Raw genomic sequence first — 282,878 nt, 5'->3', positions numbered from 1 at the left:
ACAAGGCGATGCCTGGCACAGCGGGGCTGTAAGATGTGGCCAAGCTGCAGGGAGGGGGCAGGAGGCTGGATGCTCCTCGAAGCTGCCCTAAGCTCTCAGGGGCCTTCGGGGAAACGGAGGACACTTGTGCAATTACCAAGCACTTGCTTCTTTCCAGCTCTGCATTCTCCTTCCTCTTCCTCATTCTCCAGGCTTTCCCTCAAACCCAAAACAGGCTAGTAACACCAGAAAGGTTTCCAGTTCTAGTTACAATACATGCCCCAGCTCCCCTCCCTCAGCCAGGAAAACAAAACCCCAGCCCCTCTGGGGGCCTGAAGAAAAACTGTGTGAGGTTAACCCTGTCCTGCCTATTCTCTTCCACAGTGGAAACCAACTCTTTGTGTGAAGGGGATCATCTACAGGGGGTGGTTTAGTGGACAGATCCACAAACTCTCATATGTCATGGTTAGAGACCCATACCAGAATCAGTCCAGAGGTCCAGAGACCTTCCGTATTTTCAGGAAATGTGGTTGGGATCTAAACCTGGTGCCTGTGATAATTTGTGCTCTGCTTTTTTCCGTGTACTTTTTTTCTCAATTGCCCTTTCTCTGTTTTTCTTTTCTATATGTTGCTTTTCTATCTGTTCTTTTCTATCTGTTGTTTCTATCTGTTGCTCTGAGCTAATCTTGTAAGACCAAAAAGGAGAAATCTGCCCTGGTGAAGGAAAAAAAAAAATACCCAAACCCAAAGCAGGCTAAAATGTGTGACTCTCCTCAGGAAACTCTTACAGTGAAGATTGGCACACTCTTTTCACATCCACATTGTGAAACTAAATCCATGCTTTCTCCTAGTCTTTGTTCAACCCCAAAAAGGAAGAGGAAATCAGTACTGGGGAATCCACACTTCCATTTAGTGGTGGTGTAAAGGAAGGTCCTGTAAAGCAGCACTTAGTTTGAAGAAACTAGATGGAAGTAATGCAGCAAGTTTTCTTGGGGGAGGTGCTAAGAGTCTCTCCTTCCCCTAATCTGAGCACCCCTGTGGCTCTTGTTTTGTGCTGTACAGGAGGAGGAGGGAGAGGCTGCTCTAAGGGAGGACATGGTGAGAATGATAATGAGCCTGCTCAGTCAGACTTGAATTTGAGATGATTGCAATGATGACATCAGAAGCAGAAGGTATTTCCTTTCAAGTAAACCATGATGCATTCTGAACACACTTCGGGATTTCTGCTGACATTACTTCTGCAAATTGAGTGGGAACAAAAGTGAGGGTAGGCTCTGTTAATTGCTTGAATTACGGTTACAGTAACCTAAAAGGCTTCAGAAGCTTTCTGAACCCCCAACAAGACTAGTTATCAATATGTATGAAAAAAAGAACAATTCATGCACACATATTATTTATACACACATATGTAAAATATACATATATGTGTGTAAATAATTTTTCCTTAGCATGCAAAAGTTTCCAGCTTACTGGCATCTTCCTTGTATATTACCAGGGAAAACCTAACATGAAGACATATATTTCTCAACCATGTCACTCTAACCCAAGCACTACCCTGTCCCTCCACCACAACTATCAGCAGTTAACTGATGAGGTGTGTGTTCTGCCACAGACACCTGTCCACTGAGAACTCACCTAAGATAACCAAATTGAAACAGTCCACTGATAAGCTGACAGCATTAAATTCCTGCTAAGACATGCAAGAAGTCTATTGTCTGGAGGTGAATTCTTCAAGTTTATTACCAGAAAGGCATCCTGATTGTTACTGACTAAAGAAGAATTGTCATGAAAATTACATGATGGAGACATCTCACAATTGTTTGACTTACTGTAAAACTAAATAGATAATAATGACACAATACCATATTCATGTTTCTTGTATCCCCTTAAGGTTCCATATTCCCAAAAAATGTCTGTAAGCTCTACATACATGCTCTAGCTGCATGACTGAGAAACTTCGTGACAAATCAGTTGTGGTCTATCAGGTAATAAATAAATAAATGCATGACATCATGTAATTGTTTTGCAATTTAATTTTTTTTTGACCATGTTACGATCATGGAAAACTTGCTCAATTATTTCAATGCCTCAAACCTTCAATTTTATTGAGTGGGCCAATTTATTCCCAAAGTAACTCATTTAAAATCAATGGGGTTACTCCAGAGATAAATTTGGCATCTTTCACTGACAGCACAGCTGCTGCATAGAAACGTAACTATTATCTTATGCAAATAAAAGGCCTTTCACCCCTCAGTGATGTCATATTCTTATGACAGGGAGAACTGGTGCCTTGAAGCTATAGTGTTTCAAGCTGTTACTCTGTCAACTTTTATAAGCTAAGTGGATTCAGTAGTATTTAATTTTTAAATGAAAGATCACCAAGAAAAAGAAACCTATTTTAGTACCTGGATAGGAATTTTCAGGATTTCACTGGTTTTCCTAAATTCTTACGTCTCATTCAAGGTTTATTGTTCAGACTTAAAGTCCTCAGAGCTGAAGTTAGTTGAAAATCAGTGTCTTACCAGACAGGGCCTGTGACAGTCACAGCACAAAAGATAAATGGCCTTCTATTGCAAGGCATCGCATTGAAAAAAGAATAAAATGTTAAGTGCCATTTTACTGTTCATTAGTAATATGGTATGAGTGATTTAGAAGTGAAATTGATGTAATTCAAAGAAAGCCATAGAAAAACAGATGAATAAATACCTCTTATACCTACTTAAATCTAGTGAGCGGGAATGGAAAAATAACTTGATCCTTGATAGCAGATAGAAATCATCTGTAACTTGTTCATTCCATTTCTTAGATGCTCTGAAGAAATGAGACAGGGCTAGATGGAAGTCTAGACAGTCTTTGTGTCATCACTTAACAGTGTACTCATTTGTGTATATAACTATTCAGTTTGTGGATATCTATATAGTTGTTTGAAATCTGGTCTTTCTAATTGTGAAGTTTATTCTTCATTCAGTTTATTGCCACAGGAGTGCTGTTACTTACACTGAGACCAAGAGAGCGACTCAAGTGAATTGCATCCTATTCTTTATGTTCTATTGACCCATACTCTTCAGTAGTATTAATTTGCACATGATTCAATGCAGAATCCTTTTATAATTTCTTTATTTTCCAGGAAGCTTTCTGTCAAGGAGAACATTTAAAGCCTCTTCTTCAGGATAACCTGAAAACTTCTTGTTCAAATAGTTTTCAGAAGGTTTAGTGTCATTAGGAATCAGAGAGTTAACTAAGAATCAGAACTATGCAAGGAAAGGCAATCCGTTATTTTTATTGTCTTTTATAGCATAGAGTTTCTTATCACTTTTTAAGTTACATCATGAAGTGCCATCTTTTCCTTATTTCATGGATTCATCCTCAGAACAGAAAATTTACTGATTGGCAGAAATGGTTTCAGTGAAAACAGTGAATCTGCCTGAGGAAACTACACCTCAGCAATAAACTATGCTGGGACGGTACCACATCCTGTCTGCAGTTCCTTTGGCCAGTGACACTAAACAGAATACATTATGATCCTGCTTCTCACATCCTAACACATCAATCACCTAACTGCCAGAAGAGGATGGGGGTACCTGGTTCACAGTTTGTAATCATCTTCATCATTCTTGGCTCTTTTCTGGTACCCATTCCTCATTAGCCAGACTCCTGCTTTCAGACACATTTTACATCAGTCACTTTGTATGGCCAGCAGGGACTACAGAGTAGTAGTTCCCTCACATGCACATTTTTAGTGTATTAGTATATTGTTGATTTTTTTTTTTTTTTTTTTGCCTTGTAAGAAAATATTAACTAAAGCTGCAGAGTACTGAGTCTGTCTGAACCCACTTACATCTGTTTCACATTAGTTTAATTTGACTTCAGTTCAATTACTCCTGCATCATACTCATGAGAGGATTACAATCTGGCTTTCAGTTTTTCCATTATGTCCCTGAAGAATGCTCATAAGATCAAAGGCTGATATCTGACAAAAATAGCAAGCCTGATTAATAAAAACAAGCCACCAAGTTCATTTTAAGCAGCACAATTCTCTTCCCTCACGTCATTTTTCAAAGATTTCTTACTTGATATATACATTAAACTCTATCTTAGCCATTTGATAACTTTCCTCATATTAAACAGGAAATTTGGGAGTTAGCTTTCAAAGATACCTCCGTTTCTTTGCCATTAACACCAGTAGCAGAGCCACGAAAGGAAAGGAGGAGGCAGGTGGCAGGAGCCAGCCTGGCCAGCCTTCAGGACCCTGGACAGGGACACCCTCTGCCACCCCGGCCGCGTGTTCCCCGCAGAGTGGTAACACTGGGAGCGCCCGGGGCTGCCTGGGGAGGGCAAACAGGGCAGGGAGCCCCGCCGGGCATGAGCGCCCATGGCCCGGGTGAGAGTCCCGCCTGGCAAGGCGAGGCAGTGCCGCTGCAGTGGCATTGTCACTCTGCAGCAGCAGACACAGATGAAGAGTAGCACACAAAATATCCAGAAAGGGAAAATGAGAGGCAGCAGATGAAGGACGATCAATATCCAGAGCATAGAGACAGAAGTATGGGCAACCATGTTAGTGGTGAGGTCAGAAGGGAACAGGAAAACTCCAACACTTGAAATACAAATGAAAGATCGAATACATGGCTTTGACATGAGAAGGGTAACAATAAACAGGTGGGACTCCCTAGCTTGAATGAGGGATAAATGAGTGGAAGAAATATATTAAACCACACCTTCACATGCAAGGTGCAAAATTGCACTGCTTGAGTAGAAAGAAAAGGAAAATAGAGCCAAAACACCCACAGTTTTATGTATATGCTTGTTGCACTAATGTTCCTTTGTTTGAAGCCTTCAGATATTAAAAAAAAAAAAAAAAAAGCTACAAAGCTTTGCACTTAGAAGACACAGAGATCTTGGGCAAGAGTTCAGATTGGTTTCTGTGTTGCCTAGCCTGCATATTTGCTTGTTACTCAGCAGGACCAGTAGAACAACTGCAGCTACATGGAAGAATGATTATCCTGCACTCTGACCTTACCTCCCACAGACCTGACAGTGGCCTCATCAGCCAATGGGTTGGGATCAGGGGCCATCCACACCAAAGACATTCATACTGGTCTCAGAAGCATTGTCTTACCACCCATTTTAACTGAAAACATCCACATTTCTTAGAATCAAGTATTCCTCTAACAGCAGCTGTTCCTTTCAGTGTTTTGCAATGCAATATATCGTATCAGCAGCCTATTAAATGTGGGGATTAATGCAGCTATAGAACAGCTGAAGTAGGGAGGAACAGTCTGCACAAACACCACTCACTATGACCAGTCCTCCTATAGCTTCCAGTGTGCCTATTTCTTTTCTACTTCCAGCAGCAGGGGAAGAAAGAAGCTATACAGAGCATTTGAAGGGCTGACTACAACTCTTGCATTAATCATCATCACTTTTACAGTACTCAGAAGAGCTTTACTACTTTCTAAATTCAGTAACATATTTCTCACATGGCTCGAGTAGTAAGAAGCAGTTTCCAAAACGTGAAAGCAATGGAATTGAGATTGGAGCTGTAGAATAAGGAATGAGATGAGGCTTTCTTTGTTTCACTCCAACACTGTCCCACATTTTTCCTCAACCTTGTAGTCCAGGACATGCATTTTTTCACCCAGATGTAGAACCTTGCAATCACTAGTTTAGCCATTGTTCAGAAGGTTAACACTGGGATTTGCCTGTGTCCCCTTATCTGCACACCATTGCCACCTTCAGTGCAGGAGCTCCCAGGGGAAAAGTACTTTGAAACAGAATGATATTTCAAGCAAAGTCAAATCAATAAATTATTATTCTGTTGTAGGAAGAGTGAGGGCTGTGTTCTGAGTATAAGTTAGAAATCATCAATATTAATAGTAGGAACAGTGTGTCAGGCAGTATAACAATCATGAAAACAGCTCATGACTGTCTTAATATATTCACAAGGAAAAAGCTATTTCTGCATTTCTGAACATACATAGCCTAACAGTAGGTGCATCCCAATTTGAGTTTCTGCACAAATTGTGCATCCACGTGCAGCTAGAGTCACAAAAAAATCCCAAAATAACCAACCAACCAGAAAACCCCCAATACAAATCCAAGAGGGGAATCTAGTGGATTTGGCAAAAAGAAAGCACTGAAAAGATTAGATTCATAATACATAATGTCACCTTCTGAACAACTACTATTCTCCATTTCATTAACTGTTTCATAGTATTTTTGAGAGATGTAGTGGAATTACAACAGTTTAGATGCAACATGGCAAGAGAATGCAGTGTTATTCACACATGGCATATTCTCAGCAAAGTGAGAACCTCACTGTGAATCAACCCATAGGCAGTGACTTCTCACAGTTAGCAGATCCGCTACAGCCTACAGACCAAGAGGTGACATGCATTTCATTCAGCTACTCATCTAAAGAAACATGTCACTGTATATAATTATAATAATGTTCTGGACCATTTGTATTCTAGTAATATAAAAGCAAAGAAGAGTTTATGTGATTTGGGAAAATTATAATAATGTTCTGGACCATTTGTATTCTAGTAATATAAAAGCAAAGAGTTTATGTGATTTGGGATCTATAATGTATCTTTGAAGATAACATATCTTCATGCTGAAGAATGGAAAAATGTAATGTATATTAATTTTCTAAGCTAACATTTGCAGGTGGTCTGCAGGTAGCCTCCTTTATACTCTTACATTTTGAATGAACATTTCTTTCAAGCCTTTTATGGAGAAGCACCCTTACAGCTCTAAACCAGCTGCAGTTACTTCTGTATGTAATGCATAGAAAAGCCTTGAGATCTTCTATTTAAAAGGAACAATATAAGCCACTATGTATTTTTACATCTTTACATTGTATTTGTCTGTAAAGATACCACTTAGTAATTCTAATCTGTCTTTTTACTATATAAGCTAATGTGATGTAGGCAATATCTAGATCCCAGAGACTCAACATTATTGAACAGTCAAATCAAAATTGCTTGTATTACAAAAGGCATGTACAGCTCTGATGAGCATGTCTGAAAGCACTCTGGATATTTTTTTTCCCCTTCTTTTTCGTTATCTCAAAGAAATAGTTTCACAAGTTCCCAAAGGTATTTAGGCAAGCAACTATGAGTCAATGACAGTTAGGTAGGCATCTAAAAATCTTGCAGATCTCTTAAGCACACATCAGCTAATGCATCAGTACTGTAACCTTTTTAATGGAATTAAAGAAGGAAAGAATTTAGCACAGCACTCTATTGGCCAGCATTTTGAGTAAAGAAAGGTGATGGAATGAAGGCTCTGTCACCATCATAATTGTCTATATACACAAGGTGGTGACAATGGTGGACTCCATTGTCAATGAGTTCAGAAGTACCGCACAGGTGTACATTTATGGCACAAGTTTTCTGAATGCTGAGTTGGAACTCAGAGCAGCTGTGGCTGTAAAACTGTTTGCATAAATTGGACTCAACTAACATTAGATGCTGCTAAATGTATAAAGAGGCATAGAATTTTGCTATTACAGAACCTTGCTAGATAGATCAATAATTTGCCATTGCCATGCCCGTAGGTGCTATTTCAAGTAGAAAAATAATGCAACTAACTTTATTTTCTTTAGTATCTTCCAGCTCAGTATCTGAAAACAGTCCACTAACTAGAGTAAATCATGAAAACCCTTTAGAATAAATATTATTGTATCCATTTACAGATTATTTAATTGTTATATGGAATGGCCTAGCACCTCATCTAATTTAATGAGAATTTTCAATACAGTGAAAAGTGAAAATGAGGTTTTACAAAACGCAACAACTTAATCAGAAAAAAGGGGTAATCTTATGACCTAAAAACCCAGACTGGTACACTGAAAAACACTATTGTTAAAGAAATAGTCTAAGAACAGACATACACCTAACTAATTATCATTTTGCCTGATAATATTACACCTATTATTCCAGCAATTTATTCAATACTAAATCTTTGCATAAAACCACTCTCTCCCTCAATTACCACAAACCTCTATAAATTATACATGCTGGAAATTTCATATCACTTTATGGCATTATAGCATCATCTTTTAATTATAATAAATATCTCATTCTTGATTTCTAACAACCCAAAAAGAATAAATCACAAAGGCTCTTTAATTTTTCATTTTGTGTAAGAACAGAAATTTATACCAATCAATTTAACCTCATGCCTCAACATCCTTTTTCTGACTCCCATAATGCTCTTTGTCTTTTTCGTCTTCATTCCACTGTCTTGAGAAAGAGTGGTCAAAACTGAATTAAACACATGTGTATTCATTAAATACCCATTTCAACTTTATCTAATTAGAAAGCAAACTTTTTTTGCACTATGCTCAGTGCTTTTAAGCATAATATTGCTTCTCTCATAACTGAGTAAAGACATTCACTCAAGATAAACATACAGAAATGCTGGAAACTTAATGTTTGCCCATTTCTTGTAGGAAATTGTCAGAAATACTGAAAGTAGTAATCACTTAAGTTGTGACAATCTTTAAAACAAATGAGGTGATATTTAGTATTTGTCTTTTAAACATATTTTTTCCATCTTCAGAGTTGTGGCATATTCATGGCACATAGAACCTCGTTCTGCTTCACTGACTTGGGATGGATATTTAAACAAGTGGGTTTTTATTTTGGTTATGCAATGAACACAAACCAACAGATTTTGAGACACAGGGACTAGGACTTTTTGTATGAATATTCTCTAAGATTGTAGCTCTTTGTCATGAAGTTTTCCAAAATGAGTAATATTTCAGTTTTGGCTTTAGGGATGATGTAATTAAAACAAACACATAGTGGTAGGAGGAAATCCAGCTGTTGCAACCATTGGATACAGAACAGTCTGCCAGCTGATACCATCTTTAGATCTGGAGAGGCTGCCATGGGAACTGACAACCGTAAACCAATATAGCTATACATTTTATTATATGACAAATGAGTTTTCAAATCAGTAACACTGCAGCAGTCATAACACAGAAAACAGGAGTTAGTTACCAGTAATGTACTCCTCAAAATCTTGTGGAATTCAACAGAAATGGCCAGTCAAATTTTCAAAGGAAAATTCCCAGCATTTCCCACTCCACCCCACCAAAAAAACCCAATCTTACTTTATTTTAGCTTTAGTTTCATTTTAAATCAAACATTTTTAATAGGTTCTAAAGTCTTACAAGGAGCCTTGCATTCAATGCCATTTTATTTTGATCATGAGTGCTTTGTTTTATATGTTATCTTCCTTCTCAGACATTTTATTCCACTGCAAAAATTGCTAATGTCACTAAGAAGAAGAATAACTAGGGCTACTTAAAACTTGCATTAAGCTTTAACCAGTCAAGCAACTTGTGTCTTAAATTTCTATCTCTTTAATCCCTTTTCTTATGAGATGTGATTAGAACACATTGTTTAGAATTAAATCACTACACCTGCAGTAAAGTGAACACAAATTCTTTTCCCATAACTTTCACTGAGGTAGAAAGTACCTCCTAATATTTTCTAATCCATGGTATTAATGTGTAATGCACTGGATACTTACTGAAGAGTTTGTTGCCTTATGGTTGTCAGTCTTAGCCCTTCACAGATGAAGAACTATGTCCTTATCTATCAGAGATAGCAAGATTATTAAGTTTCATAACACAATGAAGATTCTCCAGAAATTCTCCCATAGTTCTGAACAAACTGAAAAGAGAAAAATTGAGAGAGAAACATGGCTTGCCCAAGCAAAGCAACCAAGCTCAAGGGCTGCTTTGCTTCAAATTCATAGTTGGTAGTAAAAAAGGGTTGCTTCAAATAGCTGCAAAACTCTGAACACAGTATAGTTTAGAAAGGAGGGAAATTATCCAGCAAGAGGAGAGGATAGGTAGGAAGAGGCCTGCTGGTTTGACCTCAGTACTCTTCAAGGATATGCTTTAAAGAAAGCAAAAACAAAGGACTTGCAGAAGTAATCAGTAAATGCAATAAAACCCAACAGGTTTGTTTAATCAAATAGAACCTGAGGGTGTTTTAGATGCACTTAGATAAAAGGGGGACAAAACATGTTTTCTTGATAGGTAAACTACAAGGATTGAAGTTATTAGTGATGATCCAGGAAAACCAATCCTGAAAAACTTTTGATACTATCATCGTAGATTCTGTAAAATAGCTAGTTGTGCAAATTATGGGATGTGGGAATGACAGAAACTGAAAGGTATTGCCAATATATATTATAATTTGAGGAGTATTTACTAATACTGCAGATTTGGTGGTACAAATTAGAAAACAATTGGTATTAGCAGCACTAAGTGCAGAGGCATACCTTGGATGAGAAAGAAGAACCGTCATTATGAAAAGCAGATGACACAGGGAGAATCAGACATATTAAATGAGCATGAAAAGTCTTAGAAAATAAAATTTATATCAACCAGGTTGAAATTTCTAGCACAGATCTTACTATAACATATGAAGGAAAACATGAACTGGGGGAATGGGAAAGCTAACTTCTGAAAAGTGAACAGAAGAGCATGAGACATTCCACCTGAGACTAATACACAATATTAACTGTGTACACACTGCTCATGAATATGAAGGTTTTGTATTCCTCTATGGAACTGAATTTTTGAACAAACTTTTAAAGAGGGCTGCAAGAAGAAATACATGCAACTTTTAAGACAGAGATAAAACAGCTTATGGAAGAGATTTACATGATGATGTTGTCTTTTATTAAATAAACAATCATAACACATAAGACTTTCCATCCTAATTTTGTTTTTCTTTCTTTCTATATTGTATAACTGATTTGCTTGTTCAGACTAAATTCAACTTCTCCTAGACTTTTATGGAAATGCTAGACTGCACTACAGATATTCATGTTTAATATTAAAAATCACAGGCCCTACTGGCTTCCGTGACATTATCTTAGGCATAAATATTATTCTGTGTATAGGTCTCATCCATATAATGTAATCTGCAATTCTGATATTTATTATTCAAAGGATAGATGTCATTTCTGTTCCTATTGATCATAAGCACAGTGCAAAAAGGCATGTATCAAAAATACAGACAAATGCACTAAATCCAAATTTTTACTACCAACTATGAATTAAGGTGATTCAGACTGCAACCTACCAAGACATCCAAATTGCTGTACACAAGGTCACACATGTCACTGACAAAGCTATGAATACGCCCTGAGCATCCTGGCCCTTGGGTCTGTGAAACATCCATCAAACTGAAGCTCCTTTCTTTTCTGATACATTTAACATGTTAATGGACAGAGTGGGGGAAAAAAGGGTGTATATCAAATTTTAAACCAGTAAATTTCAGGTTCTGTCCAAATCAGAACACTGGATAGTCCCGAAAATTTATGATGTCAGTAAAAACATAAAAGTTTAGTGTGTAGAAGATGTTTTCCTTGGAACATGACTTTTAGATGAAAGGAAGTCCTAAAGAATATAACAGAAAGTACTTATAGTAGTTCTTCCAAAGATTTTTTTTCTAAGTATTAATAAAATTATTCCACAGAAAAATAGTTAAACTCCATACACTCCATTTTGATTCTGACCATTTTGTTGGCTATTGCTTTCTTTCACGCATAATTAGAAGTGGTTAATGTGACCAAATTTGCTATTACTTACGAAACTTTGCATGCCGCCCATTTTCTCATTCTGTTTCCTTCATTTTCCAGTTTGTATAAACACATGGGCTTTTATGAAGTTAATGTATAAATATTACAGTATTTTTTAAGGATAATCCTCCACGCTCTTCTGAGTGGGAATTTAAGCCCATTTCTAGTAAAACTGTTTTTCACATTCATGTAGATATTGAAAATGCATCAAAGGGCTTTGGAAAATCATAGTATATTTGTGCCTCCTTTTGTGGAAAATTCTAAAGATACCCTTGAGAATTTCTCTTCTTGACCTTGACAAAGATGGAAGAACTCTCTTTAGCACAGAGGATCCCATTTATTGAAGAATGTGCATGGAAAATACATTGCCAGGTAAGCCTGAGCATGCTGTAGTAGCTGTGTAGAAAGTGAAGGGGCCGCACAAAATGTCACAATGACATTCTTCTGTCTGCCTGACATGGGCTAAGTAGACATAGATGATCCATCCAGGCTAAGCAGGAATAGGTCCATTGAATTTACTGGAGTTGTATCATTTATATATGTCTAATCTGGGTCATAAGTTTCTGATCTTCACTGAAATATTAAAAAAAAATCATTCTGTTTCTCATTAATTAGTATGAGTAAGCATTTCTATGAATCACAGTAGGTAAATCAATTAGAAAAAAAAATAATTTCTTATGCTCTAGACAACAGAATTATGATATTTACATGGGCTTTTCTTCCCTTAAAAATTCCAATATATTTAATTAGTTATTCCAGTCTACATTATTTAATACCTAAATTAATTAAAGTAATGAGAAATGAACAGCCCTCAGCAGTCAGCCCTACTAAAGAACAGTTTTTCACCTAGAAGCCTTCCATCTGCAAACTTGCATGGGAATAGCAGATAAACAGAAAATGACACAATACAAGGAGAAATACAAGCAGATCCCAAGTCACTCCAGCTACTAGATATTACATTACTGCTCAGAATAACATCTCATACAATTTATACAGGTTTCTTCCTTGACACATCTAAAAACAGACTTGTATGACACTATAGGTGTATTATAAACTCTGTATAGGTCTAAAGAGAAAGAATGGTTGTATAGCGTACAACTGCACAGCAGCAGTTGTACACTATCCTGAAGGGGTTTTTGTAGCAGTTATTCTATATATGCTGCAGGGAAGACTTTTCATTCTAAGCTGATAAATTTTATGGAAGTTTAATACTGTGTTCATATAAACTTTATATCATTATATATTCCTATAGTTGCTCTCTTATTTTAGGCTAGCTCCCTTATTGCATTCTAAATCACAAGGTATTAAAAGCCATAGTTTTTAAGATATGGATCATCTCCTCCGAAGTTTTTTTGCGTCATCTTTCCCAGTGGAGCCCTAGCTTTACAACAATCCACAACTACTGCTGCCATACAGACAACAACAGAACAACTAAATGCATTGCCATGAAGGAAGCGAAGGAGTCTGCAGCCCTGCCAAAACACATAACTCTCCATCATTTAGAAAGCTGCAATGATATTTCAAGACTGTACATGATTTTAAATAACATGAAGAACCGTATGACCAAAGAACACGCAGCAAACACAAGGCAGAAAAGAATCTACCATTCCTCCTGGAAAAGTAATCCTTTAAAGGAATCCAAAACAAGCAAACAACATATTTCAGTAGCTATTAAATCTATTTTTTCCCCTCACACCAGCTGTCTGAAAGCTACTTCAGTTGTCTCAACACAAGAATTTTCTAAGTAGGTAGCAAAAGAAAACTGCTCAGCCAATCTGTTTAAATGCATTTAGAAGATACCATTGTGCTCTAATCTTTCAGGTAAATGTTTTTATTTCCACGTAGTTGTAGGGGAACAGACTTCAAGGTTGATGATTTGAATGTGCCAGGTGGGAATTGCTGCAATTCAGTGCCAGTCCTCTGAGAGCTGCAACAAGGGATTTGGAACACTGACACACAGAGCCACAGGCAGGTGACAATCTGCACTGAGATGGGGCACTTATGCCAAATAAATACTCAAGTAAACTCAGGAGACTTATTTCCATGATCACATGTTGTGATGAATTCAGGACTGTTCTAGAATACTCTGTGAATAGAGTATGCAGATCTGGTTGTTGGGCTGTTTCCTGCCTGTATGCTCATTTGACTGCTGTAAGGAAAAGAAAGCATAATAGAAAATCAATGGCTTGAAAGAGGAGGACTCTCCAAAGAACTGCAGATTAATTTTCCAAGGTACACACAAAATATTTTTCCAAGAAATCCAAATCCTACAAAAGCAAAGTTCTGACATTATGAACAGATCTCTGTCCCAAGCAAGCAAGTAACCGTTTGAGACCCTGCCAGACACACCACCTTTTTCAGAGGAATGGAAACTTGTCTGGGCCACGCATGCAAAAGAAAGTGGACATCTTACTGGGTACTTCCCTTTTTTTGGACATAGTTCTCTCTGTGTTGGTTTGTTGCTGGATATATGAATTGTACATTTTTACAGAAGTTAGGTGTCTACGCTGGATGATACAGAGGGCAGAAGTAGCAGAAAAGAAGGCAGTTGTTCCCTAAGTCCATGCCAGGGTGGGGACAGATGCCCACCTACACTTGCAAATGTGACTCTCATGCACCTGGTCCTTTCCTTCCCTCCCAGTGAAGGCACATTTTAAAACTATGCTCTGTTGTAATGCATCCTAAGGAAAAGGGGAAAATGCCTGCTGCTGTCAGACAACAACAGTGATTGCCATGTTTCCTGTTTTCAGACTGGGAAAGGACAAATCTTACAGGTTTTGACATGTTACTCTTCAACAATGGTAAGATCTCTGCAGTGATCTTATTGTAGTGTAACAGTGCAACTTATTTCTGTACTTTTTTGAGCAGATCAAAATCCAGAACTGATTCCATTTTTGTTAAGGCTTTTATTGTTGTTGTTGCTTAATGCATGTTATGGGACTTAATGTGCACACCATTATAAAACTGTTACTTTTTAATTACACTCAAAATATATATACTCTCACAGAACAAAGGAGGCCAAAAGTCACCTCAGACCCATAAGTGAGACCAATCAGAAATACATAAAGCTTTCGTGTGTGTTGCCACTGGTGGTCAAAAATTTCAGAGACAGGATATCTCTATGATGCTGTGACTGCTGACTGAAACAGAACAAACAGAAATCTCCACATTCCCTCAGCGTTGCCTAGAAACCAGGGGAATTTTTCTAAAAATGCCTACTTACATTTATGTGTTTTAATTATCTATGTGGTGGGAAAAAGCATAGGAACAATAAGGAAGAGACTATGAGAAATCTGTCATATGGGTTTGTACAGAACAGCCTAACACTGTATATTGAGTACTACAAACTGAGTATTTGGGAAACTGATATTTCAGAAAAAGAAAGAAACAAAAAAAGTCTTTCAAAAGTATAGAAAAAACTATAGGCAGGCTTGTTTTTTGGGTTTTGTTTTGTTTTTGAAAAACAGAGACAAGTGTTTTCTGTGACATGATCTCTGTAGTAGAAAGTATTACAGCCAACCACATAGAGGTGAGAATCTTGTACACTTATTTTTTTCTCTCCAGGATCTTCAGGTATCTGAAATGGAAATTGTTTAAAGACTATCTCTACCTTTAAAATCTACAGATTTAACAATCTGAATTGTGAAATGAAATGTATACTAATACTAATGTGTATAATGTATTTATACTAATGAAAGTATAAACCAGAGGCCCTGAAACACAAGAAGAATGCTAAATAATTTCCTGAAGCCCTTTCCCCAAATCTCTAATTTCACTATCTGCTTCAGAAAACAAAAGACAAAAATAAACAAAATCAAACAAAACAAAAAATTAAACAACAAAAAAATGAACAAAAACAAATAAACAAAACCCCCCAAAACTCTTAGATTGTGTTTTTTTGGTTTTGTAGATTTTTCCTGGTAGATATTTTCCAAGACATTGACTCAAATCCAAGAGACATAAAGGAAAATGCTATAAAATTATTTTGATTTGACAAGAAGGTAAGGTGTTTGTGACCTTATGGTTGACAGTAGTTGAAATGCTATGGCAACTGATGCTTTTATATAAAAAGCAGTCAGAAAGACAGAGGGCCACCAGAAGACGGAGGACCGATGAGTTTCCAAGGTATACATTCACTTCCCTGACCTCTCCCCTGACAAATTTGACACCAACTACATTTAAGGATGATTTTAGAGAAAACAGCCAAAATGATAACTACAACATGGATAACAGAAACTAAGGCTAGTAAGAAGTACTTCATAATTGGTATATATATAATTAAAAGGGACATCACAACATTCAGTAGTCAGAAGAGTGAAGAGTTCTACTACGGAAGATTTTTTTGAAGTATTTGGTAGAGTCTACACAAAGTACTGGGGCAGATAAACTACTGATTTCATCCAACATGTGTTGTGCAAACAAGTTGGAGCATTGACTGAGGCAGAAATGAGGAAGAAAAGTTGTTTTCAAGTAACATTCCTTTGATTTTATTATGATTTTGAGCTACATTCAAATGAATTTTTCTAGCATGTAAGAAAGTGTAGCAAATCATATAAAACACTGTATTTAGCCTATAATTAATACTCATTTCTAGATACTGAAGGGGAATGTCCCTCCATCTGGGACAACGTGATTTTGTGATGCGTTAGGCTGTGGAAGGGACTGCAGTACCCTTGGCCAGTCAGTGAAAAAAATCTTCACACAAAAAGTACAAAAGCCCTGAGAGATTTCACATTAGGGAAATACAGTTTGTCAGACAAACTGTAAATACCACCCTATTGCTTCTTCACAAAGTTCAAATCCAGCACATCGGCCTGCACACATTAATCAGTGATGCGATCAAGGGCTGCTTTTCAAAAGGTTCTTTTGTGGTTCATTTTTAAAATGCAGTTGGTTTTCAAAGACATTGAGCTTAATTTCTTCAGTGTAACGCACTGGCAACGCTCTAAGCTCTCGTTTTGTCACTCGTTCCCTCAAACATCAGCAAACTGCCGTAAATTTCTCCCGGGCGTTCATTATTCTTCAACTTCCCGTCAAGTTACAAGAGAAAGGCTTGGGTAATGAGGGCCGTTCGCGGACGGGCACAGAACCTCCCCCGCGGGCAGGGGTTTCGGGCCCGAGGCCCAGCGGCCCTGCCCTCCCCAGCCCGGCCCGGCCGCCCCGCCCGCGGCTCGGGACGAACCGCCGCAGCGCCGAGCCCGGCCGGCGCCGCCCCTTCGGGCCCGGCCGGGAGCATGGGGCTGAGGATGCAGCGCGGCGGCAGGCGGAGCCAAGGTGCGGGGGGTCGGTGGCGGCTGCGGGAGGAGCGGGGAGCGCTGGCCGCGGCAGGGCGGCGGCTGCAGCCCGGGGGACGCGTTGCCTTGCGGCCTCCCCCGTCCCTGCCGGCCGTGGTGGTGCGGGGCGCGGCACGTCTCGCCCGGGGCTGGGGGCAGGCGGCGCCTCCGCCTTCCCCGCTGGCGTGTGTGGGCGGGCACGGAGCCTGCGGGGCAGGGGGCCGCCCGAGCCGCCGTGGCTCCGGCAGCCCCCGGGGCTCGGGGGGGGTCGAGGCTCGCTCCTGTCCACGCGGCCGCCCCGAGCCGGAGCCGTGCCGGCCCGGCCGTGCCGCGAGCGGAGCCGGCGGGGCGGTGGAACGGCGGTGGAGGAGCCGAGGGCCGCGGCTCGGGAGGGGGGCACGCACAGCCCGTGACGGGCTGTAATCCACCTGGAGACGGGGCCTGGAATTGTGCATCCTGCAGCCGTCACCGCCCGGTGCCTCCTTATTGTACCGGCACCGAGCGCTTCAGGCTGCCGGGATCGGCCGCGTTTGCGATTTCTGTGCCCGCTTCTTTTCTTAGTCAGCTTTCGTCTTCCCCAAAGCTGCTGTTCGTGGGTTGTAATGGATTGTACCCTGTGTGTACAACATCCCACGGCGTTTAGCTGGAGATCAAAGTGTTTTGGTGTGGTGGGATTTTAATGCAAGTGTGGTTGAAAAATAAAAGACTCCGAAGTTTTAAGGGTCTTACAAAGTGATTCCTTAGCCACATTTAACTATCCGTGGGCTGCTCTGGTGCCCTGTTCCTATGAATAGTCCTAGGGGCACTTGTCATTCATGATAAAAAAAGGTGTAAACATGCGAAAATGCTTGCATGAGCCAACTGTGGCTCTTGGAAAATACCTAAAATATTTTCAGTTATAAACTTGATTACATGCATAATATAAAACAGTGGTAGGAGTTATTCAGTGCTGCATTGTAATGTCAAGATCATGCATCGCTGCATAAAATCAGAGCCATTTGAGATAACATTAGGCTTTTTGTGTTGCATCTCAGTGTCAGTTCCAGTCTTTGGAGACAGTGACAGATGCCACTTCAGAAGATGTCTGATATCAAATTACAGTTTGAACATAAATTCTAATACTGTATGGGAATATGAAATTCAGAGCAAAAACTAGTATCTTGTGCACCCAATTTTTTGCTCTCTTATGTAATTTGACGGAAGTTTTATGACAAATACATCCTTTTCCTGACTATTCTTATGTTTGTCAAAATACTTTTATGGACAATCAGAAAGCATGCTGGTTGTTGACCATAAAAAGGGAATAAATAGGATTCAGGATCTAAATTTAATTCAGCTTGCAGCAAGCTTTACTTGAATGACTTCTCTTCAGCAAAAAAAGTTCAAAAGTAAGGAAGAATTACGGTGTGTTTGTTAAATTGGGAAGCCATTGAATTGTCTGCATAGGAGGTTACAGTGGAGGCAGAAATGTGTGGCTGAACAGTCCAGTGTGAGGTTCTCAGGATCCTTACAGACAGCCAGGATTAGCACAGGCAGAGAGACTGATACACTGAGCTGAGCTGGAAGTCTGTGTGCCTGAGCAAACTTGGCAGAACAGCCACTGGGTTGCTTGCAGTTCATGAAAGGGGAGAACACATCATATTTATGGTTTCTCAAAAGAGTTGTATGTAAAGTGTTAATACAGAGAAAGTTGGATGCACTATTCCTTGTCCTGGTTGTATGTCATTCAAAGTTTGTTGTTCAATCTTAGCCTCATCATTTTAAGGAAAGAACCAAAATTTGGCACTTGTTTGTATCAGGCCTTGTTTTACCTAGTGAGAATACTGAGAAAATATGTATAGGAGTATATAGGATTTTCATGTAGGTCTTGTCAAAGTTCAAGTAAGGCTGAGATTTTTTTACCCTCCTAGAAATACAAAGAATTAATCTGCTATGTTTTTCCCTAATTCCAGGTATAAACCTTGAAGTTATTTACTGTTGTATTTTCAGGAGCCAGTTAATATACTCGCAGATTTATAGTATGACCTCAAATAATCTGAATACTGTAATTTTAAACCAGCTTTGTTGCTTAAATCCAGTCCTCTGCATTGGGCTGCTTAATTCCCATTGCTGTTCAGGTATGTGTTCAGAAACAGCAATACCTAACAGCATTGTGCACTTACTGTTAATCAATGACACACATTTGGGCCACTTTTATCTTAAAGCATAAAATAGGGATGAGTGGGAAACTCATCATTACTGCTGCATGGAGGCTGCTGTTAGGTTTAGACAATTTACACAGGCTTCCAGGATTTTAAAACAAAATTTAAATGCTTCACATGTTTATAGACAACATCATCTTATTTAGATTTTTTCTCCATTGTAGGAAGTCCTTGCATTAAACTGACTAGAGCTGAAAGGGTGTTAACACAGACTTGTGAACTACTTTTTTAAAAAATTATTCCTTCATTTATCACTTGACCAAACAGCTTATTAAATTTACTAAATTACTTCTTTGGTAGCACCAGTTTTTAGAAGCTGAAATTTTCTTTGACCAACAAGAAAGATGGAAAATTGTCTAGTTATGTCTTAAAAGAAGGAAGGACATGTACAAGTTTTATATGGATTATAATAATTTTAACTGAAATTGGGAAGTGTTAGTCAGTGTTCCTAACTTTTTATCAAATTTACTTTAATTTATCAAATTAAGACCTTCACTCAGTAAATTGTAAATTGTGACTGGGAGAAGAGTCTGATATCCACCTCATCACAGGCTCCTTCCAGGCAGTTGTAGCAAACTGACATAAATTCATTTTCTTTTGCCTGCGGTTCATATGACAACATGTGCTACTGTTTGCTTCTGCTTTTGGAGTATGAAGAGAGCAGTAGTTTGCATCCAGAACTTCCTTTGCTGAAGCCTGTAGCTAGAAAAAGTTTTACAAATATTTTTCCAGACTTGTGTAATCAGATATGACTCAAGGCTACTGTATTATTTCATTAGATTGCTTAAATTTTTCAGAGGAGGGCTTGACTCTTGAACTGAAATACAATTTTGATTGCATGGTTTTAATTAATACAGAATACTGTAAGATTATTAATTCTAAAGGTCTGAGAGACCTAACTGTTAGGCATTGAGAGTATGTGTAAAGAGCTTTTGTGTAATCCAGCATACTAAGTGTATAAATAGCACCCATCTAATTAATGGCTTAGGAGGTTATGTATAGTGCTTGTCAGGGAGTGTATCATTTTTGTCATATTTTGCCTGTGACACAAATGATCCCATGCAAAATCCAGATGGAACATTTGGAACTTTATTTTAAAATTGGAGTAGTGTGAATTCCTGGGTCTCTCTATTCATTGATTTTTGCTTTTTAGATAATAATGACTATTCTTTCTGCTGGTGAATTCTGCTATTTATTAACAAATTTTAAATGTGATTATTTTAAAGAGGGCTTCACATGTGAGACCTTATACTCCCAGGATTGAATAGAGTTTTGTTATCAGTGAAACCAGAAAGGGGTCCAAGGTTCTGTTGGACCAAGGGGTCCAGGCTTCTGTTTCACTTGCATGAACAGGAAAGAAAATACAGGCGTCATTGTGTTATGCTTGTTTTGCCTCTCTGTAACTTTCAAATAAACTGGAGTACTATCTGCATTCAGTAAGTGGCTAAATCTGAAGCCATGTTTGAAGGCCTCTCATGATTGCATAGGTGCTGCAGAAAAGTAGCGGACACTTGCCATGTTTTCACCTGTGTTCTTCACCTAGAGAAGGAGTCTGTGGGTGGGTCACTGCTCTCTGCTGGCCTTTTTGTCTATCCAGTTCTGCATCTGTTGCCAGCTTCACCCATCTGTGAGTAAGAACTAGGAGCATTAATAATACCCAGTGGCTGGGTAGGAGAAAATCCAACAAATAAATACACATTTTGTAGAGGAACTCATTCTGTTCTGTGTTCATTCCCAGATATGTAAGTAGAGGGTAAGAACTAGGCAGCCAGGGATAAGCAACGAGAGAAGCTTAAACTAGATGACCAATTGTAGTTCCTATAGCTCCTCATCAGCCACCGCTGAGCAAGTAGGGAGTGTTTGAGGGGAGGAATGGCCACAGGTAAGGAAGAGGCAGCAAATTTGGGATATTGGAAGGAGTTTAGGGGAATGGTACAAAGATGTAAGCTACATGAATAGGAGAGCTGGCCTCATTGGTAGTACTGCTAATAGAATATGAGCGTTTTTTAAGTATATCATGCTAATACAAAGGGCAAACAGTTAAAAATATAAAAAAATAGTTTCTTATTTAAATAAAGTTTAAATCCAAGGTGGATTTTTGTAACTAGGTTAATCTTTTAATGTACTCTGAGCTATCATCTTTCCTCTGTGTATTTCTGTGTTGTATTCATATATATAAAAATTTCTGTAGCATAAAGAATTAATGGGTACTCTGACTCTGGTTTGAAAATTCTCCTAGTACCAAAAGGCAAGGAACATGTATTTCAGGTCATAATTCAGTTCCTTCAAGTATGACCTTGTCAGACATATTAGATAAGATGTTTAGAGAAGTTTCCATCACTGCTTGAAGTAATTTTGGATTTTACAGATTTGTTCTTCCTCAGCACATGTACAGCATTAATGCTGTTGTGTACTGTTAGTTGTATAGAGTTAAAGGAGTTAATTCATAGCAGAAGCTCGTTGAAGAGGTCATGAAACTGGCTGGTAGAATAAGGGTGGTAGTGGTAGACTGAAATTTACATTTGCAGGTTTGTGCTGAAATTTACAATATGCAGGTTTCTGCTGTAAATTTCAGACATAAATCACTGCAGTGGCCAGAGTCTTTGCAAAGCATTTGTCAGCTTGGGTCCATATCAGGCTCAGAGGGATCAAATGCCCAAATCTCATGCAAGTGATGCAATTCTAGTCTGTTAGAGGCAGAGGTGTTTTTGCATTGCCAGCTGAGAGGAAGCCACTCTAGAGCTAGGAATGTGAGAGTCCTGGAGCCACCAAAACCAAACTGCTGCACAAAAGGGTCAATATTGGCAGTGATAAGCATATTCTTCTGGAACAGCTGTGGAGACCTGAAGTCTAAATCCACCTGGGGCTGAGGGTTGTTTGAATCCAGGCTAAGGTCTGGGAGCTGCTTTTTGGAAATTATAGTGTTCACAGGTCTCTACACAGTTAAGGTTTTATGTGTTGTAGTGCTAGATTTAGATGTCTATATCCAATATCCCACCTAGGGTCTCTGTATTTTTATGGATTATCTTTTAAGTAGCAAGTCTTGATGGGTAAAGATAGCGTGATTGATTTATTTATTTAATTTTCATTTACTATGACTGAACTACATGCTTAAAAATAGTAAGTCTAATACTTGTGTTTAAAATCTTTTCTGGGAGAACATGGTAATGAAAGACTGGGCTTCTTTCCAGTGCATATTCACGTTCCAAATCTGAAATGGCTTTGTAGAAAAATAATTTCTGTAAATTCTGCATATCCGCTAACAATCAGGAAACAAAGTAAACCACCGATTTATATAACTTATAATACTGTAAAATCAGAAATTAGGATAGGATGCATTTTAAATAAAATAAAAATATAATTTAAACAAAATATTTTTCAATTCTTTTTGGAATAATATAGTTATGACTTATGTTAGATACCAGCTGGAAAAAATTTTAGAGAAAGATTTTTTGGTTTTATCTCCATTATTGCTTAGTGTCATAGAAGGAATAAAAGATCAAATAAATTTTTAGAAGTATTTAATTTGTTTCCTGTCTGTACTTTAGGACAACACTCAGTATGAAAATCCTGATTTTGTATTCAGTGTGGACTGTCCACTTATATCTATAAGGAAATTTACTTTTAGATCAGATAGTTACATGTGTCATATATCAAAGATATTTTCATAGTTATTCTCCCATTGTTTGGTTCATATTTGCTTAGCTGTAAATTACTGAAAATCCCACCTTCTCCTTTAAAATTCTCTTCACATATCTGAGCCTTCAGTTTGTTTCTGCTGTTGTGCAAATAACTGAAAACACAGCTGGAATCCAAATAAATACCCGTTCAAGTCAAAAGACAACCTGAAATGATAGTTGTGAAACTTTTGACCATTAGCACTTCCTACCTTCAGTAAGGTTGAAAGAGCCTGCACATACCAAATTCTCCAGTTTCTTCTCTGACATTAGCAACAGGCTTCTTCATGATAAGAGTGTTTTCTGTGCTGTCTATATATCCTTAGTCAAAATAGAGGGCACAGAAATATTTTTTTATTTCTCCTGACTGACACTTTTTGACAGCTTTTTTTGCCTGTGAATACTGATGTCTGTGAAATACTGATTTTTTTCCTCCCTGCTCCTTCCCCGGGTACAAATTAATTGTAAAGCACTAAACCAGCAGACAGTTTTTCCGTGGAATTTCCACTGTGCCATCTGCTGGTGATGCAAAGCAAGTGAACATTGTAAAGTCCAGTCTTCCTGCGGTGCTGAACAGTTGTGTCTGCAGCTGAAGACAGTAAAGGCAGCAGGTTTCCGAGTGTCCCTGATGGTGTTTAACGCGGGACAAAGTCATTTAGCTTACTTGAAGAGAATCGGTTGTAGAGAGAGCAATGTCTGCTTTTTTAACGTGATCATACTTGCCCTTCTAGGGTTCTGTCACATAGGTGAGTTAGAGGTGGTACTGTAAGCATTTACCTAACAATACCACAGATGCTTCCCTCTGCAATTATAGCCTAGCTCTGAAGCACAGAAAACAGTAGAATATTTAGGTTATTTGAGCAATTGTGAATGAAACACTTCCGATTCTCAGTTGTCTGCTGTAATCTGGATTGCAGGTGTATATGCATGCAGGTTTTTATCATTAGAGAAAATTCTATCAACTGAAATTTATAATCTAACATTCAAGTCCTCCCAAAGGCTTGCATTGTTCCAACACCTGCATGTTGTACATTCTGCGAGTCATGGGTTTCAGGGTGGATCCAGCTAGACTGTGAATACCACTTGTATGTAGTAGTGTGTGGTAGAGAAATAAAATATTTTAACAGGAAAGAAATGCTTTATTGGAAAAGGTTTGCAGTCATTTTGAAAACATTCTGAATCTAATAAATCCAATAAACTCTTGCTGTGCATTTGGAATTTTAATATTTGAAAAATAATTTATTGTATGTCCCTATGTATGTTTAACTTATAAGCAGAGATAAGGAAGAGTTGTACCATGAGGGGAATGAGCCATTCCAAGCAGGAGTGTTGTCCTTTGGCTTTGAAGATAACAGTATAAAGTTAAAGCACTTGCAGAATAGTGTTGAAAAAAAGTCTCCAATAGCATTTTCTTCTTTTTTATTCTTTGTCCTTTTTCAACTGCTTGTCTGGCAACTTCACAGCAAAAGGAGTGAGAGTGCTGTTATTGCAAACACCACAGCTAATACTGTTATTTCACAGAAGCCTGTACTGTACAAAGGCTGGCCTTTCAAAGTATGAAAATAATTCAAGCTTGCCCTGGTATTTTCTGTGCTTTGTAAAAAAGGTTGAATCTGTTGGTCCAGATTTAGTGTTATTTCACAACAGGGGAAAATTACTTTAATTTTCTTTTTTGTTTTTTCTTTAGATATTTTTATGGCCTCCTATACTAGTCTTAGTCATTCAAAATTTAGTATAGTATGTTTTTTTTTATAAGGCCTTGGGTAAATAATGTTAAAACATCATTAAATGAATGGTTTGTTTTGCTGCAATCTCTACTAATTAATATTTAAGACACCGTGTTAACCGTCTTGTGCAATGCTGTTGAACTTAAAAACGGAGTTATCTACTATAGTAGTTATATATGTAATTGCAATAGTACTTCAACAGTCATTATATAACAGTGAGAAATAAAACAGAAGCCCTGGACAGCCAGGTGCTGGGTAAGCTTTGAGAGGTGGGATTAGGAGCTGTTACCATGTGTGGCATGGCTGTTACCATGGCTCCCTGCACCCCTGGTCAGTTTGTAATGGTGTCTGCCTTTAGCACCCTAGCTGAGGTCACTGGGAGGAGATTCCCACTCATACTGGGTAGGTCCAGTGTGTTTCTTCATGGGCTGAAAGGGGGAAAGCCAGAGGTCAGCAGGAGCAGTAGAGCAGTGGAGTTACCGACTTCACCTGCATGGTGATTGCACACTCTTGAACTGACAGCTGAGAAGTACAGTGGGGATGGGAAGACCACGTGGACCTTGATAGTTAATGCTATTAAATTTGTAGAATCTGTCTGTACAGTTTTAGAATTAATGTTAAGTAAGTGTGGTTGGTATACTTACCTTGTTAAAAAAATCCTGTTAGTTTTGGTTTACATTTTATATACTTTGGATGCCTTAAAGCAGTGCTCTGTATACACGAGTATTTGTAGTCCTAGTGTTTCTCCTGTCCAAATTTGTTTTAAAAGTGTTGCAGATTCTTAATTAGCTCTTGTGCCAATTTTTAAATCTTAGGTTGCATGACAGCCAGTGGTTTTCAAAGAGGAGATACAGATCTTTTCATCCACATTCTCTCATTTTTCAGAACAACTGGTTGTTTAAGTTTTGTTGGCATCTCCACTTGTCTATGGAGTTCCCAGTCTATCAAAGTGCCATGAACTTTGAAACAAATTGGAGGTTAACATAGAAACAGAATCATGACTGTATCTCTGTACAGTTTAATGACCAGTGTTAAGTTCAGACTAAAGTGTTCTGATGGTCTGTTCTGCTGTTTAGCTCCCTGAACCACTCAGAGCACTATCATTGTATCTTGGTGTTTATATTAAATTATTTAACTACACTTGTAGTTCAATGATTTTAAAATGATTGAAGAAGATTCTGAAGAAGATCCATTAGAACCATCCTTGCATTCTTTGGAGAAAGGCTTTATCTTGTCTATAAAAATATATGTGGGGATTTTTCTCTAACTTTGGTTTTTGTTTCACATTTAGCTAAAATGAATGAATGCTCAGCTGTTGTCATTCCCAGATGTGGTCCAACAAGTCCATTTAAAGGACACTTAAGTAATAAAAGTAATGGTAAGTTACATGTACTTTCATCAGAAGGTCAGCTTGGTTCCTTTTATGTGAATTCATTGATTTGGTGCTTAAAATATTTTTCTTAAAACTTCTGCATCGAGCTTATGTGGAGAAGTTTAACAGTACTTATATTTAGTATGCATTACTGAAAATACTTTCAAGGAGTTAGTTTTGCCTTGACTGTACTGCTGGCTACAAATTGGTAGCAAGATGAACAAATATGTAAACATGTCCCATCTCTATTAGCTCTAATTAACATCTCTCTCTCTCTATATATATATATATGTTTACCCCTGAGGTTAAACATGTGCATTTGAAGCTAGTAGTTTACGTAGGCTAGTGTGTGATTCTGTGCCATACTGACACCTCAGATACCTTTTTTTTCAAATGAACATAGAGTGAAGAACAGGAAGTTTCCATGTTAACATTTTCATAGTACAGTTTCAGCTATTTTTGCAGCTATTTATTGAATTAATGGCTCATTTGGGATAGAAAAAGGAGACAGGATAATTTCATGTGATAGTGACTGGTAAAAAAAATACTGCCTTTGAGCAAAGAAGTTAAACGGTGTCTTAAAGTTTGTGACATTGAATTGCAGTTAATAACTGTTTAAAATTGTAGTATTCTTTTGCTCGCCTTTCTAATGTTCAAATGTATTTTAATCTTGCAGTTTTCTGCCTTGGCTCCGCTCGAAATCTAGCTAGCCAATACCTGATCAGAGATCACATGGTGGTTCATTATAACAGAATTCTTTCAGCCAAAGGTAAAAGTGTGCATGTATGAATGAACTGTCTCCCCCTAAATTTAGCTCAGTCTCTCAGAATAGGCTCATACCAAGAAGGAATGAACTGAATGGTAGGAAGTTTACTATTCTTCCTTTTTCTTACCCAAACACATGTCAGCAAGAAGATGTGGCAGCTACTTAATAATACTTTTATTATTGAGATGGGACATTTTGTATGAAAGCATTTTCCTTAAATGTTATCAAAGATCCTACCTTAATTTTAGAGCACTTTGTGCTGTATTGGCTTCATTCTGCTTTTGATGAAATAATGAATTATGAAGTAATAGGCTGAACTGAAAGTCACAGTGATAGTCATAACAGCAAACATACAGAAATTATTTTAGGAATGAAGGCAGAACATTTCTACTTAAACTTAGATCACCATGTGTTTTATTATTTTTATTTCAAAAACATAATAAGCGTTTGTTCATCTTGTAATTAATAGTAATAGCAAATTCTAAGGACTGTGAAAATTGCCATGTGTATTTGCAAATGAGAAAATCATGTTACTGACAGAGTCCCTACTCACAAATACAATACTCACAATGTTATGTTTTGTGACATACTCAGTATCCTCAGGTATGCAGGTAAATGCTATCAGAACAAAATGTACAGAAACCTTTTGAAAGGAGTCTTCATTAAGTGATGATTCTTCCTTTAAATATGTGTTTTAGCCAGAGAGCTTTATCTCAAATCCTGTGACCATATTAATGACAACCTAATACTTTAGGTACACAGTAACTAGCATATTTTAAAATAAAGAATTATATTAGTCTTTGTTCTGTGTTGGTTTATTACTACATTTTTCTAGCTATCACATATACTAAGTAAATATTGAATCACTCACGTTTGGTGTTTTTCTTATTTTCAGCAGCTGTAGACTGTTCATTGCCCAAAAGTAGGTTGGCCAGCATCAAACGTAAGTATTTGTTATAGGTTGATTCTGCAAATGCTTCTGTAAAACTTAACTTAGTAAAAGAGCCAGCAAAGAGTAACAATAGCATATAACCCTTAACTGAGCATTCATGTGTCTGCTTCTTTATTCAGCTTTCACATCCTTCTTCGGCTACTTGTAGATACATTGAATCTGCATCAAATGGAATGCTGGAGAGATGGATCTGGGCTGTCAGGAATTAGTTGTGCTTATCAGGACAGTTCATTTGTCAATGGCAGAAGTGTCTCAACTGCAAGAGATAGGATAATCTTAAGTATATGGTACAAATGCATAGACAAAATCCTGGACCTTTCTTGCATTTGTACCATATACTTAAGATTATCCTTTCTCAACAAAAGCCTTTGAGGATTTCTCTCACTGCTCAATGTGTGCGTGTAGGTGATATCTTTTTTCTGACCTGCATTACTTTATATGCTGTTTCATCTGACTGAGATTCCTTTACAAACAGATAAGAAACTCTGTCATTTAGGCTGAAAGTTTTGCAGTTATCAAACAGGTAATTAGATGGGAAACACCTACTTTCAAATTCATCATTTTTGGTCTCACTGACTTCTCGGTATTTAAAGTTAAGACTACCCAGGCATATCTTGTTCAATTTCTGCACTATCCTTATAAATTCAAGGTTTTTATAATGAAATTTAAAATTATTTCAATTTTATTTTGTACCTAGAATTAGAGTGACTGCATTTTTTCCCTGCTGTTCTATGCATTGTTGATCAAGAAATACAGATTTCTGTACTGTAATGACCTTGCAACCAAGTGTGACATGTTCAGGTGTTGCACTCAGTGCAAGGTACCATTTGTAGAGTCTCTGGTAAACCACTGGAGAATCATTTTTCTTCCTCTGTTATTTTGTGAAACAGATTACATGGAGATGACAGCCAATAGCTCAGACACGAAGAATATTGCAAATATGCTGAGCAAGAAAAGTAATGGAAAAGGGGTTTTAGAATACTTTCAAAATAATTTCTTCTTTCTTGCTCAAGATGAGACACGTGATTTATCCAGGCACAATTTTAGCTTCAATATAGTTGAATATCAGCAGTATCTCCAGTGTCACTGAGGATGAGGGGTTTGCACCTTTATTCTCACAGTAGTTCACTCTGAGTAGTTCTCTCAGTAGCATGTCATTGTTTCAAGTGAAGCATGTAATGACTTTTTTCTCTTTGTGTTCTTTGTGTAGTTATTGCATTCCAAATAAAGTTTCTGTTCCCCCTCTATTTCAAGAGTTGGGCAAGGGGGTAAATTTAGTTTAAAATTATAAGATTTATTAATAGCATAGAGTTACAAAACAGAATTCCTGCAAATAGTGTTAAAAAATACCTCCTGAAAATGTGCTTCATGTACTGCTAGAATAGCAGGTGAGTATTTCCCTTTGGGGTTGTTGCCATGAATCAGTCATTAGTGTTTAAGAATTAAACATGATACTGTAGTTGGCATTCTCCCTGGCCAACTGAATGTGTTCTGTCCTTAAAGTGGATTTAGTTTCCACTGTTCTTTTCCTGGTATCTAAGCAGGCAAGGTGCCATGCCCCTGGGCTAGCAGTGAGCATGTTCCTGTGTATTAGATCAGGCTTACTGACTTAAAATAGTTGTTAGAATGTGAAACTTCTTGAAATGTGAAACTTCTATGTTCAGAATTAGTCCAAGCATGTTGATTGATACCAGTGGCCATTAGAAGCCTGTGGTTGTGAAACTTGTGCCAGAAAACTTGACAAAGGCTATGCCAAGTAAGACAGCTGCTGCTACACATGCCTGGTTTCTAACAGTACTAACTTTTCAACCCATATGTTTAGAGGTTTTTCCACAAGGCATATTGATAGTACAGCTTGAATTCAGTGATTAGTGTGCTTAGGAATGCAGGTCTCTTTGATACCAGGGCAGGGGGAGAAGAAGAAGGAAAACAAATATTCTGAGAAGTTATCCACCATAGATCTATTCTAACCTGGTGGAACTTGGATTCCTGGAGGGAGAGCAGTGAGAGACAGGGAGAGGCAGCAATTCAGACTGATAGTAATGTTGGTTTTCTACCCTTTAAATGGGTTAAGTTCTAGCAAAAATATCAAGAAATACATATTGTTATGTAATACAGTATTTAAGTCTTAATTTTCCCATGAACACATATATCTGGAAAAAGCAGAGATCTATGAAAAACTGCTTTACATGTTGTTTCTGCCATTTTACAGAAAGCTTTCACAAAATCACTCAATCTTTTTTTTCTGTTAAATCTTCTCCTTACGTATGTATTTCTGAAAATGAAAATTATAAGCAACTAAAAAAGCTCTTTAAATTCAAACACTCAGGTAATTCTAATGCCTGTATTATGTCTTTGAAAGGTGTTCTAATATATTTATCAAGTATGAAATTTGGTGGGCAGGAAAACTTACAGAAAAAAATCTTTATGAATCTGTACTTTTAACTGTAGTGATTTTTTTTCCCCAGAATTTATTTATTGTAAAGTTTCTTCTATAATAAAAGATGTTGGGGCTTTTATGAGGTGATTAATTTTAGATATGTACATGCATTTTTCACAACTTGTTGTTGTGAAAGGACTTTAGGTCCTGTAGACTGACATCATGAGTGAAGCAAACCAAAAGTTCCATCCAGTTGTTCTAATATAGAACTTAACAGCCATATTGAATGTGGTAAATAAAGCACATAAACAAGAAAAGCCTGCAGTCTTGACTTGTAAAGGTCAAGAAACAGAGAAAACATAACTTCCTTTTGTAGATGTTTCAGTACTTATTCATCATTATTACTGAAAATGTGTCCCTGATCTTTAATCTAATTTACCCAGCTTTACCATCTGTCTGCTGGTGGCGAGGACTGTTGTTTTATACAATTGTCCATCATTACTCAGGATTACAAAATAGCCATAGCATGCCAGAGAACAAGAATAAGATTATACATTCCACTTATTTTCAGTGTTATCTCAGTACAGTGTGTCTAAATTGTCCTTGGGGGCTTCCCCAGTGGTACCTTGAAAACAAAATCACTGTCAAGGGCCACTAGAAGCTCGGTGGACCTCTCTCTAGGGTGCACAAATGGAGATTTACCTGGGCAGGCTTAGATGTTTCCTTCAGGGCTGGTGCAGCATCCCACAGGTAGTGTGCAGTCACTGTTGGCAGGCTGCTGTGTTCTTCTTAAGGCTGACAGAAGTATGTAGGAGATGTCTGCTGGATCAGGAGCCCATAGGAGCATCAGAGGTGGATGGATTTGGGATAATCCAGTGCTTCTAGCCTCTTCTGAAATGCCCTTGAAGGATTCATGTCTCACTGTTAGGCTTTATTTCCAAGTCTTACCAATGACCAGATTTCACCATTAGTAGCTTTGCCAAGTAGTATCAGATTTCTGAAGTACATCCCTCTTATAGCTGCTACTTTGTATTTGATACAAACACAGCTTTGCTATCAAGCCCTTAATAAATACTTTGTCGCCCTTTTTTATGGTGATTTCTCCCTTGTTTGATGAAAGAGTGCTACTGATAGTGAATGTAAAAGACTGCAAAATCATCTCTTAGAGTTATGAAAATTAAAATTTCTATGTTAAGGAATTTAGATTTAGACTTATAAGGAACCTGAACTTCATAACTGAATTTTGCCATTAGCTTTAATTTTATGAGATCTCACCCCAGGTGCTTAAATCATGGTGTAGTGGAAATTCATGTAGAGCTAGGAAACTGGTAGTAAAAATACTTAGAGAAGGAAGAGCTTGCTTACAGAAGTAATATCACCAACTGGTACACTGGCCAGTTTAGTTGTGGTCACTAGGCACTTCAAGCTCAGCCAAGATGATGTTTGTATGATTTATCTAAAAAATAATTCAAAAGGGAAACAATAACTCTAAGTGTGTTATTGCAAAATAGCTTATATAAAAACACAGTAGAGAAATTCTGAGTGTTGGATAATTCCTTTGTGATACATTGTTCTATAAGCTGAACTCAATTTAAATCTAACTTTGTATTTCATTGTTGCCATCAATTATTTACATGAAAAATGAAATAACTTGATATTTAACTGCAAGCTGTTTTGTGATGTGATGTGATAAATTTAGCAATTGGAAATTCAGAGCAAAGGACAACCGCTGGCATTCCAGCTCTGTCCTTCTAAGTGCAGAGCTTTCAAACTGACTAGGACTGTGATATATATGATTAGTTTGTTTCTTCCAGATTTATGACATTTGTTTTATAATTTTAAGCATGTCTTGAAATGCTGCTGCAGTCTAGACTTACAGCAAAAATAATTAAGCCTATAGAGGGAGTATTCTAAAAGGGAGATAAAGTGATGTGATCTCTGCTTTGAAGTGTGGTGTACTCTGGGAAGAGTAGGCTAAAATGACAGATTGATCAGTGTCTTAGAGGTATCTCTTTATGAGGAGTGCTACAGTTTAATATCTGAAATTCAGTCTTATGCTTCCTTTCACTGACAACAAAATTAAGGGAATGGATTCATGGAGTGGATGCAATAAGGTATGGAATCTAGGTTCATAGACTGAATTTGTCTGATCTAGAGAATCACTAAATCCTTTATATTCTAATACTTTTACTATACTATGAATCTGTGGGGTTTTGAGCACCTTAATTAATGCAATGCAATTAATCTCTAAAGCTCTAATAAGACTTTTAAAGGGACTCATCATCTGGATTTATAAACTGTATTATTTTATTGCTACACATTTTTTTCCCCTTTTAAAAAGATGAAAAGTAGCCCAGTGTTTTTCTTTTTTTAAAAATGTATTTGTCACAAGATATTTACTGTTATGTACTTTTCCCATATTTAACTCTGCATATGTGACATGTTCCTGGAGCCAATGCTCAAATAAAAGCTATTTGCAGTGAAACTGTTTTAAGTATCTGTTAACAAATGCAGTCTATGTTTACTTCCCACTAGTCTATGACAGTATGCCCAGGGCACTTCTTTCAAATTTAGTTTAAGGACCTCACTGAAGGCTAAAGAAGCTTTATATCTGTAATGGATTTGAAGCAGAAGATACCTTAAACAGTGAGCAATGTTTTCAATTAAAATCTAAATCTCTCTTCTGAAATTGGATGTCTCTTGAATGCTGGTCTCTTTCTTTCTGTGCTTAATATATTCGCACTGCAATACAAGTAGCTGTGTATGACAACCTTAAGTATCTTCAGTAGTGAAATTACTGCCTCAGAGTTCCAGGCAAGTTTTCTATCTGGCTGTAGTCAAAGCATCAGACTGGATTCTCCAGTCCTTGCATGGGTAGAGGACGTGAACTAAGGAGAGGTAGGGCAGCGTGCCTGTTTCTGCATTTGTGTGCGTTACTTGCTGACTGCCTCAGAGCTATCCTAACTTACCTCCAGCTGTTTACATCTACATTAACTCTTTTTAGAAGGATTTCTCTATCTCTTACTTTGCTGGTTTCAAAATTCCTAGCTTTTACCACAGATCTAGCCTGAAAATTCCCGATTTGGCAATACAATTTTTATATTACTGGAGTTTTCTGACATTCTGTTTTGCATGTCTGTGCTGCCTTTTGGTGCACATGAGTGATTTTATGGCTTTTGGAGCACACTTAATGGATTAGCTGAGCTCACTGTATGACTGGTGTGAGACAAGGACTCCACATTTCCCATGTAGGTGGTGATAGTCCCAGTGGGTCATTCTGGTATCCTAAGATAGCCTTAGCTGGAATCCTTACTGTTCTTTATTTTTGGGCATAAGCTATGCTTTGGGTGAAAAGTCCCAGCACCAGTCCTGGAGGAGGTTTTTTTAACAGCTTTGAATGCCAGTTGTAAAGGCATGCATGTATGTCAAATGTCAGAGTTTCTCCTTTATAAAGAGCAGAATAAGGACAACATGGGAATTCTTTGCAGTAATATTCACGCTGCTTTGCACTTTGCCCAGACACTCCTGTTGAGCCATGGTGTGCAGGTGGAACATGCAGTAAAATGTTAAAGCTTGTATTGTCTTAGGCAAACCCACTTCTCACCTAAGCACCTGAGTGTAAGGAACTTGCTGATTCAGACATCTACTCGTCCTTACCCATACATCTATCTGTATGTATTGCATTTTTGCTTTGTAGGTCTCTCATTCACCCATTGTTTCTCTAGATATTTGTTCAATCAGCCATTAGCATTTTTCCTGAGCAGTAGGCAAGATGTGAGTTTTTAGAGCCTTCATGGATGTGCACGCACAGACATGCTGTATTGGCCCAGAATAAGTAATTATTTATCTCAAACATATGAAATGCCTAACCTGTAACTAATTTTTGAGTGCTTCTCTGTAACTTTTAAGACAAACACAATTAGAAATAATAATAATTTAGAACAGACACAATAACTCAGTATGGAAAGAAAAGCATTCTGTTTTAATTATTTAATGATGCAGTATATTTTATCATTCTGTTAAAATGTAAATTTTTAATTCAGAGTTGTATAATGTAGCAGTTGTTAACTTCAGCTAATTTTTTTCTCAGTAATTTAAGCAGTCTCATATTGGAAGTACTCTAATAGCATATGATGGATAAATCAGCAGCTTAAAATAAATTACTCTGTATTTTACATATCAATTGTAAGAAATAAAAGAAAGAGAAAGAGGGATTTTCCTGAGCAATAAGAGCAAATATTTCACATCTGAAAGATTAAATTCCATCTTAAAAGGGGACTAAAATGTTTAAATCCAATGAATGCACTTACTTAAGTATTTCCTGGAGATTAATATGTATGTAGGGTACACAGGTGAATGCATTTTAAAGGTTGATTAAACATCCTCAGGTTGCTATAGGTCTCAGCTGTGTAGAAGAATATACCACACCAATCCCTGAAGTTTTTTACATCTCCGTGCATTAAATATAGTAGTGCATGTGCAGATTGGGGTCTCCCAGAGTATGATATAAATATATTATGAAACCAGAGAAGAAGTCCTCAAAGGCCTTTGTGTGTCTCTATCAAGTAAATGATTCACATACTTGGATTTGCTCTTGGAGGTTTTCTCTAACCTAAATGATTCTGTATTTCATCTGTGAAACCTGGCTGCTTACAATTTGCATAAAACTTTGCACTGTATTTTGTAAGATTAAGTGACTAATGGCAAACTTGTACACAGAAAATTTACCTGTCTTTTGGGCTACTTCATCTGATGGCATAGATACCTGATTCAACTTTTTGCACTGCAGGTGAGGTCTTGGACTGCAGACCAGTGTGGACTGATAAAAATGCCCCGGTCTGATCTGACAGTAGCCTTCTCAGAGCTAGCCTTCAATTTTTTTGTGTTCTTGACAAAAATTTGCTTGTTCTGACATGGATTTCTGTATTTAGGAAATTCCATGTTGTAAGTGTGGATTTTTTACATGTCAGATTTGCTAACTATAAACACAGGGGTTTTTGTGAAATACTGGTTGAGAGTACAGTCAAAGGAGTTCTAGCTGTAAAGAACAGATAGAAAGTTTGTAACTTTTTGAGCAAAATGTTCTGTTAGCAATACTGATCTTGGAAGTCCTATATGCTGGTGTTTGTTGTGAGGTAAGAAAATTTCAGGCAAGTTAAGGCACAGCTTCAGCTACAAGTATACTCTATTAATTATTTTTTTTTCTAAGAGTAGACATAAATTTTATAACTGCTGTAGGTTGGAAGTGGAATGTATCTCTATAGTCTGACTTTGCTGAGCAATTGCAAACCACTACAATGTAGTGGTTTCCAAATCACTGAGGGAAACAAAGAATATTTCAGTTTGGATCAGACCAACTTTGTCTCTTCCCTAAGTTGCTGACCAGCAGAGAAGAGAGAAACTGAAAAAGAAGATAGCCAGATGTGGACAGAAGATAAGTGTGTGTGAAACTGTCTCTCCATCCTGTCCAAGAGACAGTGGAAGGCTGCCGCCATCCTCTTTTGGAAAGGTATGTACTTTAATCCTGTTTAGTAGATACTGTCATACACTCCCCTCCCATAGTAACAGCTGATCACTGCAGTGCAGCAGTGAGGGCTGGCATCTTTCAAGCAGTAGAAAGCTGACAAGGATCTTCCTGGCATATGCCCAGCACTGAATGTATATCTTGACCTTCTGACACTGATGTCAGGTACCTGGATGAAGAGTGCTTGCAGTAAATACAAGCTCTAATTACCCTTAAATTCTCTTGCTTTCACCTCAGCTGAAATTCCTGTCCTCTGTCACTCCAGAGCTTTGTACCATTTCCTAAGGAAGAGCTCTGTTACCTCCACCCTTCCAAGCAGAAGAATCAGGAATCTTCCATTTTTTCATAATGAATAGTCCTAGTTGGTAATACATTTTTATCTAACAGTATACTAAATCATTCAGTTGCATTTCTTGAAAGCAGAAATAATGCTTAGACTAAAATATACCTTTCTGTAGATATATATTCTGCTTATATGCATAGGCTCACTTAATTTGGCTGGCATTTCATCAGGATATGAGGTGTGTATTTCTAACTAATAAATAAATACATAAATAGCCAAACAAATTACATTCTTGTTCATCATTGTAAATGAATAATTGCAGCTTAAAACAGAGTAATGATTTAACTCTGTGATTCTAACAGCATAAGCTTCACACATTGTTTAAATATCTATAAAGCTAGAGGACATTTCCAAGTAGTACAGCAAACACCGTCAGTTTCTTTCTGTGTGACTGATTTTTGTAGCAGGCAGCCTGAGTGTGACCTTATTGTGTGCAGAGAAATAATGCTTTGAAATTCAATACATGGCTCCTAGTTATGGATGAAAGCATAGGCATGAATAGAAAAGGGAGGAAATGTGATATTTAAAATCTAAATTTTGTTTTTTATTAATACCATTTTTGTCCTTCCATGTTATTTTTTTTCAAACTTGGGGCAGGCACAGTTCCTTAAATTGTTTCATTGCAAAACCAAGTAACATGTGTCTCTAATTACTACATGAATTCCAAGCTTTAAAATGAAAGGATGCACTACAACAAAGTGCAGCTTTTTTCCTTTGTTTTTCAAAATAAGATTTTCTGAAATTCTGCCTGAATTGAGCTGGCCATGAGTAAAAGTTCTGATTTGAGCAAGACTTGGTATTTTATCTCGTGTTCAAGTAATCCTATTAACAGGCATTTCTGGCTGCTAATGAATTTTTTAAAATAAATTAATCCACGCCAAAAATCAGTTGAAGGAAGGCTGCTTCATAGGAGGTTAAATTTTCTCTATTAACCATTTGAAGTGTGCTATTGCCTTAACCTTTCAAGATCCCTTTCAGTCTGTTTTTTGAGATTTTTTTTTTCTGAAGAATGAAGGTTGTGGCCATCTGTTTGTGCATATGAAATATAAATTGGGAAACACCATTAACTGGTTCTAGTCTCTTGTTAATTTTATATGCAACACACATGTGGCTGTGTGAAATGCCTACTGAAATGCTTTATATTTAAAGATTTATTACACTCTTATGATAGCAGCAGTCTGAACATGTATTGTGCTTAAGTTAGTTCTGTCATAATGGAAGATGTCAGTGACTAAACAAAGCAGAAGAACCTTCTGAGCATCAAAGAAAGTTGTTTTCATTAGGAATATTCAGATTTCCTTTCAGGCTTCATAGCAACAATCACCTCTTATGCTGGTTGTTTGAATTAATGCACAGTCAGTAATACCCTTCTTAATAACATCAGAGTATTTGATAAAAGCAGGAACTGCTACAGTAAAGAATTGACTCCCACACACACATGCACAAAATGAAAGAGTGTACCAGGACCATAATTTTGAAAAATAGTGATACCGGGATACAAACTGAATATATTTATAGAAGGCCAAATTTGTTCACGTACTTGTATGAATTTTCTCTAAAGGCAGCTTGTCACTTCCTATAGGAAAGTTTTGCTCTGTCCAGACAGCAGAGAGCAGGTGCTCAGCTGACTTAGAGCAATATTTAAATGGCTTTCTCAAGTTTAAAGAATCATACACTCATTTATTGCAGATTTTTAGCTTCTGTATCCTGACAGTGCAGTTCCTAAAGCATCTCTTTGATCTCATTTTATAATGGTAGATGAACTATTCTATTGGAAGAAATTTCATACAAGACCAACTTAATTTCAAGATTAAACTAATCTTACTATAATTTCAGTGACCCCAGTGAGAGCTGCCTTGGACCTTTTATGTGAAGAAGTATTTAGCAATGTTTCTTTTCAAAGTTTGGTTTTTTTAAGGCAGCTGATACTTTAGTGTCTTTTGAGCTGGAAAACTAAACTTCTTGTAGAAATTAAAAGTAACTTATAGTCTGTGTTACTACTTTTGCCCTTCAGATGACAGCAGAATGCTTTGATCTCTTTTTACTGAATTTTCTCTTCCACAGAGTCCATGAAAATTCAGAGGTCCTCTCTCTACATGCTTGCTGCAAAGTACTGTTCAGTTTACCCCAGTTTTGTGACTAATAAAATTGAAGCATAAATACATTATAAAACTTTTTTAAGGAGCTGCTGAAATGTATCATTGAATATACTTGTATCTTTCAAAACAGATTATACTTGGTTGAATTAACAGAATAGAAACATATATTGATAAGCAAGATATAAGTCAAGATGTTTTACTCCAAATTACATTAATTATAGTTCTTGATAGTTCTAATAGCTAAAGCTCAGATACTATAATGGATTTTTTTTATTTTATTTGAAGAATATAACCAAATATATTCTAATAAGTGTGCTATTTGTAGGCACGTTTTTGTCTTTTTTTGTTTCCTACTTAAACATCTGATGTTTTTTATAGGAAACAGAACAGAAAGTGAGCATACTTGCTTACAATTTATTTGCAACACAGGACAATTTTCTGAAAGTTCAAAAGAGACAAATTGCAGACAAACAGCGTTCTCTGACACTCCTTAAAATCTTTTAAAATCTTTTGAAGTGACATGATTCCTTGTTAATGATACTGTTTCTTTGTCTACTTGGAGTGCACTTCTCCCTGTTTGAGTAGTAAAGTTTTGCCTCAGGATAGGAGCTTTGAAAGACATTATTTTCTCAGTATTTGAATGAGTACATCTCACAGCTGACACAGATGCAGCTTTGGGTTGCAATTTTCTCTATTCACTAGTGAGGTGCTTGGTCTGTTCTACTTAGGAAATATTTGAGAAGGAGAAGATGATAAATGCCCTAAGCTTCCTCATATATAAGGAGTGCTTACATTTAGGATATTGCCATGTCAACCTTGTGTTTTTGTCTTGTTTTCTATCAACTCATCTGCTTCTGAGGAACAGAGCATGTAATTTTCATGAGGTATAGATAAATAATCTGCTAATACAACTTTATCTCTTTCCTTAATTATTTTGCTTAATGCAGGGAACCAGTCCTCCTATGCTTACAAATGCTTCTACAATACAATTTATATTGCAGCTCAATGAACTGCTTTAGTCACTGAGAGTAAAGCATTCACAAGAATTAAGCTGTTTGTAATATACACTGAAGGGTATGGAATTAGCTTTTATCTATATAGGTGGATGCTGAAGCTTTCCAGTCTTGTCTGTTTTCTATAGTGCTGAGCTACCACTGCAACTACTTTATATGCAAACAATCACACTGTAAGCCTCATTATTCTGCTTGCTAACACAGGCATTTGTTTGGCATTGTAACTGCATGTTATCAGTTCAGCATTTAATTATGCTGTAGTAGTAAAATAACAGTTGACTCACATGAGACACCATCAAGAATAGCTTATTTTGCCTCAGCTAAGTAAAAGAAAACTTCTTTGCATTAGGTACCAGCAACTCTGGATATTTTGGGGTACTGGAATAGTTTAGATAGATCTTACTGATGTGAGAGAAAATTGTTATGAAGGAAATTTGTGGTATGATGGCAGTGTGATCTGTGACTTAATTTTCACAATGAAATACCTGCATTTTTTAATATTCCTGTAAATAGCATTTACTGCATGCTATAAAATGTATATTCATCATAATTGAGCTTTAATTTAAAATATTGTGTTTGAAAGGAAAAAGAATGAAATAGTGTAGATTCTAAGCAATAACAGTAGCAGTGTTATGAGAAACTGGAGCATTTATACAGTAAAAGTCTATTGCTAATAATTTTTAAAAACACCTTTTTTAGGGTTGAATGTTAGAATAGAAAATCTGTGTATATTTACAAGCTGTACTACCAGTTATATAGGTTGATATAATACACTATATCTTATTGGTTTGCTAGTAATATATTACTATCTTAAACTATCTTTTTGTAGGTTAGAATGTCATGAATTTTCAATAAATGTATAAAGATTTCCAGTTTTGGTCACTGGGGTTTTTTCCCTCCATGCCCACCTCAGTAGGAGACTTCAGAAGTCTCAGGACAAATATTGGTTATCTTGCAGAATCCCCACAGACACTTTATTTTACAGTGGTTTTGTGACTTTTGTTGGCATTCAGTCCATTGTCACTTCCTGGTGGGGAAAAATCACTCATCCAACCTTCAATCCACATCTTAATCAGCTGATTATTTTCAAACAGTTAAGTGTTCTTGAGGATTTTCTCAAGGTTTCTGTTGTGCTCAGGCAATGAAGCCCCATTGGAAATGCAATGGATCTCTGTTTCAGTCTTACTCTCTCAAAGTAGTTTCCACATAGCTTAATTATGAGATCAGGATAGGCTGCTTGGTGAATCTTGGAATGTTCTCAACTGGCATTATGGTTGTATGTCATTAATAAATGAATGTCACAGTATAAGTCATACCATACTGCATCCACTCTTTCTCAGGCTTCCCACAGGGTACGTATTCCTTCAGTAACTTCAGTAATGTAATGCTTCTGCTTAATAGTTTTTACTTGTTTGATAGAAGTATAATACAGATGAATGAAACACATATGGAAATCATCTCCCTTTTCTTCCTTTTGTCAGTGCAGAGCTTGTGCTCTGTACTGGTGTCTCCTTGTCTTCCTGTTCCTTTTCAGGTGGTGGAGGTACATGGACAAGTTAATTTCTATGTTAGCCTATCTGAACTAAACTTCAAGTTTGTTAAAAAACCTCAAATGGGCCTAGAAATTTAATTTTCTTCTTAGGAAACACCTCTACTTCTCTTAAAAATCCTACAACACTTTGTTTGCTGATGATGTGGACCTAACCTATATGAACTGCCCTAGTGTTAGGAAAGTATGATAGTAATTTTAGAAAGTTGGCTGTTGATTTTGGATTGGGTTTGGAAACAGCTGTTGTTTTGCCTTGCTGATTGCAAGGTACAGCAGTGAGATTTTTCCAGAATAACACCATCCTCAGCTTGGTTCCCTCACTGTTGCACTGTAAGCCCTGTTTCTGGGAGTTGTGGTGCTGGATAGTTACACACAGTGGGAGCCATCTCTTCTGCATCACACAGTTGTTCAATTTCATAAATAGTTACATGTGTGGATGCAATAAATTGGTTTATACAAAATTTTGTTTGCTGATAGGTTTCTGATTTAATCTTCCAGTTCTGCAGTATGCCTGCCCATGGAGATTGTAAAATGTCGTACATAATTTTCACTGATAGACAGAATATCCTGACTCTATCCTACGTAGGAAAAGAACATACAACAGCTGTTTTCATAAGGTGTTTCAGACACATTGTAAAGCAAAATTACGAGTGTGCATACCCTGTCCAGGTATTTTTGGTTTGATAGTGCAAATTTTTCAAAACTCTATGACTTAAATAAAATTTCTATTTAATTTTTCTTTCTAATTTAATAAAACAAACAAAAAAAACTACCAAACCAACCAAAAACTCCATCTTAAAGTAACACTTGAATTTAGTTGTGTTTCTGTCTTATTTGTCTTTGCCACAATGTCATAATACAATTCTGGAATAATCTTGAATTTTTAAGCTTGGTATAATTATAGATATGTCTGCCTTAGCTTGCCCAGGAGGTATGAACAGAGCATATCCAGATAAAATAATCTGCCTCAGTGGAATGATTTCTTGACTTCTAAAAATTTATTGATTAAACTCTTGCTTTGATGTAACCATCAATATTCTGTAACAGAGCACCAATGTTTTGCTACTGAAGTAAACCATTTCCTTATTACTCTCTTATTTCCAGTGACTAGGTTTTAAAATCTGTTAGCACTGAGGCTGCTGTGAAACCAGTTTGATTTTACAAAAATTGAAAGTTTTTACTTAGCAAATACCTCCAAGTTGGTAACTTCCAGTTACCAACTGGGTAGCTCCCAGTAATTGCTGGGAGTACCATCATAAGCAAAGCAGGTAACTCGCAAAGCAATCAAATATTGTTTTATTTTTTCCTAGAGTCTCTTGGAAGCAGAAGATGGTGTCTCACCCTCTGCTGGGGAGGCACAGTACCTATCAAGTGCACCATCTCCTTATGGCAAGGATTGCTTGGTTCACTCCAGTCCAGTGAAATGCACCAGGAAATGTTCTCGGCATGCAGCCGGGGCATCCTACTCCAGTGTCTGTGTGTCAAGGGCACCAGGCAAACGCTCTGCACTTCCACGCAGTCACTCCATCGAGAGCTTTGTGAGCATTGACTATTCCCAGAGGTGCCAAGGAAACCACCCCAGAGCCACTGGTGGGGATCTTCTGGAGAAGCACTCTGAGTGCTTCACTAAGAGCCGCAAACCTTTCACTCCACGCACCTTAATATCAAATGCTAAACCTTTCCTGTCAGAGTACAGGTTTTACACTCCTGCTCGAAGGAGGAAGAAAAATCACCGCAAGCGGTGTGTGGAAGCTCAAACACAGACTGATATGACCAGGTACAGAGATTGAAGCTTTATTTTGAAACTCTGGAATATAGATGTTATCATAACAGTATCTTCATAAAAGCAAGATGTTTTGCTCTCATTACATTTGTATAAAACCTGAATAATTGTACTGATGCCTTACTAGAATTTACAACTAGAATAATTATTCTAGATACACCTTACCAAAAGCTAGAAAATAATGTGATTTTCCTATTGCTCCTGTAGTCTCTTACTTTCCAGTCTGTTAACTAATACATCGTGCAAACAACTTCTTTAACTCTTGAATGCAGCTCTTCATTGGTTTTTCTATCACTTGAATTCAAATATCTTTGGATATACCCCATATAAAATATTGTTAACAAAATTAATATCCTTCTCTTGCACTGAACTTCTTAGCAAGTTGGACAGTTCTGATTTGGTTTTGTTTCCACTGATACTACCTTGTAAAGAGAAATCTTTTCCCTTTTGTGTCCTCCATGCCTGCATCTCCAACTCCAGTTTTGTCATAGAATAAATTAGGGATTTTCTAAGGCTGGAATTATGATAGTTTTGGCTCTGTATTGCAACTGTTGATTTTCTGGCTGTGAGTGGTTTATTTTCCTCGTGCACTTTTAATTTTAGGATCATCTCCATTCTTAATTCTGAACAATTATATTGAATAATTCAGTTATCCCCTGCTAATATGCAACTAAATAGTTAATTTGGATCACCTGTCTGGCAGAAGTTTTCTGAACTGTTCAGTACTGCATTCTGTTGAGGCTGATAAGACCTATCTACAGTGGCACTGTTATTCTCATCCTGCATTTTTTGAAAGTCTACTTGGGAATCTAACACCTCTCTAAATTTTTTAGCTTTCCATCTGCAGACCAAGTGCATGTGAGAAAAGTCACAAGTGAAAAGCAGAAGATACAATCAAAGGTAATAATGCATTTGCCAGTAATTTGGGTACTCTTCCCACCACCATCACTGTGGGGTAATACACTTCATCACTGCCAACAGCAGTGAGCAGCTGATTTAGGTGTTCTTTCTATTGCCATAACATGAGTTAGTTACATAGATGAGGGAGAATTTCAGAACGCTGGGTGGAAACTATTAAAAAAAAACCTTGAGGCACATGAAGACATCTCTTTAATTTATTTTTTTTAATTATTCTATAAGTGCACTATCAAATATCTGCTAAGGCCACAGATAATTGGTACATGACTTTCCAGCAGAAGATGTCCCATTTGTCTTTTTACCCAGAGTTTCTCAGAAAAGATATGAAATTTCTAGGGCTGCTTAATCACAGAGAGTTATTAGATTCATTTTAATGGTGAAATTTGCTGTGTATTTGCACTGATAATAAATATTTTTGTTTCTGTGTTGCAGGCTGAAGATAAAAGATATGCTTTGGATGAGCCTGAGAGAGAAGTGGATGGGTTTCAACACTCCAGCCTAAGGTGCCTGATTTACAGCAGGAGGGAATATTGGAAATGTTTCTTTCTATACAGCTGGTCCTTAGGCCATAAGTCTTCACTAGCATTTCTCTTTATGTCTTCTTCTCACAGAACTTTTATTGGGTTTTTTAATATCAATGGCCTTTCCCAACTTCAGAATTCATTCTTTTCTTGTGATAAGTTCCACTGGGAAGCCAATTAAGAAAGAGCGCTCTGAAATACATGAGTATTTTTGTCAGAATTGACAAATTGAGGAAGCATTAATAGAGATGTTAGTTCTGTACATCTGAGCTCACAGACTATATAGTATTATAACTAAACACTGCATTGCAGGAGCATTTCCCACATCTTTTTCTGAAAAGTTAATACTGGGATAGCTGCAATAAGAGAGCAGTGTTGAAAATCAGGCCAGAGCCCAAGGGCTCCAAGCTGATTCTCCTCATTGCTGACCTAAGTGTCACGCATGACTCACTGATTTGCTCTCTGGCCTTTTCATACAAAGGCAGTTTTACCTGAGGAAAAAAATGTACTCTGAGTTTAAAAAGCATTCTTATGGCTAACAGAGACTGAATAGCATTTGAAGTAGCACCAAGGTCTTCTGAGCACTGCATCAGGTGAGGTGGTGTAATACTGTTGAGCCTCAGTCTTTCAGGTTTCAGTGCCAGCAGGGGATTTTGCTACTGGAGCGGGGTTTAGGGGTGTTATGCTGGGCTTTTTTGTGAAAGGAAATCATATAATGGCACTCCATGGCTCCAGAAGAAAATTACATGCAAGATAGTATAAAAGGGGTTTAGAATGTTGTTCTTTTTCTTTCCCTCTGATTTTCTGATTAGAGAGACATCATGGTGTCCTCAGAAGTCCTCACCAAAGAGAACTGTCGATGCTGAGTAAGTATGTTTTTGAACCATTTTTCTTCTCATTTATAACATCAAACTAGAAGATTTTCCTCCAAACTGATGAACTTGAAAAATAAAATACTTTAAAAATTTTATGTGAATCAAATAACAAAGAAAATTCATTTTAGCTTCAGAAGATTGTATAGTGCCTATAGTTTGTTTTTAGGTCTGTAATCTCTGAAGCAAATATTAGCAAATGAAGCACCAAATTGAAGGGCATTCTTACCACATTTCTGCACTGAAATGTGATGAAAATTAGAGGAGTTTTGTGTTATATTCAGAAACACTACTAAAGCTTCATCAAATGGCCTTGGAAAAGTTATTTAATTATTTGTGATTTAGGACAGGCTTGTGTATGCCTAACTTAAGGCTTATAATAGAGGTCTCAAATACCAGCTGTAGGTAACTTTCTTGACTATAGAGGGAACCAAAATTATAATATTTAGGCACAATAACAAATTTTATGTAATGAAAATTGTGCAAGATGTATTCCATTTTTACTTTCTGTTTATTAAGACTGGGGAATGACTCAATAGAGTTTGATTGAATGCTTTGGGAGACTTAGAAAGATGCTATGAAAGAGAAACAGCACTGAAATATTTTCTTTTGGGGTTTTCTTTCCTGTTGTCTTTCAAGCAGAACTCCAGACATTTTGAGAGTGTCCAATTTAGAGTAAATGGCATCAACTCTTTTAGAGGTACTAAAATAGAAATAATAGGTGAAAGTCACATCTCACACTAACAAGATTTGATCCATCAAGGAGATATCTTGAAATGAGTGGATGCTGCCAAATAAGCAATTAAATCCTTTTCAGCTTCCATTTAGGACCAGCAATTTTCAGCTGCAGTCAGATTCTCTAGAAGCTCCTTTAGAAGCCTATACCCAGAGCATCAAACTGCAATTGTTCACTTTTTTCCCAGTTAGCTCCCCTTTCTTGAGTGCAGTGCATGTTCTGAACGCTTGTCAAGATTCACTGATTCCCTCGCTTGGAATCTCTGTGCTAATTTATACCGCAGCAGAAAGTCAGCATAAAGACAAAGCACCATGACCACCTTTCTAACAAACTCATATTTTTCAGTTTTTCATTATCCAGATTGAAGAAAAGGCTTAGCTTGTTGTGATAGCCTTACGTTTTATGAAACATAACTGATGATACAAGAACTATAAAATCTTCTTAATGGCCTTTCCAGTGAAGTTGATTAAACCTACTAAAATGTGTCATATGTGTTTCTGTGGTAAATCATTTAACATTGGGGTTTCTATCCTCCCTGCAGAGAAGAGGAGCTTTTGTATTTAACTTTCATTGAAGATGTAACAAATGAAATTCTTAGACTTGGCTTATTTTCCAACAGGTAAGTTACAGTTGCTTTCAATTTTGTAATGCTATGTCAGAAACCCATAGACTCCATAAGTAAGGGAAGTAGTGATTAGTAATAATTTCTTTATACACACAGCCTTTGCTTTTGTTTTGTTTCCTCTTCTTTTTTGCTTTATGTAAGAAAGGGGAACTAGGAAATACCTTTGGGTCATCAACTTTGATCTGCTGCTATGTACCATGAGATAAAAGCTTCTGTTAAAAACTGACCTGGAACTCTAGGTGGAAAAATTCTAAGAACTCATTTTAGTCTGCAACATCTGTTTTGCTAAATAAACTGAGTAACTAATCTTTTACACAATCCTTTGTTCCCCTTCTGTCTTTCCTGCTTCAGTATGAATTCAGTCTTCACCATGGGTTGCAAGGGTTACATTCTCTTGCAGATAAAAGTTCACCTGCTGCTAAATCAGAATCTTTTTTTCAATATGATACTGGTTCTTTCTAATAAAGGACTCTCAATTTATGAAAAAAATTGCAGTATTTCTGTACATATACAGAATATATATACAGAATGTTAAACCATTTTTGAAATTCTGCATTCAAGGCAGTCTAATTTCATAACATTCTGATCTTGCTTTGGGTTGATAATGTTCCCAGCTGTTTTTGCTATTCTATGTGCTCTTATTTTTTTCTTCTTATGTCAAGGCTGTCAGTAAGAATACTAAATACACCAAGTAAAAAAATTAAATCTTCAAGAAATTTTGAGAGCAGTCTACCTCTGACTCTTTTACAGTAATTTTTTCTTCTACTAGAACCCTTCTTATCGTTTGGGTTTTTTAATAATTTCTCATATAAGCTAGATTAAATTCACTTGACTTTCTAGAATTCTATTCCAGTGACTGTACTTTATTTGTCACAGAACAATTTCTTTACAGAATTTTTTTCTCATTTAGCCTAATAAATGGAAGAGAGCTCTCAGGACTGAGGACTTTGCTCTGGATTTTTTTTACTGCAGCTGGATTTTATTCCTTCTCTTTACTTGTTCTTGTGTATAGCAGCCACTATGGTGCATCCAAGAGATTTTGGATACTTCAGCATGCCAGTAGAATCACCACTGGATTGCAGCACATAGGCACACCAGGTCAAACACACACATAGTTGTACTACAACTGCCATGTGCTGCCCAAGTCTGCCTGTTGAGCGTGTGTCCAGTGGGTTGCTGACTACAGGTAGCCCTCTTTGTGACAGAGCGGAATTGAAACAGTCTTAGATGTGCCATTCAGCTAAGAAATGGAAATAAAACATACAGTCATTAGGTTATTTACATCTGGTAAAAGTTGTTTTTCCTCCTGTGAAATAATTTGATTTTTTATTTCTAGGGTTCTGGATCAACTGTTTGAGTGCTATATAGAAGAAAATAAGAACCGCCTTGATGAGGTATGTGCTGCCCTTACAGTAGTCTCTGCATGTGAGGTCACGTTTCCAAAGAGCAGGGCAAATGCACAGGCATATTGGAGGGTAAAGGTCATCAGAATTCTCAGAATATTCAGTGGGGAGCCTCTCTCTCTCCATAAATGAGATCTGCTCACTCATGGATCACGGCAGATCAGGAGTCACAGGTAGAGTGACAAAGAATGGACAACAGTCCATTCAGTTTGGTGACACTCAGTGTTTCATTTAGTCACTTGATTGCAAGCAGCCTCCCTTTCCTTCTGTCAGAGTTAAGCCCTGTCTGAGCAGAGCTCAGGTGCCATGGGGGCTGGAGAAGTGTCATCCTTTTCTTCCTTTACCCCTTAGGGCAAAATGCGCCAGATGTTGGATGTGCTGAAATCAGACCTTGGCTGCAGCCAGGACAGCAACATAGAGCTCATCCGTGCGGCTCAGGAAGCCTCAGGCCCACGGGATCTGCAGGAGTGTGATACAACAGGAGAGCTCAAGTTTGCCAGTAAAGGTCACAAGCTGAGGAAAGCTACAAAAAATGAAGAATTCCTTGAGACCATAGACTTGTCATTAAAGAAACCAAACAAATGTGAATCAATGCCCCGGAGCAAAAGGTCGAGGGAGACAAGGGGCAAGAAGGACTTCTCAGAAGATACCACAGAAATTATGGGTGCTGGGACAGACTCTGACTTCTGTGGTGTGGAATTTGAAGAACACCCAGACACTTCATCCACCTGTGAGGCAGCTTTTTTTGCTTGTGACAGTGATTTGGAAGTCAATAAGGAACTTGATGAGCTTGAGGAAAACTTTCAAGAGGCCCTTCACATTTCACGTAACTATTCATAACTGTAACCAAAACTTACCTGTTAAACAGGGATAGAGTTCCTTCTGTGGTTAACTGCCATTTGCCAACCAGTAGTGAATTGTTAGGTTTATTTTCAGTTATTTCTGTTTAAATACTGCTAAGGTCTCTGTAGCAGGATACTATTAATTGGATAATAATCTTTGTGTAAATTAGATCTTAAAGGATAAAGGGTCAGTTATCAGAAGAATTTTGTGTATTTTGCCCATACTGTATAACTCGAAACAAACTTAAGAATATTAAAACTAGATTTATATTTTTAGAGCTGTAATAATAAGTTAATGAAATATTTATTGATTTAAATAATTGATAGCGCAGTTGTGGTCCTGCTATAAAGATCTGAGATGTTGTAGTCTGCAAGAATTCAACAACTTAAACTTAACATCAAACTATGTCCTCCTCCAGAATGGACAAACAGTTCTATAGTGTACTATGTTACCCCTAGCAGAAGCTCACAAATGAAAAATTAAACTATTTCACAAGAAGAAAATCCAAATTTTAACAGATCTATGTAGATTTAATGATTGCAGTTTTTTACTTAGAGTTCTTAACTTAATGAGACTGCTAAGTTCAATTTCTTGCACTGATGACAGCTATGGCATAGCATTCTGCATCAAGCTTTGGTTTTGGAAAACGATTGAATTGCTTACTGTTTGATGACTAGTACATCAAACAGTGTAGAAGAAGACACATGAGGCACCTTGTACAGCAAATGGAAAAGAGGTGGTGTATTTTCTGGTTTAACTTTAAATTGAAGTTAGTACATGCATTGCACAAAATCAACCCAAGATGATTTGAGTTATTGTTTAATCAGAGTACAGCTATTGCCTGACATTGCTGTTGCAGCAGAATGAGCTCAACAGGTTCTGAGGAAGTGCTGGTAAGATACATTGTCTTGCTGTAGGTGAGGAACTAGGAGAAGTCTTAGGAACCTGGCTAAAGCCTGTGCTCTGATATCTCCTAGGGTTAGTTTCTAACCTTCTTCCTCCAAGGAGAAGTCCAAGTTGTACCAGTTCTTACGTAACAACTGCCACCACCTGCCTCCCCTGTGCCTCATGAGCATCAACCAAAGTCTGTGACTCCATCAGCCAGATGGCCCATTGCAGCTTAAAGGAGCTCCAATAGACACAGACCATTGCTTCACTTATGAAGCATAAACTTTTAGACAGAAAGGAAATGTCAAAAAACAGCTAGAGGAAGCCAGTCAGAGAAAAACATGTCTGGCACAATCATAGCACTGCAGTGCAGAACACAATTCCCACTTTCCTGGGTACCTTGTCCACAATAATAAATTGCACTTGTTGACAATGACAGGAAACAAAGTTTATTTTAGCCAGGTACATGTGGCTGGGCAGATGGGCACCAGCCTTTCATCTGCCATACTCACCTGGCTGCCTTGTAAGTGTGGCCTGCAGCTTGAGTGCTCTGGCTCACTGAAAAGCAGGTGAGATATTGTAGAGGACTTCTACATCCCCCCATCAGAGCCTGTCTTGTTGAAAAGATGTGACCACCTGGCTGAGTCAGTACAGTGCAGGGAGGGTTTGTGCACAGTCACAAGTGATCACAGACTTTCTCCCATCCTCAAGGAAACTTCTGTATTCCTTACCCCAGAGAGCTGAACAGAAAGGATGCCCTAGGAAACTTGGTTTTATTTTACAAAGAATTGTAACACACAGGGACTGGTTTGAAAACTAAAGAGCATGGTTTGATGCGTACAAGTATAAAGCCTCTGCTCCTCAGACAGGACTTCACCACTCTTGCGGCCCTCCGCTCCAAGTTCTCCATTCTGGCCAATAATCAGAATTTAGGGGTTTTTTTTCCCTGCCTATCTCTACATTTGTGACTTATACATTGTAAAAAATGTCACTCAGCAAATTTTGTCTTCTTGTCAACATGAGTCTGATTAAAGATTAATACGAATTTCACCTTCAAATTCTGTAAATGCAAAAGTCCTGTAAGAAAACACCACAGCAGTGAAGCCCACAGAAAGGCACAAGTAATGACATACTCATTTCCTGTAATACAAGTAACACAAAAATAAATAAAAACAGTTTCTTGACCATATTTCCTGTCGATGAACTGTCTCAACATCAATGACTTTTTTTCTGGGTAGATGCAACTTAAAAGAGGAAATAAATTGATTAAAATAGACCTTTCACAAAGAAAGCACCTGTCTGCCTAAACTGTAAGCATGAATGTTTAATGGATCCACAGTGAAATGTCTGTTTAAGAACCAGAGAATTACACACCCCAGTATCCAGAAACTGGAGCAGTCAGTCCAGTCCAAAGAACTGGTTTCTGTCATTGTAGAGGCACTCCTATCACATAGTAGGGAAAAAATCATTCTAGCTAAATGTTACCTATATAAAATCAATTTATCTGCAGATCCAAGAGCAAATTCAGGCTGCCTTGGATTTAAGACTTTCTCTCCTCTATTCATTCACATTTACTTTTAAGGTAGTGCTTAAAACACAAGTTGTTTAAAGACCTTGTTATGCAAGCCTGACCCACATCACTGATAAGATTAATCAATACTGTAAGGTTTGGGTATTTTTTCTGAGGGTTTTAGTTGGTTGGGTTTAAATTTTTTTCTTTCGTCACATTTTACTTCGTGTTATATTCGTGTCTTAGCACAAGCAGTAGCAGAACAAGGCAGTCACAGACCATTACATATCTGAATCCTCCAGACGTAACAAACTTAGGAGCAGTCAGGAGCAGTGATCTGCAATGTAAAGATTTTTTTCTGCCCAGATTCATGCGGGCCATGAGTACATAGATCATAACATCAATTTTTTTTTCAAATAGACAAAAGCCTGCTAGTGTTACTTTGCTCTAACAAAATGGCCTCTTATCTTTAAAGCTACAGTTTTGTCATCACTGCTCCTTTTTTCAAAGGTAGGATTCTGGTTGTTTACAAAGCAAAGTAGGGCTTTTGGTCATTTGAAGTAAAGATTAACGGGATCAAAGAAAAAAGGTGCTTACATGTCTTACAGCTGACCAGAAAACAACCAGCTTCAAGCTGTCCTTTTATCCTTGATCCCCAGTGTCTAAAGCTCCTACAGAGTTTTCATTTAGGCTTAGCTGCAGAATGACTTCACAATTTTGCTCACAATTTTGTTTATCTGCATTTCTGTACACTTTATCATTTATAGCTATGCAAGAGTAGTTGTAAGAATGATGCAGCTCAACTGACAGCATTTCATTATTCAAGTACAAATGGCTCCATCAGACAATGGGGGAAAAAGGGCTACTTGTTTCCTCAGCAATGTTTTGTGCAACGTTTATGAGTAAGAGAACTAGAACATCAGCATAAATAAAAATTATGCCCAGGAGTTTCATTTGTAGCCCCTAAGGCAGGCTGTTCCATTGTGGTGATAGCACAGTTTCTAACCAATAAGATGTTCTAATAATGTCCTTTAGTGCACAACTACTGTTCCTGTGTTTGAGGACCTGGGAGAGGCAGCAGCCCCAGGCCACGGCCTGGAATAAGTAGAAATAGCAACAGAGATGAATGTTAAAGAGAATACAGGAAGAAAGGCAAAAGGGAAATTGTTACTGATTCCATCTTTTAAAGTGAGACCTATTATTGGCTAGAGCACAGGTGCAGTGTGGACATTTAGCTGCCACTTGTTAACTTTGGCCTTCAAATGTATTTTACCTTTCTATGTATACCTAATGCATGATACCACCTTTGTATCATAGCACTTGTATTTGTGACCTAAAAATTTATGCAAAGGTGAAAAAAATACAGAATTGGAGCTCAAGGTCTACTTCAGAAAGCTATGGGAAATTCCAGTATCCCACTTTAATTTTTGACCACCAAGGCAGGAGCATACATTGCTAAGCAAGTGCAGGAGACTGCAGCTGTGTGATGTCTCCCAAGCCATCATTTTTTCTCTGGCACTTCCCAGGCACTTACCCTGCTGTTCTCAGGGGTACACCTGGTGTGTACAGAGATTACAAAGAACAGAACAGCAACAGCAGTTTTAACAAAAATAATTTCTCACTCTCCAAAACAACCAAACCAGATACAGGCAGTCCAATCTTCCTGTTTTCTTTAGTGAAATCTGCTTCATTCAGAAACAACCACCTTCACTGGAATACAACCAGTTTGTATTCCAGTAGTAAAGCAAGTGATGTGCAAACAGGTGAGCAGTAAATTAATCTGCCCCAGCCATTGCCCCAGCACGGGTCACAGCCAGTCAAGGGATCCAGTTTCAAAATCTGTAGCAGGTTGTGGGCCAGCGGAAGTTGAGCATGTCACAGGGATAAAGCATCATCAGGGAAGGGAAAAAGAAGAAACAGCAGTTGCCACTGGCTCAACAAATCATCTGAGCTGTAGAACACCCCACCCAAAGCTTATCTCCATTTCAGCCACCTTAAAGAAAACCTAGGATGACTCCAGGGTGTCAGGCAGTTGAGGAGTAGCAACAAGAATTGTAAATTCAAGTGAATGGTACCAAAATTAAGAATGAAGTACTGTGCATGGGACTTTCTGTTCTCTGTAGAAAGTCTCCAGAATAGCTGGGTTCCTAATGGTACCTTTTAACTCACCTACTAAGCTAATTCTAGCTGACAGCAAAGGCCAGGAGGTGTGCCCAACAGCCAGGCGACAATACACAAAACTTGACTTGCATTTGTCTTTGAAGCCGTGACACTGGCCTGCAAAAGTCATAGGCTCTTAACCCAACACCACATTGCCAGATAACCCCACAGGCACCAACACAGGCTGCTGCTGTGCCCTTGCTGCTCTTGTAGATCACAGGCTCTAGCACACACAGGTTCCCCTGCAATCCTGCCAGCTCTACCACTTTGGGGGAATGAAATTGGACCTTGAGAAGGGCAAGGAAAGGCTACATAAATGGAGTAGGGAGGCCTCTGAAACCTGAGAGAAAGGCTCCAACAGAGGCTCAGGCTGACAGGCAGCAGAGCTGTGCTGTCCCATTCTCGTAGAGGACGGGCAGCGTGATCTGTAGCACGAGGTGCAGAGCTCTCTGCAGTTATCTCAAGAATTCAGCAAGCCTGTAGGACTCCCCTTACAGTATCTGTGTGAGGGCTGCAGCATACCTCACATCTCATAGCAGCCACAGACTGGTTCCAGATGAGTAACACAACTATGAGGTGACCCCAGCTCTTCCCAGTATCCATTTCTCTCACTCAGAAGCATGCTCACATGCCAAAGAAGTGAAGCAACATGTTAAAGGCCATCAGCTCTCCTGTCAGCCTGAGAATTCCTTGCAGGACCTCAGAGGTGTAGCCTCTCCAATCAGAAATTCAGCTCAGAGGCATTGGCACCCTGCTTTTTCCCAGTGTTTCACACAAGTGAAACCAGAGATCACACAGATAGCACAGGTTTGGAAGCTGGCTATGAGGCTTCCCAAAAGCTGGGCACAACCATCTAAGATAACAGTGTATTGTAATAGAAAGATAGAAGAGCTCCTGAAGCTTTTATCTTGTTTTTTCCTTCCCCAGACAAGCTTGCATAATGGCTACCCCCATCCCACCCTGACAGCCTTTAGCCTTATACAGAGAGTTTCAGCCTAAGCCTCAGTCTATAAAGACCCTTGCTATGGTTTTCCATAGGGTGTGTTTTCTCCATGGCTCCTCCTCACTATTTGAACATCTTAGAGTCTCTGTTCAATTCACTTTACATTGCTATCTGATCCCCAAAGGATTCTTGGGCACATCTCCCCAGCCAGCTCCTTGTTCCTCCCTTTTCCTGAGGAAGCAGCTGGCAGGTGAGAGCACAGCCCTGCCATAAAACACCCGTGGTGCAGTCTCAGGCACACTCCAGTAACAGCACTGAGGGGAAGGGGAATGGTGAGTGGTAGGCTGGGCCAGCCCATGGCCAAAGTTACCTTCCCAAATATCAGGAAATTCACTCTGTAGTATTTGTGAAGTATTTCCACACTGTCCATTACTCTCAGTTCTGCTTGTCATTATTTAAACACCAGTACTGTGCGGAGGCATAAGGGTGACCTTTTGTCCTGGAAACAGGATCAAATGGAGCATTGCACTTCCAGCTTGATGGCATATATGCACTGAAAATGCTGAACTCACCATGGCAGCCCTCCTAACACCATGGCACTAAGGACAAATTTGCTCTGACTGCAGGGAGTGCATACACTCAGCAATGCTCCTTATTTTGGGTAGATTGAGGTTTTTGCAGTGCATGAAAGCTACTGCATCTGATACCTGTCATTTGGATTCCTGTTGTTCTTCTGGGTGTGCTAGAAACTTCTCTCATCAGCTCCCATAAGTTTCTCATGTACCAAGTCCTGGAGCTCTTGCCCAGGAAAGCTTCTGATGTGCCAAATCCAAGCATCAAGTCATGTCCCTGTCAACCAGCTGTGGCTACCAGAAGTCTCTAATGAGGATTTTACAGTGGCTGGGAAATAACTGCAGTTTAAAACCATTTGGATTTAGAGGAAATTTAGGTTTCTGAAGATACCTTCAGAAAGGTCTAAAGGTCAGAAAGGCCAGAGGTCTAAAACCAGTATAAATAATAAGTGTGATAAAAATTTCCTGAATGCTTCATCATGAGCTTCAGGTCCCAGGAAGTCTCATTTTCCTCTTCTGATTTTGAATCCATGTCTAATAAAAGTGCTTTGCTTCCAATGAGCATCACACAGGACATTCCCCAGAACTTGGGAACTGCTCTGACAAGTACCGATGTATCTGTGGTTTGTAACTGTCTTACCTGAAGCTGATTCATGCCCTCAAACTGAGTGCACCTAGAAGACAAAATTTAGTTAAAAGGCTGATTGTCCACCTAGCTCCATCTGAAACAATGCTCTAGACAAAGCAAAGACAAGGGAAATGCACTTGTCCAGTGTGAAGCTATACTGTCCAGTGTGCAATTCTTGTATTCCCCTCACAAAGCCTCATGCTGTACCAGTGCGTAGAGCAAACTGCTGCATCATCTCCCTTTTTAACTCAATTAGTTCTAGAATGAAAATAACTTCAGTGCTTGTTGTTGGCAGCAGCTCCAATCATAGTAAGTAATCAACGGTTTCTTCTCTCACATGCTTTTGGAAAGGGTGCTCCAACTTCCAAAAGTTTTTAATCCCTCTCACACTTAAATGTTACTTAAATGAAACTGGAAGCTCAGTACCAAAAACAGCTTTAGAAAATGCAAAACATTGTGAAAAATTATGACAGGGCAGCAGGCACAAGATTTTCCTGCCACAAAGATGATATCTATTATTAGATATCTATTAGTACAGCACAAATTTTATACCCAGTACTTGTAGAACATTAGAAGAGGGATCACACCTTTGTGAACTGAAGGCAAAGTCCCAGCCTAGGACTACACATGAACACACATCCAAGTCCTCAGATTTTTCCTTTAATAATGGAACAATATAAACTTATAATTGCTTCAAATATTTATTTCCATGGCAAAAATAGACTATAATATATTCATTTCACATATATTACATTCAGTAATACAAGCTTTTCTGTCTATGAAACACAATTTATACATTGTTTTACAAATCAATTTCAGTTTTACAAGAATTAAAGCTGGTTTGATTATACATTTTTACAGTATTGGTGTCAAGACAGCAAAAAATAGACATGTTAGCCACTAGCTTAGTACTAGAAAATAATACTTCATGTTTGCTACTTTTAAACAAAGTCCCATTTAAATTCTTGCATACTGGCTCAAGTGAAAACTGAAGAAAATGGAGCCAGATCCTGTGTTCCTCTGACGCTAAGGACTCGGTCCTACAGAACTGCTGACAGGATTTCAAACCCATTTGCTTTTAATGAAAGAAGAGATTTCAGCAGTGTGCAGGAGTGTACATACTTGCTGATTTGCCAGGTAAAGCCTCTTAAATTTCCATCCAAGTGCCCCCAGAAAAGCCACAAAGAGCACAGATAAGTTGAGTATTTCAAAGCAACTTAAGCAAGTGTCTTTGTAAAGAGCATACACACCTTGTCTGTCAGAATTATCCAGCATTAGCAAGGTGACAGACTAGAGGATTTTGCAGGGGTTTTCTCCATCAAATTCCCTACCATTCTAAAAATTAATGGCATTTGCAATATCTTTAAAGTATATTAAAAGAAAGCCTCCTAATTTTACCTAAATATTTCCAAATGGAAAAACGGCATTTAATTCCCTTTATAAAAGTTAGGCACCTTCTGAAACTGCTCATAAAATTAATAATTTGGTAGTTTTGATTGCTGCCTATCTGAACCAAAAGAACATTACAGTATCTGCGGATTTGCTCTTTGACTTGCCACAGGCTGGATCTGTTGTAAACTCTTGTTCATTAGATTCTTTACCTTTGATTTCTATGTTCATTCCCTAAGTAAAGCTGAAGAATAGACTTCAACAAAACACACACCCTGGAGGTTATTCTTCACCACTGAACACAGCATGATATGGAAAACAGCAAAGAACAGAACCAAAGGCTATTTATTTAGCAACAGTTTTTTTGAAATGTTGATTGAAGTTAACAAATCCTTTTTTTTCAGCCCAGTTAGACCTTAAAGTAACATGTGATGCCAACTGAGTGCACCAAGTTAGCTGGTCCCAAGCAAGATCATGTTAAGATTTTTTTTCTTTAACTTCTCTTTTTACAGACATGTTTGCAACAGTAGTTAAAAGTTTAAGATTCTTTTTCCCTTACCTTAGCACAGTGTTATGCTGTTTTAATGTCACACTGTATTGCAAATACTGCACTGCAACAGAACTTCCAAGTACATGGTAAATTCCACATTTCAAGAGTCTCATTGTTAGCCCAGCCTTAACTTGGTGCAACTCACACCAACTGTAAACACCTGGCTTCATTCAAAACATAGAATTTTTAATCATCTCACCTGCATCCATTAGAAATTATCACTGCAAAATTGCAAGTATGCCTATTTCCCCTGCATTTTGTATCTGTAAAACCAGAGACTGTAGTTTGAAAAATCTGACCTTTAATAAGTAAACAGAAATTGAGCTGACAGATTGCATTCAATACATTTGGAAAGGAAGATATGTAAAAATAACAGAGCCTCTGAAAAAGTATTTGGAGTTTAAAAAATCACATTTTAAAAAGCCAGTAAAAATAACACCTATGACTACATTCACTTACCCTACCATGCCATGAAAAACATACCATATGACTCAAACCCTGCTAGCAGCTCTACTTTGGATACAAAACATTCCAAATCCTCCTCCAAATGCCTTCTGCCACTCCTCAAATCCTCACTCTCTATGTCCAAAATTTTGTACTTGCACAAGAGAATTTTTGAACTCTCATCTACTTTTCCTCTGAATGCTGTACTTTCCTGTATGCACATTCCTGCTGCATTCTTTTGGTTAATTCTTGTAATCTGTATTTAAATTTAAAGCAGACGTGGGTACTCATGCTTCAAGGGCTCAAGCTTTCATTGGCAGTAAGCCCATGTTAATTCCTACAGTATCAAGAAGAACTGCAGGAATTTTGCATCTTGCAGGGCTGGACTCTGGCTTTCCACCACTTTGCACTATCAGAAAAAAAAACAACCCTAAACACTAAAGCACTGATTCTAAGCAACTGAAGCACTGATTCTTTTAAACTGATAATTTGATCTATTGAAATAGAGTGATGGGTTCACTGTTTTTAAATCCCAGGATTTAGTAATGCTATTGATATTAAAACTGAGGTTTCATTACACAGCTGTGATAGACAACCCTGCAGTTTCCAAGTTTGGTCCAGAAGCCATTGAAATCTATGAGCCACTCAACTTTAACAGCTGCTCCAACACAAAATATGCAGCAGCAGCTGAAGAAACAGCCTCCGTCTTACTTATTAAAGGAGACATTCTGGAGAAAATTGCTCCAAATGTTGCCCACTTGAAAAAGAGATACACAGGATTACAAGAGAAGCCAAATGTAAAATGACAACAATCTTTTCCACTTCAGTAAAATTTTATTTTACTTTTATTTGTTATTACTGTATTTTACTTTTTTTTTCTAAATGTTGGTGATAACTTAGAGCAGCTTTTCATCCATAGAAATACAGGAACACTGCCTTAGCCACCTGCTTTGAATTAAATGTATTTCTACATATAAACTGTAGCATTCTGCACCTTGTGTGAAAGGTATGCCAATGAGTGAAATACTAAGGCATAAAACTTTTCCTGCTCTTCCTGGGGAACAGCAGAAAAGGAGAGCACTGCTGTGCAAGCTGCAGAGGCTGTGCAAAATTCCCCTGGAGGAGCCTGCAGCCTAAAGCCAACCCAGCTAAGTCAGTGACATCTTTGTAATGGACAGGGCTCTCATTTAGCTTCTTAGAGAAGAGGTTTTAGCCCAAGACTAGAAAGATTCACTGGACAAAAAAATCTCTCATCAGAGCAACCAAGAAAGAAACCAAATATGCAGATGTCCATACTACAGTTTGTATGTTCTTCTCCTGTCTCTTCATATAATTTGATCCTAGAAAGCATCTTCTACCTAGTCAACAAAAGACCATCAAATCTGTCTCTTGACAGTATATAGCACCTTTATTTGTCCCTGAGATCTGACATCCCTAGAGATCAGCATCATCTTTGCCATTTGCTGCAAGAATTCTTCATACAACTTTTCTTACTAAACAAACTCTGTTCAAATCTTGCATAATCATCTTATTTCATCCCCGTAAAAACATATTTGGCAAAATTGGACAGGCTTTTAGAGAAATTTTAAGTTTTTTGACAAATAAATCTACCTCTGACTCACACTGTGACTGGATTTGGACAGTGGATATTGTTGTAACATCCAAAACTTCATGAAGCATGAGCACAACTACATGTAAAAATGCATCCCTTTTCAAGGCTCAGAACAAAGTGCTAAAAACTGAATTGTCTTTTATAAGTTAACTGAAAATCTAAACAATGGTTTAAAAAATAATTTTCAAAGAAGGTTGTTAAGTTTAATTTCATTTGGTATCTAGAAGAGAAACTGCTCATTTTCAATGCCCAGAGCCATATGCTCACAAACAAAAGCAATCCTTCGGTGTTCAGTAGAAAAACTCACATAGAGTCAAGCCCAACTCAAGGAAAAGTCTATTACTACAAAAACAGACTGCTGATGGACAGAACTGGAAGCTGGAGGAGAGGAGGTAGCAGCAATACACTGAAAAAACCAAGACTGTGACTACCAGATTTGAGCACAACCACCTCTAAAAGTAAGCACAACTTCTTTTAGCTAAACAGAAAAATAAGCCAAAAGACACACATTTCCTCACCCACCTCAGATAATCCCATAAATACTGGATTAAATTGCTTGTTATTACTGTTCCTTTTAATGCCTCACAGCTGATGTTCTGTCTCAGAAACTACTGCTTGAGGTTCTGGTTGTCCATCGTGTCATTAAAACTGCATCTATCAGGTGACGAAGATCATAGTGCAAAGTTAAGAAATGGAAAAGGTAGAAGCTACATTTTAGAGCCTGCCCTCCCATTCAATAACATTCCTGCAGACAGAAGTGAACTGTGGCAAAAATTAACAATGTTTTGAAAACTGAGCATGAGAAAAATAGCTAAGTATGTTTGCTTCTTTCAATACTTCTGTCAACACAGATATGTCTGATTGGTATGTTTGCAAGGTTTATGTATAAAGAATCAGTCTTCAGCAACAGGTTTCCTCTGGACTTTCAGTTTTATGTTTGGCAATTAACAATTCCTAGGCATTTTATATAAGACAACATTTCTTTTCCCTAGTCTGAAATATTCAATCTAACTTACACTCAGAGTACAACAAAGCAGACTGCTTCCAAGCAGACCTGAAAGCAGCAGATCAATATTGTGTACCTAAAAGAAACATCTTTTGTATAAAATTACATATTATCTCAATGTCATTTGGACCATATGTTAAACTTCATGGAAGCAGCTTATTCAGCTTATCCTTCAACAAAGGAAATGGAAACAACCTATTTATAATCCTTAATTCGTGTCTGGGACACAACTATTGCTTTGAAGGGGGTTTAATAGTTTTGAAACCCTTGTTAGAGCTCAGACAAATAACAATTTCAGCACTAATAAACCTGACTTTTAGTTTCATTTCATTTCACCAAACAGGTATCAAGGAAAATGTAGACTTAACCATGCCTGCAGACTGGTCTACTGTATATGGGGTTTTTTTAATTAAACCAGATATTGAAAGAGTATAGCTCAATTTGGAATAGGGATTTTCAACTCAGCATCTCAAAACACTTGGAAAGGCAGCTAAAACCACACTGTCCCTACTGAAAACCACAAAGGATTTTTTAGTGATATCATCATTTGACCAGCAGTCTGCACCTGCCTACTTCAGGTCCATGCCACAGCCACTGACTCAGCCACTTACACAGCTCCCAAATTACCCCCATCTCCAGTGCCTCCCCTAAGAGCTCTTCTTCTGCAATTTCTCAAATGTTGTTCATTGCAATGCTGCACAGCATTACCAAAATTTGCTCTAGCATTAACAAAATAATGTGGAGGATTCTACAGAAACTTCCAGTGCTTTACTGGCTTTCTTGTCTGGCTACATTAACATTTTTTTAAGGTCATCTTTGCACTGTGTAAACCAGCAATCATAGCTGCCACATCTCCTCCATTACACTTCATACAATCATTTCCACTTCACCACTCTGCACCTTCCTACTCCCATTTTGGTTCTCTCACTTCAACAACTTAAAAAGCTTTTCTTAAAATAACAGGTTAGTAATGGTATATTACCAAATGAAACAATGCATGATTATAGTCTCTATATTTAGCTACATAAATAACAGAGCAAAAAAGTGCTTAAAACATTTGCATCCACTTTGATTTCAGCCAGTAAAATCAATCTGTCCTCTAAATATATGAATAATACTGAATATGTACTTTCTCTCATCCATTTGTTTCCAATAACTTCATAGATACTTAAAATATTTTTCCCTGCCCACTGCAGGTAAACATGCCTCCTCTCAAATGAAAGTTATCAACAGTCACCATTATCATCCACTTGTCTGTTCTATTGCATGGCACTACAATTAACTACCAACAGCTTCCCTTGGACTTTCTGCATGATTTTTGAAAAGTTGGTTCAAATATTGTCAGTCTTCTCCTCTGAAAATATTTATGTTATGTTTAAAAAAGTTTTCTGTTGTGGTGGTTCGTTTTCTTTTCAATTTAACAATCCCAAATACAAAAATAACTGTTCTTAAAGCAACAGCTTAAAATCTCTAAGAGCTGCTAGTTTTGCTAAGTAAGCTAGAGGAAACCAAATGTTCATTTTAAAAAATATAGACGTATTGTTCTAAATATAAAATTGAAAGCAGAACCAAACAGCATAAGACCTTGACATTACCAAGAGACAGGTTTCTGACCCCATGTGCACCTACAGATTTTAGCTTTTGCACAGTCAACAATTATGTTTCAAAACATAATATCAGTAAAATTGTACTATATACCTCCGTTCCATAAGATACTTATTTTGCTCAGAGTAACACCACTCCAAAGAATGTGTGCAAGTACTACAGACCAGACCAAGTAAAATCATTCCTTAATGAGACTGTGGCTGGGAAGGACTCAGTCCAGCACAGATCCTGCTGGGCAGAGCCTGTTACACTGACTCACATTTAACAGTCACAAGGCAGCCCTAAAAGGTAACTGTGATTCATCAGATGAGGAAAACACCAGTGAGACCAGGTCTGGACAACTCCCATTTTCTTTCTGTAAACTCTTGCAGAGTCTCTTAGGAAGTGGCAGGGGTTAGATAAGTCTAGAACTTTTGAGAAACTGAATGAGAACTCCATAGACAAAAGTGTACTGTGAAAGAGTCTGCACCATCATCATTCTCTGCTGCCTCAGCATATCCAGCACTCGTGGGATGTCCAGCATCTGGAGGAAGGGAACAAAACATTACAAGTGACTGGTGAGCAAGGAAACTGGCTTGCATCTTCCCAGCAGGAGGTTCAGAGCAGTATCTCAGTGATCCAAGGACTGAGTCAGCTGTTCGGATTTCAGCTCTGAAAATTCATTGCCCATGCCTGCAGTACGTACTACACTACTGATCATCTGCGAAATATGTGAGTCAGCTGTTCGGATTTCAGCTCTGAAAATTCATTGCCCATGCGTATCATGCCCAGTACGTACTACGCTACTGATCATCTGGGAAATATACATAATGGTAAAGTTACCCATCTCATGGGGTATTCACAAATCTAATGGCTGAAAAAGTCTGTTACAGTGCTAGGAGAGGGATGCACAATGAAACAATAAGTTTGTGGAGTTTCAGTTGACATCTTATATTACTAATGACCATTTTATAACCATCCACTTCTGGCTAGAAGTTGATAGGACTGATTTTATTCTATTAAACCAACACTTTGTCCTCTACTGAGACTGATACTGCAAATACACTGCACTTAGGAACAAAATAATAACAAGTACAGAGACTGGCTACAAAGCATGTTCTTGAATATTACCAATTCTAATAGACAAGGAGCAGTAAAGTCAGGATGAAATCCTGAAATATGCTCAGTGGCCTAGAGCATACCTTGCTCCACTCAATGACTCAACATCTTAGGGAGTAAAGAATCCAAAGGAGCATTCCAGTGCCTGGTGTGCATGTGGGCAGCTCTGGAAGATTATTAATTCTGTTGAATTCCCAAGAGCCATTTCAAGCACAGTTGTAAGGCCTCTCCCAGCAGCTGCTCAGGTGAACAGCCATAACACATTCTAGGCAGGTTACCGACTCTTCTAGCACCCAACATAATTTAAAGCAGAAGAAAGAAGCAGAGCTCACCTCATTGTGTTCCAAGCAGGCAATCATGATCTCTGCCAGTATGACCACTCCTGTGCGTCCCACTCCCGCACTGCAGTGCACCAGGAGTGGGGGGTTGGAGCTCTTGGGCTCTGCTGTGCTGTTCGTGTGGCGCCGCACCGACTGGATCTCCTCCAGGTACGCTACCACGTTCAACAGGACAAGAGTCATTCATGTGGGACATGAAGCCACATAAACTATGCTACTATGCTATATCACCACCAGAAAGCAGTAACTTAACAATGGATATACCACAGGAAAACGATACATTGTATAAATCACAAGTCATACCCCAACTATAGCAATACAAATCAACAAGGATCATCTAAATTTTGTAAGGATTTCCTTGCCTTGTTCCCCTGTTTCTACTAAAGACAGCTTGAGGCCATCTTGCTATTGCTGCAACAAACTCAAATGTGTAGTATGGGGTGCAATTATGTCTTATTCTACAGGACTTATGGTAAATTATTTGCTTTAGACAGAAAGTCACTTTAATAAACTGGCAGGTATATTCCTGCAAAAAATATAATTCAGTATGTCTTGCTGGTGTGAAGAAACCTTTTACAATAGAATGTTTAGCATACTTGTCCAAAGTTACTTCATTTACAGAAGGTATTTAAAAAAACCACCACAAACCACACCCCAAAACAAAGCTATTGAATACAACTTACATAAAAATCCCTTTAAATCTTCTGGACAGCCATGCTCTGGCCAGTCAGTATACTGCAAATGCCAAACCGTTCTCTCCTGTCCTGTGAGAAGATGTTTAATCTTCAAACCTGTAGTTGCATAGCAGCCTGAGTCGGTACGGAACCGCGTGGTAATCTTAAATCTTCCATATGTCACAGTGTTGTGTCTTGAACCAAGACGTGGCCAGTATCTGAAGCTTTTTTCTCTCCCACTTTCCTTAAAAGCAGAACACTTGCTTAACAAGAAACCTAAGAACATTCATACAACTACTGTTCCTGTAGTAACAACTGTATCTCTGCTTAGCAGTACTAGTGTGTTATGGCCTCTTACTGGGAAAGCCAACTTTCCAGCAGAAAGAGTTTGCAAATTCATTTTTCTGCCAAAGGGATCAAGACAAAGGGGTCACTAGAAACTTATCTTCAATCAGTCTAGTTGCTGGAAGAAACATCCCCCTTCTCTAACAGATTATAAAAAAATACATTGTGGAATTTCTGGGAGAAACCTGACTCAATTGATACTCACTTCCTCTGCTGTCACCATAGCTATGATTGCAATCCCTTGTTCCCAGATCATCTGCCAGAAATCCTGACATGTATTTTGCAAAGGGCCCTGTGTGGCAATGTAATCCCACTCTATGCCACCGACAGAGATCTGTAAAAAGAAAGACATTAGATTAGTAATCATTGAAAACCCTCTCCCCAGTTCTGTCAGCCATTTGAAGATGCACAAAATGAAAAAGGACTGCAACACCACAGAAGTAGGAGCCCGTTGTGAGTTATAGCTGTACCAGTTTTTAGCTGCACCTTGTCACATTAGATGCAGAAGAGACAAAATTGCATAGGTTCATAGCTAAATAAATGTATTTTATATCACAAGCATAATGTAAAACTGAGAAAACAAAACTGTATTTCTCTTTTGTGAATTTAAGTTATTTTAGCAAATTTTGGTTTAGAGATGCTTTCATTCTCTGATGCTGTAAATATTATTTCAGTACTAGTTGTTATTTCTTGAAAAAATAATATCTTGCTTGAGAAGGGTCAACATTCGTGAATGAAGCTGAGAAAGTATGATGCCACGTCAGTATACAAACAGATTTATTAAAAAAAGACAGCAATACAAGTGCTGCTTTACCAATCTCAACTCTTTTCCGAAAAAGCATCAAGCCAACTGTAGTTCCACTTAGAGCAGATAAATGCACTGAAAACTGAACTGCCTTCTAGGTTCTTGAAGACACCCTTCAAATTCTTTTAAACAGAGCTTAAAGAGTTAAGGATGGGGAAAGAGGGCAGCTGAAGGTTTTGAAAAAGCCAGTTTCCCCCTGGCTCTGGCAGTTCCTCTAACCATCCAAAAATGCTTAAGCTAGGAGCTAGCTTACTGCCCATTGTGGATACAGTCTGAGAGTACAGAAAAGGAAGAAACAATGATTGTCACTGCAGCTCAAAAGTATCATAGTCATTGCAGAGTTTTTCTGTTTGCTTTAAACCTATTTGCCTCCTTAGCTCTGGGCAGAATGAACATGCCTTCTGTTAGCAGCAATCCCCAGAGAGGGAACACAGAAAAGTGACAGTAGATCAAATCAACACAGAAGCAAAATGCAGAAGATCCCTCCAGTAATTAACCCTCCATTATTCTAGGTGATGAGGAAAACAGGTTCCTGCTTTCCCCAAAGAAACCTCCAGAGAAGAAAAGAAAAAGAGGGAGCTGGAGGGATCGTCACTGATCTCACCAAACCAAAAACTGATAGCCAAATGCATTTTCAGTTAACACATGAACCGGGACATTTTTCTCCAAGAGCATTTCTCTCACCTTGATATGAGATGCATTGATGTAACCTGTGTTATTTTCTTTGGTTGGGACCAGCTCCACTCTGGTATCATCATAAGGAAGGACGTCCTGGAAGCGGTTCCTCTCAGCGTTTTCCGGCAGCCGGGCTATGGAGCACTCACCATCCACCAGCCTTTTCTTCTGGATGCGCTCGTACTCCGTGAACACCATGCCCTGCTCCAGCCGCTGCTCCAGGCTTCTACACTGCAGCACAGAGCACACACAGCCATGCAGTCACATTCTGAGGGGAGTCTGTTTAAACAGAGAACTCATGGAGGATAAAATGCATGTATTTTCTCCTCCATACTTCTTCAATGCTCTTCCAGCTATTAATGTTTCCACAAGCATACCAGAATAAATTAGAGGAAACCCTAACCAGCAGGAATTTTGTTCAAGTGAAAACTAAGCAGCCTGTTATACTTCACTAGGTCACAAAGATTTATGTGGATACTGCTGGTAAAGGAAAAATTACTTCATAGTTTCTGTAAAGACAGCCCATCTGGGGAGAAAAAATTGGCCAACCAGACAGCTATGCCACACTGCATACTGCTTCAAATACCTTTGATCCACCTGCTCAATATAGCAGCCAGATGACATCATTTGTAAGGTCTCCTTTAACCTTATAATAAACCCCAAAATAATAATAAAAAACCTCACAAACTTAGTTGTTTGGATGGAGGAAAGCTAAATTTTGCTTACAGCAGGAAAGCTGCCTTAGAAACTTGCTGCAGTTAAAGTATAAACCCAGAATTTTTTCTAATAGTATAATTCAATCTTTTTTATTTAATAAACTACTCCCTCCTCCCCTTTATTCTTTTGAAACCAAGTTGTTTCTAAATCATAAGACATTTCTGGAATTTCTGCATCGCTTTGCCAACAATAAGGAAGAATAATATGTAAGATTTCAGCCAGAAAATTTCATCTATGTCACATGTCCCCAGATTCTTACAGCAACTGCTCTGTGGTATCAGGTCATAGAAGTGTCTTATATCAAGTAAGTATGCCAAATGTTGCAGAGGAAGGTGTAAACTTCCTTCATATGCAATTTGCACAACAATACATCAACTGCACAAACTCTTTTATTATCTTTAGGCTAAACTCATATATTTAAACTGACAATAGCATGAAGCTGAGCAATGAAACAGGCACTGAATCAACATTAAACTTATCTTCTAAAATACCTGCACTCTGGGCTTCCTTTTATGTCACATGTCTACTTTGCATTGCCTCTTCTCAGCTGTTTTAGGAACTACTCCTGTTTCATGGTATTTATTCTACCTCTGACTGAAGAGAAAGTGTAGTGACATGACTTTGTCATAACTTGACTTCATGGTTTCTTCTTTGCCACAATGCTCTGGGCAGAGCTAGCTGAATACAAACTGACTCCAGTAAAGGTCAACCCAGAAAGAGATGATGGCTCTAGGTAAGAGGAAATAACCAGCACAGGTACTAAACCTGTATCTCGGTAACACAGTATTAATTTTTGTCCCTTAGCATCTTAAGCAATGTATATGTAGTTCAACACATTTTATTACTGAGTGATTTGCCATTAATTTTCTTGGTCTGTTCATTTAAACTGCAGCTGGTGAGAGCAGGACTATTCCTTCAGGTTCTAATCCCTAGATTAGATCCCTAGTCACTAGAAACAAAACTGAGCTAGAGGAGACCTGCAGCTGAGGGTGCCCAACCATGCTCAGAATCAGATTCTATAGAGACCACCGGTTGCAGAATGGGCAATAATCACTGTGGAATTTGGTATATCTAGTTGCTCCCTGGTCAGATGTGTGATGGCAGCACTGTTCTTCATAGCCTGTCACAGGCTGAATATTGACTGCATTTCACTTTCCTGCACTTCTTTAATGATACATGAGACAGGCTGAAGCTGATATACTGATGTTTTTTATCCTGACACAAGCTGATGGAGTCTAATATTTCTCAAAGAATGTTCCTCAGATTCTAGAACCTGATGCACTCTCATTGATCTGACATCCTTTACTGAGTTTAAAATTTCAGCAGATCAAAGTTCCATCTATATTTTATGGGCTCTACCTGAACAAAACTGATAAATACAATCTGCATAAGTTGTATTCTGGGGATGCAATTTAACTGCAAAACTTACTCTAAACACCATATGAATTACTAGTGATTGCAAATAAAATCAATCTACACTCAGAATTTTAAATTTCACACCTTTTCACTCTGGAAACCCCAAAATTAAGAGAGAAAGCAGGATGAGTTGCACAAAAATATATCAGTAGGTACTAGTTAATTCGCTTCCTGTATGTTCAAAGGGTGAACTATAGTTGAATCTTAAAGAAAAATCTGAATTACACCCAGTACTTCTAGCAATGACTTGTCAACCTGGAATCTTTTTATTTTGTTTCTAGTCTCAGCATTTGAATTGCCTTAATACAGTCAATAAAATGTACCACTCAAAATAATGTAATTTTGAAAAACTGCTAGTATAAATGAAGCATTAAAAAACTTCAACATACTCGTTCGTCATTTGTTGCTCTCGTTGACTCTTCCTTCCCCTCATCTGGCAGAGGCATTCTAGTCAATGCCAGTCCATTTAGAGCAGCCAGCTTCAGAGGCCCCATTTTTTTTGCATCATTTTTATTCTTTTTCATACCCTGCAAAAGAAAAGCTAAAACTCGTAAATATTCTTTAATAGCTGATGAAATTATAAAGCAGAAACCAGATGAGTTCAACTATGTAAAAGATACTTGTCTGGCCCTTTCTGTGAACAGCTCTGACCTTTTTCTTTGATAAGCACTGCAGTGAGAGATTAGGGTGGTGGGACTACATTCCTCCAAGGACACAACACAGGTCTGTCTTCATTCCAGACAGGTTAATGAAACTGCATGAGAATGACAAATATTGTTCTCTACAAAGCTCACCACTGAGGGTGTGAGGTGGCAACTTCAGATACTTAACATTCTTGAACAGACCTGGGATCACTTCCCAAACCCAAAAATATGTAAAAATTATTCATTACTAGACTATTCAGTTTGCAGGCACTTTCTTCCCTACAATCAGGCAATGACCATACAGCTCTAAGATATTTGGATATAGTTCAATGTTTTACTAAGTTTGCAACAAACTTGACATACAAAATATGAACACAAAACTGCAGACAGATTTGAGTCCTGGACTGGGCCACAAATCTGAATTATGGATGAAAATTATTTGATGAAAAATATCAAAGAATCAATTCAAATCATTCTTTTAAAAAGGGTAAGAGGAAACTTCATCATTCCTGCCATTGCTAAGTTTAATTGTTAAGAAAAATACACTGAAAATATGAGCACATATGCTGCTTGAATGATAATGCTTTCAAAAGTGGTAAGAAATAGGAAGACAAAGCTAACAGGATGAAACTGCATTTAAAAGTGAAGTGAACACAAACACAACAATAAAAGTTAATTGAAAAGCAAAATATGCAAGCATTGCTTGGGGCCAGCTTTGTAACTAGGATATTCATCTCCATTATGAATACAAAAAAGTAATGTTCTGTATTATGCAACAACACTTAAATATTTCTGAACCACAAACTATGTTACAAACACTTCCAATGAAAAAGTTCTAATATTACTTTCATTGGAAGGTTGACAGGAACATGAATAACTATGTAACTGTCAGAAGGAAAAGCATGGTATGATTTTGGTAGACACATTACTGTCTGAAAATGTATCTTTTGGAGAACAAACAGTAACTATTTCAATACATAGTTTTTGCACAGGTTAGTTTTTGCAGTATCTGCTGTTACCACAGCAGTACAAATTATATAGCAGTTCCTCTACAGTTTAATTTGTGCAGAAAGATATTTAACACTAACTCAGGTATCAATCAATTTTAAAAGGCAAAATAATAATATAAAATTGTTTTCCTCTATTAGCACCTGAAATCTGCCACAAACTACATAAAACTGAACAAAATTTTAAAGCAAAGTGGGCACTAAGGAAATAAGCCAGTGAAATTGTGCATTCCACACACATAAAACTGAACAAAATTTTAAAGCAAAGTGGGCACTAAGGAGAGCCAGTGAAATTGTGCATTCCACAAAGACCTTTACGTTTCTATGAGGTGGGAATTACAGGAAAGGTGATGCTTGCAGTTTTTCACTATTTAGGGTGTCCTAAGACTGGAGTAGGAGAAAGAGATATGGCAAGAAAGAAATACCTTTGATGGGACAAAAACAGCTTGAAGAGAAGGCAAAAGGGAGAGGATATGAAAAAGGGAAGGCATGAAATAAAGAAGAAAATGCAAGGAAAGAACTTATTCCTTAGGGTGTCAGGTTCCCTCTTAGGTCAGAAGAAGCAGGTAAACAATTTTTTTTAAAAGTAAATGTTTCAGCTACATATCATTTTTCAGTGAGATAAAGATAAGAAAGTTGAATGGAAAGAATTGCTTCTGCTCCAGATAAGAAGTAGGACACAACAGGGATCTAGAACTGATATTAAATTAGCTCCTTCTAAAGTTCCTAGCCAGGTTAGGTTTTCAGATGGATGGAGACTGCACAGCTGGGTTTGTGTGGATGGACTAAACAAACAGAACTCAGACATGGCAGAGAAGGGGATAAAAGACAGCTTAGCAAAGTTAACCAGGGAAACATAGAAATATAAAGGTCAAGCTTAAGGCAGCTTTAACTCAAATGTTTTAAAAGCATCTCAGACTGACTAAAAGAACCCCAAACCTCAAACAAAAACAACAATCAACTGCTACAGACAACCCAAAACAAGACAAATAGTATCCACTTACACCTAGAGGGGGAAGGCCTTCCACAATATTCTTCTTCCCAGACAAAAGATCAGACACAGGTCTCTTCTTTACTGAATCTTTCCTTACTCTGTATCTCCCTGATGTTGTAAGATCAGATTCTGACATAGATGGAGTAAGCAGTCCTTCCCCTCTTCTCTGTACCTGGCTTTCTACTAGTAAATGAACAGGGCTCATATCTTTCATTCTCTTTTCTGCCTCTGTGATATGCAATTTAGGCTCAAGGATGTGCAAAGGGCCAGCAGATGAAGCAACAGAGCTGTAAGGGTAGTTTAGTACTGAATCATGAGAATAACCTCCCATAACAGATGAAAGCTGGGTTTGATCTTCAGGGAGAGGAGAAAGACTTGTACTGGCCTTATTCTCTTCTTCAAATTCTTCTTCTTCCTCACTACTGTGAATCAGCATAGTGGCATCTGAAAGGGTTTTCTTATGATCGCAGTTCACGCATTCTTCTTGCTCACCTTCTTTTTGCTTCGTTCTCTCCATCAGAATGTTGGGCTGTGACCCTTCTGAGATAACTCTTGGAAGAGCCACATCTGCTGCAGAAGCTGACATGGTCCTCTCTTTAATTCTTATTCCTTCAAAGCTGGGAGCCAAGCCTGCTATTTCAATACTGTTCCTTTTCTGCAGCTGAGCATGGCGTGCCGATGTCAGGGGTTCACTGACCTCCTGAAGAGAATGAGCCACAGGCAGGCTGTCCTCCTGAAACGTCTGGACAGAGTGGTGCACTCGCCTTGTGATGAGATCTGGGTTGCTGCTGCTGATGTAGATGTGCCGTGAGAGGTCTGGAGTACTGTTTGCAGGTCTTGGGTAGGGGTATGGGGGTGGCGGTCGATAGACTTGAGTCTTCATTATATTGGGTGCTGGGTAATCCTGAGACTGGAGCTGCACATTTGTCAACTCAGGCACACTGACTGCCCCAACAACTGGGCGCTTTTCAGCAGGATAGGGGTAGGGGGATTGGCTATGGAAGCTGTAGTTCAGGTTAAATGGATAATGGTTAGACTGTGGGGCAGCAAAGTGGGCATGCTCTCGAATTTCAGGCTGACTGTAAACTAAGGCATCAGGTCTGCTGTAAGCATATGAGTTGCTGATGTTAAGATTTCTCATTGAATGACTCTGCCTATCTGTGTGCACCATCCCCCTGTTGAGCTGCCTCATCACAGTCTCATAGTCTGGCGTGGGACGATAAGAAGGTGGTATTAGTGCACTGTGTCTGTGTGATGGGACATAATCAGTTCTGAGCACATCACTTCCAGTAATGCTTGGGTTAGAGGACATGGGGGATGGCTGCAAGTAATGCTGAGGATTGTTCAAGGAGTTTGTGCTGTGTGCACTATAGACACTGCCATTGCGGATCCGACCACTGTAGTCATGAGGGGCTCTATCCAAGCTAGTCTGAGAGTGACAGTAGTATCCATTCTGATTGCCCACAAAGAGGTTATCTGAAAACAAAGTTTAAGAACAATCTTTATGTCCAGGACATCAAACAAAGCTATCCTCTATTAAGATGTAGCTAAAGCAATGTCTGAGATTTTTAAAACCTCAGTTATTCTTAGCTATGTATTGAAATGGGAAGGAAAAAACCCCAACCCAAAATCCCAGCTTTTCTGCTGTTGTTGATACCCAATGTATATACACCAGAATAATGTGTTGTATTTATTTCAATCATGTAAATCCCTATGCGAAAACACTGTTTATGAGTTACTTTCTTCTCCTTAGGATAGGCTTCCTAAGGTTCAGCCCAAAATAAACAAAGTTCATATCAATGAACTTAAGACACACCACTGAAAAAATTAATGTCTACACTAGGATTTGCACTAATATAATCAGTTCGAAGAGCAAAGAAAGAAAGAAAAAAAAAAACACAACAAAAAAACAAATCAAAACAAAAATACCACCAAACATCTAAAACCAGCCCCATAACAAGCAAACAAAACCCCTCGCTCTTCTCTCTTCTACTCTTTCAGGATGTATGTAGGTATAGCACCACAAGACCTCAAAAAAAACCCAAATCAACTTTCCTCCAGGAATTCTGAAGTCAGTTTAAACTATCCCCATATATTGTTCACACATAAAAATATATACCTACACTGTAAAGAAAATGTTCCAACTGTTTATAAATCTAAGACATATTTAATCATTTTAATTACCACTTCATTGGATGTACAATATACCAGTCTCCAGATTCAGTCATTGCTGTAGATGCCTTCGTGATTTAACTGTTTGGGTTCACCCAAATAATTGCCACACTTATGTTAATGAATTTGCTGACAATCAAAAATTGTTTTATGAAAAAATGTTCAAAACTAGGACATTTGTAGTAGCAAGCACCCAGCCATAATTACATCACTAAACTGCAAAGAATTCAGTTACATTCTGAATGTTGCTGAATTCCTGTATTTCATTCAGACCTGTGTAACTCTGTTTTGATAGAATATGTGCTTATTCCCTTCCCAGTGAGCTGGCCTTTTAGAGTACTATTTATCCAGCAGATTTGTAGGTCTGGAACGTTCCTATCAACCTTGAGGAGACTTTGCAAAAGATTGGATTCAACCCTTCAGGGCAGCAAATTTGTTAATTAAAGACACAACATTTAACAACCAAAATAATGAGTAAGCAGCCATGACTCAGCTGTAAAGTGCTAAGATAATTAGTTGAGAATATTAGTTAGAGTTTGCTTGGTATTTTTTCTTTCTTTGTTTCAATCAACTATATACCAAGTCCATAGCCTGCAAACTTCTTTAGCCTTTGAATTCTCAACACCTTGTAGTCTAGCAAACTTAGACCAATTTTTCTTGGGGCAATCTCTTTGCAACTATTAAGACCAATATTGACATGGATCTCACAATACCATAACATACCAGTTTGATACATGGACCAAAAAAAGCAATGGTAAGCTTAAACTCACACAAGACACCTCAGTCTACAATTGCTGAACATGCTATCCTAACTAGAATTGCTCATCTCCCATAGGAGAGGATATGGAGGAGGAACAGTGGAGGAAACTGGGGCTGTTTAGCCTGGGGAAAAAGAGGGTCAGGGAGACCTTACTGCTCTCTACAACTATCTGAAAGAAGGTTGCACTGAGGTGTGTTTGTGGCCTCCCAGGTAACAAGCAGCAGGACAAGAGGGAATGGCCTCAGGGAAGTTCCATCAGGGGAGGTTTAGATTGGATATCAGGAAATTTCTTGGAAAGAGTGGTGAAGCATTGGAACAGGCTTGTCCAGGGAAGAGGTGGAGTCACAACCCCTGGAGGTAATTAACAGACCTGTAGATGTGGCACCTGGGGACATGGTTTAGTGATGGATTTGAGAGTGCTGTGTTGATGGTGGCACTTGATGATCCTAAAGCTTTTTTCCAACCTAAATAAGTGATTCCACGACTGTATTTCACATTAGCCTACGTGTCTAGAGTAGCAGCAAGCACTTCAATGACTGCTCTAGTACAAACCTACCCCATGTTCACCTATTAATTTATTCAGCTATAGCTAAAGTGGCTACACATATAAATTAAGTTTCTACCTTCTAAAATTGTGCAGTGGATTTAATGAACATACCTTGGGAAGTTGCATATGGTTCACTATAATGACCATTGTAATGCAGCTGAGGTGGTGGAGGCATCATATATGGCTGAGGCTTGGGCTAAGAAAGTAAATATCTTACTGTTACTTAAAAACTGATTACTCATTTTAAAAACAATTATTGAAGTTTTTTAATATATAATGTAATATATATACAATATTATATATATTATATGTAATACTATACACATAGTAATAATGCACATTATATATTATAATTTGCATAATACTACAAATAAACACATACAAAGCCTTAGCCTTAAACCATTTCTCTAAATCTTTAATGTAAGTTTCTCCTTTGAGGTCATACAAAAAATAATTAAAAAAACAGGAACAAAACCTTGAAACAGGAAAAAAACCTTACACTCCACTAACCCAAGACTGTCTCTTGCCATCTGACATCTAGGAAAGCCTCCTAGAGACAGTGTGCAAACTGAAACCAGAAGTGTTTAAAATATTTTTCATTGCATTGTTTTAAAATTCACTATTTAGATATTACATAGCAGCTCTTCCTACAAGTCAGAAACAGTTCCTCACATCCTAGACTCATCTTTTCCACCGCTCATTTCATTTCACTGAAGGGAAGTAATATTCAATTCAAAGTCAACTGAAGTCCATAAAAATGCAAACATAAAGCTATTTGCTTTCCTTACCATGGACATCCTGGATGAAGATCGTCTTCTAACAGGATTCACTGTAACTGGCTGAGTTTGTCTACAGAAGGAATTTAATGGTAAGAAGTTATTCTTAACAATACCTATTTCAAAAATAAGAAAGCACTCCCAAGTTCAATTAAAGATCACTGCATATGCAGGAGGCAGGCCTGGTTTAGTCTTCCACAAGAGTCTCAAAAGGGAAGAGCCACCACCACAAAGCAAAATCAAAAACCCAAGATCAAAATATCTCAGTTAATCTTCTGTTCCACAAGTCAGACATAAAACTGTTTGGAGACTATGACATTACAGATGTTACAGGATCTGTAAAGCATTACTATAATGCATTAGCATTTGTATGTTCTAACATTAATGGTAATGAATTTTCATAATTTGTTGGATTGGCTGCAGGACATAAACTTCAGAAGTCTTAAGCTCCTTTTGCCCCCACCCTACACTGCACCTGTGCTCTGCATCTCATAGCAAGACAGGTCAGAAGACAGCATGATACAAATACAGGAATAGGGTTTTTTTTGTGAGAAAGATGTTTTTAAGCTCACCCTTTGGGCAGTGAAGGACGAGAAAGGATTGGAAAGCGTGGAAGGGAAAGAATGAGGGAAGATTTCTGAGAGCCCTCCTCAGGTGGAGAGTCCAAGGAGTCTCTAAAGACAAGGTATGTACAGATTTAGGAAAAAAACCCCTTGAAGTTGATACAGGCATGCATAAGACAGTTTTCAGCTACAGGAGCAGATGACAAGAAATCTTAAGAGAATAAATAACCAGAAAAGGTTTTTTTGAGGACTTAACCTGACATAAAACCACATTGTGGTTACAATAAGTAATCCTAGAGATAGACATTTAATATAGAACTACAGATCTGACATTATTTAGACAGAAATGCACAAGTCCCACGAACACACTACTTCTACCAAGGCTTCTTATCACTCTCAAAAGACAGACAAGTTTACAAGCTTTGAGGTATGAGGTTTACTCTATTTCAAGTTTATCTTACTTCTCAAATAAATTAGCATTAAACACAATAATGAGTCATCTGTGGCACAAAATACTTGATTATCATTTCACTGGCCTCAGCAGTTATCAAACATCTATCTTCCCACGTATGAAGAGCAGTGAAACATGGGGGAACCATGGTTTCCCAATGATAGACTATTCACTGTGTCTAATTCTCTACTCTTTGACTGAAGAAACTTAACTGAAGGAGAACTGTTCCAGTAAAGTAGCTCAAATTCCAGCCATTGATTTACAAGTTGGAGGCCAGTCCATTTAAATTTAATTTGATGAATTGTATTAAATTTACTTTGCACTGGTGCTACTTGAGCTACACAGATTCCATGGATATCTAAAGAACCACATACCTCTTAGCTGTCAATCCAGCACATTTCAGGAGTGCTTCACATACACTGCCCGCCCTTTTAAAGCCTCTAGTGTCCTTTCAGAGCAGTTCACCCAAACACAGGCCAAAACCCTGCTGCTTCCAGTAACTCACAAGCTATAGCAATATTAGACCCAAAGCAACTGAAGTCTCTCACAGCACTGTGATCCAGAAGCAAAGGCCAAACATTATTACTTATGGTAAGATTTCAGCACTTAATATTGTCTCCTGTTATAAAGCAGGATATATTTCAAAAACTGGTGGTAAGTATTTTCTCAAAAAATATTAACAAAATGAACCCAAGTCATCTAAAAAGGACAGTAAGGACTTTACAGAGGGAATGCAAGATTTCACTTCCCAATGGAAGCTGCAAGGGCACCAAGAGTTCTGCTAATATATTCTACTTACAGGCTGCATTTATTTAGTCTGTAAAATTTGTGTCTAGCCACACACATCCTCCACACATATTTTGCTGTTTCCATATCTTCCTGCCAAAAAAACAAAACCCAATATTTGCATTAAGTCAAACATTCATACCCTTCACTTGCCACTGATTTTTTGAAGATTAAATTACTATTGACCAATTTAATTTTAATGTAACTTCATTAATGTCACAAAGTTTTCCCTAAAACTCTACTTTGCAGACCCAAATATACACTGTAGTCCAACAACTTTCTTAGACTTATGAAAAAAGTATTATCTACTTATTTGAAAGTAAAAGCATTTTGCTCCAGACACTTATCAGCTGTAATGCACAATTACAGTTAAGATTGCCATAGGATTGTAAACAGCTGCCTTTTGACAAAAGCAACTGGTAGATGCTGAATAAAATTCATTCTGCAAGGAATGCCATGGCCCACTCCAGCAAAGCTCTAAGGCTATATTTTTCTTTAATTGCCACTGATTCAAGTAAAAAAAAATGTTAGAAATTTTACTGGAATGGATGAAAATTTTTATGACCACATAACCAGACACTTCAATGTACTCAACATAAAAGGTCCGATTTTTAATGCCTTCCCATAGAAAGCTGGCCAAAGACAGTGTTATTACATTTGACTCACTCACAGAGTTCAAAGCTCTAAATATATAGATAGTAGGCTTTGAGATAAATTATCAGTCTTAATTTGTTTTTATTTACTGATGACTTAGTGAAAAAAATGAAAACATACTCACAGTTTGGAACTGAATTGTCTCTTCTTTGTTTGCCAATTCTAAAGCGAAAAAGGATTTATTGTGGGACATGTTGGCAATATCATGCCACCTGCAGACAAAAGGGACAGGATATGACTGGACAAGCTCTGATTTTTCAAACCTCAAAAAATGCAATTGCAAACCAGAACCACCATCAAGAATGTGGATAAAGAACATTCTCATGAGGGGAAAAGGAGGGGCAGAGACTGATCTCTTCCATCCTCTACCCAGTGACTGGACTGAGGGAATGCCCTGAAGCTGAGTCACAGGAGGTTTAGGTTGGTTATCAGGAGAAAGTGCTTCATCCAGAGGGTGTCTGGGCACAGAACAGACTCCCCAGGGCAGTGGTCACAGCACCAAGCCTCAGAGTTCAAGAAGCATTTGGACAATGCTCTGGGACACAGGGTGAGAGTCCTGGGGTGTCCTGTGCAGGACCATGAGTTGGACTCCAAGGTCCTGATGGGTCCCTCTCAAGACAGTATATGCTGTAGGTCTATGGTTCTGTTAAATACCATTTTATGATTCTGTGAAAAAGTTCATTAATCTATCTGAATAAGTTGTAGACCATCACTTCCATACCATTAATTGCTGCTGAAAGGAAAACAGGTATGTGACTAACTCTCGGGAAGATGTACAATATGTACAGTAAGATTATTACTTGTCTTCCATTTGAAATTCTTCCCATTTGAAATTATTGAAAAAAAATAAAATTTAGACATCAGTAAATCGCAATGTCCCATCTGCTTGAAAGTTGTCTTCCATTTGAAATTCTTCCCATTTGAAATTATTGAAAAAAATAAAATTTAGACAAATTTAGTCATCAGTAAATTGCAATGTCCCATCTGCTTGAAACAAACCATATATTCCAGAAAAAAAATTAAACCTCCACTAAAAAAAGCCTTTAAGGCATTATTATACATATTTTCTAGAACCCTTACACATTGACAGATGAAAAAAATTTAGATTGCATAAAATATATTTATTCATCTTCTTTTTAAATGCAAATTTAGCTTTAACCATTAGTATTATGTTAGTGTAAATAAAGCCTGTATCATAGATTTATTAAAAGAATATTCTGCAGTACACAAACACAAGGAAAAAGCATATAGGGCTGTCTCAAAGGTGTTTCTATGACTCCCATTTTCATTACACAGAGGTGTCTGTTAGCTTTTTCCATAGCTATTGCCTCATGTGTATGATGTAGAGAAACATTAATGTCTCCATTCTGATGTAGAAAAAAATCCCTCAAATTTAAGGCCTTGGTTCATAAGCCTTTGTGGGCACAACTATGAAATTGCCTGAAGCAATCTCAAGCATAATCCAGTCTTTGTAAATCATACTAATGGGTCATTTGTCTATGCTTTATTGCCACCCAAATAACATGATATTGCTCTCCATGATGGAATTGCCCACAGTCATACACAAACAAGCAAAAGAGCAGAAAACTGGATTCTGAAATTGGAATATAAATACTTTCTGATGCTTCATAATGTGCAACTTTTTTCCTATGTTTACAGACACTGCATGCACAATTCCTTCAGAATGTATGTGAAATGCATGTACAAAGCTTTATTCCTCTCCCTGTGCATTTGGTAAGTACAGCTGCTGTTCAATGCTGTAGGAAAGCAGAGCAGGGCAGTTTGATGACACCAGACAATCAAAAAGAGCTCAGCATCAGCTCTCCTATCACAGCTGAGACAGAAATTTTTCTGAAGAGCATTTAGCAGTTGTGAATTTCTAAGTCCTGTTAAACAAAACTACTGACAGAAAGAAGCAAAGTTGCTTACTTTCTTTAATCCCAGAAAATCACCAGTAGTGAAGTTGCAGTAACTGTTGGACCATAGGATTTCAAGATTTCTGTCCATATTCACTCAAAAATTCAATTCTAGGAGATTAAAGTTCACTAAGGATAAACCCTTTCTTGCTTTAATAAAAACTAAATTGCCAAGACTAATTTTATAAAAAATTTCAAAAAAATTTTTTTTTTAAATTTATTCTGAATTCTGCCCAAAGATGTCCAAGCAACATATCTTAAAGTCAGTGAGAAGCCATTTCACATGCAGCCTGAATTTTAAGTGTTTAGGTAAGCCAGAGCTCTGTCTACAATTTATAAGAACATTCAATAATAAACTAAAACAATGTATGAATCCAAAATAACAAAACGTTATCGTGTAATTCTCCACATATAATATATTAAAGGAACTTCTGAACAATTTCACAAATGAATATTTCTATATGAATTGATGTGACAATCTCAGGATTTAAGATGCCCTATGTGCAGAGAAGTGCTCCTTTTTGATTCAATAAATATTTTTTGCAATGCAACTGTATATTAAATATTCGTGTCTTAGAATTAATCTGTCTTAAAGAGATTAATTTTGCAGTTAGTGCATTGAGAAATTCTCATTGGCTTCAGTATTCACTGTAGCATGATGACTACAAGACTATATTCAGGTTTATTAAATGCATAAATACACATCATATCTAAGAGTCGCTGATGCTTGTGAGAAACACACTCAAAATGTGAAGTTCACCAAGATATTTTATGAAAGAACAATACTAACCTAAATACAACAGGAGGACGTCCATTTTTGTGTTTCACAAAGATACCATCAAGACATGCTCCAATGAATATGTCACTTCCTTGGCTGTCCTGTAAAAAGTTGCAAAAAATTATGCAAGTAGAAAAAAAAGTCTTCAAAAGCAAAGTTACCTAAGAAACAATTGCTTTTATCAATTCTGGAGCAGAAAATTATGGGTGGTTTGGGGATTGGGTTTTATTTACTTTTGGCAGGAAGTAGCCACCCTAAACAGGGAGAAAAGGGGAATTAGACAAAGATCAAAACCTCATTTACCTTTGCAGGATAGGTCTCTTCACCATAGCCCTCCATTCTTTCCACTTCTTGCATATATAACATTTCTGCATCAGGAGGAGTAAGGCCTCTACAAATAAAACAACAATCAGCTAATACTGCCAATAAGAAAAAATCATCTTTGTTTTACTCTGAAGAACACTGTCAAAGCTTGAAAAGCATCCCCAGGACACCCAGGCAACCATCAAATGGTGCTGTTTCTATCTGTATTAATGGCTAATACATTTGGCTCAGCCTTTACATTTTGATTCCAATAACTTCTTTCTCTCTGGCATCTTTAGGGGTAAATGGCAAAAAGACTACTAGTTAATATTGCCATCTCCACTAATGGCAGACAATTATCATATTCTTGATCAAATCCAGCACTCTCTCCACATTTCCTCACTTTACCAGAGGCACACATGTTCAAGACATGAATGTCTTCTATATTGCTATAGGGCAAATAGGAAGTCTGGCATTTTACATTTCAGAAAAGACAGTTCCATCTTCTAAATGCTGACTATTTTACTGTAATACTTTGAAAACATGAGGACAAGATCTGTAGGTAAAGGTAGAATTCTTTATAATCAGACCAACTGACAAAGACAGTTTTCTCACAGACTTACAGTAGTATCACAGGGCTTAAAAGTTTATGTTTACCTACCCACCAACACACCTCAGTTACCTCATACCTCAGTTACCTCATTTTCTACCTGAAAAAACCTGTCATGCTTATTGCTATGTCTCTCAATACTTTTTCAATCATAAATCTCCCAATTTCTTCACTTTTTCCTAACGTCATGAAGATTAAATTTTCTTTGCTGAACCTGAACCATACAATCTTGTTACAAGTGCATTTCAAACATAGCTGCAGCTGCAACTTTCAAACTGTTGTTTTAAAACAATACAGGGGAAAATATTCAGTATTACTTACATAGACACAAACATTTTTTACTAATGAACTGATACAGAGAACTTAAGTTTCCGTTGTCCTGGACTACTGCACCTTAGCCCCCTTCTACCTAAGATCATAAGCATTCTGGCACCATTACTGTCTCTGCATTTCTTCTGCCGTTAATCCTGAATCCTCTAATTAATTTGACTTAATACTCTGTTCTCTTTTTCATTTTCATTCAGCAAAAACTCTTGTAACTTTAATACAGATGTATGAGAGAAAAGACTAATTTAAATGGGGAAGTGAAATTAGTCCAACTGCATTTCAAGGTTCACAACTTTCTGAGTTACAGAAGCTACTGAAGCCCAAAATTAAGCATTGAAGAGCTTTAGACATGTTACCTGTATTTCTGATGTAGCAAGGCAACTTTCTGTGTTGCTTCTTCCAATATTTTTTCTTCTTGTAGCCAACCCTTAAGGTAAAATAGCATTTGTGGAATGAAATACAAAAAAAAAAATCTACAAAATCAAGTGGTAACTGGTTGCAAATCAACCCTTGACTCCAACCTTGGAGCTTAGATGCTTTAATATGCACAAATAAACCCCAAAAGCATAAACACTGTTTTGAAGTCATTTTATTCACTCTCCCATTTGTACCTCAACCTTCTTTTCAGTGTAATATACAACAAAATTGAAAAGATCTTACTACCTCTTTGTTTCTGTGTAACATAAGGTGTCATATCTCACTCCAATCTCAAAGAAAGCCTTTACTAAGCTGGACAGCCTAGGAGCAGTAAGATAAATGGAGGCTTCCTAAAAATTATCTACATTTACCAATTTTAAGAAGGATATAAATTTGTCAATTTAATAATTTAAATGTACCAATTTAAAGAAAGTACTTACCACTGGAAACAAAGCAAATCTTTGTAGAAACTCCTGAGATTCATACTGATCATAGTCTCCAAAATCCGCTAAAAAATAAAAAAAAAATCTTGGATTCAAACACTTTTAAGAAAATTATTCAAAACCCAACTAATTGCAGCAGCATTTCCAAGTATCAAACCCCCATCCTACTGAGCTACAATCATAAAGCAAAACAACAGAACAAACCAACCAATAATATTTATAAAGAGAAAAGGTAGAAAAAAATCCCATCTTTTTACTTTGTTCAGAATGATTGGTAACAGACAGCTAGAGAGCAGTAAGATAAATGGAGGCTTCCTAAAAATTATCTACATTTACCAATTTTAAGAAGGATTTAAATTTGTCAATTTAATAATTTAAATGTACCAATTTAAAGAAAGTACTTACCACTGGAAACAAAGCAAATCTTTGTAGAAACTCCTGAGATTCATACTGATCATAGTCTCCAAAATCCGCTAAAAAATAAAAAAAAAATCTTGGATTCAAACACTTTTAACAAAATTATTCAAAACCTAACTAATTGCAGCAGGATCTGCAAGTATCAAACCCCCATCCTACTGAACTACAATCATAAAGTAAAATAACAGAACAAACCAACTAGTAATGTTTATAAAGAGAAAAGGTAGAAAAAATCCCATCTTTTTACTTTGTTCGGAATGATTGGTAACGCTCCTTGTGGACTGAGAAGAAGAAATGAGAAAACACTTTGTATGGAAGTTATTTCTATGAAAGGGGAGCACCTCTGACACACTACAGCAATACAGCTCTTGAGATAAAGCAGTGTTTAGAATTAACCTATTCTACAGATTTTAAATACAGATCATTCTTGAAACCAGTTGACTTGAAACAGGAAGCACTGCTTCTGCTCATTCACTAGCTAAAATTACTAACCTACCTGGTATTAGCTACTTCAGTCATTGGAGCACATCAATTTAGAACCCGTGGGTTTTTTTGAGGGTTTGGTTTTGTTTTTTTTCACTGTGTTCTCAACATATACAGTTAATCTCTTATACAGGAATAAAAAAGGAAGATGAAAGCTAAAAGAATGAGTATTTTCCATCTGGAAAGAGGGTTATATGGAAAGATTTCTATAAACAACTCACTGAGCAGAGAGATGTTTACATTGTCCAAATACATACAAATAACACAGCAAGATTTTTCAGTTGAAGGCCATTAAAACCTGGCTTGGATTAAACAGATTCAGTGTTATATAAACAAGGCATTAATACAATTTATCCTTCTCCACTGGTAACCACATTTCCAAGAAAACAGAATCATCATCTTTATCGTGACACAAGCAATGTATATAACTAACTAAATACAAAAAAAATCTTTGATTGTATATACTGCCAGTGATTTTAAGTTCTGTTCAATTTTGGCAGTTTTACAATTGCTGTTAGATGTAGTGAAGTGGTATTCACTGTGAATGATATACAAATAATACAAACACTCTAAACACAGCTGTTGCCATTATAAACTTTTGAGAGGTTTAGTATCAGACATTGCAAGGAACAGGGAACATGATCAGTGCAGACAGCCTCAGGACTGGTGTATACTCCATCCCATCTAACCCTAGCCAGGAAAAATGAAGCTGCCTTTTTCATACAGGTATCACAGCAATGTGTTTTCAGGAGTGATGTGAACACAAGAACTGCTAACAGTCTTGCACACTAACTTGAAATAATCTTATGTGATAGGAAATTTTGGATAAAAAGTGTAAAAACAAGCACATTCAAAGTTGTTTATTTATGAAGATATGTCAGAATAAAGTTTCATTAACAGAAGCAGAGGAAGGGTCTCTTGATGTAGGCAGACATCTGAAGCCTTTGCCCCCAAAGGAACTCCAGTGTCTAATTCAAATCAGCTCCTGAAACTACATGTTAGATGCCCAGGTACACCTCTGAGGACTGCAGAGAAGCAAGGTCAGGGCCACTGCTGCTCTCCTCAGCCTGCATGACAAAGTCCTAAGGAGCAAGCCCCTCTCATAACTTAATGGACTGGGTCTCTTGAGTGACAAAAAGAAAACAGGCAAGAGAAAATATATCACCAAAGTTTCTAATGCAACATTAGCTAGTTGGTACAATTTCTTACTTACCCTGAACTGCCAAACCAGCCAGATGTATTGCTTGTTCCAGTGTGCAAGGAATGTTGCCTTCCAAGATATCTTTCTTTAATTGCAAGTAATACTGATACCTACAGAAGGAAAAAAAAAAAGAAAAAGCTAACATAGGCTTCTTAATTTTTTAGAGAGAGTAGAAGACTATGCCTGCATCTCCTATTCCTCTCTGCATTCCCCTGTTTGAGTAGAGGGTAGTCTTCCTCATCATTTGGACCTACTACTTCAAGGCCTTTTAAAATTCTTGCCTCCCTTAACTTTCACACATCATTCTACAATCAGTGATCATAAAGAACCTCCACAATTCCTATCTACTCCCAAACCTTCTTTTCTTTTTTTTTAACTCTTCCTTCCTTAAAATTGTTGTTATTGCCTCTTTAAAACATTCAGTAAACTGCTGCTGGGTTGCTGCATTCTCTTCCAATAGATCTAACAATGTACATTCCCTCAATCCCAGTAGTGATATTCATTTCTGCATTACAACTTCCCATCTGGAGCCTCAAAACTGCCACTACAGCTACACCTACACATTTGTCTTCTATAAGTTTAGTTTTAAAAAGTTCTTCCTCATATTGTATGTTAACTCTGGTGAAGTAAGGTTATTAATACTGAGAACATGGAAGTATGTGCTGTAATTCATTCAGTGATTAGAAAGGTCAGTAAACTCCACATAAATTTTATTCATTTTAATGGACAGCTCTCTTCCATCACTGCTACTGCTCCATTAAATACACTGATAATTTATAAATATTGTTTAGACTCTTGGGCATCCTACTACAAAAACTCAGTATATCATATGACAGTACATAACATCCCTGTACAACACACACAACAACAGCTGGGACTAAACCCAAGCCTTCAAAAAATGGAAAAGAAAAAGGGGAATGAGTCTTCCCAGTCAAGAAACAGAAGGTAAGCTCTTCCCATAGAACTACTATTAAAAGTAAACTTACAGATAAAGTTTCAGATAAAGAATCTTAACACTACCTCAACAGAGCACATCTCTTTTTATCTATAGCATTTCCACTTCCTGGTGTACATTAAACATATAATTTGCTTGAACATGTTCAATCTTATTTATATCAAACAGGCATGAAAAAACCCACAGATTTCTGAGACTAACACAGACTTCTACTATCAAAGCACCATCCTCTAGGACACAAGGATAAGACTGGCACATAAATTCCTGCTTTCTACCAGGTAGCACACTGCCAAATTTTTGTTAAAGCTCCAGCTTAAACACCACATTCTTTAAATAAATGCCAGAGAAGACTATTTAAGGTTTTTCAGGCAATTTAGCTTCCCAGTGCAACACCTCGATACTTTCTTACTCTAATGTACTCTAGTAAACCAACACAGAATCTGAACCGGAGATTTCTGAGCCACTAAAATTACCAAGAAATAGCACAAAACTTTAGAGTTTAAAAAAAAAAATCTTTCAGAAATTACACATAAACCCAAAAACTAATGCTGCCAAGCATTGAGCAGTAACAACAGCACCAGTGTCTGCACCAAGAGGTCTGCACCTGGTAACCCTGAAAAGCTTTCACATCACAATTAGCAGGAAAGGTGTCTGCAGGAACAGAAGCAGTTTCATGTAACCACAGAATAAATTAAGATTAAAAGGACCCTTGAGTGATCATCTGCTTCAACTCCCTGCTCAAAGCAGGGCCAACAAAAAGTTTTTAGCTTAAATGGGTTAGTTAATACGAGCACATATTTTTGAAATAACACTAGATATTTGTAACTCAAAGCAGGGCCAACAAAAAGTTTTTAGCTTAAATGGGTTAGTTAATACAAGCACATATTTTTGAAATAACAGTTGATATTTGTAATCCAGCTATGGGTTTTGTACCCAATTGCCAATTAAAAATAATCATTACATCAGAACTATACAGATTAAGCCATTAGAAGCCAATGTACAGGCCCACAGGAATAACTGGCTAGTATATATGATCAATTTTACTTTTCCCCCTGCAGTCAGCAACAATTATGTGATGTTCCCCAGTTTCACAGTAGAAACATACACATAGTACCAGAACTAACACCCATATTTATGGCTCAGTGATATACAAAAAAAATAATAATAATCACAAGCCAAAGTAGCCTGTAGCTTGCCAATGTACTGTACTAAAAGAACAGAAAGTACTGAAAGCAAAACAAAGAAAGCACAGCTTAATGAAATCTGCAAGTGCTTTCTGCTGGATAGATGTCCATGAAAGCAACATATGGATCTTCAAAACAAAAAACAAAAACAAATTTAAAAGTCAAGCAAATTCAAAACAAATTCAAAAGTCAGTGAAGGAACTAAAACAATTAAAAGTCTGATCATACAGGTATGCTTGTTACTTAAAACAGGTTTGAGCAGATTCCTAAGATCACAAAAAAGTTAGTTGCTTGCTTAATTTATCACATACTTTAATTATTCCAAAGATAAATTAGCATACAGTTTGAACATAAATTCTGCCTAAAATTCCCCTACCTTCTATAAAGGTAGGGGAGTGGAAAGCAGACAGCTTTTGAATAAAGTATATATTTCAGAATGCTGACAGCAAATTTATAAACACATAGAAGTTTATACTACGAGGTTTACCTGGTAATCTCCTGCTGAAGCTGAGAAACAGTAGGCACATAGAATACTACTCCAAAATACACAGTTGGCTCCAAGGCATATTTGTCCAGCTGCTTTTTCAGTGGTTTGTCCAAATCTACCCATCTGCGCTGATTCTGCTTATTATAATACCAGAGACTGAAATATGTAATCTGCAAAAGAGGTATTTCAATGAGGAAAAAAAGTTAATACTGTGATATTAGATAAAATATACTGTATGAAAGTCTTAGAAATAAATGTTTTAAAATACTGAGTAAAGCTATGGGTTATTGAAGACTTCAGGGAACTGTAGAGATATTTAGCATAAAAAGCAGACATTACATCCAGATAACCAACTCGGGCACATAAGGACCCCCACCTAAAACTGAAGCAGAACTACTCTTTATTTGGAAACAGTTCATAACTCATAACTCTGTTGTGGCCATTCACAGATACTAGCAGTAGGCATCCATGTGAGACAGGAAATCTAAGGGAAGTGGGGAAGGCAAATGGAAAATGACATGGGACAGCAGCAGGGCAAAGCAAGGCTCCTCTGGGGACCTGGTAGGCAGGCTCACAGGGGATGCTGAAGAACAAACGAGCACAGGACAGCTGCCCAGCCAAAGCTGAGCTCATTAAAGCATGTGCATGGCTCACTGCACGAGCAGGAAAAGGAGCAGATACAGCAGGAAGAGATCTTGCCTGAGTGGGCAACTCCTGAGCAAGCCAAAACACAACATACAGCGTGAACTGGAACAAACCACCCAGAGAGGCTGAGGGACGGCACCCCTGGAAGGTCACAGTCCCACTGGACAGCATCTTGAGCAACACAATCTCATTTTTATTAGATCCTCTCCCAGAAGGAGTCTGGATCAGAGTATTTTTCTCTTGCTCCACAGTATAGTTTTAAATCCATACTGCAGAGTCACCTGCAAAAATTTAAATTTCTCTACTATGTTTAAACTGACTAAAATCTGCTTCCACAGTACTTACTTTGTTCAGTTCTGGACCAGCAAACATATATGGACTGGAAAATATTATCATAGCAAAACTAGATATCATAATTAGAAGTGTTTTAACCAAAAGTGAGAGATAAGTGAATGTTAAGAATTACCAATTTTTAGGTAATTCTATAAGGTAAGTATATAGGTATTTACATGAAAATTCTCCAACTCCTTGCTAAATAAACTTTAATGTGTTTAGAGACTGTAGAAATGCCAACAGCTTTAATCCAATATTTTTCCTTCCATATTTTCAGACATTTTTAAGTTACACAAAATAAAGCTTTTAAGGATGGAGTTTTATAAAGCAGAGTGAATATTTATCCTGATTTCTCTAAATCAATAATTTCTGTGAATTAGTCATGGAAAAATTGTCTCCCTAGTAAAAAAAGTATTTACTGTTGTTTTCTCAAAAGCTCTAGCATTTTGATATTGTGGAGAACAGATTTGAAATTCATTGGGGAGCTACAGCTCTTAGTAGAAAAAGGCCACTTCAGTACATTCCTGCAAAAACTCACCCATATACACATCCGAAAATTCTTGTACACACATCCTAGTTTCCAGTCTAAACAGGATGAAGAGTCCACTCATGGGATTCCAGATTTTCCTCACAGCTCTGACAGGCTGACTGTGTATGCAGCAACCACAGCACAGGCACATACACCCCACCCCAAACTTCATGGGACTGAATCAGTGCTCCATATCAGCACACACCATCAAGTAATTTGAGGCACAAAAGTCAAGTCAGTAGCACTAAATTAATAAAACTATCTATTTCATAAAACCATTTTGTCTGGGATATTAGCATAAATAGGAAATTAGAGCTAGCTCTAAGGCATAGTGTTTCTTTGGTATTGAATAGTGGCAAAACATATTTCTTTGCTCTTCTCTAAATGGGCATACACACAGTTTCAAGTGATTGTTGGCAGGTTTGGTGTTTGGGGGCTTTTTTACTCCAAGGTTTAAAGAAAATCCTTGAAGTTAAAATTAATGCTAGCTACCATGTAATTGCAAAATTAGTATTAATAAGATTAAAAAATCAGACAAAATCTGCCTATTTAACCTTGAGATGCTTTCTATAAACTCTAAAACAACTCCGGCCCTCTGATAAAAAGACAGCTATAATACAGAAAATCAATTAAATTAGAACTCTTCACAGAAGAAAAAAGCAGGTTTCTTCTGTATAGAGGAAGCTATCTAGAGCAACTGCAGAATGGGAAAGTTTAAAAATCACAATAGAAAACCAGACTATTCCCAAATCAGAAAGAGAGTTCTCTGTAAAGCAAATCCTACAAACCAAATTTTCCCCAGGTGGATGCTGTGTGCTCATCACTTCTAAAGCCTGAAAGCCAGAGTCAAATTTAGGAAGCCATAAATACTTTGAGTTTCAAGAGGAAAAAAGAAATATGGCTCTGAATATAAATAACATAAACAACACGTGTCATTTCTCAGCCCAGGCACACAAAGTTAGCTGATACCTTAAACGATATTTTATTTCTATTCTTCAATCCCCCAATCATTGGGTGAACACCACCACCCTACAAGGATATCATGAAGAGAGTATCTTGAATTCCATAAGATGCCAGGAGAAAAAAACCCATCAGCAGTACTACAGAAACACCATTACAAAAGAAACATCATGTTCACTGCAATATCACATGCTGAAAAGGATAAAATGTACTGAATGACTGACTCCTTCTTAATCCTTCCTGCAGACTGAGTAAGGAAAGGAATGTGTGTAAAAAGGTGTGTTTCTCTCTCATCACAAGACTGTTAGCAGCAGGCACACAGTCACAGGAGCCAAAGTCAGACCATGATGCTGACATTCTGCTCTGACCAGCCCACATCTCTGACAGGACAACCTCATCAGCCTCGGGCTGAGCACTAAAATGTGGAACCACAACATTCTGGACAAGGGCAATGGCCATGGCAGAGGCTGACAGCAAAGGGTAGGAGCTACAAGCTGAAAGACTTCTGTAGATGATATCACACAAACACAGTTGTAAACCAACTAAAAATACACCCCAAAAATACAGTAATTGTTTGAATAAACTCACTTGCAGCCTTGGTGTACGTAATCCTCATAGAAGCACAGATGTATAACAAAGGTGAGGAGAAGACACCACAAACATTGCCACTCTTTCAAACTCTCTGATGTAAAAATATTCCTGGTTCTACACCCTGAATTTAAACTGAATGTATAGACTATTTTTAAGGCATGATGATCACTTGAGTAGATCTGTTTCTTGGAAACATTGACCACTTGCCTACACACTGAACTGAAAAGTTACTGGCATAACAGACTAAGAAAAATGTTTCCACATTTTAAAATATCCTCTGGAATCTAGCATATCTTTAAACAAGCCATGCAAATTACTACAGACCAAAGCTGGTCTTCTGACTTCTATGCAAACCTTTCACTTCACTTCAAGGGCAGAATTTGATCCTGTGAGTTTTCAGAGGAGCTTATGCACCCTGGAATATTCGCACTGATTAAAATAGAACCCACTTTTATTCATTGCTAAAACATTTTATTATTAGCAGCTCAGGACAACATCCAGTGCTAAAAAGAATGTCATGACATAATTCTTAAAATATGTTAAGCTGTTAAGATTAACACTACTTTGAGGTTCGTTTATTTTAGTGACTTATTCACGACCCAACCCCTCTGAAGAAAATCAAATAGAAATAAAAAGAACATATAATTTCGGCACAGTTAATTTCTACCTACTTGCTTTCTGGCACTAGAGACAGTAAATATTTTTGCTTAAAATTTCAAGAGCTATCAAGAACACAAAAGTAGCAAAAGTCCCACACAGTATTTACAGCCCACAAGCTGGAGGGAGTGACTCCATCATTGAAGTCACTGAGACTTCCTAAGCTGAGCAGAGGAGTTTCACCAGCTATGAGTGCCACAAAACTACATTACTGCAGGTGACGGTATGAGATCTTCTGGCATGAAGTACAGTAAAATCAGAGAAGTGAGGCTGATCAGCCTGAGAAGAGACAAAGTAAAATATTACTGTGGACTTCAATTGTCTAAGAGCAGGACACAGACAGAGAAGATAAAGCCAGAGTCTTCTTGGAAGTAATAACAGCAACTATGAGAAGCACTGGGGACAAACTGCAATGTGGGAAATTCCAATTAGATCAGGAAAAAAATTTCACAACAAGACTAGCCAAACACTGGAACAGATAGCCCAAAGAGGTGTCAAATCTCTATCCTTGAAGGCACCTGGGTGGTAAACCCAGGCAAGTCCTGAAGCACCTGATTCTCCTGAGCAGAGGGTAGGACCACGCAAGACTTGGAGGTCCCCTGAGGCATAGCAGTGTTCAAAATTTACTTCAACCTTATATACTTAATATATATTTTCCACTTAATTTGCTTATCCTATACCATGAATCTTACAAAATATGTCATAGTTTACAAATAGGCTGGAAAGGAGAATTGTTTTCTAATGGTTAATACAGTGCCTTCTAATTAATGCATTTGGCTACCTGCCTCAAGTTTACTGAAGGAATCCCCATCCTAAGATCTGAGGCAAAAAATCAGAAAAGAGAAAACAATAGCAGAAGAATGCAGTCAAAATGTATTTTCAGGCTTTTCCTCTTTTACAATGATACATACAAATAAAACAAACTGTAAGACTTCCCTGATCAGAATGCTGAAAACACCTTCTCTTACTGAAGGACAAGCACTGCAGTCAAACTCACAAAATCCCAGTTAGCCCAAGGGCTCCACCAATCTAGCTTTATTATATGCTTGGATACAGAACAGCTCCAGCTCTCAGGATAGCACAGTTGAAATAAACCACTTGCAGCAGAACTGGGTCAATAATCTTGTACTGGTAGATACCAGATGATGAAAGTTTTTCCCTACACCCAGTGTTAAGAGATACGGAGGGAGACAACAGACCTTGAGAATTCTCCAGAAACTCCATTCTCATCAAAACAGACAACCTCCCTCACAAAACTTCCCAATCTCTACCTGAGAAAGGACTTGGAGCAGCCTGGACTGGCCTGTGTACAACATCCAAGACTTCCTGAAAGTGGTGGAGAAAAAAACCTCTGTGACTCCCACCGTGCACCAGCCACCAAGTAGAAAGTTGCACTTCTCTATTTATTACCATGATCAATTCTTCTTGCAGAAATAGGAGGATCACTGGCAAAAATCCCTCCCTTTCCCCCCATATTAAAGCTATTTACTGTAGGGTACCTTTGCCTATACTTTTTTTGTTGTTCTAGCACTGACAAGCTCTTCAATTGTAGCTGCAAGAGAGAATATTTAGCAGAGCAGCTATATGAACAAAGAGACAATTTATTCTTAAATCTTAGTTCTTTCATAATGGAAACATTTTTTTCCCAACACTCACACAATTATTTTCTCCTAACTACTCCAATATGGATTTCACAAATGCTATTTAAACAAAGTAATTTCCAACTATAGTTTAAAACAAAACAGAAGGGATAAAAAATAAATAAGCAAATCAATATGTTGCAAGGTGATCTGATGTATTCTAATTTATTCAAATGAAACACTGTGCAAATCACAATATATTGTGTTTCAGACCCTTCAAACATATTGAATAAACAATCTTCTAACAGGCAGGGAAGATTCTACTCATCAGGACATTTTACAAAGGTAAGCTGACTAATTTTCAAACTAAAGAGCCATATCTTCATATTGCACAGAAAACATGATGTCCAAGATATATTTTAACCTCTGGCAGAGATAGGTCAGCTATCAATATGACCCAGAAATGCAGAAATATGCTTTTTTTGAAAAAAAAAAAATCATATTACTTTTTCCCACCACTGTTCAAGGCTCTGAGAAGGATGAACTCACATAACTGCTTTTGACTTCACCTTACACATCACTGACATTAGAAGAAGTATCATGTTCCCATACATCAGAGGCTTAAGTTCTGATTGCTTTACTAAAGGGAAAAATTCAAAGTCTAAAAATACTAAACAATAAGCTAATTCCTTTGCTTCAGAAGTAAAAAAAAAAACCTCTTCTGTCAAAATTGGTATAAAACTGTACAATAATTCACTGACATGATGGTAAACAAAATGCAGTTAAGTGGTATATTCAAATTCTGACTTAACTTTATAAAAATGCAAAAGAAATCAGGGGCAGGGCTTCCTAACTGCTACCATTGTTTTCATGGAAAAACCTTCCTCTTGTACTGCTCAGTATAAGACTGAGTACAAACCCTTTACCAGAATATATATCTCTTTTTCTTCAGAGGAAGGACTTGAACTAAGTAATTGAACTAAGGCAATTACTGATTTTTGCCTAACTACTCTGTCCTTCAATTTACCTTGGTTCCTAAATTACAATTATCACACTCTTATAATTAATATTTATTTTAGATGGGTTCAAATTTGCTTTTTAAAGAAGCAGCATCTTTTAAACCAGATTACACAAGGAAGACTGGCATTCTTATATAGATTCCTCCATCTCAATTTCTCCTCCCCTAATTATAAGGAAAATTTGGTTGAGAGAGGCAACCACAGAAGTTCAACTGCAAGCACTGCTTCTCCTCTTATTTCTACAAGCATCAGGTAAAATGTTTTCAGATTTTGATACAAGACATAAACATAACTATGTTCATGATCCCTCTCTCATGACGTGGCTCAATTCTTATTTGTCAGTCAATATGGTTACTGATACATACAGATATAAGAATATTTATGGTTACACTTGATCTGATTTTAAAAACACTCTTTTCACATGCAAAACACGTTTAAGAAACCACCACAATGAATTAAAGGTATTTTTTTGTGTTTTCTCCAAAAGAGAGCTGATGTTTTAGAATTCAGAGCAAAGTTTTACAGCATAGTTCAAGCATTTCCGAAGCACTGTTTCAGAACTTTGAAGTTATTCAGGATCCAGATAACCTTGGTTCCTTTTCCTCTGCATGTCCAAAACAAACACAGGAACTTCCATATGTACAATACATACACTCCACAGCAGTTCCCTGCCATTGGTTCTTATTCTTGTACTCTACCACCTATCTGCAGTTAAGTCAGACTCTGCTTGTACACAGTAGCAGAATTTGCCCCTTCTCTATATGGTTTAGAAGTGCTGTGTTGTTTAGAAAACAACAAAAAATCAACAAGAGAAAGACATCCATTAAAACATCTGCCAAACATAGCTAGCTAATGTACTAATATACATTGTAGTTACAGTGTTTTAAAAAATCTCTATATTTTCAAGGATTTCATTTACATACTCATGCCTTAGATGCAAGATTAACACTGTTGTATATCCTTTCTAAGGCAGTTAACCAGCAGAGCTTTCAGCAGTTTTTCAAAACTTGTGATTCCAGAATGGTTTTCTGTAACACCTCCTTGCATAAATCATGTTTGGTTATAGTTCTCTCATGGGATAAAAGAAAGACTGTGCTACAAAGGTAAGTAACTTTTGTTCACTATTCCCTTTGGCTTCTTTCCCCAGTTCCTCAGTTTAAGAGAGCTGGATTACATACTCATTCCTGATGAGTCACATTCTAGGACTACCAGAAAATACTCAGTTTAATGAATTCATTTAACTTTTCTATAAAGTTTACTATTCCATAAAAAAATAAAATTGTAAATCTTCTTAAATGCTAACTATGTGTCCATACTATTATGCAACTTGGAAATTGAGAAGTATTAATTGGAAAATCAAAAGAAAAATAGTGTTTAGCCAAGCAATGCATAATTTAAAGGTTGCTCATTTACATAAAGATCTGTTAAAACAAATATCCTAAAAGATGGGACACCATTAAAAATAGTTCAGTTCAACTATCCAAATTCAGTAATTCCAAACTACACCAGAGAGAAAGAGGTACTTGCAAATGTTACCACTGAATGTGTAAAAAATGGTAGAGATTCCCCTAATGCCTCCTGCAGTAAACTGTTTTGAAGATGCTTGGGAACTGCTTGTCCTAGCTGTGTAGGCCATATACAGTAATCTGAAACTGATACCTTGGATGTGAGAATGGTCCCCAGTCTCAGTATTTAAATAAACAGTCATACTTTCATGTTGAACACTTAGAATTCAACCTCATGCTTTAAGGCTGCTCAGTGAACTAAAAATAGGCAACTTTTTACAGAAATACTTTGTATTTTACTGTATCAAAGACTAAAGTTGTTTTTGCATATTTAATGAAAGTGCTGAACGCATTTTTCTTTCTGAAAACTTTCTACTAAGCTGTCGGGAGTGATCCAGTATCTGCTTGGCAAATCTGACTATTTAAAGGCAGAACAACTTTTTCTGAATGTAAGCTCTGGAAAGTAATTTATATCCCTATTTTCCATTCCCTTTTATTGCAACACATTTTCCTGCCAAAATAATCCATGCAAGAATGCATGACTGAAGGAATCTGCTCAGAGTTCAATAGTGTACTGTCAACTCCCTTATTCTGATATATGACCCTTAATTGAGGGAATTGCATCTCTTGCTCTCTTTTTTTTGTTTGTTTGTTATTAAAGATATTTACGAGTGGTTCCAAAGAACAAGATAATGAAGAATAGCTGAAAAAACTGCATTTCCAGCACTCTGTGACTGGCTCAATAGAAGCTAGCAGTCATCATTCAGGAAGACAAAGCCTTTGCATTTTGCAAACAGTAAAAATTCTATACTTCTGTGACTAAGAAGTTACATCTGATAAAATTGACAAACTCCATTCACACAACAAAAATTGAATTCTAAATATATGATATCCCATGTGTTCTAAGTAAACACTAAGGCTACAACCATAGCTAGATTCTCCTTTTGTTAGAAGGAGAAAGATTAAAAAAAGAAGGCATACCCTTGCAAAGAATTGCGTTTTCCAAAATAACTGTACACTAAAAAAATACTTGGAGACTCTACAAGAATGCATATTGCAATTGAAAACAACCACAATAAACAAACCGTTACAGATTAATGGCTTCACGTCTATTTCATTTTTTATTATTCTTTAAACAGAAAGAATAAAAAGCATTTTGGAAAACAAATTACTATATATAACATTTCCCACTGAGGAATCCTACAGTAATACAAGTTTCTAAAGTAATAAATGTTTGCAGGATTGAGTTCTAAATATATATGCTCAATATTTGAGCAAAGTTATCAACAGTTGCCATTGCTTGACAATAAAAAGATAATATTTCAAAATATCATAGCTATAAATGCAAATATTTATTACTAATTATTTTCACGATTACCCATATTTTGGTTACCTAAGTGCAGAGTTTTCATCCTGTATTTCAATTCCATAATCAAAAGGTCATTCTATGGCAGACCACGTAATAGAACAAAAGGGTATTTTTCAGAACAATATTAGCAACCCTAAACTTGTATCACTAGTTTTATCTCTCCTGCCCCCTAGAAGTGCACATGCTTTCATAGTTCAATGACTCCAAAATCAACTAAACTAAACCTTTCAGACTCTAGGGGGAAATGTCAGTTCACCCAGGATTGAGAGCATTTAAATACTGCATTTAAACCACCTGTGCTCAACAATTTTATGAAATTATTACATTGGTTCATATGTTGGTCATCTATGTAGATTTCCATTAACGTTTCAACGCTTAGCATTTCAGAAGGAATTCACTCAACACAGAAGATGTAAATATAATCATTAAATGTGTGCAAGAATAAACTTCAGTTCCAAATGAATCCTTCAAAATACCAAGTAAGGAGATTTTGGGGGGAAAGCAGTTGAACAGCTGCTGTGCCCTGGGCCGGGCCGGGCCGGGCCGGGCCGGGCTGGGCGGCGGAGCGAGCCCGGAGCCGCGCCCGGGCCCCGCCGCGGGCTGGAGCTCTGCCCCTGCACCTCTAGCGGCAGGGCCGCCCCGACGGAAGGGGAGAGAAAACAATCTTGAATCTTTTTCTCCAGGCTGGCATGTATTGGTAGCATATATGAAAAGGCACAATTTGATTTCTGAGGACTCTTAGGATGATCAGACAGGAGGAACGTGAGGGTGCGAGTTTCTTTGGAATGGAAGAAGGGAAGAAGTAGTATTCCCAGCACACCTGCTTTTACACTCAAAGGTGTAGCTGTAAACACATAGATACCACATTCTCCTCGGACATTGATATACCCAGCTAGAAATTTATCCAACATAACCACAAACTCCTTAGGCTAAAAACCCCGTATCAGACTCCCTACTGCCCAGTCAGCAGCACCACAAAGAAGAAAGGAAGGTGGAAAGGCATTAAAGGCCTACAATGGGGAGAAAAAGCAGGTAGCACAGCATTTTTTCTCAATGACATCTTTGCAACCCTACTCCAAAGAATGACCAGAAGTATATTTTATGAGCTCGTTTGTGATAATCTTGAAGCAGTTCTACACAATCACTATCCTCAACAGATACCACTTAAAATCTTAGCTAAATGAGAAAACAATCCTCACCCAAACACAAACAAATTTAGTTTTGGGTGTAGCTGTAGAATAAGTAACAACAGATAGCAACAGGTTTCCCTGAAAATTTAGGGATATAGAGGGAATCCTCACATTATTACTCCCTCTGTACTTTGATCCTCCAAATCCAGCCCTGCTTGGACAGCATGCAGGGAATGCTCTACAGACAGAAGCTCTTACTCCCCTGGCCACTGCCAGCAGAATCTTGCACTGGGTTTATTCCTGACAGAGTAACTTTTAGCTGGCTGACCTTAGCTCCTGTCCCTGAGGTCTATTTTCCAATACATTCTTTGCACAGTTAGATGTCCTCTTTGGTGCTACAGCAATGAGAGAAAACAATTTACTCCTCTCTGAAAGCTACAGTCAGAAATGCAGAAATGTTTTAGTCTCAGGTTTTGTGGAGTGCCACTGAGTGTGAAAGACTTTCAATCTTTTATGTCCATATCAAGGGTTAGAAAAGTATTCTAAGAGCATGGGGGGGAAAAAAAATCACTAACCAGAGGCTAACCTGACAGGTGAAATTTCCGAACCATCTAATGCTGACATGAGGCAGCCTCAGACTTTCAGTTATTTCACTATGATTTCACTATGCAAACAGGTAGCAATGTAAACATAGGAAGGAAGTTTAGAGCAGAAGTTACAGAATGTGCCAGCCAGGAACATTCTCCAGGTTATGATCTGTTGTTTATATTGAATGCTCCACTGAGCATTTACCCTAAATTATTTCATTTTTGTATGCCTGACATAATCTTCAAGACTTCTGAAACCCATTTATAACAAGAAAAACTCAAGTAATTACCTTCCAGACCACATCACAAAAAAACAGCTACAAAAAGATTCCAAACATATAATAAATATTGTACAATTAAGACAAGTTGGCTGAATAACACCAGGGTATCATTCAGTATCTTCTTCTGCTAGCCATGTGTAGTTCTTGCAAACATAGCTGTGCTGGTTTTATTCAGCAGCTGTGCATTCTGCAGTCCTGGGTGCTCTCAAATTTGCCTGCTGTATTACTTTAAATTCAGTGTTTTAAGGCACTTTAGCAAAAAACTCATGGCTACCTACTGCCAGGAGTTACAAATCCAACTGATGACCTTTACAATAACAAGCTTTTATTTACCAAGCCTGGAATTTTTGTGCAACAGCTAACAATGTCTTTAGTGGCCAAACTTTGTATCTTTATACTTCAACAGCAACCTGTAGCTTCAAAAATGCTATATTGGAATTTCAGCAACATGGCTATGACTAATGTGTGATTACTGAGCATTGTGGTATCTTTCTCCTTTACCTTCACCTCCTACTCCTCCCTCAATTATTAGCATTTGATTTTGTGCTTTTGATTCTTTTTACAGCACTAATCCATCAGAAAAAAAAATTACATGCACACAAATAAAATGCTGTCTTATGACTCAAGTCTTGCTGTAGTTTTTAACCATGTTGCTTAGGTTGCTTAGGTAGAAATTATTTTCTTCCTTTGTGGGTTTTTTTTAGTACAATTTTCAACAATGCAATGTTTAAAAAACAGTTGCTTTGTTTTTGCTGCATTCTAAGTTTTTATTCACTGATACATTTCCTCTCCTTGGACATTCCCTAAACTCTGTAATTACTTCAGCAACTGCTTAGGAGCAATTCAAATCCCCATAGAGACCAGAAGGTGAAGAAACAATGGGAAGACATGATAGCTGCTCCAGTAGGTGATCACCCTACATGGCAAGGAGTTACCACATAGGTTATCTAGCACCAAAAACTGAAGTTACATCTTCACTTGACAACTCACCTCCCGCAATTCAAGCCTCTGAGCCACCGCTTCCAGACTTTCCTGGCCCGTGCTTTCCACTGACAGTGTGAACTCCACAAATTCATTGTTGAGAAGCTGGATACGAGCCACCAAGCAACTCTTGCTGGATACTGTGTAACGTCGAGTTCGTTTCAATTTTAACCCAAAAGGTAGAGGCATCTTCTTTTTCCCCCAGAGATGGTTAGCGATAAAGAGCTACTACCACTGAGACCTTGAGAGGCAACGAGAAGACACCTCCTCTTAAAAGGTAAGGAGCTGTAAAGTCTCCAGAGATCAACCAGCAGCAGCAGTCTCCATTAAAGCCAAGCAAGTTTTCCACCAAGTGACAAGGAGAAGAAACATCCACTGGAGTCCTAGTAGGGAATGAAAGAGAAGAAATACAAGAATCAGAAATACTTTGACCGAAAAGGGAATGGTAACACGGGAAAAATAACGTATATTTTTTTCTAAATCTAAATAATCAGTCTACCTTTCCAAAATACAGGGCTGTTATGTATTCAAATAATGAAATAAGTACCAGAGTTTCTGGTTTTTCCACAAATCACATTGGGTTTTGGCAAGTTGATCTCCTTTTTTTAAACACACAAGTGAATAATGAATCTTAATCATGTGTGACTGTAGTGTCTTAAAATAAGTATTTATAAACTGAATCGGTATTTAAATGAAATATGTTTATGAAATCTGAGTTGCCTAAGGTATTTGTAATACTGAACAAAGACGTTTTCTTTAAGAGCAAATCCAGCAGCCAGGCTTGTTTTTCAGAGTGTTGTGCAGCCTCAGCCACTATCTGCTGTTGAACTAAACACAAAACCAAGCCCCATAAATGATGAAAGGGAAAAAAGAAAGGCATGGGAGGCCTTAAAACTCGCACCTTAGCCATTTCCTACCAGGCAATTAAAGTGCAATTCCTTTAATCTTCCATGCATCACAGCAAGTCGCACCATTATTCCTTATGCTAAGCTGCTGTATGATGCTTCAGGTTATGCTTTGCCTCACCAAGAGAGTATGTGAATTCTGAGAACCTTTTGTTTTCTAATTTTTGCTTGAAAAACATACTCTTACCCAGACTACAGGTAGCCACCCATCTCCCCACTTTTTGCAAACACCTTCACGCCTCCTCTCCTGTCAACCCTATCCCATGCTTTGCCTTCCTCCTTTTCCAAGTGTTTTCTTAGCGCACGCACCCCAGTCTGTGAAATTCATCATAGAGCCACGGAAAGCTCCGGGCTGGAAGGCTCCTCAGAGATCCCCATGTTGCACACCGCTGCCCTGGGTCAGGGAAGCCATTCCCTCGGCGAGGCTGCTGTGCCCTTCACCTCCTACTCCTCCCTCAATTATTAGCATTTGACTTAACAATTATTTTTTTTAAATAGCTTGTATAAATGACAATAAATCAAAATAAAACTGCAATATATCGTGGATTCTCCTTTACCTTCACCTCCTACTCCTCCCTCAATTATTAGCATTTGACTTAACAATTTTTTTTAAATAGCTTGCATAAATGACAATAAATCAAAATAAAACTACAATATATCGTGGTGAAAAAGGTTTCCTATTAATTCACATTCCTGAAATACATTTATTTTTATTTCAGAGATATTTGGGCAGCCAAAAAAGTAATCAAAACACTCCACCCTCTCCTTGTTTTACCAGTTAATCTTTGACATGACTCTCGGACTGAGAGAGCAGCAATAAGTGCATATCTCAAACTCAGCCCACCTCCAGAAGCACACTCCCATAACCATTTCAACCATTTACTTTCAAAAACTAAGTGGCTGAAACTCTTCAGCCTTACAGTACACAGCAGAGATCACCCGCTATGTGTTTACTGTGCCCGCTGTTTTCCCCTTACCTTGCACAGCGATCCAAAGACACCGGGTCTCCTTTCACATACGTGTAGCCGAAAAAAAACCCCAGCGCTCCAAGGCTTCCTCTCCCGGAGCCATCTCATCTGTATTCCTCGGGAACTGACTTACTGTGTTCCTCCCGTCCGAAACAGCTGCTATCTCGGCTAACCCACCTTCTTCTCAGATCACTCATAGTGAAAACATTCCTCACTTCCTGTCTCAAAAAACTTGCTCTGGATATCATTCCACTGGGTGAAGAGCTGGGGGGGTGGAAGAAAATACTACAACAAAATAAACCTGTGCCAGCCGGCTCTTCAGGCGGCCTCTTTCATGTGACGCTGTGCCGCATGAGCGCAAATTGCCTTCTCAGAAATATTTTCGAATCGGCCGTCCCTGTGTGCCTCTGTGTGTGTGCATTTAATTTCTTTTCCTGGAGGCGTTCCCCTCGCTCTACCCATGCGGAAGGATACGCTGAAAGAATTAAAGCGAAGGCCCGTATGCTTGTAGCCCATTACCTCAGAGAGTTGGAATGCCTGGCAGGGAGAATGTCAGCAATGAACAGCTGCTTCTCTGGCTACAGGGGCACTACAGAAATAGGGGTTACAACAAATAGCAGGCAATCCTTGCTTTTTTTAATCATATGATCACTTATTTTAAGCCTTTCCAATTAAGGCAAATGTCTTACCAAAATTCTGTTGGTCTTGTTTTCATGCAGCTTGGAAATATTTTCAAGGTTTAATCCCTGTGTGCTTTACCAAATGACCTATGCACATACATTCATGTCCTTGCAAAGAGTCAGCTGTTAGCGAGATACACAGCAAAAAAATGCAGACTAAAGGCTGATCTTTCAGCCTGTCTGGACTTAAAAACTTCCAAAGGTGTCAGTAGAAATTATATCCTTAATAATAACTGTATTAACAAGCTTTAAATTAATATAAATTCAGGACTATTTATAGTGTTTAACTAATGCTATATAACTATATATTTTATTAACTATATATTTATAGTTTAACTAATGCAAACCCCATAAGAGGGGCTGTGCTCCAGTCTCACAAGTATATGAAAACCTCCGTGTGTTTGTGTGCATGTGAAATCAACAATTATTGTGTGCAATTTGGAATATTGGCTTGCCACATTGAGTGAACCAGGCAAAAATTTATACAAACTTGGAACCAGTCAGGGATGAGGAAAAGGTAAGTGAGTATGGGAACGCTGACTAATAACTGTAAAACCTAGAAAGTGTTCTGGTAATGTGAAGTGCACAAACATGCTACTGTCTGAGCAGGTCTAACCTGCAGGTCAGCTATGCAAATAGCAAGTTGCTCACGAGGACACTAATCTCAGCTGAAATATGTAGGTAATTTTGTACTAGAATGAATTCTTCTGCACTATTCCTCCTAGACACAATCATCTCCCCTGAGATCAGAGGAGTATCTCTTTTTATTTTTCTCCACCATACATCAGCCATAATTATGATGAGCAGTCCATAAACAATATGTAAAACATTAGTTGGGGGAATCTTATATTGAGTAAAATTAACCTTGAACTAGCTTAAATGGATACCTTTTTCTAAAGGTGTCTGCTAGAGGACAGAACTGCAGCTACTTGCTGGAAAAAAACTGATACAATGTATGAAAAATCCAAGCCTGAAAATTCAAGTTTACAGAGGCAACCCCTCCTATTTCTAAACAATTCATACTGGAAACAAAGTCTCAATTCTCCTATCTGTCACATTTCCTATTCTAACTGTTCATCACACCCTTTTCCTGCCTGATTCCCTGCCTAGAAATTGCATTTATTAGACTTTCCTTGCTCTCCGTAGTTAGTTCTTGCTGTATTTTCCTTCTTTTCATTTACATTAAAGAGAACACCTCATCTTAAAAGAGACAGCTATGACATTGTCAATATGTTCTCTGCAGCTTACATCTCCTTTTGAGCTTACAGTTCCCTTTGAAGTTCATCACATTTGTATTCACAAAACCTTTTTTCTTCTGCTTTTTCCTTCTTATAACCTCAGTTTGTGCCCAAACTTTGAGGTTTTCTGCACTTTCTCCATATTGCCCCACCTCATTTTTTTATCTCACCACCTCTATATTACCTGCTTTGTTCCAACTACCAGCTCTAATAAAAGAGACAAAGGCATCCGTGAACGTGTGATGGACTCTGGTAAGGACACATCAATAAGATGTACAGTGATTACCTGAGAGCACAATACTGAGCTCCTGCTTCCCCCTTTAAGCCCTGGTCAACACTCACAACATTCATGGTTCTTGGCCTCATCTTTGCTGTTGTTGGCTCCTCAGAGATCCCCCGTTTCAACTGTTGTTGAAGTTTATGTGAGGAAACAAACAATATCCCAGAGCTGAATTTTTGTATAGGTACAAGGGAAAGTTTCTACCCACTGGGTTGAATATGGCCTCCCCATAGTGGAACAGGGATAAACCCATGTTTTCTTCTCAGAAAAAAGGAGACATCCTCCCTTCTGAGACAGATTTTTGTTTTGTTTTGGGTTTTTGTTTTTTGGGGTTTTTTTATCTTGGTCCAAATATGTGATTGCAGTTTGAGTGTATCAGCCAATAGGTGGAAGATGATGCAAACATTCACCTTATTTCAACACTTTCACAGGAACTCTCCAGCATCTGGTCTTTGTATTGACTAAAGGTAAAACAGAAAGTTGGAAGCAAGCCAAACAGGAAGCAGAATCAGGCACCCTCCAGGCAGAAAAGTGGTATGCAAGTATATACTCCTCAGCCTAGTGGAGAGTTACCCATTTGTGATAAAAACACAGGCAGGATAACCCGGAAACTGCTGGTTAAAGGGGCTTTCCCATAGTGCTGAAACAATGAAGAAGTCATGTGGAAAAATATCTTAATTTACACCATGCGAAATAGTAACTTCATGAACTCAAAAATGTAAGAATACCTCTAATTCTAAATATGAAAGCTGTTCTCTAAACAAATTCACTTCATTCATCATGTTTGTTTTGGCTCTGAAGCCTTCCTGTTTTTTCATCACTCTATTTCTTATTTCTGAGAAAGCAAGATATGGCTGGGTCTTTATGCATCATTACATATTTTTGATGGTAATAGAGAGGAGTGCTAGAAAAATGACCATACCATATGTCTATTACATGCTTGAAGCCTGCAATTTCATGTGTACAAGATTCATTTTTACTTACAAGGCACTGTAAAGTGTTGAACATGCTCTACTAAGTAACTAATTAAGGTATAGAATTTTCCTTTAGAAGAAAACAGGCAGTTTTCCTACACAGAATGTAGGAACTTGAAGAAATGAGCTCCTGCTATTATTCAAAAAGGAAACTTTTCTCAAACACAGTAGCTTTTTATAAAGTCCTTTACTTATGAAATTAACTTAATTCTTGTTTCTGTACTGCAAAAATTATTTTCCTTCTTCCAATACTACAACACAGTACAACATAATTGAAATCTTAAGAAAGCAAAATGTGTCTCTAAAAGGTTAAAATGGAATGGTGTACTTAAACAGATTTGTTATTGGTTCTCTCTCATTGTAACACCAATACATTATAAGTGGAGTCAGGCAAACAGCTCAGATCATTAGTAATAATTAGTCTAAGCTATCTCTGTATGATGTTTGATTTATATTAGGAACAGTGATGCAGAAAGGGATTAATACAGCTGTTAACTACAATGCCTGGAGTTTATTTTAATCAGCGGCATTACTTGGAAAAGACCCTTTATCTCTAGGCTGGGCTTTCTATAATATGACTACATTAAACCAGCTGAAGTGAATCCAGGGCATTGGTGCAAAAGATAAATTGTTTGCCTCAAACATTACTTCTTTTTTGCTTATTATTATGCTTACCTTGTAGGCTTGTCTCCACATAATTCTTCCTCCCTCTGCAACTAATCCCCTGTAGCAGTAAGAGATGCTCGTACTGGGTGTGTGTAGCCAGTTTTGGCAGTGGAGGGGCAACAGGGGTGACTTCTGTGAGAAGCTGCTGGAAGCTTCCTCCATGTCTGATAAAATGCCAGCCAGCTCCAGGATGGACCCTCCACTGGCCAAGGCCAAGCCCATCAGTGACCCTGGTAGCACCTCTGGGATGACATTTTTAAGAAGGGTAGAAAAGTTGTTGTGCACAAGCAAATTTCAGCCAGAGAGAGGAATGAAAATACGTGATAGGAACAGCTCTGCAGGAGCCAAGGTCAGTGCAGAAGGAGGGGCAGGAGGTGCTCTGGGCACCGGAGCCGAGATTCCCCTGCAGCCTGTGGTGAAGACCATGGTGAGGCAGCTGTGCCCCTGCAGCCCATGGAGGTCAACAGGGGAGCAGAGATGCACCTGGAGCCCGCGGAAGACCCCATGCTGGAGCACATGGATGCCTGGAGGCTGTGGGTGTGTGGGAAGCCCATGCTGGAGCTGGCTCCCGGCAGGACCCGCGGCCTTGTGAAGAGATGAGCCCACGCTGGAGCAGGTTTGCACCGGGACCAGTGACCCTGTGGGGGACCCGCCTGTTCCTGGAGGAATGACTGTGCCCCGTGGAAGGGACCGTGGCCAGGCAGTTTGTGAGGAGCTGCAGCCCATGGAAAGGATTCACACTGCAGCAGTGAGTATGCAGACTGTGTGGTAGGCTGCTTCGGCTGGGAGCAGGGGAGAAGGGAACAGCGCCAGAAAAGAGGTGATGAACTGATCCTAACCCCCATTCCCGTTCCCTGGTGTTGGGGGAGAGACAGGCAGGGAATCGGGAATAAAATTAAACCCAGGAAGAAGGAAGGGGTGCAGGGAAGGTGTTTTAAGATTTGGGTTTATTTCTCATTATACTACTCTGATTTGATTGTTAATCAATTAAACTGATTTTCCTAACTGTTTTGTCCATGACAGTAATCAGTGAGTGAGACCTCCCGTTCTTCTCAACACATGAAGCTTTTTATTATATTTTCTCTCTTCTGGCCCGCTGAGAAAAGGAGCTGATAAAGAGGTTGTGGTGGGCACCAGAAAACCTATATAGATGTAGTGTGACATTAAAAGTTACTTTAATATTTTGTGTACAGCTACACCATAATTTATTGGTCTTTTAACGGATAACAGAGTATTCAATTTGGCATTAACACTGAAATAACCCCGCAGCCGCGGTTCTGGCAGTCGGAGTGACGCCGGTTCCCTGAGGGGCGGTCCGGACCAGGCCCTGCGGCCCTCAGCCGCTCCTTCGCTCGCGCCGGTCCCGCCGCGCTGCGGCCGCCGCCCGGCAGGGGGCGGTGCCGGCGGAGGCCGCGCGCTGTGCCCGAGCGGCGCTCGGTACCCGCGCGGGCGGCGGTGGGAGCCGGGCCCGGGGCCGCGGGGGACGGGGCAGGCTCGGCGCGGCCATGGAGATCGGCACCGAGATCAGCCGCAAGATCCGGGTGAGACAGAAGCAGCCGCGTCGCTCCCTCCGCCCGCGGCAGGAGGCCGGGCCCGCATGTGGGGGCAGGCCCAGCCGGCGGCTGAGGCACCGGGCTCTGGCCGCCCCCCCGCCGCAGCTGCTGGCGGCGCGGTCCTTCGGCCTCGGGACTCCCCGGGATGGGCGGGAGCAGCAGAGAATCGTTTTTGTGGGAAGTGGAGTCGGGGCACCCCTGACCCCCGACGGGCAGGTGCCGGGTGCCGTCTGTGTCCCGGGGCTGCCACTGTCGCCGTGCAGAGCCCGCCCGGGCCCGGGGCTGCCCGGGGGGCGCGCAGCTTGGCCGGGTGGGACCCCCGGTACCGGCAGGGCCTGTCAGCGGCTCCCGCTCGGCGGCCACAGTTCGGAAATCCCGGCAGGTTTCTGTTTCCCTGCTGAGCTGGGAGTTATCTTTTCTCAAACCAACTTAGATTCGTTTTCTTTGGACCTTATGAGTCCGGGTGGTCTCTGCTTAAAAAAGGGCAGCTGGGACTTTGAGGTTGGATGGTAGCGCCAGGAACTGGTCTGTCGGAAATACGGTAGGGAGAGTGAGATTCCGTTACTCTGCTGTCACCCCTCGCTGTTAGAGCCTTCCTATCCTCAGCAGCAGACAGTAGGCGAAGTTTAACATGTTAAACCCGTGTGTTGAAACAGTAAACGAGAGAAACTTTGCTAAGCCTCCCACCTCTTTGCAGTTAGAAATACTTTGTTGATCCATCCCTTAAATAATATTTCGTTATTTTTTAGGGTGCTATAAAAGGAAAGTTACAGGAGCTGGGGGCTTATGTTGGTAAGTTTTGCCATGTGTTCAGCAATCTTCTCTAGATCGTTTTTGTTATGTAGGAAAAAACCCAGCTTAGCTAATGGAACTTACTATTACCTGTGTTACTGCATACAGAAGCCTTAAGCACGAGAAAAATTACCTGAAGTGCTGGACTAGTAAGAAAGAAAGAGACATACTTCAGAAAATATTGGAGTCTAAGCATAAGAGGAAGCAATATGTGAACATCAGTATATGAAGAACTAAAAGAAAACAACTAAGAAGTCAGTCTGATAGTCTTCGCCTTTAGAAATGGTGGCAAGGGATTTAATAGAAAAACAAAAAATGGTGTGAATATCTAATGAAATTTCTTTGAAGCATTAGAAGAAACATTATATAAAGCAAGAGCCTTGGAAATACAGCAGCAGTTAGCTGTGACCACTCTGAGATGGAATCAGTCTTTCTTAGGCATATTTTTAACAGCTCTTTAATTCAGGGTGAAGCATCTGTCGAAATTAGGAGAGAGGACAAAGATGAGTGAGTGGCTTAGGAAATTGAAAGGCCAGGTCAGAAACATTATGTGGGACAAACCTTTAAAATGAAAGAGCTACGTTGAGCTAATGATGATGAAATACATGTATCTGAATCTTAGAGGCAGGGGGAGATTTTATTTTGGTTTGTGGCAGTCAGGGTGAGCCATGTGAACATCTGTGGTCTTATGGGTTTGTTTGTTTTTTCTGAACCTGGGAAGAAATGGATATTCCACTTCAGAAGTGCAGTACTCTTTTCTGCAGCAGTGGAAGTTGGTAACTTAACACAGGATTCTGTTGGAAACAAAATACCTCAGTCCTGGAACTGCATTGTTGTTGTCTGTGATGCTTCTTGGATTTCAGGTGAAGAAAAGGAATTGAAAGCATAATTTAGTGATCCTGTGAGTTGCAGAGCCAAGTTCAAAGTTTGTTTGAGCCCAAATGAATCTTCTTTCCTATTTCAAGGGGGGCATTGTATTTATGGAAAAATGTATTGGCTCCATAGAAGGGAGTTGGCTATGAGATGACATTCTGAACTCACTTGGTGCCTAGGAACTGTGTTTAGAACTTTTTAATTGTAAAATCATCTTTTTCACCATCTCAAAGCTTGTCTTTTTAAGTAATTAATTTTTTTGTTGTTTGTTTGGTTGGGGTTTTTACCATCATTCCAGGTTTCAGTTTCTCAGTCCTTGATTCTTGCTTTCTGCTGTATTTCTGAAATAAAAGTTGCTCTCATCTCTGATACTAAGATGCTGGTAGAATAGTAGCCTTATTTGATTCCAGCTGTGACCGTTCTTTCTTTGTTTGCCTTCTGTTTCTGTATTCAGAGGACAGGTTTCCTGTATTCCCATGATCAGCAGACAATGTCTGCAGTTTCTTCTCAGTCAGCTTCTGAACTTCCTTAAGTACCTTTGTGTTCTTTATTGCTAACTCTGTCTTGCCTTGGCCTCTTCTTTCTTTTTAAGCCACCGTTTCTAAATTCCTGTGAATTTTTAGGTTTCTTTTCTTGACTAGAGTATTTTAAACAACTTTTCAACTAATCTTTTTCAAAAACTCTGCATTTCTTCTTTCAGGTAACCAGTAAAAAGTTGGTTCTCCCTCATTCTAGCCTCTGCACAAGAACCATGCTTTTGTTTCTTTCTGTAACTGCTAATTCTTTTGTCTTGAAAAGTCTGCTACAAGAAGATATTTTGAAACTTACTTGTTGTGTAGTGCTTACAAAGGAAATATTCATATATTTGAAGCAAGATGAAGTCAGTTGATTATTCATGAGCTAGGAAATTTTTCAAAGGGCTGTAGTTCCACATGCAGTTTAAGTTGGCGTGAGCCAACTAAGTTACTAAGAAAGTTTCTACAGTTACTAAGAAAGTTTCTTTCCTTCTTCTATCATACTGTTACAGGTAATTGTGCTAACTTATGCTTTTCTCTGTACTTAAAATATCTTACTTACTTTATCATGTGTTGAACCACCTGAAAAGCTTATCATGTGAGGGCTTAAGCTCAGAATGGGTTATGTTTGGCCAACTGAGTAGTGGTAGTGCAGGTACAATGTGTGAATGGTATTTCTGTAGTCTAGGGAGAGATAAATTATTTACAGTGCACAAAGATATAGAAGAAAGACAATTCCTTTCATTTGGATTTTGATTTCTATTTTTCATTTTTTAGGTCTTTTTAGTGTTGTGTACTGTCTTAGCTTGATTCAATAAGCACAGTACTAGTGCCTTGATTAAGATTCATAATTTGAGGTATTTCCCAGCTGTTTGCACGTACTATTGTTATGTTCACATCATGCCATGGAGTGGAGTTGGAGAGCATGACATATTTGATTAAACTAAATTGAAGTCAGTGCTCAAGAAGCACAACTAATGCCTTTGAGCAACAATTGTGGCAGTCAGTCCTTCAGCAGAGGCCAGAGCTAGGCCAAAGGGAAATGCCAAATGAACTCCCCAAACTCTTAATGTGGTAATGTTGGGCTCTAAACACCTTCCTATGCATTCTGAGGAGTGGGAGTGCCTTGTATGCAAGGGAATGGGTTTCTCACTGTGTATGAAATTGCATGCATTACAGATTAAAATTTCAGTCTTGAGGTTGCTGGGATTTGTTTTATTTTTGTTGGTAGAAAATCTGGAAGTTAATACAGTTTTGATTTTTTCAATGCACATATCAGAAATGGATATTTATTTGTTTAGTTTTTGTAACTAAAGGAAATTTGACAAGGAAAAGGTGCTGTATTTGGCAATATTTGAGGTAATAAATATTGTAGATGTTTGCTAGTATTCAAGAAAAAGAATATAGACAGCAGAGTGACTTTCTTTTATTTTGTCCTTCTTTCCATTGTTTACTCCCTTTTTAAATACACTGATATTTAGCTTATGCTCTTGTGGAGTTGATGATCTTTTATTCCTTGCTTGTAAATGAGACTTGTATTGAACCTCAGAGAAATGGAAGTCTTGTTAATTTGCTTATCTAATCCTCTGCCTGCACAGTCTTTATAGTAAGACAGAAAGAAAATGGTTACTTGTTTAAAGATGTTTGCTATGTCTTCCATGATTTGTTATATTTTAAAACAACATATTTCTCTTTCTATTAGATGAAGAGCTCCCTGATTATATTATGGTTATGGTGGCCAATAAGAAGAGTCAAGAGCAGATGACAGAAGACCTCTCCCTTTTCCTTGGAAACAATACTGTCAGGTTTACTGTCTGGTATGTCTGCAAGCGACTTGTTGCACTTCTTATCAGTGCTGCAGGACTGCTTTCTATAAGTGACACCTGACATTTTAAAAAGTTATTTATCTTCACATTATGTAATCTGCATTAATAAAAACTTCTACTTTGCATGTCTAATAAGTGCATTAGTTTTAGTCTGTCAGCAGTTAGGCTTTTGAGGTGCTAGTTAGATGGCAAAGGACTGGAGGACGTATTTGTTCATAAGCCAGTCAGATTTATAAATAAAGTGCTCAGATAAGTGGGGGCTGTATGTTGACTTAAAATTATTCCTGCAAAAGCCCCCGTGAGCATGAGAGCATCGTTCACTGCACTTAGAGGTGAAGGACCAATCTGTTTGCTTTTATGCTAAGAGTGCTTCAGGTTGCTGTGCATGGGAATTACTATATCAGGGCAGATGAGCAGTGGATCTAATTCTGTGTACTGTCTTTGACAAGGCTTAGCACCAAATGCTTAGGTATTCCCACCTCTCAGGCTATTTATTTATTACCACCATCCAACTCCAAAAATCAAAAGTAGAACCTCAGAATTACTGTGAACAGGACAAGTTAGCAGCACTTCAACTCTGCTGTCAGCTCCTGACAATGTAGATTCATTTATTCTATGCTGCATGACAAATTTAGCTATTCTATTTCTCATGCATTTTCTAATACTGAATTTGTTTTACAGTCGAAACCTGTAAGTAAATCCACATTTCAGACATTTGACTCTAGAGATTTTGTTGTTTTCAGAGTTGTGTATTTTTTCAAGTTAATCTTATTTCTGAATCTCCTGCCTAATACAGCTTTAAGGAACATTATTTTGTTTTGTAAAGATGAGAAAAATACTACATTTTTTCTCTTTTTCAGTTTGCTTTCTTTGACATTTTCATACTGACAGTTTACATTCACTTCCAATATTTCTTCCATGTAATTACTTCCAAGGAGCTTTTCTGTTATTGAGTAGCAGAGAGAAACATTTTAGAAGTTGGCTATGTTATCAAATTGTAAATACTGACAAAAAATGAAAAATAGTTCTAGCTATTACAATTCACTGTATTAGCTATTTAAACTGATGGATTTTGAGGTGATAATGTAACTTGTGTGGATATAGTTTGATTTTACTTTTACAGGTTTCATTTTTCTCCCGGCATTTGTCAAAAATATAATAGAGGAATATATTTAAACATGGACTTCTTTGAAAACTGCACAGGCATTTCTTTGCAGCCTCTTGTGGCCTGACTAACTGAAGCTTTTGGGTTTCAGTGTATCAGGAAATCATGCAGTTGTCTTTCTCATACTAGTTTTGGGAATCAGACAAATCAGTGAAGTTTACAAGTGGATGAGGATGTAGGTCCTGTACTACGGTTTTGACTGAATCCTGATATATAGTAAGAAATAGTGTAGCAGAAAACACTGTCAGGGCTTTGTAAATGAAATTAAAACTTTATTGAAAAAATAATAAATATGTAGAGAAAGCAAATTTCAGCAAAGAAATCCAGACCATTTTATATATTTATATTTAAAATTATGTGTTGACTATATACACATACCACCAGCTGGTTTTGACACCTGCTTAAATTATAAACATAGTGACTGTTTTAACCCTAAGTCAGTGTTCTCAATTTATATATATATGCACACACACACACACACACATATAAATACAAACTCAATGTTACGAGTGCTCTGTCAGGTACCAAAATAGGTATTGGTTAAAAGAAGGATGGAAAAGAAGACAAGATGAAACCTGTGAATAAGCTGTAAGGGGACTAGTGGAAAAGTGTTACATAGCATTGTAGCTGGGAGTTTTATATGCTTTTACCTCTTCTAAAGACAACCCAGAATGTATGTTCTTAAATGTTGCTTAAATGCAGTACTCAGCAAGATCTGCCTTCCTTGGTTTGTCTCTGTAGCTGGTAATTTTGGGCCTTCTGGCAAAAGTTTCGCAACAATTGTGACAAACCTAGCAATCCTGCTGGTTGGCCACCACTTCTTACTCTGAACCAAGTGTGAGCTCAGTTATTCTGAGGTCAGTATGAAAACTGATCTGCATCACCAGAGCTCAGCTGACAAGTGTTCTAGTGAAAGCTTACAAGGAGAACAAGTATAAGCCCTCATTATACCCACATGCACTCTTTTCAATATGTTCTGGTCCCTTAGCTAATTTCTGATATTCAGCCAAAATTATGGACTTGCCCATTATAAGGTTTGAATTCCAAGTAAAATATGAGTTTAAGTGGTAGGGTTTTGGGTTTTTTTCTTCTCTCTGTAATATGTGTTTATTTTTGAGCAGCCTTATTGTATTAAAGCTACATAGTTTTCTGTGTTACTTCAACTTAGTGTCTTTTTAGGCAGATTTGGTATTTTGCTGAGGTATTTTGCTCACCAGCATCTCTGTAATATGTGTTTATTTTTGAGCAGCCTTATTGTATTAAAGCTACATAATTTTCTGTGTTACTTCAATTTAGTGCCTTTTTCATAGGCAAAGGGCAAATTTGGTACTTCGCTGAGATATTTTGCTCACCAGCGCATCTCACAGAGTATTGTTGGTGTATACAGAGCATGCTGGAAGAATCCTGAGAATCTTACATACTATGAGTTATATACTGTTTGAGTTTGTACTTACAATTATGTTTAACTCTACTGTGAAATTAAAGTTTTATATACAAAGTAAAATTTTTGGCTATGCTTTAGACTTCTAACTTAGATTTTTTGAATCAATCTTTTTGATACTTAACTCCATTGATTGTAGTGAAAGGTGGATAGTATTGGCTTTGATTATGTAAACCAACTCAATGCCAAAAGTAGATGATGTGATGAATACTCTGCCTGCATGTGCAAGACATACCAGAGGCAAGGTACTTTAAGCCTCCCTTTTGAGGTTAAACATACTCTGGTTGATGGAAAGTGAAGTCTTAAGGGTGGAAAGGCAGTGGGTTTCCAAAAAATTATTAGTTTCTATCTCTCTCTGGATAGATATCTCTATCTTTATTAGTTTGAATGTAAGTTAAAGTGTTTTATTCCTCTTTTTTCTCTTTTGCTTCCTTTCTTGTCTGCTGTCTATTTTAGGCTCCATGGTGTTTTGGATAAGCTGCGATCTGTGACTACTGGTAAGTAAGACAATTAAATTTTGAGTGAAGGGGAGGCTTATTTTTTCTGTGTAGTGTTGTATGTCTGAGTTGCAAAAATATCTTGGCTGTTTCGTTAATTTTTTGTTCGTGTGGTTTAATATAAAAGTGAAATGTACCTGTCTCCACAGAACCAACCAGTGTAAAATCTTCAGAATCTAATATCTTTGAGAGCAACCTGCCTTCCAGCAAAAGCAGCTCATGTGTGAGTGATGAGAGGAGGCGGGAGGATATCTTCCCACCTCTTGCAGTGACAAGCACTCGGACTGAAAGAAATGACTCCAGAGTTTCAACCAGCTCTCAGGAGCAGAGGAACACTGCTTCCAGGTAAGGCTGCTGGCTGCTTCCTAACACACCTTCAGACATCAGTAGTTGTGTGAATGTAGTAGCCATTCTGAAGAGTAGAGACGCTTGGAAAGATACAAGTACTTTCGAAGAGTAAAGCATAGCTGAATTTGTTGTACAAAAACCATTAAAGCAGAACTCAGTTCTTTAAGCAACATATAGGCCTAGATTAATTAACCAAACTAAAAAATATCAGTGTGTTACATTTGTATGAACAGCTTTCGAAGAGTAAAGCATAGCTGAATTTGTTGTACAAAAACCATTAAATCAGAACTCATTTCCTTAAGCAACATATAGGCCTAGATTAATTTACCAAACTAAAAAGTATCAGTGTTACTTTTGTATGAACACTAATACCATAATGATTCTTCCCTCCTGGGTTTGATTAAAAGACAGTTCTCATTTCCCAGGACTTGCAGATAATAGTTGGTGATTTCTTTTTTTATCAGGCAGTCTTGTGAAGATGGTTCTGCATCCCGCTTAACATCTACGGTCAAGCCTTTGAGGGAATTGTCACCTTCTGAAGCTGTAATTGACATTAAACCTGAACCAGATGATCTAATTGATGAAGACCTAAACTTCGTGCAGGAGAATCCTTTGTCACGGAAGAAACCTATTGTGACTGTAACTTACGGTTCCTCTCGTCCCTCGGCCGAGATCTACCGGCCACCAGCTGTCAGGAGTGCAGATGGCAACGTTCACGTGCCCAGATTGTCACAACAGGGCAGCTTGCAGGGGAGCCGCCAGTTAGACACACAAGGCTGCAGGTCTTTGGAAACAGGCCAGCTGTGCAATCCAGAAGCATTTGGCAGCTTAGCAGCAGGTCACAGACCCACCTCCAAACTCGGTGCTGATAAAGTGGGCAGTGAGGTTGGTACAACCTAAACTATTGCGAAAGTTTGTTCTTGTTAGGAACCTGAATTGCTGTGTACGCTTCAGTAAAATCTTGACCTCTGAGAAATCAAAAGACTTCTGTCACTGGTACAAGTAGGTTTGAGATTTCATCCTTTGGGTCCACTCAAAGGATGAAAAAAAACCTGATTGCATAATTTGACATAATTATCTGAGAGCTTGCTGCATCTCAGAGTTAATTACTATGTACATCTTCATGTCATATTGACTTGGACTAACAGGTTAGCACATTATTGAGCTGCATATAATGAACCAGAAATTATAATTCTGATCTTAAGATCATTGAATCAGCATGATTTTCCCTAAGTGCTATGTATTCCCCAGCTTTGCAATGTACACGATCTTGTAAATCAGGATTTTTGGCATGCTGCTTACTAGCCTAGATACGTTCGTGATGAGGATTATTATTACTATTCTATTTAGAACCATGTCATGGTTCTAAATCACCATGTCTAACCATTTGGAATGGATGTTGGACAAGGACAAACTAAAAGATGATTGCTGCCCTAAGTACTTTGGAGGCCAAGCTTAGCCAGGCAGGGTGGTAGTCCTAGCTGATAGACTACCCATGTGAATGAAGAGCCTTTTTTGAGAGGAATGAGGGTAGTTATGGCTGGTAATGTTGTAATGAAGCAAGTATTTTACATACCTTGTGTTGCAAGTGCATCTACTTTTATTGCTTCTCTTAAAGTTCTCTGTCTTTGTCCCTACTTAATTCTGTATAAAGGATAATGAATTTTGCTTGGAAATCTAGAATGCTCTATGAAGATACATGCTGGTGTCTTAGTTTTTGAGAATGGAGAAGTGTAAATGAGAATATAGTGATTTACATCATGTACATAAATCACTGATGAATGTCAGGAACATCTCTGCTTGGAAATGTTCAAAAAAGGTCTTGTGATACTTTTCTTCTGTTACTGTTTCATGAATAATGTCCAGAAGAGACAACAGGGACCTTGCAGTATGTAAACTGGACCATCCTGACTGTGTGTAAAAATTAGTATCCTTTGGAATATGCAATTTCCTTGCTTAAAATGAATCCTTACACCCATCTGAAATTAGAATTCATACAGAGGAAGAAAATAATTTTTACTGATTTCACTTTTCTCAGACTTTCAACATACTCATCATACTTGAAGATAAATTTCTTTGGAAAACCCTGGTTTTCTATAGGCATTGGATGATTTTTCTGTACTTGAGAGATTTTTTCTTATAATTTTTCCTTAGTGTTGTTTACAATTACATTTCCAGTGAGATGTTCCAGTGTAAATGTGTCTGATTTTCATGTTATCCAGAGCAGTGACTTGTCCAACTGGAATGGAAGTTATCCATCTCCTGGCTCCAGGTGGAATTGCAGGGCTTTCTTTGCTGGCTCGTTGATGGGTGGTTTGTGCTACATGAGCTGTTTTGCCTCTCTGTACTTGTAGGAGGAAAGCTCCCGGAAGAGACGGCTGCCTGTTGTAAGCTCGGTAGTCAGAGTGAAAAAGTTCTGTAATGATGGAGAAGATGAAGAGGAAGAGGAAGACTATGGATTGCGAACAGGAAGCATCTCCAGCAGTGTGTCTGTACCTGCAAAGCCAGAAAGAAGGTACTGAAGATCTCCTGAGTTTTCAAGAAGTAATATAATGAATGAAAACTTTGGAAGTGGGGAAAATCAGTTCAAAAATTGACAGACAAAATTTAGTAAACCGTTTTAGTATTTTTTGTACTATCTCACAACTCTGTGGATGAGATGGCTGTTTATGCTGCCCTTTTGCCTTTGATTTTGTAACCTCTTTTCATTATTGCTTGTAAGATGCAATGGAGTGTGAATTTTTACATTATTTGGGTGAAGCTTACTGGCAAAAGAACATTAATGTTGACATGTTTCAGACCAGGTATTTATTGTGGTAAAATCATTTTTCAGCAATTTGATTTATTTTCAGGAATTGTTTTCAAACCAATTATCACTTGTTCTTTAAGGTGATTTCAACTTTTCAAACAGTCTTCAGAGGTTTTTCCTTTTCCTAATTCTCTCTAAGTGTCAGGCATTAGTCAAAATATGTATCTTTTGTATCTGATTTTTAATAATAGAGTAAGAACATATAAACTAGAGAAGAGGTGGTTCTACTGACCTGCAGTGCTAGCTTGTATAAGATTTATTTTAAGCTAATACACTTACGTATGCACATTGGTCTGACTTAAGCCTTTTTTTTTTACAAATAATATGTTTTTGATAGAGTAATTCTAATTATGCAGCTGGATCATATTTTTCAGGATGGCTGTGTAATTATTGGTGCCAGCACAAATATAGCAAGAGATAATTGGCTGAGGTGGAAAGAAATAAATGGCAGAGAGTGCCTTTCATATGTAACATGATTTTACAACAGCTTGAGAGGTGAAATCACACATCTAGACTTCAATTTTTAGTGCATTTTGTGGATCTCTATCCACTGAGAGACTAGATTAACTGAAAACTGTTTTGGATAAAATAATTGTAGATTATGATTTCTGTTAATATTATTTCTGTGTTAACCTGTTGAAACAACTGTCTTTAATGTGGATAGAGTTGCTGTGCAATCCATGTACAATTAATTTAATTTTTTTTTCCTTTAGACCTTCATTGCCACCTTCAAAACAGGCCAACAAGAATTTAATACTGAAAGCAATCTCTGAAGCACAGGAATCAGTTACAAAGACAACCAACTATTCCACTGGTGATTAGCATTGATTTTGCTTGTATTACTATGTAATATTTCCAAGTTCTGTTGTGTAAATCCAAGCTAAAGAAAGCACTTAGAGATAAGACAGAATGCGAAATAGCAAGTCAGTTGTACATGAGGGATTTACTGTGTCCTGTTTTGTTACATTGATGTTCAGTAATGAAATATGAAAACATAAATGAGGGAGAGGGTCTTTTTGAACCTAAGTGATTCTATGATTCTGCTGCCATTTTTTGTATTCCATTTCCAAGCACTTCAGCAAAGGGTAGCTAGCATCATGTGTAGAGACATATTGCTGATCCATGATTATTTATATGAAAGTTGGAATGAAAAGTGATTTCAAAACTATCAGAAAGTACCACATTAATTACATATAGAAGTGGTTGAATGAGTACTTTGCTGTTGTCACTCTAATCCTTCTCATGCTGTTTTTTCTTACAAGTGGGTGTTCCGAGGTGCCACTCAGGGTGCTCTGTGCACATGCACAAATATACTTGAACAGTAGGAATTTTACAGGTAGCTAAAGACACTTTTTGTGAAGGCAGGCGCTTAGGATTTTTTTTGTGTGTGTAGGAATTTGTGAGAGTTATTTTAGCACGATATATCTAAAAACAGTACTATTTGTGATTGGGTAGTATGTAAATGATTTGCCATTGTTTCTCTATTTAAAGTTCCACAGAAACAGACTGTTCCAGTTGCACCAAGAACTCGAATTAGCCCAGAAGAATCACAGTTAGAAGTAATTCATGTGCAAAACAGACTGCCTGTTCTGAGTTCTCAGCTTCAAGTAGAAGAGTCAAAGGAGCAGACAGTTGAAGAAATTCAAGGTCATCTGCTAATATTCTTTAAGAATTTATACTAGGGGGTATCATTTTACAAGCTGAGCAGAGAAAAGGAAAGGAATGCTTTTAATTTTTAAGTCTGCATCAGAAGTTGCATGCAGAGCTGCCCTGAAGATCACGTGGCTTTCAAAAGCATGGCTGTGAGATAGATACATGTGTCCAAACAGACACACAGACAACCTCAGTAAGACTAGGGGGTATCATTTTACAAGCTGAGCAGAGAAAAGGAAAGGAATGCTTTTAATTTTTAAGTCTGCATCAGAAGTTGCATGCAGAACTCCCCTGAAGACCATGCAGCTTTCAAAGGCATGGCTGTGAGATAGATACATGTGTCCAAAAAACACAGACAACATCAGTAAACAAAGAATGTTACAGCATTGTGGCATGTCACTGAAGAATAATTTTGCATAAGCACTTATATTTGGATAGCTTTTCTTTTCCCCATCCTTTGCATATTTTCCTTAGTATCATGTAGGAGTAATTCTCTCACAAAGCTTAAGTGAGAGTGAAGATACTCTAGAGTATTTAGAGCAATTTTTCAGCATATGAAGTATTAAAAGATTCTTTCAGCACATGATTTCCACACAAATGGTTATAGTGTTTTATTTTTCAGTTTAAATGTAAGAATACTCTATTTGCTCTTACAGGACAGCTGATACCAGGCTAACTGTGTCAGCTCTGGTTTTTACTTCTGTTTTGAATCGCCTAAAGGGCATAATATTTAAAGGCAGTCAGCATGGTTTTCTTATAGAGGAAGGAGGATTGTTAGTCACAAGGAATCATAGAAGTAAGGCAGGAGAAAAAATATTTCTATAACAAGTACTTAGTTTATATTTACTAAGTGTTTAGATATTTGAATAATGAATAAAATTTGGTTTTGAGTAAGATTTTTGTTACATCATCCTATGGCCATTGTAAAGGAATGGTAAGCATTGATTACTTTCAAAAATATTTTTGCAGCTGCTGATTCCTAATATAGATGTATTTGGAATCTTTCTGCCACCCTAAATTTGTTAAATTTGTATCTGTAAAGTATGTGAGAAAAAGCTTTATCAGCCCTTGAATTAATGCACAGAAAACAATTTTGCTAAATATTTCCTCTCTTTTGCCATTGAAATGGAAATGATAGCTTGCTTTGGAAATCTACAGAAAGCAAAAATCATTTTTTTAAACCATATCTCAAATGTAGAACGGTGCTGCTCTGATTTGCTTCAGCTCTTTTAAGAAAACTGTAAAGTAGCCCCTTGTTAGTTGCTTTCCTCTGTGAATGGCCAACTCCTCTACAAATGAGGAGGAACTTGGCCTTCATCAGTTCCTGTGTCCACAGACCTCATTTGTAGTGAGCAGCGATTATGGGAATGAGTAGTGTCCTACAGTACTTTGATTTTGCCATGTTACTGTTCCTGAAACATGAGAAAATGAGAAAAGGGTTCGTAATAATGAGAACGGTTTTTAAAAATGTTAAAAGTATGAATGTTTTTGTTGTTGAATTTTTTTTATCAAAAGAATTTTTTTAAAAATGTTAAAAGTATGAATGTTTTTGTTGTTGAATTTTTTTATCAAAAGAGAGTGTGCCTCTGTTCTCTAATCTATAGTGTCATGTTAACATGCTGTAAAATATGCTTCTTATTGCTGTTTTTTTTTAGGATTTGAACAAAAGGAGCTCTCTTGTCGGCTTCAGATTGATCCTATGATTGAAGATGCCTTGCAAGTGTCTCAGGGTTAAGTCTTGTGATCTTTTATTTTTAAATCTAATATTACTGTCCAGTGAATGTTAAGATGTTCCTTTTCAATTAATTATGCTGATTTCTACAATTATCTAGTTTCTGCATCTCTAAGGAATGAATGCATTACATTAGTAGCTGTTCAGAGTTTTGGAGGGTGAGGGGGGTTGCACCCCCTTCAATGCTGTTTCAGCATAGCCATTCCACTTATAAAATTTCCTGATCTGACCTAATATGGCTTATGGCTTCTGCTGATCCACCTCTGTGGAAGTAACAGGGAAATAAAAATGTTTGCTGGAAACTACTAGGAAGAAGTTAAAACAAAGTAAGATTAGCTTAATGACTATGTAAATTAAGCATATTAGAAATATGGTATAAATTAAGAGTACAACTGCCACCTTATTTTACTCTTTTCTATGTAATTTTTCTCCCAACAGATTACTGTGACCCAGAGTCTCTGGTCCACTCAGATACTCGGTCGTTTATCCTGAAGAAGCCCAAGTTATCAGAGGAGATGGCACTACAGAATCAGCAATTGGGAAGGAAGGGCACAGAGGCAGTGCGAGTTCACTCAGGACGTCTAATACAGACACGGTGAAAAGCTACTTCATTTAGGACACTTGCTAGTCCAATTGCTTGTTTGTGGTTTAGATGGAGCCATTTGGTCAGGCTTGTGCTTTGTCAGTTCAGTCAGGAGGTGTGAAGTCATGCTAAATGGACTGGCTTTGAATAGCAGAACTAAAAAAGCAGGGGCAAAAAGCCTCACAGGAATCCTTCTCTAGGAGAATAATCCTAGGGTCATCTGTAGATTGAGTGTGTCTTTGATTTGAAAGAAAGAAGAAGAAAGAACTGAAAAGTACTGCTCTTCTGTTCTGATTTCTGAAATCTTAGTCAAGTAATCATTTTGCTTGAATTGCCTTTAGTTTTATACCTGTTTCACCCTTGTTGAATTACATTTCTTAAGAAACATCTTTTAACATAGTATTGAGTGTGGTGATGCCTGGGCAATGATTTAAGGCTCCTTACTGGAGAGTTTGACCAGGAGAAGCTTAAAGTTCATGGCAGCTTCAAATGAAGTTCCAGGTAACAAACAGTCCTACCTGTTAAAACCACTCTGAACAGCGTTATGAACTTCATCACATGGGCTGCTGTGCTTGAGAATCTACTGGTGTTTCCTTTCTGTGAGTGGCTTTCAGCAGCCTGTGTTAATTGAAAACAAAACTAACACTGAGCAAACAAACCCAGAAGGATAACCAGGCAATATCACAGTTGAAAGCTGTGACTGCTATAGGAGAGAGGTACATTTTTGCATGTATGAATAGGTCAGTTTCTGACTGCTTCAGTCTGAAAGTTCTGGTTTCTGTCCTCTTAAGGGCATTCCACAGTGTAGTTGCTTTTAGCTTCACTTCATAGGGAAGCAAAGTTTATCCCATTGCTGTTTGCCTACGATGAGAACTCCACAGTTCTCCAAATACTTAGAATCACCTGTCATTCAGGAAATCCCTCAGGTGAAATGGATGGGATGGTGAAAGGCTGGAGAAAATGTATGTGTTCCCTGTTTTAATGCTCCTTCTTATCCATGCTGACTAGTGTCAGATACAGGACACTAGGCTATTAGTGTCTGACCTTTTAGTCAGGCTGAGTGTCAAAGTTCTTAGTATCAATATTTCGTCATCCGAGTTCTAAAAACTTTTATGCCACTGTTTCATAATGTGCTTTTCAGTAATTTTGAGGAGACACTTGTTTGGTGTGTTAAAAGGTTTGTAATTTCAGGAATGCTATTTGCTCTCTCTTTCTGCCTCAAAACTGCAAATTCCACGGGATTGCCTGTTTGTAAATGAGCTTTTGGATCTGTCTGTTGAGCAGAATGCAACAAACTGAACTTGTACCTGAGAGCTGTAGTTCTTATTAGTGCCTCAGGGAGACTAAAAGTCAAACTGCTAACTGGGTGCATTACCAGTAATTGATAAAAGGAGGTGTGTAACTGCTTGACTCCCCATTGATAAGCTTGTACTACTTTCACTCACTACCACAGCTCATATTCACTCAAACCTCTTGAGTCAGAAAATGTAAATTTACTGTGTTTTCTTTGATAGGGACCAGCTTGCACAGCCAGAGAAACCTGCTAGTCCCAAGTTCATTGTGACACTGGATGGCGTGCCCAGTCCACCAGGATACCTCTCTGATCAGGAAGAGGATGATATGTATCTAATGGAAGGATTAAAGCCAATTCCTCAGCACATGTGTGCTGGCAAAGGACTGAAAGATCTTCGAGCACAGCAGATGCAAATTGTAACCAGGCAGCTGGAGAACTGTGACGGTAATAATGCTGAGCAACAGGATCTAGCCTTGCTGTGCTGCTTGAGCATGGCTACACCTCCTGCATATATTATTCTTAAGAAACCAAAGTGGTGGTGTTTGTTCTTCACATTAGAGTGTTCTTGAGGCAAATGAAATGTGGGAGCTCAGTGGGACCATCTCTTCAGAAGCCTTTGTCTTGGTATATTAGAACAATATGGCACATGGTAGCTCTCCACACATCTTCGTATTGATAACATTTGGTTGGGTTTTTTTAGGTGTTTTTTGTTTGTTTGTCTGAGGTTTTTTGTTTCGTTTTGTTTTCTGGTTGGGTTGGGGTTTTTTTTGGGTTTTTTTTGTTGGTTGGGTTTTTTGTTGTTGTTTTGTTTTTTTGGTTTTTTGCAAATGTAGTTGGTCTTCATTGCCATAAATCTGCCCTTCTGGTTGCCCAGTTATAATTTGTCCCTGTGCTGATGGTCAGGTGATGTTACAGTTCACACACTGACATGCCTTGAACTTTTAAAAATATGTCAGATGGTATTAATGTTTCTCTTGAGGGTTGTGACACCAGAAGGAGCCTGTTAGTGTAAGGTGTTGGTAGAGTCCAGTGGTTAGCACCTGAAAGCAGAACTTAACAGTGTGTGATTTTATGTGAAAGTTTCTATATTCTCTTTCTATATTTCTTTTGAATAACATGGGAAATTGCTTGCTGAACCACATGTTTGAATTGTTTAGAATGCTGAATGGTGATGAAAAACACAGCAGGTTGCTGTTTTGTCATAGGCTGTTGAATACATGAGGACTGTGCTTGGATTCATGTTTTTTACTTAGCCTTCTTAAGAAAATAAGGATTTTTATTTTCTGCAGTAGCAGTGTATCCAAATTTCTGAACTAAATGAAGAATACTATTTGATGCTGTATTGAGAACCCTTATACTGCATGAATCCAGCTGTAAATTCCTGTAAGGGTACTGAAGGTGTAGAATGTTTCAGCTTAGAATTTCTTAAAATACTTTTTGGATTAGAGTCTGGGTTCAGGTAACTGAAGTGTCTTAACAAATTACATAGAAGTGGTTCTTTTTCAGTATATGCCCCCATAATAATAAATCTGATTATAATAAAAATTGATTTGTAACTTTCATCTCTTGAAATAATTTTGTAGAGTAAAAAATATCTTGGAGAAAGAAAGATGGCTAGAATTAACTCATGGCTCGGCAGAACAGTCATAGCTCAGGTTCAGTTGGGGTCATTGCGTTGTCTGTCCAAATCTTTAAATCGGTTCGGATTGAAAAAGAAAAATGATTTATTTTGCTTGTAAACAAAGCAAATTTGATCTTTTATGATCAAGCTTCCAAAAGGCAGCTCTCAGTCTAGTATTATGACTTTCCACTTTATGGTTTTGGAAATTTTCTTCAGAAAATATGATGTACGTAAACTTTTACTGTCATGACTTTTTTGATTAAGAGAGAATAGAAGTACAGTGAATTTTGATTATGCTAGGTTGTTTACACCAAGTTGCATATAAAATCATAAAGGTCCCAGCTTGGGGTTGTTTTTTTTTTTCTTCTTTCTTACCATCCAGTGGAAATGGAAGACTTAAGTATGCTACAAAAGCAGGAGAAGGTGCTGGAGCGCTGCAAGTACTGGCCTGCCTGTAAAAATGGAGATGAATGTGTGTACCATCACCCCACACTACCTTGCAAGTGAGTAGTACAGAGTTCATCCACTTTACATGCTATTTTGATTTTCATTCCAGTGCTGCAAACTTCTGCTCTGTGTCAGTAAATATTCCAAGGTAGCACAAACCTGTCAGGGCAGAGATTATCACACTGTTATTCCTCCTGTTTTCCACCCCTCTCCCAAGTGTCAGAACACAGGAATGGCTGCTGCACCCTTGCAGAAGAAAGCTTTAGTTTAGAGTACAGGCTGCTGTTCTGAGTTGCTTGAAGATGCAGGAATTAGCATCTTAAAAGAATAGGCCCTCTTCTGCCAGCTGAAGATTTTCTGGTTTGGAAGATTAGGTTATCATTATGTAGTAATGCTGTTATTGTGGGTTTTAAATTTGAAAGAGAAGGTGAACTCTTGAATGTGCCCTGTGCCTTCTCTTCCATAAGCAGAAACAGTCCAGGAAACAGTGCCTGTTTTGAGGTAACTCTTACCAGGTTGGGTAATTTCAGTTACTTGGACATTTGAATTGTCTTATAAAATCTGGTGAAACTGCATTCAAAATAAAACTCTTCAGAGAAAATCATGTTACTTAGGGAACACTACATCTCTCTCTGGGAAAGGTCTGATTTCAAATTGCCTTTTGCCACTCTGCTGCACAGTAAAAGGGATGTGTCCTGGCTTGCACCAAGGAGTTTGGGACCAAACTGCTCTGAGAGTGAGGTGGTTGAGTTGTTCACTGCATGGAGGGGAGGTCTACAAGAAGGGCAGCTGAGTGCAGGTGTTGGGTGCGCAGCTTGTGCACTACACCATGTGCCCCACTTGGGAAGGAACCAAGACATGCCCCAGCCCTGTTGCACCTCTGGCTTTCTGTAATACTCTGGCTTTCGTGTGCAACAGATAAGGTCTACAAGAAGGGCAGCTGAGTGCAGGTGTTGGGTGCGCAGCTTGTGCACTACACCATGTGCCGCACTTGGGAAGGAACAAGACATGCCCCAGCCCCTGTGATACTCTGGCTTTCGTGTGCAACAGATGTTTGGGGATTTTGCTCCAAGTATGAGCTTTTGACTCAATTTCTTTTCCCTCAGAGTTTTCCCTAACTGCAAATTTGCTGATAAATGTCTGTTCATCCATCCAAACTGTAAATACGATGCGAAGTGCACTAAGCCAGATTGTCCTTACACTCATGCCAGTCGACGAACACCCCATCCATCTCCTAAACTAGGTGAGCACATCTTGTTTTCTGAGCTTTAAATGATAGTGCTAAAGGGACAATAGTATTTTTGGAAACAGAAACTGACAGGGATAAAAAAAAATTTTTTTTGCTTGAGTTGACCTAATTTTCTTACAAATCTAAATGCAAGATGAAGAATAATAATCCAGTGTTACTGCAAAAACTGTTACCAGAAAAATGAAGGCTGTGCAAGGCCAAAGTGGTGACTTGTACAAGTTGTCTGTTTCTCTGAAGGGATTAACCAGCACTGCAATTTTGCTCAGATTTTTTTCTTAAACTGGACACATGTTGTACCAAGGGTTTGTGACACACACTGAAAACAGAAGCTCCTGCCTTTGAACATTTTTTTTCTTTAATGCCAGTGTAGGAGTGAAGTTGGTGTAATGATGAGATGACTTCTGGGGTGAGGTTACTTGGAGAAGGCAGTAGCTGTGTTTGATATGCGTTGGTGTTGCTGAGCCTTTGAACCATGCTGAGGTTCAGGGCCTTTACTGCATGGTCTTTTGGAAGTAATTTAGCCCCTAGTCAAAGTTCAATGCAGTTTGTTAACCTTGCCAGAAACCAAGTACAATGTGCTTGTCTCCTGTATCATTTCCAGCAGCTTACCTGTATTCCTGGAAAGTGCAGTGCCTGTGCTTCTCAGGTCAGTTGAAACTCTAACAGGCTTCCTGCTGTCCAAATTTAATATTTGAGATACTCTGCCTACCAGAATCTCTATGTAATTTCTTGGAAGTTTTGCCTTGACCATGGTACTTCCTGTCCTGTAGTGTTGAAGAACCAAGTTAAATGATTACCTGATAGCCTTGTTTTACTCCAGGATCTACTAACTGCATTGGGAAATGCTGTTTATATTTCTTGCTGAATTTTGGTGTATTATAAAATGGAAATTCTAGCAGAAAGATTGATACATTTAAGGTTGTGCAGAGCTGTCTTAAAAAAGCAGTTTATTCTGATCCAGACTCACTTCCTGTTCTTTTTGTTTCTACTATTAGCACCCATGCCCACACTGTCCATACCCTCCAGTAGTCCGCTCTGCAAGTTTTTTCCAGCTTGTAAGAAAATGGAGTGTCCATTTTACCATCCAAAAGTAAGATATATCTCCTATCTTCCTTCCTTTCTAGAAAGATACTTAAAACATGCTACTTTGGGACAGGAAATGTTACTAGGATTAAACACTTTTTGCTTTTATTGTTCACATTTTAACTTTGCCTTATAAGCAGAATACACAAAAGTAGTGACTTAAGGAATTTGGAAAATTATACTTTTAAGTTACCTTTCTACCAGTTGCTGCTGGGGAGCTTCAAACAGGCTATATCTCTTGAAAATATACCCAGCCAGGATGCTGGGGGCAGAGAGGAGCCTTTTGGGAAGGAATATGTCTCAAGACTCTTGACTCTTCCTTCAGATATGCTGCAACATACAAAAACTTTAAAGATTGCCCAGTTACCCTAAAATTTATTAATGTAATCTTTATACTACAGGAGTCTATTTGGGTACATCTATAGAATTGTGTCCCTGCATCTAATGCCAGGAAGTGTAGTGCTCTTTCCAGCCCTGGTAATGCCAAAATACCCAGGCTCAGCTACTATTAGCCAGATACTCTGGCTTTTCTCCCCCCTCAGGTAATGCTGTGTCATGCTTCCAACTTGTGTGTAAAGATCAATTCAAGCTGAACCCTGTAAACTCTTGCAAGCAAAGGAATTTCCACCAGTCAGTGCAGTGGCAGTTTTGGAGCATGAAATTCATAGTTAGTACTTCTTAAAAAGCATTTTTTGTCACTGGGTTGAGCTGGTTGCACGGTGGAGGCGGCTGTTGGCTCAATTGCAGGTGAGATGTGTCACACAGCAATACCAGGGTCACAGTGCAGCTCAGGCAGCCAGCACTGAGCAGCCTCTTCTGAAATACTTTTGCTTTTAGCATTGTAGGTTTAATACACAGTGTACAAGACCAGACTGCACTTTCTACCATCCCACTGTTGCTGTACCTCCACGCCACGCCTTGAAATGGACTCGAACTCAAGCCAGGTGAGAAATACTCTAAACCTAAGAAAAATGAAAGGTATGTTGTGACGTTACTAATGTAGTTTTACTCACACTACCAGTGTAGTTTTACTCACTTCTCACTACTCACAGAAGTAACGTGTGTGTGAAGAACAACAAAGATATATTAAGAAAGATATCCCTTATGGGCAGCTTTCTTTTAAAGACAGCTCTGTGCTGCTGTTTGGTAGTAGTTGTATAAACATTAACTAATGTGGTGCAAGCCTGATAAACAAGTGCCCTGCAGCTGAGATAGAGCAGTCACTGGAATCCTGACTTGGACTGGTGGTGTTTTCTGAGTTGTATTTGAATAAAGCTGAAAATCCTTTTACCATTGTTTTATCTTATATCTAAGCTGTCTTTTCCACAATAGGTTCAGCTGTTTTCTTTGAGTGTTTCTGGCAGAGCAGCTCCTTCCTGGCATCCCCCTGTGATTTCATAAACCAGTAGCAGACTTCCCAAAGCTGCAGCTATGGGCCTGCCATAACACTCATGTGATTTAATGATCCAATCCCCTCTGCAAAGGTTTTAACCATTACAGGGGTAGGGCACAGAGCAGTTCTCAAATCATCTTTGCAGAGGGGTAGAATTGCTTCTTATTGAATTGTTTTTTTCTTCCTCCTCAGTGAATGAATATGATACAACCTGGGACTGAGCTTTGCCTCCTCTGGACAGTAGAGGACAGGAGGATCAACCACCAGGATACAGGATGCTAGGAAAGACTCATACATTTTGGACTTTGAATATACATTGTTTTCATAAAACGAGGTTGATTGCATACTTGAAATGTCTCTAATTTTCCAAGTTTGTAAGTTTGGACAATTTTACATTTTTTTTACACTGTAAGAAAAAAAACATCTGTGTAAGAAAAGTTTTACTTTAAGTTCCATTAAAAACCTTCAAAGCACATTTTGTGTTCTGTTTGGGTAGTGTTCCTTGTTTAAGGATTGGTATGTTGAAGAATAAAGTATGGCAGCAGAAGCACTTAGAAAGTTTATTCCTGTGTTGGGATCATACTGGAAGTATTTTTTGTCCAAGTGTGTGGTACAGTGCACATGGCTGCACTGCTGTCACAGCACCCAGGGACTGGGTAAAGACAGACGCTTTGTCTTTTGGGTGTTGTTCCCGTGCAGTGGTTGTCACAGTCCTGCTCTCTAAAATGAGGACAAAAAGACAAGGGAAAAAAGCAGCTTCATAAGCCAGAACAATTAATAATTACTGATACTGTTCTCCACTTAAAAAGCCTATGAATTGCCACGTCACTTGAAAATAGATACTCTGAGATGTCTCTATTTATACCCAGAAGAAAGAAGGTACCACTGAAGTTCTAAGGAATTATTTTTTTCCTGCACTTTCCTGAGTACACTGTGGTTTTCCCCTTCAAGAAAGTTCCTGTGACTTATATGACAAAAAAATAATGCACACACATGCCCATAAAGACAGTTAAGTGATCTTAAAATGATGGAAAGTGTTGAACAGTAACATAAATGCACTTTTTTATTAAATCTTTTTTATATTTTGGGGAACTACATTTTCACAAAAATATACAAAAGAATTTCTTTTTACAAATATTTACATTCAATATCAGAAAACAATGATAGCTACATATTTTAAACTTAAATTTGACAAATATAGTCTTGAATTCTGAAACTTAACACGCCAGGAAAAGTATTTTTAATTTTTTTTAAATAAAGTACTCAAAGTTCATATTCAAATTTTAAAAAATCTTAATTAATGCAAAAATCTGACATTTAATTTATATATATATATATATATACTTTAAATAAACATACAACATTGTTACAGGAATTAGATGTTCATGGTGGAAACCAAAATGGAGAACACTTAAACCCATGATCCATATAATATATGACCATACCTTTGGACTAGTTTAAAATACCTTTTTTTTTCTTTTTTTTTTTCTTGTTAAAGTAAGAGGGATTATCTGACACACTCCATAATGAAACGACAAATCTGAACAGACAACTGCATTTTAAGCTTAAAGAACTACAGTAAAATATTTTTGTAAGGTGACCTGACGGGGCTGGAGAGGAGAGGAGAGGATGCACTCTGGTGTTGCACAGAGCACTGCTGGAATGGGTTTCCAGATGAAAGACTGCAAAGAACATTATTTTCCTACAGAATTTCCCAATGCCTTCATTAGCTGTCCCTTGCAGAAATAGCTGCCACCATTAAACTATTTTCCATGTGAGATGAGGAGACAAGAATTTGTAAGGACAGCAGAAGACCAGGACCATCTCCATTGGTGCATTTCCACTGCTGTTCTGGGCTGTCACCAATTGCTCAGTGTTCAGTGTGAGAAAAGCTTTTCCTCTGCTAAAACCAGTGAACAAATCAAGCTACAAAGCTAAAACTGCATTAAAAAAAAAGGAAATTGTTCTAATGCATTTAGTTTGTTATATTTTCAAGTTATCATTTTGGGCTTGAGTGTATTCTAATATGGAATTTTACATTTAAAATGCCTTAGCTTGCTTCACAAACCAGTAATGCAGCTTTTCCATTACTTTATTCTGTATACCTATAACTGAACTAAAAAGCAGAAATTAAGCTAATTAATAGATACTGCTAAAAAAAAACAAATAAAAAACCAAGCTATTTTGCACCTAAAACCACAACACCAGGGTACATAGTAGCAAGAAAAGGAAAAACAGACCAGAAATTTTTAAAGTTCTACCCAACAGCACCAACATTTCACAAAGTACAGGAAACCGTTTTTATTTCATGCAATGTGTGTCTGTGTTCATGCCTGGAGTTCCTTTAGAAAGGATATTTACTGGATTCCAAAAGAATACAGCGTCACACATGTCCTGGGTGTAACTGGTGATAGAAAAAATCATGGTTTTATGGCAGTACCACTTCCAGCTCCATTGCATGGAAAGATCCATCCCTCCCATCCATCCCCATCTCAAGAATTTGTAATTAAGTTAATAGAAAAATAATTTCAGCAACAGAATGCTTGGGATTGGCTTTGGCCATTACAAATGACCACAGTAACAGCAAATCTGTGGTTAAAGTTGGCCCTTTCAGCCACTACATTGGAAAAATAATTTATTTTTGGTGGCTGGGATAGGGGCTTCTGTGGAAAGGAGGCAGAGTAGTAAGAGCCAAAGCTACTAAAGTAATAATGGAAGATATTACATAAACATATCTTTGTTTACCTAAAGGCTTACAATCCTGCAGAGGACTGAAACTAAAATACCCCTCTACTACAGCCCTTTTTCAGAACCCACCAATGCAATGCTTGCAGTAATTTACATTTTGTTCTTATGGCCTCGTCTTCTTCCTCAGCCCCACTGAGAGCAGCTGAAGGCAGCACCAGCTTTATGAGCTCTGCAGCACCACTCACAATGGGACAATGGCAATTGTCCCTTCATCTCAGAAAACTGGTAAAGCACAACTGGCCTTAATCCTCTGGTTTAACACACCCGTTATGTGGGTGCCACTGAGTAGTTGAGTGGACACAACCTGCTTTCCTTTACAAACAGTGCAAGTCACACGATCTTCACATCACTGGAACAAACATGACAATACTTTGGGCGATATCATTAAAAAACAAAAAACATTTGAGTTTTTGGTTTCTTTCTGTTTTTCAATAAGCTGTCACATGACATCAGTGCCCAAACTAAGCAAGATAGGGTCCTGCAAAGGGCAAAATCACTTTGCAGGGTCTTGAAGGTATCCCACAAACAGCAATAGAAACTAAGGAAACACCTATTTTGGCTTCTGGAAGAGAAATCCAAACATACCAAGCAACAGGAACATCCTGCCTCTCATGTCCCAAACTTGACTGCCTTCTTGCAAGTAGAGAAGGATCAGTCCTGCTATTCATGCGCAAATTTTGTGTTTCTTACAAAGAGTTGCTACAAGAAAAATCCAGTTGTCTAACCAGCATCTATAATGAGTTTGGATTGCTTTTATACATAAAGTTTACCATCATTATTTCCTTTCTTAGTAATGGTTTACTATGGGATAAAATCAATAATTTTATACTGATTTATTTCTCTGATATATACTGATTTATATACTCAGATGTATTTGTTGGGTCTAATTACATTCACCTGACTTCCTATATATTTGAAGGCCCATGGCATGGAACCACTGTAGGAAAATTTGGCTCAAGTAGGATCTGAACCACTCTCTGCAGGTTCCTCTTGCTGTCGCACTTTGAGTTAAATGTAAAAGCCCACAGCTTTCATGTCTGTCACCTTAAATGTTGTGAATGCCTGGGAACAGAATCAAGAACTGCTGAATAAGAAAGAAACAAGAGGCAGTAATTGCAACATCTTGGTTAAGAAGAGTTTTTTGAAGTATAGTATTTCTTTGGTTTAATATTTTTTGTTTGAAGAACATTTTCAGAAGAGGCCTATTAAAACAATCCATGTTTGGTTTAGGTGGAAAGATAAGTAGCCTTTTAAAATAGATCCTTCAAATCTTTTGCCTGAGCTCTCAGTACTACAGAGCACTTCTGTCTTAATAGCACTTTCTTTGTTCCACTGCAGCTGTGGCTAACCTGCTGTTTGTGCTGCACCTCAGCTCTGAACAGGTGTCCCACAGGTACAGGAGTGCAGACAGCAGTGAGTGGGAGTTTTTGCATCTTCCCAAAAACAGAGCAACCAAAGCTGCCTGCAGCCTTTCCCTGAGCACTCTGCTGCTCTCCAGCACTTACACTTCCCAAGCAGCCACTGAATGCTTCCCACTTGAAACAAGATGTTTGCCACTCACCATCACCCATGTCACTTCTTTCTATTTTCTGTCAAAAATAGCCTTTGCCTATTTTTGAGTGTTCCTTTCTCTGCTTTCCTTTCTTCTGCCTTTTCTCCATGTTTGTTTACTGGTTTCCTGTTACTGCTTCTTCCACCCTATGTTCCATAATTCCAAAAAGAAGAGGAAATGATAAACATTATGGAAATTAGAAGAATTGCCTACTGCTAAGACCTTACACCTTTTGTTGTTTTGTTTTAAACAGAAGGGAAGGAGAAGGGAACACGTGTTCCATACTTTTTTCCCTCTTCCTTTCCAAAGAAGTAGTGAATAGGTTGGATTGCTGATCTCACAGTTAACAAAAAAACAGATCAAGGTATCGAGGTTTTGGCTGATTTGCTGATGGTAAACTGAGAGAAAAGGATAGTGAGCGTTTACCTGTTCTAGCATCAAATAGACGGAGAAAACCACCTAGGACTTCTGAGATGCAAATGATTTTGGCAAGGAAACCTATTGTGGCTTTTATGCATATTAGACACTTAAAACTATTCTATTTGTATTTCTAAAAGGCGATATGTAGAGTTTAAGTCTGAAGTGAAAGCTAAGTGAAGAGCAGAAGGCAGGGCCAACAAAATAAATGGGCTTGGTATAATTAACCAACAGTGAATGATATGAAGAACAACAGCAGGCTTTGGCAAGCACATGGATCTATCCACGTGAGGAGAAATCAAATGCTGTTAAAAATTTTAGAAAAACAGAGCCAGTTGCAAGGAAGCATAAAAAAACAGAACAAAAAAGCACACAAATGCAATGCAACTAGGGGTGTTTACATCACTGATGCAGCAATTAATTTTGTGATTTGCAGTCTTACTTCCCCTTCTGTAGAGTCTACAGGATGCTCTGCTTTGTCCAAAACATTGACAAGATGACATCTTTTCTGTAGCTTATGCCAACAGAATTATTAAAAAAAAAACAAAACACTTTCAGGATTAAGGCTGGTCACATCTCTGACACTGATAATGAAACAGGGAATATGTCACCTTGCCCAATCAAATGCTGTATTTGAAGCCAAGATCCTTTGCTTGTGAGACTCTTGCACCTTGTCCAGCCCATCCAGCCCAGGCTGGGCAGGATCCCGAGGCAGGGGAGGTGATGCACAGTGGGCTCAGGGCGGCTCAAGGGTGCTGGGTCTCAAACAGTGGGGCTCAGCTGCTTCAGGCAGCAGCTGAGAGAACTGGATCATGGTTTTAAACTAAGCCACTCCTGAATGCTATCGAAGTCCTGCTCTTGGTACTGAAGCCCTTGATTTTGGTCTTGTTTTAGACTGAGGAGATGTCTCACCTGCTGGACCTACTTTCTGATGGCACAAGTCCAGGTTAGCATTAACCTGACTGGTAGAAAGGTCAGTTATGCTCAAATGAATCTTGCTAACCCTGAAACCTTGACACAAAGCAAAGTCAGAAGTTGCTGTGTGTGCTTTTCCTCAGCTGTCACCAAGTGATATAATAGAGAGATAGATAATTTTCTGAATTTTCTGAAATCCTATCCTTTAGTTTCACAGCATTTCTTGCTTTCCCTAGCAAAATAAGAAAGTCATATATGCTGATTGCCTTCTTGAGATTAAAAAAAAAAAATCAAGTCTAAATGATTCTACATATTTGGCTAATTTGCTGTGTCTCACCTAATTCCCAGCTGTGTTCTTCAGTTCCTGCACTATGGCAACTTTCAGTTCTAAATGTGTTTATTTTTTATATTTCCTTGCTCCTAGGCTGAATTTTCCTTATTATCTGTTTTCTAAGTATGCTTATTAGCTTTCAAGGGCATACTTATTTTATTAACTGAAATGTTATTTTATTTTTACTCAGTTCTCAAGTTAATTTCTTTTATTACCAAAAATATTGCTGACTAAAGATCTCAAAGATGTATGTTTGCTGCTAACCAAAAAGACAAGCTACAGTAAAAAATCATCCACTGTAAATTATTAAATTTATACAAAGACCTTTTGCCTCCCTTTCCCTGGTGCAGAAGAGGTTTTCTCCAGCTTCAGGCAAAGCCCTCCTGCTCTCAGTCCTCTCTGATGCTTCCAGATGAAAGGCTGTCACTAGTCCTTCCACATTCCAGCTTCTTCCCTGACTTGTCCTACGGGGTTTTGTCCTCCTCTGACTTCTCTGTGGAGCATCCAGCCTCCAGCTCCCAGTGCCCATCAGAACAGGCAGCCCATTCCCATGTACACACGCTTCAAGCATGGGTGGCAACAATTAGCAAGTTACTACAGTAGCATTTAATGTAAACAGCAAATGAGGCACAGTAGCAAGCACCATCACAGACAAAAAGACCAAAAACACCATAAAGCTGCCAGCTTGGACCATGCTGACAGGCAGCTCTTCCCTTCAGCAGAGAATCACAGCTGCACTATGCTCCAAACTGCGACTGAAGCTCTGCTCACTCCTCTCCTCAACATTTGTGATCATTCCCAGCTGGCTGCGCCCAGTTTTTACCTGGCAAACCACAGAGCAGTTCCACCAGGGAAAACACTAGTTACCAACACAGGCTGCAGGAGGAGGAACAATGCTGGCAGTTTAGTTTTTAAAGAGCTCCTCAGCTTCCAGCTCCCATCCCAGCCCTTTACAGCAGCAGTGAGGTTTGGAAGAGACTGAAGAAGCAGGGAGACCTGGAGGCTGCAGCCTGGTTCCTCCCACCCCCCTTTCTGCTCATCCTTCAGCTCTGGTGTGGCCTTTGGGATTCCTCAGGGGAACAGCACCAATGGACAAATTATCAGTGGAGAGGCACAGCATTCATGAAGGGCATAAGGGGAGGGAGGAGCAGAGAAGAGGATCAGTGTCAGGGTTTCAAGGACGAAAGCCTCTTGATCCACATACCTCCTTCACTGGGTGAAGGCCTACAGAAGAGCTCGCAGAGCCTAGGATTTTGTGGGGAAAACTCAGAGACAGAAAAATATGGACTTTGATCTGGCACTCTGAGTAGGACAGACTATGAGTGAGCTCTTCAGAATCATCCATCTTGATCCAATGAAAGGCAACTTTAAAATAGAGGCAGGACAAATCTTACTTGAAGTGCAAGAGTCCTGCACAGATGTGTTTAATAAGGGATAGAATCACAGCCATTAAAGAGCACACTGCAAACCATTTCTCTGGTAAAGAGAAGATATAAACACCAGAGAGTAATTTTCATGTACAATAGACAGACAGGAAACAAAGTTATGAGATACATCACACTTCTTATATGCAATTCCCCTAAACTCCAAAACATTACTGCCAAAATCTCCCTGTACACTCATGACCAAAACCTCAGAGTTTTTGCTCCTGTAGAATAGCAGCTGCATGACTGGCAAGACTTTGCTAAGAACCATCTTGCTGAGAAACCTGGAAACTGTTTAGTTCATCAACTTCTTTAAAATAAATATTCATTCTAGATTGATATATAAAATATATTAGCTAAGACAGTTGGGTAACTAGTTTTGTATAGCACATAACAAGGAGAGCACAAAAGTCTGGCTCTATAACTTTTCTCCTCCTCTTCTGCCTGCAAGCCCTCCCATTCCCTCTGTAACCAACATGCACACAAGGTGATTACAAGAAGAGATGAGGTTTATTTCTTTTTCATCTGGCATAAGAAAATGCAAGAGATGAAAAATACCAAAGCCTCTTGACTGACCTAAACAAGTGCCACTGTCAAAGCAATGCTGGCTTACACAGAAAGAAAGCTTTCTCTTCATAGCAGAATGCCACAATGAGACCAGTGCTGATAATTAGTGATTTTTGGTCCCTGCTATATTGCATGAAAATTAACTGTCTGTAATGTTTCTCTATGGCATGATTTAGACAAACAGTTGATGAAACCTTCCTCACCTGTACCTAAAACACAGCTTTGTTCAGGATCTTACTATCACTGAAATGTTTTTCCAACTTAGAATCTCAGTTGCTTTGTAGGATAGAATAGATGCTCGAGGTGACAGCAGGTCCATTCAAAGAAGCAGATGACTGGACATTTTTTACAGTCAGAAGAGAAATCTGAATAGAGACATCTCCCAGCTAGTCCTAACTCTATTAAAAAGTTCCAATGTATAAAATATAATGCTCGGAAAATTCTCTCTGAATCTCCCCTATTATGCTGAGAAAATAAAATCAATTCATATTGCTCTGAAATTCTATTTTTGCCACTGCTGACATCCCAAACTTTATCAACAAGAAGACTACAAAATCCTCACCCTGGTCCTCATTTCCAGCAGAGAGGCTCACAGCCCAGTCAAGTAACACAGCAATAATCTCTCTTCCACTGAGAATACTTTTATTCACAAGGCAAAAATTGGAGTTAGACTTTTAGGTAGTGGGCAAGGCACTCGCAAAGTGAGCAAATCTATTTTTGCTCATAGAACTAATTTAATGTTTAAGTGCAACAAAAACACTAAATTAGCCATGAAGATCATGCATATCCAACGGCTTTCACCAGACATGTCTGTGACCCAGGCCTCTAAATACAGAAATATTTCAGTCATAAGGAATCAACTCTATCATTTTCTGCTTCATTAGATATGGTTTCCTTTTGACCAGCCATAGAAATATAATTTCTATTATAATAATTAAACATTTATTAAAATACTATATATTTAAGAGTTAATATATGGTCTCTCTCAGTAATAAAATATGGAATACTCTTTTTATCTATGCTATTTAGATCTCAAAACTTAAAGGAAAAACATTCATGCTGAAAATAGATCAATGTACAGCACTAGGTCAGAAATAGCATCTCTTGATTAACACCCCAAGAACTTGCTGTGAAACTGTACATTGATTAACAATTCACTTTTTCCTTTCATCCACATATTTTGTTTTCAACATCTGGCAGTGAGTGGAATACAAACCCAGATTTTCTGACACTGAAGCAAAACTAGCAGCCTCAGTGTGTCCATCCTTCTGGCAGACTCCAGGTCCTGTCTGTCAGAGACAGATTGCTCTGTGTCTTGGGTCACTTCTTACGCATGCAGGGCACAGCAGAATGTCACATTGCAATCCTGGGTGTTTCATGCCTGGTACTTCATGCAGTTTCCTCTTTGCAAGTCTCCATGTCTCTCTCAATGAGGCATATGCACACACTTCCAAACAAATAAGCTGTGTTTTCAAAAAGATATTAAATATGAGATAGAGAAGACTACAGTGTTGTTAAAGAAATGCCTAACACAACCAAAATAAATTCCCATTAAAAGTGTGCTGTTCTGAATATTCATGTGCACATTTTAAGTTATTAAATATTAGCTGTTCACATTAACAGGATATTAATTAGGGGTACTTATTTTGTCATAAATATGTTCTTTATGTACGAACAGGAAAGCAAGCCCATGGACAAAGGGCTGAAGGCTGAACTTGAGCTTTGCATTGCTGTGACTGTCCACGTGCAGTGCTGTGCAGATTGTGGCACTGATGGCAGGAACACCTACCTGCAGTCGTCCCCTCCAGCACTGACCACGTATCTGTCTCCACTTGTGAATCGAATATTAGTTAAGTGTGCAGAGTGACCTAAAAATCGTTTGTGTTTTGCCTGGAAAAAAACCCAAACAACAACAGAATGAGAGAGTCTAAATATTCTGTACCCTCCTAAATCAAAAAAGACCTGCATGTTTTTATCTCCCTTTTTATTGCATCATATATTTACAACATTCAAAAGTTATATAAGTTATCAAATGTGAAAGATCTCCTGAAGGAGAACTACTATTGAGCTGCAATGCAGACTAAATTGTCAGCCAATAAGAGAGCATTTGCAAATTGGAAAGAATGCTCAAGCTAACTCAATAATATTAAATATATCTTGTCACATGACTAACTTCCAAGTTTTGTGTAAAATTCCTGACAGTGAAATTATTTTCATTGCAATTGTTTTATCACATTATTTTCATTGCAATTGTGTGAGCAGTTATTTGTGCAGTCTCAAATCCTGAAAATTAACAGTGAAAACAAATTTAAAAAAATATAAATTAAAATTATAAAAACCAGTGAAACAATTTAACAGTGTTAGTGAAAAATATGTAAACTCTTTATCCACGAAGATCCACAGATGGGACTAAAATCACCAGCTATCTTCCTCATCTGTCAAATGGATCAGAGATGTGGAAACTACTAAGGGCTTTGAGATTTTTCATTAGGCAGGTACTATGCTAAAGCAGACTGGCAGGCAATATCAACACCTTCAAGAGGTTATAGCAAGAGCTCCTGCACAACTTGGTAGGGAAACTGATGTGGAGCACACGATGAGACTATGAAGCTAAGGAGGTACTAAAAAGCTACAAATTTAGAGGAGAAAATATTTCCATCATATGTGTTCTAGAGAAACAAGACAAGATCCTAATATCAACAGTACTTGTTGTTGTAACCATGCAAAAACAAGTTCTTACAAATTTTTCAGGACATGGAAAGTCAAAGAGTTTGACCATGCCAAAATCATCGCCGGTTACGAGATTGATTCCCGAGTGAGAGACACAAGCACAGTTCACATCAGCTTTTTCAGCATGCCTGGACCAGATCCCAATCACTTCATCCCCTAGAACACTGAAACACAAGACCAAGAAATTCTTTTGAAAACCACTGCAAAAACAAGAGTCAGATAATAGAAATCAGATCTCATATTCTAACTGGTTCTATAAAAATGCAATGCTTACATTTTATTTTCACACATGCACACCTTATATAGCTTTTATTCTGTAATTAATTTTTGAATCATTCCATAATTGCACCTGAAACTGATTCAGTGATATAATTCCCTAAATAATTTGGCCCACAGCAATGTGAGAGAACCAGAGGTGAAATCAAAAGAACTACTATTGTCCAGTAAGGCATTTGCAAAAAAAAACCCCAAAAAAACAGGAAAAAAAGAAAACAGGATGATTGGAAATAGAACATTATAGCATAAGCCTTAGTTTAATAAGCTTGAGATTTTGGAAAATTTCCAGTAAGGCATTTGCAAAAAAAAAAAAGAAAAAAAAACAAAAGAAAACAGGATGATTAGAAATAGAACACTATAGCATAAGCCTTCGATTAATAAGCTTGAGATTTTGGAAAAGGAAAAAATTTATATTCACTATTGCATATAACTATGTTCTGTTGATTCTGTAGTGTTTTCATATAAAACTAAAGAAAAGATTCTCTGAGTCGAATGAAGATTATTCATTATAATCAGAGAGAGAAAAATTGCCCAGCCCTGAAAACAATTATTTTAAAAGTCCAGAAAACTTGCTTTGCAAAGCCTTGTAAAAGGGCATTTACTCAGCTCTGCTTCCAAGGTATATGCATACTTCCAGGAATGCAGAGAAACAATACATTTGTCATTTTTTAATAAGTGAATTATTTGTGACTTTTTCAGTGATTCTTTCTCCCCAGTTCAGGACACAGTACACTACATGCAAAAAGGCAATCTGCTCTGTACTGCCTTTTGCAGTGCTGCATTTGGGGGAACTGCTGCCAGAGCAGATGGGTGTGTTAAAAGAAAATATCTGACTGAAGGGATTAAATATGCTTTTAAATGGTGGGTGCTTCTCCTGGAAGTTCCAGGTGTTTTAACAGGTGTAAATACACGAAACATTTACCTTGTCCAAGTAGCCCACGTTATTCTGTCAATCACAGCCTGGTCCACAAGCTGCTTTCCTGAAGGCACTTCATACACTTGCCTTTTGTAAGACCCCGTAGAGACCTTTGAGGTGACCACAGAGAATTACAATACATTAACTTGTTTAAAAAGATGAAAACATAATTCCAGAGGTCTTTGAAAAGCATTTTTGTGAGTTACTTTTTACTCCATAGAGTAACAGCTATCAAGAAAACTTAATCAATGAGTCAAAAATTCTCAAAAAATCTACACAAGCATAAAGCAATAGTTAGAAAGCATAAGAAATCTTAACATTTAAATGTATAATTAGTAAAAAATAACTGAAACAACTTGCATTCTGCACATATGTGTTAATGTGTCAGTATATACAAATAAGGCAAAATAAATTCCATCTTTAAAACTGACACATAGGTGTTCCCCTTGGGCCGTAAATATTGATTTGATAATGAGATAAGCTTATTTCTCCTTTCAGATACAAATAAACTATAGAAAGCATACTGTATTTATTTTTATTTTAAGAAACATCTTAAGCACTCCTATAGTTGGAAATTGCAACACCATTATTTTGGTGCTGCTCCACAAAGTCTAGCACCCAAAAGACCTGTAATGCCATCATGCCCAAGAATTTGTAGATGCCCAGGCCCTGCAGAATGACAGACTGTACTCCTTTCTCTTTTAAGATAGCCCATCAGCTTTAGAGGTAAAAAGGCAGGGAGACACATCACAGGAGGTTTGAAATCTGTCTCTCATTTCTCTGCTTATTTTCTGTATTTCATCTCCAGGAAAACTATTCAAAAGTAAAGGCATCCACTTACCATTACAACAAAGTAAATCTAGCGACAGCAACATACTCCAACACTTAGGTACAAAACTTAGAAGTTGTCAAAGGAGAATACTTGCAGAGTATCTGTCACAAGTATGTTCTCCATTCAGTACCTTGAACAATTAATGACTGATACCTGGAGATAAGAGCTATCAGCAGAGAAGTCCATCTGGATCACAAAACTTGGGATATCCTTGCAATAGCTGATTCGATTTAGTGTGGGACCCAAAGTCAGATCATAAAAATCCACTGCATTCTCACTGGAGCCAACTGCTAGGTAACGAGAATCTGGGCTAAACCTGAACAGATAAAAGGATTTCATGAACACAGGTTGGCACTTACAACTGATTATAATATTTGAGAAGTACAGAAATTTGCATTTTAAGTGTCTGCTATCCAGAACTAGAGGGATGCAGAGTATTCAGTCTGCTAAGCAAAATAACTTCTGAAATTAAATTTTCAGGCAATGCATATCCAGCAGAAGGTGGAAATAATTTTGGGACAGATTACACATATAAGTGAACTGGGAATATCTCTTGAATAATTCTTTTCATTATCTGATTTCATGACCCCCTCATGTCTAACAACTTGTGACATCCCCCTGATGACACTCTGACTTCCTTATGCTATACTTACAAGGTTAAAAACTGGAAAACTGAAGTGCTCTAACTGAAGAAAAGCCAGAACTTCTAGATGAAATGCACTGAATAAAAATGAAACCTTTTGTTTGCCCAATATATCTTTGCACACTGGTTTCTTTCTTACAGTTTTCCTTTCTAGTCTTGAAACTCAGTATTTTCCTTAGCTGAACAAATCCCTCACAGCCACTTCTGCGTTATTGGAGAAGTTTCTTTATTTCTGTTCTCTGAAACATACCTTGGGACAGCTTTCCAACTCCAGCAGCCCCCTAATTCCTAGCAGAGCTCTCCTGCAAGGTCCCTCTTTGCTTATATTTCTCTCCCATCACACTTTGCTCTCCAAAACTTTCCTTAGCTGATTACAACCAATTTATCTCACAGAAGAAACAGTCTGTTCCTCCACTCAGCAAACAGAAGCAAAATTTTACTTCCAGCTCTCTGAAATATAATTTCAATATTTCCCAGAACACAGAGTTGTATTTATAAAAAGCAAAATATTAGAGATTTCTAGTATACAACAATAGAGCAGGAATAATATTTTCTGACCTGATATCTTGAATTGCTGATCTTCTGTCCCGTTTTTTCCCCCAAATTTTTAGAGAGGTCACAAGCAGGATAATAAATTCTCCATTTTTCATGCCAATAGCTACCATATCACCTTCTGGGCTGTAGCAAACAGTACGTGCTGCATGTCCTAAGCTGACTTTGTTGAGCATCTTCTGTGAAGAAACAAAAACCCAGAAGAGTAACTGTTACTATTTGTCCATATTTTAAAAGCATCTTATGCTAATAGCTTGTTAACATGCTAACTACACTACATGGATTATTTTCAGAGTACAATAAAAAGCAAGTTTCAAGTCTGCAACATCATCACAAGTCTATTTTTTCCCCCTAAACAAGAATTCTCTAACACCCACCTTTTCAGCAATATCCCAAAGTCTTACTGTGCCATCTTCTGCAGCAGAAAGGAAAAAGTCTCTGGATGGATGCGTTGCTAGGCCCCAGATGGGTCCATCCATATGACCATTAATTAGAATGTTACATGCAGCATTTTTCTCTCCAACTTCAATTATTTCAGCATTTCTTGTCCCAACAAGAATTTTGCCCTTAAACAATAGTAAAAGAATTATCTCTGATAAAACACATTAACCTCTCATGATGAACTGTAATTAAAATGTCATCTAGAGCTATAGTTCTGTCAAGAAAGTTTGCTTAAGTCAAATTATTAAATAATCTAAGAAAATTTATTTTTTAAGCTTTTCTGAGTTATTAAAGCACAAAGCGCTGTAAATAGCATGATGCTGGCTGAGTTACTGCTTGTCACTGGATATTTGATATCTGAAGTGTGAAAAGAAAATGGAAAATAAATCCTTAATTAGTCTTCAATAAAATATATATGAAATATTTTCCTAAGAAAGATTGAGATCTCACAAACTACATGTCTTTCTGCCAAAATATCATTTGTAGACACCTACTAGCTTGGCCTTTCACTTCAAATGCTAGCTAGAAGAGAAAGCAAGACTAATTTATCTAATATTCAGGAATCATCCACAAATTATAAGCTTTATTTTACAGTCAGGCAGCTTTGTTTACCTTGCCTCTACAAACAGAGCGAACACAGTCTGTCATTTGTCCTGTCTCTAGTCTGAAGGCACGACATCGTTTCAGCTCCTGGTCCCATAGCTTGACTGCTCCTCCTTCCTTTGAGCTATGAAGACATGAGGAAGAACAATGAGTACAACAGCTGCCACAAAAAGGACATTTAATGGACAAAAGAACTACATTAGTTAATGTACTGTACTGCAAATGAGGCATTTTAGTATGTTTTAATTATTAAAGATTCTGTTTGCCTGAACAGTTGATGCTGGCATGCTGAGCCTCACAGCCCAGCAAGACAAACTGATTCCAAGTCCTCCCTGTTCTACAGAACAAGTCTTTACAGAACAAGTTGAAGGATGGGTGCTGCTCAGCTTAGTCTGAATGAGTAGCTCTGAGGGAATCTGTCTAGTCAAAAGAACGATTAAGCAGGCAAACCAGCATCTTAATCGTCTGACAGGCAGAGATTTTCAAATTAGAGTTGAGAGAAACAGAAAAGGTGTGTATTTTACTTCTGTGAAATAAATGACAGAATATTTTCACTTCTGTGAAAATATCACTATTTTCACTGCTGTAAAATAAATTACCCAGATACCACAGAAAAACCACACAATTAATAGGTATTAATTATGCAAACACTAAGAATTTCCCTCCCACTTGCAAAAAACCCCTGATATTTCAATGTAGAACACATTGAAATAAAAAAAAAAACGTTTCTAAAAAGAAGATAATGTTTATTGAAACACGGGCATTATGTTTATTGCAACAGGGGCAGGAAATCTGGCATTTCTAGTTGAGCTAGGACTTCTCTATCTTCAATCTCCTCTTACAGAAACAAAAAATCAGTGTTCCACAATACCAAGCTGCTTGTGTTACAGCTTTCATTACTGAATAATCTTACTAAGAGCTCCAGAATGTTTAATCACAATCGCTGATTTGTACTATTATTATTATTATTATTATTATTAAAATAACTATAATGAATTATAAATTGATACATTGCAATAGTATATTCTTTGCTTCCCACTAGCACTGTTTTGACATATGATTGGTTGTTATACTCAGCAAGAAGATTTTACCAAAACAGGCTGGTGAACTGCAATTAAGGCAGAAAAAAGCATGCAGTCTTCCTAAATGAAAATTTGTTTTGCATACTGTCAATACTTCATTTTCCCACAGGAAATGAATTCTAGGTTCTTATTGTTATTCAATACTATTTGTTTCAGGTCAAATGCCAATTATTAAGAGCCTCTGAAGCTAAGTGGGAGAGAGAACATCCTCCAAATAAAATCACAACAACATTTAGAAATAGTAGAAGGAAATATTTCAAGCACAGAGGTAAGTTTTCAGTTGAATCAGAAAATATAAGTGGCCTCTGTCCTGCCAAATGGGGCACTGTCATGTCATCAGATGGACTGCATTACAGCTGAAGCATTTTCTTATCACTAGGAAGACACCAAAAAAAAAAATGCTTGAGGAGATATTTTGCTTGCAATCCCAGGATCTTACTGTACAGCAACAAAGAATCTTGCTGTACCTTAGATTTGAGAGAAGACACCTTGCCTCTGCCATCATAACTAAGCAGATCTTTCCTTTGAAAGAAGTTGTGCATCATACTGCTACAAAATGTATCATTCATATATTCAATCACAACTGTGCAAATCTCTTGGGTTAACCACTTCAGTAAATCTTCAGTGAAAGACGTAACCCACAAGGACTAGGTAACTTTTTAGTGCTTAAAGCTAAATGGGTGCTGGAGCTAGAAAATCTATAAGGCCCCTTCCAACCCTAAATGATTCTAAATTTCAGACTAAATGCTTTCTCTTATATTCAATGGGAGAAATAGCTAGTTGAAGCTCATATGGGGTTACTTGCACTTTGGAGGTGGTGGCTGCTCTTTTTCTTAATGCCTGTCAGGGATCTGAAAGGGACTACTCTTCTACCTTTAATGTCTCAAATAGAGCTGATGGAATGAATCCAAACCATTTTTAAAGAGTACCTAAGAACATCCAACATGCATGCAGAGAAAAAGAAGAAAGAAGACTCACGGCCTTTCTTTGCCTCCTGTAACAATCAAACCATCCCTCAGTGTGGTGTACATGGTGAAAACAGGTCCATTGTGAGCCTTGGCCACAATTCGTATCAACACATGGTCCTTCCAAACACAAACATCTCCACTGATAGTACCTGTAAATGTCAAGTTATTCTGAAAGGGGAAAAGTATACTCATCATCTGATTCTGAGTAAGGTAGGAAGAAAAACATTCAGAAATAAACACCATTTGCATTTAGAGGCTAAATTGCTTTTATTTGCTGCTGCAGAAGAGGAAACTGTGGAAGAGGCAATAAGGACCTCCAGAATGAAACAGTGAGCTACTCTATTCCTTCTTGAAGTCAGAAAGATGCTTTCTGGTAGCTTGAAGAAAATCACTGTATTTCTTTTTGCAATGACTTCAGCTTCAGACATTTGGTTATCTATGCTTTTAGTCTATCAGGTGTGCAACGTGTGGCAAAAAAAGTAGAATATCACAGTAAGTACGGACATTCTACACAAGCACACAAGCAGACAATTTGCACCCCCTTGCTATATACATTATGCTTGCAGTAATTTTTGTGGTTAGGTGAAGAGACTCACTTGATTACAGTAACTTTTAGTTCAGAAATAAACCAGTTTGACTTAACTTAGAATTAAAAGCTGCCTGTTCTTTACTTCTGCTTCCTGCTCTTGAAAGGTAATAAAAATAAATTTAATTATCTCTGAAAGTAAAGGATTTTTTCCTATTTATTAGGATTCCAACAGGAACTGGTTATTGAGCAAAATAGTTTAGTAACTTAGATGAATCCTCAAATTTAGTAATGTGTAATATTATCATGTTTCAAGAATATCAATACACATGTAGCACAAACACTTTCCTTGACTGAAGTGGGTTGATGCACTACACACTTTATTTTGAGGGTGTGTGTGTGTGGCTCTAATAAAGTAAAAGAGGACTGGAAGTGAAGCTGAGAGCAGATCCTCAGACAATTCTCACAGCATTACTACTGGGCTGTCTCCCCCTTCTGTTTAGGGAGAGCTGAACCAGCTCCTTCTGAGTACTCCCAGAACTGCTCCCTACAGAGGTATGGAGAACACACCAGGTTTGGCTTTATTCACTTTGCACAACTTTTCACAAAACCCCTGAAAACTCTGCATCCTCAAACCTCATACCAAACTTCAGGCTATGCAGCATACAGCCTGATTCTCACACTGAATGTCTTTTCCTAAGAAAGTTTACAGAGGTTTTCCAAAGCCCTGACTAATGCCTGGGCTGGGCATCAATAACAGTTATCATTTGGAAAATATCTTGGTGTTTTGTAAGACCTTCATGTAAATCAGAGAGACATCACTGTGTAAAAGAGATAGTGTAGCAAAAAAAGGCAACCACAGCCCACTTAGAGTTTCAAAAATCAAAATTAGCGTAAATTCTGGACCAAAGTCTGGACCAAACAGTCAGATGGTCAAACAGGACAGAAATGCAGGCAATCAAAGCAAAGGACCACTTCACAAAAGGCATCTGTGGCTCTCTGCCCAGCTGAAGATATGAGTACTGCTCATGCAGAGCAGCTCCACATCCAGCAGTGCTGTGGAACTTAGCAAGATGGCCTGCACATGTCCAAAAACCTCCAAAGAAAAAGAAATCTCTCATGCAGTTGCCTAAGAACATCCAACATTAAGGAATGCCCCAGGACAACACTGCTCTCTGATCACCCATGAGCAGCAGCACATACAAATGACAAAACAATCACTTTCAGGTGGGTATAAAATCAGCCTCATTTCTACTGTTTGGTTTTTGCAGTCTAGACTCAGTTTTGTTTTACCTGGATTAAATAACAAGCAGTGTATTATCAGTTCAAGGCATCTGTGTTTGTTTTTCCAAAAAGCATACAAACCCACAGTCTTTTCTACTCTAAAGAAAGCTGGTACTAGTTCTAACTAGCAGGTAAACATTAGGAATGCTCAACTCAGTTTAATAAATAATTTATATACTCATTAGCAGGTTATAAAAGTCTCACTGAACTGAATAAAGGCAGAAGCGTAAAAAAAGTTTGGTTTTATGCATTTTCAGGTGGTTTGTTGAAGTACGTACCGCTCCAAAAGCTACAGAAAGCATCGTCTGCATGCGGGCATCTTCTATGGAGCTCAGCAGCCCTTTTTTACTGAGGAGAGCTCTTCCAGCCAGTGTCCAGAACCTTACATGTTTTACTCCCACAGAAACAAACTGAGTATCTGAATCTGGCCTGAATTCTGCTACAAATATACGCTGGTTATGACCAGCTCGGCTGGCAATTTTGGCACCTGGCAGAAAGAAAATGGACATTTTGAATTTGCTGAGAAAAAGAGACATTTCTGGTTAAAAATGTTAAAATAATTTTAACCCATATGAAGATCCCTCAGTTGGGATCCTTAGCTGCCATTCTGAATTTGTATTGACCCTTAAGATGAACACAGGCATGTTCTGACCACACATGCTTCATCCTAGCTAAGATTGTATAAATACACATCTGACATTGCATCCACCCCCACAGGATCTATCAGACAAGCTATGAAAGATCACTTGTTATTAACTCAATGGCTTATGTTCAAAATTCTGAGAGCTACTAGTTATCAACAGCAATCCCCAAAGAGAGAGGAAGTAAACCTCTAAGACTAGAGAATCAGATCCATAATCTGGGCATGGCTTTGTCAGGCAGAAAGGAGACAAGGAAAGAGCTCAAATCTCTTTAGCCTAAATCAGAAATACAGATCAAAGCTGATCTGAAAATATGTAGCATAGCTTAAAGCAACAATTATATAAAATGCATAGAGGAGCTATCCTGCCACACCATTTCTGCAATTTGCAACTTTCTGGAATAATTTTAGGAGTATGACAACATAGTCAGTAATCAGACTTTAGAGAAGAATAAAGTAATAATAATAATAGTAATAATGCTGACAATTTTTAAGAATAGAAATCCCTACATCATTCTTACTAGAAATCAGTGAACTGTCTTGATCTTTACACAATAGTTTCAAAGGAGATATATTCAGCAATCACTAGAATGGGTAAACACATCTATTTTAGATCTTCTTGTATAGTGCACAGCATTTATTGTAATATTTTATTAATCAGCTGATGCTTTAAAGTTACAATTTCTCTTGACTCAAGCCAACATATCTCTAACAATGTAAACACCTTCTACAAAACCAGCCTCTTTCCTACCTTCCTGCCACTTCCAAATGGTAATGGTGTGCTCGGGATCCAGCCCTACGGACAGCAGCAGTTTGCCAGTGGCACTGAAACTGACTGAGCAAACGCCCTTGGAATGGTAGCACCGCAGAACCGACAGTGTCTGCTTGTTCATTGCATCCCACACGTGAATAGAAGGAGCTGTAGCTGCACAAATAGAAAAACATACCATTAGTAGTAATTTCTAAAATGTGTAATGATTTGTTTATTGAAGCAATTAATACTTTTTTATAAGACAAAATTTCTGTGATCAGATGAGGGGGGGAAAGGAAAGAAAATAAAAGAGATTCTGGCCTCCATTGGGAAAAAAATTTATGACAAACAGGATCATTAGGTAGAATGAACAAGTTGGCCTCATTACATTGCAGAGGTGTTAATTTGTTGCTAAACTTGTTATGGGACTTGTGAAGCACAGCAAAAGTTCTAAAAGCAAGAGCTGTCTTCTCTTTTTCTCTTATTAAAACGTAGAGCAGCATACTAACTCAAAAACCTTCATAAATAAAGCTGCTCATCAAGAATGTAACTTCTCCATGGGTCTTTTGGACAATTGATAGCTACAAAGAAATCAGTTTACAGTGCAGGGCCAAAATCTCCTTTCTACAAAATGGCCACCTGTCTGAAATGTTTGTCCCCTTTGGAGAACATTAGCCAAATCACCAGCTTGCTTGCTGATACAGAACCAGGGCATTTAGTCTGCATTGTTTAGACTGTAAGCTCTCTGCAGTAAAAAATGTCTTTCCATGCTACTAATGTATGTGATTATCTCTAATGTGATGACAGCTGTTTCTTTCCCAGATGCAACGCCTTCTCAAAAGATCTTGCAATCTATATATAATTTACAATCTCTGAGCAGCATCTAAGGCATTTCCAGTACAGTAAGATTCTCAAACTCCTTCACTTCTGGTCTCTAATAAATTTGACTGCAGAATCCTAAGGTTACTGGTTCTTGTCACAGATCCAGATTCACATAAACTAAATTCTCTTTTGGCTTCATGCTTTGTGTTTCTAATCAGATACATCTAGGCCCTCAAAGATATGCACGTGACGGGAAACAGTAGACAAAAGGACTTAGGCAAAATTTCAGCCACATGAAACTCAGTTTTTGAGCACAATTCCACAGTTGTTCCAAAACAGTCTTTAGAACACACTTCCTCATTTATTTTATTTCCATTTGAATTTCCTCTCATGGTAGCAACAAGATGTTATTATTACCTTTTGAGAGGTACCACAGCATAGTATGGTCATGCCATTAAAAGAGAAAGGGCAGGAGCTGACAGCAACTAGCACTTCCCAAAAATTGTCAGTGAACTCCTTGCTGTTCTTACAGGAAACTGAGGGAAGGGAAAGTTTTATTATGGCTCTGAGCTGCTTTTCACTTTTCAACACTCCTCTTGGTCAAACTCTGTATTACCCTTGAATTGTGCGCCTGGGCCAAAGTTTTCTTTTGGGTGGCAGACAGAAACTCTCACCTATTTTTCCTAAATAAGAACTGACAAAATCATTCACAGCAAGATCTGCAAGACAAAGAACATGGACTCAGGTCCTTCTATGTGATGGAGTCCCTCTGAAAGTCTCTGTCCTGACACTTTCACAAGAGAGATGTTCTACAATGTCACATCCTTCTGGGAGCAATTGGATAAAGCTACCACGGGCTGGCAGGACAGAAAAAATCTTTAGTAAGGTGGACTAAAGCTACACCCAGTCATTAGGAAATATTAATTGCCATTCCAGCCCACTACAAACATTACTGCTACAAGAGCACCTGCATCACTGTAGACAACTGAAAATTGGAACTAGAAAAGCAAAGGCCCAAATAGCCATCAATAAATTCTAAGTAAAACTATTCAACTTTTTAATGAAAGCAGGCAGCAGCTTGGATTCCAGAGTAATGGTTCCAGAAATAAGAAAAAAGAGTGCTCATTTCAGGCAGTGACAACAGAATTTAGTAACGTACAGAAGCTCAAACTGAAGTTGCAGTAGGAAAATGGCACCTGAGACAAGGAATGTGTCTAGCCACCATATACAGGACTATAAATGTTCTTTCATATAAATATCCATATCATGATAGGTTTTTTTTAAATACAGGCTAGAAGTGTAGAAAAGGTACTTATGTTCTTCCATCCTTAGAGCAAGCACCATTTGCCATATTTAATGACAAAATGTACATTGACATTAAAGATGTGAATGTACATTTGTTCTTACAGATGAAGCTTTAGATCCACATGAAGATTATTACACTTTCTATTATACATGATCACATTTATGCATCTCTGAAGATTCTTCACAAGACAATTATGGCTGCTCAACAATGAACTCATTCGCACATGATGGTGATGAGTTTTTGCAATCACAGTTGAAAAAAACCCATATTAATAAAAAATATCTCGGTCAAGACTGTCAAAATGTCAAAGACCCAAAATGATAGAGGAGAAATTAAACTGACATCACAAAAAGCATTTTGGATCAATGGTAATAACTGCATGACAGTTGTACATAAATGGGAAAGGTGATTCGTTTTTTCACTCAGTCACCTAGGCCTCCTCAATAGAATTTACTTTAGAAATGCAAGTTTAAAATTACATGCAATTGAGGGTCTAACCAAATGTTGTCAGCCCCAACATGTCTACAAAACTGGCAAGCATACCCAGGAATGCTACAGCAGCAGTATGTATAAGAACTCACTAATCACTAAGCAGCAAGAGGTGAATATGCTTCTATGAGAGTAGTTTTTAAGTGTGTTCTAATATTTTTAATTTTTCTATATTTACAGTATGCTGAGCTGTTTTGACTTCTATTCAGTGCTGACAGTAATATGACTGATACATGGGGTTTAATAAACTAAAAATGAATTCACATCACTTATGGCTCTATAAAGCTGCAGATGGCTACTAGATAGACTAACTACACCTGAAGATGTCAAAATTTTGTTTCCCTTACCTGACATATCTGCTGAGTCTCCTGTAATGGAAAAGCAGCAGAAAAATAATTAGATCAGAAATAAGATAAGAGCTAAAGAAAATATATGCCACATTCAGTGTAACTTCTTAACACACACCTTGATCTTTTGGTATTGCAGCAGCAGCAATACTGCTATTAAAGATGAGTATTTACTGATGAAAGGAGGTCACATCATAAATAAATCATAGAATGAATATATTGAATGAATCAATATATTTTGGTTTCCATTTTCAGCTACAACACAAAAATCTAGCTTTGGTGTATGTTAGGTCGCTCTCAGCCCAAGTTAATAAAAAACATATTTTTTAAAGTCATGGATATTTCAACAAAATAAGTGGGAAAAATACTAAGAAATAGCATGTGAAACTTAAGATTCAATAAATCTTTTTAAATCATGATGGGGACACTATTTGTGGCAACCACACCAGTAGGAAAAGTAGCAGGAGTTCTTTATACAGTATATACACTCCTCAACATCACTTGAAAATCAGAAAGCAAGTGCTGCTTTAAGATATTTCACTTCCAGCTCATTTTTAATTCTCTGCCTAAAAGTATATGTCATTTTGAAGTGTCATCTGCCTCTGATTTGTATGCCTTAATCCACATTACAAAACAGTTAATAGTTGTCCTACTGCTAGTTGATTTAGAAATTATTATGAAAATAAAAAAAGGATTAAGTCCTGTGTTTTGTCTTGGGTAAGATGAACACTGGAGAAGAAACATTTTCACATTCCTCCACTACAGAAAGGCAAACAGGGCCAGATTAAGAAATATGATGAAAAAGCAAATTCTTAAAGGCAATAAAAGGTTTGTAATTCCTGCAAATGTTCAAATCATAGACAAATACCTGCTGATTATTTTTTTTCTATTTAAATAATTTCAATTAAAAATTTGTTTTAAATGATATGGGGCAAGAAACTCACCAAGAAAGGAAGCTGTTTTAGCTAAGAGGTTACTATTATCAATGAATTAATTTTAATGAGACATGCACCTAAAAATCCAAAAGACACAGGAAAGCAAGTAATAAACTCTGCAGAACTGATTTTACTTATATGAAAGTTCTAAAACAAACCTAAAGGAAATACAAAGCTATTTTTGCTGAAATAAAATAGAGGTTTTTTTGTATTCTATGCCCTGATGAAAATAATGTGGGTTTGAATCTGCTGAGTACCAACAGAAGATATGAAAACTACAACCAGATTGTAGGGCTACAAAAATCACTTCTACAAAACGTAGAAAAAGCAATGTCTACTGGCTATGCTAATGCAAAATGTGGAGGGGTTTTTTTTGTTTTGTTTTGTTTTTTTAACCTGGTTAGTTCATACATCTTAATGTCACTATGAAATATACATACTTTTTCCTTCAAAATCTCAGTTTATCTGTAGGAAACACCATTAGGTTTTGGTTCTGCCTGGAATATTACAACTATATCATATCCAACCACCAAGCAGGTGTTATAAATATACCTGGTGAGGTAAAGCCTACATAAGATTGACAGGTATTTTAAGAAATGAAGGTTAGCTCTATTCAGCTTCTTTGAAAAGGCAGTGACTCTTTGGAAGGTCTAACACAAGCTGATAGTTCAATACAACCAGACTAATTTAATGGGGCTTCAGATTTCGCAAAAAAATAGTTTTGGTAATACTCCAAACAAAAGATAAGTTTAATCTTTCATGCCTCAATATTTTTGTCAACTTTATTCAATTACACTCAAAGGAACTTATAAAGAGGACAGGTAACTGAGTAACACTCATACAAACGGAGATAGCATAATCAAATATTTTATGATTTATCATGAATTTACAAGGTCCTGATTGCATGCTATTATGTTAATTCTTTTTACAAAAATACAAACATACCTACTTGGCCAGTTGCCACTATGTTGGTAAACTTGGGGTGCTGATTCACAGTGAGGCACAAAATATCATCGTTGTGTTCCTGGTAAAATGACTGAGAGCCTAAAAATAAGAAAAAAAATTCTAACCTTAGTTCAACTTTTAATTAAAACACTTTATTAAATTAAATTAAATTATTTCATTAAAACATACACACATAGACATGGCTAATGTTTGAAAATTTTATAGTATTTGTTAGAAAACAGCATTATGGTCATGTTGCATTTTTAAGCTTAAAACCAGAAAACAAACTCCTAATTTTTTATCTGGACTTCAACACACAGCACTCAATAACTCCAAACAATACCCTCAAGCTTAACTATCTCAGAAACAAATGACATTGTGTACATTTTTAAAGGTCTAAGTTATCTAAACTCACTGGGTTACTGGGAAGGAATGTATGTGGTACAGATGACTGAAAAGTAAACCAATTAAATATTAACTTATTCTTAGAAAAAAAAAAAATTACAATTACCCCATTGTTCGGCTCTTTTCGTTTCTGTGCGTTTGCATTTCTACATGCAAATTTCAGAAAGCTAATACCAAAAAAACCAAATGTTCATTTCCTTTAAAGCTCGGTTTCCAGGAACATTTCAGTACATTTGTTTTCTTATACAGGTATTAGGAATATTCTCTACAGACTGAAATTTTAGGAACAAATAACGTTTTTTCCACATACTTTTACAATACTTAAAGCATATTAATTACTTTATAAACTGTAACTCCATGAGTGTGAAGAAACATTTTCTCTCCAATGGGTTTTCTCATACCTGTTGCCACGTTGTACAAGATGCCAATAGATGCAGTGTGATAAATTACATCAGCACCATCATTCAAATAGTGCACATTGTTTCTGCAGTCCTTGCCTCGATACCCAAACACCAGCTCCAAAATTAGGTCCTAAAAAAGATATTCACATCAGTAGATTTACCAAACCTTAAAGCAGTTACACATTCCTCTATAGGATTTTATTTTATTAATTATGTCCTTATGTAGTAAGCAACATGTCAAGCCAACAGGAACTGAGCTCGTGCCTCCCCTGTCAGTTTACACAACTGCTCATTCTTGTCACACACAGCTGTGTCACCCTTTTCACTTCTCAGGGGGATGCTGCAGAACGTGCATGTAATACACAAAGACATATACATACACTGAAAGAGATACTCATACACATGCCCATAAATAAATAAAATGCAGTGAAGAATAAAGTTCTTTTAATGCAGAAACAAAGAATGACAAACACTGGTCCACAATTTAATTCCAGGACAGCAACTAGAAACCAAGTTACAGCCTAAAACTTCTAGAGTGCTGATGTCAAAAAGCTGTTTATTATGCTACACCAAATATTTAGCAGAATCAACAATATTTGGGTTGGTAAAGAACTTCATTTTCCACGATTAGATGAAATTTTCACTTCAGATTAATCAAAAATTGGTATATTTATTTGCAATTCCCATGTAATGAAATAACAGGTGTCAAAACTAAACTCATCATTAATAGAATCTTAAAGCTTATTTTTAAAACTCTTATCAGTTATGAATTTAAACTGAAGTTTTAAAATAAATTTTGAGAAGATTGGAATAAAAAAATGCTTAGTTTTATTAGCAACAATACACCTGTTAACAATCCACTTATCTAAACAAGACATCCTGCTTTCTACAGACAGTTCTAAGGTTTCATGATTACTTTGAATTGAGTTATACTCCATTTTATTTGCAAGAAAATGAAATATTTTTTTTATTATTTACAAGAAAAAATTCTCTCACACTTTTTCTACTCTTTACCCACTATTCACTATTTCCACCTTTGATATACTTAGAATAAAACAATCATTGAATGTGTTCATAGGTGTGTCCATTTCTGGCAAAATAAAATCCTAAAAGAAATAGAGAACAGCATTTTTCTTACCTCTATGGGTCTCTTTTTTTTCCCCACATTATTTGTCTGAAGTTTCTCAGGCTGTGGCAATGCCCTACTAACTGGTGGTCTGAAACAAAGAACTGTGAATAAGAGAAGGCTGTCCGTCACCCATTCCATACTAACAGTAACCTTCCAACCTGCTAATGCACTGGGAAATCTTAGTCCTGTCCTACTCAGCTGATACCCATATTCATCTTCAAAATAAATACCTCTGTCAAAGGAGAAGGACAAAACCTAAAAATCCTTTGTTTAACATGCTTTACCTGATTAATCTAATAATGCTTGTTCCCACATGCCTTCAGCAGACCCCTATGTTTTCCTATTTTTGTAATAGTTTGTAAAGAACTCCAGATGCACCTGCCCATTCATTCCTACCTCAACTGAAATGAGATATTGATCAAAGTTTACGTGGAAGAAAACCAAATGCAGGAGTAACTGCCATAGCCTATGGTCCACTGTTCTGAATAGCCCAGATTTAATTAAGCAATCTCAATTAGGTATGTTTAACAAATATCCATAACATCTCTCACATTACATTCAACTGTACCTATACAAAGAAACACAAACAAATAAGCTTTATTTATTAAATATATTCAACTATTTCTAATAATTTGCAGGAGCATTGATTATTGATTCTATAGATACAGCATTTGTGGCTGTGATAACAATCCTTTAAGCTTGATCCTTAAGAGGAACAATTAATTTAAAAATAAATTCTATGTATAAATTCAGTGATATCCAGATAATTTAATCCAGTAGGCAGTGTAATACACTAATATCAAACATGAAGCAACAGGTCACTTTCATATTCCTTTTAAGAATGAAGTATTTCTAATTTCATATCTGCTTTTGAGTGATGACTTTGATTCAAAATAATGACTGTATTTTCTCAGAATGATAGACTATGATTTGTTTGTACACTGTGTAGTTTGAAGGTGAAAAGCATTTTTTCAGTTATCCAAATAAAATACCATTTTCTTGGATTTATATCTTCACTGTTCCTGCCTACCTTTAGTACAAAACAGATCACTCCAGAATGTTTTGAAAGACTTTCTGGTTTTAGTTTCTCATTTGTCATGGGCAATTCTGCAACAGTTTCATTACTATTCCTCTAGAAATTACCAAAACAGAGCATAAAAAGCCCTTCTTCCATTTGTCAACCTCATATTTGGCACAGAGCACTCAAACCTCATCTCTTTCCTCTTCTCCTACCCTGACCCTAATTAACTTATGAGCCTGAAACACAGAGGGAAAAATGAGTTGGAGGGGAAAAACAGAGTAAAATTAAATATAGCAGAAGAACATATTTGAAGTTTGATGAAAGCAGTAAAAACTGAAAGGACATGATTCTTATAGAGGTTTACTTTACTGGAACTGAATATTCCTCTGCTCTTTGGTTCTAGAATGTGGCATTTTTATGACATTTGCTGTCTGTAAATCCCTTGTGATAGAATAGGAGAAGAGGTAAAACAATCTCACATTTTACAGCTGCTCAAGAAGACCATCTATACTTAAAGGCTCTACAGACATAAATACAGGTTAATATCATCCTTAAGTAATAATGAGAGTACATTTACATTTGTACATTACCACACAACAGAATAAAGTGAATGTATATTGGTGAGGAAAACTTGAGAACTTTGGCTCAGCTGCATTATCTCACAGGTCACCTAAACAATGTCTCTAAGTATCTGTCCAGGAAAGGCTAATTCTGTATTGATCCAGAGCAGTGGAACTGGAATGCAAATTACAAGCACATATGGATTCTTTTCCCAATTAAGTTTCAAGATAACTTCAGGATTTAAAAACAGGAATGCTGAAGGATATGAGAATATGTTTTCCAAGTCCTTTTTTAAAGGTGTGAGAGCTGAAAATATTTTTAATTTGCTGCGTAATGTGCAGCAAAGTGACTAATGCCATCCATATACAACACACAGTGGTCATACACCTGTATGCATAACTTGCTGCATGCTCAAAAACTGTGTGGAAAAGATGGAAAAGAGAGCATGAATAACACGTTGGGATGAATTCAGGTATGGATAGGGTCAGTTTTATCATGGGGAAGAAGTGCTCCAGCCATCTATCATAAGGGAAATAAATATCTCAATATTGGCACTTTATTTTCAAAATTAAAATGTATTTGGTATATGTATTTTAATATTTCCTGTTATGTAACCATCAAAATCAAGTACAAGCATTCTGAAGTAGTTTCTGAAACAAAGAAATACCTTGTTCACAGTTTTAGACGTAGCTTAAATATTACTACTGATTTTTGTATGACTTATTTTATTCTATATTTTTCTCGTTACTGAGTATCTAAAGTTACTTACAGAACAAGGAATTATTTTCTGTTATGTAGCATATGTAAATTACCACCAATTCTTTTAGTTCTGTGGCAGTTTATAACAGTGTGATTTACAATATTTATTTCTGTTTTAAAAACAAACGTGTTATTTTGGGCACGATTTGATAGAGTAAATTACAGTAGTTGGTACAAAAGAAAAAGTCCCCTCCTGTGTGGGGCACCAAAGTTGCACTTCATATTTAGGGGAACTTGCAGAGAACTTAGCAATTGATTTTGCACTACTCTTCAGCATGAAGTGTCCTGCACTGCCCTCCCCAAAAGGTGCTGGCAAGCATGAAGTACACAATGAATTTTAAAATTAAGGAGGACTTCTTTCCATTTATTTTTGGCAAGTTCTTCAAAGTCATCTGTGAAACTTCACAGAGGTCTGGTTTCCATTAGAAGATAATGAAGGCTGGTAGTCTCTAAGTACACCTTCTGGACAAAAATGATTTATAATTATTTCATGTGCTCTATGAGCAGTAAGAGCCAGTTTTACTCACTAATGCAGATGCAGGGAATCTGATGCTCAAATAATTCAGTAACATTCAGTAACACCCTGGCATGTCAGGTGAGACTGTCAAATCATCACATGTAAAACAGCTGTCCACTAGAGGGCTGGGAAAAGTGCTCATCTTTGTACTTCAATAAATATTACTGAAGAATACTACTTGTGAAACACTGGAAAGTGTAATAGTTAATGGAGTTGGAGTTCATGCTGGTAGGTAAGAGTATCTAGCTTATTGTGTGAAACAGAACTACAATGCATATATATAAATTTCAGATTTTTCATATAGCAATATTCTGGAGAGTGACAGGTACATGGTATGGCACCCAACATGACAGATGGCTTTTTAAGGAAAATGGGAGGTGGCAGTAAAAGATGGACTAGATAGGAAAATAAAAGCATTACCTGGAACCTCTTTTCAGCAGCAGATAGGAAAGAGAAAAGGATTACTTATACAAGTTTGGCTAAAATTTAGGTGCCAGTGAATTATTCATATAGATAATTATTGCTGTCTTCCTGATTTGTATACTTCTTTTTACAAGGAGATTATTCTCTTCATAGACTATATAAATCTATTATTCGTATAGAAAACTCCCATTCACTTAAATGGGAATTATAAACATGTGTTGGCATGAGAATATAATTCTTTGGAATAACTCTACTGTAAATAGAGAAAAAAAGCAGAAGCAGGAAAAAAAGCCCCTCTGAACTATACCAACTATTCAGCGTCAGCAAACACAACACATGAATAACTCAAAGATTGTGCAGGTTTCATTTCCTGAAATAAGCTGATGGATGGAACAGTCAACTTGCTATTAAAGACAGATGTTCAAGTTTGGTCACAAAAACATTCATTTATACTAAAATAAAATTATCTCAGCTAAACAGAATGTGTGGGATACTGAGTACTACTGATATGTACTATTTTTTCAGGACTACTTAATTCAGTTTATGTTGATTGAAGACACTTTGCACTGGATAGGTTTCCTCAGTCATGTGTGATGGAATACTCCTATAATTTGGCTAGCCAAAAACCCTCATTAATAATTAAAGCATATGGGCATGTATAGATTATTTCTAATATTTGTAGTATGCATGGGCACTTTACATTAGTTTGATTAGCTGGTACACTTGCACTGGCTTGATAAGCTCTTTTTTCAAGAGCCACTAAACAACTTCACTAGGTGAACACTAGTTAGTTTTTCTCACTTATAAGATAAGAAAAATAATTTAGGGAATAATTTAGGAAAAACAATCCTGAAAATTAAGAACACAATGTTAACAACTCACCAATTTACAGACTGATTTTTTTCCCATGCTGAACACAATGGATTTTACTGGATGTCTTCTAATTAGTTTTAACTTTATTTTTCAGTGCAAGACCGATGCACTATTTATTCATATAGGAAACAGTGAAACCTTTCCCACAATAAAACCCAAATGTAGCTTGAACAGGTTTTGCAGTCAGTAGCATGCAACTCTTCAAGGAGTACAAAATTCAAATACCTCCAGATATTTTTCACAGTAAAACAGTTAAAAAATTTAACCGAAATTCCTGGTTGTTTAATTTTGAGATCTCTTGGTACAGCCATTTGTCTGTAAGGTACATTAATCACAGCACTGCCCCTTTCACAGCCCCAAATAGCCAGCTTCAGGGACCATAAGAACAGAGTAAGAATGGAGCATTATTCTCCAGAGGCACCTCCCAACCTTCAGTGCTGTGCAGTTCAGGGAGTAGCAGAGTCAGAAGCATTTTCAAAATCAACCATGATAGACTTTTTTCTGAGTAATTTACCTAACACAAAAACAAACTAGAAAAGAACTCTTAGTAAAGGACAGAAATAGTTTTCAAATGTGTTTTGTCCTGCTGAGCATCTATAATGTTATTACACAACCAAATTATACACACAGTACAGATCTTTTCACATAAAAATATTACCTATAAACATTGTTATTCAGAAATGATAAATAATTCAAATTACCAACCTAAGTGCTGCCTCACAGCAGTGCCATTTTGTGTTTCCAACAGGAGTTAACATAAGTATTGCAATTTCAATGATACAGCATGGTAATTTCACTGCTAGAGAATACTGCATCATTAGCAGAGCTGGTGTTTAACGCTGCAAGCAAACCTTAGACCAACTGAATCTGAATGAAATCTGGAGTTCCAGCCACAGAGGCAGCTCAGTCTGCAAGTCTGAAGGGTGGCCTAGCAGCCTAAGGATTTGTTGTGCAGCAAGTTTAGCAGCATGTTTTAGCATGTGCACGTATTCTAAACAGAGCAGGTGCAGAAAACCATCACCCAATGCAGGCACCTACACCAGAGACTGCTGAACGAGCCCGAGGTGCAGCCAGCAGCCCAGATCCTCACGCAGCATTGGCAAAAGGCTCCACAAGGCAGGAATGCTGCCTTCACCCCTGAAGCTCGTTAGCTCCAGCCTGGTGCTGCTCACGGAGCCCCCTCAGGCCCTGTGCACTGTGCTCACTGCGCTGCTCCGTGTGCTGCTCCTTAGCACCCCCAAAATACTGAGGAAAGGAGGATGAGCTTTGATCACCTCCTCCTAGAACACTCTAGTGTCACTCGCGTCAACTCAGAGCGAGAGCTGCATTTATGTTTTGTGCCTCAATCCTTTTCTACCTGTTAAAATGCTACTATTTAATAGGAAAGAGGTAAATTCCTCGCTTCTGTTGCAAATTGTAACTACTTTTCCAAGCAGCTGAAGTCATTAAAATGCATTTCATCCTGGACTTCACGTACATGAACTTACCTTACTACCCCCTGCCTTCATAGGAAGCAAAAATAAAGAGTAATAAAAATAAAACAAAAATTAGTATCTATGACAGTAGACTAAAGTATTGCTAAAACATTTATCAATCTAATACAATATTAACATCAGAACAGAAGTCAAAAGGCATACATAACCATAGTCTGGTTTTATTCTTCACAAAAAAAAATCTCTGAAGTTTTAGGGCCCCAAACTTTTCAACAATGCAGGTAATGGAATTCTTTCATGATCTTTTTTTTACATTCTGAATCACAATTTAATTACCTTACTACAGAATTAATTCTCTTAGTAATTTATCTGAAACTGAAAAACACAATTCACTCAGCTTCCAGAAACAGCTTTTGAAAGAAACACAAGAGGTTTACAATTTCATTTAAAACAAAAAAACATCTTTAATCAAAGCTTTCATGCCATGCAGATTATTTCTTTTTAATTTTCACATCAAATACATCTAATTAAAAAAAGAGAAGGACTGTTTCTCATAAATGCAAGACAGGAAACCACAGCTTTATACACAGGCATCCCACTCTCTGCTACAGCAACACAACTTAAAAGCAAATGATGATATGAAACTCCAACCAAAGCCACACTGCATTTCTCAACAAGGGTATCACAGACCTGTCTACTCCCAATTCCCCAGATCCTTACACCCCCTTACACCCTGCTCTGTTCCTCACTTCCCCATCTTTAGTATTAGTGTTCCCCAAATGCTCTGTTCTGAATCCTCCTTCCTTTTCCTCACACATACTGTCCACATCAATCAACAAACAACTTTCAGGGTCCCATGCTCAGCTGCAGATTCTACAACAGGTAACGTTCTAAAGGTTATAAATTGTTATTTTGCATTTACTTTATTTTCTGGGTCCTATTCTCTTCTAAAGCGTACAGCAGTGAACCAAGATATAAAACTAACACTGCAAAGCAACCAACTCCATGTTCCAGGATTCATTAACAAAAACTGCAGAACCACTGTGGACAGCATTTTTCATAGAAAGGTAGAAGTTATGGGGAAACTGAAGCAATGCAAGAAGCAATTAGAGCTGAATTCATCAGAACAGTTTGTTGGCAGAACCAAAAAACGGAGCGCTGTCCTTCAAAAACAGGCTCATGCCTATTTTGCTAACTACCACTCAGTATTTCAGTTTCAAAAACTCCATATTATTAAACACCAGCAAATAATCATCTCAAGGAATCCCCCAAACATAAAAATATGTATACATAGTTTTTAGTCTTTTGTGCTCTCTGAAAATAGGTAAAACCTTTGGGTTGTACTCTGGGTACTTGGGTTGTACTTTTCTTTTTTTCTTCAAAGTATTTAGGTTCTTTTTATACATATCCTTTTAAGTTAAGAATCATACATTCCAATATAATTTTGTTCTATTATTGTCTTATCAGGCTGATTTCTTGGCTAGAATTGTAATTTAATAATTACCTTTCATCTAAGGTTGGCTCCTTTTGCTGCAGATGAGGCTTAATTCCAAACATTGGTCTAATGTTTGTTGATAAGGCTTTGATGGTGTAATTAATTTCATTTTCCCTCGTCACATCACTGTCATAACCTAAAAAACCAGAGGGAAGAGTATCAAACCAAAATAAAGTACAAGAACAACAATTTAATTTGTGCAGATTTCAACAATGTACTAGATTAGAAAAACAATTATAGCATGGATAATTAATAACATAAATACACAACAGAAAGAAAGTAGCTGGGAATCATGTACATTGTTAATAAAAGACATTCAAAGAAAAATAATTCCCTACAATATCTCTGCAGAAAAAAAATTATTAAAGAGTCAAGGGACTTTAAAAGCTACCCCCTTTCTGCTTGGATGGCCTTAACTACAATCAGTAACAAAGAACCTCGCTACCTGACACCTGCTCTTAAGACCTGTAAGATTGTCCTGGTTTTCTCAGTTCAAGGATCCATCATTACCATGGGATCCATAGGTCTACACAAGGTTCCTACACAATGCTTAAGGACAGCAAGGCACATCAAGATAATGTTTACTAGAGTAAAATAAAAATGTTGGACAAGCTAAGTTGTGACAGGGCTGTTACTTACTCTCCATTATTTTGTTTTTTTATAGATAGAGACTACTAATGCCAACGATGTGATAGTGATACTTCTTAACTCTATCTGAAATTAATAGGACCTGACCTAGAGAAACTTTGGTGGATAAAGATGTCAATGTCTTTTCTTGTACATCTTCACACACCTTGCTCTCTAATTTTAGAGTACTTTTGAACACACAGCTTAAGAGGGTTCTGGGTAAAGCAGCAGAGCCTAAGGAAGATTATAGGGCTAAGATGTTCTAACAGGTCTCAAGCAGAGGCTGAACAGAAACTCTGAAGATTGCAATTTTTGACTAAGAAACTTAAAGGCTGACAAGTCCTCCTACAGGCAATTAAATTACTTTCTGTATTCTTCAGTACTTTTGAGAAGAAAGACAGTGATTAAAAATTCTTTTCCAATGAATCTTTAATATGTCTTTAATATTTAATATATTTCTTTGGTCATTTAGCACATTTTAGTGACAGCTGAATTTATTACACAGAACTATTTAACAAGAAGCAGTGATAGTTTAAAAATTCTTGAACACTAAGAAATTGACAAGGAGGAAAAACCACTCTTCAGAGAAGAGAGAACAAGTCTGGAGGGTCACAGACCCTTGGAATTGTAACATGAAAAGGAAAACATAAGTATGGAAAAACCATCAGAAGTTAATGCTACAAAATAGAATCAACACTTTATAACTACTGAATGTTGTGACCTTTAATACATAAATATCAGTCTACTTCAGTCTCTTACGCTTCCATGTCATGGAAGCAAATGCTATAACATCAAGATAACTATGATCTCATATTATACAGGTTTCAATATAATTTCTTAAGAATTAGTGAAAAAATTCAAACTGTGATGATTCTATTTTAAACATTTTAAAGATTTTAATCTATTTTAAAGATTTTGGGAAGCTATGTATAATTGATACTTAATATTTTTCATTTAGAAGATATTGAGTCTCTTTATGTACTCTGACTCAAAGCAGTAACTCATTTCATTATCATTTTCTTCACAGCAGTTTATCAATCCTTTCCCCGAAACCAAATTTTATTTAACATTTTTGAAGAGTATTTGCTACTTAAGATGGAAACAATAAATAAATTATATCTAAATTTTCAGTTTTCCTTTAATAAAGTCTTCTCGAAATAGCACAATCCAGCTAGTTGGATTGTGCTATTTATTCCATAAATTTATTCCATAAATTACTACTGACCTCCATCTTCTTCAGAATCTAGATCAGACTCCTCACTGTCACACTGCCTGCTGTCCCGATGTCCTTCCATCTCATAAGTCCACAGCATTAAGGAAGTGTCTGCTCCCCCGACAGTGACCAACAAACTGTCATCGTAGGTCCAGCGCACGTTTGTCACGTGGGTGCTGTGAGCAACGTACCTCTTAAATTTTCCAAACTTCCCCTGAGAAGGGAAAAAAGAAGGCAAAGATCAAATTTACCCAGTCTGCTAGACAGAACTGAATAAGTTGCCAGCACAATGACATCATCTTAACTCCTTTACAGTTCATGCTTCAGCTGTTTTGTATTTCATATAATTTTAACACATGATTTGCCAAGTGCCCCTCCTATAGAAACTTCATGAAATGTTAAGCTTATCTTCATATCAAGCATGAGAGAGTTAGTCTAGAAACATTTCCAGCAATAAACACTGGATCATTTTTCCTAAGAGAGAAAATAATCTGACTTGGAACAAAATTCACATAGAATATTTTGAGTCAGTACTTGTGCACTGTTACCATCTTTAGCATAGCAACATTTCAAAATTGAAAGACACATTTTCCACCAAATATACAGGAAAACTAGAGGTACTTGAAGAGCAGCAAAAATGCAATGTGCTTCTGGAATGGCTTTTCTATGATGTGTGATTAAATACTATTAAAGGTCTTTGTTTTAGAAAAAAAATTACTAATATTGGACAGGATGAAGGTCCATAAAATCATAAATGCAATGTCGGTGAAAAAGACACGTTCATTATCTTCCAAAGCATTCTCATTCTTAAAGATTTTCCTACTCATTTGCCACAGTCAGCAGCAGGACACTGCTTGAGATGCATCTACAGTCTGACCTGGAATGATATTTCTTACTCATTGGAAGTTTAATACAGTGCAAACTGCAATGTAATACCAAATGCTTTCTTTGATCAAAATGAGAAAAATATAAAAGCATTATTTTCTTCTGAGTGAGGAATTGTCACAGTTCTGAAAAGGCAGATTTATTAATAAATACTTTCCATAAACAGTTGAAAATTACTTACTTTAGCAGGGTATCGAAACAGTTTCACAAATCCAAAATCATCTCCTGTGGCTAATACTTTACTGTCACTAGTGAGGCATGAAGCAGTTACATCTGTGACTTCACCAATTATTGGCCAGATCCCTTCACAGCAAGAGCCCAAAACACTTGTCCATGATGCCCAGCCAATCTTTTCTACCTACAAAAAAAAACCCATTTGAGACAGAATACTTCTTAGGCATTTTTCTTCCATATCCAATTTCCAGAAAAAGTCCTTGCACTGAAAGATATATTAAAATACTATCTTTTAGGTGTGATATATTAATCACTTAGTTTTTTACCATTCAAAATTTCATTTGAGACCTGTAATTTTACCTCTATGAAATTTCAATTCCAACATTTACAGAAGTACTTTAAAAATTTTTACCTTAGTTGCTCTTTCAGGCTAAAGAAAACAAATTACGTTTTCGAACTTTCAATGCCTTTCAATACCATGGAAATATCATTTGGAAATTACCCATTTTTGCTCTCTGCTCTATGACAATGCTCTATATTTGAGAAAACAAAACAACTAAAATATACTGCTCTTGCCTATATGCATTATGTAAACTGTAGTACATTGTTATATAAAGACGAACATGAGGTTTTCCACAGAAAGATTAAGTAATGTGCAATAGGTTTTCAAAGGTGTTTAGGTACAAGAAGAGACACACAGAAGACTAGTGAGATTTTCATTATAAATCAGCCAAATGCCTGTTTCTTAATAGAAGAGAAAAAAGTGAAATCCCCTACATATTTTATGATTTTAAAAGTTTAAAATTACAGTTTTATACATCATTCCCTCTTATGTAATATAGGTGGATGCATCATAACTGTAATTTGCAAGCAAGTTAAGAAGGCAGTACAGTTCCTCACCTCCAAACTTGGAATAGTCTGTTTTTTCCCCCGAGGGGCTTCAAAAAACAACTGCTCTTTAGCACCAGTGTTGACTTGCAGAAGTTTTCCTATAAAACATAGATATTGCATGTTAATATAGAAGATTCCATTTTACAGAAGGAAAAAAGAAAGGTTAATTTGAATTTTTTATTGCTAACAGCATTGCATCAATTATTTGTTTCTATTGAAATAAACTACATACGTAAATAATGGATCTGTAGGTCTTCTAAAGAGAAGAATGGATCTGTATGGTCTTCTAAAGAGATCTAAGTCCTCCGACCCCTTAAATTCACAATCCTTTCTCCTCTCTTTGAAAACTGTAATGCATCTAATGCATCACTTTTCTCTCCTTATTATGGCTGTCCCATCAGATGGTAGACAAAATGTACTGGGTAATGCACTGGTAATTCAAAGTTTGTTTATGATTACTGGCTGTTGATGCATGTGCTTTTGGGATGGAGAAGCACAGATGCTGCCTGGCCACCAGCTGCTCCCAAGCAGGTGACTTCTTTACACCTTTATATTACTTCACTTCTGAGGGAAATTCTCACCAATGTTTCTGTGCTCTTCTTTTTCAAAATTCTCAAAGGAAGCTAACTTACAACACTCTTTCAAAATAAATCAGACTGTTTCAGAACTGATTATGTAGAGGAATAAGAACATGAATAAATAGATTGCACAATTGCACAGCCTTGCTTTTTAATGAAACAGGACTCAATTTAGTATTTTAATTAATCATATATTAATACCCTGGAACACAGGAAATCCAGTCTTTCTGCTATGTGTGACAAGGCTTTGTACTCCTGAGCTACAAATACAACCATGTTGTACAGTATATTATTAAAGGAGTAGAAACATAGAATCATAGAATGTTTGGGGTTGGAAGGGACCTTTGAGACCATCTAGTTCCACCCCATGCCACTAGACCAGGTTGCTCAGAGTCCCATCCAGCCTGGCCTTGAACACTTCAGGGATGGGGCATCCACAGCCTCTCTGAGCAGCTCTTTCCAGTGCCTCACCACACTTACAGTAAAAAATGTCTTCCTAGTATCTAATCTAAACATCCCCTCCTTCAGCTTAAGACCCTTCTCCCTTGTTCTGTCACTAACTGCCCTTGTGAAGTCAATGATAAACAAGAAGGATCTTTTAAAAACCCAAACAAACCAATCTATAGAGACAAACCATCTTACTTAAAATTGCACAACTTCTAAATATGTATGTGGCAGTAAAAAACACGGGTTTAACATTTATTCAGATGCTGTGAGAGCATATTCATAAGCTGAAGAATCAAATTTGCCAGTGTTACCATAAATCCATACTATCCATGTTCTTTATTAGTCTGTAATGTAATCAGTCTTCCAGTACATTTCTACAATGAATGTTGCTTACCTCTTATGTCCCAGTCCATGTGTGTGATATAGCTGGAGGCTCCCTTGCAGATTCCTACTCTTTTACTGCTCATTACATTGTAAATATCTACAAAGTTGTCACAGGATGCCACAGCCAAGTACTTCCCAGCCCCTAAAACACATGAGTACAAACATAAAATATTTTTAAAAAATTTTAGTGCTCTGCATATCAAACACAAGTAAATTCTGGAACTTAGCTATATGCAACTTTGAATTCTTTGATATCAGCTTGCTAATTTATACACATTCTCCAACAAACTGACTTTCATATCACATAATCAGCATGAAATTTAGAACTATGATATCATTACATTTTCAAGCAATAAAAAGCATTTGCTGAAGTTTTTAAGCACTTATGGTATTCAGAGAATGATACGGCTTGGGGAATCAGAAAGTAATGCTGCAGGGGAATTGGTATCAGTAATTTGCATCAAATTTCTCCAACAGATGAGTATTTTAACTAAAGTAGGCTATGCATTTTGAGTACCTAAAATAGGAGCTATAATGTTGGAAAAAAGACCTAGCCTCACTGAGAGTGCTAAGGGAGCGGCGGGGGGGGGGGGGGGCAAATAAGAAAAAAAAAAACTACCAGAAGTTTCTGACACATCAGTTTCAAGTATTCTTATTAGATAAGAGTAACATCAGTGATGTGCCAAACTTATGCAGGTCATAAAGAGTAACCCTAGGGAGCTGCTGGATATTCACAATTTCAAATTGGCTGTTGTATTCTGTAGGTTACTATAGGCAAACACATTCCAATAATCTCATCCTTAAACAAGCCACACAGGATATCCCACCATGGTCTTTCAAAATGTTAGTATTAGTTTTACTGACCTATTTTTTACATCTAAAAGTACTACAAATCTTCACTACTTTTATCTCTTAAATGTAATAAGTCTTACTTGACCAACTTTAGTATAAAAATTTTGTTTTAAAAAACAAATCACTCACCAGGAGAAAATCTGATTTCTGAAATAACATCTTTCCTGTGCTGGAAAGAGACCAAATCCTCCAGGGTATCTGCATTAACTATCAAAAAACTTCCATCATTGAGACCAACAGCTAATGCTTTTCCATCAGGAGAAAAGCAGCAACATCTGCCTCCTATGAGAAATAAAGAAATTGCATTCAGATACATTTACAGTGCATTATCCTTCTTTCAGATCTATTTTTCCATTAGTAAAGGAAAGCTATTCTCATCCTAGAAAATTTCCAAGGAAGTTTTCCAGATGCTGCCAAAATAATTTCCAAGCTGTGACAGCATACGAATGGGTACACAGGCCCAGAATCTTAGAATTTGCATATTAATTGATATCTGTTCTACATTAGTAATAGAGATTAATCACTATTGTCTATATTTCTAATTTGATCTCCTTCTTTGTATCTAGGGCTGTCTGTTTGTTACTATTTGCTCTGATAAGGAGAACACAGCTAGAAAAGACCCTCTGGATTCACAGAATTCAGTCATTTGCTATCACAAATAAGACACTAAGTCATAGAATTCCCCCAATAAACATGACAGTGTTGTTTGAAAAATAGTTTAATTTTCAATTTAAATTTCTGTATGGTCAACATATATTGATTTATTTTCATGCCAGAATTTTCTGTTAACATATATATATTTTACCCTACTAGTTGTTCCTCTGATTAGCCTGTAGACAGCAATCCTCTACACAGATGGCTTTACCAAAAGGCTTTGCATTCATTATCCTGTAGTTCCTTTCTCCATTCTCAACTTTCAGTTTAATTGTATTCAGCTGCACACACATGAGAAATGCACACCAAAAATATCCTGATTTTTGTCTTGTAATTTACATGAATACTTCACTATGTCTTGGGGAAAATACCTCACTATTACGTGTAATTATCACCCTGCATTCAACAACATCCTGAGCCTTCTGCTCCTTAAGTTACTCCTGACCTACACAGACATTTTTCTTACAGTCACTGGATCTGCCTTTTATCAATAACAAGTATTATTCCAATTCCATTACTCAGTCTGCAGAAGTATAAATCTTGTTCTGTACAGTACACAGGGTCTTTTTAAGATTGCCAAAGCATCCCAAAATGTGTCTCATCAACAAATAGTCATCAGAGACTTTTTTTTGCCAAAAGTACTCTTAAACATATTAAGAAATATCAGCTTTAAGACTTGAGCAGAGTTCACCAACTAGAAACTCTTGTTTAATCCCTGCTTATATGAGCTTGTAACTCTTCTACATTTACTTTGTCGATCTAAATCATCTTCAATTAAGCTTCCCATTATGACTGAATCAAACTGCATTGCTGAATGCCAAATTCAGATAAAGCCTACTGTATTCCTTTATCTAGCAAAGCATACATAGAATTAGAAGCACGTCAGGGCCAGTCTCATCTAATCCTGAAAAAATCACTTTACATGAAGTCACTTAAAACAGATTTTCCATCTGTCAAAATGGAATTTATTTATATCCTAAACAAGTAAAAATTTTATGATTTCTCTTTTCTTGACATTACAGATCCTTCAAACATTGACAAAGAAAATTACAACATTTCTTCTAAGATTTCTTCCAAAAATTTCTAGAGTCAAAGTCTCAAAAATGTCTTGCAATATTATAAGCAACATGGCATTTGTGCAATTGACTCAACTTTTATTAATTCACTGACTTAAATAAGTTATAATTGCAAATAATCTTCAGAACAGCGCTACACAGAATTTTTTGTGCAGATTCATTAGCTTAAGGGCTACATAACTCCTGAACATAGCATAAATAAAATAATTTGAGCAAAGAAAGGAATTTATTCTGCTTTCAAGTCCTGCTTTCAAAGGATTCATAAAGCTTGTAAATGTCAATTGCATCAGTAAATATTTTTTCATACTAAGCATCTTACCCTTTTTCAATTTGCGAACAGCTAACATACAATGGCTAGGAGATAAATCCCATATTCTTAAGGTTTTGTCATCACTTACAGTGGCACAAATAGGTAAATGAGGATGAGTAGCTAGACCCCAAACTTCCCCCTCCATGTGACCCTGAAAAAACACAATGAATTGGATTTCTTTTTATTTTAAATTGAAATATGAAATAATACATTTATGAAAGTAAAAAAAAAAAAAAAAAGATAAAGAATATGCATTATTTAGAGGATAATAAATATCTGAATAAAAACACAGAATGCCTCTTGTGCAAAATTATAGTAATTTGTACTACAGAAAGCTTCTGCAAAATAATCCTCGCGCAGGTGTATGTCAGTGGCATGGGCAGAGGGACTGGGTGCACCCTCAGCACGTGTGCAGGTGGCACTACCCTGAGTGCTGCCCAGCTGCAGGGAGGCAGCCCATCCACAGGGGCAGGGCAGGTGCACCCATGCAATGAAGATCCGCCAGGCCAAGTGCAAGGTCCTGCGTGTGGGTCAGGGCAATCCCAAGCACAAACACAGGCTGGGCAGAGAATGGACTTCAAGCAGCCCTGATGAGAACTTTGAGGATTTGGTGGACAACAAACTGGACATGAGCTGGCACTGTGCACCTGCAACCCAGAAAGCAAACTGGGCTGCATCAAAAGAAACGTGAGCAGCAGCTCAAGGGAGGTGATTCTGCCCATCTATTGTTCTCTGGTCAGACTCCAGCACTGTGTCTGTCTCTGGAGTCCTCAGCACAGGAGAACATGGATCTGTTGGAATGGGTCCAGAAGAGGGCCACAGAAAGGGACAAAGGGCTGGAGCACCTCTCCTATGAGGCAGAGAGAGGAGGGGGTGCTCAGTCCAGAGAAGAGAAGGCTTCAGGCAGGTCTTATTACAGCCTCTTAAAGGGGGCTTATGAGAAATATGGGAACACGTTTTAGTAAGGCTTATAGTGACAGAACAAGGGGTAATGGGCTTCAAGTAGAAGACGGTAGATTCAGACTAGATAGAAGAAACAATTTTTTTATGACAAGGGCAGTAAAACAGGGAGAGCTTGCCCAGAGATGTTGCAGATGCCCCATCCCCAGAAACATCCAAGGTCAAATTGGATGTGGCTCTGAACAATCTGATCTATTTGAAGATGTACTTGCTTACTGCAAGGAGTTTGGACAAGATGACCTTTAAAGGTCCCTTCCAACACAAATTATTCTGTGAACTAGGTTTTTTCTTTACCTTAAGTTCTGATATTTTCTTTTAAAAATTACAGCTGTATTTTTACAGCTGTAAAAATGTATTGCACTGGCCACTCAGAGAGTCCAGAGATTTTACTTAACTATGAAAGAAAATACTATGTTGATGCAATGTAAAAATCTGTTTAGTAGTCAAACTTAAAACAATGCAGTTGTTTGGTATGGCAAATTTTTTTACATAATTAGAACTAAAATCTCAAAACAAATGACAAGGAGACAACTTTTATTTAGCATTCAAAGCAAGTTAATAAGGAATTTGGAGGAGAATCCACTATTTCAGACACTTCTTATTTTTTTCAAAACAGATCTATGATCTTGGTCTGTTTGGAAGGGTAAACTCATTGAACAAACTAGTAATGAAATTCTATGTTCTGTCTTGCTCATTGTGTCATAATGGTCTACTCTAACTAAAAGTGATAGTAACTCACTAACTTCATTAGTAGTTAAAGTGCTTCTTTTTGCACAAGCCTTCACTTGAGAAATAAAATCATGTTAGTGGTATGACATATTTGACTGCTATTTAACACATACCTGAACCAGCAGAGTTATTGGTCCACTTTTATCCACCTCCAATATTTCACCATTCTTTGTGCCCACTAGAATATGACCATGTCCTAACGATATGGCACGTATAGAAGGATTATCTTCTAAGAGGAGACCTAGAACATGAAAAAGTTAGAAGATAGGATTCTCAAGTATGCCTTAAAGAGGATTTTTCACACTTAGGCACATTACAGTCTCACTGTAGAAAAATCTACTCTCTTACTGTAGAAAACATTCCTGCATGAAACATGTCTGGATTCATTTGTGAGGATTCAGCAATACATCAAGAAGTTCAATAGGCCTGCATGTTAGTTATCAACTATAACACTATATTGCTACCAATTATGGTAGCTCCAATTCTAGCTTTTTGTAAACAAGCTATGAGAATGAGACACTCTGGAGTACAATGTTTTCATTAATGAGTATTTAAATCTATCATGTTTGAAAATCAAATCATGTATTTTAGAACACAGCAAACATAATTTCAAGGGAAAGGGATGGAAGAGAAAAAACTATCCAGAATTAAAATACAGGGAAATGTAAATTAGGATTAAGTTCAAGAATAAGTGGTAGAAAAAGGAAAAATAGGAATGAAAATGTTCTCTAATTATATCAAAAGACATACGCATTTACGGAAAATTAACTACTAACACCTTACAAAACTAACCACAATTCTGAATTCCTTCCTTTCTCCAAAACAAAAAAGATCAGGTAAGATACTTCATGATCAGAAATAAAAGAGGATTTTTGCTTGCCACTTTAATAGAAACAAAACAAAGCAAGAAAACACCTGGACGATAAGAAACTTACAGCTAGATCAAGTAATTTGCGCTAATCGTAAACTAAATATTATGACCTGCACCCACCACATGTGCAAACAGACCCTACAACACACAACTTCAGCTTCAACAGAAAAATTAGTTATTTAGAATCAATAAAGCTTAAAATATTTTAGTATTCATTATGTCAAATGTGGATTCCCTCTCACTGTGGAAAGCAATTTCACAAAGATTTCTAAAGAAAGTACTTTAAAAATAGAACAAAACATAGGATAAAGTCTGTGTTACCTTTGGATCCAGGAGCCAGAGCAGCCCTTTTGATGGCATAGGTTTTGAGACAGCGTTCAAAGGTATCGTCCCAGAGAGCCACTACCCCATCCTTTCCTCCAGTGACAAATCCCTGGAAAAAAATAAAGATCACTAGTTATAACTGATTATTACATTTACTTAATTTTTCAGTGATTTCTGCCAATATAAAAATGGACTATATACAACACTGTAATGCACAGAGCTACAGATGTTAGAGATGGAAAGAACAGAATGAGCAACAGAATGAGTGATTTCTCCTCCTGATGAAGGCAGCACAGCTCTGTACAGTATGTGCACAGGCTGGATTTAGAAGTTCTAACCTGTATGCTTCTACCATTCTAGAAAAATAAGAACCAACATATTATAGTGTTTTTCCTTGATGTTTAGCCTCCATATCCCTTTGCCATTTCTTCTCATTACTCAAAACAAGACTTAGTACTGCAAAAATTTGATTAGGGCTTATATTTTTTAAATATATGTGCATTTGTGCCATTCTGTCTTTAAAAATTATATACAGGTATTTAAAGAAGTAAAAGGTATGGTTAATACTGAAATCATTAGTTCTTTTCTTTGGAGCACTCAGTTCTTGCAGTATGAATAACACATGTTGTCCAATGCTACTTTTCTGAAATGCAAATATTGAGAGGTGGAGCGACTTGGTCTAACACAGCAAAACATCAACATATACATAACATGAAAGACAAAAATAATCTAACTGGAACACTCATCCATATTTAAGCACCTGCTTAAAGGCTTTCCTGGGCTAAAAAGAAGCCAAGAATCTGGAGAAAGTACTTAATGATTTACAGACTGAATTTATCTATTGGTAGACAGTAATTACACTACAAAATAGTACAAGTATGATCTTCCTCTCTCACAAGCTCACATATTCCATTGAACATACTGATGCTTAAATCAATTCCTGTTATTTCTTTAGTTAGAGCTTATGAAAATTACTGAATGTCACTGACCACAAGGGTTTGAGAAACAGCATGCTACATAACAAGAATAAGAAACTGCATAAACACTATTTTGCACTAATGCATAAAACACTATTTTGAATGTGGACCCACAAGGCTTTTCTGTAATGAAAATAAGGACATGGATTCCTGAGTCTGGGAAAGGTTTGGTTTTATCAGACTTTTTTGTCCAGACATAAAAAAAGCAATGAGCAGTTTATTTACTTTTTCCAATGCGTGCATGCTGAACACAGGACCATCATGTGCTTTGACAGTTTTTATGAGAAACACATCTCTCCAAATACACACATCCCCCGTGGAGGTTCCAGAGAATGCCATCTCTTCCGTCCAGCCGTACACTGCACACATCATTGTGTCAGTTCTTCCCAATGCACCTATGCAGCCCTTTCTCCCAATTAGTCCTCCTCCTGGTTCAGACCAAAAACAAGTCATTAGACATCTGCTTGGAACTGTAGTACAAGAACTATATAACCATACCCAGAGCAACAAGTCCTTTTCTTTTAGTCCACCCAGGCTCCCCGAAAAAATGAGTTTGAGAAGAGATCTCACAAAATAAATTTTATTATTTGTCAACTTTCACTACAATGAAAACCAAAACCAACCAACCAAAAAAACAAAATCAAAAAGACCCAACCTTACTTTTAACTTAGCTACTTTTTTTCTTCAAAATAGTAATCTCCAAGATTTTATCATAGTTGAGATTTCTTTCTAAAGACTTTCCAGTAGCTCTGCTAGTAAATATTCTGAGACACTTTTCTTTATATAGATAACATGCTCAATTGTGAAAATTAGTAATTTACATAGACATCAACACCTTGCTCTCAGGCCATCTTGGTTAATTTCTGTTAGAGCTAGAACTCAGAAAAACAGTGTAATTTGTTTCATCACACAGTTTTCTCTACACAATCTTTATCAGGACTTTTGCGAGTTCAAGTACATAAATGCAGCATGAATAATTAGAACATTCTTAGCAGATAAGCTAGTCTTCTGTAGCACGTGTCCTTATATACGAATTGAGGTGTGAAACAATCACATTCACACAAATATCAGGGAATGGGCTTTTCACTGTTCAAATTTTCTCAAGCAGAATTAACCTTGGTTTTTAATTCTCAAGATCAATAGAGGTATCTAGACAAAGAGCTCTCAACTGGCAGATGTGTCCTCTTCAAGTACTTTGTCTGAATTTTGTATGTGAATTTTTTATAACCTTAATATTATTTATACCTTAATATTATTTATGCCTTTTTACAGCATATGTGCTGTAAAGATTCTTCTTCCAAAAACTGTTCTATGATTTTAGAGCAGCACTGTAAAATTTTCATATTATTACTAGGTATAAAAACAGACAGTAGAAAATTAAGAGTCTTTTCTTCTTACATAGCTCTAGCTCCATGGCAGATTGATCTTAGAAAGAATTTCCACTACTACCATAATACCAATTAACATTATTACTGCTAGGGCAACACTAACTAAGAGATAGACAAAGAAAACACTTGCATTTCATGCAGGAAACATACAGTAAGAGATGCAATAGTTATACTGTCAGTAACAGAATATGTTCTAATTCTGTAAAGTGTTCTTACCTGCTCTCCGCCAGAATTTCATGTGTTTAATTCCAACTGTAATCAATTTATCAGGCATATAAGGATTAATCTTAACAACAAAAATCTTATCTTTGCTTCCCCTGAAATGCAAAGCAAAGTAATTCAAATACAAGTGTAATTATTAATATTTTTAAATAGGGTTGGGAGAGGTTTTTTGCTATATTTTTATGTATACCTGCTCTGTCTTGCTAACATTTACTTTCAAATCATTACTGACAGTTTATAATGAGGAAGGAGAAAACTAAAGAAGCAACATACTGAGTCCTGTTCTATTTTCATTATTTTCCAGTTTTCAAGGCAGGTGAGTAATTATGTTACTTCAAAGAGGCACAAGGAGGCATTTTCTTTGCAAAATAAAATGTACTTGCATTAAGTTTGGGTATATGGCATTTAGATCTTTGACAGCTCATAATGACACTTAAAGGAGTAAAGTAAAAAATCTTATTTGAAGTTTTCTTATCTTGAAAACAAACTGCCATTGTCATTCACAATTTAGCTGATTTTTCTGGTTTTGTTAGAAAAAAAATTATGCTGCTATTACATCTTTGATGGACATTACAGTTGGTTCTAAAAAATTAAAACCTCTTGTGTTTTAGATTTCTTACTATGCTTCTATAAAACTAATGCTTTGCTTCAGTCCTACAGTCTGAAAACCAGCTTTCAACTATGTTTGCCATCTATACAAAGAAATCCTTACAGAATGTTTTTCTTTACTCAAAAAGCAGAAGAGCCCCCAGTCCCTAATTTTTGCTCCTTGTTCACAAGTGGCAATAATCTTTTATTTTCTGTCCTTTCACACCACTACTAATGGCTGAATGCATGGAACAGTTTCTTTCCAAACTCAGCCATCTTCAAAGTACAGATACTGATCTCAAAAATTCCAATAAATTCCTTTGATTTGTGGGTGGGAGAAATGAAAAAAAAAATAGGTGAAAACCAGATAAATGTCTTCAGAGAAGCCAAGGTAACTGGCTTCTCACAAGTAACTGGGAAGGGAGTACCCTTCTTTATCTACATCATCTATTCAGAATTTTTGTTCTTTAGTGGATAAGAAATTCAACATGTGTTTAAAAATAAAATGAGATTCAATTAAATTAAAGAGCAATAATGGATGAAAGGGAAGCTGGCACTTTTCAAACTATACTGCAGAGAGTAATAAATCTTTTTAAAATCTACCTAGAACAATGTTTAGAGTATAAGCACTGAATCCAGACAGAATGGGACAAAACCCACTCACACTACTGCTCTATTTAAAGCAATAGATCCTTGGGGGGTGGGGGGGGGATGTCTAAGGTTTAAATAACATTACTCAAAATTAGAAATAGGATTTTATCTTGTAGATTAAAACAATTTAATAAACATATCTTAAATAATCTGTGCAGACAAAAGAAACTTCTGAAATATTTAATCTTTGGATGTTACTTAGACAATTTTTTCTGTTCAAAGCAGAGCTGATTTCAGATTTAGATTACGCTGGTCAGGACTGAGAAAGGAAAAGGAAAGAAGCCTGAAGAAAAAAGAACTGTGCAAAACAACTGCAAATCACTATCCCAAGAAAGGTGGGACCTCTGATGAAAAAGATCTGAACATACCATAAATCACCATCTTTAAGAGGCAAACACAAGTGGCATGGAGTTTTAAAGAAAATATTACAGAGCACAGCAATGTTTTCTGTGCCATCTTTATTCACCAGTTGAGCAGTCACTGCAATAGTTCTTGTTGACTATCAGACCTTCATTTACTTCTTCCACAGAAAGTTTTTAACATGACATAAATGTTATTGTCTGCATCACTTATGTAACAGAAAATGCTAACTTATTGGAGAACTCTTATTCTTTAATTAATATATTTTTCTTACTGACATTTGATAGTAAATCTAGGTACAGATTTTAAAACATAGTTAAATTCCTACCTTACTGCTGAAAGCTTTTCTCCTTTCTTCCAATCCCAGAGTACGATCGTGTGATTATCATCTATTCCAACAGAAGCCAATCGTTTCCCATCCGCTAGAATAATAAATTTATTATTAAGAGAGTAGATAGATAACTATGTTGCAATAATAAGAAACCATATTAAAATATTATAACTTCACAAATATAATAAGAATTTACAAACAAGCAAATAAGCACATGATGTTTTTAGAGGCATATTTTTCATCCATTTGCTTTTAAACTTGGATGAAGTGTAGCACTTTAAAATACCCTGTCTCAAATTTGAACTTAGATGCTCTCTGTTCATATTAAATCCCTTGTTCAGTTAGCTGCTGACATAGTTGCACAAAAACATTCACTTCTGGTTGTTCTTGTGAAAATTTTATGTTCATTCTGAAAATCTCTGTTTATTTCTGAACAGGAAAGTACTGAAGCCATACCATAAAATTCTAGAAATGCCCTTAAACTTAGCAGTACTATGAAGTTTTGGAAAAGTTTTGACATATATTCCAAATTAACCTTCAATAAACAAACTGTGCTCTCTCAAGATGACTTTTTGACATGTATCCATTTTTGGAATTGCTATGTATCCATACCAGAATTTGAGAAATGAGATTCATATCTTGAAAAAGGAGAAACCAAAATAAGAGACATCAAAAACCTAACCATTAATCTTTGTGATTACACATCATCATTGTGAGTTCAGAGATTTTATCCAGGAAATCCAAACAATTAAAGAATTAATAGAAGCTAGTGGAGCAGAGGAAATTTAATATTGGTAAAGTAATTCAATGTAGGGGGTGCAAAAATCTCAAGGGATTTAACTGATAGCCTTATGTTAGTTTAAGGTGGAGAGAGAGCCTGTGTTTCTGACCAGACCTCCCTGACTGGACTTCCTGCGTGGTACCAACATGGCTTTCAGGATTTCATTTAAAAAGAAAAAATTGCACACCTGATCAATTTGCTCAGAAAAGCTTCTTACACAACTGTAATGCAGACACAACACTCCAGGTCTGTGCACCTGCCCCGTACAACCAAAAGAAATTTGGAAGTGCTCAGTTGTTAAACAGGACAGTAGCTGTTCTTGCATTTTCCATGTGCAAGACTCCAAAGAGGTCTTTCTAATCAATGTTCATTGTAAGACAGCGCCTCTCATTTGACGTTGAACAATGGAGAACATTTTTAACACAAAATTTGCAGTGTAAAGGAACCCCCAGTTTCTCGGTAGAACTGATTATCTTGTATTTTCACACAGAAAAGGAAAAGTGTAAATAAATAAATAAATACTTATTACCTGAAAAATCAACAGCACAAACACCATACTGGTGATAGCCCTTTAATACGGAAAGTGGCTTTATTGTTTCTGTATCCCAAATGTGTATTGAGGAATCTCGACCAACCTGAAAGTATACATATTCATAGCCATTTTTTTTCATTTCTCAGTTATTTTACACAGTTGTTTGAAAAGTATTAAGAATACTTCAAAAAGTATTTGAAAAAAATTACAGTGATAGAATTTTCCTAGTATTACTGTTGACTGGCTAACAGAATATTATTCCTTTTGCTGCTTCCCAAAGACCATTTCCCATCTGACTTAGGCACATTAATCACAATTAACTAAAGTCCTCCTGTGAGGGGGAGAAAAAAAGCCCTTCATTGATTGCAGTGTAGCATATTTATTCCATCAATTTTTCATCAATCATTCCCTGTCTAAAAATAAAAGGTTATTTTTATTGCTAGTATGTCAGCTTGTCTACATTTCAGAAATCAAGGTGACTTCTGCTGCTCTCTGGTGTCATTACAAGGCAAATTCTAACTGATATCTGTGACACTAAAATGCATTAGTGTAGACAACTAACCTGGTAAGAAATGCAATATAACTTATTCTTTTCAACTATGTACAAAAGCAATATTAGTCAGCACTTAAAAGATTATCTGCTATTCCAAGGTTTTTGCACCACACTGCACAAATAAAAAGGGTGCAAAACCAGAACAAAATTCTCTTGCATTTAAGGCTCAGAAAAAGTAGGATCTATTTCTGGTTTTCTCACAAACTTAGCATGAAATATTAATAAAGCTTTTCAGAACCTCCACTATCAGGAAGATCTGAACCAGGGTGGTATGAGGAATTTGATTACTGCATTACCTAGTTTCCTCATGTAACATAGTATACAACAACATACAATGTGTATGTATAAAACAGCATATAATGCAGTGTATCTTTCTGCTGATAGCATACATTATTGTAAATTCAGGGACATTTTTATTCACAGCATTTACTATTCCAAAATTAAATCAACCCAATTCTTATAATTGAGGCTAATTTGTTAACTGACCTACAGAGTTATGTTAATCTCAACATTTTTATAGAAATCAAGAGCATAATAAACAAAAGTTTATTTCTATTAATTCACTTCATATGTTTTCCAATTTATTATACATTAATAAGCAAAAATGATAAAAATGATAAGCATAAATAAAAACCCATGAAACATCAGCTCAGACCTTCAAGTCCTAGTGTACAAGTATTTACCGCAAGATTTGGCGGTTTGGGAACATGAGTGATAATAATTTATCTAAAATAACTGCATGGCAAAAGCTAATATTAACTATTATTAGTATTATAAAACGAACTCGAGCAACATACATCCCATTGTTGCATGCATAATCAGGACATAGTTTGTGTAAAGGTGATAATGAAAAACATAATGCATTAAAATGGAATGCCAGACTGTAGCAACAGTTGCTCACTTTATACTGCAAAATAGTAAATGAATGCAATGCTAATATAGCTAACTTCATAAACAAGATGTTAAAAATATGTATTTTATCTGCACATTTCCTCCACCTGTTATCAAGAAGCTGCAACGTAATGCTGAATAAAAAAATATTACTCTATTCGTAATGATGTTCAGAAAAACATGTTCAGAAAAACTACGGAGTATATACTCTTACCATAATATAAACAACTGTAAAAATGACTTTTGGGTCAGTTTTTTACCAGTATTCCATCTGCAACAGAAATGCAGTCCTTCATCTGAATAAATGTAGTCTGGACGCTCTTCCCAAGACCTTTCTAAATTCAGTAGTAACAACTTCAGATTGTTATTGCAGATAAACACGAATCCTACCTGGCCAGTTGCCACATAGTCCTTTAAGGGATGGATAGCAAGGCAAAGGATGTCATCATCATGGCCCAGATAGAAGCGCTGCGTGTTCTGCTGGCGGTTGTACACCACTCCCACTGCTGCCACGTGGTACACGATTTCACCCGTCTGCGTGTAAAAGAGATTGCTTCGGCAGTCGTAGCCTCTGTAACTAAGTCAACAAAAGAGGTTTGTTCACCAAAGCCATAAACTTGTACACTGAAACTAAGGTAAAGTTATGCTGATGAATTTCGTGTATGTAAAACTCACGTTACTTACCAATTACTGTTTTGGGGTTTTAAAATTATGACTATACTTTCTCATTCTTAAAGGAACATCAATTTATCCATCTAATTTACTACTCAGACATCAGTACTACAAGCACTAGTTATAACTAGCACTTAATTGTTACTTTCCACAGCTAGTTGAGAAGAGAAAGTAATAGCTAATCATTTTTTCACATGGAGAAGCTGGGCATGCAACATGTAGTTAAGTAAAGCAGAAAATATCTAAGTTTTATTTTTGGCTATTTCCTACTGCTCAAAAATCAGGCAGCAAAACATGATACTTTCTGGAAACTTGGTAACAGAAAACAAATGCTTTTTTTTAATATATAGAACAGTTTATTTTTTTTGAAGGAAAACCTGTCTGGTTTCTTCGTGATACAGGAATTGGCATGAGTACGCCAATTCCCAACTAAGGTCTGTACACACTATCTCGGCACACTCATTTCTTCCTAGGTGTGACTAAGATCATGAAGTTACATCCATCTTTCCTTATGCACACAGTGCAACCATATGCACTGGAGAAGTAATGAATCTGTATGGCAGCTGACCAACTTCAGTTTAATGAATATTCCAAACACCTGAATCCATGTTCGTAAACACTAGATCTGTGCATTACTGGAAAACAACAGAGCACACACTTGGAAAAGATCTTAATATGACATATTTCAGTTGGTTCACCTACATTACACACAACGGTATTTATGTCATTTTTTGTGATTAGAGAAAAATTACTAAGATCATGGCACAAAGTTCTTAAACAGATCAGCAGGTAGTCCAGGTCCACTGCTCCCCAGAAGAATATTGTATTCATGAACTTGTATCTCAAACTCTTGGAAGATGATGAAATTCCTCCCTTCCCAGTTCTAATCTGTCCAGGTCCCTCCAGACGGCAGCACAGCCATTGGGTCTGCCAGCCCCTCCTCCCAGCTTTGCACTGTCTGCCATACTGTGAAGTCCAAAGCTGGGTCTCTCAAAAAAAAAGAGAAGTGAGCTTCTTAAACCAGCAAAAATTGTGATAGCACAGAAATAAAGCTTTTAAATAAGGCTCCCTTCAGCTCACTGTTTAGATGGGTACTCTCAGGCAGATTCTTAATTTCATATTTGGTCCTAGTCCAGCAACTTCTCAGTGTCTCCTGAGTTACTGTCCCTTCAAGGTCTCTAGGAGAATCTCTCCTCACATTTGATCTGAGGCTCAGCTATGTCTGCTCCCTGCTCTTCTCTAAGTGACCGACAATTTAGACTCAGAGTACAACTGCAGGCTCTAGAGTCCTGATTTGCTCTCCCTCCCCCTGCATCCTGCACTAACAGCCTTCCCCTGCAGCAGCACGTGCAGATGTTTGGAAGCTGATTTCTGCCTAACCCAGAGCGCTGTCTGCTTGCAGCCTTCTCAGAGGTACAGCCACTAGGTTTTTAAGGAACAGAATATACAATGACCTACAGTAACTATGAAGAAAGGAAACAAAAATAACCTATCACAGTATGTGATACATACAAATGGTGAACATCACCATTTTAAGTACATGACAACACTCAGTGAGGGGTAGGGATTATAAAGGCAGGCACAGTGCCAAAGAAGATACCTGAACCTATTGCTGATCAGACATCATTTTCCTGTGCTTCACTCTGCACTGTACTCTGATAAACACACTGGATTTTCTTTGCAAGCACAAAGTAATTAAAAAAGAAAAAAGCCAAATATTCATCCTAAAGGAAAATATAAAAAAACCACAAACAAACAAGCAACAAAAAACAATGTCTGTGAAAATACACACATTGAAAGAAATACTGGACACTGAGGAATTTATTGTAAGCTTAGCAGTCACCTATAAAAGGTGTGAAGACAGCAAAAGGGCTTCAGGTCCTCCTACCCACAACCCAGAAACTCTGAATTTTTCCAGCTCATCAGAACCATTGCCTATATACCCTGAAGTAAACCTAGTGAAACTGAGTACATTAATGCCATGTATCACAGAACTACCCAAAATATCCAAAATTTATCTAGGATGCAGGAAACTAGTTCTTATTACTCATAACTTCTTGTGACAGAAGTTAATTTTAGTTAATTTCCTCTTGTTATTACAAAAATTAGTACAATCAATTGTTTACAATTAAAATACAACACACTTTGCCAAAATATCAAGCAGTGCCAACAAAGACTCTTTGTCACCAAATTAAAAACATTTGGTCTTTCCCACATGCCAGTTTAATAATTCCTTGACAATACAGGTACTTTTCACCAGAGGGAAAGTCATGGGCCTAGGTTAAACAGCAATGAAAATAAGCATATTTCAATGCAGATCATTCCCTAAGAATATTCTACACTGTTCCAAAATACTTACATCACCATATTATTAAAACAATTTAGAACTGAGATTACTAGCTGATCTCTGAGAAAGCATTAGGAGAAATAACTTATCCACATGCAGAAAACAAACCAAAGAAATTTTTGGCATCTTTATTAGCAACTATAAATTAAACAATAAGGAAAGCAAGTTCTGTATTGTAGTTACTAAATAATATATAACAAGGCACAATAAAAATAAGACTGCACTCTGCCATAGTTAATTATCCAGAACTGATTGAAGTTAATGTGACACTAACTATCAGAAAAAGATGTAGCTTCCTAAGTGCTACATAGGGAAAAGAAGTTGTCATTACCAAAGTCATGAATAGCAGGGGCTGCATTCAATTTGAGATTAAGACATGTAAACATAGGTGTTCACATGCTTGTTAGATACATTAACTCCTACATTTTAATCTACACTGTTGTAGTCAACAGAGTCAGTTGAACCTGCAGGGCTGCTCAGCTGGCCAACCATCAGCATTGCATTTTACCTGAGCCAAATTACTCCTTATGCTCCACTGACTACTGACTGAATCTCCAATGACTGTGACGGAAGTTTAGATATACACATAAAACCATTTCTTTTTGGGCACATCACTGTGAACTCTGTAACCTGAAGCTGAACCCTACCCACATTACACATCTATATCCAGCTAACAGGCAACTTCACAAGTACTGTCCTCTCTGGGAGAAGTGTCAATGTCCATTGCTTGTCTAATGCTGTAAGAGTTTCAAAATTTGCAAGTTACTCTTCATAATGTATGTGGGAAGCTTCCACATGTAATCCAGTCCTCCCACAAAATCTCTACAAGAACCAAATGTCAAAACAAACATGATTAAGAACAGAGTCTTTAGTACAAAGGTGGAGACTTAATTTAAAAAAAATATTCTGCATAGCAGTAGTTTTCTCAAGAGTTTTCCCACTCACAGGCTACTCCTTTCAGATGCTGTTTGCAGATATTTGTAGGAATCCATGCAAGATGTTATAAGGTTCTCCTTACAGAGCATTCCCAGGTCATCTTGAAACTGCTACCAGATTTTATCTTATGGTAAGGTTAGTTTATTGATTGTGCTTAAATACTCTGAATATTGAAAAATAATTATATGATTCTATGAATATTCAAAAATATAAAAAATCATTCTTGTGAAATCAACAGCATAGTTCTGAGAGAATATGAGGCATGAGTATTAGATGTGCATCCTTATTTCCAGCCAGCAAAAAGAAAGCATAATAAGCATTGAGTCCAAGAAAAAAGTTCTTCTGAATAGTTCATGTTTCTGAACCACCACCCTGCCAAATACATGGCAGAATTAAAATACAGGAATAATCAAAAAGAGGCCAAATTTGTACACCAAATTAACAAAGTGTTTCTGATCATGACCGAATCAGATCTCTTAGAGAAAGACACAATTGAACCTCTTAATAAAAGTTCTTTCCTCATCCATGTTAATCAGAAGCTGGCTCACATACTCTGAATTTTTTTCCCTTCCAAAACAGGAAGTAACCAGAGGTTTAAGAGATTTCTTACAGGTTATCAAGAGCTTTCTAAAAGTTCGTCTTTCATGGCAGTTGACAAATTCAAAACACAACAACAACAAGCTCAAAAACAAAGAAAAGAGAAAGAGCTTCCAATTCCTCTAATTAAAAAAAAAGCACCACTTCTTACATTTTCAAGGAACATCCAAGACATTTCCATTGCAGCTAAAGAAAGATGAAGCAAAGCAGACTTCCTGAATCAGAGAATATGCCTATTACTCACTTGGATGTGGGTCACTTTAAAGTTAACAGCCTGGACATTGAGAAAAATCTGTTGTTCAGCATGGATTCTTCATTAGTTTTCTTGATGCCCATAGGGTAACCAGACAGAACTCAACAGGACATTCTACTTCTGGTCATTCCTGGATATTCTGGTCAAGCTTCACTTCTGTTGTGAAGGAAATAACAATAATACCAAAGATCCAGGGCCCTTGCTTGTGCTACATCTTCTTCAGGATCATTTGGTTTTATTCTTAGACCAACTTTTAAAGACTACAATACAGCAGCTACCCACCTTAATGCATTCTCTATACAGATATAAAAATCTTCAACTGAGAATTCGGGAGCACTAACAAGAGAGATAAAAAACCCCACCTCTGTACCAAGCTTCCCAGTTGTCATTATTTCCAAAACTACTACTCAGACTACGTCTTCTGCAGACAAAATTGCTGATTGGAATGTTAACTACTCTTAGCCAATTAATTTATTAAGCATTCCATGTGGAGCCCTACTAAAATTGTTTAAGTGCCATTATAAAGACAGATGGTATCAGTAACTTCTCCCTGCATATAGTTATATCTGAAAAGAAGCTGTATTCCTGCAAAGAGGTATCTTTTGAAAGGAAAACTTGACTTGCAACATCATACTTGAATAAATGCTTTGCTTTTGCTTTATATCAAGAGAATTTATATTTCTGATCATTATTCTAGTGCAGTAATATCTACTACCAGTTTGCTTTAAAACACCACATCTTTTTTCTGATAAAAATTCTTCACTTATGAAGAATTATGGAAAACTACTAATTGTAAAGATGAAATCGTAAGATTTCAAAGATGCATCCAAACATTGTTCTGCTACTCAAATTAGCACCAAAAAAAGAATAAACTCATTTTTAACAAACTTTAAAGACCTATGAAGAATTACATTTAATTCCTAAATTAATAAAGGAACTTGTAAATTGTTTCAGACTAGGTACAAACAAGTTTTTTTTTTAATAAATCACTGCTAGAAACACCACTTTGTCCAGAAGCCAGTCATCTTCAACTACACAAAGTTTCTGTTCTAGCTATCAAAATCATACATCAAAGAGAACCACTGCTTTCCAGATACTGAAAAGTATGGGTGAGATTACCGAATACTCTATTTAGTCACTTGTATTCAAGCAAAAAGTACCAGCTAAAGCTTGAGTTCAAATTCACTTCAGAATTCATGTGTAGAATTCGTATGCTGGCATCAAAGTATTTTAATTTATTTAGTGTAAATTTATTTCTACAGATATAAATAAAAATAGCAAATCATAAAGCAATAGACATGAAAGTCTTTAATCAGATTATTATATTATAAACACCAGTCTACAAAATCAAACAGTGCTTGTATATTTTACAAAATGAGAGTTTGCATACCCATGAACAAAATGTAGTCTTATACTGTTCCCTGGGGCTCGCTCACGTCTCTTAGAAGCTGCACTTTTTCTTTTTTCTTTGCATTGCTCTTTAAGTTGAGGTAGATCTTCTTTGTAAACCTTTAAGAGAAAGCATACTTAAAAATTAAAAGACTCATCAGAAAAACATGTTTCTGAGAATTCAGCTGCTGTTAGCACTCATGAAAAAGTTATTCTGACATAACTGAAAAAAAACCCCTCCAATACCTGGTGACTATATAGTGCAGATTGGTTGTAAATTGTATTCTAGGATTACATGTAATAATTTTTCTCTCTGTTAATATTAATTAATATCTTAGTTGTAATTATTAATTAATCATATTTTAATAAGCTTGGTTTTTTGAATGCATCAGGTAACAAAAATTCTAAAGGTTTTGGTCAGTTCCCATGCAGTCTCCCCAGTTTTGAGGTTTCAACAGTCTTCATAAATGTCCAACTGAAACCCTAGGAAGCTTCCAACTGCCATTAAAAATAAAATATTTACCTGTCGACGATAGGTGATCTGTGTCTCTTGTTCAATTTCAGAGTCCAGCTCTGGAACATCAGACTGATCTGAATCTGATTCATCACTATTAGAATCAACCAGACTCTCTGTCACCAAGAAAACAGAAATAAAAAATTTAGCAACCTAAATTACAAGCCAGAAAGTTTAAACTAACTGCTTAAAGTTTCTGATTTTATAACCAAGGATTATATTAGCTACAACATAAAATGCTAATAATTGACAGGAACAATTCTGCTGCTACATAGGAAATAAGCCATAAATATGAAAATTTTGGGTGCTGGAGTGAGTTAGTTCTCATTAACTAAAATAATTTCATGAGCTTTAATGTTAGGAGGAAATGAAAAAGAAGATAATTAAATAATCAGTATAAAGCAGAAACTAAGACTTGCATTAAATTAACAAAGGGTCCAAAGAGAAACTTATGTTAAAGTGAGCCACTGATGCAAGCAGAAATTCTTCAAGTAGGTTAGAGGGGAGAGAAAAAATTACAGATGGGAAGAAAGAGGAAAAATTTACTGTGACTGCAGAGAAAAAGGGTAGTCATGTAAAGTTTGACATGTAGGAAGAGCTTATAATTGTTTCCTTCTGCATTTATCACTGACAAGTTCAGCACTGCAACTGTATTTATTTACCTGATTGCTAAACCTACACTGCATATTCATCTGATCTGAGCAATTAAATGGTAAAACAGCCTATCTTGTTGTAACACTATATTCTCATTTCCCCAAAGGATTCTCTAAAGTCCTTTAGGAATTTCCAAGGGAGGCACTCAGTTAACTGTTTTGATTTTAGGAAACGCATGAGAATAATCATTTAATTAGTCACTAGTGGAAACATGATCTTCATTTTTTCCCAAACACTAAACATCTATATTCTGCTTTTTAAAAATTAATTAAATAATCAGTTATAATACTTAAACTATTATCTAAATGCTTCAAAATTTTAAACAAATTAGTATAAAACTGTATTTTTCCAGTGACACCTGAGCATCCAGTTGCTGTCAATTTAGTAAAGGGCAATATATACAGAATTCAGAAATTCCTATCTATCTTTGAACTTTTAAAATTTTTCTTTGCAAAAGAGTCACAGCAGAGAAGGTTTCTTCATACCCTTTCTAGCCTGAACACAGGTGTGATGGTTTGACCATTGGCCAAATGCCAGCACACAGATTTTTTTCATCTTCACCAATTAATGCCAAACCAGGACAACAGGGTACTGGCAAGCATTAAACAATTCCATCAGGTGCTTCAGGCACCTCCAAAGTTCAAAGAACAGCAATTGTTCTTTTTGTTGTAATTGTGCAGACTGGTAATTTTGAATATTTATTTCCATACCGTCACCAAAGAATTTTACTTCTATTTTAGCCTCCCTGCCTTCCACCCTTTTTTTGGTGTTTTTTCAGTTAGTTCCTTACCTTGGGGTGCTATATGAAGAGTGTCCTTCAGCTTGCGGTCGGGGACAAACTTCCACTGAAAGACAGAGTGATCAGCTCCCCCAATGGAGACAACCCACTGGTGATCGTGTGACCACCTGACGTTCGTCACGTGAGCAGAATGACCAAGATATTTTTTAAACTTTGCTCCTAGAATAAGAATAAAAATATCCCTCAATATCAGAGAAATAAATCTCTGTTTCAGAAGCACGTCAGAAAATAATATTAAAGAACCCATAGAAAAAGTAGTGTTTAATAAACATATTCTAATTTCTACTGGTATTTTAATCAATAGCAACATCTTTTTGCAGTTTTCATTAATTTTAATGTATGTATAAGATACATTTTTAAGTTTCAAAATATAATACCTTAAGTCAAACACAAGAACAGAGGACATATGATAGTTTTGCATGAGGTGTTCCAGAGATTTTAAAAATTTTACTGTATTAATTTTATTTTACTTTTTACAAAGTAAAATTATTACTTCTACTTTGAAAAAATACAGTTATTTAAATAATGTATTTTTAAATCTGTGAAAACACCCCCATATATATGCTTGTAGTATGGATTCCCAACGTACAATGTCAGTGCTAAGCACCTCTAGCAATTCATCCCCTCCCAGGTTCAGCAGTAGAACTGGTGGCATTAGTGCAGCTACATCCAGTTAACATTTTCATGGCTACATAACCACAACACAGTCATTGGATGAGTTACCGAAATTAAGTTCCTAACAGCACTCCATTATAAGTAATCTTTTTAGATCAGAAAAGCCTCATTGTTTCAGAGTTGTTTGAAGAACTTCATTCTACACATCATTCAATTTTAATGCTGGCTGCAACTGCATGGATAGGTCTTAGGATGTGTCTTCAACATTTATGTACATAAATGAATGTTTTGGGTGTTTTTTTAAAGACTGGTGTTCCCCCATTTTTTTAAACTCTTTTTGAAAGAAGTGATATTAAAAGCCATTTCATTTTCCAGTCTTCTAATACATATTGTTTAAAAGTCACAATTTAAAAATATGCATATAATTGAATTTAAAAGGCACTACCTTTTCTTAGACATGGGTATCGAAAGAGCTTTACTATTCCATAATCATCAGCTGTAACCATAACTTGACCAATAAAATTCGCATCCACAGAATTTATATCATTTATATCAGAATATTTGGGCCAGATTCCATTAACTTCAAGGCCAGAAACACAGGTCCATGATGCCCACTGAATGCCTTTCAATTCCTCCTTGTTTGTTACTTCTTTTCCACCTAAGCAAAAAATAAAGAGTCATTTCTCAATATTTGCTCATGCAATTTTAAAGAATGCAACATTTTTGAAAACTCTCTAAAAACTGAAACCAGGTACAACAGAATTAAAAACTGACTTCTGAAATGGTCCTGATCTAGTATTGCCTATTATGACCAACAGTATCAGTAAGAAGACTTCTCAAGACTATTTAACAGAAGATCATAGGTTTGGTACTTTATAGTTTTCTTATTTATTGGTATCTGCTTGAGGCTGTTTTTAAATATTTATCAAAAATACATTTAATTACATTCTAAGATATAGTTCATAAAAAATTCTGTTGCTGAATGATTGTAGAAACTTGGATTATTTAGAGCAAGAACTGAAGAACTCATATCTGGCCACTGCAAATTACTAAAACCACATATTTTGTGCTTAGATGCTTGTTACATTATTTTACACCAGCTCTATCTGTAATGAGATTGATCCAATCTCACAAGGTAAGAGCTGAGTCAGACCAAAGGCCCATTAAGTAGTGGCTCTGTCTTCTGGAAAGGCCAGGAGCCAAGGGCTGGAGCAATGCAAGAGCAGTGCAAGCAAAGGTGAAAGCTGTGAGTCAGACTGAATACACACCTGCAGAAGGTGAGCAGGACAACAATCCCCTTCTCAGCCCTTCAATCACCAATCCATGCAAACTATGATTAACAATACTTTATATCCATAACTAAGTCCTGCAGGTCTTGTGCCAGATAACTGTAAGTTCCTTAATTCATTGTGGAATTTCAAGTGTTACACAATTTGATCATTACTTTAAAATATTTGGGAGATTCCTCTAACTCCACAGACTTCGATAAACCTTTTTTCATAAACAAGGTTTACAATCCCACATTCTAACATATGAAGGAACTCCGGGTTGAAAGCTGCCTTATAACTTCAAATTGCTCCTCCTGTGTCTGTTTGTTACTGTCTAATTAAATTCTCACTATCTTTTCTTACACATCTTCTGTTGCATTCAGTGCACAGAATCAAAGTTGTGCATAGAATGTATGAGGTGCTTCGGCAGAGAATCAGAAAAAGCTCTAAGAATCTGTGAATAATATACAGTGCAAAGCATAAATCTTTATAAATCTGTATAAGAATGAAGGGATAATATAAAAAGTAGTGATAATACCCAGTTAAACAAATAAAAATACTACAAAGATGAGTGCGAAGAATACAGAATATTATGTAAAGAGTGTATGCAACAGACAGAAGTCAAGTCTTGGGATAAATACTGCCATTGGGGTATTCTAAAAAGGACTACTTCAGTTTCAAGCTGTAAGATAGCACTATGTGCATATGTCCTCTACAGAGGGAACTACCTTAATAGAAATTATTTCAAGACTGTGGGGTGTTTCAGTGAAGTTTTCAGGAAAATGTCTTTAAGAGCACTTGCAATAATGGGGTTCTTACAAAGTTCCTCACTGTAAAAGCTCTTTTAAGTTGAATTCCTCAGTCTGCTGCATAGTTTTAGACAACCAAATGCCTCTTCTGAGCTGCAACATACTGATTATTCCATACATTATAAAAATCATTCAGTGCAATCAAATGATAATTTATTTAATATCCAAGCTCTATAAGAACAAAGCTGCTAAGCTATTGCAAAATTTAATTAAAATGCTGCATTTTAATTCTTCTAAACAAAGTGGGAGCAAAAATTTATTTTTGTGAAACAAAATAAATTATAAGGCTTCTCTAGTACAAAAATATACATTGACAAAGTGGGAGCAAAAATTTATTTTTGTGAAACAAAATAAATTATAAGGCAGAATCTCTAGTACAAAAATATACATTAGAAAGAAGACTACACATATAAGGATAGAAGTATTTCAGGAACTTTGCCAGAAAAATGTGGTACTTACTCAAATGTGGCAAATAATCTTATGAAATTTACAAAACCCTTCATCTATACCCCCATGCTTTGAAACAGGATTTACATTTTGGTTTTTGTGGGGGTTTTTTTTGTTTGTTTTTTTTTTACAAAACCACTACATGTGATTTCTGTTACAAGTAACAAATAGCACAAAAGCAACCCAGAACCTTACCTGGCATTCTGTAAAAAAGTCTCTTTCCATTGCCATCATTGGTCTGTAAGTATTTACTGTCTGAAGACCAATCCATATGTGTGATGAAGCTTAAGGATCCAATACATTCCCCAACCTTCTTGTACCGCTGAACAACTCCATATATATCCACAGAGCTGTCATTGGAGCCAACAGCTAGGAAATTCCCATCTGGAGAATATTTGAGTTCATGAATAGCTTCTTTCCTGTCTTTGATATGAACAACCTCAGTCATATCTCTGCAGTATGAAAGAAAGCATGCCATAAGTAGAGAAGAGCCTCATCACACTGTCATGTTCCCAGTCTAAAAAACGAACAAGATTGTGAAATTATATATTGAACCTAACTATCCTGTGTGCAAACACAACACTGCTGTTTTTAGAGTTGGTTAGGGCTTCGTGGAGAAAAAAAAAAAAAGAAGGAAATGGTGACACAAAAAGGTGCTTCACTGGGCTGAAGGACAGTGAACAAAAGGAACTGCTCAAGTTGGGTCCACAAGAAAATTTCATCAAGTAGATTATGAGATCTTTATTCACCCATGGAAGGAAACTTCATTGACGTGAGACACAAATCTCATTTTCCCTTTGAAACTGTGGGATCACAGCAGCACAAGGCAGTACTCATTTTGTATGCATGATGTGCTGACAGCAGAATTCCAACACACAGAAACAATTTACAAAGTAATGAAAATTTATTTCTTAGTAATTCAAGGATAATTCATAAATACAAAACCTAAAGCAAAACATTTCCTAGAACACTGCCACTCTCTGCAAATAGACCAGTACACTTTTTCAAATGGGTTGTTATAGAACATGTACATATGTAGCACACATATAAAAAATCTGAGCACCCTCCACTATTTAAAACAAAAACACAAGTGACAACATGCATGGCTACAAGAGATCAAAACATTAATAAGGTATCTATATTTAAGTTTGGTAACATGCCTGACTCGAAGCACAGTGAAAGAGCCATCCTTCATTCCAAGAGCCAGATGGATTCCATCAGTACTAACAGCAGCACAGCGAATGGGCTCCTCCATGTTGCACCGGGCAATCAGAGCGTGGTCTATTAAACTCCAGATTCTGAAATAAAGTCATTATTTCTAATGTAAAATGGGTGGGCAGCTTTGTCACAGAGAAGATGAAGCCCTCAGTTTCTGTACAATGCCGGACATGGCAGTGTCCCTGTTTTAAAATAATTTTCCACAAGGAAAATCTAAGACATAAGTGTGGATTATGCAAAGAGTAAGAAATATTCTTATATTTTTAAAGGCAGGAATATCTCTAATGAGAAAATGTGGGGAGAGATTAATTTTGATTTTCTGAATATAAAAAATCACAGCATATGACAATACATACTTTTAGACCACTCCTGCAAAAATTCCACTATTTTGCTAATCATTTTAGCCAGAAACATTAAATAACAATTAAAGATTTTGATCAGTATAAACAACTTTTCCTACTAAAAGTCATTATTGATAGCTCATTATAACTAATAATATTCAAATATGTGAATTTTTATAACAAGGAAGATTACATCTATTATTTACAAACATCTCTGGAATTTGAGAGTAATAATAATATTAATAACTGAATTATTGATTTGCTTAACTGTGTTGTACTTAAGATATTTAATGAAAAGGCCAACACATTTAACTTATAAGAAAGAAAAGGTATTTTCAACCAAAAAAAAGATAGAAATGAACATGTCAGAGGGAGTAATTTGGTGGGCTTTCTGAGCATTTATATTCTGTTACAATGTATGGACTAGGTTTGATGAAATTCACACATTAGAAGTTAATTTGCAGCATTTGGAAAAGTAAATATGGAAGAGTAAAATGTGTAAGTTTCTATCACAGTCTTTTTTCATCACAAGCTGTTCATGCTTAACATAACTCCTGAAAAGGAAAGAATTAAAGGATTGTCCTTGTCTCTGAGTGCTCAACATTACCCCAAACAAAATGTTTTCAAATTTCATATATGGGGGGTTTTGGGAAATACATACTTCCACTGTATTTTACTACTGAAGAGCACTCATTTCCTGCATAACTTAACTCTAGGAGTACATCAATGCCACATTTTGCTAACTTTAAAATGCATACATTTCAATTAGGTTACCTACAAAATGAGTTGATTGTCTAAAACTGTATGCAGTTTAACAAAGAAACAAAATTTAACCTGACTGATCGATCATCGCTTCCAGTCATGGCCAGGGGTTTTGTAGGATGGACAGCCAAGGCCCACAGCTCTCCTTCACAGTGCCCCTGCATTATCAGGAAAGGCTTATTACGCTCATGCACCACAATTTCAAAAATTTCACTATCTTGTGTCCCAACGAGTATATGGTCTCCTCTCCAGCAAACACTTCTTACAGAGAGACCTGCAGAAGAGATTGTTACTGAGAGATACATCCTCAGAACTTGTAAAACAAAGGTAAAGTAGCAAAAGACAAAGCATTAAAGGAAAGAAATATCAAGAAATATCTATACCCCTTCTCTTATTCCTGGATCTGCTTCTTTTACTCTTTTTATCTATTTCATAGATAGTGGCATACTTGTCCTTGGAACATAAACTTTTTCATGACTACTTGGAGGATATATAGGCTATACCAAGAGGTAAGACAGTGCAGTAGCATAAAATGCAATTTAAAAAATGAGCAAGAGAACAGTTCATAGAGACAATCCTCAGAAGTATATTAAATAAATTTAAAAAAAAAAAGTGAAGGGAAAAGAGCCAGAAAACTCATTTTATTCAATGTCAGATTTTTTTTAAATCTGCTTGCTCTGCCATGGGCATTTGACAAGCCAAAAGTTTATGGCAAGAGTCTGTTACATCAGAAGTAAAGGAGGCAACTGGAGGTGAAAACAAGTCTTAAAGAATGAAACTGAATGAAACAGCTTTCAGCTACATGCATCAGAACTGAGAAGCAGCAGCGGAGTAAATTTAAATTTAAAACAGAGCCACTCTACTGCAGCAAAATGTGTTCCATCTTGGTGCAATACTTCACAATCTTGGTGGGAATGCCATGTCAATTACACCATACAAAGACTTCACTTGCAATCAGATATGTATTGACCCTGAGTATCTCATTGCTATGAGACATTCTAGCACATTTTCAAATCCTTGGTAAGATATTAGAAAATAACAAAAGTGACTGGGGGTGAAGAAAACCAAATGCCAACAAAAGCAATATTTTAGGTGACACTAGTGCTTCAGTACATGTTTGTATTCTTATCCTAAATCATTACAGCAACAATATCTGAAACACTCTATGTAAAGATTTAGCATGACATGAAGTAATATTTACAAGTAAGCAGTGTTCTAAGTTTCATAAAACTTTAGATAACATCCAAATAGTTTTAAGGAAAATGTGGGTAACTAGTGAATGAAATTGTTGTACTCCATTGCTATACACTGTAGATCTCACTGCCTCAAGTTCTCTTAAAGCATTACTGTTCCTTGTTAAAAACTGCTGTGCTCTAGAAACAATGCACATAAAAAATTAAATCTGTGTCTACATCCTCATCATATGTACAGTTTGTAAAAGTAACTGTGACCTTCATACTAGTGGGCATGATCTATTATATTTCTAGCAAATAGCTCATGGTAATGCGTATAAAGAAACACTTTGGGTTTTAAAGTCTTTTCTTGTTCAAAACTCTGATAAATTTCCTATCTTATTGGTATATTGACAGCAACAAACTTCTCTTTACCTTTATACCCCTGGTCTGTTTCCCTGAGATCAATCACAGTAATTGGTTTAAAATTTAAGTCCCACAAGCGAACGCAGCCATCCCTGCCACCAGTGGCAAACCCCTCTTCACACGCATTCATGCTGAAAATTCCTGCCTAAAGAGAGAAGAAAGTTACTTTTAACAACATCCACAGATTGGAGAAAACCAGTATGCAACCAATACAAGCTTCAAATATCAGAAAGTCGGAAACGGAAACTAACTCACAAGCAGAATTAACAAGTGATAAACAGAAAGATAATTGCTGCAAGAATGCTTTCCTTCAGATGATCATCATCAAGGTGATGCTGCTTCTCATCCCTAGAAAGAGCTTAGTTTTGTATCCTCTTGCCTATAGGACCTTGCCCCACTCTAATAAATGCCAGCATGAAAATTTCCCATGATGTCTATTAGGCTTCCTTTAGAGCCTTTGTTACTAGTATTCAACTGCTATACAACAATGCGAAAAACATCTGGGGTTTTTTAATTTTTTTAACAAGGAAGATTGATTTAAAATTTAAATTTAGAAATAAAATTTAAGAAAAACAATGATCATGCTACACTATTGAAAAATTAACATAAATTCTTATTTTAAAGGCAAACATCAGGAAACAAAACCTAACCCATTTTCTTCTACTCATTGCTAGTGTTTTCTTCAGTACAACAAATAGACAAAGATGATACATGTAGTATTAAAATAAAGAAACTATAGCCTCGTAGCCACTATATTGGATTAACATGATACATATCTAAATGGCACACACACAATTGGGTTTTTTTAATTACCTACACAACTCACTAGCACTATGTTCAGAAATAACTCCCACATTTCAGTAAGCAAAGCTACTGAAAGGGCAACTTTAGCTGATAAGCCTGTAAGAAGTTAAAAAAATTGCTCTATATTTAAGTATGTAATATTCAGCTATGACAAAAGTAAACAAGAGAGCATTAGAAACAGTGGAAAAGAAAATCTGTCTCTGATTCCTGGCCAAAAGAAAGTAGACCATATGTGTATATGAGTATATACATATAATATTAAAATATAATATAATATAAGTCTGAAATTTCAGTTTTGCAAAAAAGTAAAGGTAAAGTTCCAACAGTTCTTTAGATAGGGTCTAGATTTTATAGTAATGAAGCACATCAACTGCAAAGATGAAAGCAATCTGCAAAGGAGAGATTGGCTTTTGAGGGGAAAAAAAGCTGTACACTCACAGAACAAATTAGGATACAATGTGACTTGTGAGAATTCTGGAGTACTCATGATTATTATCTCCTACCAGTATGCATTTTCTTCTTAAATTACAACTAAGAAAAATATCATAATGGACTGGTCATAAGGAAATATGGATTGTGTTTGCTTCTCTAGCATCAGGTAACAAGGATATATTTTTTAATGTTACAAAAAAAGAAATCTCTCAGCTTTCACAAAGAAAATAAGCCTAATAGAATGTCAAAAGGCAATGAAAACTGAAATACTTGGGTGACAGCAGTCAAATTTTGGGCATGTCATGTCCATTCTTAACAAAGAGACTTTTATGATAAGCCACAAGTTCAGGAGCAGTATGTGTATAAACAGAAATGTCGTGGAATTTTTAAGTCATAAGCAGAATAGAAAGCTAACTCTCATTATCTCTAAAATCTTGAAAATCTTCTATTTCTTTAGGAGCCTAGAAGTTTTTGAAAATACAGCACAAACTGTATTTGTTTTTCTCCATGTGTGTCTATCTGCTTCACCACATTAACCTTTACTATTGTGAGCAGAAGTCCTGTGAGGAGGAGCTGAGGGAGCTGGGGGTGTTCAGCCTGGAGAAAAGGAGGCTCAGGGGAGACCTCATCACTCCCTACAAGTGCCTGATAGGAGGCTGTAGCCAGGTGGGGGTTGGTCTCTTCTTTCAGGTAACAAGTGACAGGATGAGAGGAAATGGCCTCAATTTGCACCAGAGAAGGTTTAGATTAGTTATGAGTAAAAATTCCCTCACTAAAAAGGTTGCCAAGTATTGGAACAGGCTGCCCAGAGAAGTCCTAGAGGGATAATCCCTGGAAGTGTTCAAAAACAGGTGGAATGTGGCACTTGTGGGTAGGGTTTAGCGGTGAACACAGCAGGACCAGGTTAATAATTGGACTCTCATCTTGGAGGCCTTTTCCAGCCTTAGTGATTCTATGATTCTAGGTGCCATGGAATAAATATAAATCTAGAGGAATTTCAGCACATTTTGTAGCTTATACTGAATTCTGTCTAAGTCTTTTAAAGCTCTTTTTAGAATGCAATCTTGATAATAGAATTATTTTCTCTTCTCTAATTAACTCCTTCCAAATCCATTATTTAATTAGTCAGTATTAAAAAAATAATCAGACATTTGGTGATGTGGGAGCTGGCGGAATGCTCTGAAGATAAAATCAAGTGGATCCAGCATTAATCTGTTTTCCATTCCACAGAATATCCTTATCTTGAAAAGGACATAGTGGTTGTCAAGGAGATTTGGCAGATGTGCTTGCTCAATCTCTTGAAATGCAATAGGACACTCTCATTTCAGTCTTTGTGCCACTGGAATAAGGGAACAAGATGAAAACTGTAAAAATGCCCCTCAATAATGGGGACTGTAAGTATCTAATGGAAAAAGCTGAGCTTTGCTACATTTCATACAATTGTTAGGCTCACACTTGAAGGGGAAAACACAGATTCTTTAGTGGGGTAGCCTGGCCAGTAAATCCTCCACTAAATCATTCCTTGTAAAAACTGACAGGATTGTTAATGCAAATCAACTTTGGTATCTTCGTGCTCCTTTAATCCTTCAGCCTGAAATTGTCATCAACATAATTTGATTCTTGATGTTTAAAAACCCTCTAGCAGTAATGAAAGGCAAACAATTGCACTGACTTTGTTAGATCCAATTGAATGTGAGCCACAAAGACTGTGCTTCCGAATGAAAATAAAAGGTGTAAATCAAAGACTTCCATCTTGAGACTTATGAAGCTTGGCATACAGACTGCATTATTCTTTTACAAATTATTCCTTGCACTTCCTAATGAACCTGAAAATTCTGGAAATAATATCTGAAATCTAGCAACATTTTCTCAGAATGCTGAATATTTCCTCTTTTTCCAATATAACCAGCTGGTATCACATCTGTGTTCCCTCAAATTTGAGGAAAAAATATTTGAATGAGAGAAAATAAAAAAAAATAAATGCCCAGATCTACCAGAAATTATAATTGAAATCTGGAGAAATACAAGAAGAATTTGACAATGATGATCCATCCTGCAAGAATACTTAGCTACTACTTGAATCCAAGAAGTTTCCAATACTGAAGCAGTTTATGGATTTTTACTGCTGCTGGACCTATCTTGCCCCCAATGTGCAAAAATCAAGTGTCAGTTTATCTAAATGTATAAAATCCACTACTCTGACTATGCAATTCCTAAAACACATGATGACTGCAGCTAGCTATAGTTAGGACCAAGCTTGGAAAATCATATGGAGACTGAGGAGCAACTGACTACTACTGAGCAACACGGAGAACAGAGACACTATACCAACACAAAAACAACTCCAGTGCCTCCTTTTTACTCCCAGGTACACTACAGGACACAGAAATGTAAAGCAACACCCATGTTGGGCACGCATCCTGAGACACTGTCTCTCCCAACACAGACTGCACAGTAAGGAAATGGATTGCAAACATTTAAGAGAGGCGTCAGTGAGTTCACAGAGGAGAGACACTGCTGTGAAATGTGATCTTCCTGTCTAACAAATAACCTAGAAAACAGTTTAAAAATGTCCATACTACTATAAAATTTAATGTAGTTGTCCATATTCCTCCCATTGGCTAAAAGAAGTGGACAGTTACCTTTGAAACCAATGACTAGTCTAAGCAGCAGGAGAAAATACTGCATGACTTAATGGTCATGGTGTAGGTACATGACACCAGTTTAAAACCATTCATTTAAGATCATTATATTGTTTCCATCTATATTTAATTAGTATCCAGCACACTGACATAGGCGTGCAATGGTTTTAACAGAGTGCCTGTTATTTAACCTCAAGCTTGTTATTTAACCTCAGTTTCTGACATCAATCCACACAACTTTAATGTGTACCTCTGAAAGCCTATCTCAAAATTAATTATTCATCTGCTGAGAAAGCATCTTATGTACATTTACTATGCAAGGCAAAAGCATAGCACACAAGAATCTTTGAAACAGACAGTGTTTTAACTAAACACAAAATTTCCTTTTAATATCCAAGTAATATCTTGTATATATCTTAATAGTCATGGACTACCTTGAATTTAGAACATATAAGGTGGAAGATTCTATAATCTGTTCTTTGCACTGGTACACAAATGAGACAACTATTAATTTTTTTTATTAGTCAAGGTATTTACTAACTTTCCAGAGCCAGATCCATCACCCAAAATAACCTTATGGAGTATTACCATTACCAGTGAATTGAAATTGCCATGAAAACATGTTATTGTTTTCTTTCTCCCCTTTAAAATTTTCATTACTAAGATTATTATGTAGGAGGCAAATGTAGAATTGAAGTTGCCCACTGTTATCCGTTGTTCCCTGCACATGAACTCTGTACCTTTACTCCTAAACCCTGCTCATTTGCATTTTTTCCTACTTTTCATTCCTGCTTCTCTTTTAAGTGAACTCCCTAATCCTCTTCCAACTCTTAACTCTCAATTTTTTGTTTCTACTCAAACTCAGATGGAAATCTGCAGGGAACTCTACTTTCCTCTCTGTTAGTATTGCTATGACAGAAAACAGATAATCTGTCTGAATTAAGAATTCTTATTTTGCTTGTTAGTTTTAAAGTTGCTATCTGTTTCCTTGGTTGCTCATATTGGGAGACCATGGCTTATTTTTCACATTGAATTATTCTTAAAATGAAAATATCTTTTCAGCTAGGGCAACCACAACAAAGAGAACCAACCTTTGAAAAGAACAGGTTTTCTATATTAATGCAGACAATGTCTTACAATAACTTAATAAATCGGGGCTAGACTGTTTCTCCACATCACTAATGTGCTTTAGAAACTGTTTTCCAGTATCTCAGCTGGTTATGCTGCGAGAAAAGAATGGTATTTATGCAAATAATGAGACATCTTCCTTCAATAAGATTACAGTTTACATCACACCTGGTGAGGAGTAATGATGCAGGATGATGAACAGGTATGCAGCGATGACAATTCCAACACTAGCACACTGAAGAGAAATTTGTATCAATTCCCTGCTATGTGCACACTGTCCCTTCAACAATAGACATACAACATAAACCTTGTGGTTTTGCACTTGCATTTCCTTTGGACAAGAAGGACACAATTTATCAATTATAAAATTAAGCCCATTAATTTATTAAATTAAGTAGCCATAAAATAGCATGATAATATTTTAGTATGACTGAAGTGATACTGTCATTCCAAGTTTCCATATGTTGGGCTTAGGGTAGTCTGTCAATATTATCCTTTAAGACAATTTTTTACTAAAAAAAAGAGTCTCATTTTTTTGGAAAGAAGTTTCCATATTTTATTGAGGTTTTTCCCCCTGAAATTTGTAAGATTTGTAGTGACTCTTGTAAAAAAAAGTATTGTAAAAATGAATTTCAAAACCATGAACTAGTGTCCCTACTTAATTTTCAGAACTGCAAAGTACAATTCCATTGAGCCTAGATGACAGAGCCAAAAATAGAAGGCTAGATGAGACCTACTCCAAGGTCACCTGAGCTCTGTCCATTGATGTTACTGAAGATAAGAATGTTACTGCACTTCAAATTTGTCTCATGGTCAACTCAGAACAGCACAGCACATCAGGGAATGGAGCAACACGCTCTCATCATCTTATATTTTTCAGTTGTGTCAATTCACACTTAAATAGCTGAAAACACTGCATTATTCTGAGAAATAAACTGTTGCAAGTCTAAATAGTCCAAGTAACAAGTATGTTAATATGCAAGACAGCTGTCTCCTACAGCAACAACAGGATGGGAGAATATTTTGGCATCAGTTTTCAACAGGAGACTAAGTGCACTCTTTCCTCTGAGAATCGAGGTCTGCATATGCAATGTCCAATCCTTTCAGGAAAACACAGAAAAGAACAGAACGCTATTGAACTCCTATTGTGAAGACTGAAACCAGATCTGAAGTTAGAGAGCAAGAATAACTCCATACCATAAATACCCCCTCGTATTTCCTGATTCACAGTTTGGGCCCTCTTGAATACATTTTATATTTATACAGTATGCTTGTCTGGGTTTATCTGAATTTTTTTTTGGTTTGTTTATATATACATATACTTATATGTATATAAAGAAATCTCAAATGCAAACATCTCACACACAGATGTTCTTCATAACATTATCTTTGTTCATAACCAGAGACAGTGTCATTATACAACTGACAGAAGAAGCACTCCTATCACTTTTGAATTATTAGTTCATTCAACAAGCTGCAATTATCCTGAATGTGTATTTCTAAATCTTTGGTAAACCAAGAGTCTGCTTACCACAGCTGACTGCAACCTCTCCCACACACATAATATTCATTGCTTTGTCCCCTTCAGTCCACCTGATTAAATCAAAGAATGACTCTTCTACTTAAGTTACAAATGTCAGGCCACCCAGTACAACAGGCCAGTTAAAGCAAACACATTCTTACAAGCAAGAATCATTAACTGTTATTAATTTTTATCTAGAATTTTGAAGCTGCAATATCAGAACTCATATGCTTGTTTTTCACACCATGTTAAATTGCTAAGATTGGAATTTCAAATATTACCAAGAAGACACAATGCTTTACAAAACAAAAATTAACATTCAACCAGCAAATCATATTGCTTCATAAACTGACCTTAGGAGTTTCATGCTTCATAGGTTAAACCAACAGAAACTGGTTGGCTTTGTTTTTAAGTGATACTTGGACAATTACAAGTCAAATACTGCCTATTACCAAATGAGAGGTAATGAGGATTTTCACAGTTTAGCATGCACAAATCGGATTGCAAACTAAAAAGTGGGGTTTTTTGCTGCCTACTTTAATCACAAACTCATATTCTTTAAAATAACATGGAAAATGTAATTAAAACCCACATAGCAAAGTATAATCATTTTACATTCATATTAAACAGTCCAATTAAAAGAAGATATTACCAAGCACTTTGGAAAATTTTTGTTAAACTTTCACTGACATGTCTTCACTTTTCAAATCTGTATACTGTTCTAAAAAAAATTCCATTATGACATCCTGAGTATCATTGAAACCGTTTCGGAACATAGACAAGGTGATGTCTTGTTGCTTTTTCTGACTTTCCAGAAATCTACTTAACAGTCAACACTAATTTAGAAAGAGATACTTACAGCATGTGCTCCCTGTATTGTCCGCACGAGGTTGATTCCTTTCCACACATAAATGTCTCCGTTCAGCGCACCCGAGTACGTCACTTCGTCCCTTGCACAGGCCAGGCACAAGATAGTCTGGAGATCACCAGTCTTGCCAAAGACACCACGTTTTGGTGTCAAGGAATTGCCACACAAGCTCCAGAACTGCAACACAAAGTGATTTAGAAATGGCTATTTTGCTAACACCTTAAAATTTAATATGCACATCTGAAAGAGAAGTACCTTGCCTCACCATTCACCCCCTTTTCCATGCCTTAGCTCTCCAGTTTAACAGTGGTTTAATTATTAACCAATTATCTTTCCACAAAATCATCATAACAGAGTAATTGGGAAGGAATTTTGGGATATCAGTATTAAATTAAATTAAAATTCTTTCAAACAATAATTTGTGAGTCAGTTGTATTTTCAGTTATTTTGGAAAGTATTTCATAATAGAAATATCTTTCTTTGATGTAAGACTTTTATGCTGAAAATTATGCATTTGTACTTTATATTGCTTCATACATTTAAAGATGCCACCTAAGCATGCAGGTTTCTGATAAGACTCTATTTGCTCTGTTTGAAGGCAGCTGGTTTTATTGCAGATGTATTTCTCATCAGAACCATGGATCACATGGAGTAGCCATCTGAGGCAGAGATTTTTAAGAACTTTCTAATAAACCATTTGTGTGTAATTGCAGCAACCACACAAATGTGAAATCCCTCCTAGGTAACCCAACACGTACCAATAGACCCTGAACTAAAGACATGCAAAGTCTCTTGTCAGAGTACACCACTTGCCAACTAAGTCTCCAGATAAACACTGTAGTTTCTGAGATCTCTGCAAACAAGAAGCACTTGCATATTCCTTTCAAACCCTCCTGTCCAAACATGTAATTGTGCACTGGAAAGTGAAGCTGCTGAAGTAATCCAATGTAAAACATGAAAGCATCACTGCTGACAGGTTACTCTTACATTCTCAGCATACAGAGTTTCCTGCATATGTGTTTAGGGAGCTAAACACATAGGTATGCATTTCATAGCAAGGCACTCTGTTACCAATAATCAATTCAAAATCCTGAGCAGACTTCAATTAAAATGGGATAATGTAAGAAGTTACATGAATAGATTTTTGTACCTGCAATACTGTAATTCAGAAATAAGCAGAAATTACCATTACTGATTAGACTAACTAGTACTGATTAGACAAATCTCAGTATCTTAACTAGTTGTGGTGGTTTGGGATGGGATAGTTAATTTTCTTCACAATGGCTGGTATGGGGCTGTGTCTTACTTAGAGAAGTAAAAATAAAAGGTCATTATTAAACAAGTTCTTGGAATCCTGTAACTGACATGCTGAACACTTGCATGCCAAATCAGACTTGTGCAATCTAGTGAACAAATTTAAGCCTTTTTCCTGTAGACCACTAATACATAATACTCTACAAGTTCATGGTATAAAAAGCAACACATTTTCCACACCATGGGAACCTCCACACAACAGCAATACAGAACTTTCAAGCTGCCATCTGCTGCTGTGATGTGGTAACACAGAAAACTGTGCATGGGAGAAGACTGGCTTTTGACTGACATGAAAAATGTTGTTCCTAATCTTTGATAATCCTGCAAACAAAGTTAAACCTGAAAAAAAAAGCTCTTTCTGCACAGAATTTGCTACATAGATCAAACACAGCATGCTTGAAAAATACATGAATTGCCCAAATTATGAATCCTGTACCAGGTACAGAGTGCTCCAAATGACAAAGGTATGAATACAAGCAGGGAAAATAATTAAAAGAAAGAAAAATGCTGCTTCTCTTCCTTTCTCTTTCACTGTCTCCCCATACCCTCTCTAAATGGTAAGAAATGATTTTTCAATTCATTTCACCTCTGTAGTGCAGCAATTCATTCATTATTCAAGATTCAAGAACTTGAGTACCTGGAGCCACCTTAAACATGTACATCCTGTCTTACACGACTCTGGATTTCAAACAGTATTTTAGAGAACCAAAATTTTAAATTACAGTCATTACATACAATGCTACTGACAACTGTTCCAGTCCTACTGCATTACTTCTGCCAGGGCATGAAGTCTTTGAGCAGAGAGGGTCTGTTTTTCACTATACAGATCTTTTAACCTATCTAGCGTAGTCAGGTGTGATTCATGATTGCAGTTCTAAGAACAAATATTGTTCTTACACAAGACATTCCATATTATCATCCTATATTCCTTTTAGGGTCTATTTTTATGCATTTTATAGAGCATATATTACTGCAGCTAAAATATTTTGTAAACGAAGAGTTATTTCATTACCTTGATGTGTTTTACACCACAGCTGACAAGCTTGTTTGGCTGGTATAAATCCCAAGAAATATCAAATATCTGCACAAAAAAACCAAAGGTTGTCAACAGAGATGGCCTTTCTAGCACAGGACAGTTAAAACAGTAAAAACTTATAGTAAATTAACAGGGAGTCTGAAATGCATTAAATGGATCTATTGGAAAGACTTTTTTGTCCTCTCATTCCGTACTGAATGAGATACTGAATACCCAATACAGTTCTGGCTTTTTTCCCCCTAGAGTAATTAAAACATATAATAAAACAACATTAAGATTCATTTGCAGACTAGAAAAATTTAAGCAATTATTTGCATTTGTATTTCCCATATGGGGATTAGGGTCTAAGAAGTGCATTAATTATGCACTTCTCCTACATGTTTTCTGTCTCAACAAACCATATACAAATAAATATTGAGTTACACATTTTATTCTAGAAATAAATGCACACATCTTAAATATCTTCACGTCTTTATGCATATCAACCTTTAGGCAAATTCAGTTTCTAAAACAAAATGGGGTTTGTTCAGAATTATATATATACAGACATGGTTTAACAAACTAAAATGACATTGATGCTCAGACTATTCAGTTGTACTTACTCTGTCTGTATGACCAGGAGCCATTGATAACAATTTTCCTTTTCTCCAGTCCCACACACAAACTGTGTTTTTCGAATCCAAACCAACCGAGACCAAACGCTAAAAGTGTCCAAAATAAACAAATAAAAATAACTCAAGATATTAATGAAATCTAAAGTCATTATTTTGAATGAGTTACAAAAAATGTGTAACATATTTGAGATAGAAGTAATAGCTCCATTTTGATATAGAAGAAAACATAAACTATGTCTTACATCAAAGCTTGCATAGATGCATCTTTTCATAAGTTCTTCTTAGATAACAATGTATTTCTGATCAATAAAGTTTAATGTATATATAATTATATATAGCTCACAGGGCAAGCTGTGGTCAGGAGACATTTGCAAAAAAGAAATAATCACTGAACTTAATCAAACCTTATGTATTTACCTTTAATTACATGTAACTTGCAGAATTTAGGATTTCTTTTTAAGTTCAAGAGATACAAAGAAAAAATATTTTCTTCAATCTTCTTGAAAACAAACAAAAGATCAAAAACAATTAAATGCTTTAAAAGTGTCTTGCTTGATTCTTCAAGACACATATGAGCAAATATTTCTTTCCAAATCCTTTCTCAAACCAGAATTTAAATGGCCCCAAACAATTTCATGAAGTCTTTATTATTCAGAAAGAAATTGAAGCTATTTATACTGTAAAACTAGGATAAACAAAAAGGTTATTCCAAGAAAATCAAGAAAAATAAAATTTTGAGATCTTCCTGTGCTTTGCAGCCTGTCTTGACTGTGAAGACACCTTGCACAGATTTCTTGACAGAAATGATTGACTAAATTAGCCACTTATATGGCAGCTGTAAACCAGTCAAAATGCTATTTTTCTTATAGAAATTCTTGACAGAAAGACTAACAGGATTGAATTATTAAAAAAAAAAGCTGAGTGATTTGGCTTAATTTTTAAAGAAAATGAGCATTTTTGTTCCATTTTTGCATGAATTGTGCCATCTTGACATTGATAAATTTTTTCAAATCTTTTGAGCAAAGCCTTTTCCACTATTCAGCAGTTAATACTTACATTAAAGACAAATTTAGCTTAAATTTCTACATAGATTATCTTAGTGAGTTTATAAAAGCAAAAACAAACTCCAGTCTTGAATCATTATCTTTTTCCCCAAAGACAGAAACCTATTCCCAATATCATAATTCCTTTACTGTCTGAAAAACTCCAAGATTATGAGAAAAAAATAAACAAGTTAAATACAATTTCTATCCATGCTTCCTATTTATTAACACTACAAAATCTAACCTTTCTAGTCCATCTTTGAGAAGTCAGGGTATTTCAATCCTAATTTGATGTATCTTGACTTTAAATTATGAAGACCAATCAAGTGAGGGAGTGACACAAGTTTACACAACAAGAACAATGTAGAGAAAAGACATGGCTGTGAAGTGGAAATGATGTTCTAGAAAGAAGCTGCCTAGAAGCTGACTGCCTAAACAGTGAGAGGTCATTTCAACAGACTCGGAACTTTCCTACAACAATTACAACATGTTTGAACAGAAACAAGTTACAGGTAGTCTTTCCTCCTGTGTTCAACACAGCTCCATTTGATATTCTCTTAAGGACAGCAACTGGTCTCTACAATACACCCTCACTTGAGTAACAACAGTAACTAACAGACACTGACCTTTCCAGCAAGCAAAAGGCGCTGGGGATACAGCTAAATCTGACTATCACATTGCAAGGCTGAGTGGGAAGGAAAGAAGTGTTTCATAGACCAGGAAAGAACATCTCCAGAAAGATTTTCTCAGCTAATACCTTTTCAGCTGCTATCTAACATGTAAATATAACCATTAAATTTTCCATTTCCAATACATTAGTCAAACAAGCCTCTTTACTCAGAGGAGCAAGAGTCTGCTAAAAACAATCTCCATTATAGGTAGCAGCTCTGAGAACCAATTTACTACTCAGAAAATGTTCAAAAGTAACAAATTTATAATCCAATGAAGCCTGTTTACTGACTCTTACATACAGGATACATGAGTCTGAACAAACAATCAAAACATGGAGAGCTAGCAGTGAATGCAGAATGTGTGACAGAGAAGGGGATGCTGCCCGGAGGAGTCCAAGGTGAGTAACACAACAGGGCCACCATCACTCTGGGCACAAGGCATGCCCCTGCACAGGGGAGGCCCACTGCCTCCAGTTATTTGGTCTAACTCTGAACTATGGCCCACAGACCACAAGAACCTCCCTACCGCCTCATCTCCATTCAAAAAGCTTTTGAAGTTATAATTTTCTTGCCAAATGTAAATATTTGGCATTCATTAGTAACGCAACTTGATCTTCCTCAACTTGAGAATTAGCAGATAGATCCTGAGATAATACACTGCCTTTTTTAAAGAAAAACTATGTGACAAAATTTCTAATAGATAAACAATTTATTCAAGTGTTTGAGAAAAGAATATTAATTACATACCTGACCATCTAAATCAAAGGCCAAGCAAGCTATGCCATGTGTGTGAACGTCTTTCAGGACAGATACAGTTTGCACAGTGTATGAATCCCACACGCAGATGTATGGTTCCTTCCCAACTTGACCTGTTGCCACCAACACACGTTCGGGGTGTAAAGCAAGGCTGCCAAAAAAAAAAAGATGTAAATATATCTGCATGACACTTTGTTATTTGCCTAATTAGTTCTATTTTTTCCCTTAAAAAAATTTTTACAATATTTTCCTATGGATACTAGATAACAAAAAGCCATTTTGTATCACAGATTCCACAGTAGTTGCAAAATTCTACATATAGTACATACCAACATCTTTTTTGAATTTAGCCTTCAAAAGCCTTCTACATTTAAATTAGTTGCAAAATAGTCAATAATCCTCTGTTCCAAAAGGGTTTACTAAATTTGGTCAGATTTTCATGCACTGAAATAAACACCTCTTTTCCTTTCTTTATATTTCTCAAAATTCAAAAACACAAACAATGGAAAACAGAAGTTGGCATTTAACTGTCTACACATCAATCATCAACAGACAGGGATGCACATCTCCAGAAGTTCTTTATTCCACACAGTATTTGATGTCCCTTTTATGAGGGGACAGCTTTCTGGAGCTGTCTGTCTGCTGATTGTACAGCAGCAACCCAAAGCACACCTAGCTTAGACTAGAGACAATGACTACACTTCAGATGACTGAACTTATGAGCAATTAAGATTATCTTAAATGTCCTTCATTTTAATATACAACAATTGGGGATAGCTGGATTTGAATAATTATTAATTCTCCACATTTCTAGTATTGTAGAGAATTTTATTATAGCTTGTATTTCAGTCTTTCAAAGTACACATCAGATCTGTTTTGCTACATCTGGGACCAAGCTAGAAAACATTCTAGTCAGCCAGATATTTCTTTGTTTTGTTTATGCCAGCAAGCTGTATGGGAGAACACGATGTCTGAGGATTCAGATTTCATAATAAAGAAAAGTAAGAATATAGTCTAACAGAAACCCAAACAAACTACTTGATGACATTCCACACATACTAGGTATAGCAGTCCAGAATGATGTAGAAATACCACATAGAAGTCAGGAAGACATAATTTCTAAAGCTGGCTGTTTATTTTGGCTAAAAAATTTCCTAGCCTGAAGAATGCCAGGCTAATGAATGATCTTGAGAGACCTGTGGACAGAATCACTAACAACACACAGTAAGTATATTTATCTTCTCGAAATTGTTTGGGAAAGAGAAAGGTTGAACACTTTGCAAAGGTAAGATGATCTTTAACTTGAACACAGGTTTTGATAAATAAAATTCAAAGGGTGGAGACAAGGAAAGTATAAACAAGGGAAATATACACAAAACCAGCAAGGTTAAAGCTAACCAGGAAATTACCAGAAGAATGTTCTGATTCAAAAGATGTATGCATTTTCTATATACAGAAAGAGTGAGAGGAAACCACATTAGAAGATGCTTAATATTTTATGAAGTTAAACTACAGTACACAATACACTTCCATATTTTTCTTTTTTAAACTAGCAGCTCAGTTTGTTGATATTGCTTGATGAATTCCACATGCAAAACTGAACAGAATTCCTAACTTCAAAGTTGAAAAGGTAAAAAGCCCTGAAACTTTCCATTTTGCCATGGGAATTTCTGCTCTTGGCTTCTCCCTGTTACCCTCAGCACCAGGATCAAGCAACCAATATTTCCCCATTTTGCTTCACAACACTTCCAGAGTAGTTTCTTTAGTTCTTCCCTTCTTGTTTATTTGATAGAGCAACTTCACAATTAAAAAACATTGCAGAAAGGAGCTGGAAGCAAAACTTAACCACATTTCAATTCAGTTCTGCCACCTAATCCTGACTAACACCTGCACATCTCCCAGAGCACACAAAGACAGATGGTGTACTCACAGGACAAAGGAAAAGCATCTGGAGGGAGACAAAATGCTGCATCCAAAATGATCTATGTTTTAAGAATGGCACCACAGAAAGGGAGCAATTAGACCAAATGGACAATAAAGAAATGTGGAAAAGGAAGTGAAAAGAATTAGCAAGAAAAGAGAGACAGAAACTAAGAGGAAAATAGGAAAAACACAGCAGCCTCATGCCTGATTCCTCACCTCTTCAGCCCTGTCCTGATCTGTGCTACAAGTGCATAGTGCATTTTTAGACAAGCAAAACCACACTACAACTACAAAAAACCACTCACTGTGTATGGACACACATACATGCAAAAGCACCCCCACACCACACCTTAAAAAACAATTTATAGCAACCATAAATTAGCTCTGTATGTTTTTAACTAAAGCCTAGCATCTTCAGAGAAACACAGAGCATCAGAGATGGAAGGGACAACACAAAGGCACTACCAAGGGAAAGGAGAACATTGTCCTCAGCCCAAGAATCCAACTAATTTCATTCAAAGAATATTAGGTGAATACAGAGAAGGTTTCCTCTCTTTCTAATTAATAAATGGCACATAACAACTAATAGCAGTATCACAGTATTAGTTCTTTCTACATCACAACACAAAATACTGGCTTAAACAACCGAGCTTGAATTCTGCCTTGATATGGGATAATAATGCAGCACAAATTCAGATCCAGAGCCTGTATTTTAATTACAACAGACAACATTGTAGAATTACTAACATCCTTCCCCTATCACTTCAGTCCCTATAGAAAACTGCTAATAACTTTTCTAGACAGCTATTGAAAGAAGAGGAAAATAAATGTACAATAAGTATTTTAAGACAGGAAGCTCATTAAAAATGCAAATATGTTGAGTTTCAGGGAAACTATTTAGCAAAGCTGTTAGCAGTGGCTGAAGAAACACCTGCCTGAAATACCATACCTTTCCATGTCTTAGAGACCAAGGCATGAAGGACAGCTTAAAGTACTACCTGCAAGTATTCTATCTCACAGGCTGTCAGAGCCAATGAAAAAGAGAAGCATGGAAAAAGTCAAGGGACTACTACTTCTGCTACCAACACCAAACAAAGTAACTACTACATATATTTACATTATTTTGATATGAGACATGAATGATAAGACAATGCTTTTCCTTAATAATCAAGCCTTGGCTATTATTAATCCCATGGGCAACCATGCAGAATTATGGATTTGAAAATTTTGAGTCCTCATGAAAAATCAAGGATTATATTCCAATTTCACACAATATAGTGATTCTTTTCTGTTCTTTTATTGGACTATGAGTGATCAAACAATCCCTATAAGCATAGCAATCTATACAAAAATACAGTATCTTGATCTAACTTCTAGAGTAGAAGCATCAAGACAAATCACATACTTGAGAACATTTATTGTTGGAACAGTCCTGAGCTGTTCACTTTAAATAGCTTCCTAGTGCAGACAGAAAGAGCTTAACTGGAATGGGTACCCAGAAACAAATAACAATAAACACTTCCCATACACAGACTATAGGAACTTGTGGTGCGATGCAGTTAACAGGATAAAACAATGACTTTGAGCTCTCTCTGGGTGCTCTGGGTATGACCTTCAACACATCTCTATTGAGGTGTCAAAATCATACAACTCTTGGGATGGTATCTGCAATAGCTGCTTGCCATTCATCCATTCAGTTCCTGAGATCAGGCAGAAAAGTAGGGGTATGGTTCAGCTTTAAAGGCAGCTTTCAAATCTCTTAGTGTGGGACTTGTGGGCTTAGGTACAGTCCCTCACAAATATTCTCTTGCTTTTTGTTTCTTAGGGAGAAGGAAGAGATTGCTTAGTGGCATAAGAAGCTCGGCACTCAGAAGAAAAGGACACATATTCCCTTCACAGCACTCAGAAGGAGAGAATTCCCTTTCCTATTCTGGTGATGAGAGCTGGTATGACCTATCCAGTTCAGCCTGCTGGAACTGTGCTTGCATCTAGCCCACACTGCTAGACTGTAAATGGGTGCTTGATTTCTTTCCTCGTCCTTGAAGGATGACTAAGCTGATGAATGAGATACTGTGCTTGTCCAGAAAAGGAAACAGATATTCCTAATGAGCAGTTCCTCAGTGCCTCTTCTTGTTTGCCTCTGGCCTTTCTGACCTGGGCTCTTGCACAACAGATGTTAGATCTAATGCAGTAGCATGTAACATATGTAAGAACATGTCCAAAAGGCAAACTTTATAATAAAAAAGCAGGTATTGAGCTAACAAACCGCTAAGTCAAATTAATTTTTAAATTTACTCTAGAACTTGGCAGTTCTCAGAGGAGTTCAGAAATAGAAAATTTAACAAAATTTGTCTGTCACTATTGAACCAAACCAAGTAGCTGGACTTGTAGTGAGCTGAGGTTTCCACCACTATATCTGAATGACAGGTCTTTTCCTAGCCAGTCCCTCCAATTGGGCTGAAATGCAGTAGTAGAGCTTCAGCAGCATACTGAAAAGGGATGTGTTTCTCACTTTAGTACATTCAAGCTCCTCTTTTTAACACATTCAGGAAAGGTTCTTTCCCCTTTTCAGAGCAATATGTAATAATCCCCCAACATTTTGACCAGATCCATGCACTGCACAAGACCAATGTTAGGTTATTATATTAAATAATAATGGCAGCCAATGAAAAAAAAATAAAAGCTGTCCATGTTGTGTCTGCATGGAATGAGACTAGAGACGTGGACAGATCCTCCAATTTGTGTGTGGTTTGAAGTGGCAGGGGATCCTGAAGGAGAATCGTCAATAATAAACTACTTGATATTTAAAGAAATTAAGATTCTTTTTCATCTTTACTTGGTTTGTGCTGAGCATTAGCACGCATTGATTAATACAGACAGGCTGCAGACAAGGATACAGTATTAAAGATGATGTTTCCTTAGCAACAATATTGGATGAAAATCCAAGAATATATTCATGTGACTACTCCTGAGCTTCATAAAACTAGGGCACCAGTAAAAATGCACAAAAGAATACTGCAGTAAAATAACAGCATCTCAGACATCTATTAATTAAGAGTTAATTTCAAGTGTGAAATTGTTTCTATGCTTAAATAAAGCAAAATGTTTTCATGATATGTTTACATACATTTTTCATACACTCAAGAATATTTTCTTATTTTCTGTAATTTATCCATATTTTCCAGAAAGAATAACAGGGAAAGCTACAAAACATTTGTGTCATACTATTCAAGATCTTATAGCAGAAAGAGCTGCAATCAGCAAACGTCTCTCATCAAAGTTTAAACAGATCAAGCCAGAGCACACTTATTTTCCATAGACAAAACAAAGCAGTATTCATCATGGAACACCACTACCAGCCTTCCATGCAGTTATTGCCCCAGAGCCAAAAATGTCAAATATAGGTTTCTGCTGTTTCATTAAACTGCACAAGCATCCAGCTTCAAAGTAAGAGACGCTGAAGTGGAGACAGGGACAGTGAACTCAAATTTTGGTTGGTCATTCCCAGCTGCAGTTTATCTCATTACCATCCATATTTTCTCCTATTGGATCTGAATGTTTTTAGATTAACAAGAAACATTTATAAACAACCCAGAGACTGCTAAAGATTGCTTCTATTTGTTCTGAACTCCAAAGAGGGACAAAAATAAAAAACCAGATGTACTTCAAATAGAAGGAAAGAGTCAGAGAGTGACTAAAGCAACACTGATACAAAGTTCCTACATCATCAAATGTGAGAACTGAGTAGAATATTCTGGGAACTACATGGCCCTAAATGAAGATGTCCATTTTTGCCTTCCATTGTCATATCCTCCGCTGCTGAGGAAGGGATTGGCTTCAGCTTTCTGGTAAGTCATCATCTCTAGAAAACTGATTAAAAATAAAGATACTCCCCTTCTTTTCAAATATGAATGATTTTGCCAATGCCAACAGGAGAACTCATGCTTTGACTGAGTAGGGTTGCTGGATTTTTACAAATTTTACATGATTGTGACAATTTAATCACCAGGTTTTCACAATCTGAGGAACAAAATTCTTTTCTAATATGCCCCTTGAAAAAGAAGACAGCAAAATTACTTACATGTTCCTAGCTAAAAAAATCTTCTCACATGAAAGTTAGAAATACCATATACTCCAGATTCATTTGGAGATAAATTTGCTAAGATAATGTCTTGTTATTCTTTAACAGCTATTAATATTAAAGAACTGGTGGTCCAGTAATGAACATACTAGACCCTGATGTTAAGTAAGAATCCCACCTAAAATAATATCCAACTGCTTTCTTTCCTTACAAGACAATGCATAGACTTGACCAATTATTTAAACTATTATTACATATGAAGTGTCAAACACGACTCTCCTAGAACCAGCAGCAAAAAAAAAAAAACAAAAAAAAACCAAAAAAACACAAAAAAACAAGGAAACCAGAAGTGCAAGATCTGTGGAGAGCAGACAGTGCAAACAGCTGTCAGTAACTTAGGAGACATTACAGCTGTTCAGCTCCTTTGGGTCTCCAGTTTTGATGACCCAAAAGAGATGCCGTAACAAACCAAGAAGTGCTAATAAATTATTTGGTTAGGATTTGCCAGTCACAAAGCTAGAAAGCAGTCCTTTGTTCCTGAACACATGGTGAAAAGCATACAATCCTACAAAATAATCACAGATTTTTAAAATATTTAGTTTAAAATTAAAGTGGAAACATCTATTTACCATTCTACCCAGTTGATAACAGACTACTTTACTAAAAATTATCATGCCATAGCCACTTAATCATGGGGAAACTGAGACAAACATGTCTATAAAATATAAACAGAATTAAGTTCAAATAAATTTTGTCATGAAATACAGTCTAGAAAGTGAAACTAAATGACAAAAGTTCTTAGCACATTTAAAATTACTCATTTTTCAGTGCACAAAGACTCATTCCATTGCTGAGTTAGAAATCTAAAGAACAAATTATTTAAGGTCAAAGAAGCATTTACACCAAGTTTTTCAGCCAAGACCATTTCAAAAGTTACATTTCAAAGGAAGGTTATTTTGGATGCTTCCGACCATAATTTAACTAAATAAACTTGCTTGACATACAAATTTCTCTTGTTTCTAAATCTTCCACTACTACTAAAACTCTTTGAACATTCCTTTACCCAGCCATTACAATCTGCTTCTTCTCTACAAGATTTAGAACAGTTTTTAACCACTAGATTAACCTTCATCTATTCTTGTAAAATTTATACTAGATCTTCTAGTATCACACAGAAAAAAAAAAAATCACAGAATGTACCATTTTCTTTCATATTTCTGAACAAGTATATTAAACAGCAATTCCATCTTTTCTCCTATGGAAGAAAATGAAATATTAATGAAAATCTCTCAGTGTGCAAGAACTTATCATCTGAATATTTGAGTGGATTCACAGAACAATAATTTTTTTTTTTTTTAGTGACAATTTTTGAAAAGTTCTTCTTTTATACAGAAAGATTATCCTGACAAAATTAGCAGTTGGCTTAATGTAAGGACTGGTGGGGAGAAGGCAGTGGCAGAGCTGCTACTGGGAAAAGCTGAGACAAGCACAACATTCATTCTGTGCTTCAATGGACTGTACTTCATTACCAACCAAAGAATGAAGTACAGTCAATTGAAGCACAGAACGAATAAAAAAATAAGAAAAACAAGGAAAGAAGCTTTAGAGCAGAAGAAAACACTATCTTGCCAGCCCTGGACACTGCAGATACACCAGATTTCTTCAGGAGTTCTTGAGTATATCAGGCCTACAGGTGTTCTGCAGGTGTTAGACAGAGGTGTTTTGCCACAGAAAAAAGTCAAGGATATCTCTAATACAGGTCACAAATTGACCATCCCAGCATCTAACTTTGCACCAGAAAAGTGAAAGGAACCAGGATACCAGTTAAAACTGGGACATCTGAACCCTTGTTTAGAAAAAAACTATAAATATGGTATAGAGGCCACAAAAGCATTTACACAAAAGACCATCTCCTAAAACAAACAAGATCCCCACATGTACCAGAACCATAAATAAAACAGGAAAGAAGATAGGAAAACTAGAGAATATTCAAGGGACTCAGAAGTCAACGTGTAGTTAGTAAGCAATGAAAGATGTCACCCATGTAGGCTCACAAACTTAATTACTGAAAACCAATAAAAAGGAGAAGATGGATAAAGAGAATTCACGTGTTACACTCTCAAGAAAATACACATCTTCTGCTTAAAAACTATGTTTATCTCAAGAATACTGATCCAGTTGACCAATCCTAATGAAGAATGTAACATAATGTAATACTCATAAGCATATGCTGTAACCTGTACAAGACAAAATCATGATTATTTATAAATTATTAGTGAATAATGTTTCAAAGGCTATTCATTTTTGTGGTATTAATTTATATGGCAGAAGAAACTGCAACTGAAAAAAAACCAGTAAGCAAAAGAGGAACCTGTAACTAAAAACCACAAATATCATCTAACGTACAACCTTGATCTGAAAAAAAACCCCAAACCAAATATTTACCAGTTCTGCAAATACTTCTTTTATTTCCTCAAGTACTGTAGAAGGCATTTTTACTTAAAATGTCACATTCACCACAATAAATCTTCAGGCAATTTCCAAATGCTGTCAGATGCCTTGTCTTGATCTAAGATAAAGCATCATTCACCTTGCTTGCTCTTGTGGAGGGATTATAATCAGGGAACAGGGATTAGCATAGTTCTAAAAGTCAGGAGAAGGTTTATACTGTTGTCAGCTAACCAAAACATAGAATTAATCCACTCATTCTGCATGAAAGCTGTCTTGATAAAATGGAGACATCTCACCACCACAACTAAAATGCATCGTTTCTTTGAAGTGATTTTTACATCTAAATACATTTTGGGTTTTTTCCCCAGTGGCATGTATATATAATATTTCTATGCACCTTTATCACAGCCTGACATTTACAGGAGCTTTGCTCTTGAAATAAGTTGCCCTATGGTTCAGAAAATTGAAGGGTCACTGTTATTTTTTAAATATCCAGCTAGATTTAGTCACAAGAAATGTACCACATAAATAGAAATAATCAAAGCAGCAAGACACTCTTTTAGAACATTGTTATAAATATATGTCATATCTACAAATTTCATTCTCAGTTGGGATAAAGTAAAACATACATTAAGTAATCAGGAGTGAACTGCATGAGCATTGTGAGAACAATGATTTTAATGTCACTATGAGCAATTTCTAAACATGATTTTCAGCTTGGACACATTTTCTTTATTATTAGGTCTGGTCCTTTGCCTCAGTTTAGTTTATTTTCTTTCACTTGAATTTTTCACCTGAATCAAGTATTTTATTTACATAATAATTTCGTGCCAAATATCTTATCAATATACTTCATATGAAGCCAAAGAACGTTTAAGATGTAATACTTTCTGTAGTCAACACAGTGTAAAAGGCAAATGAAAGATTTCCCTAAATGTAATCTGTCACCAATGTGGCTAAACCATCAGTGGAGGCACTACTGCAGCTACCTCTAGAGCTGATCATTTTGTTCACACTGACATTGTCCTCTGCAGTTATGCTACACACTCTCTGGACACATTCCTCTCAATTCTTGAATTCAAACCCCAAAAAAGGAGCCTCTAAAATATTTATCAAAGATGACACCATGACTATTTGAGCAATTAGAATTTGGACGTTACTGTTAGACTGGAAGATTCAGTTTTGAGATGGATTTTGGGAGATTTCTGTGGAATTTTTGGGTTTTTTGCTACAATGGCATGTGCTTTTAAAGCAAAATAATCAAACTGACCTTTGCATACAGTTACGAGTCTTGATTCATCCTGTCTGCAGCCCAAAGCAATAGGCACTACAAAGGAATTCCTCTGAAAAAGCTTGGAATATCAAACAGTGAAATGAAATTAGAAACCTATGAAAAATGGTTGGAAGGATTGTTCACTGTATTTTCTGAAGTAATATCTGAATACCCAGGGCTTTCATAGAAGAATAAGCATCAGGCACCATCTTAGAGAACTTTCAGAAGAAAAGAAGTCCAGCAGGAAGCCTCTCAACAGTAATGAGGATTCCCAGTTAAAGGAAAGTCTTTTGCAACTAGGCTGAAGACAGCTACTCAGAAGAAAAGATACAGTATTTCTTTGGAGATTTAATAATGCAGGTATCTTCTAGCAGCTAGGTAAAATAACAAGGAACCCTGCTTTTCTAACTGAAGTGGCCTCACAAAGACATCTTGCTTTAAATGCAGAGTAGTAGTGGTGTTATCAGATGGTGCACACACTGGAATTCTTTGTGGTTTCTATCTTTTGCAATATAAAAGATAGGCATCATAAACCTGGCCCAAAAATTCAATCATAGCTTTTGCTACCAAATGTTAAGGCAATCTTGGCTGATTCTGACCTTTTTTGTGCAAATCAAGCACTGCACTTTCGAAGTCTATTACTATGATAATAGCTACCAACTATTACTATTACTATGTAATAGGTAACAGCAATGCAAATAATGATACTGGGTATTTCTTGTAGAAATGGAAGTCTTTTGTAGCCAGTGGAGTAATCAGAGCAATCCGTGCCCTAATGAAGGTGATTTGTATGTATCTATAACATTCTGTAAAGTGCTTCACTGTTACACCAGGGGAAATTCATATGACACCAGGTGACACACCAGCATCTCATTGGGCAAAATATCTTCAATACATCTATTTTGAAGAGAACATTCAACACCATCTAGGTCAAACATTCAACTAAATTATTAAGATGGTTATGGGAGCTTTCACATTCTGCTATGTAAATTCAAGGAAAATTACAGCTTTATTTTTCTTTTTGAGGTATTTCAAGTGCCCAGTAGCTTTGCTTACCATGTGAATGTAGCAAAACCAATAGTTTATGTCAAGTCAAAAAAATACGGTGAATTATAACAGCATTATAATTTAAGTATATCTTAACAAATCTAAATTTTAATGTGAGCATATGCCTAATCTTTATCAGTACAGATTAGACACCTTTGCCACTGTTATGAATAACAAATTACTTTTCCATTAAAGTTGTTGATGCTAAACAAAAGTGCTGTCTTAAATCACAAGTACAACTTTGCAAGTTGTGTAATAATATTTTGAAAAACTAGGTAAACTATATCTTGAAGTAAAAAACCCAAAAATCTCCTTGATATATTATAAAAGATACTACTAAAATCTGTGGATTTTTCAGCTTAATGTCAGTGTCAGCTTAAACTTCAAAACCCCCAAAATGTAGATGACATGAAACTAGAAATATCTTTTTGCAATAATTTCAGGTTCTGTTTCAAGCACACATCTTTTTAAAAAAGCCTACAATGCTTGTGTTATTAATTACAGTAAAGTCTCAACTAATTTTCTGATATGTCATACAGAACATGTACACTACAGTTTTCAAACTAAAAAAATTAGAGGGGGATAAAAAAATCATTATTTCAAAATTATTGAAACATGCTAAGTTACTGCCTATCACTACCATAATAACACTGTAAACACAACCTCCTTTCCCTCCCTATATCAAGAGAATGACTAACATACTGAACCACTGAAAACACAGGTAAGCAGAAATATAATTTCTTTGACTACAATTTGGAAAAACTAAAAGATTAGGGCAGACCTCAAAATTTCTGCAGAAATACTCCAAAATTTTTAGGAATCAATTATTAAGCTTTTGGGTACATTTCCTGTTCTTCTCAGACATTGTCCTAGAGACTCAAGTTGTTGCAGTAGTTCTGAGAAAAAAGACCCAACTACCAAATGAAGAAAAGCATTTTCTACAGCACCAAGACATTTTCCCATTTAAGTATTGACCTGACCTGACCCTGCCTGTGAGCACTGACAGAATCAGATCAGAAGGTGATGTGACTGCTGGCTATGAAAAGCACAATGCATGAAAGCAAGCTCCTAAGCCTAGCTCCTTGCTGTGTTGATCTACTTTAATCAACTTCTAGTATGTTTTATATGTTCAATTCTGGTTGGATATTTTTGGTATTTCTATTTGTGTAGTTTTAATTAGGAAAAATAAAGTCTTCAATGGTATGCAGGTGTATTAAACAAAAGGCTTATTCTAGTCTCACTTCAAACTGAATCCAGGAATGTTTTTATTCTGTATTCCTAAAATATTTTCATTTTATCAAAAAATCCAAGAAAAATATTTTCTTAAAAAGATGATGTACAAAACTTTTTTACTGTAGGTAAAAAAAAATTTACAAATCTAATGAAGTTTCGACGCTAAATCCCTCAAAAAACATCTTTCAGACAGTATAACATGTTCCAGAACAGGTCTAGAACTACTGACAAAACTTGGTTTTCCTGAGGTAGAAGGCACATAATTTGTCTTTCATTTCTCCCCCTGATCTGTTTAAGATATGAACCCAAATCTTCCCTTCACATTTGACAACTTGAGACCACTTGGCATGAAAAGCTGGAAAGAGTTTAACTGGGACTTCACCCTTGTGAACCACAAATAAAATGGTCAGCAGGGTAATTATCTCACCTAGTAAGAAGAACTTCCTATCTTCTGCTGTTAGAAATGCCATTTTTACTGATAGACAAAAGATACTGCAGCCAGAGGCTTATAGGAGGACTGCTTAGTTTAATCACAACACAATTTAGGTTTTAAGTCATGATTTCTTTCATGGAGAGAAATAAACTGAGTATACTCAAAAAGATCATCTGGAGATGGTAAAATGAGTTAATTGATTTATCTTCAGTATAAACAAATAAACATGACACCACATATGCCCTAAGAATAAGCTAAGGAGAATACATGATTTTTCAGCTGGAAATATAAACTTTCAGGGGAAAAGGAGAAATCATTTCCTCAAAATATAATCATAAAAGAAAAATGCCTTAATGGCTTATTAATGGCTTAACAATGGCTTATTAATGGCTTAACAAAGTACAATAGTTTGGTGATTTAACCTGTTCAAGTGATTTGGGTGCCTGTATTTGACCTCTCAGAATGGTACATCACATGACTTCAGCATTACATTGCTTTCATCCATTGAAGCAAGAACATTGTTTCCTCATCAAGTGCAAATGGAGAATGAACCCCAGGTGCCACATTTCAGCAGGAACCTACCAGCTGACACCCCAAAGCCCACTCTTTGTTACAGAAAATATTCTTAAAGGCATTTCATTTCACAGTAAACATTCTATTACATACCAAAACCACACAATCTATAGTTCATATCTAATTTTCCTCAAGAAAAAATAATCTGAAAAATTATTTCCTTAACTAGATTTACATTTTATTTTTATTTGAATTTTCACGTGGGAAGAAAGTAATAAATAATGTTTGTAGTCAAAACACTGAAACTTTCAATCTGAACCGCCAATTCTGGAAACTCCTACTGTTCAACATGGGCCTATAGGTTAATTTTTGGTTGGAAAGCCACTTGATTTGTCACTGAGCACCACTGAAAAGAGCCTGGATCCATCTATCTTCTTCACACTTTTGCTTCATCAATTTATTATATACATTGATCAGATGCTCTCTGAGCCTTCTTCTCTCTGGGCCAAATGGTCCCAGCTCTCTCAGCCTCTCACCAGGAGAGATGGCCAAGATTGGTCATCATCTTTGTGGCCCTTCAATGGGCTCTCTTCAGTAGTTCCTCATGCCCTGAGGAGCCCAGAATGGCACACAGCCTCACCAGAGCTGAGCCAAGGGGAAATACTCCGACCAAGGACCTTCCTTGGGAATTGAGAACAAACAATGGTTTTCCAACACCATACCTAATAATCCACCATACCTAATAATCCAAACAAACACTGGTTTCCCAACACCATAGCTAATAATCCAGGCTGTGTGCACCTTGTATGTTTCCCCAGTATTAGTCAAGCTACATTTTGAGGTGTTTCTATGCATGATCCATTTCACATTTGAAGCATAACTATAAAATGGATATTACTCCTGTTTTCCTCCAGTTATTAGAGGCTACAAAGGGGGATGACTGGCCTTCTTTGATGGCTATAATTATTGAAATATTTTGGGAGATTACCTTTCTGCAAATTAATAAACAACAGAGTTCTTTTCTACAAAGAAAATATGGACTGTATAAATTCAAGTGCATACAAAGAATTCCTCTGCCTAAGCTTTCTTTCCTCTGTCACATTCATAATTCAAAAGCACAAGAGGTTACACACGATAATTAGACATTTTTCCTTATGTGGCAACCTAGTATTCATTCCGTTACACTCCCTGAAATTCAAAATACACAACTAACCATTAAATTCTGAGTGAAAATTCACAGATCTGTTGCCAAACCAATTAACAGAATTTCACCTGACAAAATTCTGTATCTATGCTTAGTATCCATTCCTTTTGTGCTTGACTGTCATCTGCAGTTAGGTCAGAAACATACACCATTTATTCCAGACAAGAACAAGACAATAAACCTGACAGCAGATACCCCAACATTCAATTGCTTCAACTGTTTGTCGAGGTTTTTCGAGAACTCTTAACGTGTCAGACTACTGGGGGAACACAAAATATGGAAAGAAAATAACTTCCTTCTACGTTCTTGTGAAACCTGTTTGGCTCTTTTTCTGAGAAGATGTTCTCTTTTGTTCATAATTTTTTTATTACTAGCATCTAATGAAAAGGGGGACCAAAGAGATGCAGAATGATACAATGAGATGGTAGAAATACTCAGCATCTTTACTAAAAAAGTCCAACAACAGGTCATCCAAAGTCGTAACACTGCATAGTTAATGAAAAGAGAGGGTGAGTAAAAGATCTATTGCTATTCAAAACTGGGATGTGACTAATCACTGCACTGTTAGAATTTCTGCTTGCAAACCACAGCTGACAGGCACACAGAGGAAGGCTGGACCTGCCTCCCAGAGAGCATTATCTAGGAGCAGTCTTAGAAAGCAGCTGACAGTCCAACAATTCCTTAGATGCTGGTGGTTAGACTAACACTCAGAGTGTGACAATAAATAGATAAATCAGAGTTGGCAGACAGCACTAACACCAGAGAGAAGAGATGATTTTAGTGGTTTTGGTTCTCACTAGAACCTAAGTAACGTTGACACTAAAATGAAATGGTTTATTTTGCCTTGGAATACAGGATCAAAACCACAGTATCTTAAGCAGGAGATCAAGTGGAAATTTATTTAACACTGTCATCTTTTTATATTTCAAAGTGCCTGAAAAGATCAGTTTAGTGGCTAGAGGTTTGGTTGCTTATTTTTATTCTTTGGGAAACAAAGTTCAGGTAATTCCCAGAGTTCACAGCAACAAGAAAGATTGTCTTAAGAAAAGCCATGATGTAGACAAGCAAATTATTTTGCTGGAAACAGCCAAACCCTGTCTCTGTGAGAACAGAGACAAATGCTTTGCCATTCTTTCTACCTGTCTTGCATATACCTCTGCTCTCTGTAAACATGCAATTTTCCTCTCTACAGTCTTGGATACAGAGGGGCACAAAGGTGGAAAAGAATCAAATTTTAACTAAACTGAAAGTACATTTATTTCTCCTCTGTCTTTGTAGCATGGTATTGGTTAGTTTCTGTTACAAGAACTCCTAATAGTGAAGAATTTCAACGGTTTCTGAATAATCTTTTAAGTTATGTTTGCCCTAAAAGCAGAACACTGCATGAGTCCTAGGGCAAATGATGCATGATTTCTTTCCCCCACCTTAGTCCAAGGAGAAATATACAGACTTCAGACAAGAAGGGAAATTAACTTCTTAGACAGCCTAGAGTTGCTCAATAGCTGAGCCATAAATGCCATTAGCAGCAGAGATTCAAGAGTTCTTACTAGCATAAAATGTGCCAGCTGCTACCTTAAGCAATAAAACCTAAATGTACCACAAACATCTTAATCAAGTAGTCACAGTGATTAAGTTCTAGGAAGAATATACAAAAGCACTATTATTTGCCATCTAGCTGACATAATGGATATTTAAAAAGTAGGACAGATAACTCTTCCTCATTCATTTCCTTCTGACAGAGAAACATAATTCTTCTTTCTGTGACTGGCACAGTTGTGTGGTTGTTTTGTGCAGCATAAAGATAATGGTGCAAAAGGATAATTACAAGTAAGTGCTTAAGTTTGAAATTTGAAAGAACAGACATCATGGAAAGCAGAATATAAAATCTTCCCAAGTCTACTAAAGTTCTCAAAAAGATGCACTGGTTTAACCTTATGATTTGATTTTATTTTTCAATAGTATCATCAATGCCATATGAAAAGTTAATTCCCAGTAAAATTCCAATACTCTGAAGCAAACAAAAAAAAAGACGGTCACAGGGCTAGAGTATGGAAGAAGGAAGGGAAGGAAGGGAAAGAAGGAGCAAAAAAAAAATACATCAAAAGGAAAAATTATTCTACAAGTCACCTTGGAGCGTGTCAGCAGTCTCCTTGGAGCACATGGAACACATCAGCATAGAGAATTGTCCTAGTGACACCAAAGGCTTTTGCCAGTAGACACCCGTTTAAAAAGGTGGAAAAGTTCAGAGTTTCCAATCTTCTAATATATATATATATATATATATATATATATATGCTTTAGCTCGCCCAGACAAATAAGGAGCCTCAATGTGAGTATGAGTTTTACAGTATGACAAGTTAATACTCTGAGGGGGCATATTCTGAAATCTTGATTCAGATCAGATGGAAATACAATCCTCCTAAGGTGTCTCTGAAATGGGAAGATCAACCAACATTAAAAACCCTATGATCCTCTAAACCAATAAAATTGTGGAGAACAAAGTTAGGACCGACTCTGAACACCAAGACACTGTTCCTTCCTCAGCTACCAGAAAAACAAACCATTCTACAGATCACAAGCTAGTTTGGTGATGCATTAAATCCTAGAGAACACACACTTGAAACCAGTAGCTTTGTAGGAATAACTTGCATTTTCATTCAGTATTAGTATCTCCTACACATACACAGCCATGGCTGGACAGGGGAACTTATCTTCCACAAACACAGCAGACATCCAAGTTATGCTGCTGGCAACAGATCAAAGCCAGTCACCTGAGATTCTATGTACAAGATTGTTCTCCTTATTTACTCCTGAAAACATAACAAACTCAGTTAACTGCACTCCTGAAAGATGCAAATTTTCAAAGCATTTCTGCATCTGACATTTTCCACAAGTGTTTGCACACATTCCTGGACCTCAACCATAAAAATATGCAAATGAGTAAGAAATGGGAGACAAGTAAGATTAAAAACATGTAGAACAGTGAGTTGATTTCCAGAAAATAATTCTCAGAATAGAGAATAAAATTAAAAAAAAAAAAACAACCACAACAACATAAAAAGCAAAAGCTCACCAGCAAGCAAGAAAAGTACTTTTAAAAATGGATTACAATGAAGAGAGTTCAAATTTAAAAACAAACAAATCACCAAAACAGACTAATAAAAGATGTTTGAAATTATCCTAATTATCCTTTTGTAGTTTGAAAGAGTTCTCAATAGATCTGAGGGACAAAACACTGAAAGAGAGCTCTCTTACTTTTACTATACAGTTAACTGAAGCTGAGGATTTTGGGGTGTGGACACCTTGAATAAAATTAAGATTAGACACTCATACTGAAAACAAATCATGTTAAAACATCTAATCATATAAAAAAGTCTTACAGCAGGATTACAGAGTTTCATTTAACAAAAGCAGGCAAAACTTCAGAACAGAACAAAAACTAACTGCTAGTGTTAGAAATTTCCTATGACTGTCCGTTACTCAAATACTGTTTTCTACTACTAAAGAAATGGTCTCTGACTTAAGAACTGCCGTTCCTCTCTCCTGATTGATGTTTACAATTACAATGTCATCCAAAGAATGCTAACAATATAGAAGTTCTCATAATGAGGAGTACTAATAATATCACCATGTAGTGAGCAATATTTATGCTTAGTCCTTGTAGCTATGGAGCTAGGCTCATAAAAGTTTCATTCTTTAAATACATAAGATTTTCAGACTCCAGAGCTGCTTTCACAAATTAGACCCCATACTTGTAAAAAGACACTTAATCCTTCCGTTGCTTTCAATAAAAAATTCCAAATATCTGAGCATTCACAGTACTTGCTGAGACTGCTAGAGCATGAAAAATATTCATTCTTTTCCAATACAACAGTTGAGTTTATCTTCAGAGAGAAAATTTAGTAACACTGATTACTATATTATATAATCAATTTTTGCACGTGCTTTTTGGGCTTTGGGTTTTGTTGTTGTTTTTTTTGTTTTGTTTTGTTTTTTAAATGTTTGACCTTCCTATGTCTCCTTTAAATATTAAGAACTAACATGTTTAGATACCCAAGTTTAGCCAGCAGAAGTGTGAGATGGCATTTAAACGATACCACGTTGCATTTTAGAGAAAGTAGCAACTGAAAGACTTATCAATGCAAGTCTAATTGTACTATTCGAAATAGCCATGCTGGTTTTAAATCAAGCATTCCTCTTTATGCATACTAATATTTCTGTAGATCTTTTGCATTTAAGAACCATCTAAAATTCTAACTGCATACTTATCATACTTAGAATTATATTCTCGCATCAATACAATTAACAACAGGAGAAACTGCTGTATTTGAATGGGCCATGGTATCATTCAAATCAAAGTACATACACAAACCAGACGTGCTTTCTCTCCAGTTAGCTGACCTACAGCAGATTTTTGTTTATTTCTTTGTTGGGTTCTGTGGGCTTTTTTGTTTAGTACTATTCTAAACAATTCTGTCACATTTTAGCCAAATGTAGCACTCTGTACCAAAACTGAGAGAGACTGAGCAAGAAACTGTTACCACATGCAAACAAAAAACTTGCCCGGTTGTAAGTCAAACCATTTAATTCTTGCGCTACAAGAAGTGCTACCGAAACAAACAGAGCCATTGGGAAGCACTCCTGAATGCGTGGTATTAAATGTGTAATATTACACTGCCGTGACCTTAGAGCGAGCGGCGAGCCACCGCTTCCTTAGCACAACAGCAAGGTGCAGATCTGGATTTCCCGCAGCACCCGACATCACAGGTGGCTAGCAGTTCCTAAGAAAACAGTTTTTCCTGGATTAAAGTGAGAATGTTGAAACATTAAGCAATGCAGATAACAGCGATTCAAACTCCTGACTCAACACCCCTAGTACAACACTCTGCCGTGGTACATTGACTACGTTTTCTTCACATATTTAGCAGCAAGGAGAAACATACTATGGAAGTGACACCCTTCACAGCCATACTTCAGAACTATTTAAATTCCTTCCAAAAGATTTAAACAAAGGAAAAAAGTGGCCATTATGACCAAGTTTTCTAGTATGTCTAAAGCCTAATGACAGACATAGCATCTATTCTGCTCTCTACAGGCAATACCTGTTACTCATGAGTAACACATACAGAGGTATGCCTTGGAGCACTAAGCATCATAAGAACAAATTTTGTGCTGTTAAACATAGGAAAGATCTACAAAAATATCTACTGCTAGCTCTCACCCCAACAGGAAGACCAAAGGAAACCAGAATTTAAAATCCATCTGCAATGACACCTACTGTAAGGGGAAAGATTGATGACTCAGGCTCACATCTGCCCTTCATACTCCTCAAATTCTCTTACTGATCTCACAACACCACTAGGCTTTCAAAAGCATCCTTGGAGTGGAAAGACATATAAGAAATCATACCAGCACACTTCTTTTGCAACATCAGTCTGTAATTAATTTTTTTAATGGACTCAGCACCTGGTAACATCCCCTGCCAAATGAACTACTGAGCTACCAAAGAAGCCGCAACTTCTCAAGAAAGGCTGTTCTTTTAAGATTACCCTAAAAGTTGCGTGAGTTACAGGCAGGCCACTAATTCCCCATGTAATCGTCGCCTTTTAAACACCAGACAAAGGTCTACCTGCTACAGATTAACCTCCTCCGCAGCCCCAGCGCTCCGGGAACACATGCGATTAATGCTTCTCCTCCCGCCGGCCCTTTGACATTCAGGGGCGGCCGGGGACCGAGCGGCGACCCCCGGGCTGCGGCGCGGGGCACAGGCGCCCGTACGAGTCTCGGCACCGCACACCGGCGGCAGCGGGGGACACACAACGCGGCTGATTAAATCCGACAGCTAAAAGCCATTTCCAGGCTGTTTCTACCCACGGCGAAGCCCGGGCGGGGGGGGCGGTGAGGAAGCGCTGGCTGTCCTTGATGTATTTCGGTCCGACCCGCGGATCCCCAGAGCACCGGCGGGACGCGCATCCCCGGCGCTGCCCGGGACGGCTCCCGGGGCAGGCGGGGCTGGGGGACACTCGCGCCCCGCTCCAGGGGGAAGGGAGGAGCGAGCGGGGGACGAGCCGGGCCGTGGGGCCGGGACGGCCGGAGCGGCTCGGAGCCCGCGGCGGGATGCGGCCCGGGGCGCGCGGCGCCAGCGGTACCTGATGATGTCGTCCTGGTGCCCCAGGTAGAATTTCTGCCGGTGCTCCCGGGGGCTGTAGACCACGCCGACCCCCGCCACGAAGTAGACGATCTCTTTGGCGGCCGTGTAGTAGAGGTTGTTGCGGCACTGATGACCCCGGTAGCCGTAGACCCACTCCAGCCGCAGGTGGCAGCTCGGCGCGCTCCGGTCAGCCATGTCCACCCGCCCCCGCCAGCCGGGTACGGCTCGCTCCCGCCGGAGACCCCGCGGGAAGGGGGCGACGGGCCGGCCGCCCCCTCCGCTCGGCTGGGTGCCCGCCGCGCTAATCCCTGCCCGCCGACATGGATGCCCGCCGCCGCCGCTCGTCCGCCGCCTCACAGAGGGCGCCGCCGCCCGAGCGCGCCTCGCCGCCCCGCGCCGCCAGACATGGCTGCGCTGAGACACCGCCCGGGACGCGGAGCGAGGGCCGGCCCCCCCGCGCCCCGGATGCGCCTGCGCCGAGGGCGGCGCCGTCAGCGGCCGGGCGGGCCCGCGGGCTGCGGGGGGACCCAGCGGGGACCCAGCGGGGACCCAGCGGTGGCGGCCCCCGAGCGGGACGGAGCGGGCATCGTCACCACGGCGCCTTGTGGCGTGTCGCGGGGCTTTTCTATATTTACCTTTAATTTTATTTTTTTTTTCCCCTTCCCAAGCGAGGCTGTGTCTTCTCCCCTTTCCCCCAGCTGAGGGGAGGTTTTGTTGTTTTTGTTTTTACTGTCCCTTCGGGGAACATGTCCGTGCGTTGCCTTTGCCCCGGCGCAGCGCCGCCGGCTCTCGGGGGCTGGAGGAGTGCCAGCCCCTTGCCAGCCGTGCGTGGATGCCAGCCCCGCTCTCGCCGGGGACCGGCGGCACGCCAGCTCCCTGCCATCCGAGAAGAAAATGTCAACTGTAATTTTTAATGACGATTAGTTAACCCTTTCAGCCCACCGCCTGAGTCATGCACCGCACGCAAAAATTATTCTCCTTCAAGCCCTAATTTCCCCATGCACAACTTTTCAGCCTCAGCTCTCAAAGCGTTTTCCATGGCAAAGTCACCACTTTCCGACCTCACCGACGTGGAAGCGACTTCTCCGTGCCGCGTGAGCAGCAGCGCCGGGGACCCCCCTCGCCAAGTCCAGAGTTTTGGTCAGAAAAACGTGCTCCCCCCCAGCTTTGTCACTCTATAGAGTACCGCGCTGGGTAAATAAACGTACAGTACATGATCATGTGAACAGCTTTGTGCTATAGAGTTTAATTCTGTTCTAAAAGCCCCTGGGTAACTGTCTGCTTTGACAATTTAAAATAAATCAAATTTTTGCCCTTTTACTTTCAGCACAGGTTTGGCTTTCCAAGTGTATTTATTTTATTAGGATTTATTTTTAAATCTAGATTTCTTTACTTCTTTTGCTCTTTTACTATATTATTGCTCATATTGACTTCTCCCAAAAAATATTTACTCTTAACTAGTTAGTTTGTACTGGAGACATTTTTCTGTGCTACTTTATTTTCATTTTAATTAGAGGGAATTTTTTCTCTTAAATCTTTCTTGTATAAACTTAATATTTTATAAGTACTTTCATTGTTTTAGGAAAAAATAATTCTTTTTTTTTAAATGCATGCATTTAAGCATTCCAGTCAATTAACTTTATATTAACATATTTTCACAGTCTAAAATACTGAGAGACAATATTTTTCTCAAGCTCTCACAATTACAGTGTTTGTGACGCCAGGCTCAGATGCAGCTTTCAGTCCCACATGTTTAATGAAAACAACACAGCATGGAAGAGAAATTTGCAGAGAAATTCATGTAGCCTGAAACTTACACCCAAGGAAACTTACCTTTCCATGAAATGTACAATTTTACAAATTAAAGGACTTTAATCCATAATCAGGACAAAATTATATATTAACTAAAGCAAATCTTACTCTCAGAAAATCAGAAGTGGCTTTTTCTCCTTCTATTTACTTCCTAAACAGCTGGAGCACCTTGGGACTTGGGGAGCCATAGTTTCTCTGGAAGTTTCAGGAGGGCTACATAGCCGGAGAAATGGACTAGACAATTCCCAGCTAGCTTGTCTTAGAACTGCAAAATGTATTATTCTTTCTAATCAGATGTTAACTCTGCAAGGCTGTTCTGTGTTGCTATCCCATGGGAAAGGTGCTTAGAGAAAAAAGTCTATAATGATGCCTAATCTCATTCTGGAAATTGGATTGATTATCAGCAGACACAGGCCTCTGATATATTTTACTTCTGATCTTGCAAAAGCTCATTTGAAAGTGGGAGCATTTTTATTGTATAAGTTAAGAATATATTTCTTTTCTATTTACTGCCTATATAACATATATTTAAACATTAATGTATAAAACCCATAATTATAATTATGGTCTTTACTTTCTTCTAGTCTACAAATACATGTTTTTCTTAGATTATTATTTAAAGTGAAATTCTGAATCTCCTGAGATCAACACTAATGTGCAGCATTAACTTCAGTGAAACTAAATTTGTTAATCTGGTTGTCTTACTTGCAACTCAGAAATAGGAACAAGAGAGTATTTGGTAGGGGAAGAAAATAGGCTGTTTTCAGTCACCTGTTCCAAAACTAAAACTGAAGAGGGAGAGAGAAAAAGAAACAACCAAAAAGAAAAACACCAATCAGGAAGAAAACGTAATATGTAACAACACTGTCTCTAACTGGAAGTTGCAGACCGTATTTTGTGTAATGAACAGAAGAACCCACATCTGTACTCAGAAAATCTACATACAGACAGTGTGATGAGGGCAACAGCTGCACATCACATGCACCACACAAACAGCCAGCATTTTCTTTAGATTTTTCAGGAATTTACTACCATCTCTAAAATGGGGCAATGCCTGAGGGAAAATTACAAGAGGAAAACTATTCATTGTCATAGTTTATTAACCTTATGCTGATGCACAAGGGGTGCAAGTGGAGTTTTACACACTTGGCATCTATTCTTGACAGAACTAGGAAGCAGCGTAATGTAGCAATCTCTTTCCTCTCTCCTTGCTCTGCCTAGCGTTCCCACTCGGACACACATCATTCCTTTGGCCTTTGGATGTCTCCACCCACATCACTCACTCACAGCAGGCACTCAGCTCTTTGGGAGCCTCAAGGCCGCACAGCATCCCTCCATCAGTGTGGCGTTCTTGTACGCGTTGCACATTTACCCCAGAACTCCGACAGCAGTCCCTGCCGTTTCCCTTTCCCGGTGGATGCAGCGGCCGGGCTGCCCTGGAGCCGGGAGACGGGAGCCGGGAGCCGCCCGCCGGGAGCCGGGAGCCGCCCCGGGAGCCGGGAGCCGGGCACGGCGCTGTCCGAGGTGCTGATCGCGGCTGGCAGAACGCACCGCCCGCCGGCGATCGCGGGGACAGGAAACGGCACAGATTGCACAGAAGGTTCCTTCCACTGCCTTGGAAGGGACCCACGAGGGTCATCCGGTCCAGCTCCTATATGGATGGCCCATACAGGGTTTAAACCCACGACCGTGGGTTTAAACAACGTCAACACCATGGTCGGACGGCTGAGCCAGCGGCAGGGTCAGGCATGCCTTATTGCCACCACAGCTGTAGTGAGAAACAATTGACCTTTTAGGTAAATAAGACATTTGACGTTCTTCCACTAAGGTATTTCACAAGACTTTGGCTGTCTTGCCTTAGGTGCCTGTGGTGGGGTTTGTATCTTTCCTATTATATTCCTACTGCAAATCATGTTTCATTAGTATATAGTGACACAGCTACTTCACCTCCCTAAATGAAATCCCATAAGTGGTATTTTTATGTCTCACAGTGCATACATATAAGAAAACACAGTTCTTAGCATATTGCAAATATATTTACAATGTATCTTATGTGCCACTAAATGTAACAAAGCTTAGAGAAGTGATTTCTTAAACAAATGCTCTTGGAACAGCTAAGTCCAGAGCACACAAGACGAGGGATTATTCTCTGTTAAGTCCTAAGTAATACAGAGTAGCTGGTTCGAGTAGTAATTATGTAATATGAAAGCGATGAACAACAGTGACAACATTAATTTCAACATTCTTGGGGATTAAAAGGTCCCAGTCTATTATGAGAACACAATGTCTGAAAATAATATTTTGCAAAACTAAGAAACCTACTTAAGACAGAATAATAAGAATTACCTGCTACTATTTAACAGCACTGAGGCAAACATGTAGGATCACAAAGGCCTATTGGGTAAAAATAAGGAGTTGAGGAAAAAAGCGTCACAAAGTCAAACACTAGATTAATTAATTGTCCTTCAGAAAATGAAAGTTCAATGAGGTATTCTATACCATGTCAGCAGCATACTAGATGTAAATGATTAAAACTTTTTAAAGAACTAAGATATTTTATTAAATTAACAACAGAGACTTTTAGTAAGAATAACATTAGAAACAAGAAGGCTTGACATAATCAGTAGGTTCTACTGCATCATCAAAAAGCAAAGGAATTCATCAAGGAAAAAAAAATGGCACAGAAAAAGTTACTAATTTCTTCACATCTCATCTCAACACAGAAGAGTCTGAGAAATACAGGATGGGAGCATGTACAGGGTATGGTCACAGAAGGAGGATTCTTTATAACAAGGTGTTGAGAAATTATGAGCTAAAGAGCAATAAGGCATGAGTACATTATACTTTACTTCCAAAAATTCTGAAAATTTCAAAATAGCTGACATGTTTTGAAGAGAAAAATGCAACTTATTTTTAACACCATGTGCTATGTCAAAGCATCATCCAATTCTGTAACCATTTTAAATGCAAGTTCTATTATAAACTTGGTAACTACAAATACATGTTTTCTTTTGGTGCTGATTGATGAGCTCTATAGAATGGTTGACATTAAAATATAATAATTATATGTGTATAAAATTAAATATTACAGACATTATTTTTTTCTGTTTCTGCAAGTTAAATCACACCTTGATAATTATAGGAATTGTATTAATTTGGAAAATATTCATGCTAGGCACTGGAAGAAACAGGCAACCACTTGAAAATACAATGAACAAGTCACAATACAGACAGCAACCAAAGCCACAATAAATTTATTCACAGAAATAATTGTGAATTGACTTAGAAATGTCATCAGGTAATGGTTTCCCAACATAGGTCTGGCAAAGGGATGAATAAGATAGAAACATTATTGAAATTAACTTAATCCATAATTAGTATAGAAAGCAATAATTTCTGGGCATTTTGAAGTGATGCAAGTACATCAGTAAACAACATCAGCTGAAACCTTTTAGTCTGCAGATAATGAAAAAACTACTGTGTTTGTGACTGCCAACAAACTGACACCAAGATGCATTGATGCCCCTCAGTGGAGCATTCGGTTTCTTTCAGAAATGACACTGTGTTTACACACCATGGGTCTAATCAGTGTACACACAGCTTGGGTCTAAACAGCTTTCTTCAGTGTGCATTTTAGGTGAAATTACGTGTGTACTGAAATTATTCATCTAGGTGATTAGAAGAACTTGTATCAAGACCAGCACTTGACATAACATAGGACAACCTCAACAACGTTTAAAGGTTTACATGCAGCACAAAGTTTGAATGCAGCACATAAAGGGATGGAAGTTAAATCCCAAGGCATTTTCTATCAATAGACTAATGATAAAAATCTGATTTGAACTCTTAAAATTTCAACTCAATTTCAACTGTTGACTAATGACTAAATATAGAACGCAATTTATATTGCAGCTATCTTAGGCTCCATTTTATGATATGATCAAAACCAATGTGAAGCAACACCCTTTGCACACAGGAATAACATTTACACCTGTTTTAAATCCTTTCTTTACAACTAGGATAGTGTAGGATGATCAACCCCAAAACATGTTGTTAATATTGTTTGGAAAATGAATCAAAATTTCAGCTAGCTGATGATAATTATTAGATTAAAATTGTGGGGTCAAGATGACCTCCTTTTACACAGTAGTTGAAAAGGTTTTCAAAATACAGTGCACAGCACTGACTTTGAAAAAGGTCTCAAAAAGCTTAGCTGTCAAAAGGAATCATGAAACATCTTAACCATAAGTCTATGTAGCATCTACATAGCATCAACATACAATTCTGCAGGTTTATCAAGTACAACATAATTTACTAGCAATGATACAAACTTTCAGAAGAACTGAAGGAAATAAAATATTTAAACATTAAATAAAGTAACAGTATTAACACTCATAATGACAAGAAACTTAAAAACTAACATAATACTATTAAGCAGTGGAATGCAGACCTTGAATTAATTAATTTCATTTTATGACTTCATACTACCAGATTTAGCTAAACTCTGGAACAGATCAGTTAAGGACTGCAATAGAGTCACATTGCACTTCAGTCAGTCTTCCAACTGAAGAAAAGTAAACCTACTTTTAGGACAAGAAATTGTTATTTTCAATTGCTTCCAATTGTAAAAGAAAACAGAGGCCATAAACATGATATAATTTTCTAGTGTAACCCACTGTGCACAAGCCTATAAAAAGGCTTTATAAAACAGGCACTCCTCATAAAACTCCACTTATCTTCAAAATAGATATTTTCCCCACATTTTTGCTCTAAAAATGTTAAATAAATAATAAAACAGACTAAGACTCTTAAAAGGAAGAAAGAAAGTAGATTTGTAGGGCAAACACTTTTTTTTTTTTTGTGGGAGCTAGCAGGTATGCAATAAATGATGATGCTGGAATGGCTTTGTAATTAACACTGTAGGCTGAGTAACAGGAGATCTGTATTCTCTCTCCACTGCACAGATATGTATGACCAAAACTATTTCTTTCCAGGTATGTCTGCTAACTTAGTATTATTACCAGGTTTCCTACTTTGATATTTAGGATCCACTGCAAATAAGTGTGTTAGTCTAGCTGCTCTAAACTCAAAAATGAAGAAAAATAGTAAAGTCCAAGTATTTTTAAGCTCAACATCCAGTTATCAGTGGATCCTTTGCAATTTTTTGCAACCTATCTTTCAAAGGAAATAACATGCTGCCTTTTTCATAGGCCACTGTTTGGGTTTTTATAGCAGCATTGATTTCTTCTAGTGTTATGAACACCAATCTGTACTCAGCACAGCATACAGAGCATCTGCATCAAACAAGAACTAGAGTCTCATATGAAGCACTACAGATAAAAAGAAAGGTAATAATCTCACTTGAAAAGCATCCCATTCATCCTGTACACTGAAGGAGGTGTGGGTGTGATTACAAAGACTGGGTTCAGTCAATGTATAAATAACACAGGACAGACATAAAGTCCTATGAAGGAAGGTTGGTGTTTAGGACCTGAGCATTATTGCCACCTCATTTCTGTTATCAGCTGCTGGATGGTCCATTTTCAGCTAGACCATGGTAAGCATGATAGGTTATCATGTATGGTAAGAAAGAAACAGCAGAATTCTTATTTATGATTGCAATAATTGTTATTGATGTATGTTGCTGTCTTTGCTGGGCACAGAATGAAACCTAAAACTGTTACTAGAAATTACTTTCCCAGACAGTGAATCCATATATCAGAACAAAACTCTACTCTTAAAGCAATTTCATTTGCATGACATGTCCTAATTTTCTACAGTCAGCAAGAAACGGGTTCTACAAGCAAATATGTGAACTCAGCTTCAGATGTCAAAGTCCTGGCTGAAAATAGCACGTATAGAGAGAACTTCCTCTTTGTGCTCTTCTGCAACAACTGTGTGCCTTCCCCAGGCATGGCCTGCTCTGTAGTCCCGTTTGGGTTCCTTCAAAGAACACAAACCAAAACCTGCTCTGTGCTCTGTTGTTCTCAATTCTCCTGACACCAAAGGTATCTGATTCACCAGAATGAACCTTTTTTTGCACGTCAACTTTCAACATACCAACTCTTACTCAAAGCTGAGCAAGACATTTCCAGCTGCCGCAATCTGCAGGTAGATGTGTCACAACTTCAATATTCGTCTTCAAGCCCTTGTTAATTGTATTGAGCTGCAAACTACATCTTTGTTCTGTAATCTTACATCTCAAGAGAGATGAGTAATTGACAGAAGCAGTAGCCTGCATCTAAATAAGTTAGCTACTCAGGGGTACAGGACATTTCTCCTCAGAGCTGCCTAAGAAATTTCAAGATATCAACAGAATTTTAGGATTTATTTTTAGGTTCTATTTCTGGTTTTATTGTAAGAATGCACATTCATGAGGAGAGATAAGGCTGAGTATTATCATTACTTATTCAAGAAATAAGTATGATTGATTGGTGCACAGAAGACTCCCATGGGAGACTTACGGTCATGGGAGACAAAGTCAATCCATAGCATCTATGTTTTTGATGCTATGAAAAATGAAAGGTATATTAAGTGTTGATGGGTCCTCTCCTACTCTCTTCTGTACATACTTTGTAAGAAACTAATTCATGTATCTCGTGATACATGAGATACATTTAAACTCAGAGTTTAAATATTAAGCGACTGGCAAAGAAAAGTTATAAAAACATCTGGAAAATGCAAAGCATTTTAGGCATCTCAATCATTTATTCTGGAGGAATGTATAAAGATGAAAAACATTAAAGACATCTATCCATACAGAGCCAGTATTCAGTACTAGTTTTAAGTGTCCTTCTTGGTAAAAAGGAAAAAAAACTACTCAAATAAAAGGTGAAAATATGAAGCAGATTTAAATCTCTAAGCAACATTTAATTGTGACATGGTATTGAACAGTTAATTGAACCATGACTAAAATCCAGTACACAGTTATAGTTGTCACAAAACACATGGTTTTAAAAAGCAATTATACAAACCCATGTGTTTTCTGAGTAAAGATAAATAATAATTCATTCTGTTCAGTACAGCTCCCTGATATTTTAATCTATAAATAACTATAGTGAGAGGTTTTTATTGCAGCCTATGTCAGGGACAACTAGTTTTCAAATTAAGAATAAATAATAGAGAGAAAAGGAACTGACCCTTACTTCTGATTTCTGAATTTTTTTGTTCTTTGTCAAAATAAATGAAGCCAAGGTTCAAATTACCTATGAGACAGTGATACCATTGCAATAATCAAGCTGTAAATAAAGCAGCACCACTAAATTTCCTGTCCATTCACAGAGGATGACAATAGTCACTCAAAACATGCCAGCTAAGGTCAGGTCACCTCTAATACAATGAATGTGCATAGTTATACAAGACAAGCACATGACTTTTCTTTAATAAACCCTGATGATTTGTGTGGTTATGTCACATACCTATCATTGTTCCAATATAGCACTGACTCAATAAACATGGAGGAATTCATTACAGTTGGAGAACATTTGACTATTATGATCAATTAAGCTTTTTATCTAAGGTAATTGAAAGGACTAACCACTAGACTACAAAACTTTTGGTAAAAAATGCAGACAAGCCTATATTGCACTAAAGCCATGCAAATTCCATCCTTCATAATATCACACAATCAGACACTACTTGTAACATTTAGCATGGCAAAATGTTTTTTCCACCCCAACAATCTCTCCCAGGATGCTGCAGTTAACAAATTTTGATTTTCTTTTCTATCCATGTTAAACAGAAAAATTACAATTTGTTCTTCTCCTACAAATCAGGTACATCTCAGGTGTAATTCCCCAATTTCTTTTCTATCCATGTTAAACAGAAAAATTACAATTTGTTCTTCTACAAATCAGGTACCTCTCAGGTGTAATTCCCCAGATTAATTTTCTTGAACTTCCCACAAATTAATTTTCTTCATTTTGAGAGGGTGGGTGAAAGAAGTGGATAGCTCTAGCAAACTAGAGTGTCATAGCCCTGAGCTCTGGGAAAGAAACAAAGCATATTCAAAATAATTTTTTTCCACACTCTACACACAAGTATGCAAAAAATAACTCCTTGAGATTTAAGCACTACTAATGGTACTAAAACCAGCCACTGATTTCCCATAAGCCACTGAAAAGCTGTCTTGTGACAGATAACAGTTCCAGCCACATGGCAAACCTGTGCTGGAGCAGGCTCCTTGCAGGACCTGTGGCCTCATGGAGAGAGAAGCTGGAACAGGCTCATGTTAGGACTTGTGACCCCGTGGGGGGCCCACACTGGAACAGCCTGTTCCAGAAGGATCTGAATATTATTCCTGGCTATTTAGCTCCCATGCAGTTACACTGGAGGGTGACTGAAATACAGGGGTCTACAAAGAACACAAAGACAGCCACAGGGACTCTCCGTGTTGTATTCCTGGATTTTATTAAGTTAGAGAAGTGGAATGTGGCCACCCACAGAGATTAATATTTGGAGGAAATACTGGTTAGAAGTTCAAATTTGGGGATTTCAATGATCAATATAAATGAGAATCCCCATATTAAAGCTCAGAATATTCCACTACACAGGAAGTGAAAAGCAGTATTACCAGTGGAAAAGACTTCAGAGATGATATGTGCAGGATGACCTGTAGGCCAATATCAAAGAAAAATTTTCTGGCTTCATATATATTGTAGAAACTGAAAAAAAACCCTCCTTATCTGTAACCAAACAGAGAACAAAAACCCCTTGCAGGGGGTGGTTGGAAAGAAGGAAAATTGATTTTCCTGTCATTTGCAACACTTGAAAATCTCATTGTACAAAAGCTGAAGATGCATCTTGATCCAATTGCTACCATAGGACATTAGTTCAGCTTGATCACTAAATGCAATGAATACCCTTCCCAGCAGTGTAACAAACAAAATTTGCTGCAGAGCCATCTTCCTTCTCCTGAGAAGCTACACAGCAGTATCTACCCATGTGACTTTGGAAGACTGTGACCTTTGCACAGGCTCACAGCTTCCTTTGAGCAGCACCTGCTTCCTTCAAGCATCCTCTGCTCCCGTGGACCTCCATGGGCTGCAGAGGCACAGCTGCCTCACCATGCTCTTCACCACAGGCTGCAGGATCTCTTCACATATTCTCAGTCCTGTCTTGAGCTGCAGTTGTGCAGGCTTTTTATCTCTTTTAAAAATTGTTATCCCAGAGGTGCTACCATCATTGGCCTTGGCCAGCAGCTCTACTGGACATAGGGGAAGATTCCAGCAGCTTGTCACAGAAGCCACCCAAATGGTCTCTCACCCAAAGCCTTGCCATGCAAACCCAATGGACCTGGGCCCTGTTCACAGGACAACCAAAGCAAAGCTGCTACTTCAGATCAAGCCACTGACTCCCATATCTGAATCTCCCATATCACATATAAGTGATAGTCCTGGGACTGCCACTTCTGCTTCTCCATCACCTGATATTGATCATGCTAGCTTAGGTATTAATTTCATACATCTTGGACAAATTGGTAGTTTAGGTGTGACAAAAGCAATAAAACTAGAAAGATCTCATTAAATGGCAATAATATAATTTTAGCAATATTGTTAGTGTTCATCCCTCAAAGATTTTCACAGCGCAAATGCAGTTACTGCTCCAAGCATCCCTATGCATTTTTTCTTTTACTTCAGTTGATGGTTGCAATCACTATTTTATAGTACATATAAACCAGGAGCAATTGCATTCCAACTTTTAAATCTCTAAATATCTTGGTCAGATAATTTCCCTGCAAAAACTAATGAACTACAGGAACTGATAGAGTCTGCAAGACTGAAAAGTGTTGTTCGCAGCAATCTGTACTTTCCTCAACCAGGGCTCCATGGCTCTAAAAGACATTTTACCCAAATATGGATTAATGGACTGTATTATTCTTGACTAGGCATTTATTCTAACTCCTCTAGATAACAGGACAGAAAATGACAACAGTCAAGAACAGTGGGGTTATTGGAAGCCTACTGATCCCAATATTACAGATCAAACTCTGCCTTCAGGCACTAATGTAATAAGCCCACGAGGGGCCGGGCCAAGAGCGGGGCCGCAGCTCCGTGCCCGGGGTGGCAGGGCAGGCGGCCGGGACCGGCAGCGCCCCGGAGCCCGCCCGGAGCCGCCTCCCCCGCGGCCCCGGCGCTCCGCCTCCCGCCTCCCCGGGCCCGAGGCGGCGGCCGGGCTGCGGCTCCTCCTCGGACACGCCCCGGGAGCCCCGGCCCGGCCCCGCGCTTGGGAAGGGGAGCCGCGCTGCGGGGGCTGCCGGAGTGCTGCCGTGACGGCTGCGCGGGCCGGGCGCTTCCCAACGAGAACTTTAACTCATTCGAGACTTTGAGGAGTTAAAGGGAGAACAGCTGAGATTAAAAATCAGGTCTGCTAGGGATGTCCCTGTTGATTTTATACTGATGTTTAGATATCATAGCTGCTGTATGGACCAAATCACATAAGATTAAGAGACATCCGTTTTAGTTCAGCTCACCTACGAGCCCTACCTTGGGGCAGGAGTTATTTGCATACCTCTCTCTTAGCTTTTTCCAGCTGCAGAGTCTCTGGAAACGTAGGACATGTTTTTCAATACCTATATATTTTCCCACCCTTCTGTAAGAGCAAAGGATTTGAAAAGTTGTTTCTGGATTAATGTTCACAAGCATGTAAACATTTTTTATACCACATTTTAAAAACAGTAATTGAACAGTATCATCTTAAACTTTACAGTAAATTTGTATGTTTCAAAGCATCCTATAGACAGATGTTTTAAGAATCTTGAAGGCAGTTCTTTTTATCACAAAGGACAAGTCTTTAAAGAAAGCTGCATGGTCACACAATAGTTTAAATATAAAGCACAGGAATTGTTTGATCTGATTTAGGGTAGATATTTAAAATATTCTTTTTTAAAATGTATTATACTGTAAGGCACCACCAAGGAGCCATCAGCAGAGACATTTTTAGTGGAGAGAGTATTCCAAGAGCAATATTCCTGAACCCTAAATGGGACTCAGTATTAGTTCCATGCTAGTGCTGCATTATTTGTATGCATTTACATTATTGGGTCTTTATATATGTGATCTTTGCATGTGGAAGGACAACACTTGATTTGTAAAAGAAACTCTTGAAATAGCACAGATAACAGTAAATAAAAGTTGTAAAGATCATGATGCTTCCATTGCTCTTAATTTATAAAGTTTTTAATGAGTAAAACATTTTTCAATCTATGATCTCAACATGGGAATGTAAAGACAACTGCATTTCTACTCTGTGCTTAAGCTCAAGTATGAAATGGTATTGTTGCACTTGTCAACTCCAAACTTCTGCTGGGCTAGTGGCACTAGTAAGGAATACAAGGTGGATGAGGCTGAGAAAAAAGGCTTAGGAGGAAATGAACAAAACAGCAGTGAGAGGATATAGCTGGAAATGAACAAAGCAGCAGTGAGAGGATGTAGTTGGAAATGAACAAAACAGCAGTGAGAAGATGTAGTTGGAAATTAACAAAACAGCAGTGAGAGGATGTAGTTGGAAATTAACAAACAGCAGTGAGAAGATGTAGTTGGAAAGGAGCAAAACAGAGTGAGAGGATGTAGTTGGGTAAGGCCTTGAGCAACCTGGTCAGATTGGAGGTGTCCCTGTCAATGGCAAGGGCAGGGTGGAACTAGATCATCTTAAAAGTCCATTTCAAATCCTTCACATTCTGTGATTCTCTGATGTAGATCCTAATTGGTTTTCCTTCTTCCACATATAGATCACACGTGGTGAAACATTTAAGTACATAAAATAAATTGTTTGCTTAGGCAAGGTACACATTCTCTTTAGAGAACAAGGGCCTTATATACCAGAAATATGAGAGTTTTTCCAAATTCTATACTAAGTTGAGACAAATGGTTGATCACCTAATTTAATCTTTAAAATGTTCACACTAGCCAATAAGCTTCATCTTTTATAAGAACGAAAGAAGAAAAACATTTGAGATAATTTCCTTTGAGAAGTGGTGGGTTGTGAACATTGTCTCTACCACATCAAATCATAAGCTCTTAGAAGTCTTAGGTGAAGTCTCTGAATACCAAGATTCATCACTGTTTTGGAAAAACTTTCAGGCCACAGTTGCATGCAAATGACTGGGCTTTATAACTTCAGTATATTCAGTTTAGAGCTGTGTTCCTATCCTCAGTTTTGTGTGGAAAAGGTGCTCTTCAGCAGCAGCACATTTCAAACCTACTGGAAAGTTCAGATGGAAGAGAGGCAAACTTGAAATAAGATTAGTTTGGTTCTTGCCTTATATAATCTTCTCGAGGAATCCTTATTAAGAGCTCATTTTAAGCAGGAATGAATGACTTTTAAAAGTATTTGATAGTCTATATCTTTATGATTGGGAAATATCAGTCTTTATAACATTTAAAAATGCATGGCAGATGTTTCAGTCTTTGTCTGAAAAGATTTCATGCAGCAATGTTCAAGTAAAGTTTGCAGACACCGAGTGGATTTTACTCTATGTATAAAGTATTTAATGTAAAGAATAAAAATGTAGACATTTTCTTAAAGAATAAAATAAGTGGAGAGATGATAAATAAATGGAAATTCAGCATGTTGTTTCAGAAGGATCATGGAATATACTACATTCATGGTGTGTAATGTAATGGCTTCACAGCTCTTTTCCATCATTCCTGTCTGTTAGTCCAGACAAAAAGCACAGCTCCTGACAGGAGATGTAGCATTATTTATGCCACCTGTTCATTGTGGTACAGCAGGTTGCAGAAACCAGAATATTGGTTAAATAACTTTCAAGAGTGCAACTTGAGCAAAACTCAGACAAGTTCAACGTACAAAATGTTACACCTCAAATCTCTTAAACAAAACATTTTTGATTGTCTAATTAGGATATAATTTTAACATTAATGCCAAACTTAACATGGAACAACATTTCTCTTTGTCAGCCAACTGTGTTCATGATATTTAGATTTTACCTTTTTTATTGTAATCAACTTAAAATCCTAATATTTTGTGGTTATCTGTCCAGATAAGCCTGTGTTTATTTTATTATTCTGCTTCTCATTTGTAAAGGTGTTTTCCTTACCCATGTTATTGCACTTTCAGCTCGTTACTTTGTAACACTTGCTACTTTCAGGTATCAATCTGTCCTCTTTACCCAGCTAAACTTCAGGTGTGAAGTAAAGAAAGTGGTAACATGCCTCAAGAATATGTTTTGTACATCCTTGAAACCTTACAAACTATTTTGAACTTACTTGATACAACAGAATGAAAAATTGAATAATATTTATGGATTGTGGCATATATACCTTGCATTTAATAAAATAATTTTTTAAAAACCTTTGAAAGGTATTAAGATCCAAGGCACTTAGATCCAACACTGAGGTCATTAAAACTCAAATAAGTTTCATACATTACTTAACTCTCCTGGCTTGCCTAGACTAATCCTATTTTACATTATTCTGAATTTATTCCAATAGTAGTGTTTCATCTAATTAGCTGTAGTTGTGAATATTAGAATAGTGATTTGTGATTATTTTATTTCCACATTAATTGAAAACCCAGAATCATTCTCAGGCAGTTTGACTTTGATTTCTGGTATCTCTGTTACTTTTGAAATGGCATGTTAATGAAATCAGTGGTTCTTAAATATTTTGATTGAACTTTAATTCTGTCTTCAGCCACCTACTGAAAATGGTGCTGTTTTCCATCTGTGTGAATTACATTAATAGTATTTTAATATAAGCTGGCAAAATATCTGAAATGGAATATGCATCATTTTTGGTACCTAACCCAGGAAGTGTGGTTTATAATGCTTGAAAACCACATAGCAATTCCAGCAGATTTAATGCTTAGACTGTTAACGGTAGCCCTTCTGCAAATCAAACCCAAGATATGTCATGTTGGGCACCAGGAAAGCAGACAGACAAATGACAACACTTGCAGAAAGTTTGGATTAAGGGAGCTGCTGTGCAGCATGAGGAATATTCAACAGCTTTAATCACTGCGCCATCTGTTCTTATCCTCTTGTCCCATATTCTGCTAAGCATGTGCTTCCCAACCTCTGCAACCAGGCAAAGAGGGATCTTGTAGGAACAGTAGCCTCTGTCACTGTTAGGAGCTCACTTCTTTGAACAGCATGCATTAGGATATAATTTAAGCCACAGGAGCTGGTGTCCTTTAAAGACATGCCCAGGTTGAGTTAAACAGTGGCTCTTGCAGGTCAGAGCTTTTTAATGCTCAGGCAACTGGCCTTCTCCCTTCTAAGACATGTAATATAACAGCAGGCAAGTAGAAGAAGAGACTAACATTGCCTAACTGGAGAGTGTTTTCATGCCGGAAAGAGATGGCCTTTTCCTGTGTGAAAAGGTCTGCACTTCTTTCCCAGCTCGTCTGCTAAGTGATGGCACCACTACTGCTCCATTCCATCTGCAGCAGTGTCCTAGAGCTATGGGCTGCTGAAACCAGCTTTTTACAAAAGCTTTAGAAGTAGGTGCATTCTTGCCACCACACTTAAAAATGTAGTAAGGAATTTTCTTGACCAGTATATCTTGACCTATGTCTTGATTTATCACTCCCTGTACATATAGCTTAGTATTTGGGATATGTTGGTATCACAAGTAGAGTAATGACAAGAAGTTCTCCTTTAAGAACATGGCAAATAATGATATAAAGATCTAAAAAATAAGTTTAGTGATGATCCAGTCAGTAGTCACATGTGCATACATTTAGAGGCTATCTTAATTGGTGCAGAACTTTCTTTGAACCCTGTCACCAGATGCAGTAAGCCCTAGGAGGTTTTTAAAGTACTTTGTTGACCTTTTAGCTAACTAGGCATGAATCAGAAATTTCCTAACATAGCAGTATCAAATACTGTGCCATCATTAATCTTGAAATCTTAAAGGGCACAACAAAAAATTGAAATGTTTTAAAAGCAGTGAAGTTTTCCTAAAGATTTCTTAAAAAATAATATTTTGATAGAAGAACAACTAGCTGCTACTGGATTGCATCTTATGGAAGATTGATTTTTTTTTCTATAAAATATCCTGTGCATTTATTCCTTTAAGAATTAGAAATAGATATGGTATTGGTGGAATTCATTTCTGTGTTATCTCAGGATAAATAAAAACTGTCTTGTGTGACTGGCATTTGGTCATAGAAGCACGTAAAATACTGGTGTTCAGTTTAATTATTTCCTATTGCAAGCAAACAGGCCTTGTCTTCTGTGTTTATAGTAATAGCATGACCTAGAGGAAATACAATCCAGGACTGTCTCTGTTGATCATCCTGATTAGTCACCTAATCTGATTACTCTTTGTGTTCCATATGTAGGATTCAAGGCAATAAACAGAACCCGTGTATGAGGCCTGCTCTAGTTTAACAATAGGAAAAAATTGCCTAATATATTTAATAGACATACAGTGGGCATTCTTCCTTTAACTTGATTAAATGGTCTTCTATAAGGATTTGCTTTTGTTCATTCATTCTTTTTTCTCCCATGTTGAACTTCCAGCTGCTGTAATTTGCATACTTGTTTTTGTAAGGTCATAATAAAGTTATCACTTTATTATGTTTATGGGCATTGAACTTGATTTGGAAAAGCATCTTCAAATGAAATCACTTACTGGTGCAAGAGACTAAGTTTATGCATGAAAATAGTAACATTTAGAGTGAAGTCATTGTTCCTGGGTAAAGGTTTGGGGATGTTTTGCTGTGTTTCTCCTCTTAATCATTTGATTCAGGCTATAATAATTTTAATATTTTGCATGTATTAAATTATACTCACCTGAAACTAATTGTAGAGTGAAGCCTTATTATAATATAAGGTATGTAATATATTCCCTCTTCCAGGCTATAAGCTTCAAAAAACTTAATTATTCTAAGTACTTTTGGTATTCTAATAAACTGACTTTGCATTTTTAATATTAAAGTGCCCTCAGTGGATTTAGGGATCTGGATTAAATAGTTCTTTCATTGGTTTTACAATATTTTCATTGGTTTTACAATATTTTGACTTTCAAGGGAGCTTTATATGTGTAAATGAAGAATAAATTTGAGCTTTTGTTTTGAGAGACAAGCTTACAGGGCAATGCTATTTATTAATCCTCTCAAAGAACTCTTTATTTGAAATCTAGTTCCTGTGGATTACTTGCATGTGTAGCAACTGCTGGATCCACCCATGTTAAAATATGTTATATTCTAATGTAGTTTTTGTTATTCCATACTTTTGATTAATGTGAGGGTCCTGTTACCTGCTTGAGAGTTGCTTAAAATCTAAAGTTATTGTCAAAAACTGAAACAATGTATTAGTATGTATGAACAATGCATACTCTGACCTACAATTATGAGAGGGCAATGGTTTCAGTATTATTGATCAACTCTTCTTTTTTGCCAAAATCATGAGGAATGTAATTTCTGAATTTTATAGTAATATGAGTGCTCCTACATAAGCAAATTTGTTTGATTTTTAAATTATTTTTTAAACTAATGAACAGTGCCTAAAATAAGATACACATCTGCAACATCAAGTCATTTTTGTATCAGTGTTGACATAATATTCTGAACTTGTCCTCATTAGTTACTGCAGCCCATATGGTATGGAAGACCTCCTACTGTTCTTAAATTCTGTAATACTCAGACACAACGGGGTGAACAAAATGTAAGCTGAAATATTGCTATGTCCTTTATTACTTAGAAAGTTGAATAGTTTCCTTTTTTTAGAAAACAACTGCCATACATAAAAGAATTGTAGTAGTTCATTTAATTATACAACTAAAATGCAAAGCCAGTTTCAGTGCCTTAGTCAGGCCCAGGTACGCCACAGTAAACTGAGATTAATCCCTGAATTACTGTTTAGTTCCACAGAATACTCAATGTGTAAGATGTGTTATGCATTCTAACACCAGTGAATGACCTTTTGGCTCCAAATACAATCCTTTAAAGGCTACAAATTCCAGTACACTACAGAAGGAAGATGTCCTTCACCAGTATTCCAGATCCCTGCTGTCATAGAATTTATTGAATAAAAAAGTCCAAATTGAAAAAAGTAGACTGTGCCTCGTACTACAGAGGGGTGATCTTGACATTGCCATTCTCCTGGTGGACCAGAAGCCAGCTCTGTGTCTTGGCTGCAAAGCAAGCCAGCAGCAGGGCAGTGCTTGAGCTGGGAGAAGACATTGGTGTGATCTAATAGCAGCCGTCTGATACATACATTTTATCAAGAAAATGGAGCCAGGCACCAATGCAATGATGCAGGGAAGTGAATGAGGCTTTGGCTTGGTATGAAGAAAAACATTTCTCTAATCAGCAGTGGAGCAGGTTGCCCAGTGGCACTGTGCAGCCTTCATCCTTGCAAGTTTTCCAGATCCAATTGAACAAGACACTGAGCAACCTCAGCTGACCTCATAGCTGACCTTGCTTTGAGGGCTTTGGACTGGAGACTTTCTGAAGTCCCTTTATAGTCTGAATTACTTGAAGATTGTATATTCAGTCCAATATAATTGGTTTAACTGTGATAGATTTACACAATGCCAGATATGCAAGAAATTGTTCACTACCTCTAGGAGCAGAAATGATCTGACACTACAAAAGACTAATAGTGATTTAGAGAAAGTAATACTTATCTCCCACCTTCTTTGTCCAAAGCTGAAGTAATACATTAGGAAAACCTCATCCCCAGTCCCTGGAAGTGAAGGGTAGTTTAAATATTATGTAAACATGATAATTACACATTAATTGTTGATAAACCTGCATTTTTTCCTGTCAGTGTTTACTCAATTTTACTAGAAGTTTTCAAGTAGAGTTCCAGCTGCAAGTTCCAGTTTTTTTTCACTTACAGTAAACTTCATCTGGTAGCTTTTCTTTGGGTTTTTTGAGTAGTGCAATAGGCTGTTAATTTGACATTTATTCCACTTGCAATATTACTGTACAAGTGCAATGAATACATTATTTTCATCATAAAAGTACTGTGAAAAAGCCACTAAATTTTCTTTTGTCTTCTTGAGTGGTATCATTGTGATCACCAGCAACAGCTAAAAAAAGTGTGCAAAAATTTTATAAAGGATTTTATAGAGGATTTGATAAAGTAGGCATTCTAAAGACCATGGTGCGATAATCTGGTTAATTTTTAAGAGATGTGCATACATCTTCCAAGTTCATTTTCTTTTAATCTATCATTTTTCAGCTCCATAAGGCTTGCACGTTAATCTAAAATGGCTAGATTCAGCAGAAGCAAGAAAGCAAAGGTATCAGAAAGATACACTTACTGCAAATTTACTTTCACTGTGCAAAATATTGATAAGATTCATAATGTGTGTACGTTGAGATAATGTAATAAAATGGAAATTTGGATATATGTATCAGAGAGAAAATGTTTGTGCAATATGAGATTGTCACAGAGTATAAATATACTTGTGTTGTTGTTTTTATTGTTTGGCATTTCCATTCCTTAGTTTCTCTTTTCTCTCTTTTCAGGAGCTTGATTCTGAATACACTGTGTTTCAGGTAAATACAATTATTAGATGCAATCATTGGGAAGAATTTCTGATACACTGAATAATACTTGTTTTGGAGTTATGTCCTCAATAGCCTCATTTTTGTTGTTGTTGGTAAGGCATTACTTTTGATAAGGGGAAGATTTTTGATATTTTGAACAGGCAGCTTTTATATTTGATAAAATTTTATTTCTCTCGTATTTTTCCCATATCTTTTTTCAGCAGTTCAGTGCTTTCTAAAAGCTAAATTGAATCTACCTTGAACTGAATGGCCTTCATCTGTGGATGAGATTAGGAAGAAAACAACATGTATTCACAGACAGAGCAATGTTTGTGCTCTTAAGGCTCACTTTCATGTTTTATTCAGTGCATGTAATGGTGGGCTCTTACCTATGCTCTTCCTGCTCTGTCTCACTGCCTATCTTGTGCAGAGTCTAGTAGCCTTGTAGGTGCATGATCAGGATTTGCATAAGTGATGGAAGACAGAGAGTAATTAATTAATTTTCCCTCTGCCCACATTAGCTCTAGATTATTGCAATGGCAAGAATAGTATTGGGCAGGTGATGGCATTTCTTGGCTCCAGCCTACAGTCAGAAGAGATTAAATGCAATGTGAAATGGCATCTTTAAATACAGCTCTGTAACATATTTTTTACTCTATGAATTTATGCAAGTTTTTTACATAGAGAATGGTTTCACTGAAACACTGTTGGATATCTTCTGGAGTGTAATTATTACCCTTCACAATGTAGTTGTGTTCTGGGGTTTTCATTGTGTATGAAATAAAATGTATTATAATAGAAGGGATTATTGGAGAATACAAGCTCTTGGAAAAGTATGTTACTACGTTCAGAGAAAACAAAGTTTATAGTTTTAATTTGGCTTTTGGACTTTTCAGGAACAAGAAGAAAATACTTGATTCAGTTATGAACTTCATATAAACTGAGTGAAAAACACTTTGTCACTTCTCATTCTGGAGTTTAGACTTACATACTGTATACTTATATACTGCATCACATGTCTGTACCTCTAATTGCTATTAGGTACTGTAAATTTTGTTCTGATTATGAGTTAAGCTAGCTAAATTTGTTATGTTGTGAATATGTGGGTTGTCTGAAATGAGCTTCCCTTTCTTTTTCCTACCATATAGATACCATGTCATAAAAATGCAGTTTATCTTCATAAACTCCAGACATGGTGCTTATCACAAAAAAAAAAAAAAAATTATCAGTCTCACAAAGAGAAAGCAGATAATCTGTGATCTAGAAACAGATGTTTAATTAAGGAATACTGTGTGATATTTGAAGTTTTTGTTGGCTGTGAAGCCTTGGATTAGGAGCTTTATACTAGAATAGATGCCTAAGGAATATTTTCTTTATGACAGATATTTGCCCAGTAATGGCAAAGAGACATGTTGATTTAAAAACCACATTTTCACATGTTAGTTACTATAAAAATCACAATAATACACTTATGCCTATATAAACAACTGACCTCAGTTTTAGCAATTAGTGTAGAGGAGATACTACTTCCAATTTCCATTAAAAGACCATTACTATGGGCAGATTTTCTTATTTCTACTACGAAATCAGCCTGTGCTTGGCTATGCAAGAGCTCTAATTGAAGAATATTTCCTGTATTGACATGGTCATGTTGACTGCAGATATACGTGTCTTTGAAAATAATAGAGTAGCATCAAGGTATTAAAAATTGAACAAGCTAAATACTTCATAGAATCATGAAAAACCATTAAAGCTGTTGAACGTATAACAGAAATCTCAAAATTAATTAAAGGTTGTCATCCTACTACATAAGAAGAAACTAAAAGAAAATAAAGCAGATCTGGATTATGACTGTCTGGCCTAGATTCAGATCATCCTGCTGAATTCCCTTTTCTTCATTCCTGAACAAAGATTTCTAATTGTGGTTAAATCAGCTGGCTGAAGTCCTCCTTCTGCTTGAAAGAAAGCACTTTTTAAAAGAATAGTTAAATATTTCAGCGTCTTTAGATACACTTACTTTTTGATTGACACTGATTTGCATAGAAGTATAAGAGAAATCTAGAGGAAAGGACAGAATGAATGAGAAGTGTCTCATTAAGTGATTACTTAAATTATTAAATAAGCCTCATACCTCTTACTTAAGGAACAAATGTTTCCATGTGTTTGACCTTTATTTCTATTAAGATAGTCTGTTTCTATTTTGAAGGTCTCCTTAGCCAATATTAAATATGCTTTTCCAGCAGATTGCTGTACTCCGTGTTAGAAAGGAAGCAAATCTAATTATTTTAGCAGTGATTTTTACTCTGGAAAATTTAGGATTATCTGTTCAATATCTGATGGAAGATCAGGGATTGGTCTTATGACTTCCTATATCATCCAGTTCTATGAGTACATTACAAGCATATCAAATTATCAAAGTGGTTGGACCTGCGCTTACTTTGTTGGTATTTCTATATGGCTGCTATTGATTTTTCTTGTTTTCTTTTTTTTTCTCCCCACTGATTTGATGTCTTCACAGTCTGTACAAAGCTTGTCACATAGGCTAGAGTTATGCTTGCCTTTCCACACTGCTCAGATTATCCTCCAAGACATACAGTGTAGTAATTTGTCAGTTCAGGTCACTAAAATGGATTCCAGTACTCTCATAATCTGAAATGCCTGGGGTATATATTTGTACAGTGTTTTACAGCTGATGCTTTGAACAAAGGACTTAGTCCCCTTTTATACCTCCATCAGACAGATAGATATACTCAGCTCTTTTAAGTCAATACCTTATTCAAGCCTAATAAAGCTGTGAAGTGAATAATAAAAAATGATAAAATTGCTGATTAGATTATTAACTTAGTGTCTTGAAGATATTTTACTTTTTACTTATCTTTATTCAGGCTGCCTGGAGCCTGAAAACACGAGCTTTGACAGAAATGGTATATGTGGATGAAATTGATATAGATCAAGAAGGAATCGCAGAGATGATCCTGGATGAAAATGCCATTGCTCAAGTTGCACGTAAGATTGACTTTCACTCAAATGCATTGAATCAACAAGAGCTCTTTTGGCCATCTCTTGTGTCATCTAGAATAGTATAAACTGAGGTGACCTGATACAGCATTTGATATTGGTAAAACAGCGTTTTAGATTGTTTTATGGTTGCATGGCAATGTTGAGATCCACCATGAGTTCTTGATGTAGTTCTTAGGCCTGTCAGACGAGAGTTCAGACTGTGCTCAATTGTGTTTAGTCAGTTTTCTTCTACATTTGAGGAAATGTAGTGAGCATACAAGTGATCTCTTGCTTTTTCCATCAGTATGTTGATTTCTTTTACTCCTTTCTGGCTTCTTTAGGCATTGTGGGGAAACTAGAGAAAAAATCTGCCTTCACTGTACTGTGAATTTTATCCATATGCCTGTAGTGTAGACAACAGTCAGATACCACTTTTGGCATCATGTCCTGCAAACATTATCGGAACTGCGTTTCTTTCTTCTGCTTTTCTCTACTTCATTTTTCTCTTCCTTCACAGAGCAGTTCTTCAGCTCTGCCATTGTTTCTTCTATTCAGTTATTTTTCAGCTTCATCAGTTCCCTTCCAAGTGGCGAATAATTAGTTATTATAATAATTAGTAGTCTTCCACTACTTTTTTGGAAATATTTGTATTTTTCTCTGTTTCTTTAATACAGTTCACATGGAAATTTTTATGTAACTCATTAAGTGTGGCCCTCAACCACGTACTGTATCAAGGAGTTCAAGGGAAGAACTGGACATAGACCACAACTGACACTTGAGGTGTTAAAGGCTTTTCTTGTCTGTACAGATGTAGGCAATTGCATATCTATCTTCTTACATTTTTTAAAACTTTCATTATATGCTTGGCCACAGTCAAGCAGCACTGGAGATGTGTTTATGCATTGTGATCAACTAATTATAGATATCTGTCTTAAAACACCATAGTAATAAAATCTGGAGTTTAATTTGATTTTGTGCCCCCTGTGGCACAAATTATCTTCCAAGAAAAACAGTTTGATGAATACTATTTAGAAAAAAGGCATTCTGGAAAAATATATTCATACTGTGTTGAAACTGAAAAAAGTTGACTTTCTGGATAGTGTGTCACAGATTGTAAAACCAAAGAAAATTATTACAGTAGTGTAGTCTGCACTTCTGAATCATTGAGATAAGACTTTGCTATTTGTACTTCACATTTGCTAGGTGTGCCTGAGCTAGTGTGTAATTTTTCAGAAAGTATAAGAACTTCCCAATGGTAGAGAACCTCCTGCAGTCTTTTGTAAATTATTAAATTTAATAGATATTATCAGTGTGCCATATCTTTGCTGGGAATTATCAACTGTAACTCTACCTGTTGCTTCTTTGTGAACATTTTATGCCTGATACAAAGTTATTTTCAAAGGTATATTTCCAAAGTAAGTAGTTAAATGTGTCATTAAATCATCCAGTAATGGTTTTTTTGATAAGCCAAATAATCTTCTCATTCTCAGCTAAGCTATATCTTTTAATTTTTGAGTTGAGTCTTGAAAGTCTTTTCTTAAACCTTTCTAGTTATCCACTTGTCCTTTGTAGTCACCAAACCAGACAATGGTACACTAACACGCAGAAAACATGTCTCTACACCTAGATTTTACTTTATACATCTGAGGTTACAGATGTACATCTAATGTTACACTTGTGCATAAAAGGAAAGCACAGAAATCGCTAAACAGAGTGTGAGGACAACAGAGTCAGTGGTGTCTAGTGACAGGATCAGAGGCAGTGGGCACAAACTTAAGCTCAGGAGGTTTCTTCTGAACATCAGGAAACATTTGTTTTTAACTGTGAGAGTGACTGAGAACTGGCACAGGCTCCCCACGGAGACTGTGGTGTCTACCTCCTTACAGCTATCCAGAAACCATCAAAATAGGGTCCTGGGCAGCTGGCTTCAGGTGTCCCTGCTTGAGCATTGTTGGACCATATGACCTCCAGAGGTCCCTTCAAACTTCCACCATTCTGTGATTCTGTGATTACTCTACTTGTACACATGACTTACTAAAAATGGGTGCTGACTGACTGTGGGCTTTTCCTTTTGCTGTTAAAGTGTGTTAGCCATAGTTGCTCTTGACTAAGATCTTTCACTGTGGAAGATGTTTCAGGATATCCTCCTCCACTAAAGTCATAGTTCACAAACTGAAACTGTGTAGCCACACCTCTCATATTGCAATTGGTATTGTCTATACTTTGCCTACTAAGCAGTTTAAATCCTTCTGCATCACTTACATATCCATTTCAGTTTTACATCTGCCCTTATCTTAGTTTCCAGATTAAACTCTCTTGATAATGACTTTGCTGTCTGTCGTGAGTTATTAAATAATTACTAAAGTTTCTAGGAACCATGAGAAAAAATACTTTTCTGTGGTTCCTCTTCCCACATATGTAATGGTGTCTTTCTTCTTATAATTTTGCTGTGTTAATTTTCCATCAATCTTGTTTATTAACAAAAATGTCCTAGAGCACTGTTTTACAGAAAAATCCATTATGTTACTTTTGGACTATTAACACCATTAATTTTCTCAGGTAATACTGTAATCTTGTTTCAAAGTGTTACCTTGACAGCATATTTTTCAGAAAATTGTACTAATTGGCATTATGGATAATCACAGCTATTTCATTAACTGGGGAGTTAAAGTCATTCATAGCTAGCTGGCTTGGGAATTCTCAAAGTAAGGACTGAGTTGCCTGGGGTGAGGTCAAAGGAACTGTAAGCATTCTCCCAGTACACTAAAATTTCAAAACAATTGTAGTTATTAAAAAACATATCTGAAAAAAGGAATTCTAATGTCTTGCCTGTTTTATATTACAGCAAAAGTTTTAAAGATAGTTCAGAAAGTGGAAGAGTAATACATTTGTCTGCTAGTGTGAAAAGTTGAAAGCCACTTTCCCTATTTCACTGAAGAGTGTCCTAGTTACCATGTTAGAAACTGTGTTGAGTGAACTGTCCACCCTTTCTGTTGTGGAGTAAAAACTTCAAAACTCACAGAACTATAGAAGGCAAGTAAGCAATAGAAGTCCTAAGTGTGTCCAGCCAAAAGAGAGAGAATCCTAGGGGGCTTTTTACATATTTTAGCAACAATTGCATGTTTAGTTGGTTTTACCAAGGAGATCATGGTTAATACCTTATTTTGTATCATTTAACTTTAAATACGGCTGTAGTCAGATGGCTACTTAGTTTTTTTTGGGGAAAAAAGAAGGAAGGAAACTCTCTACCTATCAGTTTATCTTCAGTTCTTGGAAATATTTGCAATAAAAGCTGTTCATAAGTATATAGAAAATGCATAGATGAGTAACAGTGATTTGTCAAGAATTGCTTGTGTCAACTTAAATCTCATTTCTTTCTGTACATAGTAACAAGCAGTAAAGAGACTGCAAGGTATAGATGTCATATGTTGCTTTTAACTGAGTATTTAAAACCATCTCGTAGACATTCACTTAGATTAGAAAAGTTGACCAATCAAATATCAGTGAATGAAAATCTACCTGCAGGAAGTAGTAATTCTTAATGATACGCTGTCAAAACAGAAATATGTGAAAAGGGGAATCCTTCTTCAGTTCACCTGGGCTCAAGCTGGTTCAGTGTTTGCATTGATGGCCTTTGAATATAGATGAGTTCACACTCTACAGTGCTCTAAATTGTAGGTGGGGATCTTACCAGGGTCTAATGTCATGAGATAACATTCTCCATCTGTTCTGTAGGTGAAGGTTTAGATTTACTTACTCAAGTCTGGGTGCCAGATAGAAAATATACCATTTCAAGTTAGCCTGGTCTCATTGTTTCAGTAACCTTCTACCTTTAGCACTGTGTGGTGTTTCCAAGATGTTCTTGACAATTGTTTGGGCCAATCGCAGTAGGCATCCACACAGGCACTTGTTTGCTCCCCCCAGGTGGGATGGGGAAGAGAGTGGAGAAGGTGAAAAAAGCCTGGTATTCATTGTTTGGCAGGTTTCTTGCAAGAGTCTTTCAAATTATCAGTAGTAGAATGCAATATTTGGGGTTTGTCTTCTTTGTCCCCTCAGTTTGAATAAAGAAATTTCTGGCTTACTGTTTGTCATAAAACACAATCATGTTTAAAGTCCTCTGGACAAGGGAGTAATATCTCAAAGTGAAGTGAGAAATGCTCTTATTTTGCAGGACCAGGAACTTCTCTGAAACTTCCTGGAACTAGCCAAGGTGGAGGCCCCAGCCCAGCTGTTAGGTATGTGATAGTTTATTTTTTAAAATGTGACGAGTTCAAAATGAACAAATCATAAACTTCTGAAAACGAAATGCTTTGTGTAGAACTGTTTAAATTCTGTATCAATAAATACCACCTAACGTGAGGATAATGTACTGAACACCTTCAGGCCCGTGACTCAATCGGGAAGGCCCATAACAGGATTCGTGAGGCCCAGCACGCAGAGCGGACGGCCCAGTACCATGGAACAGGCCATCAGAACGCCCCGAACTGCTCTCACAGCTCGTCCCATCACCAGTGCCTCCGGGGGGTACGTCAGGCCGGGCACGGTGAGCTGCTTGCCTCTCTTCCCAGAGTGGAAGATTTCTTGGTCACAGTGGAAGATTTCTTGGTCAAGATTTCTTGGCACACTGAAACTGTAGTTTACTTAAAAGCTGCATCTAAACTCAAGTCTGAAGGAGGCGACTGTTTTTAAGTGTTTAAATCCTTTTTAAAATAGAATTTGAAAATATAACTACTTGTGCATTTGATTGTCTGGTTGTATAAAAAAATGTACATAAATTTACAAGTTCACCAGGATTCATATAAATTCCAAATTCACAGGCTCCTTGAGACAAGTTTTTATTAATGGAAAACCATGTAAAGACTGTGACATGATTTCACCATATGTGTCTACTACAAAACAATTGATAAGCCTTCAGTGTCTTCCACTTCAAAAGATAAGGAGAATAGTCTATACTAATTTATCCCATTCTATTGGCAAAATTAATAAACTGCAACCAGCATGAATATGTAATACATATTAAAATCACATTAATGGCAAAATGTGGCATCCTCTCACTACTGCAGGTAAGAACTAATCTTCCTAAGTATTTCTTGAAGATTTTTTTGGTTACATGTCCCAGCTTCCAAGCTACATGCTTAGGCACTGTATGGAAGTAGTGGGGATAGACAGAGAAGAAAAAGGCAGAGTTGGTGCTGCACAGTAGAGCAGTGAATCTACAAATGTTTTGTTTGGAATTTTGGCGGTTTTTTGTATACTAATAATATTTTGAAAATCTTCAGGAAAAGTGTAGGGGATCTTCCCACTTAAAAAGCTTCTTTTTTCCCCCTCAGGCTTCAATGCTAACAAATCCAGATGGCCCTTTCATAAATCTGTCTCGACTGAATCTAACAAAATATGCTCAGAAACCCAAACTGGCAAAGGTATGTAACAATTTTAGTTAGTGTTGTGTTATCTTTTACTTGTTTTCTGGTGTCATTCTGATGTAACTGTGCGTGGGATTGGGGATAAAAACAATGATGAAAAGTGGTTTAGATATTAACTCCAGAAAAATAGTGTGTTACTCACCTTTTGACAGTGTTTACCAGACTTGAAGCTATGTCTAAAGAGGTTATGGTGAAAGTATAACCTAGGAAAAACATTTGTATAGGAAAAAATGTTCCACTGGTAAATAATTTTGAGCTGTGCATCTAGGAATGATGAAGGGCAGCTAAAAAAAGAAAAGAGAAGCCAGGAGTAAAAAACCAGCAGAACCTTCTTTAATGTCTGGAAATGTGGTTCTGTGTACAAATAGATGGCAATCCTGGCCTAAAAATGTTCGCAATGTTTGGATTTTTTCTTTGCTTTTATGGCATGAGTTAAAACCTTTCATGTAAAAGGTACCATTTTTTGTTCAGAATACTTCTTAATTTTCAGCTAAGATCATCAGATTGATGGTCAGTGAAACTATCTGACAGTAGAGCAGGTTTTTGCAGGTTATCCACCCAACTTACAGGTTTCAGCTCTGAGTGGCAGGGAGCTGAAAGTTGTGAGAAGATCTGTCTTGCCTTTCAGTTGAATCTTTCCCCAACACAACCAGTTAGCTTTATGGTATTTTCTGTGTATAGTGTGTTCTTAAAAACAACTGTTGGGTTGAGGTCAGAAGCTCATTTTGCACAACCTATCAAGGAATTATCTCTAGGGAGCACAAGGTATCAAACACACTCTAGGGAGCTACATTTGGCTCTCAGCCTAACACACCAGTATGAATTTAGTCTAGTTTGAGAAACATGATGGTCAACACTGTTAAGAAAACTGGCAGTATCTGATAATGTGCTGGTGGAAATAGCTCTTCCAGTCCAAAACTTTGGTTAACAGTTTTTCATAAGCAACCAGGAAATTTCTTTGCTTATTAAAGCCTGATCTAGACTGATGTAGGGCATTGCTTTTCAGTTGGAAATAAATCTTGTGTAATTGTACTGTATTCTTCCCCCAATGCTTGCATCATTGTCCCTTGGCCTCTTAACCAAACTAGGCAGAAGAATAGTTATCAAATATAGTAAGTTCTAGTCTGGTGAGGTAATTGAAGATTTCCAGGCTGTCATCTGAGGGCAGTTACAAATCAGTTCATTATCAATGCTGAAAAAACACTGCATGCTTTTTGTCCAATTATGTCCTTGCTGGCAATCAGCCAGCAGACACATTATTATAACTCCATTACAGTCTGGAAAACAGGGGGAATGTAAAAAACCTGTAAGGATTAAGAAGCACAAGACACATCGATAAAAACTAGGCTTAGTTTTTCTGCTTGAAGACAGCTAGCTTTTAATTGTGATAGCTAACTACATGCTATTTAAGTAGGTAGGTTAGCTTTCAGAGGAAATGTTCTCAACAACGGTTCTCAGGAATGAGAAACATACATATTTTTAACAATTTTGGGTTTTAATTAGCATTTTCTGTGGCAGATTTGTCTTTCTTCAGTTTCATATGAAAAGAAGCTTAAGCCAAAAAATGTAAATCAACAGTCATAGAAACATCCATAGGCAGCAAGTGTACTTGTCAGTATTATGAAGCTAATACATTATGACATTAACATTTCACACAAAATGTAAGATCTAAGTTTAAATTCGGAGCTACATGGATTTATAACTTTTTTTTAAACAAAAGAGCAGCAAGTTTAAAGCCAAAGCAGGAGGTGAGAATGCAGACTGCACTCTCCATTAAGAATAATAGATTAAAGTTTCAAAACTTTTTGAGCTGTCACCTCTCCTAGTGCATAAACCTTGCAGCTATTGAATTCACATAATTTGCCAGTATATTCATGTTTGTATTTGAATACCTCCTACATACTTCCTCCTTATGGGTTTAAAAAGTAACCTCACTATATCTTCTTAAAAGTTAGATTATCTGTCTGAGGTTTTCCAATGTTTTGAAGCATACAGAAATGTGGCTTCTCTTTGACTAACATTAACCATGTTAAAGACTATCCCAGGAAATACCACAGTAGATGTATAAGGTATCACCTGTCACCAGAGAAAGTCCCTGGTAAATCCCAGTTAGCAACTATTCTCTGGTATGAAACAGAAAGTTTTATCTTTTTTAGCTTGTGGATTTTTAATAGACTTATTAAGATAACTCTAGATATTTTTATCCATGCGAATGTTCAGCCACTTAAATCCTTCTGAAGGTCAGAGTCTGTGCATAACAGCAGTAAATTCCTCATGCCAGCCGTGCAAGAAAACATCTTTCTTGTCACTTCAGATTTACACACTTTTACTGAATGCTCCTCTGTTATTGAACTAGAGGAGAAAATGTTCCACTACTTCTTTATTGTCTATTCTTTTCTTATCTACCTATTCTAAGCTTCTTATAAATGTGTTACTATTTATAATGCCTTAATGTCTTCTAATCATCTGTTCAGAGTTTTTTCTGACTGAAACTAGAAGAAAAGTAGGTTGTGGTTTATTTTCCTCACAAGATATGACAATTTATTAGTAATTCTCTAGTTTCCTGAAGGTAAATATTGTAAGAATTTTGTCTAAGAAAATCTGGCAGTAGGGTCATGGAAGCCCTTAGGAGGCTGAGGTCTTGTTCTGTATTTCTTTACTCCTGGGGCAATATTTTCTCCTGGTGTTTTAGAATGAATTAAACTAATTTAGAAAAATGTTCTGTTCTTTAGAAGCAATTAATACCTGGGATTTGGATGCAGAAGGTCAAGGTTCAACTCAATTGAACCTTGAGATACTAGCACCCATAATACATTTTTGGGAACAGAGGCTTCCAGTCTCCATTTAGTTATCCAGTATCTTTCAATGTCATTTTATTCACTGAAAATACCACCCCCATTACCTGATATATACTCATCTAATATTCTAGTGCAGAGCAGCTGCAAGGTAGTATGACTTAATTAGCTTTATACAGGAGGAAACCAAGCTGCAGTTATTTTGATGTGTAATTCTTGTGGCCTTATAAGGAGTTAACTGCAGCACAGCTGATGAATGTGACTTCTTTAAGCTTTGTTATTATGATGGTTTTTTCAGAAGCAGAGTATTATTAGCATTTATTTATAATTTACAAACTATTTAAAAATATTTTTTCCTTTACAGATCCCAAAATATTGCAGAGTTTAAATTTTTTTTTCTCCAAAGGCAAAGTTTGCTCAGCTTGCATTCTTAATAAATCTGTGTTTAATTTAAGTAGGCTTACCACCACATAAGCACCTGAGTGTCCATTGCAAAAAGCTTTTTTTAGTTCACTGGTTGATTTTACAGGTAAGAAGTCATTAAACATGTACCAGATTTTTAAACATATATTCAATTTCAGCTGCCTTTTATGTTTTAAAGTGAAGTTAAACACCAAAAAAAAGCAGCAATTCTGCTAATCTTTTGTAGGAGGTTAGGAATTAAGATGCTTTCCTGTGATGACAGTATAGCACATCTATAGATTTTGTCTGTTGGAGTCTTAAATGTAAATGTCAGCATTTGTTATGTGTGAATGTGATTGTTTTCCCAAATAATTAATTTCTGCTTAGCCTAATTAAGATTCCATATTCCTCTGAAGGAATATTATCAATTTTTCTCTTCAAATATGACAATGTTTTAAATATTTTTTCTGGCAGGCATTGTTTGAATATATCTTTCACCATGAAAATGATATAAAGAATGTAAGTAACTCATATGTTCCTTTTTCAGATTTTATTATGCATGATTCGGTAATTTCTGTCAGTATTGTGCTAAACTAAGGATCCAGGTAGAACATCCCAAGTATGGAAGTGAAGCATTAATGGTTGTTTAAGAGGGAGAAATCCTTCCTTACAGGGGTGATAGTCAGGAATGATAATTGGCAAATACCAATATATGGATTGGTATCTTTTTTGAGAAGTGAAACATTCTAATTCTTAAAACTGGGTCCCTCAGTGATCAATATGACAAGATCTCTGAATCTAATGAATTCATGTTAATGGAATTTATTGGAGCCTGAGTGGTAGCTGAACCGCCTAGGAAGTTCAGAGTCTTGAGGCTTGAGTATAAGGTACAAAAGACTCTCCATTAACAGAGGAAGGTGAAAATACCTGACTAAACAAGTATTGTTGAATATCACTTGACATTTTATACTCCTGAGGTGATTGCTTATACATTTGGGTGAATAAAAAGAAAATGTATTTGGTGAAACTACATAAAAATAAAATATCAATAGGATTTTGTATACTTTTTCTAGAAATGTAAATCTGTAATGCTGAGGTGTTTTGTGATATTAAGAGAAAGTTTATATTGTCCATACGATTGTCTGTAACATTTATTCTTCAAATATTTTCCTAATTATAATTTCCCTCTTAACCTATCCAAGTTTTTCTTTTGTGGTTCTTATGTTACTGCACTGAATGGGAAAGATCAAGTTTGGGTACACATTGTTTAAGCTTTCAGAAAGAGATAAACTTTGCAGAGATTTTTTGGCAGTTCACCCAGGAAAGGATCTCCTTATGGAATTAATAAAGTGTCAGTATATTTCATTGCTATCTTAGATATGTGCACCCAGTTGAAATGGAATCAAAATGTTCAAGTTTTTTTGAAATTAGTTGATGTTAATAATGCATAGTTGACTAAACAGTTATTAAACTTTCTGCAATACTACTAGCTGGTGTGCAATTAGATCTGGAGTTAAACTCTCCAGTTAATCAATAACACACACCAAAAATATTTTGCTGTTGTTGACATAGCTCCTAATAATTTCCAAATATACTGCTATGTGAAGCTTTTTAATCTAGTATCAAATGATTAAAGTTGTGCACTGTCAATTTATTGCATAGCAGTCTTTCAAGCGGATTGAATTGTAATGCACTATTAATCCAAAATATCATTGAAACAGTAAGTGCAAGTGTCAGAAATGTCAGAGAGAAATGGAAATTAACATTTACATAATCTAATACTGAATATGAAGGAGGTACCTGGGTTTTTGCCCACTAGTAACTAAGAATTTCTGTTTGTTGCTGAAACTCCAGTTCACTAGGAATGAAAGGGACACTTGATATGATGCTGCATGTGTCTACACTTCAATGACATGCTGGATCTCTAGGCTACACATAGATTCATGTAATGGAAGTAATTTTTTCAAGAACTCCAGAAAAAATTGGAAGATGTTTCTGCACTGTACTGCATGTATTTTGAAATCCTTGCTGACAGTCCCAAATCACTGTCTTGCAGGAAGAGTTCTGTCTATATTTTTTTACCCAACTGAGCCATTTGAATAAATAGTTGCAAGCAAAGAGGTGTCAGTTTAATCACCACCATTACTGTGTAATGAAAGAGAGATCAGTGTTTGGTTAATGATTGCATCTTATTGGAAGAAACTATTATTGTGAATTGAATTCACACATCACAGAATGAGGTGTCTTTATAATGTAATGTATATCTCTGCAGAGATATTATTTAGCTGATGAGTTTGCTTTCTTTCATTTGCTTTCACTGCCTCTATTCTTGTGTGCTTTCTACTCCATTTGCAATATAACTCCATTCTCCAAACTGTTCTCTCTTCCTTTTGAACCTCATCTGCATTAATTTTTCTTAAAAAAAAAAAAACAAACCACTTTAATGTCTTCTAAAATGTGGCTGCATCACTGTTTATTCACCTCTCCTAGCAATGGCATTTCATAAATTCAATACCTTACATCTCCCTGAAAATAATATGGTCACTTAGGGTTCATCAGAGAAACAGTACATAACCTTTTAAAGTTTATCTGGCTCTTACTTGATCACTTGTTAGAACATTCACTGACATCTCTCACACCTGTGTATTTCCTGCTGCTGTGTGATAATGGACATTCTTAAAACCTGACACTTTTCTGCCTGAGATGAAAGGAAAGCGCTAGAAAGGCTTGGAAGCCTGGAAATTGACTTAAGTTTGAAAAGTCTTTGGGCTTTCTGCATGGATAAAATACTACTTCCTGCAGTTTTGAAAATAAAACACAAAGCAGTAGTGACAATATCCTTTCTTTGTCACTGTGCTGAACTGGAACAGTCTGTACTGTTCTCATTTGCATTATTATTTGAGAAACAAAAGCAGTTTTATTATTTATTTTCTGTTTCATATTCAACCAGTATATAGAAAGAAAAAAGAAGACTCAGCAATTTCAGTTGAGAAATGCCATTAATCAGTGTGCATTCAACTGGATTAATAGTGCAAGGAAATTGGTTCAAATTAAAACTAAATATATCTGTAATCTATCAATTATCAGAAATGTGGGGGTGCAAGAAGAACAGAGAAGCATTGAGCTTTTCAGCACTTGAAAATATATCCAAAAGTCTTTTGTCTTACGTAATAAAAAATTATACACTTGTCTGAAGAAAACACTATTTCTATATCCTAAACACTATCTATTGTTCTTGACTTGTTTCCTTTTGAACACATGTACTTAATAACTGACTTTCTGTACTCCTTGAGCTATTTCTAAAAGTCATTTTGTGGCTTAAATGCTGTAAGAGCAGGTCAGTTTCAAAGATTTGTCCAGAAATATTTCAGCTACTCCTTTTCTCAGTAGACCATGACGTTCTATTTTGCCATTTTTCACAAATGGTGGGTAATGATGACAAAACACTTTGTCCTGAGGAAGAACAAAGATTGTACACTGTATACTTGTGGCCAGAACTCATAGCCTCTCATTTTTCCTTAGTTCTTTTCAATACTTTGTATTTATAGTCTCTGATAGAAATCTATTTAAAATGGAATTATGTTAGATCTACAAAATATAGAAATCTAGACTACACTCACCAAAATAAATTGTGCTAAATTGACTATGGCAAATGTAACTTCCTCAGCTATTTTATAGGCTATCTGGTGTTGATTTGTCTACAAATAAGACTTCAGTCAATAATTGTTGCTGGGAAAATTACTGCCATTCAGCAGCATATGAAAGAAGCAGCAGATGCTCACTATTGTTTCCATCTATCTAATTTCTAGGTGCATACAATATCTGTATGAAATTACTGTTTCAAACAACTGTACATTTACCAATTTAATTTTGCAATATAATAGTAAATTGCCACAAGCCTACAGGCTGTTTTATACTGCATTACAGCTGGTTGATAATTAGGAAGTCTTAGTTATAATACAGATAGCTAAGGAAAGTAATGGTAAAAAAAAGATACTCACAATCATGCTAAATACAATTAAAGAATATATATTAATTTTCATTCTTTTTAAAAAACTTTAAAAAAAGAAACAGAAAATCCACCAAGTATCAGGGATTTTTAGCATTTTTATTTTCACAAACATAAGAGCTGGAAGTAAGATAAATTTGCTCTGAAAAGCTTCTCAGGGTTAAGACTGTTATTGAAATGGGCTCTGCATTTTTGAGTGTGCTAAGTGCTCTAGACAGTAAACACTTCAGCTCATCAGTGTGTCCAGATGATGAGTTATATCCTAAAGTTTATGTAAACTTTCAGGACAAGCAGTGTAGGTTTTGAACTGATAAACATATTGCAATCAAAAATCCTTGAAAGGACATATCAGTATCTGCCAATTCCAAATCCAGCCTGTTTTTCCCTTTCAGTTATTAATATTACTACACCAATATCCAGCAACACACAGGAGTGCAGGACAGACATATCACTACTGCTCTTACAGATTGATTTTAAATTAACATGTTGTGCAGACTCAATACTGATTTGTACTCAAACTGTACAATTAAAAACTCAAAGTTTGCAGCAAACTGAAATTTAAATATTCTAGCAGTTTGTATTGACACAGCAAGTTGAAAGGTTTTACTTTTAAAATGCTATTTTAATCTATTTACTAATATTTCAAGGGCCACATTGTCAAAAGATTTTTTTTTTTTTGTAATACCAGCAAAAGTTTTTAACTATTAGCGTGTACGAAGCCTTCTCAGGGAAACACTTCTAAGAAGTATTTGTAACTTTGGTAGGATTTTTTGATTGAAGTTATTGTAATTAGTTGTAAAGTATCAGAAATAGGATCTTCCTATTCCTTTCCTTTTTCATTAATTGGAAAATATAAAAATGGGATTAAATTTCATAAGCTAACTTCAAAATGAAGTAATGCTTTGCTTCTTGATGCTAGTAGAAGATGCCAAGATCAACAAATAAACTGCTGATGTTACTGTCTACTATGCCTAAAGCAGTCTTAGTTCCCATTTTCCAATCACAGCCAAAATTGTTAGCCTTGCATAAAATAGTTATCAGAAGCAATTAGGGCACCAGAAAGAAACCTGGATGTGTGTCTACAGGAGGGATTATTTTCTGAAACTCAGTCCTCCTTCTTGAGCCCTTGCCATCAGAGAGCTCTGAGGGAAGCTCTTTGGAGCATGGTATTGGCAGAATGATCCTTACTCCTCTGAAATGGCTGCTCCTGCTGCAATACAAGCAGGTGTGGTATTTCACAGTCACCCAGGTTGTTTATACATCTGTAAATGCAACAGAAGTAACCAATGTTTAACATCAACTACTTTCACAGATTTTCCAGTACTGGGGCCAAATTGCTTATGTGCCATCCCATGAAAGAAAGGATCTGCCCAGAAGGGTGTCCGGACCGGACCATTTCTGTCTAGAAGCAAGCTTATTCCCCATTATAGTTGTAGCATCTAAAGGCCCTGTTGGGCAATTTGCAAAGACATTAAGAAACAAAGGGCAGCCAATCCAAGAGCTGCCATCTGAGGCCTTCAAGGATTCTACCTAACTTGAAGAAACAATGAATTGAGAGTTGTAGGTTTACCTGAATTTTCTGTCTCCTGTCAGAGAGGCAGGGAATGATGATAGCTGTCATCTTAGGGACAGCACTGATGCAACTACTTGTCTTGAATTGCTGTAGAAAACAAATTATTCTTTCATTCTCACAAAGCCAAAGGAGAGCAACTTGTCTAAATTGTCATATCTCCACTGACTTTTCTTCATTATGTCAGATCTAAATCCATTGACTGCTAGCAGAAAGAACAGGAATCCAGTGTAGGTGTAGATGTCACTAAATTGGGCTCTTGCAGCATTTCAATATTCAGATAATTTTTTTTCTGGAATTATTAGTTTCTCTGCTACTGAGTGACTGGTGCACAGAACTTTTACCTATTGTTCATAATAAATAACTTGTTCCTGATTTCTGTGGTCTGCAAAATATTTACCAAAAAAGCAGGCAGGAGAGTTTGGTTCTTTGTTATAAAAACACTGCTAAAGCTTTTTACCCTACTTCTGATGATATCCTGAAAATATAACAAACATTACATAGCTTTGATGTGTTCTGAGATAAAATGAAATTTAAAAAAAAAAAAGAAACATGAGTGTTTCTATGGTAGGTTGTGGTACTGGAAAGACATATATTTGTTTTACCAGAGGCATTGAAATTGTAGCTAAAACATGAAAGGCCATAGATTGTGGCTGTGGTGGCTGATCAGAGAACATTGATTAGTTTACTTGCTTTTCCAGTATACCAGACAAAAGAGATTTTAGACCTCCACCATCTTTGACAGATGTCTGTTTTTTAGAGTATTTCTCTGTTTTTCTTGTAATAAAATAATTGTTTACATTATAGACTTTTTAAAGGAAGAAATATTTCTTATTGTACACATTTGAGAGTTTCCAGAAGTGATGGCAACCTAATATTAGCAATGAGATTAAAATTTCTGCAGTATTTCAAACTCACTTATTTCTTTTTTTTATTTCTTTATCTTTACTTGGTTTTACTGAAAAAGGATGGGAAGCTTGGAAAAAGTGTTTCTGCTTAAACAAATACTGTGTTCTGAAGTGGCACTGCTGGAGTCTGATCAAATTAATTTTCTATTTTCTCTTTGATTTAGAAGAAACTGTTTGGATTGCTTATTTTTGTAGGGACAAATGAAGTTTTCAGCTATTTTATGCACTGAACTGTAAAAGTAATAAATAAAAAGCAGTGTTTCCACCTCAATTTAACTGGACTTTTGCTCAACATTTTCTCTTCACAAAAATCTTTACTATGTTTTCCTTGTGTAAACATTAATTTTAAGATGATTGATTTATTTTGGAAGGCTCTAGATTTGGCAGCCCTTGCCACTGAGTATGCACAGTTCAAGGACTGGTGGTGGAAAGTCCAAATTGGAAAGTGCTACTATAGGTAAGCCATTGTTCATTTCTTCTGTGGTGAGTGATTGTGAGTGCAGGACCTGTACTGCTGGGTGTGTTGGGCAGTGCTGAACACTGAGAAATAGCTCAGAAAGTGTTTTGTTGGAGAGTGCTGTGCTTACAGTTAAATTTCTTTTAATGTACAAGGAAACCACTGCTTGAGATGAAGGCATCCATAGTGAGTAACTGAATTAGTTGCAATTTTGCCTTTGTTAATGGATTTTAAAGTAATTATTTGAAAAGTCAGTCAATAAATGCAAAGAGCTATTGTTTAAAAGACTACATTAAATAAATATTTACAGTATTGGTTTGAGAAATAATCTGTCAATGAGGGCTTCAGATTGATGAAATAATACAGAATAAAATATTCATGTTAGACACTTTCTGCCAGAATTACATTACCCAAGAACTACCAGTTAAAAATATGCTGAGGCCTAAGGCTGCCACCCCATACACAAGCATCAAATCAGAGTAGGATAATGAGAAATATTAGCAATTCTTAAAACAGCTACCCACCCTTTCCTTCTTCCTGGGCTCAACTCCACTCCCTGTTTTCTCTACCTCCTCCCTTCCCAGCAGCACAGGGGCACAGAGAATAGAGGTTGCAGTCAGTTTGTCTCTGCTGCTCCTTCCTCCCCAGGGGAAGGACTCCTCACACTCTTCCCTTCTCCAGCATGAGTCCTCCCCAGGGTCACAAGTCCTGCTAGTAGACCTTCTCCAGTGTGGGCTCAGCTCTCCCCAGGGCCACAGGTCTTTCCAGGAGTATGTTCCAGCATGGGCATCCCATGGAGTCACAGCCCCCTTTGGGCATCCACCTGCTCCAGCATGGGTTCCTTCACAGGCTGCAGGTGGATCTCTGTGTCCTATTAGTCCACCATGGACTGGGCAGCAGGGCAAAGGCACAGCTGCCTCACCATGGTCTTTACCAAGGGATGCACAGGAACTTCTGGAGCACCTCCTCCTGCTCCTTCTGCACTGACCTTGGTGTCTGTAGAGTTCTTCCCACAAATTCTTACTCCTCTCTCTGCCTGCCATTGCACTGTTTTTTCCTCCTTCTTAAATGTATTATCCCTGTTACATTTATTATTCCTATGCTGATTATGGAGGCACTACCACTGTCATGGGTGGGCTCAGCCTTGATTCCATCTTGGCATTGGCTCTGGCACACATTGGAGACATGTCAGCTTCTTGTAGAAGCCATTCCTGAATCCCCCAGCTACCAAAACCTTCTCATGTAAACCCAACACATGAGTTTAGAGGCCATTCATTGCTTTCAGGATTTTTATGAATCATGTTATAGAAACTAACGAATCCAAGGAATTCCAGGATCCCAAGCTACCTTATGTCCCCATTGACTGTGCTTCTTTGTTTTAGCTGGCTTGTTCTGTTTGTGTTTTGCATTTCTTCAGCAAGTATGTGCTCTTTGGGTGAAGGAAAGAAAAAGCAATTTACATATGAGAAAGTGTGCCGTTTTATGTTGTTAAAATTGCACAGTCCTCTTAATTTGTAGTTATGTAGCTCTTATAGATTAGTGCAAAACATTTGAGTGTAATTATGCAAAATAAATGCCTTTGAGATGAAATAGACTCCTGAGATGTTCATTCACAGTGGAGATTATCTGTGTGATCTTTGCCATGTGTGAGGAAGTTCTGGTCTGAAACAGTTTGGGTAGAGTTGAGACATTAATTGATCATTTTCTACTGTTTGTTTTAAGAGCAGGAGGAATTCCTGTGAATACGAGTACATAATTTTTCACAATGACATGTTTTTTGTTAATGTACACGCAAGTATGTGGTCATAAGGTGTGCTTTCAGGCAGTTTATGTTTGGTTTAGTTTGAACTCCTTCATTATTTAATAAGCTTATTAAAAAATCCTGAAAAAAACCACAGTAAACAATTACCTTCTATATGTATCTGTTGTCTCTTTAGGTTGGGATTATATCGTGAAGCTGAAAAGCAATTTAAGTCAGCCCTTAAACAGCAGGACATGGTTGATACAATCTTGTACTTGGCAAAAGTAAGTCATAGATACATCATTGTGTGTAAAAGTGTGTGGTCTCCATGCCTGAGGCAATACATGCTAACAGTTGCAATGGAAGTCGATAGTTTATGAAATTATTTTTGAGCTCCCAGATTTCACAAACAAGATTTTAAAAATGTTCTGTTACTGGATTCTTTGTTCTAAATTCCAGTGAGGATTATGTAGCTAAAAAAAATTATTGGACTTCCAGTATGAAGAACAATGGTCTCCTAGGAAACCAATGCAATAAATCTGTAAATAAAGAGCAAAGCTCAAAATCCTAGTTTCACAAGCAAAATCAAAACAAAGCGAGCTTAAAGGAAGCAATCGGAGACCTTGAAACAGGGAATGTTCTGTCAAAATAAAGGCATTAAAAAGCTTTAAAAGAACAAGTGGTACAGATGAGTCTCAGAACTACTTGTTTACCAGAATACACATTAGTTTCTAAACATTTTCTAAGACATTCAAGAAAAGGTGGCCTGTGAGAAGCTAAAACTGCATTTTTGTTCATGGTGTCCTGGAAGGAGATGAAACCAGTTGCTCTTTATTGGTCCCCTTAAGCTGGCTGTCAGAGGCCTGTCCAAAAGTCATCACTGCTAGTAAATAATTCAGATATTCATATGTGCTTTTCCTGAGCAATTTATGTTTTGTATTTAAATGACCATCATTGCTATCTAGAGATGTGTCTCCAGCACTGTGTTTGAAGTTCATTGAAGCTTATTAATTTTCCTGTCTCTATCACAAGTCATTCTAAAAAATACACAGGATCACAAAATAGTTTAGGTTGGGAGGGATGCCAAAGATCATCCAATTCTAATCACCCCCCTCCCTCCCCCATGGACAGGGATGCCTTCCACTAAACCAGGTTGCTCAGAGCCCCATCCAACCTGGCCTTGAACACTGTCAGGGATGAGGTATCTACAGCTTCTCTGGGCAACCTGTTCCATTGCCTCACTGCCCTCATAGTGAAGAATGTCTTCTTACTATCCAATATAAACATATCAATTTTCAGGTCAAAGCCATTCCCCCTTGTCCTGTCACTACATGTCCCTGTGAAAAGTCCCTCTTCAGCTTTCTTGTAGGGTCCTGTCAAGTGCTGGAAGGCTGCAATTAAGTGACCCCACATCCTTCTGTTCTCCAGGCTGACTCAACTCTCAGCCTTTCCTCCCAGGAGAGGTGTTCCATCCCTATTATCGTCTTGCTGGCCCTTCTCTGGACTCACTCCATGAACTACACAGAATTATTCACTTGGCAGAGTAATTGGATTAACAAACAGTGATTCATTACAGGAGATTTGCATCCCCCTACATCAGTACTAGCTCAGGCAGGAGCTGCATTTGAACTTCCACCTCCCACTCTATAGACCAGCTTGCTCAAGTATAAAACATTGCACAGCATAATTTAGTGACTGTCAGTGGACAGGCAATAAAGTAAGGCACAGAGATATGGCTCAATTTAATAGAACTGAAAAAATCAGGCTTGAGTTAAGCAGTCATTAAAAAATAATAAGATTGCATAAAGTTCTGTGGAAATATACTGATACTAAGATACTAGTTAGTTTTGTTTATATTCATTATTGCAACAGCTATCTGGGTTTTTAATAATATTTTCTTGAAAGTGATCTCTCCCTAGTTTACAAAAATTCTAGTTTACAAAAATATAAAAGATCAAAAGAAAAAAAAAAGAATCTTTAAAGCAGTCAGGACCTGCTGTGAATTTACAAAGTATTTCATGACCTAGAAGAGCTAGAAATGGGATATTTTTACAAGAGATAAGCAAGAGACCAAAAAGAGAATGGAGCTATTTTGCTTTCAATATATAAACCATAATTACTGTAGCTGTAGTAATTCTAAAGAGCAAGTCTCCCCAAAGCAACTGTGAGTAGGTGGAAATTGTTCCACCTGTTTTTTAATTTCTTTTGGCATTTATCTAGAGAGCAGCTCTACTGTCTACAGAGATGTTGGATCGTGTGATATCACACTGTTACGGGAATTACATAGTACAGTACTGTGGCTGTGTGGTTTTAGTGTCTGAAGTGAGTGCATCTTTGGAGTCAGCCTCTAGATAAAGCAATAGAGCAGATTTAAATCATTAATGCTCAGAAAACATACTTCATAAACAAAGATAAAAATATAAAAAAGGGAGTTACTAGGGGATCTAGGAGGGTTTCACACTGTCCATTTTTTTAATTGGATGTGTCATTCATGGTTAACGATGTAATTAGGGCAGTTCAAATCTACTAAGTACCTTGCCCTCCATGCAAACCCTTGCTCTTTTTTAGATTTCCAGAAGAAGACATTAACTTTCTAGCTTAATACAGGAAATGTGAGTGACATTAGACGAGTAAGTGTAAAAAATGCCTGTATTTTAACATTTTGCCAATGACCAAGTTGGAATGGCAGTCCCTTTCTTGGAAGACACAGTTGTCAGCTCTTTGATAATTAAGAAAGTCATTGAGTGGTCATAGGAAAGAATGCTTTGCAAATGTCTACAGCAGTATATATCCATGGAATTGCAAAAAAACAATATACAGTTGTAATTGTTGGCAGTCAGAAGTCCATGAAGCTTAAGGGCAAAAGCAGAAATTGGAGGTTTCTCAGTTGTTCAGCTAACACTAATATTTGCTTTAAGTTTCATCACAGAAAGCTTGTATCAGGATAGCATTCAAAGATTCTTTCCCTTCTTTAGTAGTATCAAATATTAGCACTGATTAATATACTATTTCTCCAACAAAATCCTTTTCCATTCAGTGGGAGATAGAGAAATCATTCTAGCCATCTAGTTTCCCAAAGCATGAGTGCAGGGTTTTTCCCTTTGCTGTAGCTGTGTTTACCGTACCCAACAGCAGGAGGGCTTTACAGCTGTACTCTTAGACAGCTGCTGAGGTGGTCCCTGTCAACACTGGACATATTGGATGTCCAGTTCTCACACAATTATTATCCACATTGCATGTTTTCAAAATCAACACAGAAGCCAAACTCACAGTGGCAAAACTGCCCTCTTTCTATAGGATTCTGTTGTTTGTGACAGGGAAGGTTGGTTGAGCAGTAAGGAAACTTGAAAGTGTCACTGCTCTGTGCATTGCAGTCTTATTCGACTAAGTAAAATATTTTGATATTGCAGCACTATCAACCTGAAGATCCTGTTCTTTCAAGCCCAAGTTTTTGAAAATACATTAAACAGGGAAATATTCAAGGTGATACCTTCACCTCAGTGTCAAATTATATTATATATGATGATAAATAACAGGATATTTTAAATTAGTAATATTCAAATAAATCATGAATAGGTAAATTTAATTATCTTAAGCTGCGTATTTTATCTTCATTACACAGATTTATTCATTATTCACTCCATTATTTTCCCAGTATTATTCATCATCTCTCAACCAGCTAATGGTTTCCTGTATAAATGGAGATGTCATCCCTTTTATTTATCTCCCTTGATGAACAGCAGAACATGTATAAAAGTCATTTGACATCTATATACATTTTTTATTTGCTTAGGTGTATTTGCGCTTGGATCAGCCTGTAACAGCTCTGAACCTTTTCAAGCAAGGGTTAGAGCGATTTCCTGGAGAAGTGACTCTTATTTGTGGAATTGCCCGAATCTACGAGGTATGCACCCACTATGCAGTCCTTACAGGGGCCAAGTGTAGCTGCTTGAGCAAGAAAAGAGGCAATAGTTGAATATAACTAAGGTCATCAAAAACCAACTGTGCTGATTTTCAGTGTCACTAATGCAAAATAGATAACTTTCCACAAAGGTGACAAGGTAATGTCAGGGGAGCCCTGCAGGCTTATTTCAATGATTAATCACATCACTGAGATCTCATTTGCCCTTGGCATGCAGAAGCAAGTCCATATTAAGTCAAGTTATCCAGATGTTGTCCTTGCTAGTTTATATATATTTCATCACTAAAACTACTCAAGTCATCAACCAGCAAAATTAAACAGCAAAATAGTTTATTTGTCTGTGTTGTTTTTATTAGCATTCTGTGTTGTCATTAGTCTCTTAATGCTCTGAGAAATTGGGTATTTTCACATCAAATGGTGGATTTCATATTGTTTTTCCACTGAAAGTTGGTAAAGTGCTATTCCAGAACAAATGTTAAAAACAAAGTAATGAATTTTTTTTGTCTGTCTATATTCATGCTTGGCATTCTATCCTGTTCTCATCATTCTCATCTAACCCCTAAGCCTTAATCCATTTTCATATTAAATCCTTTTTGTCCTTCAGCAAGAAAAAAACAGCTGCATAATTTTGGAGGCTTTTCTTTCTGAATTGTTGAATAGTTTTTAATATAGATGTTATTTTGCAGAACCGTACATAACATTGCATAACCCTTTAAGGAATTATTAAAGAGCAGCATATATTTGATAGGATCTAGTTTTGCACTGACACTTGAGGGAGGGATTATAGCTTCATTAGCAAAGATTTGCACTGCAGCATAGGGCTGCTTTCATTATATAGACTCACAAGTGGAATATATTTATCAGACATCTTAATCAGAGCTTTTCTTCTCAGTCACTAACTTTTGACAGTACAAAGATTTGTAGAGCATTTTTTATTTAAAAAACCCTATGTAATATTTTAAGGGACTACTTTATTACTATTTCCTTGAATGACAATAAATCCCTTTTTTGGGAGCTAAATACACTGCTGAGGTTATATAAAGGCTTATTCTTTAGTTATGTTGGGAACACATTGTATCTACAGCACACAGGTAGAAATTATTCCTATACAAACACGGAAACAAATTTTATTTCTTAATTTATTTTTTTTTCTTGTAGGGGATAGGTTCTCAGGGCCTTGCACCCCTCAGAAACAGTGCACTGTCATTTATAGCAGTGAGTTTACCCTAATTCCTCTTCCAAATAGCACACATCCAAGCATATATTTATATACAATACAGTTACCTTAAGTGTCATATCCTAGGTAGTACAAGTTTTGGTAAATTCACGATTCTTGTTTTCAAAGGCACATAATAGATTTTCATATGTAATTATATTCTCATTTGCATTCAATGCAATTAATGACTTGATTTAAAAAGCATTAAAAATAGTTGAGACGTTGTCTGGGGAAGTCAGTCTGTTCTGTGTTACTATGCTGGAAACTGCCTGCACAGTTCTGGGTGTCACAAGACATAGTGCAAGAAGGGGCAAATGTCTATTGCACGTGGGGCTGCTCCAGCACGGGTCCCCAGGTGACAAGGGTCACAAGTCCTGTCAGTGAAACTGATCCAGTGTGGGCTCCTCTCCTCATGTTGCCACATGTCCTGCCAGGAGCCTGCTCCAGCACAGATTTGCCACAGGGTCACAACCCACAGCAAGGTCACCTGCTCCAGCATGGAGCTTCTCCACAGGCTGCAGGTGGATCTCTGCTCCCCTGTTGGCCTCCATAGGATTCAGGGGCTCAGCTGCCTCACCATGGTCATCACCACAGGCTGCAGGGGAATCTCAGCTCTGGTGCCTGGAGCACCTCCTGCCCCTCCTTCTGCACTGACCTTGGTGTCTGCAGAGCTGTTCCTCTCACATATTCTCACTCCTCTCTTCCTGGCCACAATTACATCTGTGCAATATTTTTTTTTCCTTTTAAAATATGTTGTATGTTATCACAGAGATGTAACTACCTTCTCTGATGAGCTCAGCCTTGAGGCCAGCAGTGGGTCCCTCCCAGAACCGGCTGGCATTGGTTCTGTTGGATGTGGAGGAAGCTCTGGAAGCTTCTTACAGAAGTCACCTTTGTAGTCCCCCTTCAACTTCCAAACTCAATACAACAGGCTGTCTCTCTTTCTAAAAATAAAACTCAAATAAATTTCTTTTTGTAGCTGTGGCATAGAGTTAATTTCAGGTAAAGATATTACTAATAAATCAATATGCATTCCTGTCATGGATATGTGTGCTGCTTGTGAAGATGCCAGACAGTGGTGTTGAACGGTACAATCAGAGAACTTTAAGAACATATATAATTAATCTCAATTAGGTACTCTACAGGGCATATATAAAGCATTCAGTAGATTAACATTTTAATGAGTTTCCCATTAAAAATAGGTGATAAACAGTGGAAGTAATTGGAATTCTTGTCTAATTGTATAGGAAATGAACAATATCTCCTCGGCTGCAGAGTACTATAAAGAGGTGTTAAAACAAGACAATACTCACGTGGAAGCCATTGCATGCATTGGCAGTAACCATTTTTATTCAGACCAACCTGAGATAGCTCTGCGGTTTTACAGGTATCTGTACTTATGGAGAGGGAGGGAGGGGGAACAGAATATGTGAGAAGGTAATATAAAGGTAATACAATATCTTTGTAATGCAGGAAAAAATTAATTAGGAGATTGGCATAGGAGTATGAATGAGTATGAATGAGCATTTGGACAAATATTACCCTAAAATCAGTGTAACAGCTTCTGTATCTTTTTATACAGTGATAAATACATCACTACAAACTTGTAATCATTACATGAGGAGGATGTAGTGGTATCAACATGGATTATCATTCAACCAAAAAACAAGGAAAGTTCTTTCACAGCATGAGGCAGTTTGAGAACAGTGGATCTTAACTTCAAATGCATACAGAAGGCACATGGACTTCTTTAGCCCTTACTCCACCTGAAGTGACCAGGTGTTGTGACCACAAAATCCCTGACTTGGAATGAAGGCCGGGCTTCCCGTGTGCTTTACTGAAAGCAGTGAAGAGATAGTGTTAACACTGCTGCTTGATTTTTATTCTAATACAGTCAGAGTGCAAAGGAGCTTGACTTTCCCTTGCTCAGAGCAGATTAAGTCAGCAAGAGCACTATCACTACATTTCTGTTGGACTTGAGCTCTTTTATTCTTTAGGTTCAGAAACTCACAGTCATGCTGCAGACAGCAGCCCTCTTTTTCTCTGGCCCTCATAGCATTTCTGTTTATTCCTATAAATATGAATAAACAGAATTTTTATAATACATCTCTATTTTAAAAGACACATTAAACAATATCAGTGTGAATCAAAATATACTATTACTAATTAGAGCAGTTCTGAAGGATGGGGATCAAGCAAAAAATTGGAGTCTTAAGAATTACATAAAAATTACATCAAACTGCAACAAACTACAACTTGATTGATGTCGAGGGATTGGAAAGAGGAAACAGAAAGTCTGCTACATCTCTGTCTTACAGTAAAGTCAGATCATGTAACCCAGTCAAGAAGACAGAAGTTACTAATTTACACATATATTTGCACAGTTGTGATTCTAATAAAAATACCTTGCATTGTCCTTCATGAAACTAACAAGTGTGAGAATAGGGAGAAGGGAGGAGAGAACTTTGTCTTTTAGAGTAGAACTCCTACTTGAAATTAATAAATTTTTTTTAAAAAATGCTTTCTTTCAATCTAGACGGCTCCTGCAGATGGGTGTTTATAACTGCCAGCTCTTTAACAATCTGGGCCTCTGTTGCTTCTATGCCCAGCAATATGATATGACACTATCTTCATTTGAACGGGCACTGTTTTTGGCTGAAAATGAGGAGGAGACAGCAGATGTGTGGTACAACTTGGGACATGTGGCTGTGGTATGGAAAATATTAACCATCTTTCTGAATCAGTAAAATTTATTTTAAAATGTAAAAAAATAACTGGGAAGGAGTAATTTCCCTTCTTAGAAATACAATAGTGTACAGGATAAAGTCCAGTACAGATGGAATGTTTACTTGCACTTCAGTGGGTGAAGAAGTAGCAAGAGAAAAACTCTGTACTTTACAGAATGTGGCTTTCTCCTGCTAAAAGATGCTCACTCCCTACTGTCTTTAATTTTCACATCTTTCTGAAAAAATTACAACGTATACCAGCCCTTGAAGGCCTTGGCTGCAAAAGAAGATAATCTGACCAAAAAAAAATTAATTCAATATATTTTTCTAGGAACTATTATTTGTTTTACATGGAGAATTAGACTGATTCTCATCATAAAAATACACATTCAACAGCAAATAGCCAATACTAAAGCACTAAGTAGGTCATAGTTGAGAAGGTATTTTCCTCTGTGGTAAAGGCAGCTATAGAAATATTGTGTAGTTATGTGATAAATTTTGTTAAGTTTCTACACAAATTTTCTTACAGTCTTGCCCATTTTTGCAGATGTTCTTCAAGAAGTTGTGTTGGATTTCTCTTTAGCTACATGCCCAGAATAAGTTTGATGAATAAAATTTTTGACACGAGTTTTCTAACATGAGTTGTCTTCAATTGCTGATAATGACTTGAGTCAGAAACACAACTGTGTCTTGTACTGCAGCTAGGATAAACACAGTAACTTATACTGCCTTAAAGATTGAAATTTGAGCTGATGTGCCTGTATTTTTCAGCATTTGTCACTTTTGATGTTTAACCTGATGCTGTGTCAGTCTTAACACTACAGTAGTATTAGTCAGCTGCTCCATCTGAGAAGTGAATCTTTCTTAACTTAAATATGTGTAGAGACAAAGAAGCAAGATTACTTTCTCTCTGAAGAAATCTCAGTTTTTCTTACCCTGCCATAGACAGTAGCAGATAACATAATCTTTAAATGCCATTTTAATCATCCAAAAGTTAAATTAGATTAAATGAATGTCACTTGAAGCATGGAAGTTTGTGCTGGAGAGAAATTATTCTGTCTATAGGAAGAATAAGGAAAAAATGAGAGCATCTGGGAAGAAAGCACATATGTTTCTGATTGGCATGTTTTTATTGTAATTTGCATTCCATTGTAGTACTTATGGGTGAAAAGATACTCCAAAAACCAAAACAGTGCATGTTGTTTCCAATCTTTTCACAAGTGAAAACACAGTTTTTCTTTTAGGGCATAGGAGACCTGAATCTGGCTTACCAGTGTTTCAAGCTGACATTAGTCAACAATAACGACTATGCAGAAGCTTACAACAACTTGGCTGTGCTGGAAATGCGAAAAGGTCACACTGAACAGGTCAGTGCTGAGACCTGCCTAAGGAGATTGCTTCATTTGGGCATTTTGTATTTAACAAACATCATTTCTCTGAGGTGGAGGCATCATATGAATGTCTAACTCACAGTTACAGTCAGAAAACATGGATGACTATTATACATGCTTCAGTGTAAGCTCTGTATTGTCATGCCATCTCCCATTAAACTGTTTATTCTTTGGCGTATCCAAATGAATCATCAAAGACAAGCAAGGTTTCCAATAACTTTGCAGTTGTTGAGATGTTTGTTTCTTTTTTTTTTTAATTGGTATCCAAAGCAAACTCCATAACTTTTAAATCTTAACTTGAAAGACAACTTTGACTGTATATTCAGTTTATAAATGTAGGTAACATGCTTTTGTTGGGTGGCAGAAAAGAGCAATCAGATTATCTCTTGAAAGCTGGGGCTTTTTTAGCAAGGAGATTGCCCTGGAATTTTGTCAGAAAGAAGCAGGTTCTTGATAAACACCTTTGCATCAATAAGCTTGGTGGTTCATCTTACCTAATATGGGTATACCTGCTGTATTGTGCTAAGATATATAATTGACATGCATGGTGGAAAATAGTATAAAATGCATGCATGGTATAAAATGACACCGTTGTTATACACATGGAGGGAAAACGAATATGTGTTTTTTGGGCAGTTTTGGACAGAACTGCTGTGGGCTTGTTTTAGACCTCATGAGAGCAAGCTGATTTGATGGATTCAGGTATACATCATAGAGCTAAAATAAATTATAAATACCTTTTTTAAGAGCACATTCTCTTAGATAGAAGTTAACTTTATTCAGATAACCTAGCAATTACCATGGAAACACTGAAATGAACCTGGAACTGGATGCTTCCAGTGACAAGTAAACTTTGGGTTTCGTTTCAGTTTCATAATCAGTAAATTTTTAGACATTTAATTCCCTAGCGGAGCATACCCTCAATGGTGGAAGTTGTGGTTGCTCATTACTAGCACTGCAGAGACTTTCCATTAGTTTTTAGCTTAAAATTTTCAATTTTCTTCTTGTATCACATGTATAATTAAAAATTAGGATAATTTTGGCGATAAAAATATGTGCAGAAGAATAAAAAAAGGGGTGATATTTTGTTTATCTTGGATTTTATTTCACAATGTTCTTTCATAAGTACTGTTGCATGTACTCAGACTTTTCAGATGTAAGGAGTTTTAATAAGTTCCTAGCTCAGTCTTGCCACAGTTTATAGTTACTTTTGTTTTTAAATGTTTTGGAATTTTCCCCATTAAGTTCTGCTTTTTTTTTTTTTTTTTTAATCTTTCACAAGTGGACCTTAATTTTGTATTGTATTTACATCATGAAACTATACACTCTGATACTTAATCTGTTTCACCTTTTTATGCCTCTATTCTGCTAGTGAGAAAAAACCCCCTAATTTTATTTAAATGTTTAAATGTGAAAGCTGTCATTTATATGATAAAATTTATGGTTTCAGGGATGCTTAAGACACAGTTGTCAGAGACAACAGATAAATACAGTGGGGTGTTCTTTAAATACTTTGAGTTTTATTTAATTTATGTGATGTATTGTCCTCAGGGTTTAAAATTGAATTGCTTAATTTAGTATGTCCCAATAATTTTTTTTCTGACTCAACTAAAAGTCTTTATTCATTTCAATGTTATTTGACTCTGTTATGCCTACACCATGGATGTAACCTTTTTGAAATTTACATTTCTTAGTAATGACTTGGTAAACACAGGATAATTTCTTTTAAGGATTATGAATATTGCATTAGATTCTTGTTACTCTCCCTCCCAGATGTCACTATATTGTTTTTTTCATTTCTCTGTATAGGCAAGAGCTTTGCTGCAGACTGCTTCATCTTTAGCACCTCACATGTATGAGCCCCATTTCAATGTTGCCATACTCTCAGAGAAGGTAATGCATTATCCTGTCTTGTAATCTAGAAATTGAGCCTTGGTGAGGCAGCTGATTTTTATTGTTGTTATTAAGAATTCCAGATAGATAAGAAAAAAGAATACAGAGTGCATAAACTCAAAAGAAAATGCTAAATTACATTATCATTTTAATACCTAGAAGTGTGTCAAAGTAGCCATTCCAATGTTTGCTTTTGAGAAAAAATGAGGCAAACTGGCTGTGAAGTAACTTTGTAATTGTTCAAATGCCTGGAAGATGAACAATTCCATCTACAGTCTTGACAGTCATGAGCTTTTTTAGAATGTGAAGTGTATTAATATCATATTATTTACTAGTAATGATAGAAAAATATCCTTTACTGATAATATCTTACTGATCTCAAAGGCAAATCTGTTATTCAGCTCTACAACCTCTGAATTTTTTGTGTTACTAATCTATTTCATCCAGACACTGTCTAAGACACTGTATTAACAGTGTCCAGCATTCCTGTTAATAAGAGAAACTTGTCCAAATTTTTTCTTGTATCTCACAAGAAAAAAATTGCTCCTTTGCTTGTACCTACACCTTCATGATTCTGTTATGATTCTGTGTTGTGTGGGCTGCTCCACTCCTACAAATGCTGAAGTACACACATTAAGAAGAGAATAACCCATTAATTTGTAAGTGTATCCTCTCCACTGTGAAACACAAGAGGGTGTTGAATAATTGCATTTTTTACTTACTGTTTGGGGAGTAAATCCTAGTCTGTGAATGTCTTGTTACATAAATTTTGCACAAAGGACTCTCACAGGTTATGGGAGAAGACAGCCAGCCACATGAGCCAGGTGTTGGTGCAGTGGGGTAATGCAATCCTTAAATTCAGTGTAAGGCCATGGTTTACAGAACATGACTTCTCTGGCTGGGACCTTGACTTTTTCTCCTTCAGAGCATTCTTGCCGTGCTGAAGCTCTGTATTGAGTGATGCACAAGAAAAGAAAAAAACCTCCTGGCTGTCTACAGCTGCTCCTTTCTCATTCAGGAGTAATCACTTTTACTAGATGTGTTCCCCAAGTATTTGGGTTCTTTTTTGATGAACCCACTTTTTGAGATACTTTCCTTTTAATCCTTTCAAAAAATGATGTCTATTTAGGAAAAAAATGAAGTTCTTTAAGTAGGGAACAATTTCTTCTAATAGCAACAGAAGAGCACCATTAGTTCTCCAACATTGTTGTGTATCTCTGTGAGGAAGCAAGCAATCACAGTTGTTTGTTTTTTTTTTGTAAAGGCCTGATGGGTTGTGTTTTGCTTGTTTTCACAATAGCACTTTTATGGAGTTTAAAAGCAAAACTTCTCTTTTTTTATTCCTCTATACTTCAAGCACTGGGCGTGGTGTGTACCTTGTCCATTCTCCAAGAAGTTGGGTGAAATGGACTATGTTAAGTTGATGTCTCAAAGCATCCATTAAAATGACATTTCTGTCTTTCTCATCCCTTGATGTAAGTGTGACATAATCCTGCCTCCAAATGTCCTTACACTGACTGTTCACTCTTCAGACCAGCTGTGCTTAAAATTTGTGAGCATGAGAAATGTATTGCACAGAATGCAAAGAGTACAAATACTGCAGTGCTTGGATTTGCAGAATCAGTTTGTGTGTTTTTTACAGGTTGGAGATCTTCAGAGAAGTTACACAGCGGCTCAGAAGTCTGAAGAAGCATTTCCAGGCCATGTTGATACACAGCAGCTCATCAAACAGTTAAAGGAACACTTTGCTATGCTCTGATGAGCAATTTTTTATTATGTAAGAAGCTAGCCAGAGCAAATGTCCCATGCACATTTTGAGAACACCAGCTCAAAGTAGATGAACCATACTTTATGCATTCCTGTAGCAAAGCTTGCATTACTTTGAGTAGCAAGAAAAGATTGACTTTCAATTCCTTATGATCTTAAAAGATAACACCTATTCAAATGCAGCTAGAAAACTTTGCAGCTATGTACACAAGAGATTACAGAAAAGGGTTTTTTCTGACTTTTGTGCAGAAAAAAATTGGTTTTAAACATTCCTGTGTAACAATATGTGAAGAAACAGAGTAAAAATACTTCCTAACTGGTTTTCAAGTTGGCTTTTGATAGTATACTTTCTAACTGAATGTTAGGTTTTAAAATTAAAATACTTTAAAAGAATTTTAAATACATATGTAAAGCAAAAGTTCTTATATTCCTTGTTCAGTATGAGTTGAATAAATTCCGTTTGTATGGTTTATCTCATTTGTGTATGTAAGTTAAATTACACCCTTATTACCATGAAAATCTGGATTGATAGTCTTAACATTTTGAGAGACTCCACAGAACTGGTGCAAAATCACATAAATGCATGTGTGCCTCTCTACCCAGGAGTTTATTCTGGATCTCAGTGAGGGAGAAGGGTATTTAGAAGCTTGCAGAATTAAGAACTAATAGTTGAGAACAAGGCATTGATGGGGTTATTATATGTGCTACCACACGAGCACTGTTGCTAAATAAATATTTGAATCAATCTAACTACAGGAATACTACTACTTACAACTAATGAAGACTTTCTGCCATACTTTGTGTTTTAGCTAAAAGGAATAAATTTGCATGAATTCCAAACCTGACCTTTTTAAAAGACCTTTAAGAAATGTGGGATGTTAAAGCAATCTGAAATGGCACATCCTGAAACAGACCTTTGAAATCTTTTCATGTTTCTCTGGTATATTAGGGGAATGTCTTAGCTTAAGGGGCAACCCTAAACATTGTGAATATTATGTCTTATTTTTTAGTATTTGTTATTTCTCCATCGTCATCTTCGATGGTTGTAGCTGGTGAAGGTGGATGCTGGGGAGCTTCGAGAAGTGTGCCCACAGGTTCCCCCACAGAGCATTCTGTAGGTGACAGAAGCACTCAATTGCTGTCACATGGTGTGAGGTGCAAAAGCATTATTGGCTGAATAGATGCAGTATCTTTTATGGAATTTTATTTTGTCCGTTTTAATTTTATATTATGAGAAATTCATCACAATCTATTTTGAAGGGCATCTTAGTTACCAGTAATTCTCATTAGTTAGGATTTTACTTGCTGCCAAAATTCAAGAATTTAGAGGAAATTTCCATCCTTTGATCTGTGGTATAAATGTCTTTCCAGCTGTCATTACTAAACTTAGAGAGGTACCAGAAAAGAAAATTGTCTTAGCAGTTTAAACACAACTGTTGGGAATTTTTGAATGTCATATTATTAACTCAAAGTAATTTTCGAACTGCATAGTAAATAAGCCTATTTCTAGATGAACTGGAACAGAAATGACTAATACGACTCCAGTT

The 282,878-nt window shown here is 37.1% G+C and overlaps 5 protein-coding genes across 19 annotated transcripts; 3 read left to right on the top strand and 2 right to left on the bottom strand.

Moving 5' to 3' along the window:
- Positions 1-16,769: 16,769 nt before the first annotated feature.
- SPATA7 (spermatogenesis associated 7) lies at positions 16,770-48,496 on the top strand. Of its 2 annotated transcripts, none has more exons than XM_039712875.1 (12): positions 16,770-16,863; positions 25,759-25,845; positions 26,516-26,608; positions 27,504-27,548; positions 35,313-35,446; positions 41,776-42,242; positions 43,082-43,148; positions 43,599-43,669; positions 44,500-44,553; positions 45,837-45,914; positions 47,257-47,314; positions 47,675-48,496. In XM_039712875.1, the coding sequence occupies exons 1-12, from the start codon at positions 16,824-16,826 to the stop codon at positions 48,161-48,163; spliced, it is 1,683 nt and encodes a 560-aa protein (XP_039568809.1). In that variant the 5' UTR covers positions 16,770-16,823; the 3' UTR covers positions 48,164-48,496. The 2 variants fall into 2 exon arrangements, with proteins under 2 accessions (XP_039568809.1, XP_039568808.1); XM_039712874.1 differs by having other exon boundaries at positions 27,501-27,548.
- Positions 48,497-55,549: 7,053 nt separating this feature from the next.
- Positions 55,550-100,909, bottom strand: PTPN21 (protein tyrosine phosphatase non-receptor type 21). Of its 3 annotated transcripts, none has more exons than XM_039712462.1 (20): positions 100,466-100,909; positions 98,593-98,966; positions 86,417-86,586; positions 83,803-83,900; positions 82,095-82,162; positions 81,186-81,256; positions 79,893-79,980; positions 79,602-79,690; positions 77,020-77,107; positions 76,255-76,334; positions 75,014-75,115; positions 74,454-74,514; positions 73,777-73,861; positions 70,197-71,662; positions 67,931-68,068; positions 65,418-65,639; positions 64,134-64,262; positions 63,593-63,827; positions 62,904-63,064; positions 55,550-61,996 (listed from the first exon to the last, which is right to left on the bottom strand). In XM_039712462.1, exons 2-20 carry the CDS (start codon positions 98,770-98,772, stop codon positions 61,868-61,870), a joined length of 3,660 nt encoding a protein of 1,219 aa, XP_039568396.1. In that variant the 5' UTR covers positions 98,773-98,966; positions 100,466-100,909; the 3' UTR covers positions 55,550-61,867. The 3 variants fall into 3 exon arrangements, with proteins under 3 accessions (XP_039568396.1, XP_039568397.1, XP_039568398.1); XM_039712463.1 differs by lacking the exon at positions 82,095-82,162 and adding an exon at positions 81,687-81,754; XM_039712464.1 differs by lacking the exon at positions 75,014-75,115.
- A 4,793-nt stretch (positions 100,910-105,702) lies between these two features.
- On the top strand, positions 105,703-127,643 carry ZC3H14 (zinc finger CCCH-type containing 14). Of its 6 annotated transcripts, none has more exons than XM_039712737.1 (18): positions 105,703-105,835; positions 106,597-106,639; positions 109,730-109,844; positions 112,916-112,956; positions 113,106-113,301; positions 113,769-114,189; positions 115,659-115,819; positions 116,827-116,927; positions 117,605-117,760; positions 119,422-119,496; positions 119,937-120,093; positions 121,596-121,819; positions 123,379-123,499; positions 124,550-124,686; positions 125,294-125,338; positions 125,688-125,782; positions 126,613-126,719; positions 127,361-127,643. In XM_039712737.1, exons 1-18 carry the CDS (start codon positions 105,800-105,802, stop codon positions 127,365-127,367), a joined length of 2,238 nt encoding a protein of 745 aa, XP_039568671.1. In that variant the 5' UTR covers positions 105,703-105,799; the 3' UTR covers positions 127,368-127,643. The 6 variants fall into 6 exon arrangements, with proteins under 6 accessions (XP_039568671.1, XP_039568674.1, XP_039568673.1 ...); XM_039712742.1 differs by lacking the exon at positions 105,703-105,835 and adding an exon at positions 106,007-106,229; XM_039712741.1 differs by lacking the exon at positions 105,703-105,835 and adding an exon at positions 106,310-106,388.
- Positions 127,644-128,208: 565 nt separating this feature from the next.
- EML5 (EMAP like 5) lies at positions 128,209-228,252 on the bottom strand. Of its 7 annotated transcripts, XM_039712775.1 has the most exons (44): positions 227,833-228,029; positions 207,517-207,676; positions 205,044-205,142; positions 204,418-204,486; positions 202,083-202,268; positions 194,705-194,840; positions 193,170-193,371; positions 191,937-192,074; positions 190,972-191,228; positions 188,698-188,910; positions 187,629-187,796; positions 186,194-186,300; positions 185,672-185,790; positions 179,867-180,053; positions 178,030-178,135; positions 176,717-176,810; positions 174,784-174,884; positions 173,405-173,607; positions 172,200-172,311; positions 171,121-171,248; positions 169,328-169,469; positions 167,408-167,560; positions 166,437-166,568; positions 165,027-165,115; positions 164,134-164,310; positions 163,080-163,281; positions 161,237-161,363; positions 159,787-159,801; positions 157,424-157,432; positions 154,155-154,233; positions 153,017-153,146; positions 152,211-152,309; positions 150,331-150,351; positions 147,367-147,540; positions 146,254-146,462; positions 144,176-144,333; positions 142,125-142,239; positions 141,449-141,637; positions 141,078-141,250; positions 140,030-140,192; positions 139,051-139,154; positions 137,863-138,016; positions 136,912-137,012; positions 128,209-136,585 (listed from the first exon to the last, which is right to left on the bottom strand). In XM_039712775.1, the coding sequence occupies exons 1-44, from the start codon at positions 228,027-228,029 to the stop codon at positions 136,549-136,551; spliced, it is 5,934 nt and encodes a 1,977-aa protein (XP_039568709.1). In that variant the 3' UTR covers positions 128,209-136,548. The 7 variants fall into 7 exon arrangements, 6 of the variants coding, with proteins under 6 accessions (XP_039568709.1, XP_039568710.1, XP_039568712.1 ...); XM_039712776.1 differs by lacking the exon at positions 150,331-150,351; XM_039712777.1 differs by lacking the exons at positions 157,424-157,432; positions 159,787-159,801 and having other exon boundaries at positions 136,549-136,585.
- Positions 228,253-248,092: 19,840 nt separating this feature from the next.
- TTC8 (tetratricopeptide repeat domain 8) lies at positions 248,093-281,805 on the top strand. The gene is made up of 14 exons (XM_039712922.1): positions 248,093-248,120; positions 250,997-251,117; positions 255,283-255,346; positions 255,495-255,654; positions 256,442-256,531; positions 260,206-260,250; positions 266,590-266,675; positions 268,613-268,700; positions 272,210-272,320; positions 274,802-274,941; positions 276,091-276,265; positions 277,525-277,647; positions 279,481-279,564; positions 281,207-281,805. Exons 2-14 carry the CDS (start codon positions 251,033-251,035, stop codon positions 281,321-281,323), a joined length of 1,368 nt encoding a protein of 455 aa, XP_039568856.1. The 5' UTR covers positions 248,093-248,120; positions 250,997-251,032; the 3' UTR covers positions 281,324-281,805.
- Positions 281,806-282,878: the final 1,073 nt, after the last annotated feature.

Source organism: Passer montanus, unplaced genomic scaffold (genome assembly GCF_014805655.1).
Source record: "Passer montanus isolate IOZ18808 unplaced genomic scaffold, ASM1480565v1 scaffold27, whole genome shotgun sequence".
Taxonomy (NCBI): Eukaryota; Metazoa; Chordata; class Aves; order Passeriformes; family Passeridae; genus Passer; species Passer montanus.
The sequence above is the reverse complement of the archived record's forward strand: the minus strand, read 5'-3'. Positions and strand labels throughout refer to the sequence as shown.

Bases quoted from the DNA above. Each gene is read 5' to 3' on its own strand.
- SPATA7 (XM_039712874.1), top strand. From the start codon at position 16,824: ATGGGGCTGAGGATGCAGCGCGGCGGCAGGCGGAGCCAAG. The intron at 35,447-41,775 runs GTATGTACTTTA...ATTTTTTCCTAG, and splicing joins CGCCATCCTCTTTTGGAAAG to AGTCTCTTGGAAGCAGAAGA. The intron at 45,915-47,256 runs GTAAGTTACAGT...TTTTATTTCTAG, and splicing joins CTTGGCTTATTTTCCAACAG to GGTTCTGGATCAACTGTTTG.
- PTPN21 (XM_039712462.1), bottom strand. From the start codon at position 98,772: ATGCCTCTACCTTTTGGGTTAAAATTGAAACGAACTCGACGTTACACA. The intron at 64,263-65,417 runs GTGAGAGAAATG...TTCTTTTTACAG, and splicing joins TCAATGCATCTCATATCAAG to ATCTCTGTCGGTGGCATAGA. The intron at 61,997-62,903 runs GTGAGCTCTGCT...CCCTTCCTCCAG, and splicing joins CCTGCTTGGAACACAATGAG to ATGCTGGACATCCCACGAGT.
- ZC3H14 (XM_039712737.1), top strand. From the start codon at position 105,800: ATGGAGATCGGCACCGAGATCAGCCGCAAGATCCGG. The intron at 121,820-123,378 runs GTAATAATGCTG...CTTACCATCCAG, and splicing joins GCAGCTGGAGAACTGTGACG to TGGAAATGGAAGACTTAAGT. The intron at 125,339-125,687 runs GTCAGTTGAAAC...TTCTACTATTAG, and splicing joins GCAGTGCCTGTGCTTCTCAG to CACCCATGCCCACACTGTCC.
- EML5 (XM_039712775.1), bottom strand. From the start codon at position 228,029: ATGGCTGACCGGAGCGCGCCGAGCTGCCACCTGCGGCTGGAGTGGGTC. The intron at 187,797-188,697 runs GTAGTGCCTTTT...TTCTTATTCTAG, and splicing joins ATACCCATGTCTAAGAAAAG to GAGCAAAGTTTAAAAAATAT. The intron at 161,364-163,079 runs GTCAGTAGTAAT...CTGGTTTTTTAG, and splicing joins AGATTCTGAAGAAGATGGAG to GTTATGACAGTGATGTGACG.
- TTC8 (XM_039712922.1), top strand. From the start codon at position 251,033: ATGGTATATGTGGATGAAATTGATATAGATCAAGAAGGAATCGCAGAG. The intron at 255,655-256,441 runs GTGAGCTGCTTG...TTTCCCCCTCAG, and splicing joins GGTACGTCAGGCCGGGCACG to GCTTCAATGCTAACAAATCC. The intron at 266,676-268,612 runs GTAAGCCATTGT...TTGTCTCTTTAG, and splicing joins ATTGGAAAGTGCTACTATAG to GTTGGGATTATATCGTGAAG.